The sequence below is a fragment of the Scophthalmus maximus genome, chromosome 5 (genome assembly GCF_022379125.1).
Source record: "Scophthalmus maximus strain ysfricsl-2021 chromosome 5, ASM2237912v1, whole genome shotgun sequence".
In the NCBI taxonomy this organism is placed as follows: domain Eukaryota; kingdom Metazoa; phylum Chordata; class Actinopteri; order Pleuronectiformes; family Scophthalmidae; genus Scophthalmus; species Scophthalmus maximus.
In genome coordinates, this window is record NC_061519.1 from 8,086,061 (window position 1) to 8,374,418 (window position 288,358).

At 41.3% G+C, this 288,358-nt stretch overlaps 13 protein-coding genes and 1 long non-coding RNA gene across 23 annotated transcripts in view; 8 read left to right on the forward strand and 6 right to left on the reverse strand.

Annotated features, from left to right (window-relative positions):
- Positions 1–5,714: 5,714 nt before the first annotated feature.
- On the reverse strand, positions 5,715–14,920 carry olfml2bb (olfactomedin-like 2Bb). The gene is made up of 9 exons (XM_035635042.2): positions 14,514–14,920; positions 13,013–13,285; positions 12,758–12,865; positions 11,380–11,544; positions 11,100–11,262; positions 10,442–10,909; positions 10,169–10,345; positions 9,386–9,582; positions 5,715–7,886 (listed from the first exon to the last, which is right to left on the reverse strand). The coding sequence occupies exons 1-9, from the start codon at positions 14,670–14,672 to the stop codon at positions 7,497–7,499; spliced, it is 2,100 nt and encodes a 699-aa protein (XP_035490935.2). The 5' UTR covers positions 14,673–14,920; the 3' UTR covers positions 5,715–7,496.
- Positions 14,921–16,847: 1,927 nt separating this feature from the next.
- Positions 16,848–31,434, forward strand: LOC118310577 (protein Niban 1). Its single transcript, XM_035633618.2, has 14 exons — positions 16,848–17,043; positions 19,733–19,863; positions 20,030–20,167; positions 21,034–21,151; positions 21,916–22,077; positions 25,099–25,214; positions 25,513–25,617; positions 26,765–26,927; positions 27,083–27,264; positions 27,396–27,542; positions 27,666–27,776; positions 28,443–28,550; positions 28,641–28,752; positions 29,180–31,434. Exons 1-14 carry the CDS (start codon positions 16,989–16,991, stop codon positions 30,304–30,306), a joined length of 2,775 nt encoding a protein of 924 aa, XP_035489511.2. The 5' UTR covers positions 16,848–16,988; the 3' UTR covers positions 30,307–31,434.
- A 532-nt stretch (positions 31,435–31,966) lies between these two features.
- Positions 31,967–48,093, reverse strand: LOC118310578 (kinesin-associated protein 3-like). 2 transcript variants are annotated; one of them, XM_047331814.1, is made up of 20 exons: positions 47,728–48,093; positions 45,791–45,922; positions 44,361–44,518; positions 43,952–44,013; positions 42,892–43,033; positions 42,224–42,323; positions 41,586–41,710; positions 41,363–41,461; positions 40,968–41,146; positions 40,050–40,212; positions 39,235–39,335; positions 39,016–39,124; positions 38,614–38,726; positions 38,289–38,454; positions 37,733–37,858; positions 37,110–37,208; positions 36,885–36,970; positions 36,578–36,734; positions 35,261–35,327; positions 31,967–34,538 (listed from the first exon to the last, which is right to left on the reverse strand). In XM_047331814.1, exons 1-20 carry the CDS (start codon positions 47,754–47,756, stop codon positions 34,436–34,438), a joined length of 2,316 nt encoding a protein of 771 aa, XP_047187770.1. In that variant the 5' UTR covers positions 47,757–48,093; the 3' UTR covers positions 31,967–34,435. The 2 variants fall into 2 exon arrangements, with proteins under 2 accessions (XP_047187770.1, XP_035489514.2); XM_035633621.2 differs by having other exon boundaries at positions 35,261–35,345; positions 47,728–48,075.
- Positions 48,094–49,177: 1,084 nt separating this feature from the next.
- pdca (phosducin a) lies at positions 49,178–53,847 on the reverse strand. Its single transcript, XM_035634657.2, has 6 exons — positions 53,718–53,847; positions 51,598–51,658; positions 51,191–51,327; positions 50,760–50,979; positions 50,492–50,604; positions 49,178–49,676 (listed from the first exon to the last, which is right to left on the reverse strand). Exons 2-6 carry the CDS (start codon positions 51,647–51,649, stop codon positions 49,488–49,490), a joined length of 711 nt encoding a protein of 236 aa, XP_035490550.1. The 5' UTR covers positions 51,650–51,658; positions 53,718–53,847; the 3' UTR covers positions 49,178–49,487.
- A 9,726-nt stretch (positions 53,848–63,573) lies between these two features.
- LOC118310617 (potassium voltage-gated channel subfamily H member 6-like) lies at positions 63,574–84,547 on the forward strand. The gene is made up of 20 exons (XM_047331889.1): positions 63,574–63,801; positions 69,145–69,309; positions 70,612–71,053; positions 72,099–72,259; positions 72,928–73,007; positions 73,496–73,594; positions 75,051–75,223; positions 75,813–75,951; positions 76,386–76,523; positions 76,614–76,768; positions 77,091–77,332; positions 77,623–77,822; positions 78,671–78,758; positions 79,654–79,818; positions 79,983–80,104; positions 80,984–81,055; positions 81,441–81,534; positions 82,478–82,586; positions 82,678–83,055; positions 83,990–84,547. Exons 1-20 carry the CDS (start codon positions 63,645–63,647, stop codon positions 84,342–84,344), a joined length of 3,534 nt encoding a protein of 1,177 aa, XP_047187845.1. The 5' UTR covers positions 63,574–63,644; the 3' UTR covers positions 84,345–84,547.
- Positions 84,548–87,519: 2,972 nt separating this feature from the next.
- fitm1l (fat storage inducing transmembrane protein 1, like) lies at positions 87,520–92,355 on the forward strand. Its single transcript, XM_035633707.2, has 2 exons — positions 87,520–88,871; positions 90,531–92,355. Exons 1-2 carry the CDS (start codon positions 88,693–88,695, stop codon positions 91,192–91,194), a joined length of 843 nt encoding a protein of 280 aa, XP_035489600.1. The 5' UTR covers positions 87,520–88,692; the 3' UTR covers positions 91,195–92,355.
- On the reverse strand, positions 92,351–101,931 carry trnau1apb (tRNA selenocysteine 1 associated protein 1b). Of its 2 annotated transcripts, none has more exons than XM_035633705.2 (9): positions 101,749–101,931; positions 101,030–101,127; positions 100,093–100,192; positions 99,214–99,266; positions 97,973–98,101; positions 97,379–97,495; positions 94,744–95,044; positions 93,815–93,860; positions 92,351–93,431 (listed from the first exon to the last, which is right to left on the reverse strand). In XM_035633705.2, the coding sequence occupies exons 1-9, from the start codon at positions 101,782–101,784 to the stop codon at positions 93,304–93,306; spliced, it is 1,008 nt and encodes a 335-aa protein (XP_035489598.1). In that variant the 5' UTR covers positions 101,785–101,931; the 3' UTR covers positions 92,351–93,303. The 2 variants fall into 2 exon arrangements, with proteins under 2 accessions (XP_035489598.1, XP_035489599.1); XM_035633706.2 differs by having other exon boundaries at positions 93,815–93,857; positions 101,749–101,930.
- An 8,162-nt stretch (positions 101,932–110,093) lies between these two features.
- On the forward strand, positions 110,094–124,007 carry LOC118311286 (myosin-7-like). Its single transcript, XM_035635016.2, has 39 exons — positions 110,094–110,219; positions 110,574–110,630; positions 111,152–111,359; positions 112,169–112,312; positions 112,643–112,799; positions 112,905–112,932; positions 113,020–113,125; positions 113,777–113,869; positions 113,996–114,059; positions 114,164–114,262; positions 114,388–114,491; positions 114,688–114,826; positions 114,901–115,019; positions 115,191–115,340; positions 115,436–115,606; positions 115,687–115,996; positions 116,078–116,154; positions 116,244–116,449; positions 116,539–116,662; positions 116,777–116,913; positions 117,015–117,270; positions 117,354–117,596; positions 117,681–117,857; positions 117,942–118,087; positions 118,166–118,256; positions 118,348–118,737; positions 119,080–119,206; positions 119,288–119,406; positions 120,065–120,261; positions 120,343–120,526; positions 120,814–120,979; positions 121,092–121,216; positions 121,979–122,287; positions 122,379–122,582; positions 122,667–122,963; positions 123,055–123,159; positions 123,297–123,392; positions 123,487–123,621; positions 123,877–124,007. Exons 3-39 carry the CDS (start codon positions 111,159–111,161, stop codon positions 123,895–123,897), a joined length of 5,817 nt encoding a protein of 1,938 aa, XP_035490909.1. The 5' UTR covers positions 110,094–110,219; positions 110,574–110,630; positions 111,152–111,158; the 3' UTR covers positions 123,898–124,007.
- A 3,631-nt stretch (positions 124,008–127,638) lies between these two features.
- Positions 127,639–141,639, forward strand: LOC118311288 (myosin-7). 2 transcript variants are annotated; one of them, XM_035635019.2, is made up of 39 exons: positions 127,639–127,878; positions 127,970–128,008; positions 128,185–128,397; positions 128,615–128,758; positions 128,905–129,061; positions 129,165–129,192; positions 129,368–129,473; positions 129,917–130,009; positions 130,089–130,152; positions 130,245–130,343; positions 130,455–130,558; positions 130,965–131,103; positions 131,225–131,343; positions 131,460–131,609; positions 131,737–131,907; positions 132,000–132,309; positions 132,459–132,529; positions 132,758–132,963; positions 133,039–133,162; positions 133,443–133,579; positions 133,670–133,925; positions 134,065–134,307; positions 134,419–134,595; positions 134,700–134,845; positions 134,965–135,055; positions 135,137–135,526; positions 135,612–135,738; positions 135,873–135,991; positions 136,088–136,284; positions 136,516–136,699; positions 137,440–137,605; positions 137,683–137,807; positions 137,899–138,207; positions 138,299–138,502; positions 138,645–138,941; positions 139,599–139,703; positions 139,912–140,007; positions 140,332–140,466; positions 141,523–141,639. In XM_035635019.2, the coding sequence occupies exons 3-39, from the start codon at positions 128,197–128,199 to the stop codon at positions 141,541–141,543; spliced, it is 5,811 nt and encodes a 1,936-aa protein (XP_035490912.2). In that variant the 5' UTR covers positions 127,639–127,878; positions 127,970–128,008; positions 128,185–128,196; the 3' UTR covers positions 141,544–141,639. The 2 variants fall into 2 exon arrangements, with proteins under 2 accessions (XP_035490912.2, XP_035490913.2); XM_035635020.2 differs by having other exon boundaries at positions 128,190–128,397.
- On the reverse strand, positions 140,624–179,093 carry LOC118311290. Of its 2 annotated transcripts, XR_004793952.2 has the most exons (9): positions 178,950–179,093; positions 170,006–170,148; positions 162,178–162,287; positions 160,192–160,320; positions 159,481–159,556; positions 159,164–159,296; positions 150,035–150,177; positions 144,193–144,301; positions 140,624–141,611 (listed from the first exon to the last, which is right to left on the reverse strand). It is a non-coding gene; the product is annotated as an uncharacterized LOC118311290 (long non-coding RNA). The 2 variants fall into 2 exon arrangements; XR_004793953.1 differs by lacking the exon at positions 144,193–144,301 and having other exon boundaries at positions 140,625–141,611.
- Positions 145,869–157,862, forward strand: LOC118311285 (myosin-7). Its single transcript, XM_035635015.2, has 39 exons — positions 145,869–145,961; positions 146,146–146,200; positions 146,492–146,703; positions 146,814–146,957; positions 147,068–147,224; positions 147,315–147,342; positions 147,428–147,536; positions 147,686–147,778; positions 147,862–147,925; positions 148,011–148,109; positions 148,204–148,307; positions 148,404–148,542; positions 148,663–148,781; positions 148,865–149,014; positions 149,112–149,282; positions 149,356–149,665; positions 149,835–149,914; positions 149,993–150,198; positions 150,749–150,872; positions 151,147–151,283; positions 151,826–152,081; positions 152,172–152,414; positions 152,499–152,675; positions 152,776–152,921; positions 152,998–153,088; positions 153,195–153,584; positions 153,714–153,840; positions 153,922–154,040; positions 154,124–154,320; positions 154,402–154,585; positions 154,669–154,834; positions 154,921–155,045; positions 155,145–155,453; positions 155,543–155,746; positions 155,833–156,129; positions 156,250–156,354; positions 156,452–156,547; positions 156,652–156,786; positions 157,650–157,862. The coding sequence occupies exons 3-39, from the start codon at positions 146,503–146,505 to the stop codon at positions 157,668–157,670; spliced, it is 5,823 nt and encodes a 1,940-aa protein (XP_035490908.2). The 5' UTR covers positions 145,869–145,961; positions 146,146–146,200; positions 146,492–146,502; the 3' UTR covers positions 157,671–157,862.
- On the forward strand, positions 164,483–177,095 carry LOC118311287 (myosin-7). The gene is made up of 39 exons (XM_035635017.2): positions 164,483–164,589; positions 164,872–164,909; positions 165,263–165,471; positions 165,552–165,695; positions 165,804–165,960; positions 166,048–166,075; positions 166,161–166,269; positions 166,393–166,485; positions 166,583–166,646; positions 167,085–167,183; positions 167,277–167,380; positions 167,482–167,620; positions 168,469–168,587; positions 168,679–168,828; positions 168,925–169,095; positions 169,245–169,554; positions 169,712–169,782; positions 169,964–170,169; positions 170,296–170,419; positions 170,760–170,896; positions 171,283–171,538; positions 171,628–171,870; positions 171,955–172,131; positions 172,217–172,362; positions 172,446–172,536; positions 172,620–173,009; positions 173,125–173,251; positions 173,333–173,451; positions 173,535–173,731; positions 173,813–173,996; positions 174,080–174,245; positions 174,332–174,456; positions 174,556–174,864; positions 174,961–175,164; positions 175,251–175,547; positions 175,708–175,812; positions 176,026–176,121; positions 176,480–176,614; positions 176,983–177,095. Exons 3-39 carry the CDS (start codon positions 165,271–165,273, stop codon positions 177,001–177,003), a joined length of 5,814 nt encoding a protein of 1,937 aa, XP_035490910.1. The 5' UTR covers positions 164,483–164,589; positions 164,872–164,909; positions 165,263–165,270; the 3' UTR covers positions 177,004–177,095.
- Positions 179,094–181,499: 2,406 nt separating the features above from the next.
- On the reverse strand, positions 181,500–265,242 carry map4l (microtubule associated protein 4 like). 6 transcript variants are annotated; one of them, XM_035635023.2, is made up of 16 exons: positions 265,101–265,241; positions 249,115–249,314; positions 237,297–237,383; positions 235,060–235,305; positions 228,461–229,645; positions 205,939–206,300; positions 204,335–204,523; positions 201,924–202,038; positions 200,381–200,440; positions 199,686–199,942; positions 194,773–194,832; positions 192,063–192,155; positions 190,766–190,847; positions 190,634–190,665; positions 190,148–190,340; positions 181,500–189,213 (listed from the first exon to the last, which is right to left on the reverse strand). In XM_035635023.2, the coding sequence occupies exons 2-16, from the start codon at positions 249,302–249,304 to the stop codon at positions 189,209–189,211; spliced, it is 3,156 nt and encodes a 1,051-aa protein (XP_035490916.1). In that variant the 5' UTR covers positions 249,305–249,314; positions 265,101–265,241; the 3' UTR covers positions 181,500–189,208. The 6 variants fall into 6 exon arrangements, with proteins under 6 accessions (XP_035490916.1, XP_035490914.1, XP_035490919.1 ...); XM_035635021.2 differs by having other exon boundaries at positions 190,556–190,665; XM_035635026.2 differs by lacking the exon at positions 204,335–204,523 and having other exon boundaries at positions 190,556–190,665; positions 265,101–265,242.
- A 22,937-nt stretch (positions 265,243–288,179) lies between these two features.
- Positions 288,180–288,358, forward strand: part of LOC118311646 (LIM/homeobox protein Lhx8-like) — a 6,300-nt gene continuing 6,121 nt past the window's right edge. The window contains exon 1 of the mRNA XM_035635661.2: positions 288,180–288,337. Within this exon, the coding sequence (XP_035491554.2) occupies positions 288,308–288,337 (30 nt within the window). The 5' untranslated portion in view covers positions 288,180–288,307. The remainder of the gene's footprint in view (positions 288,338–288,358) is intronic.

Genomic DNA, 288,358 nt, shown 5'->3' on the forward strand with positions numbered 1-288,358 from the left:
AAATACACAAAAGGCCAATCCAAGACAGAGAGAGACTTCTGGAGCATGAAGAAACCGGATTTAAAACATCTGGAACCGAGGCACCGACAGCCAGGTGAGAGAGAGAGAGAGAGAGAGAAGCATACCGCCTGGACACTCCTAATGAAACCAACAAGTGGTTTTCAAAAGGTTTACAGTGATCTCGTTTTAAAGACAACAGGAACTTGGTTTAATGGATTCGTTGAGGCTGATGTCCCAGCAGGACAGCGGTAACAGGTACCAGGCCCGACATGCTCAAAGAATTAGCCACTAACTGAAAGCTAAGGCATAAAGATGGGTTTTGAGCTTCAACAGAATCAAACAGTGTGGTGCCACCAGGGAGGTTGTTCCAGAGTTAGAGGGAAACATAGGGAAAGGCCCTGCAGCCTGCTGACTTCTTTTCAACTGACGCACAGGACACCTGTATCCCGGGGAAGCCAGTGAAGAGAAGCCGTCAGTTAAATGTCCCATATTGTCAGAATTGAGATTTCCTGGCTTTTTTCATAATAAAATGAGGTCTCGGGGCTTTGTAGGTACCATAAAAGTGTCAAAAGGGTCAATCCACTGACAAATGCACACAGCCTGCATTCAGCAGCTGCTTCTTTTACGAGGCGTCGGGACTTCCGAAGGAACGTGATGTCACAGCTACACAGTCACCGCCTTCAGCCGTTCCCCGCACCGCCCACCCGGTCATTCCGTTGCTGAGCTAAGAACAACATGAGAAGAAGGAAGGACAAGGACAAGAACAGAGCCCTGAGGTTCTCCATTTCACATACAGTATGGGAAACACTGTGTTCTTTTACAATCAGCTACATGAGGGTTTTCCAAGATTGGTTTTCCAATCAGTTCAGTTCATTGACCTGTGAAGTCAAAGGCTGCATTTACTTACTATAAATTCTGTTTATCCTGAGTTCATTGTATACAGGAGATCAGTTACCACTTCAGTAAGTGCAGTTTCAGTGGAAGTGACAGGCCCTGAAAGCAGTTAAACCACAGACGTTAGATATGTGGGCTGAAAGCTGCTGAGACGCAACTCTTTCTTGTACTTGGAATTGAAGGAAAGAAACTGGTCGTGAATTCAGAGACCTTGAATCAAGATGCTGTTTCTTAAGTAGGTGTAACCACAGCCGTTTTAAAGCTAGTGGGGATGATACCAGATGTTCATGCAAAATTAATAATATGTGGGGATGTAGGTCCCAAATTTGACCAAAGATCTTTTGAAAGTTTGGGTGGTAGAGGGTCAGTGAGTCTAAGAAATGACTGCTTTTTCAGTAAGTTTGGCTAAAGTGTCAAATGTAAATCTAGGATTGTGTGTATTGTTACCGGTTGAGTGAGAGAAGTATACTGTTTTAGAGATACAAGACTGATTCAAGATACAAGACTGTAAAATGAAGAGCAGCTTGCTTTGGCATCAGTTCTGTCTCCTCTGCCATAGAAACCCTACATAAACAGCCTAGTTGACACAACTGAACAGATATAAACCGGTCTGTGTACCTTGTTGATGAGAGAGGTGACAGGCTGGCAAGCTAAGGTAACTCGGATAACCACTGTCCAGTTGACCGTTGAGTCAAGTGGACAGTTGAAGCTACTGGGAAACGTAGCCTGGTCGGATGAATCTGGATTTCTGCTGAGGCTGCAGATGCTCGGCTCAGAATCTCAACAGCATGAATCTATGGACTCAGCCGGCCTTGTGTCAACAGCCCAGGCTGCTGGTAATTGTGTAATGTCATGGGGAATGTATTGAATTGTTGCTTAGCGTGTTTATCCCTTTATGGACACAGTTGACCGTGTTCTAATGGCTTCTTCCAGCATGAAAATGCGACAAATGTGACAAAGCGAAAGTCGGGTTTTCGGGGTTCAGTGAACTTTGCTGGCCACCCCGGTCATTACCCCTCTTTAATAAAAACACAGCTTTTATGCTGCATTTGAATCCTCTGAATCATTTTATTTGTCTGGTACTTGTAGCCCCTTAGAAGAACATTTATGTTACAAAGTCATTGTCCAGTAATAAACTTCTTCAGAATACAAGTTAGTATTCTCAATTTTTCGCAAGTTTTAGGGGATAATCTTTGGTGAGGATTTACTTGGAGTAAATGAGATCTGATTAATGTGGGCGTCTGGTTGTTGAAGCGTGTATCACATAACTACATCAACCATGATTCGATATCGGTCTGGGGATCCGTTTTGCATGTTGTAACCTTTTCTCTGCCCTTGTTTCCTGTCTTTGTCTAGACAGATCAGATTTATAGATGTGAATGTGTCCTGCTGCAGTCTGGACCAGTTAGTAGAGTCATAAATAAGCAAAGATTTCATGTGAACGTTTGAAACTGGAGATTTGCTCATTGTCAGCAACAGACCAGAAGAACACTTTCATTAACTTGCTTCCTGTATACTGATCTGGTGAAGAGTCACAGGAACAACTGCAGGAGCGCAAAGGAGTGACTTAATGGAGGATGTGAGTCACTTTCAAACCCTCTGCTCTGTGACCCTGCGGTTTCTCGTATCGGGGCTCATTGGACAACTAGAAGGGATTTCTACCCAAAAAGCACTCAGGAGATGTCTGCTGGTGTGATTGGCCTTACTGGAAAGGTGATTTTCACTAATTGTGGTTTCAGTAATTATTCCAAAGAGTTTTTTGGCGAGTCTGTCAAAGGACATATGTGCAGACTCATGCAAGAACTATTTTTCAGCTCTCCAGAATCAACTGATTATGTTTTTCTATTTCTTATAAACAGTCTCAGCGTCTTGCTGCAGATAGACTTGGCAAACTAAGTGATTTTCCATTGTGTGTGATTGCAGCATGATTTAACATCTTCAAACCTCAAACTATTTCATAGTCTTTGTCCAATTCTTCATTGTTAATATCCAATGAGCTAAACAAGCTGCTTGTCATTTTATGTTGTCTCAGTCATTAAGCACAGCAACAATTCTTTCCTGTCAATACTTGAGTGGTATTTCTCTCCGTCTGTCTGAGATGCACAGAGTAACAAACCAGATGTTCTCATGTCTGGAGGATACATTAGCTCCCTCTCCTGACTCCCTCTCCTCCTCCTCCTCCTCCTCCTCCTCCTCCTCCTCTCATCTCTACTTCTCCATTCCCTCTATTATTTTCCACGACTTTCCTCCTCGCTTCACCTCTGCTTGCTCTGTTCTCCCCATTTATGTCTCCCCTGCTTTGTAGTATTTCCTGTCTACTGTCGCTGATGGTTTTGCTGAAAACTAAAGCAAAGTCCATGCATTTTGTAAATGTAACCACAGTATTGAAACCACCATGACCTGTTGACCTTGCATTTTCATCTTTCAAGACCAACAAGAAAAAAATGTTAAATGCCTTTATTGTGGGGAGTTGGGGCACAGAAAACCTTGAAAGGCAAGCAGGTATTTCTTTTTTCTATGCCAAGGCCAGTGAGATCAGTTTGTTTCATGTGAGATAGACAACACTTTACACCAGTACTTGTGAATGGGCTGAAACACACAGGTTTCATTGACACGGGTAGCACGCAGACAAAAGGACCTTTCTTCTTCTACTTTTCCATGGACGCAACACAGCTAAGCAAAGGAATGTTTAACCGTGTAAGTGTACTGTATTGATTTGAGTCAGTGTGTTCACTTAGTGTAATTGTTGTATTTATTCATAGGTTAATGTGATGTAAGGACCCTGTGACTACCCCCCTTAGTTATTATTAAGTTATTATTAAATATTTGTAATATTCATATTTTATTATTTTTGATAATCATAACTGATCAACTATATTGCTAAGACAAATGGTACTATTACCAATGTCCATGCACAACACTTATAACAGCAATCAAGCCCCAAGTCTGTGTTTGGAAACATTTTACGCTTCTACTTCTTGAATATGAATGGAACCTTTGGTTTGTGAAACAAATGGTGATGATCATCATCATCTGTTGTAGAGTTTTAAATCATCTGTTCACCACTATGTCAATTTTTCATCTGTGTCTTATTATATTGATGAGAGCTGAAAATCATTTTGGAGCATTGGGCTGACACTGGTGTTGCCTTTCCTTTTTTTGGGTTCTCGCCCATGGTTTCAATTTTCAATTCAATTTTATTTGTATGGCGTCACATCACAACACTACATTATCTCAGGGCATTCAGGGCTCTCCCGTCCACACTAGCGTCTGCATCATCAAACCTGCCCCTGCAAAAGAAGAAAGAAAAAACACAGTAGGATGGTCAAAAGCTAAAACCTTTCCTAAAATGTTCCTATCAATGGTCTGCTCCCTAGTTTGACACATGACTGCTTCTCCACATGGTTCCAAGGAAAGTCAACATTGCACATGCTATTGAGAATGATATACTAAATCACTTGACCACAAAATAATTCACTTGAGGAAAATCCTCCATGCTTTTTATTCCGTCATACCACGACTATTATATCATCCTCGTCTGCCTCAGCCACCTGGTCCAACCCACTCCTCTGCCGTGAGGTTCAACATACATCTCACACCATATAGGTTCTAGTCTGTTTTCTTTTCTACCCCTCCACCTTTCCTGTGACCTCTGACATTCAACCTCCACATGCCTCCCTCTCGTTTTCTCTCCTTTCTCGTGTTCATCGCATCATATCACAACCCAACTTCGAGTGTTATTGTTAGGGGACCACTAGCGGCCATAGTAACTATTCTTGTTGTTTTTATTGTTGTTGGTTTGTTTTTTTAGGCCCGACTGTTCCACAACCATACAGCTGCATGTGTTTTTTTTGTGAGCCTGACAACGCAGGTCCATCAGACTGGCAGCCTGCTGTCACGGGGGCACAATATCAGGAGATGCTAAGGGGCTGTATCAGAAGGTATAAGGTCACGTAGGTTGGAGAACTTTTCTCAAATTCTCCTCACATTTATCTTCCCAACTCTTAATTTCACCCGGTTTCCATTTTCTTATTCTTTCCTCTCTCTCCCTCATTTCTTCCACTTCTTCAGCTACAGTCAAACAAAAATGAGTGGGAGTATTAATGGAGGTCATGATCCCCTTTTTTTGTTCTTTGCTTCTCTTTCTTTTTCTTTCTTTATTGTAGCTATCTTTAAACCAGGTACGATGCAGTGCGCCCATGTGTGTGTGTGGTCCTCATGCTTTCAGACATTTAGATGAAGTGGTTTAAAAACTAACACAGAACACACACATACATTCATAGCCCTCAGCGAGTCTCTTTTGAGTATGCAGACGATATGAATGGGCATCTTTCTGCTCTGCCTCCTGCTCGGTGGTCGACTAACCCACCACCACCCCCAACCAACCAGCAACCAGCAATGTGTGAGTAGCTGCGAGACTGGAGCAAAGGCTCATTGTTTAATCCATGAAGCAGAGATATATGAACTCCCTGTTTGCTCTCCTGCATTGAAAACGTGTTATTGTCACAAATCTGATGATTATTTCTGTTATTTGGAGTTTGCTAGGACTTCATCTGATCTAATGAGAACCAAGGCGAACCAGACTGGAATGGAATACAAATGCAAAGTCTCTCGAACATGCAGAAGGTCTGGTGTGTGTCCTGAGTATTCCCAGTCACAGCTGGGTTTTATTTTCCAGCCTGGGATCATTCCAGTGGCTCTTCTGCTTCCAGGAAAACTAAATCAACCCCAAAATAATGTCCGCAGCAGGCTGCACCAGACGAGCAGTGGAGGAGGACAGAAAGACAGAGAAAGTGATGGAAAAAGATTGTCCCCTCTCATCTTTTTGACATTTTATTATAAATTAACAAACCAAAAAGGCAAACTTGTATTACAGCAGTTGAGATCAACCTTGTCTTGAGATTTTTTTTTTAAACACTCAAAGCTGCATGTGGACTTGCAGTATGTGTTGGAGTGAAATTTGCTTGAAATAACTTAACTTCAACGGCAGATGAAGCACAAAGAATTCCAGGGTTTGTTCTTCCACTGCCAGCTGTACTAAAGCTTAGGATTAGAACATTACCTGACACGACTGACAGTAAACAGGCCACATGTTAAGCAGATGTACATTATAAAAACATACAGTACAGATTTCGATCATCAGCTTCATCAATATACTGAACTTGAGGAGATGGTGTCTCTATCTTCTGTCGTTAGCAGAATATACACATATATGTTGTGTATGGAAATGTGAGTGCTGCTCTGAGGGCCTTGAGGCCAATGATTGTAAAATCAAACTTACAAACCCCAAGGCATCATAACGGAAGATGCTCTTTGAGGTGATCATATATTAACAAGTACCTCCTACCCATATGTAAGAGGCTAAGAACATATTAAAATGCTCCAGAACCTGCAGGAGGAAACAAAACCTACATGACTTTTTTATGTTGTCGTCAGTTTTAAGACTCTATGTGAATGTTGTCTTTAGTGATGTTTAATGCAAAAGGAACATCAGTGGTTTGATTAGAAAAAACGACAAAAAATAACAAAAGCAAGACACAAGCACAGATTAACTGAACATTTCCCTTGCCTTATTGAGCTGATGTCCTCGCTAACAGGACTCACCGCATAGGCTCGAGCAGCGGCTTAATCAAACCAACAATTTGCTTTCTTAAACTTCCACATGGCGACATGAACTATTGGCGGCTGCGAGCTGTACTGCACCTTATGTTTTCGTTTTTGTACTGAACAATTTCAGGAATAAAACATTTCCTTGTGTTGTTTGCAACATTTACGCTTGGTGATGGATGCAAATTTCAGCGGGCAGCACGGCTCAGAGGCAGTTAAAGTGAAGCTTGAGTTTCAGACACATCGGCACCACTGACAGCTGACGTCAAGAAGCTCTTTAGTGCTGCTATGTGAAACACATGTAGAAAATTTAAGAGCGTTCATAGAAAAACGCTGTTAGCTTTGTGAAGCATCATGGTAAATGGGGCCCTGGCTGGTTCATACCTTAGACTGTCTATGAAGATGGACAAAACGTCTCCGCGTCAAATTAATTCAAAATATCTTGAACCCACCAATACACACATTCAACCTGTCAGTCTCAGCTGTCAATCATAACGTTTCAGCCTGTTTTTTTAGTGAATAACTAACTAAAACCAAACTTTGCAGAGACTTGAAGACTTGAAGATACATCCGTGTGATAAGAACTACCTAAAATGGCAGAGACCATGTTCGAGAAAAAATAATAATATATTTGACTTTTTGACAATTTTACTTTATTTTTGTCCATCCGCTAACATGGAGGGGGTGGGGTTTGTGACCAATACTGCAGCCAGCCACCAATCAAGATGATCTGACTTCTCTTTTGGAGCTTTCATGTTGTCCATCTTTATATACAGAGTAGACTTTGGTTACACCTTTATTGTGTGTGTGGTAGAGCAGCAGTTGAGTTGGATACATTCAGTTAAACTGAAACACAAAATACTGATCAAATATCTGTTCAGCTGATCTCTTATTTCTTCTGTCCTCAGCTTTGTTTTGACCTCTTGCTGGATTTGCTCAAATGTTGACCAATCCGTCGAACCATTCATTCTTCTACCTTGTGTCCATTCATTGTGCTAATATGCGAAGATGACATCGTACATCATCTGATGTCCATCGTCCCAGGCGTACAGTTTCTTGTCCAGCGGGGAGTAAGCCAGCTGGGAGGTGTGTGCATGCATGTTCGTGAACGCAAGGCTCGGCACGGTGTGCGTGAGTGTGTGCGTGTCAAAGGCGTATGTCACGTTGGCGTAGCGGCGCTCCATACTGTCCACGGCATAAAGCACGCCACAAACCAGGAAGCTGTTTCCGTAGCGGCCGCGCCGAAGACCTGTGCGAAAGCTCCGTATTGGCTGAAGGTCACGGGGATGGAGGTGGATGAGCATTGTTACTTCCTGGTGAAACCCCTCTGTGTCCAGAGCAGGGTAGAGTAACCACAGACCAGCCTCATCCACAGCAAACTCCACCTGGTGAGCACATATTCAAATACCAAGGTTTTACCACCTTCTGCTCCTTAAAACCATTACATGAAGTACAATGTGAGTACTGAGCTCTCATTCCAATGGTCCCATAGACTCATTGTGTCAAAGCAGCAAGAAACCAACAAGATGCAGCAAAACTCTCCGTCATTAAATGAAGTCCAGACAGAAATCGTTGGGTCACAGCTAAACGTGGCGAAGCTGCTTTTAGTTGCGATGCTGTTGGCAGTTGTAGTCCCAACATTAGCCACTTTCAAAACTACATTTTAAAACACAGTGGTAGAGCCCTTTGTAAACATCGTAACGCTTTAACACACGGTAGTCGGTCTAGTCTGTGGTGGTCTGTCTGGAAGGTTCTATAGAAATTACATTACCTTGCCAGTATCCACACCTGTAAAGCTCATTAACTGAAATGGTACTGTATGTATGAGTATATATATATATATATATATATATATATATATATATATATATACACACACAATTTATATAGTAAAAGAGTTTTAGTGGTGTTCAGTGTTGACTGAAAATAATAATCAAGCAGAAATAGCTTCATAATGCAGCAATAAGATGCTAGAAATCACACACACACACACACACACACACACACACACACACACACACACACACACACACACACACACAGCTTCACAGAGATGAACAGTCACAGTGAAGGTTTCTCAGCTTTAACACTGTCTGTAGGAAGACTGACATTGAAACCTGAGCTTCCTATGTTTACTGTCTGTAAACAGTTACAGTACGTCACCCCCCCAAAAACCACAAATAGTTGTTTTCATTTTGTCCATTTTGTTTTCATTTCATTTTCATTGGTGCGCCGATTAAACAAACAAGACATGTCTTCAGCGTCTTTATGCCTAGATAGCCTGACATAACCCTTCAGTGTGTGTGTTGCTAGCTGTATTAAGTCTGATATCCTGCCCCCCCATTGGACCCTCTACCCTCCCCTTGCAACTTTCGTCATTAACTCCCCTGTACTTAGGTTTGATAGTTTTGTCAGTTATTACCTTTTGCACATTTTGTAGTGAACACCTTTATTGTTGCATCTACTCTGTGTGTCCTGAAGTGTTCCTCCATACTGAGCCCAGCACCTCTAGGCGTTCCTGACAGACGTTGGTGTTGATCCCCCCATCTCACCCTTGGAAACGAGGCTAATAAAGGTATCTCCCAGAATATTTACTCATTCCTTTTGGGATCCTTTTTCACTTTCATCAGAGTAAGGTAACTTGCCAAATCTAGTAATGTGAATTGAATTTAAAATGGAAAAGATAACCTACAAACACATCTACTCCTCACTATCCACCCTTTGACCTCTACAGTGATTTGTAGAGCTTTTGTTCCCCTCACTGACCTTTTAATGGCCCTCGAAGGTCCCGAGTGTACGATCCCCTAGTAAATCATCATGCAGTGTTTCCTGTGGGGTAACATCACAATTACCACGCTCACACAACGCACACCAGGAGCCTTACGTCAGTTTGTGTCCTGTGAGCTTGCTCCTCCAGTATAGCATCATGCAGCGTGGTCCAGGCGGCGACATATCTGTGCCTCAGGTCGTATCTGATGACGTCCCTGCTGAACGCACGGTTGTAGTAGAAAGCCCCACTGAACACTACGTGGCCTGTTCCGGTGAAACTGTAGGGCAGCTTGTATGTATTACTTGCCTGACCTGAGCCGGAGGAACACACAGAAAACAGGCTCACAAACACACAGACAAGTGAAACCATGACTGTATATTGAGGTGTAATTAATCCATCCATTATCTGTAGAAAATCCTGTTTTTAGCAGCATTTTACTTGAACTTCCATGTCTCTGAAGGAGTTTAATAGGTGGTGAGTTTAAAGGGACCTATTCTAATATTATTCATGCAAAAAATCTAGAAATATTTATCTAGATATTACCGTAGGGCTATATTTTAATGATACCACTTTTAGGGCTCCCTTTCCCTAAAGCACCATATAACTAAGATTATTCAAAAATACTTACTACAAAATTCTTCCATAACAACAACAGAATGTGAATGGACCAAAAGGGCAACAATCGAAATGGAATAGCTTCGGCAGATGTTTCATGAGACGGGTTAGGGAGTCTGAAACATTGAATTGAGTCTCCTCTTTGGACCTTTCATGCTTTAAACTGTTTAAACTGTACATGACTTTTACTGGATTCATTTCATTTAAAGACAAAAAAAAAACACACACACACACACACACACACACACACACACACACACACACACACACACACACACATACCTGATTTGAAGGTGTCCATGTCTCTGAACTCTAGCAGGTTGTTGCCGTAGTGACCACTGGTAAGGTAGATGACGGTGCCGTGGCCGCGTGCGTCTCTCATCCAGGCTCCGTCACTCAGGCCGTATGAGTTGTGCTGGACTGGATCAGAGAGGCTGGCTACTGTGTCCTTACACATCCCTGTAAGAACACGTGTGGCAGGTGAGGGTGAGAATCAACAACCTAAAATATTGGCACCGACTAACTGATAAACTGCTGTACTGTTTGTGTCTTCACCAGGCTTTTTGGTGGTCTTTGGTCTGTCGGCGGGGCTCTCGGTCCAGCTGAGTCGACTTTTGGATCCCAGCTGAGACCCTGCCGTGGGAGATGCACCAACAGGCCGACCTATATTCGTGTCAGACGCTGAGGTGCTGAGCTGGGTGACAGGTGTGGTAGGCCGAGCAGTAGTTGTAGTTTGTGGGGAAGTAGTTATCAGTTTGGTTGTTGTGTGTTTTAGAGCTGTTGTGGCGGCTACTGCAGTCGTTGGTTCCATGGTGGTGGGCTCTGTTTTGGTTGCAGTTGTGGTTTGTTGGGTGGTACTGGGCGGATTGGTTGGTCGCTGGGTTGGTGCTCGACTGCTTGATTTCCATGAAAGGTCCTTGTGGTCTGGTTCTGTGCTAACAGTGGGTGCAGGTCCTGGATTCTGGATGGGCAAAGTCCTGGCAGGTGGCAGCTGGTCAGAGATCAGTACGTCCCATGAAGTATCTTCAGTATCAAAATGGGACAAGACAGTTTTTAAAATTTGTCATTACTTCAGCCATCAAGTCATTGTAATTATGTTATAATTACTATACATATCAGTCATGGGAGAGGCTCCAGACTTACTATTCTTCGCTCTCCCCCTCTCATTCAGTTTCAGCAAATATGACATAAAGATATTTTTTACAAATCCTACCTACTGAACCTTTAAAGCTCTCTTCTTCTGCTTTGTAAAAGGTCATGCCCTTGATGACCATGCTGTTCTTCTCTTTGACTGGCCTCTGACTTCCTGTCTTATTGCTGGTGGGCTGTTGTTGTTCCAGACCATCTTGCTTCTTCTTCTGATCTTCATAATTCTTCTGCAACAGAACAAGCAACATGCAGGCCTGTTTTTAAAGGATTTAGGCTTCTTTCCAGTTGATTTTGTCTGTCTTTGCTTCTGATCTGTTAGACACACATTTTCAAATAGCTAATACCTGTTTGTTGGCATAGGCGGGTGCTCGATTTTTCTGCCCAGCTTGCCCTAGATCATTCACTTTCTTTTTTTTCTGCTGGGTCTTCTTCTCTTTCTCCTTCTCCTTTGCTTTGTCCTTCGCACGTTCTTTCTCTCTTGCTCGCTCTGTGAAGTTGCGGGCGAAGGCCTAGGGAGCACAGACACAGGATGAATGTGAAGACTAAACATTAAACTTACGTTGATTGTCTGAAAGCAAAAAAACCCACTACATACCAGAAAACAAGTGAATGGGCATAGCCAGTGTTTCAAGAACTACTCTCTGAACACAATTCATGTGACATATCTTGCAATAAAAGGTACATGTAAAAAATCAACTCCTGTCATAGATGCATTGGAATACACAAAGATCATATAAGGCGGACAATAGCAGTGTCCTAGACTTAGAAAACAACCACTCACACCACCAGATAACTGTCTGATTACCTCAGTAGGGATGATTGAAAGCGACAGGAAGAGGCCAATGTTCTTCATGAACTAACTCAACAAGTACCAGTATCACTTAGACAGGGAGCATCAAGGTCAATGGAAAATATGGTCTTGATGGAACACGATCACTAACTACACAATCACCTTGAACTTCTGCTCATTCATACAATTATCCAATCAGCCAATCATGTGGCAGCAGGCCACAGGGTCGGGAGCTTCAGTTAATGTTCATTTCAAACATCAGACTGCGACATGACTGTTATCAGACAGGCTGGTTTTTACTCCAAACACAAAAAACATGAATGAAACACACATGAACACTTTTCCTAAACTACTAGAGGTATGACATGTAATGACCCTCTAGAAGTGTAGATCAATCCAAGCCACAGTTAAATGTTGAGCTACTTCTTTCTGTGCATGTGCACCTCAAAGCGTTCGTATTGTTCTCCATCTGCCAGTCTGTATTATATTATCTTCATTGTGGCGGGCAGACCCTTTACAGAGAATTTTTTTTTTGGGGGGGGGGGGGGGGTGGGATTCTACTGTATACCTTTATTAGAAGACCAACAGCTGAGAGTGGATAGAAAAGAAAAGGAGAAAGACAGAGGGGGATCTGACCGGTCTCCGGTCAGATACTGATTGAATGTCACATTTGATGGCCACAGCGTAATGTAATTTTTTACATACGTGCAGTTAAAATTGTTGCGAGTAAATAGAAATTTATTAACATTAAGGCAACCTGGATGAATCTATCCAATTTTTTAGACGGATTTTAGTGAGTAAATCAAACTGAATGTTTGCACAGTGAGGGGGACAAGTCACCCACACACCCAGTGGAAATTACAGCCTTGATAAAGCAGTATACTGTGCACATTTGTGTGTGTGTGTGTGTGTGTGTGTACAAACGTCCTCACTTTTTCCATGTTGTCCATCTTGGTCAGCAGTTTGGTGGTGACAGAGTGGAGCTTTAACAAGTCCATTCCATACAGAGAGCCCTCCAGCAAGTCCATAATGGTCGCCAGCTTAACAGACAAAAGATACACGACACAGAAAAAATGAAAGAGGAGAAAGAAAAAAAAATTGAGTCTCATCTTTACACTACTACATCAGAAGATTATTTGTCATCATCAGCGTATATAGATACAGTTTAAGTGACTTAGTGTTTCTACCTTGATGTCGTCCTTGCTGGCCTCCTGTAGTTTTTTAAACCTGTACTCTCCCTCGCAGGGGTTGACAGCTGAGGTCGGAGCCATGCACACGCACTTCTTGCAGTCTGTTCCCTTGGTAACCGTCTCCACGGTGTAAAAGTCCTGGGACGGTGATGGCGCACCGCTGTCAGGGATACGGCTGCAGTCGTGGCGCTTGATTGGCCGAACAATGCAGCGGCACACGCAGTCGGAGCCTGATGACACGGTCTTCACCTTGTCGTAATCACCCAGCAACTGAAAGAGGGACAACGTTTGTAAATCTGTCTCGGTGACAACATTTCACTTTATTCAGGCTACTCAGATGGAGGGAAACTTTGAAACCCTTTTGTTCTCAACACTGTGTTAACCAATACTGTATATCAGTTATAAACACATGAATGAAAGCTAGAAGAATAAGTGGCAGCAAGAGACAGGATTTTGATGATTTGCAGCTGCAGCAGTGGTGAGCTGCCTGGGAAGAAAAGAGATACAGGCTTTTACAAACAGGCACTTTCTGGTTTGGAGCGCTTACATTTGGAGGATATTACATAACCAACCGCCAGAGTGATGCAAACTGTTACCATGGTGTGCGCCCACACACACACACACACACACAGCGCTCTGGGCCTGTGATTTACCACACCATTTAAGCTGAACTGACAAACTGTGGAGTCTGGGTGGCGTTTAAAAGAAATAGAGAGTAACAAAGTGCTGTGTCTCCGTAATACAGCTTTCATACGGGAAATACGATTTTTGTTTGCGCCCCAGAAAAAGAACAAGTGCTTTGAATTTACAAGCGCTTTTCGTTTGAGGTGAATGAAATTTCATAAATGTTTTGCTCCAAGTACGCCAGCCACTGAAGAGGGACCTGACACACGACACCTGAGATCACACAGGGTTTCACAGAGAGAGGGGGAATCAAACTGAAGTTTTGGCAATATTGATATTTCCCATCATTCTCCGGGTTGCTCTTTCATTCCTGCATTCACCTCCCAAAGGTTAGACTACTGTAATACCATAAGGCCCATATGTGTGTGTGTGGATGAGTGGGCGGATGAACTATTCAAATTCATGTATTAATGATGCCTACATCATTTTTTGTTTGTTTTACTTAGGTCTACATGTGTTGTGTGTAAACCGCATTGCAAGTGCTCAATCATGGGCTATACACATACATTTTGAGTTGAATTCCTGAATTGTCTATTCATTTTCCAGCATGGTTAGTACAGATTAATTCCAATTCAATAAACTTTTACAAATGAACAGGATCATGCAAATACAAGAGGAGCCTCATTTTTGTATTCTATTTATGAATAGAACATGTTCATTTGCTCCACTGAGATGAGAGCCTCTTTTTAATCTGTGAAATGTCTTCATCCAGTTCATCGTGCGTTGGCGGAACACAGTTTGTCACCAAACCATGCCTCCCCCAAACGGAGCTGCGCGGCGGAGGACGCGTTTTGAGGAAGCACATGCCACCGACCTGACTGACGATGTTCTCCTGGTTGTCCAGCTCATCCTCCAGGGGCTCGGCGGGAGCGTCTCCCCCCGCGTGCGCGCGTCCGTCCGCCTCCGGAGGGTCCGGCGCGCTCACAGCGCAGCGCAGCAGCAGCAGCAGCAGCAGTGCCAGTCGGCGCCACATCTCTCCAGCCGCGCGGCGCCGCGCGAAGCAACTAGTCCCGGGGAACGACCGGGGGCAGAGTCTCGGCAGGTCCCGTCAGCGCCGGCTCTTTAAAGGGCGCGTTAACGTCTCCAACACGCGGACTGGATCCAGACACCGGACCGGACCGGACCGGAGCGGACCGGACCCGCCTCCGTCACTGGGACCTGCAGCCCGGGCTCCGTGCAGCATGTGGACTGAGGGGTGGGCGGTGTCCCAGGCGCCGCACGGGCCACTGGAGGCTGCCCACCACCCAGGCCCCTGGAGCTCCATCTGTCCGTCAAGGAGGGTTTACAGATGCAGTGCAGCCTGGGGGGAAAAAAGTACAATAAATGAATACTGAAGTGTGCAGAGACTATAGAGACAATAGCCTTTAGCCTACCTGTACTCTCAGCTCACATATTTGACATTGAGTCAGTCATAAAAAAAAAAGAATGAATGAGAACTCAAGGGATGATATAATGTATAATGTATAAAAACGGGGGGGGGGGGGGTGACGTCACAGTCCCTCACCTGGACTGATTGTGGGCTTTGGGAGGACATACACAATTTTGTTTTCAATAAATCTGCTCATTTTGTAACAAAAAATTTAAATTTTAAATTTAAATTTAAATGTGATAGCAAACCCTCTGACATACATGGTTAATCTCATTATTATAATCGCCAAATTCCACATTCATGAGGCCAGATTCTCTAAGTCATTGCCGCATTTGAACCATTTTATGATGGAACTGAATTTATAATATTAGCCCTTACTAAAAAACAAAAAACAAAGAGACAAACAAAGAATTACTTTCTATGACCCTGGGAGTATGACCTGTTTTTATTTATTATTATTTTTATTTGAAATGCCATTTATTTATTTGATTCAGCTGCGTCCTGTTTATCGCTGATTGTCTGTCCTGTTCTGGATTCTTGTATGCTGCACTTTGACAATAAAGTTAAAAGAATTGTGGGGGGAAAAAGTGTGCATGCGGGATAGAGAGATGCATGCAGCCAAATAGCCCATTGATAACATCTATTTAGTTCCATTATGGACACAGCATGAAATATGTTCAAGTCAGAGGTCTGAACTAATACCAGGTTCAAATTAATCATAGTCTACGGGGTTTTTTATTCAAAAAAGGACTAGTTATTTTCTACTGACAAGGAACAGAGTCAAGGCTGGAAGATACATGGAAATACTTGTCTTGTTTGCAGACAGGTCTGTTAATTCTTTAGTTGATGTGGTTGTAAATGTTAGCTCACACAGTCAGTCAGCGTTAGGACAAAAATTGAAGTTGAAGTGTGAGGAAAACAACGCCTGGAGCAGGCAAATCATATAATTTTGATTGGACAGCATTCAGTCGTTGTCTTCATTTTTCCACAGGTTAACAGTATTTGTGATGTTCCTGTACCATCGAGGAAACAGCTCAAGAGCTCAATTCTGTGAATACATTATACTTTAAAGAATACTTTATTCTTTGCAAAAAATGCATCAAAGTTAGAAAACTCGTCAACCCTTTATTTGAAGGTCCGTTAATTACCTGGTATGTACTAAGAAACTCGATGGTAACAAAATAAAGTTACTAGCAAAGTACCAAAATAACTAGTAATTACTAAGTTAGTACCTAGTAAGTACATGGAAACGTACTAGGAAACTAGATGGTAATACAATCTATATACTAAGAAAGTATTCATACGCAACGGACAGTAGGTACTAGGTTATTACTTAGTAAGTACATGGAAACGCACTAAGAAAATAGATGTTGATACAATCTATGTACTAAGAAAGTACCCATATGGAAAGGATAGTGAGTACTAAGTTATTACTTAGTAAGTACATGAAAACCTAAATGGAAAGTAAATGGTATTATAATATATGTAATAACAAAGTACCAGAAGGAAAGATGTAAGTACTAAGTTATTACCTAGTATGTACATGGAAACATACGAGGAAAATAGATGGTATTATAATATTTGTATCAACAAAATTATAAATAATAAAACTCTTATTTTGCCCTGTAATGGCCAAGAAGACTCGTCTCAGTGTCTACCAGCAGATGGCCCTACAAGTGAGGCTGTGTGTCTCGTGTGTCACGTTAGCAGTTGGAGAGATGACACTGACTGCTGTGGTAAACTTCACCTACATTTCAACTGGCCCGCCCCGGATCACCACTCACTGATGACAGAGGAAATGGGCTGACACATAAGGGTTACTCATCTGGCTGTCATGCATTGTATATAGGTTTCCTGTGTGCATTCAAATTCCAACAATTGAATTTATTTTTCAAGAAGAAGAAGGGGAACCGAGACAATATGGGAGCATCTTCTTCTGGCTTGTTGGATGAGGCCAAAATCAGCCACATTCAAGGTAAAACGACGAGACCACTATTTTTGTATTTTTTTCTCCACAGCATTCTTCAGTGTAATGTAGTTTGGCACATTTCATGTTTTGAACTAGAAATTATATCTCGGCTCTATTTGAATATGAGGTTTCCAAAGAGAGGAACGTGGATAAACAGAGAGGAAGAAGGAGTCACACGGAAAAATGTAAAGTAATAGAGAAATAACAGAAGATGAACAGGAGTGTGGGGATGCTACTGACACCTTACAGTCATGGTATGAGAATTAATAATAGCAGTAGTAGCCATAAATGTAGCCATTGCAGAAGAAGTTCCATCAGTAACAGGTAATAGTGTTGCAGCTATAGCGGTGGCAGTATTATTGTAGACATTAGCTGTGTAGTAGTAGATAAAATAGCTGTTTCGCTTTGAGTCTTGGTATCATACTTTCCCTCACTCACTAGTCTCGTTTACTTTTTTTAGTTGGTGGTATTTGGACTGTAATTTGCTGGGCCTGAAATGTTGACGACAGCTGTTTAAATTGGTTTACCCTCCACTGTGCGTCTGGTCTAGATATTAATCTCAATTTAAAGAATTACACACTTTCACAACTTAAAGGTGACCTCATTTCTAATAGTCCTAACCCGTCGTTTACATGTATATACTGCCCATAGATGAACTGTTTCCAATATTCCTGCTGAGTGTTAAGAAAAAACCCTGTGCGATCTATATGTCAATCCAATGCAAAAATGACAACACTGTCAGAGAGGAGTTTATTCAAATCTGTTATTTTGGACGCTGTGGTTACCAGTGGTGTTGTATTTGACTCGTATTTATTCAAAGAGGTAGACAGGAAACCGAGTGGGGGTGGGGTTTGGGGGGTTGCAACAAACTATCATGGGGACAATTCAGTTACAGTATATGGTGCTGCCCTTAAGCAGCAGGCCACCAGGAGCATGGAAAGGAAATTCTAGTTAAAATGTAATTAAATATCTGTTTGTTTTTTGTCAGGGATGATCATTTTAATCTAATATAAAATTAGACTTTTAAACACAAATGAAATGGAAGTATGGTATGCAATGTGAGGTGCTTTGCTCACTCCTATGTGTGCATTCCTATACATGTTATCAGCACAGACACATCCTGTCACTAATCTCCGCTGCAAACTAGAATGTAATTACTGCCATTTCCAACTATTACATTATTATGGGTTGTCTCATCTCTATCTTTGTGTTTGTTTGTCTGTGTGTGTGTGTGTGTGTGTGTGTGTGTGTGTGTGTGTGTGTGTGTGTGTGTGTGTGTGTGTGTCTGTAAAGATGAAAGTGAGGCGACAGGGTGATCCAAAGAATACATGATAAAGGCCATGCACTGTAAACAAATGATAAAGAAAAAACTGATCTACATCCAAACACATCAAGACAACTACATTGAGAATAGTACACTAATCCGTCTCTTTGTACCAACAAAGACAGAACTCATAAAGACCACTGTACACAGCTTAGTAAATATTAGCACTGTAAATAGGGATTTTGCATTCCAAACCATGACAAAATCATGATGTAGATTCTGTAACACATATTTAATAATATAATAAAAATCTACTTTATTTATATAGCCCCATGAAAACACAGTTACAGAGCAAAATGAAGAATTGGGAGCAAGCATTACAAAACAATTCAAAGCACTCACACAACATTGTATTCTTTTGAAACCTTATGTTGTTCAATTAAGTTTTGAATGCTTTTCAGTTGAAAGTTACTTCAGACCCCGTGTCCTGAGATAGCCTGCTTAAAAAAATGTGACTTAAAGAGTGATTTAAAAGATGCGGTTTGCCAGAGTGATCTCTTGAGGCAGGTTGTTCCAAAGACGTACAGTATGCATCGACACGTCACCATCCAGACAAGAAGATATAGAAACAAGCTAAAATTCAAATAAATTCAGATACATTAAATGACACCACACCCACATGAGGCCGTGTTTGTGGTTATGTATATGCTGTCCACATGATCACTACACGGAATCTTGTACATTTTCTTCTGTGATTGGAGAGTTAATTGTACAGTATGTGTGAGGTCATTGCTTTACTCCGCTCGGTGTGACACCACGTCTCTCTCCTCCCTGTGCACTTGTTACAGAACTCAGAGCGAGGCAGTAGCAGTGGGACTGCTGCCTGTTTCAATCTATTATAATAGATTATAATAATTGCATTCAAGTGAGTCTGTCACCACCCAAAAATATAAGTTCAACAGTCCCCCTTTGAGCTTTGTTTTTGGTCTCCAACCAAACCATGAGTAAAATATTTGCTTCTTTAGCTGCCAAAAGGATTTTAATAATTCAAATAGGACATGACACGACACACCAATGTGAAACGTAATTGCCAGCTGCTAACGTTGTCTGCTTATGTTGAACAGGTGGTGCAGTTGGTTGATGAGAGCGATGAACGTCAACCAAAACTGTAAAGTTATGCGCCATAAAATCAAAACAATGAGCTAAAACGGGCTTAAATGTTCCGAGGGTGAAAGTTTTACATTGACAGTTATTGTTGTGAATGTAGAAATATGGATTTGTGCAGTTGTAAAGTTCTGAACCCACCACTTAGAATTACACTTGCTATGAATTGATCAGTTTTGAGTGAGTAGGAATTACATTTTTTAAAGGGGCCAGGCAAATAGAGAAATGTGTATACTGAAATCATTTTTTTGTTGTTGTTGTATCCAGGACTTGTTGACAGTACGTTCCAGAGCTTCAGTGTGTTTTACCGTCAGCAGTACTCTTCAGCCTATGTCGGACACTTACACCAGGAGCTGGAGCCTAGGAAAGAGGGGAGGGGCCTGTTGCTCACACAGAGGGTAGGAACTGCACCTGCCAATCAGTCCACACTGGTTGACCACGTATTCCAGGTGGAAGCAGCTGGAAAATGTTTGCACATTTTTTTAATATGACAAAAGTTAAATCTGTGTGTGTGTGTGTGTGTGTGTGTGTGTGTGTGTGTGTGTGTGCATCCGCGCGCCTCAGCCTCAGTATGCTCCAGAAGAGGCGCTGTACCAAGGCAATGTTAAGTTCTCCTGCTGGGACGAGCAGGGAAAGAAATGCAGAGAGAGGTACGCTGTCCTGAGAAGAGACTACCAAGTGGAGATACATGAAAACAAAGAGGTAACACACTTTTACACACAAAACATACATGACATTCCTAATGTAAACCGTATGTTGGACATTGTTGAAGTTCATTGCATTAGAAGCAGTACAGTACAATGGTAACACATGATTACATATCATGCACCCCTTTGTGTGTATATGTATACACACACACACACACACACACACACACAAATACATATGTTGGATCTCTCTAAAGTTGTTAGGAGATTCATTGACATGATGCGTTCCCCGGCCCCTTGCCCTCATTCTTACCTCAACCTTAAAGCCCTGTATTATGAGGACCAGCCAAAAGGTCCTCACAACTAATGTTCAGAAAAAAAAGAGAGGGTTTCTCCCAACCTCTCTGTCTGGCAAGACAATTGTACACTCAAGCACAGATAGAAAGGACCAAGGCCCAGATCGCTGTGTTTAAAAATCGGTGCCGTTGGCACAGTAGTAACAAAGGCAGAGCTCTATTTGGTAACAAGCAGTCTGACAGATAGATGTGCCTCCCCTCAAGATGTTCAGGAGCAGTGGGCAGGACATGGGAGACTGCATCCTCAATTTATGTAAGTGGATATAAACAGATAAGCAAACTGCAATGGATCAGCCAGCAAGTTTGTTATCGCACATGTAATGTCTCAAAGCCTTCTATCATTACTGCTCTCAGTGTAATAATCCTTCAGAAATGTCACTGGTGTTTTCTTGGGTTAGGATACAGGTACAACTGTAGATCCTTTAACACATCGTGGAGCGGAGGCGACTTGGGTAGACTTTCAAGATTCAAGATGTAATTCCATCAGGGTCTTCAGCTTGACCTTTGACACGTCTAAATGCTCTGTCCGCCTCCCTCTCTGTCTCACTTGTGTTGCCACCTGTAGTCTTTCGATCGTGGATGTGCCGCTAAGTTGATCCTCAAGCCCGCGGGAGGCAGAGTGCTGACCACAGAGGAGGAGTCCAGAGCTCACCTGGAGCAAATTTGTACCGGAATACTCAATGGTAGGATTAACCTATTTCTTTGTACCTATGGTGTTGGACCGAATGAATCTGACTGGTACTTTCAAATTTGAAAACCAAACCTGACACAAGACCCCAATCTTTATTTTTGTCAATTTTTTTCCCATCCATCCCTGAGGCAGCTTCCTCAGGCTAATGCAACACGTTCGTCCAACGGTCTCTGCCACCTGGCTCCAAACTAACAGGGTCCTCTAGAGTGTCAATATCATTTTTCTTTTTGTTAAGCTTTGGGTCTCCTGACATGTTCCCTCGGGGTCAGGTGTTAAAGACATAGCTCTTTAGGGTTTCAGGCCTACGACAAAGCCCTCTCTGCAAATAAACTCTGCAACTAAGACTCTGTAAGTGTCTGACAAATGTGTTTTCTCAGATGTGTCACAAGTGTGTAATCTTTGCAGGCTTTTACCTATTTTGTGAACTCTTTTTATCTAAATACAAAAATAATTTAGTGATTTTGAGGAGCATTAGGGTGATGTCACAACCAGCTAAACTGATGCCAAGCTTGAAGGTGTAAGCCACAACATCTTTATCTTTAAACTACCCACAGTCTTGAGGGTTGGATGTGACTGTGATACCAGAGAAATTCTCTTTTAACCACAAGGGTTATCTTCCCCTTCCCTTAACCAAGTAGTTTTGAACTAAGACATAAATGTACTGTCCAACCATCGCAAACTGCTAATGAGTTGTTTTGGAAGACAAACCACCTAAGTCCACACCTGTAACACACCTGCCATCTCTTTATTGTTTAGGAGTGAAGGAGGATTCTTCTTCAGTGGTGTCATCTCCAGATGTGTTTGCTGTGTATCTGCACCTGCCCTACACAGGCCACACCTGCTTTCTCTTCCAACAGGAAGAGGAACGAGATCACTTCCTGTCTGCGCTCAAGACCTGCATTAGACACAGAAACCTTGGTAAAACACTCACACGCACATTTTCTCTGTGGCCTAGTTTTACACTCGGTGCCGTCTCTGAGTTCAGAGTATGCGGTCTGTTATGAATAGGGGACAAAAGACCAGATGAAGTGACTAGGTACTGTCCAACAATGCAAGACTTGGCCAAAAATCAGGGAATAAACTCAAACCTCATCAACAACAGCGGCTCCGCTGCAGTAAAGGAATAGTTCCAACATTTTCACAAACAAAAGGATATGCCTTCTTTCCTTGATTGAGAAGAGATGATTGATACAAATTTCATGTAACTTATTAAAGAAGGATTAACACAGCTTGTAGTTGAATGCCTTACCAATAATGTTTTGTTGCTTAATGCATCTTATGGTTTATGGTGAGTAAAACAAGAAGTAAAACACACTGTACCTCATAAGGAGACACGTTCATTTTGTGCTTGTGGTGTCTATAATTCTGAAGTCATTAAAGCAACTGACTCATAAGAATCTAGAAGTAAATAAAGGGAAATTCCTCGTGCCGTTAACTGTTACTGTTACAACAGCAACCAGAAGCAGAGAAAAAACAGCGAGCTCTGCCCCTTCCAAACAATCAACAGACAATCAAATCACCCGCCAGCACCTCTGAAGCTCAATGCTTAAGTTGGTAGTTTAATCTGTAGCCAAAGAGAAATGTAAAAAGAACAAATTTAGGTTTGTATTGAAGGTCAACTGCTGAAATTCCTTGGGGAAATAGACGATTTCACATCATTAAGGAAAAATACGATTATACATACATTTGTATGCAAAGCAAGTCGAAATACATTGTGGCTCTACTTTTGTACTGTACCAGAGATTCAATCTTCAGTCTCATCTCTGTCCTCTCATTAGCGATGCAATTGTACTTTGTTGTTAACTTACACTGAAATGCATTTAGCATCAGATGCTATAGACTAATAATAATTCAACTGGGGGGCCCGTCATACTCGTCTTATGTTAAATGGAGCTAGCACAGGACACGATATATGCATTTCAATAAAAAAAACATAATCATTTGTTAATTGAAACAATAAAAAACTAAAAAGTAACTCACTAATGAACAACATGACCTGCCTTGAATTATATCTAGTTAATAAATGGTCCCATGCAGTGTTTTAGGTGCCAAAAGGATTTTAATAATTCAAATAGGACATGACACGACACACCAATGTAAAGATGAGTGTGTAAAATATTTAATCCCACTGTTGCAGACTTCTTTTCATTTCAGTTTGTCACTTGATGTTGTGGTTGCCCTGGTGACAGATAAAAATATGAATGCTGTTGACTTCCTGTGTGGTTAGGATACAAACCAGAAATAACTACTTTACTTTAAGTCATGAGGTTGCTGCACAGCCACCACAGCAACAGGAAGCAACACACAGCTAGCCAGCAGTGTGAGGAATCACATTAATGCTAACATAATATATTAATCTTTTTCCATATAACATTCCCACTTTACTTTTAGTACCAAGCATCTTGAAATTCTTTGATTTAACTATTCCTTTTTGTCTTATTAACTGATGATTGCTCCATCTGGTGTCCACACAAAATAACTTTCTTTACGGGAGTAAGAAGGGAAACTTATTTTTGAGAATACTTCATTTCAAAGAAAGTTAGTGCTTCTGCAGTTTCTTAAAGGTCCAGCATGTAGGCTTTAGGGCCATATTTTGGCAGTAATGGGATGTGATATTCATAATTATGTTTCCATTAGTGTATTAACCGCTTGAAACTAAGCTTTTTGTATTTTCATTACCTAAGAATAAGCTCTTTATTGGGAGCAGGTCCTCTTCTGTTTCTACAGTAGCCCAGAATGGACAATCCAAACACTGACCCTAGAGAGGGCCTTTTGCACTTCCACATTACCTGAAGGCAGCCGTCCATTCTCCTACACATTTGGAAGAGGAGGGTGAAGTGAAGGGTATTCAGTTGTTTGCAATATGCAACTTCACCATTAGAAAAGGTTAGGTTTAGGGTACTGGTTCTGGTGTATGTAGTAACCCTCCTGTTTGGACTAATTCAGATGAAGGTGAGCATGTTATTTAAAAATTGGATTAGTTATTTTACAGATTACTGTTTCTGTATTCGGTATGAGACACTGGAGCATCACATCACATGTCAGTGACATTCGCAGGGGGAAAAAATCCATCCATCCATCCATCCATCTATTAAATATACCACTTGTCCTTTGTGGGTCTCGGGGAGGCTGGAGTCAATCCCATCTCACACTGGGTGAGGTTCAGCCTGGACTGGTCGCCAGCCAGTCCAGGCTGAATCTCATGTCTTAAGGCTGTGGGAGGAAGCTGGAGTTGCATCATTGTGATTAATACTAAAGGTGCTGATGATAAAGGGAAGTGTGCTGAGCTTTGCAGGAGCTTTCTGTTCCTCAAATTTGTTGTGTCAGTTTAATAGGAAAAAAAGCCCAGTGGCACTGTGGGCAACTGGTCCACAATAGTGGGACACAGCAAAGAAAAAAAGCAGAACATAACACCACAACATTAAACTGTAAAAAACGAAATACATCGTCACTCATTGCAACAGTGCGGCTAATCGATGTGTTCTAGTACAGTAATAGATCTCTGTGGAACAGAGGAATAAGGCGTATCAGGCTGTGGAGCCACACAAAGTACAAGTTAGTGTTGGTGTGAGTCTTTTAATGGGATTTGTTCACAATTTGAAATATACCAGCCTACATTTTACAAAACCTCCATAAATGCCGACAAAATGTAAAATGATCTCATTCAATAGCCTTACAATAGGACAACCTGTTTGCTGTTGGGTTACCCTTTATTTATTTATTTACAGTTTATCCACCCTTGTAAGTTGTAATTAATGAAGAATCTCCTCAACTCAACTAACGGCCAAATGGTTGAGGAGACACTCAACCTGATTCTGAGCCTTGTCAAATGTCTTCTGATGATGTATGGATCAGCACAAAGGTAGAAAGAAGGGCCGTGCGTGATTTCCACCAAACTCCTACAGAGTCATAACTACTGTACTACCTCACCTCCTGCAGATCCCTGGCGTGAGTCCTCCTATGAGAGTGAGGCGTTCATCCGAGCACTCAGAATCTACCGACAGGACAAAGGATGCTACGAATCCTGGGAAATGCTGCTGGGCACTGAGGAACAAGTCAGTGCGCACACACACACTCACACACACACACACACACTCACACACACACACACACACACACACACACACACACACACACACACACACACACACACACACACACACACACACACACACACACACACACACACACACACACACACACACACACACACACACACACACACACACACACACACACACACACACACACACACACACACACACACACACAAACACGCACGCACACACACACATACACACATGTCTGGTGCATTGTCTACTTGCTCAATCAACTGTGCTCTTGCGTGTGTAGGTTCTGGCCTCCCAGGTGATGGAGGAAGTGTTGCCATGGTTACAGAGTCAGCTTCAGTCCAGAGTGAAGGGCAAGAAGATTGAAAGGATACGACAGTGGTTGGCTGTGAGTTAAACAAATGCACCCAAACATTTTTGAGAGGGTTTTTGTGGTGTCCTCCAGCTCTGGTGCTCAACTGTTGATTATCTGACAGTCCTTGAATGCAGCATACAGTGAGTGGAGGTGTCGTTTGATGTGTTTATGCCGTTTAAAGAAACTTCCTTTAACATATATTCCTTCTGATGAAACAGCAACATTTTCTGGACTATTTTTGAACCATTGCAGTAGAAGGAATGAAGTGATGGAATTAAAATAGCTCCAGTCAACGCTCAAACAATTGAAAACATGATGGAAACAAGATAAGTTACAGTAGATATGATGTTTCTGTCTGCCGCAGGTTTTTGTCTCACCAGTGGAGCAAAAGTCTGTTTCCATGGTACTTCAGGATACTTTATTTGCATGGACACACTGACTTTTCCGCCACAGACAAGCATATACAACTTTTTTATATTTTAACTTTTTCCCCAAACAATTCTGGTGTTTCCATCCAGTTACTTCATAATGCAAACTGAAAATGAACATAAAAACAGGTGGATGGAGCCGGGTAACAAAAACACACTTAATCAGGTCTGTTGAAAAATCCAGAGTACAAGAGACACTCCGGAAAATCTGAAAATGAAAAGTAGGTCAAACTAAATTATGCATGTTATCGATGATCTACTGATTGAGAAGAAACACACCACCCCAGCAAATGTTATCCTAGAATATTTAGGATAAATAAGCAAATAATTCTATCTTCACTTGCCTGTTTAAATAATTCAGACTTTAATCTTAAAAAAAACATTGTAACTATGTCCTACGGTAAAAAATAAATAGTGAATATAAACTGAGCTGTGATTTCAGACACTTCTGAAAGTGTTTCATAGATCTAACGTCTGTGTGTGTTAAATATGAAGCATTGCATTTTGGGATGGTATTGCACATGACATGGTCACACTTTTTTCCCATTCCATTGGGCAATATATAGTTGTGCACTTGTTCTTGACTTTATAACCTCCTGGTTCTAATAACTTTTACAGAATGAATATAATTACATATTTTACATGCATTTAATTTGATTAACACAATTTAAAGTTTATTTAACACAGCTGTGACACATTGAGTGCATCATTTGTCACCCAGTGTTTTTATGTTTTGCTGTTTTTATGTTTAGACAGTGCATGCAACCTACACGTTGGTGCTGGAGATGCTAACAGCAAGTTTGGAGATTCTGAGGGACGAGTGTCGTCAGACAGCATTAGCCAATCAGGCGGTCATCAGATCCAACCTGGACCAGATCATGTCCTCTCTGTCCTACCTGGACCAGAAAGTCAGAGGTACAGCACACTGACCTTTAACCTTTAAGGAACTTTGAACATAAACACAGTACTTTTAAACCTGTAGCCGCATCTTCCTGATGAGAGTCCCACACTAACTTCCAATGAAAACCTCTCAAAGTGAATGTGTGTTTGTGTTTGTGTTTGTGTTCCAGTGTGTATATGTGAAGAAGCAGCGAAAGTCTACAGCGAGTTGGTTGCACCCTATATGTCGTCCATTCTTGAAGTGCTTACTGAGAACATAAGTGCAAGTATCCAGGGGATGCAACACACACTGCACACGCAGATGGACTCGGCCCTCACACACACAGGTGGAGGGACAGAAGAGACAAAGAAGGTGAGAGAGACCTTTGAGTTTTCTGAGTCAAAGTCCACGCTTAAATTTCTTAAAGTGCAAAGTCTTCAAGAGCGTAGTTGTTTGCTTTTAGCTCATTGTTATGGTTGCGTGTGTGTATGTGTGTGCTCCAGGCCTTGTTGCCCCTGCGCTTCATCAGTCTGGATCAGTGCTACAGGCAGGTGAAGAACCTGACAGAGATCCTCGCTGACTTAAAACAGCGGTTTGGATTGAGCAGCACTCAGAGGCTGGTTCACTCGGCACATCTGGAGATGGAGCGGGTGAGAACTGCAGCTGACCAAACTCGAGTGGCAAAAGGCTTGGTTCAGTACACCCACAACCTGGGCAAAACAGTAAGAGTTGAGAGCCTCGAGTTTGTATCACAGACTGTGTGTATCTTCCAGCTGCTGGACAGTGCTGTGTACACCTTGGAGCTGTTCCTCCAATCAGCAGCCAGACTGCAGCCTTCTCAAGTGCCTGTCAAGATGGATAGGGATAAAGAAAGAGTGCTGAAGGTAAAGAAATACATCACAGAATATTCAATGTTGTCCTGTGAATTTTGTTGCAGGACATCATTTTTTAGGCAGAAGAAAATTATGAAGAAATGTGATAGAAATACTTCTTTGAATCTAAATATTAATACAAATTTACTAAATCTGGATATTTTCACAGAATATGTAAGAGATTTAAATGAATAGAAGGTTTTCAAATAAAACAAGAAGAAATGCAACATTCTCTTCAGGAAACTGGCGTATGTAGATAGCAGCATCTAACCCAAACCTTACCCATCAGAAGTAAATACATAACCCCAACCTATTGTCTTAAAGCCAAGACTAGAGTTTAAACAGCTCTTTACAGTTGCGTTGCCGTTAACCAGCCAAAATGTGCTCACAAAATCTAAAACTGAAGCTGGTGTTCAGTTTAGCCCTCAAACACGAGCTGGAGCAAAGCTTGTCACAATATTCGTGAAGTTATGTTAAATAACTGCTCTGATGACAAACCTCTGCAGCCCAAAAACGAGTCTGTGCATGACACACTACCCTTTTGTACTATTGTGGTTGAAAATATTTTTTGGGTGAGTTAATACAAGATAATATACAATACAACAGTAACAATAAAACAGTGATCAAAAATAACCTCGATATTAGGACTCAGTATGTGAAAATTGTGTGTATGAGCAGCAGCTGGACTACGACAGCAGAGTCGTCCAGAGGAGGCTCTATCAGGAAGCCCTGCTGGAGATCACTCTGCCCGCTCTCGCCAGGAGGATGGACAGCAAGTGGAAAACTGTAGGTCCAAAATATCACTTCAGTCCGTCTAACCGTCTCATTTCAGCCATTTTGATCCACAGATATTTAAATTGTGTTTTCTGTTTGCAGGAGCTGCAGCAGTTTGAGCAGTACATCTTCTCTGACTACAGCAGTTTCATCCTGGTGCAGAACGTCTACGATGATGTACTGAGAACCATCCTGAGTACAGAGATAGAAACAGGTGAACTTGACTGGGCACGGTCAAAACAAAAAACTACCTGTGCAACTTCGACAGTTCAGTTCATGTTAAGACTGCAGCCAGAATCCCAGGCCCCCAGTTTGTCTGCATGTTTTATATTCACTTCATATAAATTAAATTTATTTAAATTAACTTTTAAAATGGCGTCTCTTTACATGCTGTTTCAAAACCCTGACAACTTTGTCACTCATATCATTATTTTTTAAACATATGTTTTTGGCCTCAAACACATTGTACATATTTTAATACAATCAGGTACCATTAAAATACTTGAAACATCAATGGGCCCATGACTTTGTTGTCCTAAACAGTAGATGTACATTTATTCTCATAATAAAGTCACTCTGCATTGGAATATGTTTGTTATAATCGTCAACTTTAACATACATTTTACCTTCCTTCTCCTCAGTGGTGCAGGATCCTGCCGGTACGAAGAGCGACAATCTCTTACTGGGCACTTCAGATCTGTCCGTCAGTGAGTACAGCCTCTTGGGACAGACGCCTCCTTGCTCTGCACCAGGCAGCCCAGCCAGTCGCGCTCAAGGTTCTTCCTCAGCTGGGCACAGTGCAGATAGAGAGTCTGCTCCTGAAGAAGAGGAGGGGGCTCAGATGGTCACAGCTCAGCCTCAGAGTGACCCAGAACCTAACGCTGCAGCTGGATTGGATCTCAGTAGCAGTCAAAGTTCAGACCACAGCAAAGTGCCTCTATCGCCTGTGATTGTCGTGACACGACAGTCCGATGTTCCTCCAACTGAGGAGGCTTCTCCCTCTGAGGAAATCCATGAAGACCTTCGACCTGGAACGGACACCCCATCGACGACAGACTCGGTCTCATCTGAGTCTGGAACACCTGACGCCTCTACAGTACCAGAATCCGCTAACCCCACCCCGGCCTCCCCTGAGCCTTCAACGTGCATTCTCTCCTCGCCGCAGTCCACAGATGTCGCGGCCAAATGTGCTCAAAGCGATCAATCCGCAACGCATGAGAATCCTGCTACTTCAGATCAAATATCAGAGGATGCTCTTACTGTTCAGCCCTCCTGCCCTTCACCACCACTCCAACCCTGCACAGAGAGTCCAACGAAAATCAGCCTCGAGTCCCTGAACCAGGCAATCGGTTGCGACGCCACAGCCCCCTATGTGATGCAGACGATGGCACAGGGGACAACTGACAGAGCTGTCTACCTGACTGGGGAAATTAAGGCCAGCTGGGAGGTGGAGAGGTCAAAAGAGGAGAAACAGAGAGAGGCAGAGGCAGGAGAGAAGGCGGAAGGGAGGGTGGATGATGAAGAGAAAGGCATTGAGCTCGAGGACAGAAAAGATGAGCAGCAGGAAGCAGAGGTGGATGGGGAAGGAAAAGAAGAAGAGGAAGTGGAAGAGGAGCTCCCCCAAAGCACTCAGCCAATGGAATCGCAGACAGAAGGTTCTGCAGGGCTGCATTTGGACAGTGTGGCTATCATCAGAGACCTCGTGACAGAGGTCATTGAAGTGGAGACGGTCGTGAGCCCCTGTCCCGACAGCAGCAGCACCCTCTGACAGTCACATGAAACAGGACGACTGCAGACCCTGACTGATGGGACAAAGAAGAGAGAGAGGTAAACAAGATGAAGTGAGAACAGCAAGGGGGAAATTTAAACCCATTCCATTATTTCCGCGTCACATTTTTATACTACTACTTGAAGAAGAAGCCTAGTAAATATGTTGTCGGCATTGTGTTCTTGAAGCTACTTTAATTGATTGTTTGACTACTTCATGAGGCTGTTATTGTAAAGTGAATGTGTCCATTTACATAGCCAAGGCCCACAGAGCAACATTAGCTCATATTTCTTGTCACCTGATGAATGCAAGTCAACATTCACTCTCTGTGATTTAGTTATCGGCACTGACTCCTGAGCAAAATATCTTGTTCTGTAGCTGCCAAATGCTCCACTGGGTTCACCAGCAAGTCGCTGACTTTGTCTGCGGCGTCATTAATACAAGCATACCCTGCATACTGTATATACCCCAATCAGGCTAACATGATAACTTTTTCATAATGCCGTAAGCATAACATCATTTATACCACATGATGATGAGTGATTGGTTCTTCTAAATAATCAAATCTTATTGGTTGCAAAAGTTAATGTATTACTTCACAATGAAAGCGGTGGGAGTAAGTCAATGCACAAGTTTCAAGAAAGTCACCTGGTCACTGTGGCAAGAATTGAGCGGGTGGGAGGTCACTGTTCAGGTCAAGCAAGTCACAAGTCAAGTCACATGAAATTCTGACGATCTCGCCCAGTTTCCACATTTATAAGTAAAAAGACAGTGGTCATGAAAAGGTGAATTTGAATGTCAAAATGAATAGAAACTGTTGCAGCGTATGCTTTTATAAATCTTGATGATATTGGACATGTTTGGCAAACAATAACAAGCCTCTAACACCAATGAAGAGTCCGTGTTAGCAGCGTCCTGTGTTGTGTCCTTGCAGGTTGACAGCTTTTTGTACAATGCAGCGCGACAGAAATCACTAAAGCATGTTTCAAAACAAAACACACCCTCTCTCAATATTCAGAAAAACACAAAAGTCTTTTCAAGTCATCCATCTCAAGTCATGAATAACAAGTCAGAGTCAAGTTGAGTCATTTGTCAGTGTCAGTACATAAAGCAAGTTCCTAAAATTTGTAACTTGTCATGTCATGTTTCTCAAGTCCCCCACCTTTTCTATCAGACATCATTTTCTGACTTTGTGATGTCATGACGACGTCATTCCTACCACCTAGTCATAGATCATTTTTGATCTATTATCGTTGGGCTATGTCTTTAGTCCTATAGGATACAGAGTTTTACAGATACAGATTTTATGAACTATGCATGACGTTATTTGATGGGGAATAATTTCCTGATCAATACAAGCTTTCGATTGTATCTGTGTGATTTGTGAAGATATCTAGCTCCAAAAGGGTATAAAAAACAATACCCCGCTTGCGTTGGCGATGCAGGGCCACGGGGTAATAAGTCCAGGACTATATCATTTTATCTGTAACAAAGTCTGACATGTATTTCATCGATAGATTAGAATTTTGTCAAAAAAACTAAAGCAAACTAAAATATTTGAAGAGACTCACATATGCATCTGGTATAAAACATTAACATAATACAAATACATTTGTGTACAAGTAAACTGCACAGGGTGCCCATGAAAAACAGTCAAAAGTCATATGACGTGTGTTTTTATTTAAGAACCTGAAGAAGAAAGACAGTGACAGATGGAGAGTATCTATGGTCCAGTATTTACTTCTTCTTTTACAGTGTCTTGTTAAGTAGCAATAAAATCAACTATTATAAAAACACAATAATATACTGTACATACAGCAGACTAACAATAATTTAGGATAAAAAAAAAAAACATGACCATGCATGAAAATGTAACTAAATGTGCAAATATGCTTAAGTAATAACAGTATGTAACTAAATGTCACTGTCCAGCACATAACAGAATGTGACTCTCCACTTCTCTAAGATTTGTGTTGTTTAGTCCATGGCACAAAATTGTTTTTGGTTTGAAAACTATATTTGTGCTGCACTGATTCACATAAGGTTCTTATGATACAAATAACACTGTCAACACAACAACAACAACATTCTTTCCCCATGGTCCGAATCTCCTGAAGTCACTGCTGTTAAAACAGGGATAAAAGAGGGAGCATTGTAAAACTTGCTCACTACTAGTGTTGGGTTATTGTTAAAAATTTAGATCAGACTCTTGTGCCTCATGAGAAAACTAGAGCTGGGCCAGCGATATGGAAGCAAATCCTTGCCATAAGAGTTATAATTATATTAGCGACTGACATTTGATATTTAGCGACTGATATTTTGGAAGGACAAAGACGCATTTGGTTTTGCTTTTGCTCAGCAGCGGCATATCATGTCAGTGTTCCCTGCACTCTTGTGGTCAGAAAGGTGAGCGACACCCAATACTCAGTATATTAAGAGGTAAATACCACCGTACAATAATAATCCTGGCACTACTGCATTTATCTTGATCATTTCCTCTGTCTATTATGAGTCTAACAATGTAACGCAAATGTGAACATTTTTTGAAAACTTAGGGAGATCATTTTACTTTATGTCTCAACCCACTACAATTATGTGAATATTAGATGTTGGTTCATTGAGATAAGCAGTAGGTGCTAATTCTTTAGCCAGGAGCCATTATACCACTGCAGTGGAAGAAACTGAAATAAGATGACTTAATTAAAGGGATGCATGAAGGCATTAATGTGATGGAAAGCTCAGTGACGGAGAGGAAGACTGCAGACTCCTCACTAGTCCACATAAGCCTGATTTTTTTCATCTGCTGCCATTTTGCATCTCTCCTGCAGAGTCATCATTTATTCGCTGAATCTGTTTCCATTGCACCCAGTCGCATTTAACTTCTATACTCTCTCTTTTAAATTTTTGCACCTCTCCCAAGAGTCAATTCTGCAATATTCCAAGAATTTTTCCAAATTTCCAATTTGCACTCAGGGGCCTGTACTACGAAGCGAGCTCAACATACCCTGGATGTTTCCGTTATCTTGACCATCCTGGAAAACCGGTGCTACGAAGCTGGATATCAACTGTCTCAGTCAACCCTGGGTTTTCCTATCGGATTACGAGCGTTTTCGTGTGAAAGAAGCGAAGTCGTTAATTACAAATATTGATCTAATAACAAATATAATTTATTTTTTGTTACTATTTATCATCAGTCTCCTGCAGTGATAGAATAAGGAAGTAAAACACTGTCAGAGATTCTGTCGGGAATCAAATAATCTTTATTGAATTCAAATGCAGCTCTAATCTTTATTTCCCTATGCATTTATTTAGCATGATAAACATGAAAAGTCTAGAACAGCAACATGATTCCACTCAACTATAAAAATCTGCTGTGCTTTATTATTTGTCATCATATTTGTCCCTGACAGGATCCTGTAGAACGGTGACTCTAGTTTTCCAGTGATCTGATTGGTCAGTAGTCAGGCCGGTGACAGGTTTTGATATCTAATCTCAAACTTAACCTGCTCCGGAGTCAAGAAACAGGTCAGAGAGAACCAGCTTCGCAGGATGGAAAAAAACCCAGAGTTAAACCTGAAGTTACCTGGATAACCGCAGATCCTGCTTCGAAGTACAGGCACCAGATGTGAGGATCACCAGCCACAATGTGCCCAGTTTACAGTGACATTTAAAAAATGAAAGTTATGTTCATTATAGTGCATGATAATAAAATGACTGTGTAACTAAAGGTTAGTGTGTTGACAGTGTTACGAGTCAGACTCCTGGATCTCAAATCCCTCGACATCGGAGTGTTAGAAAGTATCTGCCTGATTTTCCAGTGGATTTGACAAGGTAACAAAAATTCATTGTTACAAACATAATTCATGCCAAACTTACCAACATACATTACTGGAAATGTAAAGTCTGTTCACATTCTGTTATAATATTTGGTCACCCACAGGAAACTCAACATAAGCTGACATAACCAGCAGTTTTCGAGGGGGCTGCATTTCACCAATTATGACCATGTCTTCACATTCACTCATGATAATGTAATTCTAGTAGTGAAACGTGGATTGTGGATGGGGAACGGTTTTAAGTAGACAGGACGTCCCTATGTGTTCACCAGACCAGGCGTGTGTGTGTATGTCTATGAGTACTGGTAGAAGGGCTGCTCGTCAGGTCGAAAGCCGTAGGCAGTGGCTGGTCGTCCAGGTGACGAACTGGTCTGATCGAAGACACCTTTGTCGTCTCTGGAAAACAAGGGCAGTCAAATTAATTGTCACAGGATGTTACCATTAGGGGTCAACCAATCATCGGCCTGGCCCGATATTCACCACTTTTTGGGCTCTGGACTATAGCTATGTCCCATCTGTGCTTGTTTGTTCAACTTCATAATAATGCTGCTGATAGCTCCCTGCACTTTGTCCTGCTGAAAGTTTCTGTGAATTTAACATATGCTTTAAGGCATTGCAACAAAGTTTTGTGTTAAGAATTTTTATTATTCTAAATTTTGACGCCTTTTGACACTTTTTTTACTGCAGACAAGTATAGGTTTCAAAATTCGGTTATTGGCCTCTTAGATTAGAAATAATTGATATCGGTATCGGCCCTGAAAAAGCCATATTGGTTGACCCTTAGTTACCTTGAACCTGTGGGAACCTAAAGTGAGATAGTGAGTGGACACAGAGAATAGGCCTCAAGGTCCTGGTGAGTATCTTCTGATAAAAGAAAAGTGTCACCATCAGTTAGCTGAATTCAAGTGTGACCAACTTTGTTTAGTTAAATATGACGTCTTCCTCAGCAGTCGGTGTGTGTGTGTGTGTGTGTGTGTGTGTGAAATCCTAATATAACTAGATAATCAATGAGCTGCTAGATAATCGTCGCCAATTTCATTGTTGACCACATTCTCTGCTGATTGTTGGTATGTTAAAAGCACTTTCTACCGTTTCTGGGGAATGGAACGTTAACTCACTCTGTGTGGTACGAGTCTCCATTTTGAGCCTGAAGGTCACTGAAGAAATCTGGGCTTACGCTGCCATCTGCTGGGGTTATTCCATCTACAGACACAGGAGGATAAAAATCACACAAGATCTATGGTGTTACATATCAGGTCTTACACGTCATACTTGGCCAGAAAAATGGAAAATAATCAGCCTCTTCTGAATGTTGCTACAGCCAAAACTGTATGTAGTGTAGTCGTTTCCTTTATCACCCAGTGGGCCTCATGCAAGAATCATTCGTGCGAACAGATTTGTTCTTAAATGGTGTGTACGAGGGATTTAGGAGAACTTCCCGCATTCACCAATTTTCTCGGATTTTACATTTCTTTCAAGTACGAACAGAATTTACGACTGCTCCGGACCTGTCGTAGGATTCAAGTACGTCTGCTGTTAATCAAACCAAGTTTTTCCTACTTATGAGGCGTATTTCAACACTTTGAAGCAATTATACATATTTTAATTAAATATAATAATAAAAAACTTAAATATAAAAAATACATTTACACATATATATATATCACCTTGTTTTGTTAATATCAGCAACTCGAATTATAGTATAATACTTTATGTATTCATGTACCTGTTAACAGTGTTGCGCAATGGCCAGCGGACTGACATCTTTGGCAGTTGGCATGCATGTTGCGCATATGCATCGGAAAAAAACATACATCGCCAGTTATGGCACGTATTTTTTTCATCCATATCAGTGGACCTCACCTAAACCTCTTCATCGAACGCCTTGCTGTGGCGAGGGTTTTTTATCAAGCCATTTTCGTATAGAAAGCTGGTTCTGAGGGCTCAACATCTGTAACATCTGTCTCGGGTGATCTGATCACAAGCTCACACCTGGCAACACAATGTGTGTCCATTGGCCGAGTACATCAATTCTGTTCTGTTCACACTGATAAAAAGGATGCGGCCACATGCGTCACAGAACCTCCTCTGAATGTGTGATCGTATTAGAATCAGTCCTTAATTAGTCTTGGGTGTGTTCACACATGTACTCAGAGCTGTGATGTGATCAGATCACCTGAGACAGATGTTAACACCAGGTCTGAACGAGCCTTTGAGAACAGTGATGTAGTGATTATGGAGGAGATGGACACACTCTCCTGTGGACTGACAGGTAAGTAAAGCAGGACAATGATCTGCAGGTGCTGCAACTAAAATCTCTTCTACAAATTCTTGCGGTAAAATTTGCATTTCAGAAAATCTAATTCACAAACTAACATGACCCGCTGTGCTCGTCACCTTGTGCAGTGTAATGCAAAGTCCTGAGTTTTGTGTACCTGCAGTATAGAATAGATCGGTCCTGTCATTGTCATTATCGTAGAGATATGTTTCAGACTCATCGGCCTGACGACTCTCGACCATTTCCAACCACTGGTTGTTATGGAAACGGAACTTCTCGGACTGGATCTTCCTCCCCCACTCCTCGTCGTACTCCTACAAGATGAGGAAAAGACTAAATGAGAGAAACGCCTGTAGATACAGACATTAATGTGTGTTCCTATTTCTTATTTAAGGAAGTGACTCTTGTCCTGATGTGTAAAATCTGTTCCTTACAGCCGCGTCTACAACGTGCGTTTCACTTACAGCAATAATATCGAGGGTGTTGTCACACACTTTACGAATCTCAGCATTCTTGTCATGCATCAGGTCTATCAGGTAGGCTGGAGCCTCTAGAGAGAGACGGTTAAAGAAAAAACCACGGTACCCTTCTGAGGATTGGCGTGTGAAGAGTTTACAGTGTCGCCTGATCTAAAGAAACTGTGATCCCACTAATCTTTACATGTGGGTAGACCATTGTGGCAAGGATACGGGTGTCTTTGATGATGACGTCTCGTGTGGCTTGGTGAAAAACCATCTGATAGAAGACGTAGACAATCTGACACACGAACTCATCGTCCTCCTGTTGGGCTACATGTAACAAACAGGAGAGCACATGGAGAGCAGGTTATAAATAAATACTGGACATTTCACCAAGTATGATGTCTCTTGAAATGTTTTTTCACATTTAGTATTGCCCATGAATAAGACTGCAACTGTATGAGATTTTCATCAGACCATGGTATTTCACAATTATCATTATTATCTTTATATCTATTATTATTATCGGTTACAAATCAAGGTAGTATCAAAGTATTCACATCCTTTACTAATGTAAAAGTACTTAAAAGTACTCAGTGCCCATTTCTTTGAGCTTTACCTCATTGTGTCTGTCATAGGCATGTCACCTTGGGTTACACATTTCACAATAGAAACCAGTTTATTTGGACATTATGTTGAAAGCCGAAATTGGGGAGAAGCAGATGTTCAGATCAGTGGTGAAGATTAGATTAGGAAAGTAGTGGTTATGGTAAGTTTCCAGGGAATTAGTGTAAGTCTATTTTAAGTCCCCAAAGATGCCAACGTGTGTGTGTATGTTAGTGTGTGTCTTTTACCATTCAGTAGCTCGATAAGGGCAGGAATAATGCCAGATTTAGCCAGCATGGCAGCACAGGCATCATCCATGGAAACTGTTCCAATCATAATCACAACCTCTAGGATGAGGTCTTCCTCCGCTGAGCCTGAAACACAAACACGCACGCACGACAGAGGAGATGGATGTTAGAAAAAACCCTTACTGAATGTTTGTGATGTAGGCATTTACAGTAGAACAGAAGGTGCAGCAAAAACAGTAAAACAAAAAAAAGTATTGAGTGGAGGATTTTAAGCAACACACAAAAGACACTTATTCAGATGCGGCTTTGCTTACATCACCCTTGCACTACTGATCCCATGCCAACTCAACCTTACTGCCAGCACACATGCAGTTTTATCTGAAAGTTTTCTTTACGGTTCCCCTTCACTGCCATTTCTCATTTTGATTTGTTATTACATTTAATATACATTAATGTGTGTACACCCCCGTCTTCACTTCAAAAAATATGAAAAAATATGCTACTTCCCCAGGGAGTGACCGAACTTTTGGAACTATTAATTCGGTCAGGTTAGTACCTGGTTTGAGTCTGTCTTTGAGGTAAGGTACCAGGTTGTACTCCTTCAGCACCAGCTCCCAGTCCAGGTCAGGGATGGTGAGGTTGGCCAGTGTCCCCAGACACTCCAGAACCCACTCCTCCTCTTCTTCTGCACGGATCTCTGCTGCCAGGTCACCAACATAGTCCTGAGCGGGATAAAAACAGACAAAGGAGATAAAATCACATCAGGGCACATGAAAACCCTCCAGTGACACAAAGGCTATCTACTGATAACATTACAACAGTGTGACTAATACATTTTTGGAAATTAGGCTTGTTTTATTTTTTGTGGATTAGTAACTGACTATGAACAGTGGTTTGGTTGGTCCATCATGTTGTGAGATGTTTCTGATCATCTTCATCAGCAGACATTCTTTCATCTTCAGAGCTCTCTTCATGAGCATCTTCAGCCCATTGCCTACAGACAGACAGAGACACACAGAGACAATCTTAGAACCGAAACACATCAGGCAAATAGGATTGTATGTTTCCTCTCACTAATAAAGAATGGACTATCTGCTGGTGCAGTTTTTTTGAGTCAGTGGGCCTTTGTTCAGTTCAGGGGTTTTCAAAGTCTGAAACAGCATCCCCTCAGACAAAGCGTGGCCTCACCTCCCACTCTAAAAAGAACTCTGGTCTAGTTCATAATTCATACTATATTAAAATATTTTTAAAAAATCAATAAAATGCAGCTCATATTAACATACCTTCACATGTAAGTTGTGCATTCCTCTTGTTTGCAGCCAGGTTGATGCAGATGGAGATGAGTTCGGCCTCAATTTCCTCCTCACCACACTCAAACAGCATTTGCATGAGCTGGGCACATGTACACAAACATCTCTGACTTAAAAACTGTCCAAGGTCGGGTCAACAGTTCATTCACTTTTAGTTGGTTTTTAAAGGGTTCTCAGAGGCTGCTGTCATACCTGAGGTATACAGTCGGTGTAGACAAACATGCCCTTGAAGCGGTCGTCCATGCTGATGTGATACAGGATACGCAGGACGACCTGACGGTTGCTCTCATCGCCTGCAAAACAATGACAAAACAGACATAAGATGTTTTTATATTTATAAAGGATTGAGACACCTCGCTCATGGAGAAGGGAGAAAATATCACAACCAACACACTACATTATGTAACGTGGTTATTAATTATTAATTTGGAAGGCTACTATAGTGTGAATAATGCATAGCATAGCATACTTTACATAGAGGCAGCACATATCAGAGACCGACAGATATATCGGTTGGCCGATAATATCGGCCGATATGAGCCTTTCACAGCCTTTCTGTATCGCTGCTTATATTTACAGATATTATATCTTTTATTGTAACGAATAAACAATGCAGAAAACATGTGCATTTATGTTTACATTTTACGTCACATATTATGTATATCTTCGTAATTCAAATTCTATATATTTGGTTGTATTTGTGTTTTCTAAAGTTTATGGTTAAACTAAAATATCAAGCATCAATTACATTTCTCTGACATAAGGGTTTCATAAAGACAATCTTAGGAATCATTGACAGATAAAAATATTTATTACAAAAGTAAAAAAATGTGTATATGCGTGTATACACACACGCACGCACACACACACAAACACATGCACACACATATAAATGCCGATGTATTGTTTTGGAATTGTACTTACTAATATCGATATTGGCATCGATATTGGCATCGATATTGGCATTGCCCCCCAGCATATGCTGTTATATCAGTGAGTATATTTACCCAGCAAGCCAGTCAATTTCGGTAACAGTCCGACTTCCACCATCTTGGCTCGGAGCCCGGAGTCAAAGGAGAGGTTGAGCAGCAGACGCAGAGTCAGGTTCAGCAGATCTTCATGGTCGCAGGGCACCAGGTGAGCCAGTCGTTCTACAGTCTCCACCTCAGCCTGAAAGTCACATGGTAGCAGATCTAATTATAAACTAACAATAATCAGACTCAGTCATTAGAGCAGAGACTGAACAGAGTAGTTCAGGATCAGAACACATTCAGAGGGTAACTCAATAAATACTTTACAAGATTAAGATGAATGAGATGGATATTAGAGAACACTGGATTCCAGAGAAAACAATACAAGAGCAAATACATAAACGGGACTAAGAATAACTCAGTTTCGCTGGTTATGGTTTCAGTTTTAGTTGGTGGCATGAGAGGTCAAGACAAGGCAAATCATCAGATCAGGGGCTCCAGTTACCCCAAACATCAGGATGGAGAAAGAAATGTATCTCAGTGACTTTGACTGTGACATTACTATTTTTTTTTTTACTCAGAATGACAACAAAAACGGACAACACGCATTGAGCAGTGGTTCTGAGTTGATGAGAGAGGTCAGAGGAGAATCGTCCGACTGGTTAGAGCTGACAGAAAAGCTTTTGTGATGTGGTAAAACAAGGAGATTGGCGGCATGAATGTGCAGCTGACAAAAGTGCAGATATTATGTGATGCAGTCATGTCAACATGACCCTGGATTCTGGTTGTACGTGTTACTCACCACATTTAGAGACTCATTGTTTGCAGTGACATGTTGGGAATTACTCATTATCCCAAGGTATTGGTGAGAAAAAAAAGATAGTTCAGGTTTTTCCTTGGCCCCTCCTCGCACCATGAATCTAAACAATCAGGATGAACATGTCTCCCACTCACCATGTCATTCTTGTTCTCCAAGAAGATGGACAGTTTTTTCAGGAATGAAACCACCAGCACCAGTAACTCCTCATCATCCCGATCAAGAACTTTGACCAGCAGACCAACAATGTTCTTATTCCTCATCTTCAGCTCCGTCCTTGTGTCCTCGGCAAGGTTCAGTAAGAGGTAAAGGGACACTGATAGACCGTGGAAAGGAAGATGGAGAGAGGGGAGGAAATGAGGAACGGAAGGTGCAAGGGAAAGTTAGAGATAATATTTAATTTCTAGTAGCATCACTCAATGTATTCCTTGGTTGCAATCAAAGCAATACCAGCTCTTAGAAATACTGATTTATGCTTTTTATTAAATGCATGCGTTACGTTTCGTAAAACTAGCTTTTAATGTCAGCCTACCTCTGAGCAGTTGTTCCTGTTTCGCCCGAAGGCCTTGATATTTCCTCAGGGCTTTGTCTTGGTCTCTTCTCAGAGAGCCATTCTCTGGTGAGGACTCACGTATACAACATAGTGTTAAGGAATATTGTACATACAAAAGGTCACATTGAGGTCAGACATACACTATAATTGACAAAAGACAGGGAGGGGGGGGGGGGGCAAATGAGAGCAGATCAAAGGATATAAGCTTTATTTTTCTTGCGCAGCTCCTCACGCCACACGTCGTGTCTCTTCAGTTCATGTTCCACCACGCTCATACACAACGCACCTATTTTATATTGACTCACCACTGCATGAAACTGGGAGAAACTGGAGAACAGGAGAGGAGAGATGCACCTTGAAAGAGGCTGAAGCAGAAACGGCAATACATACTGGCACTATAGAGCACAAAACAGTGAGGTTCCGGAAGTAAAAATCCCACTTATTTTCTCCATTGACATTTTGATTATTAGCCATAATGTCGTAATTATCAAAGGTAGACTTACCACAAGCTACGAGGTTGTAAAACATTGGTATATGCACATGTAGAGGCCACAATTCTGTATGAAATCAACCTTGTTTTGATGTCATTGTCAATTATTTACACAGTCATTGTATCTTTGCCTTTTCTTCCATTTTCCAATACTTGTTTTCCTCCAAATAAAACGCTTTATGGGTACGATTCATGTCGTAGCTTATTGGTTTGGTTCCAGGCTTAAAACTCTTGTATAAGGATTTTATGAAATATCAATGGAGTAAATTAATGGAAATTCACTAGAACCAGAGCAGTTCTGGGCGGTCACTGTTGAGATCTATATAGATGTGTGTGTGTGTGTGTGTTACCTAGAGAAGCAGAAGAAGATGTAAATGATGATGGTGGCCAGCTCCACACTCTGTTTCCAGTCCTCCCTTAGTACTCTGGCCAGAGCACTGAGAGCTGCCTCTGCACACAAAGACAAGTGCAGTTTTTAAAAAATCAAGTCACATGACCTACAGGTAGAACTGTAGCAGGCTGCGAAACGAGCTACAGCATGTGCAAAATCAATTATACATGCTTGGTTTTTTTTTTATGTAGTCGATTTTATGCTGCTTTCACTTCAGATTGAGACTGTCGCTGTCACACCACTTGGTTGCCTTGGTTTGCATCACCAAAATGGTTTGCTTCAAGATACTTTTGTTGACATTTGTGCGCATATTTATGTGTGACAAAAAAATAACAGAAAAACATGTATTGCAACTATAGTGTGTGTTTCTCAATTTCCATTAGTGAAAATAGTGGCTTTCATTCCCTGAATGCTGCACTGTAATCTGTAATGATATTTGGATTATAATCCCCTTGACCAAATGACAGCACAAGTAGACACAATACAACTGAGCAAAAAAAGAGAGATGGGATCATAAACACACATTTGATTGTCCAAAAGTTAAGGTAAAGCGTCCCCATTGATAAGCTATGAACTAATAACTAATAACTAAAGTATGTTTCGGAAAAGTATGTACGATATATGTACCATTGTGCAGCAGCTCCTCTAGGTTATCAGGGTTGCGGGCAAGCTGCAGAATGAGGGCGGAGCCTCTGATCTTCTCTGGGACGCCTTCATAGAGCAGCTCCACATACTCTTCAACTCTGGTTATACTGGCTTCCTCATTCAACTGCACAGACAAACACAAACACAGACACTGAAGAACAAGGCATAGCAAACTATTCTACTAAAAAAACATGCTATCTGCAGTAACAGTACTGCAGATTAGGTTAAACTGAAAAAAGTGGAGAATCATAGCTTATTGCATGATATTTTGGTGCTGGTGCAAATCTAGTATGAGACCCATTCATAGACTGTATATAAAGATGGACGACATGGCCTCTCCAAAAAGTTAAGCCAAAATCATCTTGATTGCCCCCTGGTGGCTCAAGTACACGTCAAATAAATTTGTCTTTTTAGGTGTTAATGTTTCTGATAAGTTTGTTTTTTAATTCGTTATTTTATGCTATAAAACGGGGTGAAACGTCATGATCGACAGCTCAGACTTGCAATTCATCAGGCGGATTTTTTTGATGGGACCTTGATACCGCGGCTCCCCTCCACTATCACTACTGCACAGACTCTGACTCCAAATGACATCACCAGCACAAGATGGCAGCAGCCGTATCCAGGATTTTTTGGCTTAATTTTTTGACAACGGGGTGGAGATGAATCATCCCTCTTTATTTAAAGTCATCGGCCCCTACACAGTCACAACAATGCCATTGTGTCACTTGGAGTTGTGTTTATGAAGATCAGGCAGCGCATTGAGCAGCCAAGAAATACGGCAGGAAATCGGACCATGTCTTATCACAAATGTAAACATAAACAAAGAGTGTTCCTGGCTGTAGTCTACAGAGGTGCATTCAGAAATTGAAAGAAGAAAAAAAGGCTGGTCAAATCCATGTTCGCTTGTTTCCAGAGTTGGAAAGCTGCAGAGCATTCATGAAAAAAAGGCAATGAAAAGGCTGCGTTGGAACAAGACACACACACACACACACACAAACAAAGAAACAGAAAGAGTCAGTCAGTGCTTGTCATCTGTTACCTCCATTCCTTCAAACGGAGTCAACTCTCGAGGTTTCACACTTCTTTTCTCTTTCTTCTCCACTGGTGACACAAAAAAAAAACGAAACCCCACAGAAGGCTTTAATATATTAAATGGTTTGCTTTTCTATTCAATACTACACATCTACAAATAAAACTTCTCATTGTGTATTTAATAATGTGTAATAACAACAGATGTGTGGCTGAACAATGCTTTAAACACCTTTACATGTTCTATGTTTGCATACCTTGATGTTTTGTGTGGGTCATTATACAATGACACTTCAGATAACAGTCACCCCAGTGACAAAGAATTCAAAAACTGTTTGTTAAGCCTGTTGGTAAAGCTTCACATACACAAGGCTGACAACACTATATAGCACTGTTGTATCACTAGTGACATGACTGACCTTTGCCCTCCACTGGGGATGATTTCCTGTTCTGCAAGTAGTAAAGGAGCTGCTCCACATGGGGCAGACGGGAGGGAGGGATGAGCTTACACTCCTCCACCACTTTCTTGGCCAAAGCTCCCACATCTGTACTAGGGGACAGACTTTTCACACGGATACTGGAGGAAGGAAGAGCAGACAAAGAGACATGTGACAGGTGACGGGTGGCTGACGTCATACTCAAGAGCACAGGTTTGAGCGCTTGATATTTTACTTGAACAGAATTTTATGAGACCATTTCCAAACTTAAAAATAAGATGAAACTATCCAGTAGCTGATAAATATGACGGCAAAGTTACCAGAAAAAAGGCCGGAAAATGGTGCTTTAATCGGCTTAATTGTTTTTGTGCAACTAATCTGCAATCTATAATATGTATATCCTATTGTTTTGTGACCAAGAGTTGGTGGTGTGAGGGGCTCTTTTCACTGAATATGCATATTCCTGACATCAAAATACTGAGTGAAGTTTAGAAAGAACGAAGAACGCATCCAAGGTCCGATGACATCATTGCATAATAATTAGCCATGTGGATTTACCTTGGGTAGAGACAGGGGCTGTTTGCTTTCGCCAGCAGCTACATTTACCAGACTTGGCCAAACCCCAAGATTTGTTGCAAACTAAGAAAAACAGTACAGACTACATACATACAGCTTTCGTTTTAACTTGCTTGTAACAATTCGCAATTTGCAGAGTGGCACACTGTGTATGACAGCGGAGGTGAATGAGAGACTGCATGTAGACGGAGCAGGTTGAAATATCGCTTTTCTACAAAAAAAGCCACCCAATTTTCCCAATTCTTTTTCTCGAAGATTTGCGACTTTTTTCAAGTCAAGTTACCACTTTAATCTCAGAGAATATCTGAGTTTGTATTCTCGTAAATTTAAGACTTAAATGTCAGAAATTCAGTGTTTTTCTCTCTAAATATTACCCCCCCCCCCCTCCTTTTTCCCCCCAACAATGGCCCTAATACGATGTTGTAGATTAAAGTTTAGTATTATATAAAATGGGAAAAAATTGTTTACATTCATCTACGGACAGACGTGTTGTAAAGTCACATGTCATTACATCAAATGTATTTAAGACTTTGGCAGAGATTTCGAGGACCAGCTGGGAACGCGATGAGTCATTTGATGATAATGATCATATGTCTAACTATTCCTATCCAGTCTACATAACCAAGAGTAGCACAGTAAATCTAATCCAGTTCCAATTAGAATATACATAAATGAAAAAAGGCAAAGGACAAAAGAAACAATTGAGATGTGAGAAAATGAAATGTGACTATAAATAATAGTTCAGTAAAATCCTTACATTTCAGGCCAAGTGAGGAAAGAGATAGAACAATGGCCAGAGAAGACGTGTGAAAGAATGGGATCTAGAGTATACTCACATTTTTTGTCCCTCCTTGCGTTCGGCCAGCATATGACCTCCACTCTCTCCCAGGATGGACGCCTCCACCTCATAGTGGACCACAAGTGCCTTCTCCGTGGGATGAACATCCAAACTGCCCGCAGTCACTTTGCTTGGTGTGGAGAGGAAGATAGCTCAGTTGAGTAACGTGCTACTTTGTGAACTCATTCTTCAGACGCACATTAAACAATGCAAGTTCCTAACCAATGAATTCACAATTGCTGGGCCTCATGCAAGAACCGAGCGCTTCTAACTAGCGCGCGCAAGGGATTCAAGAGACTGTGGGACATTGAACGACTTCTCTGTGGTAGGATTGTCATCGATGAGTTGTCCACAGCAACTCCTACAGCTCATGTCCACGAACCCTGCCGTACGAGTCGTGGACAAACGAGGGGGAATCTGGAATTTAAATAGGATACCAAAATGCAATTCATTCAAATATATACGTGTCAAAAAAAACATGACGCAGGATTAATATTGTCCTCCCGTAATCCTCGCCATCGTGGTCGTGGCTTGACAAACTTCCAGAGATGTTTTGTTTCAGATTTCTGGGAATGTTTACATGTGTATTCGGTCACTGCCGCGTCTACATTTCAGCTGTCGTTGGGCCATGTTTGTGAACAAGGGAACGCGTTTTCTTCCATGAACAGTTGGGATCACTTAACTCACAGAAACACATGTAAGGGCAAAAATACCAGAGGCCCATTCTCTCTCTCTCTCTCTCATCTCCATCGTCACATTTCAAACACGAGGCGTCTCTAAATAAACTGAAATGAATTGAGAGAAATGGACGGGATGAGAGAATGTATGTGGGCGACAGAATAATGATGAAGTGATTCGATTCATTTTTTTTTTTTTTTTTTTTTACTGCGTCTTGACAACACGAAATCACATTCATCGTTTCAGGAGGGCGGAAGTGACCAGACAAAAAGTTGGACGTGACACAACAGCAAACTGCCAACTGATGGGATGAACTGCTGATGCGTTTTATTTGACAGATGTGGACATCGTCTGGTTCTCAGCTGCAGACAACAACAACACGCAGTGACGCGCCCAGGCAGCGACGCCGGCTGGCTCACATGCAGACATGTTTCCACTTCGTGTCGGACCACCGTAAAGCCGAATCGAGCCGAAGGCAAAGTGTAAACCAGCAGAGAGAGTAAGACGATTCAGCACCGAATGAAACCAACTGGCTGGGCGGTGACTCGGCCGCCGACGGCCAGTCGCCCGGTAGCTAGGTTAGCTAGGTTAGCCGTAGCCCGGATGTCCCAGCCAACGCCGAGCCCCCTTGGACAATCTGCGGGGTTTACACGTCGTCCTTGTTTGGCGGTGGAAAAACAGCCGGGTCGCAACAGTGACACGCGTGTTCCTCGATTGGTTTGGCCTTGCGGTGAACTCGGCGCGGTGTGGAGATGGGATACCCTGGCGCTTCATCCATTGAAGCACAGAGCTAAGCTAAGTTAGCTCCGACTCCCACGGAGGGCGGGTCTGAGGGACGTGACTGTGGAAGCGGGCGCACTGGTTGTGAAGTGTGATATTATTTTGCGAGTCCGTGTCGTATTTGGGGATGACACACACGCCGAATTGAGTGGCGAATCACAGTGGTTGGAAAAACGCATTTAAAGGTGTTTCCCCTCCGTGCTCTAGTTTCCTGGCGAGCATGAACACTTTGAAATCGCCAGATGTTTGACCAGTAATCGGTGAGCTTCTTCTTCCCCATGTAACAGAAGACAGAACCGCACACGCCGGGGAGAGAAACCCATGGAAGCATGGCATTTCAAAAGCAATCACTCGTTGTGCTCACCCAGGCGCTTCCTGTATTAACACATGCTAATGTGCAAGAGGCAAAAGGGAGGTTAACGTTAGCAGGCTAATGCCGCTTATCAAATTAGCCGAGGTAGCTCCGTGACGTCTCACCGTTTGAGGTAGCGCGCGTCATCCTGCATCTTCTCCAACGCCGACGTTTCGGATTTTAAAATTGACCCTGATACCTCGATCGCATTTAAAGAATCTCCCAAATCACGACCATACAAATCCGTGTGCGAGCAGTCGCGGCTCCTCGGGGGTGACAGGGCCGACAGCGCCTCCTCGGGAGTTTAAGGGAAATAAAAACGAGGGCGTTGAATCGGGAGGACGCCCCGCCCCCCCTGACATGTCAAATCCATCCATCCATCCATCGTCTACCGCTTTATCCATTTAAGGGTCGTGGGGGTGGGGGGCTGGAGCCAATCCCAGCTGACATTGGGCGGGGAACACCCTGGACATGTGGCCAGCCTATCACAGGGCCACATACAGAGACAAACAACCAATCACTCTCTCATTCACACCTACGGTCAATTTAGAGTCTTCGATTAACCTAACCCCATTCTGCATGTCTTTGGACTGTGGGAGGAAGCCGGAGAACCCAGAGAACCCACGCATACACGGGGAGAACATTCACTCCACACAGAAAGGCCCTGGTTGGTTTGAACCGGGATTCGAACCCAGGCGAAAGTGAGGCGAAAGTGCTAACCACTACACCACCGTGCAGCCCATGTCAAATTTATTTTAATAAAAATAAAGATGTTCTTTTTAGTATTTTACATATAATGTCAAGCAGAAGTAATTTCAGGTCACTTTCCTTGTACACCCTATTCCTCATTCCTGTATGACAGATTGTGGATGAAACTGAATCCTAACCCTTACAAGCCCTAACCCTAAACAAGGAATGTGGTCTGTATATTAGACAAACAATCACTAAACAAACTCATGGCTGGACACAGGAGAGGCAGCTCCTCAGGGCAGCATTCAGCTGTCCATCAACATTTAAAGGACAAGGGAAACTCATTTGTCAAGATGGACACATACATTGCGAGCTCGGCAGAATTTCCGTCTATCGTCCCCTGAGAAACTCTTAAGATGAGTCTTCTCAGGTACCAAGCAAGGTCATCTTATCTATGGCAAGCCAAAACAATCATTGAGCAGCGGAAGTCTCTCTCGAGGTGTCATAGTCGCGGGGCGATGACGACATTACTTAAAGCTAAATACACTACAGAGACCGGAGATAGGCAGACTATCTTGGGTGGCCAAACACTGTGAACCTGTTGATCTGTGTAGCGAACACAATCCTCAATATTGAGCTCTTATAATAAATACTTCTGCTCAAGACATTGACGGTTTCCATCTTCCTGAATCAGCATCCACTCCATCAATCATTCCATATCAGCTACAATATCCTGTCATTAGATGAGAAGTGAAAGTCCCAGTTGGCTGTTGATGCTAGACAGACAGACACAGTCAGAAAGAACTTTGGTTAAGTCATCTTTATTGAGGGAGCTGTGATATGACTGCCAAGCAGTAATTCAGCGTATCATTTCAAATCCCCATGCGATTTACACCTAACTGCTTCTAGATACAATCCATGTTCAGTGTGTGCCGCTAGATGATTATTAATGTGTGTGTTTGTCTGTACATACAATATATATATATATGCTTTTTCTCTAAGGTGTGTATCCTGATTGAAATAATGCCCTCCACTACTTCCCACAATTCCTTTCATCGGCTCTCCTTTCCTTTGTCCCCTTACTGTTATATCCCCTCTTCCTGTGTCATTTTCCTCTACTTCTATCCACCCCCCTCTAATACAATTCCTCCCCTCTCTCCTTTTTGTCTTTCCTCTCATCTGTTTCCTTCTCCTTCTACTCCACGTCCCCTCCGTCATCCTCTTCATCAGCACATGCTGTGAAGTCCTTTTCAGGTAATAGGCCATATTCATTGAGAAACGCCTCCACATCCGTTGCAAAGAACTCTTCGCTGAAGTGTTTGGTAACAGCCAGGAAGTTGCCCAGTAACTCACCCTCCTTGTACACCAGCAGGGCAGGGAGAACCTGCAAGGATATCAACAGGAATCCAGGTTTAGGCTGAGATTATGTAAATCGATCATTCAATAGTGACCCTGGTCACACCCTGGACAAGTCGCCAACGTATCGCAGGGCCGACATACAGAGACACAACCATTCACTCTCACATTCACACATATGGGCAATTTAAAGTCTCCCATTAACCTAATCCCAATCTGCATGTCTTTGTACTTTTGTACACAGGGAGAACATGCAAACTGCACACAGAAGGGATGTGTGGTTGGTCCGAACCGGGATGCAAACCTTTTTGCTGTGAGGCGACATTGCTAACCACTACACCACCATGAAGCCTCATCTTGAAACAATACTGTGATAATGTTTTTCAGTGAGTTCTGTGATATTCCAATTTCATACTATTATATGTGCTTTCCATACAATATAATATTTTTGCTATGGTGGGAAAAAAGTTTCAGCAATACGAATTTACTTAAATGGCCATTTAGTTCACTTTATTATTCTTTTGGACGTTTCTCATGTGTCTGAAAATTGTCAGACAAGTTCATTAGCAACTACATGTCGTGCTGTTCTGGTTTTGAAAAGTTGTGAATTTTTGCGTACCAAGCAACGCTCTCTGCACACAATCAGTTAAGTCGGTCAGTTAACCCTATCTTTACCTCACATACTTTCACTGTGACTGCAGCTCAATGTCCACCTGGGGATTACTTTGATCCAATGGATTGTTAGTCTATGATACTATTAATACTATTAACTTAATCAGGTTTGAGATAGATGCCTGATGGCAGGCTTATACCCCCCAGTCTACATTTGGTGAGTTTACTAACCTCAGAGGGAAAGCGCTCAGCAGCTCCTGTTGCCACAGCATCAATGCGACAAAATTTAACACTGGAGTACTCCATCGCAAGGCAGTCCAGACACGAGTTCATCTGTTCACAGCCTGACAATGGAGAACATTAGCAGACAGCTTTGTAAGGAACCATCCCATGGGAAGACATGGATATTTCTTTTGACTGTTAGTTGACCAATGAGACTACTTGCTGTAGCTGAAAGATAAGATTTAAACAAACGTGATTTTTAAAAAAACGAGCTAACCGTTGACATTGTGCTGGTAGACGTGGACTACCACAATGGTCTGCCGATGTTCCCTCTCTATGACTTCCAGGAAGGCTTCCCCACTCTCAAGCTCGTGGACTTCTTCAAACTTGGGGCCGAAGCTCAAGCGCTCATGCATTTCCTGCATACATTGCTTTCTGTAGCGTTTCAGGCAGTGCTCATCCTCCTCTTTTATCAGCTCGTACTCCTGAACGCTCATCTACAGGTGAGAAAATGTTTTACTGCTTCGCTCATCTCTCATTTTACTACGCATAAACAAGGTACCATGGAAGACACAGTGGACTGTTGCTGTGTGTACAGTGTGTCTTATTGTAAATGCCTGCTACTTTGGTTGTGTACCGAAGCCCCGTATCGTTTTGTTTCATGCTGGCACACATCAGAGGAATCACGATGGAGACTATTGCAATCACCTTTCTGAGGGGTCTTTCTTTGTCATCCTCTCGAGGACTGGACATTTGTCTTAGCAGCTCTCTCTTCTTTTGAGGCACAGTCTGATCCACACTGTCCAACTTAAACCTCCGCCAGTCATTGATTACACCTTTGGGACCTGTAAGCACACAGTGAAATGTCCACTAAAACCTCAATAGACATACTTAACTTACAATGCACATTTGCAACATCACTGAAGTAAGACCATTAAAAGTCCATTGGTCAATGCCTTAGTCAAAGCTTTCATTCATAAATAACATTCATCGATTTGAGTTGAAACGGTCATCTGTTGTACAGGATTTAGAACGTGTGCAAAACATTTTACGGCTAGACTTTCATTTTGGCTATTCAAGTCTACTTCATCTTTCTGCCTTAGTGTGTCTCTGACCTGTGTGATTGGCAGGCAAGTCCACCTCTTCCTGGGTAGAGCCAGACATCATAGTAGCAGCCTGCAACACACAGACCATATATATATATATATATATATAAGATAAGATAAGATAAGATATTATTCTATTCGTCCCACAAAAGGGATATGTGGGGATAACAGAAAATATTGATCTCTATCCATACAAAAATGCAATGAATAAGCAATAAGATATGTACAAAAGTATTACGGTATGTAACAAGATGTGAGAATTAGTTTTTATGTAAAAATAAAAAAAATAAAAAAATTAAGTACAACAAGCCTAAATATAAAGGTAAATACTATATAAAGAACAACAGTAACAATAATTTGACATGGAGTTTGAAATATTGCACGGTTGGAATTGCACTTAAATTGAAAGCAAATTAATATTGCACGTAAAGTGTTCCAGTGAATTATTACAGTCCTGGAGAGAGAGAGAGAGAGAGAGTGTGTGTGTGTGTGTGTGTGTGTGTTTGAGAGAGAGAGAGAGAGAGAGAGTGTATATTTTTGGCAACATTTGTATAGCTGTAGACTTTCGAACTGTAAGTCTGTGTCAGCTGTAAAACAAACAGATCCTAAAAGTATAAAACAACACATGATTGTGTTTAATCAACACAATGACATGTTCTTTTGGACACATGGTGCTGTTTGTACCGTAATAATAATCTTAATTTACTGAGGGTGTGGGAGTGTGTGTGTGTGTGTGTGTGTGTTCTACTGAGAGCAGTGCTGATTGGACAGTCTAGCAGCAGTAGAAAGGAAGGATGCCGCTCTTTCACACACTTGGTGAAGCAGCCGGTCGCTGAAGGAGCTTCTCAGTGCAGTGGCAGTGTCCTGCATAGGGTGGGACTGATGATAGTGTTGCTATCATCCTCCTCTCTCCCAGCACCTGCACTGGGTCCAGGGGGCGTCCCAGGACAGAGCTGGCCTTCCTGATCAACTCGTCCTCCAGTTGTGAAGTTGAATTGAATACAATCTTCCCTCTCAGTTACCTGATTCACTGTATGAATGGGTCCATGCAGTTTGGACAAACAGTTGTCACAGCCATTTACTGTGAGCCAGGCTGAAGTTTACTTATCAGATTATGCTGAGATTACCAGGAGTGGGACACGCACACACGCCTGGGACATCCTCGTATAGGTATATGTGCAGGTGTGCGATGTTACATAACTTGGTAGCTTTGTCTGTCAATTCTGTTGATCATTTTGCAGGCCAAACATGTTATATTTCAGTGTTGCAATTCTGAAATGTTAAGACCTCTGGAGACTGATTAAGTATTTAAAAGAGTAAGGGAAAGAATGTTAATAATTTCAGTTTTCTCTGATTAAATGGATCATTTTGTACTTGACTGTAGTGCTGTATTGTGAAATCATCATATTTGGGTTCCTTCTGACATGCCTTCGCTTTTTCTTTCATCAGAGTTGCCAAAATGTTGTTTTATGGCTACAGTTAAATTATAATTAAAAAATAAACTAACAGCAATTATGACATTGCAGTGCAGAATATCAAGGAACACACTCATGAGTAAACCATTAGTCCCCTGGATGCTATTATGCTGATACAGCTGAGCTGTACTAATCAACACTACGTCATCCACAGGCAGCTAATTCCTTCATGATATCAAAACCCTCCAGCGCAATTGTTGGAAACAAGTATAACATGACGTGAAAAGTAGAACATTATCAGTATGAAAAAAGTAATTGAGTGTTTACACTGCAAAACATTTGCATATTAACAAATTATTGGACTAAAACAACAATCATGTAAGCATACAGTATATGAACGTGTCCCAGCATGTATATCACCATTGGAAAAAAATTACTTTGGGAAAAACACAAAGTTCTGGAGAATCAAGTCAATAATGTACTACAACAATAACTACACAAGGAAAAATATTTTAACGTGAATTTGTTGCACAAAAGGGACCACGAATATTAGTCTTAAATATAAAATAAGCTCAGTCTCTCACAGAAGCCCTCGAGTCTGGAGAAGCCATATCTGTAAATTATTATGAAATGCAATGATGACACAGATGACAGAGTAGACGACGTACAGTACAGTCATCTGCATGGTACCTTAAACAGACAAGACGCTGTTACCTGTGTGTCTTGAGTGAGAGGTCGTGGCTTCAAGGTCGGTGGGTTTCTCACAGCTTTTTTCTTTCGTTCGAGCTTTCGTCTGTTGCGCTTAATTGTTTTCTTCCGTCAGTCTAGACATTCACTGGGTAGTAATGTCCACATATGAACACACGATTAGAAAAAGGTGGGGGAGAGAGAGGAGGGACTAAGCTTTATCTTCCCTGTCATCCTCATCGTCACTGTCTCTATAATATAATGATGTCTAATATGATTAGTTATAATACCGAGCTCAGTGCTATGGAGTGATGACAGCACGGTAGACACAAGTAAGAGAAGTCATTTCTAAAATGTACAATCATAAGTACTGGCAGCTAAAACAAAAACATAACCAAATATGAATATAATACATGAATATAAATGGTCTTATACATCCACAGTGTAATGTTTGAGGTGTAAGTGCTAATGAAAGGGTGACATAGGGGATTCCTGACATTTCTTTAATCACAGTGGCAGTCGGTGTCTGTTCCGTCCATCAGCTGTATGGTTCAAACTTTTGCCCATTCAACTTGTTGAGCAAAGTGACAATAAGTTTTTAGGTAAATGTGCTACGTAGCCATTAATTGTGGCGCATTGCTGAGAGATGACAACTTAGACTGTGCTACTTCTACACAATTCTGACGACGTTCAAAGGGAAGTTTACACTGCAGAGCAGCAGAAAAGAATGTCTGGAAACACTATACTGCAATTATTTGTTCTTCCCCACTGCCTTCCCGCTTCCGCCCCTGTCATCTCTTCATCCTGTTCTCCCCGTCCTGCACTTCTGTCTCTTCTGTTCCTCTTCCTTCTCCTCATACCCTTCTCCTCCCTCTGAACCTCCATCCTTCTTCTTCCTCTTACTTCTCATCCGTCTCCTAATCACCATTTCATCCTACTGCACTCAAATCCTTTCAGTCTTCCTTCGCTCTTCTTGCTCTTCATCGGGTGCTCCTCCCCCTGACGCCAGACATAGTAATGCCCTAAAAGAGACGGAATGTAACCCTGTTCTCCCACAACAGAACTCACTCCTTCCACAGCCACATCATATTCGGACAAGATCTGTTTCCAGCACCGGAAAGCGAGGCCATTGAAAATTCTGTGATAGATACGACAAAAATATTTTTCCAAAATGCAGTCTTGGACCAGAAATCCTATTAGATCATAAACCACTGAAATGAATTACTGAAGCTCTTTTTTTACTCACAAGAGGACTTTTATCTGATGTAATGGATAATTGTGGAACTTCATTTCATCTGTTTGGTGGTGAGACTATTTCACATGTCATTCTGTATTTTATTCAAGTACATCGCCTACTTTAAATCTGCAAGGGCCTAACACCATCATGTATTAGAGTCAGAAAAATCGAAAAATCAAAGACATACATAACTGAGGTAGTCGTCGGTCATCAAAGCTGATGATTGAAATTCATTGTTATAAAATCTATTGTTTCAAATCTTTGCTTAGTTGTTAAGGGAGACACATTTTTACCCATGGGCCTTCTGGCTGTAGTCACAAAATTCCTCCAGGAGGTGTCACTGTGAGACTGAAGTAAGGAGCTGTCCTACATCGCCTTTCTATAAGGAATACAGAAGCTTGTTGCAAGTTATTACAGAGGAGCCTGAATGTCACAATTTTATTAACACCCCCTACTATTAACAGTTGATATTAATTATAATTGCATCGTATACTCCTAATGTTAATGTGTTTACTGTGCCTGCTGAAATTACCTTTTTGTTTATCACTTTCATTCCCTCTTTTAGCTCGGCTACTTTTGTTGCAATCAAATATCAATGTTTCACATCAATGTCACACAGGTCTTGCATTAAAACCACGCCTGGACCCGTGCTGCATGTGTGGCTCGTGAAGATGTTTGTCCCACGTGAGAGTTGTGTGAAATGTGTTGTGCCATAAGTGTGTGTTGGATGGATTGCAGGTCACGCTGATTTGCAGAGATACAGTAGATTCTCTGTACATGTCAATGCTGCTTTGATGATGCAGCTAATCTGATAAAGAGTTTGTTATTGCTGCTGCTATTCTGACAACACAGGCGGTGAAAGAAATCTGTTGCAGTTTTCCATTTTTCCTCCAGTACCAAAATGGAAATGTCAGTGTTTTTCCACATTGCAATTTAACCTTTCTTGTGGCCTATTTAATTAAAAGTTGTTCAAAACATGTTTGTTTCTGATTTCATGCCTTATTTATGACACTATAGTCTTTACAGTATAGAAAGAAGTTTGCATGTTACAGACTACAGTGGGCGGGTCTGTGCTGGCAGGATGGAGAGAGCATGAGAGGAGAGGGGAGGAGAGGGAGACACAAAGGAGGAGAGGATGAGGACAAGCCATGGAAGCCAAACTCAACAAAAACATTTTACACTGCATTTTGCAATAAAGAGAGCAACATGTTTGACAAATTCGGGATAGCCCTGATGACAATCAGCCAACCAGAGCCGGAGTAAGCTGTAACCGGGTCCGAACCAAGCCATGCCGGTGAGACGAGGCCATGTGGCGCCGCAGAACACTTTCCTGGACACTATCATCCGCAAGTTCGAGGGACAGAGTGAGTAACCCGCAGGCCTGTTTGTCTGACTTCACCTTGAGAATTAAATACTATATGTTTTTTTTAATTTTGTTTTTAGTTTTACCAGCAGAAAATAGAAACCAGAACATAACTATGTATGAGTTTATATCTACAAGCCCCCCCCCAAAATATCTGGTAAACCTGAGTGATATTGTCAGAAGATTTAAAAAGAAAAAAACTGGTAAATAGGCAAGGCAACTTTATTTAGCACCTCTCAGACACAGGGCAATGTAATGCAGCTTACACAGAATTTGAAATTTTGAAAATATATGTTATTTAGTTGGAAAGCCATAGAGTACAATACTGATTTAGCAGATCTCAGGGTAAAGTTGTATCAGTTGGTTTGGTTTGGATTGTGGGAACATTGAAGCTCGTCACTGAGGGTGAGTGGTTAGGATTGCTTCATAATGTAAATCAAAAGGTAAATCAGAGATGTATTTAGGCCTGAGAGCATTTAGTGTTTTATTAACAGGTAATAGGAATTTAAAACCTATGCTATTTACATACATAGAGCCACTGCAGTGATTTAAGGACTGGTGTAATGTGATCCGATTTCTCGGTGTTCGTGAGGTGAGGTCTCTGGATGAGCTGCTGACGTCTGGTTTATTTTTCATCTAGACCTGTAAAGACAACGTTACAACAGTCAAGTCTTATGAACTTTCTTGTTTAAGCAATAATCCTCCATTAAATAGTCCACATAACTATACAGATTTTTGTTTATATTTGTAGCTTTTAGTTTCAGATTCATGGCGAGCACTGACTTTTAGTCTTCTTTGGGGTCCAAAACAATAATTTCAACTTTGTCTGTGTTCAGTTGAAGAAAAATATTGGCACATCCAGCCTGTAGACAATAAACATAAGAGACCCAAGAATTGACACTGTCACTCTACATTATTTTATTTGCTCAAATTCATAATAACTGATTGACACAAAGTAGTCCATATATATATATATATATATTTTCAGTCTGTCAGTCTTATTGTCAATGAGAACAAGTAATACCAACACCTAATTTTTTTTTTGACACATCACTGCACATATAAAACTTGTGCAGTCTCAGCTCTGTCGTGTTGTCAACATCCAGACTGAAAAGCATTCAAGAAATTGAAGGAAGCTTTAACTTGTTGAAGAACAAACTTTTCAACAATTTTCTAAAGTGGGTTAGATTTTTGATTTTTTTTAAGCTGACCGTCTTGGCTTTGCTCCATGGTGCTTTTTTTCTGAATAGAGTAAATTCTTATCTTCATGGGTACAATGGCATCAATATTATATATAACTTTATGACTGTGTATAAGATGGTTGGATGCTGTGATTGTAAAAGCCTTTGTGAATAATATATACAGAAAATTGTATATTACCGTTTGGTACGAAGCTTTGGGTTCGGCACACATTACAAACCAACCGATTCTTGTTATCCTATTGCATTTGGAAAATTTTAAATAAAGCTTCAATTTTGTGAAATATAATGTTCTCAGAGCCACTGCGCTCAACAAGGCATCTCACACTATGTAACAGGCAACATGCTGTCTGTTCCTCCCATCCCCAAAGAAAAACATTGTTCTCCAGCGAGGCACCACTGGCGAGGGAAGGTCACGGGGGAGAATTAGGACAGAAGAGTGCTTGATCAGTAGGATTAGACTGGGAGACACAACATTACATACATCTCTACACCTTATAGGGATACATCCAAGCAGGAAGTGTGATCTCTGCAATCAGAAACAGTGGAACGTGTCATCCTGCTCTGTCCAAAATATACAAATGAGAGACAGTTATTAAGGAGCAGAATGGAACTCGAAGAAATCAGGCACATGCACCTTAAAATGTTTTTGCAAATAACCCCGGGAAGTCTGTTTAAAAACCTGTATTAACTTGTCTACAAAATACAGGACTAATCTCAAGGATATAGGTAATACCTAATTAAGTCAGTTGGTGGCGATAATGCTCCACGTGGTTGCGACTCGCCAGTGAAAGAAGAAGAAGAAGAAGAAGAAGAAGAAGAAGAAGAAGAAGAAGAAGAAGAAGAAGAAGAAGAAGAAGAATAATAAGTGGAAACGGAAACGGAAGCAGTAGCGGAAGCAGAAGAACAGAAAAAAACAACAACAAGGACAAGAAGGAGAAGAAGGGGAAGAAGAACGAGAACAACAACAATAAGAACAATCAGAACAACAAGGAGAAGAAGGAGAAGAAGAAGAACAACAACAACAATAAGAACAAGAAGAACAAGAACAAGAAAAACAAGAAAAAGAACGCTACGCTACGTTAAACTAAGCTAGCTCGTTACAATATGGGTAGTAATGCCGTATCCACACCGGAAATGGAATATCCTCCATCAATCATCAGGTATGGCGTTGGGAAGTACTTCGTTTTCCCTGTCAATTACGGGAGCACTGGTGAGAGAGTGGTGGATAAAACATTAGCGATGTGTCGCACTTGCTACACGAAAGTGAGTCACATGAGTGGGATTTTTAGAAACTTGGAAACTCATTTTGAGCAGATGCTCAATCTAATCCAGCCCCATTACGTTGTCCTCCATCCTTCGCGAGCCCATTTCAGCGAGAACGTAATCCCTAATTTGTACAATAAAACAAAAGCCCAAGTAGAGAGAGCCCACTGTCCGCAGACGTCGAGGTCCACACAAAGTTACCTGACCGTAACGGCGCATCACCTCACAGCTGAATGGGAGAAGAGAAGCCACGTTCTTCAGACGTGATCCCTCCACAGTCACACCAGCGAGGATTTGGCCAAAGGGACGACGGAAGTGCGGAAGTCGGAGCCAGCTAATGTAACGATTCCTGTGACCGCTGACAGTGCCGTGGATGTAGTTGCTGCTGGACTAGGGCCACACATAGGATACTTTGCCCAATCTCGCATCCCGGAAAGCGATGGCTGTGCAGCAGATCTCTGGCCTCCTGGATTGTGACCTTCCACGGAAGCACAACCGCGGCCCACGTGTTGAGGACAAAACAGGAGTTGCTGCAGCCTCATGCTCGCAAACTCAGCCGAGATGTGGAAACTAGATGGAATTCAAGCCGTGGTATGATTGAAAGATATCTCGAGCAGCAGGTTGCAGTGACGTATGCGATGGCAGACGAAGCTCTGGAGAAAAATGTTAAAGACATTGTGAAGATGTCTTCATGTCTGAAGATGACGTGAGACTGGCTGAGGATCTGCACTGGGTCCACTCCATCCGCTTCCATGGTCCTGCCCATGAAAATGAAGATCCTGAAAACTATGGTACCATCTGACGATGACAGCCCAGCAGTGAGGGATGTCAAAACAGCCGTCAGGAATGACCTGGAGCAGAGATACACGGACCCTGCTCTTCGAGATTACCTACACACAAGCACCGCTTTGGATCCACGATTCAAGTCACTGCTGCACTTGGATGCTGCCACTCGCCTGAGAGTCTATGATGCCCTCACCACAGAGATTGTGAGCATTAAACATCAGGTATTATTTCTCATTTTGTTGTTTGCTATATTTTTGTTAGACTTTGTTGTTTATATTTCTTCAGTGCCAAACCAGAGGCACAACAGAGGCAGCCGCCTCCATGGAGACTCAGACAGCAGACTTGGAGCCCTCAACATCACAAGAAAAGAAGTCTGCCATGACTGAGGTGTTCGGAGAACTGTTCACGACCCAGAAGCCAGTCACCAAGCCTGTGGCCCTAACGGCAGAGGAGGGGAGATGAACTCGTTCAGGGCAGTGGACTGCATTCCCCTGGATGCTGATCCCCTGGAATGGTGGAAACCCCATGAGCCCTTATACCCTCATATTGCCATGTTGGCACAGCGTCACTTGGCTGTGCCTGGAACGTTGGTCCCTAGTGAGAGGGTATTTTCCTCTCCAGGTGACATTGTCACTTCAAGCAGATCTGTGCTGTCTACACAAAATGTGGACATTCACAACTTTCTGAAACATAACATAGAAATTGAATACAAACACGCATTGATTTCCAAGTAAAAACAGATGTCTTTTGTACTTTTGTTTTCATACCTACTACAATTCTACATTGCTACAAGCTGTTTTTGTTTCATATGCTAAAAGAAACCCCAGAAGATGGGTCAGGTATAGTTCCATCTTTGTTCAAAGTCAAAAAAACATCATACTTTATTATGTTAGTTTTAATAAAAGAATTTAAAATCAAGGAAATTTCTCTGGCATTTATTTTTTGCTGTATTGAAAACATACTGAACCGGGGCACCACTGTGTCATATCGAGCCGAACTGTGAATTTTTTGAACTGTTACAGCCCTAGTGAGTAATTTGCAGATAGCTTTTCTGCTGGTGTCAGCAGATATAGTAATTTTTAATAAAACATATTGATGAATAGAGCAGAGAGTGAGGCTGATGTTTTGATGAACCCAATCAGGTGTAAAGTGTTCCTTAAAGTTTCACAAGCTATTGAAATTATCAGTCAACTTTATCCCAGGGGTTAATTAGGCCTATTTCAGCCATGTATTCAGGCCAAGGAGTCTGCTAAGAGATTTGATTCCTTTCCCAAGGGTGGAATGGAGCCTGAGATGAATCCACTGACAGTCGCCTAGTTTCTCCAGCAGCAAGGAAAAGTCTTTTTTATAGGATATCTGAGGCAGGTTTCCTTCGTAGAATGTCAAAAGACCCCGCAGGATGGATTTAAAAGTAAAGTAAGAATTAAACTAACAGCTTCAAATGCAACAAACTAAATTTGTTAAGATAAGATAAGATGAGATTGGACTTTATCAGTCCCACGTCGGGGAAATTCACTTGTTTCAACAGCAGCAAGATTCAAAGGCATCAGGAATGAGGTAAAAATATCACAAAATGTACAAGAAAAAATACTGCAAACATTGCCTTGTGAAAGAAGGCTAAAATTTACAGTGGTCTGGATTCAAAGTTAAAAAAAAGTAAATATATATACATATATATATACTGCAGAGGGTGATAATTTACACAGTTGTGGTGATACAGATGGCTATAAAAAGTACAGAGGATGATAATGAAATGATGAAGTGGGCCTACTGATATTTTGGCAAAATCCAGATTGTAATATGAAAAGACATTTGGTGATAATTGCTAATCTAACCTATTGTTCAGATTCCACATTCATCACATTAAATGTACTTTTTTGGACGTGATTTGTCGACCTGTAAAAGCTGTTGAATTAAAGGAAGTGAAATAACACAGCAGTCAAATTTGTCTTTTGTCTCTGACCAACTGACTTTTGCACCTGTTATATTGTTACAGACAGATGAGAGCACCATGGGAAGTGTACACAGTGTAGCCTCAAAATGGTACGAAGACCGAAGTGACAAAGGTGTGCTAAAATAAAAATCTCTAACTAATCTGCACAAGACTTAAACTAAATCAAAATCTGCTGTTAAATACCCGCACCAGAATTAATAAGCTTTCACAAGGTGAACAATGTGTCTTGTAACTCACAAGGGCATGCAGTCCATCATCAGTGATTGTTATGGATTATTTGCATTTCACATGACAGGAAATAAGAATGTGCTGTTTTATTATATAAAGGAAAGAGTAAAGTGAAAAAACATTTTTAGTTAAATTGTGCATTTAAAAAAAAACATAGACACCAAATAATACATTGACTATAAGATATGAAGTCAGTGCATTACTGTCATTACAGCTCAACAACCACCACACAACAAGATAACAAGGAACTCCCTTTAAAGTGCGTCCCCCTGAGGTCCACTGGTGCTACCCACCTCTGAAGGTCAGCCCTGGTAGTTGGGCCCTCTGGCTCTACTACCCTGACTAAAACACATCTGTACAATCTCCTCGGTATTAAACTCCATCCATTCATCCATTTTCTCTACCAATATCCTTTGAGGGTGGTATCAAACTCCTCTGAGCGAAATTCCCTCAAGAATATTGCAGAAACCCTCTGAAAGCAGATTTAATCCCCCTTGAGAATCCCCTTTCACACACAGCAGAGGACACATGGAGGACAAGCATGTGTGTGCACAAGATGTAGGACGTTCACGAGGACCTGATTTGTACCTCGTAATCAGAGCAGTATGGTTCCTTGGTTAGCATCGAGTCCCAAAGGTATCGGTTTTGTAGGATTTGTCCACGTAGTCCCTGGAGATGAACATCTTCATTCACTGACCCTCCTCTCAATCTAGATTGATGTCCGCCATTGGGAGTGTGTGAATCATTTTTTCCTCTGAAAAATGGAATCAATATTTCTGTCATCATCATTAAAGGGTCAAGTAACAGCAGAGAACTTACTCTCACACATACACACACACACACACACACACACACATGAATGCGGATTCTCGCTGGTGTTTCATCAAACAAAATTATGGCTGTTGATGTCAGTATCACTTCCTAACTTTCACGTTAGGTCGTGAAAGTCTCATGTCCTAACGTGAAAACTATGATAACATGAGAGGTCATGTTCCAAACTGAGTGCAGACGGAGAACGGAGTCCCAAATTGAGGATATGGCTCATTTACACAATTTGATAAAGTTCTTCATGCTTGGGTTGAGGCATGGCGAGATTCTGCTGTTGTTGAGCACGGTGGATGATATTGTGATAAGCGTACATTAAGAGGGATTTTATTCAAGTGCATGGGGCTGCTGCAGTACTACTTTACTGCGGTGAAGTTGGAAAGATATTCACTGATTCAGACCTTCCGGATCAACAACTAACAAGGGAAACGTTAAAACAGAGCACATACTTTACAAACTACAATAGGTTCACTACTATGCATTGTAGTGTTACCAAAATCACCTCACATGTAAGTGGTCTTCTCTTGGTGAGGGGATTTTTGTAACACTTTATATAGTGACACTTTTCACGTTATAACGTGATACTAATCCTTTTTGAATGTTTCCGTCGTGGCAGCAATGCACCTCCATACATAAGTAAACAGTAGTCTTTCCTACATGACATACATGTTTACTCAGTACTCGTGTCGGACCACACCCACAATTGAACTACACACCTTTGACTAAAAGTTGCATGGTTACGCTTGAATGACAATAGTACTGGAAAGCTGCCTCGATGGTAATTCCCAGTACTGTTGTAGATCTTGAAGACCACAATTTGATGACGAAAAACCAACATGGATTCACAAATTGAAAACAATGCTAGTTTCTCCGAGTTTTCAACTCTGAACCCCAAATGTGTGTGAATTTCACGTGGAGTCCAGCAAAAATATTTTTCCACCTAAATCCCCATTTTATTTCAGGACTTTGTGAAGTGGTAACCTCCTTGGCCTGCCTTCCTTCCCTTTCCCTGTCCTCTACAGATCGAAAGTTTATCATCGCCAATGCACAGGTGGAGAACTGTGCCATTATCTTCTGCAACGATGCCTTCTGTGGGATGTGTGGTTACACCCGGGCTGAGGTGATGCAGAAGTCCTGCACCTGTAGCTTCCTGTATGGACCTCACACCAGGAGACCAGCGGTGGCACAGATGGCTAAAGCTCTGCTGGGAGCGGAGGAGAGAAAGGTGGCGATTTCCCTCTACACTAAAGAAGGTATTTTCACCAGATTTGTTGTGGTTGCACAAGTAGTATATTTTCAATAATTCACATCAGACATTTCCACTTAACTTTGTTTTCACCTGGATCTACTCCTGCTGCATGCTCACTCCTCAGTTTTTAAATGTATTAAAAATACAGAACTATCAACTATAGGCCAATGAGCTCACCTCCAGCTTTTTTTTCAGTAGCTCAACTTCACCCGGGACCCTTTCCCCTTGTATGCATAACCTCCAGTTCAAATATATGTGATTTTGTCTCGTATCTATTCCAAATTTGAGTTAAAACACTCTTCAGTATTTGTTGTTGGGTTAATTTAGATATGTGATACACAATATTTTGTTTTGTGTGGTTTGTCAGCAGCTACACATGTATATGGAGAATACAATCAGGATTAGAAAACACATTTAACACAGAGAATGAGAATGAGTAGAGGTAGAGATAATAGTCCCTAGGTACGGTAAATGGAGACAATGCCTGAAAACTGTATTTTTCTAAGTTTCAAGTTCATTTAGTAAATTGTGGTCTCATTTACGACGATAAAGCACCATATACATCGGAGCGGGGCTACAGCGTCATTTAAAGCTGGTGCCGTCCAATCGATGCATGGCTGCAGGTGTAGGGGGGCGAGCAGTGGACGAGCTCTCGGGCAGGCCCACCTTCAATTCTACGTCTGGTTGCAAAAAAACAAGATGGCACTGGTCAAAATGCGAAACACTCGAGGCTTCAAAATGGCAGTTCGCAAACCGACAGGTGACGTCGCGGTGGGTTGCCACTTGGTAGAGATGTCACTCTCCCCTGAAGATTAGCCATCAAGTTAGCTGTGAGTTAAGTGTGGTATAATAGATCTTTTCTCTTTGAGTGTGAGTCATGTTTTTATCTGGCTGTGTACAGATCAGTGTACTAAACTAAACAAAGTTGAACAGCACTACTGCTTTAAAACCACAGAAGTTACAGTGTAAACCAAAGCTCATTATATAGTAGTTGTGGTGATATTGTAGCAGTGGTGCATATTGAGTAACAGTGTTATTGAGGTGATTGACAGTACTTTAAGGAATAATGAATTGAGGAGAAAAACCCATTTTCAGACAGGTTCTCTGCAGCACTTAGTGTCACAGTCGCCTCAGTGTCTCTGCTGCAGTAGAATATGAAAGAGTCTCTATCAAAATTTAATCTTTCATTTTAGCAGCTCCCCTGCAACTTTATTGTTAGTTTTTCTCATTGTATTTCAACAATGCCCAGATTTATTGTTTTTGCCTGAAGACGAGGAGGCCGGAGGGTAACTCCCTTTTATAGACTGACACTAGGGCAGAGCAGAATGATTACTGGTTCAGGAGCAATGGAGGTAGCTGACAATATCCAGCAACAACTTTAGTACAGAGGAAACCCTTCTTCCTACTGTAGGACGTGACTATAACTGCTGTGTAATACATCATACTCTATGTATGCAATTTATATTTTCATCAATAAATAATAAGCAGTTTAAACATAATGATTTGAAAAATGTATGGTTCATTCAAGATCCATGCCAGGAAAATGTTTAAGTAATCCCGCATTACCAGTTATAAATAGCTTCATAAGCAACAATGGACATTTCAACATTATAGTGTGGACAGATCATAGTGCATTGTACAGTATTGTCTGCAGCAATTTTAAAAAGGGTATCACACGAATAAGATGAATCTTTGACAAACATTTTGGAGCATAAATGTGGCAATAACTGTGCCACAAGTAAAAAAGATCCAAGTGATCAAGTAAATGTGTAAAGACACTGACAGGCTTTAAATTGTAACAGGCCTCATTTCCATAAAAGCTGTGATAAACCACACACACACACACACACACACACACACACACACACACACACACACACACACACACACACACACACACACACACACACACACACACTATTTTACATACAGCACAGAGTGAATACATGGTGATTGTAGGGGGATTGACAGGGACCTTCACAGCTTCCTCCCCTGCATTAATCATACTGCAGAGGTCAGCGTGGACGACCGCAAGGCAAGAGATATTTTTCAAGGAATTGTAATGTGAATGTTTCACTATATAGATTTTTCTTCCCGTTATGTGTTTCTTCTATTTGTTTCTTCTTCTTCTGGCTACTGGATAGCCAGATTGTGTTTAATGACACAACATTAAATGTGTCATTTAATGATTGTTTTTTTTACATTTATTCATTCATAGATATTTTTTTTAAACTATTTTGAGTTTAAATGGGACTTTTAGTCTTGGTTAAAAAATACTTTAGCTGTTCTGTCAGTAAGAGCTACTTTTAATGTCTGAGATTTAATTGTAGGTCATATGGAAATATACTACCTGTGTTGCTTAATGCTATGTAGGTAGTTGATGCAATGCAATTAAGGTTCAGGTGAATTTGTAAAAAGGATCTAGTTTAAAGACAGATGCGGGACATCCTCCAGGAAGAATGTGGCGCACAAGACATGTTTGATTTTGCAATTTCATAAAAACAGGAAAAGCCACTCAGAAATACAAAAAGATTCTCACGACAGCAATCTGTAACTGAAGAGGATAACATTAACGGTAGACTAACATGTCCTCCAGGCTGGTCCCTTCTGGCTGTACGCCTTCCAGGTCACAGCCTCACAAACGGTCTTGGACCAAGACGAACTTGTGTATTTCTTAGAGAATCTATTATTTTTTGCTGTAGTTAAAGAGAGGACTGTGCGACTAGATTGTGGCAGATTCTGTCCGAAGAGCATGGACAACAGATAATCTCTCCCGAGGACTTCTGAAGCTCTATCAGAGCGTCTTGGTTGTTGGTCACCTCCTTAACCAAGACCCTTATTTCCCTGGTATTCTGTTTGGCCAGACTCTAGGAAGACCCCTGGTGGTCCCACACCTCTTCCATTTCACAATGATCGAGACCGTCGGGCCGAACAACGGCCCCTAAATGTGTCATGAGCTATTGCTTAATTATACACAGTTGGGCTTTTTTCTAAACAATGTCCAGTCAATTCAGTTTGTGAAGGGGTCTGAGTACGTCATGAAGCCACTTTATTTTCTGGTGTTTTCCAGAGTGCTATCCCCGAAAACTGTTATGTAATGCTACTCTCTTCCGTAGTGCATTGCAGATGTGACTGACTGAAACTTACAGAGGAGTTGTAACTTTGTAAATGGAGCTTTTGCTGTTAACATTTAACTGTTCACATAAATAAAGAAATATGAGAAATAGCGGATCCGATCCGTGACATATGATATATGAATATGCAGAGATACAGAGGCAACAAGAAAACAAAAGAGAGAGAAGTGAGAATGTCATGGAGGAAGGGCATGGTAGAGACTGAGTGAGAAACTGTGTGTGTGTGTGTGTGTGTGTGTGTGTGTGTGTGTGTGTGTGTGTGCGTGCGTGTGTGTGTGTGTGTGCGTGCTTGAGACAGAGGGCTGAATAATCTTTTGGCACTTTCCATTAATCTCTAATCCGCTAGTTTATCGTTTATTTTTTCGTTTATTCTAATGAAAATTATGATCCTATTTCTCTCATTGTCCCTAAAGACTGGCACTGACCTTTAATATGACACACACACACACACACACACACACACACACACACACACACACACATGCACTCTCACACACACACACACCAAAGTCAGTTTTGTTTAATAGTAGAGCTTTAAAATCTAGACATGTCAGACTAAAATAACTTTAGTATTCAATGAGCTCAGCAAAGCTTATGATTTAGTCTCAATATCAGTTCATAGTCTGAGGATTATCACATGGAAATATGCCTAGCTTTCGTGCGTGTGTGTGTGTGTGTGTTTCCTTCTTCTCTGCAGCAGATGGTCTTTAATTCTGATATCAAAATGATTTTGAAGTTAGAATGCAGCGACGTTAATCCACCGTGGCTGTCAATGTATCAATGCAACATTAACCCCCTCTCCTGTCTCTGCCCTTCAAACACAGATACTGCACACGCACACACACACACACACACAAGCAAACACACACACACGCACGCACGCAAACACACACACAAACACACACACACACACACACACACTGAACAGCCTGTGAGCAACTGAAAGATGTTATGTAAAAGAAATTATCATTTCAAGTCATTCAGCTATTATGAAGAAAATAGATTCTACAACTACATGAATAACATAGCGAATGAAATTAATTGTGCGATGCTTTGATACACATGTCACACCATGGATATACTGATAATGTGCAATATCAAGGTATAGCACAGGACTTAAAAAATGGGACACAGTGTATTTTATGTAATTCTTTTACACGGGGCATGAAAGCACCACTCCTATGTGCCAACTGAAGGACTCCGACTACTGGAGGTCAACAACAAAAACACGTTTCAACTGCAAATTTGTTCCAGTGGCAGGACAAAGATTGACGTGTCCTTAGGGACATACGTTGCACTCTTTAAATCGCAATAGTGTAGTGTGTGTTGCAATTCTCATATGCTACTGAGTTTATGTTTGTAACCTGGCTCTGGACGTCAGACTCTGCCATCTTGACACGTGCAGCAGCCACACGTAGAAAGTTGTACCAGCCATGGCAAAGGGATGAAAATGCTTTTTCCTGCTTTCTTTCTTTGACGGATCTGCAATCTGATCGAGTGAACCCAGTCACTTAAAACTGAACTACACGTTTTCCTAATAATAGTAATAATAATAAGTTCATTTGTAAGTGAGACATTTTAAGATATCTATCGCTGAGATTTAGACTCTACCCCTGGAAAAATGTGTGAAAAGCCCCAAAGGTCACACGTGACAGAATCTCCTGCGTCAGCCTGAGCGAATCTGTAAGGGAGGGTGAATATACTGCTCTCTATTGTTTACTGTACATATTTTATCTTAAACTTCATAGGAAACTGATGAGGTTGGCCACGCTCTCCCCCTCCTTCACTGTCATCTGTCCCTCGGGCAATACACCACTACAGTGGAACTACTGTGCTGCCGACAGAATGAAGCCTCTTCTGTAACATTATGGATATAATTGAATTTACAGAGCCTTGTGTTTGAAAAATGTGGAATTGGTTTAGTGAAAGAGACTCATTAGGTGAATTGGTTCACTGATTTGAACAAATAACTTTTAACAGTATGGACAAATGTAAATAATGTACAAAGGAGGTTGACGAAGAGTCTTCTCACTGAGATATAAATTGTTTTAAAATAGTGAAAAAGCTCAACGAATGTATAAACAGAGTTCTCTGAGTGGCACAGTAGTCATTTTCTGTCTGGTGTCACCATCTAGTGGCAATATTCGGAATTACCTGAAATGACAGAAGCTCTCCCCCGTTCTTCTGTTCCCTGTGTCACTCTGTCCCTGCAGGAGTGTGTTTCAACTGTGAGATCGATGTGGTTCCAGTGAAGAACGAAGATGGCCTGGTCATCATGATCATACTCAACTTTGAGCTTCCCACTGACCCCAGACCAGCCAGCAGCTCTCCAGCCAGAGAGCTCAACCGAGTGGTGCACATCCCCTGGCTGACTGTGGGTACGTTTCATCAACACTATCATCAGTGAATTCACAGTTACTGAGGTATTAATGATGGCATACACACACACACACACACACACACACACACAAATTCCTTAACACTAACACCGACGCATAGACCAAGAAAAAGCTCATCAAATTTGTGGGCAGATCTTGACAAAAGGAGGGGTCCAGGAAATTTGATTCACCTCCTGAAACACTGTGCGTTTAAAAAAAAATTAAAATGTATTGATATTTTCTAATAACTCGTGGAGCTTGAAGGAAAATTCTGGCATATTTAGGGGACTAATATCTATGAGTGTTTGCAATTTGGTGTGTATCCGAATAAAAATCTGGATCGAGCACATTTAAATTTGGTTTCATAAGGGAAGTGTTGGACCTTGGCGGAGGTACTATGTGTTATGAGACATTCAGGTTTTACATGAATTTCATCATCATTATATGTCATGTGAAGCCAGGAACTACATTATATGTTCAAATCCTGTGTTACAGATTTATGTCATGAGTTTGTTCTCCTCCAAATATTGACCATTATTATAAAACCGTGCTTTTGGTTAATTGATTAATCTTTTATTTCCTGAATATGAGTTATTTAACGATTACATTTACCTTAGTGCAAGGTGTTACTTGTTGTTTAGACTCATTTGGTTTTTTTAATCAGCATACTTCCTCTGATTTCCTTTGAAAATCACACACATCTCTAATATGAACGTTTAGCTTCTAAATAAGCTCCCTCCCAGAGTCATAACTCAGTCAAATGGAAGTTTATTATCAGATTTTCTAACATTCATCGATGATAAACATCCAGAAATCCACTTCAAATTGAACACACCTCAGTGGCCTGGCTGCTAAACTAATCTTGACTGAATGTATCAATAAAATGTTCACTGACAGTATGTTTGTTTAGTGCCAAAATATCTCGTGCATCTTGCAGTACAGCATCATTATTTCATATTTGATTTAGGCACTAAGCATGACAATAAATGTACTCTGTTAAGGATGTGGAAAGACATGGCCTGGTTTAAAAAGTCCACGATGACTTGAAGAACAACATGCGAACAATGAATTAAAGCCATGATCCGTCTTCAACTTTAACCACATTCTCTCATTGTCTAAACCTCAGGGGTCAGGATGTGAGCCCTGAGTCTAGTCTTACAGGCCTGTACGCCTGTCCTCCATCCTGACGGCCTGTTGAGGTTTTCCAGAGCACTTGCTACTTAGTTAAAGCAACAGAATATAGTAGAAATACAATCTAAGAAAAACAAAACCATCCCCGTCTTCCTCTTGTGCTCCACCCAGATTGGCGGCAGCGTCTGCGCCTTCTCCTCCGCTCCCTCGGCTCCAGTTCAGGTGTCCTGTCGCAGGACACAGAGCTGGGTTCTCCCCGTGCCGACCTCCTGCCCCTCGGACGTGAGTCTGTGGCCCTGGACAAACTGCTGCACTACCCTGAGAGACAGCAGCAGGAGGAGTCAGGAGCTGGACTACTGCTGTGGGACAAAGAAGACGAGGAGGAGGAGGAGGAGGAGGAACGGATAAGAGGAGCGGGACGAGGAGGACAGTGGGACGGCTTGGAGGCACCTGAGTCGAGGAGTGAGGGAGACAGACAGAGCAGAGATGGAGGTGATGTTGATGCATCTCTGGTGGATACAAGAACAGGAGGAGGGGGAGGACTTCACACAGCTCCCACCTCAGCTCCCCCAGGTCTGGCCCTGCCCCTTACCTCCTCTCAAACTGCACCGAGGTAATTCAATCTTTTCATTTTCTATTATTTAATAAGCATGTTATTGTGATTACTGCGATAAATTTGATTAAATATAGGACTGATAAGCTTTTACAGGCAGTGACATTAAACAATGCAACACACTATAACGTAGTGTATTTATAAATACAATTCTCAACATTTTAATTTTGGCCATGAAGACATATTTTATGTCATGTCAAATATTTTGTTCATTGCAGTGACTCCAGATATGGTTGTACACGATTACAGTTGTTGGAAAAAATGTGACTAAACACTTATATCTTTTTACAGCTACATGATAGTGTGTTATGAACCATTTAATATCTTATGTATAATAATATGTTCATATACTGTCTATGTAGAAGAAAAATATGAGACTACTCCATTTGGCTTTTGTCCAGAGGGTTTGCCTGCTGCTGCTGGAAATGAGGTTAAAATTATTTTAGGGTTCAAAGTTCAATTGTTTTAATTTCATGAATTCATTTAAATATGAAAAAAAATGGAGTAGTGGAACTCACCAAGGGGGGTTAACAACTAAAGATGAGATTACAATTCGCAATATATTAAGGGACTTAAAATTAAGGGAAGCATCCTGAAGTATGGAGGCAGAAGTGTGCCTCAGAATATTCAATTTTCATAGATTAGTCGCAGTCATTTAGTCAATACTTTTAGTGATAAAGTGGTAAACTGGTAATTATGGGGAGAGTTCTTGTTTTTTTTTTATCACTGTACAAGCAACATGTCACAGTTTTGGTGTGTGGTGGGACCATGATATGGATGTGCAACACTAATATGATAGGGGTGGTTTGCAACAATGAATAAACAAGATTTGTAACCTGATAAATTGTGTTTTAGTGATGCTTCAGCCCCATGACCTCTCCCTTATGGTGTATTGAATATTAGTTTTTCTCTGTTTTAGATATAGGAAGATGTGGTTGTGTAGGTATGGATACAACAGGTCACTAACAGACACTCCTCCTTCGTGGGCTAATGCGTCCCTTGATTTGACAGCCATTTTACAAGTGCACATGTCTGTCTGTAGGAGAGGCCAGAGAAGGAAAGGCCGAGGCGAAGACAGCGGCTACCCTCCATCCAGCAGCTTCGACGGCAGCTGCGGGAGTTTAAAACATTCCTCCTCGGTGGACGATATCAAGAGCAGGCAGAGTTACTGGGAAAAGAGGCTACAGTTGAGAAACAGCTGCACAGGTGAGCATTCAACCAAGTTCAGCCCCCTCCTGTCTGCAGCATATTGTGTTCACAATACAAGAGGCAAAAACAACAGACTGGGGAAGCCAAGCCTACCAACTAAAATAACCTCCTCTGAAGAAATACTGCTGAAATTGTTATTAAAAAGAAGAGAAATTTACAAAAGATCAACTTGTGAGTGAATTCATTTAAAATGTTGACCTATACAAGCAATTATATACAATAATATAGCACTGTGCTTTATAATTATTGACTATAAAGCATGTTATAAATTACATTTACCATTTTACCAGTTTAGCAATATTACATCCAAATGACCATCGGTCATTTCTGTTGTTATCTTTTTCTTCTGTTATACAAATCTCTAGCTGCAAATGTGCACAGTGATATTTTTAGGAGGAAAAAAAACTGTGGTTAGGCCACAGAGCTGAACATGAAACAAATTTACAGTTTGACATAATGTGCTCTTTCAAAATCTCGCAACAGTTCAAAACGGGTTTGTTGCCGTGCCGCTTGGCCAGCGTGCACCGTCAAACTGGGAGGCCGTGCTAACCTTACCCTACTGCGTTGTCTGCACGACTCCTGCTGCTGTCATGTTCAACAATCCTCTCGGAAAGATGCTTGCCAATATAAATGCGACAACAGTTCTCCCCTCTTCTCTCCGGCAGCTCGTATGGTAACCGTCAGAAAGACCAGCGGGCCTGTTGCGACATCAGACACTGATTTACGCTGCAGAACCAGCAGCCAGGTAACACACGCAGACACACACACGTAACCGCCAGTGTACGCACATGGAGAAAAAATAACCCACATCTTTCCCCGCTGCTTCGGAAGCTCTTACATTTAAGAGAACTTACGAGAGAAAAGAATCCTGTAAAAAAAGCAAATGTCACAAATTGATGAACAACTGATGCAGCAAACCATCAGCTGATGATGTGTAAATATCTGCATTATTGTCACTTAAGTCTCATTCAATGACCAGATTCTCCCGAAACGTAACACACTGTTGTGTAAAACTTGTGATTGTTTGACAGGTTCCGCTTTTTTTGGCTCAGAGTTCTTTGTATATGAGTTGCGATTTTGAATCATCCACTTTTCATCATCACCTTTTTCTCGTTGAATGGTAACTTTTTTTTTAACACTGCGTTTTTTACTTTCAATGTGTGTGTGTGTGTGTGTGTGTGTGTCTGTGTGTGTGTGTGTGTGTGTGTGTGTGCGTGCGCACATATGAAACAGATGACCCAGAGCCCAGTGGCCCACTTACCTCCTGGTGAAATCAGACCTCCTTGCAAACTGATCGACAGGACACATCATGTCACTGAGAAAGTCACTCAGGTTCGTAGAGACGACTCAGTTCCTCTCATGTCTCTTCTTCCAAACTAAGTGGACCAGCTTTGTTTCAGAAGCTTTGACTGCATCTGTTGAAGCTGTTACTGTTTCTTCCTATAAGTTACTTGTAGATCTATATGCGCGTGTTGCCATGTGCCTGTTCTTCATTGGTAAGTCCTGCTCCATCAGCACGTATTATAAAAAAGGTTTACTGTGATGTTAACGGTATTTATGTAAATAAATATAAAATTATTTTTAAATAATAAAATTAGACAGAAAAAGCAACAACAAGCAAATAAACCATTCAATTGTCACGATTCTGAACTCTTGAACGCTTCATCGATTTTTTTTTTTTGTTCCTTTGTGGACTCTGATCTATTTATTCTTTGATTACCATTCCTTGGGTATCTCTATCAAGTTACTTTGTTTATCCCTTGGGTTTCTTGTATATTTTCAGTTTGCTACTTCCTGTTTTACTTTGTAGTTACGTTCCTCGTGTGTCTCTTCACTTCCTTTTCCCCTGTGTCTTGTTTTTGTTCTCTTTACTTGTCCGTTGTCTCCCGCTCCCGTCATTGTCTGCACCTGTTCCCAATGTGTTTCACCTGTGTTCAATTAGCCCTGCCATTATTATTATGCTGCTATGGCAACCGTGGTTTTTCCTGCTTTTGGTTCCCTCGTGGATTTCTTTTGTTGTACTTCTTTCTTTTTTTTTTACATTACATTACATTCATTTAGCAGACGCTTTTGTCCAAAGCGGCTTACAATAAGTACATTTACTATTAGTCTCTTGTATTAAATCACTTATGTTCCTGCACTTTGAATTTGGGTCCTGCTTCATCGCCACACCCTCACGGGAATAGTTTATACACTAGTGAAATATCTGCATGTCTGATCGTGTTTTCCCAATTTAACAAACCACACCAATGCCTGATTCATATGGAGATTTTAAAAAAAGAATTCCATTCAGTGATCAAGCATTAGCACCGAATTAAAGTGTTCCCATGGTTTTGCTTCACCGTCGACACTTGATTCCCTTGTAAAACACTACACCAACAAAGTCTGAAGTTGATCGGATGAGGAGCTGCCAAGCAAAACAAGAGACAGACAGAAATTTCTCCTTTTATAGAATTTGACCTGATCACCGGGCGCTTTTGGGGTTAGTCCCCAACGATAAAGCACTGTCTTTAACATGATAAGGGCCCGAGCACCAAATGGTACAAGTTCTCACAAACATTAATACATCAAATATATATATATATATATTTTTGAAGAATGGTGTGTCACCCCTCCAGTAGTTCCGCACCCTTGGAGAATTTTTTACATGTAGCACTGACGCTCTTCCCTCTGAAAACTCTAGGTGGAACATCGCCTCACAGCCGCCACAGGCACACTGCATGTCAGCTTGTCTGCTCTTGGCTGTGAACAACGATCAGACGAGCAGACCTCTCCCTCCCTCCTTTAGGTTCTGTCTCTGGGGGCTGACGTGTTGCCGGAGTACAAGCTGCAGACTCCCAGGATCCACAAGTGGACCATCCTTCACTACAGTCCATTCAAGGCTGTGTGGGACTGGCTGATTCTGCTCTTGGTGATTTACACAGCCATCTTCACCCCGTATTCTGCTACATTTCTGCTGAGGTTGGTGGGAAATGAACAAAGCACTGATGCTCACCTGACACACATGGCTTTACTGTGGAGATGTAAAGCTTCCCCTGCTGTGAACTTTTGCCGACAAATTTCGTCCAATCTAATCTGCAGATTAACACTGAAATGACCCCCTGACCTTTATCTCTTTTCCCTCTGCAAATCCACAGGACAGACTTTTCTGGCCTCACAAGGCTCAAAGAAAAAACCTGAACTATTTGTGTCCACACATTAGACTTTTATATTGGCGTTTACTTGACTTTGACTTGATAGCATGTTCCTTTTTGAGCAGGTGTGAACCATCCGGTAGTTGTTTCATCACTATCTACCCAACAAGGGCTGGATTTCACAAATGAATGGTTTAGAAGTACAGTATATAATACAAACAGCACTATTAAATGTTAGAGAATCTGATCTTAGCAAAAGTGTTATAAACTTGAAGATGAACGTGACCGGGGGAAGTCTGTAAACGTGTCCTACGTCCCATGTGATCTGTCAGACACCATTACTCGTTTTTATTCTTGCAGTCTAAATAATTAGTTTCAGTTCCTTCTCATGACTCTATTGTCATCTTTTCCTCTAGTGACCAGGAGGAAGCAGCCATGCAGACCTGTGGTTACTCCTGTTCCCCCCTCAACGTGGTGGATCTCATCGTCGACATCATGTTCATCGTTGATATCGTCATCAACTTCAGGACCACATATGTCAACTCCAATGACGAGGTGAACTGGTCTGGTTGTCTGACTGGCTGAATAACTCACAGCTCCGCTAGCTGACAGGGTGACTAATAAACAAGACCAACTAACTCACTGCCTCATTCGTACAGAGAGGCCATCAGAGTGCCGTTATCTGTGGATGCCCTGAAATTTTTCAAGCCTTTATTTTTGGAAAGGTTAAGCTTGAAAGGGGGAGAGGGGGAAGACGTGCAGCACAGGGCCGGGGTCGGAGTCCAACCCACGGCCACTGCAGGGGGACTCAAGCCTCCGTGGGATGCCGGCGCTGCCGCTGAGCTAACCGACGCCCCGGTTCATTTGAAATATTAACCTAAGAATTTACATGTCACTAAATCCTTACTGCTAATGAAATACAACCGACATTGTAGAGTTATAAACCCTGATGACATACGTGGCTGAGATTTTGCGTTTTGTCTCCTCAGGTGGTGAGCCAGTCCTCTCGGATTGCTGTCCACTACTTCAAAGGCTGGTTCCTCATCGACATGGTGGCAGCCATTCCCTTCGACCTCCTCATTTACCGCTCAGGAGAGGAGGCGGTCCGGGGAGGTGCAGAAGGCGAGGTAGGGGGGAGGGAAGAAGAAGATGAGGCTTCATTTGATCCGGTCACATAAACATTTGAACCCTCACTTTCTTTTTCCTCCTCCCAACAGACCACCACTCTGATCGGTTTACTGAAGACGGCTCGGTTACTGCGATTGGTTCGCGTAGCCAGGAAGTTGGATCGATACTCCGAGTACGGTGCGGCTGTCCTCTTCCTCCTCATGTGCACCTTCGCCCTCATCGCCCACTGGCTGGCCTGCATCTGGTACATTACTCCACCTTATCCTGTTGAGTGTGTGACTGTCACACATACTTTATAAAGAACAGTCTGTACGTCACACAGAACATGGTTGAAATAACAACAACAATATTTAATCCCAGTTACTTCTTCAGCAGAACAGAAAATAGAGAGAAAAAAAAGAAAAAAACACAAAACAAGAAGCAAGTCATTCTTTTGCAAATGAGACGGTGGCAGATTTTACTGTACTCGATGGGGAAAATGATTGAAATCCTTTTCAAGCCTGTGAGCCAGTGCTTAAAAGGTTTATCCCACCGTGGAGAGATCCGTGTTTGTCTTCTTACCCCAGGTACGCCATAGGTAATGTGGAGCGGTCCACGTCAGTTGGGATCGGCTGGTTGGACAACCTGGGCGACCAGCTGGGGAAGCCGTACAATGACTCCATCATTGGGTCGGGTCCGTCCATTAGAGATAAATACGTCACGGCTCTGTACTTCACCTTCAGCAGTCTGACCAGCGTGGGCTTTGGGAACGTCTCCCCAAACACCAACTCTGAAAAGATCTTCTCCATCTGTGTCATGCTCATCGGCGGTAAGTTTTCTGAAGGTATTCTTCCTTCTTTAGTAGTTTTCCCATCATTTTAGGTCTTTAGGGCTCTACAGATAAAATATTATATCTTATATCTGTTGTAAAACTTGTGATAGCTTTTTACGTGTATTAATGGTGCTTTAATGCAAGTCAAAACCTTTGTATAGTACGATTCCTGAAATATTTGTAATGCTTATTTTTGTTTTGTTCTCAGGGCTCTAAATGAATATTTTTTAATTTATTTTTTAATAAAAGGTCAATTGTATAAAGTCTGTTTTCTGTCTCTTCTGCAGCTCTGATGTACGCCAGTATTTTTGGAAACGTGTCGGCCATTATCCAGCGGCTTTACTCAGGTACCGCGCGCTACCATGCCCAGATGATGAGGGTTCGCGAGTTCATCCGCTTCCACCAGATCCCCAACCCTCTGAGGCAGCGGCTGGAGGAGTACTTCCAACACGCGTGGTCATACACCAATGGGATAGATATGAATGCTGTAAGTTATGGGAGACTCTCAGGTGACCTATCTAACTCTGTCAGACTTATTACATGTTCATGCAACTGTTTTGTGGAACCTGGATGTTTTTTTGTTTAGAAATATACAATATTATAACACTCAACCCCTTTATCTACATAATAAATGTCCTAATGCAGGTTCTGCTTCACTACATTAGGTTTGTTATGTCTGTGTCTGCCTTGAAGTCCTTTGGTAAAGCTATCTTTATATAAAATAATAATTATTATGAATCATATTATTAATAATAAAAATAATAATAATACCAATAATAATATTAATAATAATATTGTTATTGCCAAATCTTGAGGTCCTGTCTTTAAAAAAATGCAATAACTTTAAGAAGTTAGGGTCCAACTTTAAAGTTACATAGGAATGAATTTAAGCAGCCAATAATATAGAAATTGGACAAAATGTCACGCCTCTGAATTTAATTCATTCATTGTTTTTGCTTGAATTCAAGACTTGAAAGTCCAACAAGTGAATAGCAATCTAGTAGTTACAGCCTAGAGCCATGCCTGCTCTAAAATGATATAGTCAATTATCCTGGTGAAATTCTGCCATCAGCTGAAGTATAATCAAATGTGGCCTGAAACAAGGCATAAGCAGGCTCACGTTTTAACAAATATGTGTTCAAAAAACTATCACTATGTTGTTTCAGCTGCAGACAGCAAAAAGTTGTGAACAAGTGACCAGTGCTGATGAAAACACACCTGTAAGATTATATAAATGAGGGACTTTATGTACTCAGGTCTGTGTGCTGCTCATAACTAAGGTATTAATCCAACCGTGTCCTCTTTGTGTCCTCCATCCACACAAACCTCCTGCAGGTATTAAAAGGTTTCCCAGAGTGTCTCCAGGCAGACATTTGTCTCCACCTCAACAGGTCACTGCTGCAGAACTGTAAGGCTTTCAAAGGTAACACTCTTATACTGTATATAACACATTAAAAGTCAACCGGCATAATTTGTATTGCTGACCGAGGTCCAATGATCCCCAGTCACAGCAACACATTCGGCTTTCTCCAATAAATCTGCCTTCGCTTGCTTTTCAGTGTCATAAAGCCGATGGATTTTGTTTGAAATTGTCTTTCTGCATGGCAGTTCATAAGTTGGGTCCGACGACACTATCTGTAGCACCGCTTCTAGCCCCTGATCTTCTACCACCGAGAGTGGCCGACAGTCTCCTGCAATCCCCTTTGCCAGCGGTGTTTGGAGTGCAAAAATAAATTGCACATAAATGCGTTTTTTTTTCTGTAATTAATTAATCCTAATTAATGCGATTATGTCCCAGCCCTAGTAATTAGTATTATATAAGATATATTGTCAAGTCTATAGCCCAATATCACAAATTGGAAATATTTCTCATGGGGCTCTACCATATTTACAACATTACAACCCCCTCTGTCCTCTGACCATTGAAGCAGACAAGAACAAATTTCCCTTTTACAGGGAAAAACTGAAGAAACCTCAGAAGCAATAGAGGAGAGATGCAATAGACGTCTTCTGATTATAAGAGAGAAATGTACATTTACAGATTGGACAATCAGGATGATTCACAAAGATTGTAAACATATATGAAGAACATGAGCAACGTCCAAGTGCTGCAAAGAAGATGACAAAATGTGTAAACATCACAATCTAATCAACTTATTAAGTTACAAGGAACTGGACACATAATATTCAGGTTGCAGTTCTGTCTTGGCCACACACTTAATATTGTGCATACAGTGTACGGTAGTAGAAACCTAGTTAAAGAAAAGTAGAGAATAAATGGCCCTTGTGGAATTTGACCAACCTTTTGTGGTGTCTAGGATCCACTAAGGGCTGTCTGAGGGCCCTCGCCATGAGGTTTAAGACCACCCACGCTCCTCCTGGTGACACCCTGGTCCATGCTGGGGACCTGATATCAGATCTGTACTTCATCTCCAGAGGCTCCATAGAGATCCTCAAAGGAGACGTGGTGGTTGCTATACTGGGTAGGTGCTAGTCTGAGCCTCATTAATGTGCAAGTAACTCTACCTAGTGGCCAAAGTACGATTCGAGTAGAGTCAGTTATGCCTGCTGTTTATAAATAATGAAAAAACAACAGCACATTGTGATTGCTGTGTTCATGTCATGACCACATGTTCCTCTCCTCCAGGTAAGAATGATATCTTTGGGGAGCCCATCGATCTGGATGCTCTGCCAGGAAAATCCAGCGCTGATGTCAGAGCTCTGACTTACTGTGATCTGCACAAGATAAACAGAGATGAGATTCTGGAGGTAAGACTTTGTTAGGAATACCATACGTATACTGGGTACTTCCTCCCTTTGCTGTCAAACAGCATCAGTTCTTCTTGACATTGATTCCACAAGATGTTGGAAGCTTTCCCCTGAGTTTCTGCTCCATGTTGATGGAGATGATGTTTTAAGCAGAAGTATATACTGTCAATACAGGATGCATCAAGGGGACTGGGAAGATGAGTCGTACAGATTAATTATCAGTTGTATTGCCATCACCAACATTAAGATATTTTGTAGCTTCCTCAAGTTGCTATCCATTTGGTTCCCAACCCAACCTTGGGTCCTACAGATATGCAAAAGAGAGAAGGTAACTGATGAATTTGGATAATATTCTTCTGACCTTACGTTATGTCATCCTGGGAAATAGAGGCCTAAAAATTAGACAATGCATACTAAGTGAAAGGGAATAATTCTAAATTAGCTAAATAAGTCTAAACCATGAAAATCTCCATAACAAATGCATCACTTCATTTCTGCAGAATTATAAGCAAGCACATACATGCTGCCAATCTCCTGATCACCAGCATCAGCATGGACTGTTGACACGAGGCAGGTTGGCTCTCCAGATTCATGCAGTTGACAATTAGCTGCATCCTCAGCAGGAATCCAGATTCATCAGCCAAGGCTACGTTTTTCAGTCTTCAACTGTACAGTGTTGGGGAATCTGTGTCACTGCAGCCTCATGTTTCTGTTCTCTTGCTGACAGCAGTGGAACCTGATGTGGTCTCTGCTGTTGTAGAACATCCACCAAAATACTCATACCGGCTTGTCTGGCACATATAGTCATGGTCAAAGTCACTGAAATCCCTTTTATTTAATCATTGACAACGCCAATTTCCTGTTTTTTTGTGTTTTCAGGTTCTGGACATGTATCCGGAATTTTGTGAATATTTCTGGTCCAATTTGGAGATCACCTTCAATCTCAGAGATGTATGTTACTCATTTTACATCTCTCTTTACTCAGACTAGGTGGAAACTACAATGTGTCAATAATTTAAATGGAGATGTCAAAAGAGAACTTTAAAGTAAATGAATCATTGCAGGCCTATGAATTTGTGTTTTCATAAATTGATTGTGGATGTCTGTAAAGTTTAACTTTGTGATGCAAATAACAAATACAACTGATCCCTCTCTAACTGTCTAACCTATTATACAAGATACATTTGGAATTTGGGCTTTATACATCTCAATGGAAATATCAAAATACTTTGTCACACAGTTTGTTTGTCATTTCACAAACAAAATGCTGAATCAAATGTTACTTTAGCAAAAGGAAATGATTCCTCTTTTCATCCCTCTCCCTCTCTGTCTGCAGGTGTTTAATGAAGCCAGTGGTCTTCTTAGTGGAGAAGACTCGGACTGTGAGGGATCCAGCAGACCACAGAGGAAACACACTTCCACTCACACAGGTAGCATTTCACAACACACTCGTCAGGGAGGAGAAATTGTCAACAGCTATATATTTCTGTCTGGGCCAAGTGGCCTGCAGTTTCCTTCCAAACTCTGTGGAGACACATTGGTGTGATTTGGGGGGATAAAGTAAGATAAAACCCTGGTGCCTAAAGAAGGAAGCAGAAATATTATTTACACAGGTTGGGGATCGGAAGTGAGGTCAGCTCTGGTTACTGGCCCACAAACCTAATGTTTCCTTTCAAAGCAGCATTCAGGAGCTTCAGGAGCAGTGCTTTCTGTCGGGGAGAGGAGCTCCTGGGCTTTTTAACTTTGCAGGTGTTTTACATGCACAAAAAATCTTATGACACACTATAGGAAAGGGAAAGACTGAAAAAGAATAGTATGTCTCCTTAAAGTGAAATACAGTACACATTATTACTTGCACTTGTTGATGTAATATTACATTTTCGTTGTCACACAAGGTAAAGATGGATATAATTGGTACTGTTATCATTTAAAATGTATATGCTAAACATTTTAGCTGATTTGTTGTCTTTTACATTTTGAGACAAATCTAAAAATTGTCCTATGGTGTTATTATTTAGACCCTGATATCTCACTGTATTGTAACAGTGGCTACTCTCCCTGGGGTCCCCTCAAGTTCTTAGATAACATTAGCAGAGCGTACATAAATACACATTAATATAATTACTATTAACAAGCGACTCAAGTACATATTACAACCACTGCAACACTCTAACACATGGGGGCTCAATATCAATCTAAAAAAGATGAATCTGTTCTTACCTTGGATTACAAATAAAAAGAATTGGTCACACAGATGCTGCCCTCAATCCCCCACCCAATGTCTGATTGAGGATTTTCCCTCTGTGAAATTAAGTTTCTCTAAATGTTATTGATCTTCAGGCTGCAAACTCACAGTGAGTATGTATCTGTCAGGTGACCCCATCTCAGCCAAGAGGCAGAACGCTGCCTCCAGGTGTACAAGTCGTCACAGTTACTGGGAGCACCGTGATGGACACAGCATAGACGATCACAAACATACACTGTAAGATAAATAAAACATGCATTCAATAGACAGTTCTTGCTCTGTACTACTTTCCTTTACAAAACAAAATCTGATCTGGCTGCTTCTGTAGATATGGCCCTGTGTTCTCCAGTGAGGATGGAGAGGAGGATTTGGAGGAGACCAGTCCTGCTCAGACTTCCATTATTCATGCTGCTGCCACAAACTCTACCAGATGCCCCAAGCCTGGCGTGTTCCCAGGAGTGTCCAGCATCTTTACATTATGGGGCTCAGAGAGTCGAGAGGAACACACCTATCAGGCGGTGCCCTGCTCCCGCAGCCTCCACTCGCCACCGTCTCAGCCTCCCTCTCACCAGCTCCATTACCTGCCCTCCTCCTCCTCACACTGTCCCTTCAGCCCTCCTCCTCCTCATCCTACCACTATCATCTCTGGGAGGCAGAGGGTTGAGCTAAAGAACAAGCTGGAGGCTTTGCAGCGGCAGATAGCCAGGTGGGTCATAGGGTTTTACCATGCTCTTCTTCAAAGATAGGAGCTGCAGTGAGCGCCAAAAGAGGCTCATCAGGAGGGGAGTCCTGCCTGCGGCTCTACTCATCAGCCCTCTATGGTTTTAGTTTGGAACGGAGTTAGTCCGCGGCAGTCACATTTAGAGTCACTGCAGAAATGGGCGACCAGCAGCAACGCAGCGTCTGCTGTGTCTATTAGGCTTACTGTAAAAATAGCATGAAAAAACATGCCACAGGACAGATTAAATGCATTAGCTGACGATTGAAAAGCGACCGACCAATGACATCCCCTCAATAAAGCTGTGATCAATAAATTTGCGTATCTGAAGGATCGGCGTGCAAATTTCGTATATAGGTGAGGTGACAGGATGGGACTGTGACATGACAGACACTAGTAGGCCTATTTTTATAAAATGGGTAGCTCAAATCAAACGATCTGATTGGTTTATAGTCGTGGTATATTGAGCGTATACCACGGCTATGACGTCGAATCAGTTTGCACAGGACCATATCACTCCGCGACTGCGGAAGTAACGATGTAAGTAGACGCGAGAAGCACTATGGTTTGTTACAGAGTGAAGTTGAGGAAACTTTGTGAGCTCAAAGCGCTACAGCAAAGCATCCGCCGTGCACTGTGCAGGCAGCCAGGAGAGACTATCTTTTTGTATTCGTTAAAATAAATCATATCACTTTTATGCACTCGACACCCCGTCCTTTGGCGGAGACAGAGTAACAAACCAACACTGAGTGTGACCTAATGAACCCCTCTTCACTGAAACCAATGTTCACACCATCACACTTACTGTAGGAGATAAGTAATGCAGCAACTTGACTGTAGAGCAGACTGTACTATTACCGTCTGATCTCAATACTGTATCTCTATAAACTCACATCTCTCTATGCATTTGTGTGTTTTCCAGGTTGGAGTCTTGTATGTCAGCAGACATCAAGACCATCATGGGGCTGCTGCAGAGGCAGATCGCAGTAATCCCACCTTCCTACAGCACCCTGATGTCAACAGCGAACGCACCGTCCTCCCCCATCCTGTCTCCAACTGTCGCCTGCCCATCTGGCACGCTAACCCCTGTCTTCCCCACAGACGAGTCCCCAGCCACCAACCCCCAGCGACGACAGTCAAATGAAGACAGTCAGGACCAAGATCAAGTCCTGCAGCAACTTCCAGAATCTAATTCCATCAATTGTGGTTCCCCTGTCCTCCATCTCACTGCCTCACCCCCTCTCATCCATGCCTCACCTCACACATCTTCATATTAGTCACTGTTTTTCTTACCCAAAACACCTCCACCCAATCCTCAAAAATTCATCCAGTCTTCCTTCTCTGTTCTCAACCAGACAGGTGTGTCTTTCTGTCTTACACATTCTGTAAACCTTTTAGCAGACTGTCAATGAAAGTCAGTCTGAACTTTCACATGAGAATTTTGTAGTTAAAAAAATATTCAGTAGTCTTAGAATTCCAAACTCTGTTAAATTCATGTAATAATATATTTAATTTTTAAAGCGCTTTTCATGAACCCAAAGCGCTTTAAAAATTAAATATATATATATTTGAGAGCAAAAAAAGAAAACACCAACAGTCAGTTACATCATGAGGTAAATGGTAAATGGACTATGTTTATATGGCGCTTTTCTAGTCTTATTGACCACTCAAAGCGCTTTACAGGACAAGTCACATTCACCCTTTCATACAGCGCTGCAATTTACCGCGCCATTTCCTGTCACATTCATACAATTTTTGAGACAATTTTAGGGTTAAGTGACTTGCCCAAGGACACAACGGCATGTGGACTAGGGGAAGGTAGGATGGAACCGCCAACATTTGTGTTTGCGGACGACCGATGCTATGTTTACAGTTCTGAGCCAAGCCGGTTGACATGAGGTGCCAGGACCGTTTTTTGGTCCTCCAATTCTAAATTCTGAACTTTCCTCAGAATCCAAATTTAGAACCAAATTTTAGTGGCATCACGACTGCTTATAAATTATCATTACTGGCACAATCACAATTCCTGTCACACCACTGTCTCCTGCCACTTTCCATCCACCCTCTCTATCTCTATCACTTGGATCCAACACCCTTATTTGTTTTCTATTATTATATATACCAGTTCCCTAGTTATTGACCATTTTCCTGGGTGGATTTTGGTGTTACCAAATGTAATAGGGTTGGCCTCAAACCCCCGACCTCCAGCATGGAGGCTGTGAGGTTTACTCACACTGCACAGTACTCCAATGACAATTCATTTGGTAAGAACCAGGCTTTGTAGAGATGCTAGCTACCCCACAGCCCTCCTGACACTTATTTGACTGGCTTCCTGCCTGTTTCTGCCATTGAATGTGATAGCCTCTTGCTGGATAATCCCCAATTACCTCTCCTAGGGACTCACACATTTTCAGAGGGGCTTCTAGTGTTTGAGTATTGGCCCTATCCACTCACCAAGCGATACAGCCAACCCGACGACACAGCTAAACTGATCCAGAGATGCCAACCAACGCCCCAACAGATCCTGAGTAGGCCTCCTTAGCCGATACGCCATCCGATCCTAAGTTAGCCAGTGCCACTGGGTGCAGCCCAGCAGCTGATGCCTGTGATTACCAGCAGCCTTCTGCTAGGGTTTGCATTACAGGGCCCCTGGAGTTTGTGTTGGCCTACATCAGCAAACTCTGCTCTGCTATCAAGTCTTATGTCTGTCCTGCATCCTGCCCCGATTCCCAGTGTCCTGCTTGCCATCCAGAGGGGTCCTGTCTTTGCTGCCATCCAGAGCATCCAAAGCAGTTCTGCCATCACCGCTGCCCTGCAGAACAGCTCTGCCTTCAACGTCCCTGCCACCCTCCAGAGCAGCTTTGCCCTGCTGCCCTGCCTTCTGAGCTGATCCTGCCTGCCTGGACTGTCTGCATTTGGGTCCTTGTCCGTGTACTCCACACACTAACTGTTAAAGACTGTTTGAACTTGACTGAAAATATGCACATATCCCAGGGCTTTATGAATATAGTTCATTACTTCAAAAAGACGAGAGGAAACAACCATGATCCAGCGATCAGTTAACGTAAATAAGATTGACATTTTCTTGGAATATCAGGGTTAATGAATTGAAACACAAACCCTTATCTTCCACTTTATTACTCAGGCGTAATAAATCTAGAGGCAGCTTGAATGCATGCAAAGTCAATGGAAGTAGTGGAATGGGTATGTGCTTATTGTTATACTGGTTATGGAATATCCTGAATATGTATTTGTCATACAATCTTGTTGTGGTTTTTAGATACCGAAATATACTAGCTTCAGTCCCCTGATATACAGCAGGATATTGAAGGATGTAAACACTGCATTTTGTTTTGTTTTTTATCACTGTCTATAAAATGTGCTGGTGAATTGTCAACTAAGGTTCCATGATAATCTTAGAATAAATTGTATTGTTGCTCTCATCTCCTAATACTGCATATCTCCTCTACTAGCAGAAGCCAAATCCTGCAGGTTGGTGAATGTAGCAGATCTGAAAGCAGGATAAAGATTTATGATCATGTTTACAGCGATATGTGTGACTCATGTTTGATGTGAATTTAATATCCCCAACATGAACAGGATATGGCTCAATTGGCTCATGGGGATTTAATCAATGTGGCTACCCATGATGAGGTTACCCACTGGTTTGTGAACTGCCATTTTGAAGCCTCAAGTTTAGCTATTAGGCCAGCACCATCTTGTTTTTAAAAAAAAAACAGAAGAAGGGTTAGGTTTAGATGAATGGTGGTAGCACATTCTAGGGTCAGATGAAGCCACTGACTTTTGTTGAATAAATATGGACAATTTCCTTGTGGTTGTATCTGTCAAACATTTTTGTATTTCAAATAAATTTGCTTCATTTTTCTTGGGGTTTGGCTAAAAACCAATACATTTGTTTTAAATGTCATTATTTACCTTTGTATGATTCTGCCCAAGGGTGCACTCAGTTTTGTGTGTATGCACACCTTAAGTTTTTCAAGTCCTGTTTGTAGTCCCATTCACAGCAGTGACTTTACTCATGTTCCTGTCTGCGTGGTGCACATCCTTCACTAAATCAATTTCAAATTGACATCATTGTGGCATTTCCCACTAACGCCAGCTCTCTGTGAACGCAGCAGCTCATACAGTGGTGGTTAGCAGCGGCAGATTTAGGCATAGGCGACATGTGCTGCAGCCCAGGGGCAGCATTTCGGCCGGGGGCAGCACAGAGAGCTCACCATTTTTCATACATTACATTTGTTGGCTGGTATCATTTAGATGTGTGTGTGTGTGTGTGTGTGTGTGCGTGCATTGTACACTGATTGACAGGGACAGACTGCAGTAACAGCCGCCTGTGGCAGCCCGGATACAGTACTAAGGTCACTGCTATTAATACACCTGAACATGGATACAAACACACGCTCTCTCTCTCACACACACACACACACACACACACACGCACACTGTGTGACACTACATTATACTATCAGCTAATTGTACATCTATGTGGACACTCTTAATGCATGACTTTTCTGTAACGTCAACACTGTTACCGCTGCTCAGCTCATTTTCTGCCTCTGTCTCTGCCGACCGTGAATTAACGTTGAATTAAACGGAAACCCCGTGAAACACTTATCCACGCCAAGGAGTCAGCGTCACTGGAGTAATGTGACAACCTGCAGGTCCAGGAGACGTATATGACAAGGCGAGAACAGAAATAGTATTTTCGTGTGTGTGTGTGTGTGTGTGTGTGCGTGAGAGAGAGAGGGTGTCAGTGATCGGGAGCAAAGGAGCTACAGTTACTTTGTTGAGCAGGCGACATTTTTCTGAAGCTACAACTCTTTTAAGGTTAATTCCACACAGCAGTGGCAATAACATTTCTGCAGAGGCGGCACAGCGGCAATCACTGCACGACAAGAGGAAGGAAAGAGAAACTTGGGAACCTGCTGTACAAGGTCAGACAAGGGTGATGAACTTGTGTCTCTGCAAGCGCATGGAAACCAGAGCCCGGTGACTGTAACGAGGTCTGGAGAGCAGCGGCGCCGTTGACGACTTCGGTCATGAGCGTGAAAGACTGGAAAACGCGGGGCTGCAAACAACTAGCAGGCTCAGTTTGGTGTATGAAATACTGAGTCCGCAGAAGTGCCCACTGGACTGAGTGATTTCACGGTCGGCGTCCGCGATGCGCATGTTCTCTTGTATTTCAGTCTGTGGAATGCTGGAGGCCACCTGCCATTCCAGTCACGCAGCTCGTGGCGGCTCACTGCATCACACCGGAGGATTTCAGAGGTTTTCCGACGACGTAGCCAGCAGCGTTGAAATGCTGCAGGATCTGGACTAACCCTCCAAATCTTAAACAAATATGCAATAGTTTGTGTAGCTCGATCAACTCCAACTCCAACTCAAGTGAAGTTATTTCAATCAGCAGCAACAATCCACAGCTACTAGTGCGTTGAGTGCATTCTAGTCCGGATTGCAGCTCTCTCACGTGAAACAGTGTATGGCATTGAGTCTGAGGTGGACTATCCACTCTGACACAGTGCTGCCTGCGTTCAGAGGCCGGCGGCAGGCGATTTTCAGATTTTGAGATCTCGCATCCGGTCAGCGTTTTGGTTCTGGGTCCAGATGTTCCTGAACACGGTGCTGGTGGTGCTGACGGACCTGGCGGCCCGGCTGCTGGGTAACACGGCGTTCCGGCAGCACTTCCACCTGCTGCTCTCTGCGGCGGTGATGTTCGGCCCTGCGCTGAGCCTCTGGGTCTCCCAGCACAGTGTCTTTGCCAAGAGAAGCCACTTCCTCTACAGGTGAGAAAACCGCTCCCTGTTCACTGTCCTGCCCACTTGTTCAATCTGTTGTGCGGTGGAGTTGCATTTTGCCGGTGTAGTGTCTTTTTGTCAATAGATGCACTGTGAGTAGCTCACATTATCTTACCCCGGAGGGCCAAATTAGGGGCTTCCTGTTGACCCCTCACCTCAACTTTTGACCCCTTTGAGTTCTGCATCTCTTCATAGCCTTTCTTAATTCAAACCAGATGTTCCTACTCAAGCCAGCGATGGGCCTATAAATATTACCCCCAAGAAGAGTCGGGAGGGTTGTCATTTTGGCCGGACACTCTCCAAGTTCTGCAGTGCTTGTAATCGATGCTGGTCTTTTTGTAATAAACCTTTATATACAATCAAGACGGTGTCGGCGGACTTCTCTTCAATACATCTTCACATCATCGCTACTTAGTATACAACACCGGCATTGTCACTGTTACTGCCCAAAGACCACCGACTCAAAGAAAACCTCTGGCCCTTTAGCAGGCATGGCAGCGTTTTTCATTGTGTGATTCACACCTGTTTACATCCAATGAAATGTTACATTTATTAAACAATTTGGGTTTTTTCACCTCATTGAGTTGATATGGTGAACTTCTTATTTACAAAAGGGGTGTTCATTTGGAGGATTGATGTGGTAGTGACCACCTCCTCCTGAGCGATAGATCTGACTCTTCAGCTGCAAAATGACTCTAGAAGATGCTGAACTGCTCTGTAGAGCTGAGGGAAACGATTGAGTGAGGTGAAAAACTATCTGTGGGTTGTCCACTACGAGTGACCCTGTTCATTTTAGAAATGTCGAATAGCACAGCTTTGACAAAGCGAAAGCATTGGTGCTGTCTCACCCTTGCCCCAAATTAATTTATCAGTACAGCCAAGAGAGTATAAAAATCTGTGTGTGCGCTGACATTTTACTGACTTTTACCTTTCCAGTATGAAAGAACAACGCAGTCGAAACTTTTTTTTGCATTTACATGTAATACAAATTAGTAAGCATCTTGACTTGACATCTTAACTTCTGCCTCAATTTTCCCCCCAAAAATGAATTCATGACGGGAAATTATTTGTGTCAATTTAGTATTAGGGCTGAATGATTATTATTTCATCCTGCCCATGACAAACTCCCTCATGATCTGCTTTTAATCTTTCTTTCTTTTTTTTCACTTTAATGTTCATTGCTTTTTGACTTGAGCAAACAACCAGACGTATTAGGCAAGTAGACTTTTGACCTTTTCAGTAAAAAAAAAAACAAAAACAGGAGGAAAAAAGACTCAACAAATGAGAAAAGGGTCCATTGTTGAAAAGGGGCGTATACAAGACGATTACCTTTGGATTTATTCATCGACAGGTTCGTGTGCATTTTCCACTGAATCATAGGCTTCCATTTACGATTAAAAAACATTTTCTCTCAATCTAAGGAGATACAAAAATGTTTCCATAGTGTAAACCTCTCCTAATAGTTTCTCCCTAGTGCTACATACCGGAGAGATCCCTCTTTTCTTGTTATTGCCTTCCTCCTTGTTAGCAGTAATATCTTGGTTAGAGATCTATGACATATAATCACTTATATTACTACTGTAAGGTACAATGTCTAATCTCCTCTAACCTTTACTTCTGAAACCCTATCTCCTCTCCGTCCCCCAGGGTGTTCCTGCGTTCTGGCTGGGGCTGGACCTGCGTCTTCGTCGGTTCCTTCGTCTTCCTCCTCTCCTTCTCCATCCGCCGTTCCCTCGCCCTCTCCGTCCGTCACCTCTCCAGGCTCGGGGTGGCCGGCGGACTGTGGCTCGGTTTCTGCAAACTCCTGGACCATCTGGAGAATGCCACAGGAAGCTGCTACGAGCCCCTACTCGACAGTGGCCAGCCTCTGTTGGTGCTCCGAGAAGGGGCGAGCAGGTCTGAGTGCCTCAGAGCTGGGATGCTGTGGAGAGGATATGAGGTTTCAGAGGATGTCTTCCTTCTCTGTCTGTGCTGCCTGCTGCTGGCTGAGGAGACCGCCGTGTTCGGCCCTTATCTAAGTTTGGGAGGGATCTCAGATGCTCCGCTGAGGATCCTCTTCCTCTTCTGTGTTCTCCTGCTCGGGCTCTGGATCTTTCTGCTGCTCTGTCTCCTTGCTTACTTCCCTCAGTTCCCCACCCAGCTGCTGGGGGGCGCTTTAGGCTGCCTGAGCTGGAGGGGACTGTACCAGGGCTGGTACCGCTTGGGACCCAACTGGTACTGTCCCGGGAGGCCTGGACTGGGACTGCTCAACACCAAGACCGGGAGTACTGAAGCTGAAGGCGCTCAACTGAGCCACGATCACTGCAATTAACTGAACAAAAGACCTTCAGAGATCTCCACATAGATAACTCTGATCATTAGGTCGAGGTGTTTGTCCGGTGGCTAATGAAGGCTCTGTTACCGACACAAAATCTGTGAGATTGTGTCTATTGTCCCCAGTGAGATAAGCATTCAGCAAATCGACTAAGGTGGTTTTTCAATTGGATGTGCATCAAACATGTTTTTCACTCAAATATTTGCCGATTCTGCGCATGCATTTTTTGTCATGAAGTGGCTTTTGACAGGAGTCTCCAACAATACAGGTCGGCCGTGTGAGAGAAACCCACAGCTTAGTTTGCACAGCAGGGGGGAAAAAAATCTGCATCTGAAGTAATCTGATGGATACTAGATTTTCTAGTGGACATCTAAATGTCTATAACAATTAAAAGATGAACTTAGAACTTGTCTAATGAAGGATTCAAATTCTGTAAAGTCCATCAAGAAGTTAGATAATGTGAAGCATTCATGTGTTTGTCTGTTAGTTTCTTACTTTGCACACAAACCAGCATCGGAAAGCATCATGTCAAGACACTGGCTGAGGTCCCTTAACTTAATAATGGATTCAGGTTTTCTTAGGGAAGAACCTGGGAATGAGGGGATGAAGAGTGCCCCCCTCCTCCGCAAGGCTGAGCCTAGAGGAGGGGAGCAGAGGACTATGGGGGTCCAATTATTACTCATTAGCAACGTGCAAGCATGTGGAGGCTTCATTGTGACGCCCCCCCCACCAGTACCTTAGCAGATGCCAACGTGGGCCAACAGTCCATATACAGAGGGTCTGTTGGGCAGTGGTTGGTGATCATCCGGCAGATGGCCGCCCACAACCGAGTCCGGTTCTGCTAGAGATTTCTTCCTGTTTCTCCTCCACAGACGCCAAGTGCATGCTCATTGTGGGAACTGTTTTTCCTTCTTCTTCTGTTTATTGTGGTCTCGACCTCACTATGTCAAGAGCCATGAGACAATGTCTAAATGTCTAAACTACATCCCGTTCAGCTCAGTTAGCCACAGGCGGACTGACCATACTTTGTTACAATTGTCTGGACACAATAGCAGGGGGTTTCCTCAATGTAAAAATCAGACAGACAAAATAATAAAATCGAAGGGGTCTGAACACTTTGAAGTCAATGTGATGAATAAATACAGTACAATACTTTAAGAGAAACACTTCAGTCTTTATTTCCCTACAAAAAAGTAGACGGAAGACCATTTTCCTCCAACATTTGTTTTTTCATAGAATGTCTTCAGAAAGAAAACATACAAAACCTCTGTGACAGCAAATCAGCCTTCTAGCTCACAAATCATTAGTTTCTGAGAGGTTGTACCATTCATCTGTTATCACAGAAAAAAGACAAGAAAACCTCTCGTCTTAGAAACAGTCTTACATTAAACTTCTGGTTGGTTATTGTTGAGTCAACTCAATAGCATCATCTGTCCTCATTTCTTCCACACTAGCAAGATAATGTTCATTTAATCTGAAAAATGGAGAAAACAAACAATTCCAAGTAAAATTCCTTCATTGAATATGAACAGGACACGACAGTGATATCTTGTATATATACACATTTAAAAAAAAATCTATTGTCTATAGTAAATGGCAATTGACAATAAAGGCAAGTTTTTCTTTAGTTTCCCTATGGGGACAAGCTAAGTATCTATAGTCTGTCTTCAGGTGACAACCTCTTCCTGAAGAGATAGGGTCATATTCAGATCCAAAAATCATTGAATGACAGGTTGTGTTTGTTCCTCAGTGACAATTAAATGGTGACATATTGACACAGCATCCAGTTTGCCATACTTCACCTAGTGTGGCAGTCGACAACAAAGGAGGCAACCTCCAGCACTTTCCTAAACTTAAGAGTTCATACTAAACAGTAAAGACAGCACAGTAACCTCCCTAAATATAGATCCACCTTCTGTATATTACCAACATGGTAAACATTAAAATCTAGCGAATTATTATGCACTTTGAATATTTGAAGTGGAACAGGAAGTAAATCTCTGTGTAGTCAGTCTTTAGTCAGGCTGAGGGGAAGTACAGAAAACTGAAGTGGCCTTTACAAGGCGTCCGTGTGGCTTTAGATCAGAGGAGAGACAGCAGAAGCTATCAAGGGAGGGAGGGGACGGGGGAGTCCAGAGTTTCCCACTGACAGGCCATCATGGCGTCGTAGAGCTCCTCGCTGCGCTGCATGAAGTCGTTGTTCCACTGGTCCACGTCACACTTGAGGACGGCCTCTGTAAAAACAATACAGGAAATTATTTGAACACATCAGCATATGGTTGTCACAATCAAAGCAATAACGAAGCAAACACTGTTCAACTGTGGCTATGTTAGCAGTTAGGTAGGAAGTAACGGGGAGAATCCCTTTGTGACACCAGACTAAACCAGGAGTTCTGGTTTAGTCTGTGATGTATTCATTACTACGTTTCACAGAAATGATATTCAATAAATGTTTATAAGTTATGCTCAATGTGCAAAGCATAACAAGTTCTTCCAGACTTATTACTTTGCTTAGTACAAAGGGAACCTGTGGTACTGCCTTTTTTTAACATTTTTTTTTATAGAAGCATAAGTTTGGGTCTCCTCTGTGGGAGGGGGAAAAAGTTATGTATTTTACCTTCTGCATTATCCTCATCTATGTCCTCGGTCTCCTCGTGGCTCTGCTGGGGACAGAGACACTGACGGTTACAATAAACACTGAGATGCTGAGAGAAAACAAGAAATCGGACACAATAATGCTACAAGGCCATGGAGATAGGATTTAAGATTGAAGATTAAAGCTGTGGGCAATAAAACATTTAAAATTTCATTACTACGGCCGCTTCAATAAAAGAATAAGAATGACTCTGCTGTGATCCGTTTTCTCTAACAAGAAACCCTTTTCATTCCAAAATAGGGTTGGGGTTTAGCACATGCCGGGTGACCTGATTTGCAAGTAAACATACACAATTGATCAATTTGTTAAAGTCAATTGGCACCAAGAGACTGACTGGATGCCAACATTAGTTCCGTTATTATCTTCATTTCAAAGCGCCCTTACTCTGTGTGTGTGTGTGTTTAACACGTAGAAACAGTGAAATGTGCATACAGGAAGTGCAGGACCTGGTGACTGCACACAGCACATCACCATCTACTCTGAAGCTGCTTTGTCAATCACAGTAAACTCCAACTGACTTTTAGATGTATTATTTGCTAATACACTAAATACATATGTAAATGAGAAGCTGTTGGAGGGTGTGTGTCTTCTAATAGCAGTGGATAGCAGTTCTCTAATAAACACACCATGGCCATTTCCCACTGTACATAAAGATGTGATTTGGCGCTATACAAATAAAAGTGAATTAATGAGAGGAAGGGTTAAAAAGCACGGAACAGACAGACGATGGGACTTTGGTTTGTAGGATTTAGAAGCATCCAGTGGTGAGTCTGAGGTGTGTGCGTGTCTAAACTACATCCCGTCAGCTCAGTTAGCTTTTTGGCTAATTCCAAAACCAAGACACAACATGTGTTTCCCTTTAAGTATGGTTGTGGACGTATTCCCCTCACCTCTGCAGCTCCTGACATGTCCGTGGACACGGGTGGCACCCCCACGGGCGGTGGTGGCACCATGTGTCCTGGTGGAGGATATCCATAGGGCCCATAGTTGTAGCCACTGTTGTATCCGCTGTTGTATCCACTGTTATAGCCACTGTTGTTATAGCCACTGTACTGGTCGTAGCCACCCCACTGAGAGTAGTAACCCCCCTGACCCCCGGCGCTCTGGCTGCCATAGTAGTTAGACTGAGACTGATTGTAGTTGCCGTGGTAATTTTGGCCCTGGTTGCCATGGTAGCTGCTCATCTTTTGGCTGTAAAAAAATAATACAAACATCTCACATATATTGGAATGGAATTCAGTATCTATTGTCATCAAAATCCTTTTTTTTTAAATCTTAGTATTCCTTCAACTTGAAGGAATCTAAATGGATGCAAATTTAGAAAAAACACGAGTCACAGAAAGACAATGAAATGATAGTGAATTAATTACAAATGGCTTCTGTGAGCAGGTCTTCAAGTTTCATGTTTACACGTTCACTTTCTGCTGTGCAGGTTCAGACACCAACTCGTAATGAAGTACTGTTCTCAATACAATTTTGAATATTTTAATTTTGTGTAACTTTACTTCTAGATTTCAGACGGAAATTTCGATGTTGATTCACTGTTTTTCACTTCCTCATCATCAAACTGCCAACACACCACTTGTTTCTGATCCAGTGCATTTTGTGCAGCTTTAAGGCTACAAGTAAAGGATTTACACTTCCACTATGTCTGAAGAAGAAGGTAGATGATGCACGAGTTAAAAAAATGTTTTTTTAGACCCTGTGCAAACACAGGAAGGAAATGACTCATGTTCCTCAGCAGGGAAAGTTCCTGTGCTATTAATGCACCTTCAACTCACAAGACTACAATAATGACAAAATGAAAACATGTCCTCAAGACTTGTTTTTATTCTAATTTTTACTTTGATTATGCTTGAAATGTCCAGAACATGATTGTAGTCCATCTGCATAATGGATTGACAGAAGTGATATCTTACTGTATTGTCACATGGGCTCACTCTGGCCTTTTTCCACATATTTGACTAGGGGAGCGGACATTTGAATTCTCTCATGCAGCCCCTCTGGTGAAGTTCAGGAAAATGTTTGGACTTCAGTGCATGTCTGACAACATTTTGAGAGAGCTTTAAAAGTCCTCTGTGGAGATCACCGTCATTACGTCTATGGTAGACGCCGCTTTTTTCTTAGCAAGTCTAAGAGACAAGTCTCTGACTGTCCTTGAGGGGGAAAGATCTGAAAATGGCACTGGACAGGATCTGCCAGGATGAATGAAATAAATGGCAGTGCGAAGCTTCAAAAGACTTTTTGACTTTGAATGTCATTGCTGCCAAATTGTAACTGCATGTTTACACTATCATGATGCATTACTGAGTGAAGATTGATATGATTTGCAGCTAAATCTACTAAACAGCAGTGTGTGAAGTGTGAAGGCAAATACTTTCTGGAGCCACTGTATGTCTGACACAAAGCTTTTTCCTTAAATAATCAGCAGCTGTGATGGTTTAAATGATCTGTCAAGGATAATGTTGCAGATCAGTGAACTCCGGCCTTTTCCTCCCTCTGTAGTTTGCTGAGCTGACACACTGAAAGTCTCTCTGTGCAGACTGTAACTACGAACTGTGACTTGTAGATGTGAAACAGAGTCAAAATAAATATTTGATCAAACCAGCTAGACTGAACCAATCTTGTTTGAAAGAGTAAGATACATGAGACGCGTTTTACTTGCATATGTGTAAAACAATCTCACCTTGGGGGAATAGCACAACTCTATCAGCCAACATGGACCAAAAGCTTTTGAAGCACTTTGCCCTTGAAAGAACACAGACTGTGCTTGAGTCACGTGAGTAATAAAATGACACTGTATGAAATGTTAAGCAAGTATATTAAACTCATAAATGTTATATATAAAGCTTTATAAAGGTTGTGTTTTTTTTCGATCAACGATCAAATCTTATTATTTTGCCAGTTTGCACTGAGAGCCTCTTACCTATGATAGTAAGTGGATGACAAACAACAATCACAGAATCAGTTACTATGATTAAAGGAGCCGTAAGCCGTTTTGGAGAAAGCTTGTCTCTCTCGTTGTTGTTGTTGTTGTGATTTTACTGCTCTGGGGTCTCATTTATAAACCTGTGCGTAGGATACTTACTAAAAGTGTATATGCGCCCAATAGCCCAAAATGGCATACTCCAAAAAATATTCAGACGTGGGTACGCACACCTGAGAGCAATTCTCCCTTTATAAATCACAGATCACCTAAAAGTTTCCGTACGTGAATCAGCCTCATATCCCGCCCTGTACATGCCCATTTTAACCATAAATAGTCAATGAATGCTGATCCGTCTGAGCCTGGCATGCAAATGTTCTTTCGTTACGGTGAATTGTGGCGACAGGTGAGAAAAGAACAAAAAAAACGTAATTTCTCAGACACTGAAACAGACACGCTTGTAGGGGAGGTGGATGCCCACAGCAACGGGATCCCTAATAAAAAGAAGTAGTGCGAGTGGCGACGTGTTGCGGCTGCTGTCAACTGTGTCAGTATGGAAGTCAGACGAGCTAACCACCTTGCCATCTTTAGCATCTTACCTCTTTGCTACAGCAATGCTGAGTCTGAGCGGCTTTCCGCCGAGCATTGTTCCCTGGCACTCCTCGATCGCCTTCTTCTGCTCGCTCTCATCCGCGAACTTGACGAAGCCGTAGCCTCTGCAAGTCAAACGACACTTAGACCTCCAGTCCACACCAACACGCACTTACATGCTTGGCATTAAAAAGCCACTTATAATGAGAAACAGGATATAATGGGTATTATTATGGTAGAACTGAAACTTGTTGTTTTACTTTTAACATGAGGTAGCATCACTTGAATTGTGAGTTGCTCTTGCTTAGCCTATATGGGGAAAACAATAGTTTTAGCATAAGACCGCAAGAAAACATATCGTCAGCCTTTTATTTTTTGGAAAGCAGATGATGAAGTACTGGTGGTCAACGTCCACAGCACTGCCATCCAAATCACGACACTACCAAAACCAGGAAACACTTCAAATTATTGTTCATTTCTGAAAAAATATTCAAAAAAATATTATCATGCGACACACAACAGACATAATACAAACAATGTCACCTAGTACTTTTAACATTTCTCAAGCCACATTGCTATTCTACCTCCGTGAGCTGACATACCTGGAGTATCCGTACTGGTCGGTGACGACTTTGGCTCCTTTGCAGGACGGGTACTTCTTAAAAACTTGGTGCAGCTGGAAGTCGTCAACCTCAGAGGCCAAGTCGCCTACAAACACTGAAAACTCCGGCCTAAGGAGGGAAAACTTTGATGAAGTATTCCTTTTCATACACTCGTCAAGAATCAGAAGGGACATTTGGATTTCAGGGAAAACCTTTTTTCTCGAAACGTACTGAACATCAACATGGTACTTTTAAGGGTACTGACCAAATAATGTCAGTACAACAGAGAAACATTTTCACGTTAAACCAAACTGTGATTAATATGGGTACCTGAGATTGCATCTGGGTGAGAGTAACAGAGTTCAAGAGAAAGGGGTGGTGAGATCAACGTGAGATCAGTGGTTGGCAGTGGAGGCCTTGAAAGTTGTTTATCAACCGCATATAAAACCAAACCAAAACGTTTCCAAAATTCCTTGGTTTTAAAATCTCAAAAAAATGTTGTTTTAGGCTTTAAATTCAGACTGTATATTAAAGCTGCAACAGTTAATCGATTAGTAATCGATTACTAAATTAATCGCCAACTATTTTGATAATAGTTTTTATGGGGCAAAAAGGAAAAATCCTATGATTTCAGCTTCTAAAACGTGATTATTTTCTGGTTTCTTTGTTCCTCTACGACAGTAAACTAAATATCTTTGGTGTGTGGACAAAACAAAACATCATGTTGGGGTTTGGGAAACACGATCAATATTTTTCACAATTTAATGACATTTTAGGGACCAAACAACTAATTGAGTAATCAAGAAAATAATTGACATAATAATTGATTATGGAAAATAATGGTTAGTTGCAGCCCTACTGTATATAAAAATGGATGACATGACAGCTCTCAAAAGTGAAGCCAAATCATGTTGATTGCCCCCTGGTGGTTGGCTGCACCATATGTCATAAACTCATAACTCATGTTAGCAGATGGGACATGGACTGAACGAAAAAGTCAATGTACGCACATTTTGTTTTTCCAAAGATGGTTTCTGTCTTTTAAGGTAGATGTTCAAGAGTTCATTTTTCTGATGAATTTGGTTTTTGATGGTATAAAAAAATCAAGATGAGACATTGCGACTGACCTGAGACTGATTTCAAATTTGTGAAGTTGGTCATTCTTCAACTTAAATTTAGATTCAAACAATAACATCTGTCAACAAAAGTGTGTTACGTAAAGAATGTGAATCGTTTCTTACCCTGCCTCTGGCCGTTTGCCGTAGGTGGCATAGTTTAGCTTAAACTTCCGGGGCTGCACATGGGGAGAGAGGACAAGCAAACTAAGCAAAGCTCAAACACCAAAGACGTGTACTAAGCACTGATATTGCTGGAAATAAAGAGTGGAGTTATTATAGTTGTTGTTATTTGGGTTTACATACCTCCACCACCCAGACCAGCCTTTAGCCCATTCCTCAGTTAGTTCCTACCAGAGACTCTATTCACCAGCTTCAAACAAAGTACATTCATGTACAAGCAGCCTTTTAGCCACCTTCAGCAGCAGGTACAGGCCGGTGGACAGGGGAGTCCAGTAGCTTGGCCCAACTCACAGGGCCAAACGCATTTCAAATTCAGCAGTAAGCAACTAAAGCTCACAACTTTACACCTCACTTGAGACTTTGAACATTTTTCTTTTTGCTTTAAATCACCAGACCCTTGAGTAGACTTTCGGTCACTGCGGCCAATCAAGAGAACGGATTCACTCTTAGTATCTTTTACTGTTATCTTTTACTGTGTCGTCTTTGAAAATGTGTCGTTTGAATTGTCTGGGAAAACACAGCAGATCTGGCTCACTTGTAATCTCATGGTCTTGCTTATTATTGACATATTAGCATTCACTCCTATTGAGTTTCTATCACAACAAAGGAGGACCAAGCCTAGTTGAGCTCCACTATCCACAGTCAGGTCAACAATTAAACACTGTTTATAACACAAGTGTAATACTGGGGAAAAAAGGAAGGCGGTATTAAATTCATCAATAATATTTATATATTTGTGTAGAAACAATATTCATGTAATGCAGTAAGGATTGCATCAAAGATGTATGAAAAAGTATTTTGCAATAACACGACAGAACTAACCGGATTTGATCCTGGAACCAGTTTTCCGTTGAGCCTTTGGACACAGCGGTCAACACTTGCCTCGTCTGCCAGCTCCACAAAGCAGTATCCTGCAGAACCACTGCACAGGAGGAAAGACAGGTCAGTGAGAGATACTGAGAAACAATCTGCTTCATAGGCAGCATAACAGGAACTGCATTAACAGTATAAAATCCCCAAATGGATCTAATGTCTAAGCTTCCAGTTATTGTGCTGTTCACAGTACGTGACTCATGGCGGCGGGGGGTCTGTCTCCAAAGTATGTTTTGTCACGAAAAACACGCAAGAAGTGACAGGAAAATATGCGATACACGCACGAAACAGGAATTGTTTGAAACTTTCACGGTGGACGTCAGAAAGAAACTGTTCAATCTATTGCAGAATACTCTTATGTCGAAAGGTCAGACACAGGAAGTAGGTTGAGGGGCCGCTCTGTGTATTGGGTGGAGGGAGAAATAACTTGACGTATTAAAATGTGGTTCTGCTACAAAGCAGCTCGAGGTTACGCTCAGAATCACAGAAAAGAGAGAGAATATGGCTGAAGAGTGTTGTCGTGTTGTGCTACAGTTCCTCCCCCAGGTTGGCACACTGCCTGTCACATCAGAGCTCACGCTACAGGAGATGGGTTCCCCGACTTGTCCAGATATTTTGCCTGCTAGATATCTGGCCCTCGGAGAGCCACTTTGACCGCGTCTTTGCTAGTTCACACACAGCGACCGTGTGCCGATTTGCGAGCCCCGATTTTCCTCCGATTTGCTGCAACCCAGGGACTTGTCGGCGAGCGAGAAATCCTGGTTCAAAATGGTGCAGTGTGAACTCGGCATAAGGGTCAGTGCTAAGTTGGTATTGACAACTCTTAGCTGATAATGTAGCAGTTAAGTGCTCAAAGTTTTCACATGAGGGGCTCTGTGTGACCTACCCCGTGATCCTGTGAGTGATGATCTTGACTCCAAACGGCGACTCTCCCATAGCACTAAAGGCCTGCTTGATGAAGTTCTCGTCCATGTATGGGTCCAACTAAACACACACGCAGAAGACATTGTCCATACGTCACATTGAATCTCATTAAATCTTGAACGCCATCCAATGTTAATAATAACACAAACTATGTACAATTTGTAATTTAAAAAAGAGTGTTACTTTAAAACTATGATGCAATCTGGAAAATGCTTGGGACATATTAGAGTTCATCATTTTGAGAGTGTAAGAAAACTCAGGGGTAAAAAAAAAAAAATCAAAACACATTGGGGCAAGGTTGCATATATACTGTACACGAATTGCTAGTGCGCCCTCTCGTTTCGTGTTACATTAGACATCATACATCCGGCCGCAGTTATTCACATTACATGTCAACTTTCACGATTAGCTCAAAACTAGCTAGCTAAAGCTCCCTCCAGGGAAGGTTTGCGAGCATCATTTGTCAACCAATGTTACTACTGTGTGTCCTGAGAGGTTTGAACGCCAGGCTCTGCGAGCAAAGCGCAGATGGACATAGTCGAGTCGGATCTCGTTCGGCTGGTGTCACGTATCCAGGCTAACTTTGTGTCACCTGGCTAGCATCCGGCAGGCGCAGCTAGGCTAAGCTAAGCTAAGCTAAGCTAACGTTCCCGCACCGACAGAAACCGACTTCGAACATACATCACCCATCCACAGGCTCGTCTGTCTGTTGAACATCTTGGAGTCGGGGCCCGAGGGGACACTGCAAACGGAGCTCGATGGAAGAATACAAAGCCGAGTCTTACAACAGTGAAAGTTATCCTCACGTTCACGCTAAACACATTGGTTGACGTTTCTTCTTCCGTCTCAGGCTAATGTATTACTTCCGGTTGAGGAGCCCGGCGAGTGCCCCCCCCCCCCCCCGCCCTTTTTTTCAAATTAAAAGTCGCCCTCAAAGAATCTGCAGCGTCATCATTTTTGATGTTAATTTGATGTTGTTTGAGTCGTTATTTGTCAGCTGTCAGATAACTATTCAGACTAGAAATTTTAACATGTGGCTATAAATACGTGACAGCACTGCTATTATATATACAGGATTTGACATTGCACATTAAATTTACTCAGCTTCAACTGTTTCCAGCCGTTACAATTAAACAATGTCACGGCCCATATGGGTAACAGATTTTATGCTGATATAGTCTGTCTTACTATTTGACTGACAACATTGTTAATTAATATATTGATAAGTCTCGGCCTAATGGATGTGTGTCCCAAATTGCATACATCAAGGGAAAAGGTAAAGCAAAGGCTTTGATTTTTAAAGCTGTTATGGGAAGCAAACAAGCCATTTCAATACACCCATGAATGAGACCCATTAAGATCAAATTTTTTGCCCGAGCTGATGTGGACAAGGTTTTGTGAGTTTTCAAGCATGTTTTAGCCTTTCAAAGTGTATTGAAAGTTGGAAAATTAAGGTAACAGTAGGGTCCTCTCACCATTTGGTGCTCTGGCCCTAATTCTCAATGTTAGATACAATGCAATACAGCTATTAACACTCTCGACGAAGGAGCTATAGGAAGTTTGTAAGATGGGTTTTTGGACAATGAATTAATTCAGTTTACAGAGGTTGTATTGCCCTTGGTCTGCTGCCTCATTATTATCAAAGATGGTACCAAGATGTTTATACTGGTCCACCCCTTACCACGTATGAACACTGAGACTGCAGAAAGAGGCTCCCTCCTGAAATCAATAACCATCCCCACCCTCCTGGCGATATTTAGCTTGAGCAGTGATTTGTCACACCTCTCTATGAAGTCATGGAGGGCAGGGCCATGTACCTGTTCAGACCCTTAGAGAGGAGTGACAGTCGGACCATGGCGTCAGCAAACTAAGTCCAGTGGTGGTTGGGATGGATGCACTAGTGTAGAGAATGAAGAAGGGATAGGCTGCGCCCTTGTGGTGAGCCAGTGCTAGTGTACAGTGTATCTGATAAAAATGTCATCAGTTAGATGCCATCCATAAAATTAGACCCTGATTTAAATCGAGTTAAGTTGTGTGTCCTGCTTTTTGTCAAGGATGGCAGGCTGCAAGGTGTCAAATGTTGAAGAAAAATCCACAAATAGGAGCCAGCCTGGCAAAGGCCCTGCTCTTCTCCAGATGACTGTGAATGGTGTCAAGCAGGAACAGTTTGTCATCATCCGCCCCCTTTCTAACAGAGAGTGAGTGTGGTGGGTGGATTGAGAATGTGTTTGTGCTCCATCGTGTCAGATAGCAGATAGGGCTTCTCAAAGCGGGTGTAAAATCAATATAGTTCATGAGGTAGAGACGAGTCCCTGACCCGCTGCCGTGTAGTTGCCATGCTCGATCTTCTGCTCAATCTGATTTTTTGTTCTGTCTTTTAGCCCGGCTACTGGCAAGTTTCCTCATTCTGTTCACAGAATGGAATATATTTTGATATTGTGACTGTTTTCTCCTCTAGACTGGTGCTTGAATCCACAGCTCCCGTCTGTTTTGACGGTCCTCACCTCTTAAATAACACCCAGTTTAAAATCAGTTCTAATGATGACATGGTGTTGACAAAGGGATACTGTGGCTAATCTCACGGAGCTGTGACTTAACGTCAGATAAAAATGGTAAGGTGTCGCTCATGAAGTCAAGTCAATTGTATTTATATAGTCAAATATCACAAATTTGTCTCAGGGCGGTACCAGTCACTGTGAGGATAATGATAACAGGAATGTGGCCTAAAGAAATCAAAAAACAAACAGTTATCTGATAGTGTCTGACTATCTAGTGTCAGCAGGGAGGTTCCTTAGAGGTAAAATGGCTACCATCTTGTTTCCAAAAAGTAGTTTTTTTAGTTACTTATTGAGTATTTTACTCAAAGCAGGTCAGCAAAAAGATGCAAAAATGTGAAATGTGTGTCACATGCCCCGGTCCAATTCAGTTACAGTTCAGTTCTTCTGCTGACATCTGCAGGCAGCTTAGAGAAGTTCCCTTATTATGGCCTGAACGCAGACTGCTGCTGCCGGGCGACTGTAAAATGTCATCAGGTTAGACACACAATGCAACCTTATGATAGGCAAACCAATTAAGAAAAGCGTCATTAAAACACCTAACCCCAGAGAACGCCAGTGAGTTCAAGTTGTTGCTTGGTGATATGATGTCAGAGAAGTCACTAATGTCTTCAGATCAGACAGTTGGTTGCTGCTTGTTTCCTGCTTCGTAGGGTTTTCTGTCAGTACGTAAACTTTAATCCAAACATTCAGAGGCTTTCTCTCACCTTAACAGAACGCTTAGCTAAACTTAACCTTAACCAAACCTCACCCTGACCTGAAAACCCTGAATATATCTGTCTCTTCAACTCAACATCTAATGATTTACCCCATGTATCCCTTCAACATGGGTAATATAAATTTTTAAAAAGCGAAGCTGCTTTTACAGTGCCTGTGTCCAGTTTATTGCTCACTATACTGTTCAGTTTATGGGTGTTTTGCCGATATTTTATTTCGTGCAACCAACAAGTTGTATAAGAAAGGTATGTCCAATGGTTAAATGAAAACAATTTCAGTTTGTGATATTATTAAATAGAGCTGGTTGTAATGCCACATACTCATGTCTCCATGTGCTGCTTTAGTTTAGATCCATTAAAGGGCCTGGTATCTGTGTGGCTTCCAGGCAGCCAGAGGAACCGTCAGCTGTAGGATCTCAACTCTAATCCGCCTTAAAACACTGACAGACAATACAAACAGCTGCCTGCCTAATCTCCTCTGCCCTCTCCTGCTGCTGAAAACGTTCCAAAGCAGAGATCCGAAAAGGAAGGACATGGACGCACATGTTTGGTTTTGTTCGGTGCATTGAATTCATTTTAGATGTCAAATCACTGATTTCAAATGGTATGTATTCATGTGAATTGCAACACATATTACAGATTTTCCAGGTAAAATGGCTGTTCATACTGTATATATCCAATGTAAGCTGTAACATTCTTACATTTGCATGTTGAACTTTCTGTCTGTCTTCCTGTTTTCCTTCCCCCTCGACAATGTGTGTGCATGGTTTCAGTTCAGTTGTTGCTCAAGTGAGCCCTTGTCTCCACGGCTGCTATCGGGCTTAAAGTGCCACTGATAGAGTGACCAGTAAACAGACTCAAACACGGTTTGTATGGTCTGACCATGCAGTAGAAGGCAGGGTGGTCAGGCAAGGTATTAAACAAAAGGTTTATTAATATCCATCATGCTCAGAGTATTAATAAACTGCATAAATGCTTCATACCAAAATGATGAGAGAACAATGGTGCGCGTAGCCTTCCATGAATAGAGCACTTATGCTTTTCCAGAGGACTGGAAATTACTTTTATAAAACTTTTAAGCCCCTTTCACACTAGATAAAACAACCACTAACACCCACTAATATGTGGCTTTTGCCTGCAGTGTGAAAATTAACTATTGGCCTTCATTCCCAGGTCAAATGACTGTGGTATAGTCACGGCTCTTCCATCTGCGATTGGCAGAGATGGAAATATGACATCCGGGGGGACACACTACATTTCTCCCCTTTTCCAGTGCAATGCTATAATTTGCAATGGTCCACCTGTAAAGGATACAGCTTAATGGCTGTATCCTTTACAGTTCACACAATTTGCAGGAAAGATTAAAAGCAAAATGCGAAAAGTTAACCCAGTATTCGAAAAAATTGCCCAGTATACAGATATACATTTTCACATACTACTTTCACGACCTGTAACCCGAAGGTTGGTGGTTCGATCCCAGCTTCCCCTAGTCCGCATGCCGATGTGTCCTCGGGCAAGACACTAAGTGTTTCTGTATTCTACTGTGGGAAATATGTAGCAACATGGCGGCAACACAAACTCACTATTGTGACACTATTCCACTTAACAGCAGACACTTACACTTGTCTCTGCCACCCTTATTCACAGAGTTTTTTCTGGCAGGCTGTACCAGAATGTAGAGAGGCTACCGCAGATTCACTTTATACGATCTGGCAGCTGCTGAGGAAAGGGGGCAAATGGAAGAGTGAGTGGCTGGAGAGGGTGAGAGTATGAGAGTGAAGGGAACACCGGGGTTACAACAGGGCAAGAGGAGGTGGCTGATCTGTAATGACAGTAGAGTGACTAAATGAGTACATTAGGACATTAGGATGAAGACAGCTGAAAATATCATAGTATGTTTTTATTCTAGATCCTTTCTCTAGAAAAAACTTATGTTATTAATGCAAATAGGTCACCCCAATGTAATATCTTAAGCAATTATGGCTACATATTCTGTGATTGGCCCCATACATCCACTATTGGCCAGAATCAATTTAAGATCAGGACCTCAATTTACATTTTGGTAAAATAATAAGAGCATGTGTTTTGGTTTTGGTTTAGAAGTTGAATTTGAATTGTCAGGTTAAATATAGTTCATTTTAAAGACATTTCAATGGGAAGGACTTCCTTGTTTGGTTGATGCTGTACTTTGACCTGTGGGGAATTTATTTTTCTGTCTGCTTCACAGCTTCGAAGACAAAACAAAAAAACACAGTGTGAAAGCAAATGTAAGGTTGAAAAATGGCACTATGCAAAACTAAAAAGAAACAAACTTTTGCTGCCGCTGTACTGTAGCGTCAGTGAGCTCACAACAACGGCTGATCTTCACACAAAATTATATAAAGGGCTATTCATTTAGTCATCAAAGCTTTATATTATATTTTACTTTATACAACAATTTTACACGTATACACTTTGTAGATGTTTAAATTGCTCTGGTCGAATGACCCGAAGGATAAAATACGTTAAGCGTTAAGTAAGTGCTTTGCTCGAAGAATATGAATAAAAACATGGATCATTCTTCAAGATCAAGTCACGACCACAAACATTACTTTTTTTATCACAATTTTATCACACAGACACACTCACACTCACACATACATACACACACACACACACACACACACAAAACGTCACAATGTCTGTGAGGTAATTTAACCCCTCAACTTGTGGTCACTTTCGTACTGTATCCAACAAGAATGTAGCTGTGTGAAGCCAGGCCTTGTCCTCTGTGTACTTGTTTGGAACAGCTGCTCTTGAACAGCTGATGTGTATGTGATAGAATTTGACTGGAGGCAAATCTAAATTTCCATCAGTCAGTATACATTTCTCTGGAGTCTGTCCACGCGTGTTCGCTGCTTTTCATCAGCCCATAGGGCTACATGCAGGAGGTCATGACAGAGCTATCACTAAAGTATCAGCAGTGCTTGCTGACAAGATGCCAAACACATGTAGCTTGACCAGTCTACAGTGTATACAACAGACCTAAAGCCTGGCGGACACAAGAGTTGATTCACAAGTTATCACCCAACCACTTAACACTGCAATCATTAAGGGAGGAGTGATGGGGAAGCCAATTAGCACCTACTGACAGTCTGCAAGATCTGCCAAGTTCAGAGTAGAGGTGGGACAGTCATTACTAATTGTTCTAAATATTAAAATGAACTTATGGTTCTGCTGCAAAAACTTTTCCATACTGCAACAATGCAGATTAATAGCATGGAATACAATTGTATAACTAGGGGACATTTCAAATACACCCCATGTGGGAATTAAGCGAGAAATAAAGACCCTTCCCGGTACCTACAAACATAGCACGACTAAAGCGGGTGAAGGCCTTTAAAAAGACCAAAAAATCGGTCCAATGACAGATGATAGAATGCAGCTGTTTGCCACAAGCATAGAAAGAGTGCCCTGCCTTTTTAATCAGGAATTACTTGTCATTATCATCATTTGACCATAACTTCAAATATAAATAGACACTATGTCATCTGACTTGACAGGATGGCTTGACTCTTGGGTATGGCCATGCACCTGCATGCACTCAGGAGATAGAAAGGATTGTACCCTAACCAGAAAGTCGATGGTTTGATCCCCAGGTCCTCCAGTCCGCATGCCAAAGTGTCGTTAGGCAAGACATTTAACCCTAAATTTCTGCTGATGGCTATATTTAATTGAAAGTGCTGTGTATAGAAGTGTGAATAGTTGAATGAAACTTGTTCTCTAAACCCCGTTGGATGGTCAATAAGTCTAGAAAAATATAAATACAGTAATTTTACAGTCCATTTAGACAGGCCCTTGTGATTTGTGGCAGTACGCTGATGGAGAGGCAAAGTTTTAAAGTGGCACAGATTGCAAAAGCAGCAGAATGAAAGACAGCAAATAAAAGTGGTTTAAATGTTCCTCAGCTCAGGTGATGATTGGATAAGAGGAAAGCCCGCACACAGAACCCAGTGATATCATTGGAGACTTGTTGAGCGGTGGAGCCTCACTGTGAAGACAAAATTGAGCTGGGTGTCTACGAGAAGTCTACGAGAAGTTGCATCAAATGGTTGTTTTCAGTCTCTAAAGACACAAATTAGAATGACAGCAGTCACTTTATTTAGTGAATACTTTGGCGCTGACCCAGTAGATTTGACGGACTTGTAGGGATAGAGCCCTATGGATAGCAGCTAATATCCCCCAAAATACATAACAAGATTTGACATACCATAATTAAAAGGCATTTTTCAGAGTATAACATCTTAAATGATCTATTTGTAAAAGATAAAAATACACAAGAGTTAGGTTCAACTTGAATCCACAATAACAACATTTGGGGGAATAAAACAACGATTGTTGCAGTGATGCAAGGAATTTTTTTTTTTGTGGAAATAATACAATAAGGGAACAACTACCAAGTGGTATAATGAAGGCCAGTAAACAGGGTGAGAAGATAGTAAAACAGTACAAGATGACAAAGGGCAGTGGATAACCTTTGGGAGCGAGACAAAGGATGATTGATCATGAATGACAATGAACATGAAGCACTTGTCACCAGTTAGTTCCATGATACATGGAACCATCAGAGTCATGGCTTCAGGATGTTTGGTCTTCTATGCACAGCTATGGAGGTGAATGGCTCCAGGCACAACTGGCGGATGTGGCTCAGGTCGTCCACCTACACAGATGGTAGGTGGTTCGATTCCCCAGCTCCTCCAGTCCGCATGCCAAAGTGTCCTTAGGCAACACACAGAACCCTAAATTGCCCCTGATGGCTGTTCCATGGATGGTGGGTGAATGTACCGTCGTGTGAATGATGTGTGATAGAAAAGCACTGAATCTAGATGTACTGTTTGAATGTGTGGGTGAATGGATAAATGTGTCTTGTAGTGTAAAAGTGCGTTGAGCACTGAATACTGTAAATGCACCCCCAACTGCCTATAAGGTGACTCAGGTTGATCTTGATCTCAAAGAAAATGAAAATATTAAAAATAGGGGTTCTGACTCAACACACTGAGTCACATTTTTATCAAGAAATCTTTTTTTTTGTCAACATTTTGTTAACACTTCTACTGTAATAGAAAATGACAGCAGTTTCTCCCAGCGTTTCCTTATTAACTAACCTGCTGTTTCAAGGCATTGCATGAGATTTTTTTCCCAGAACAAAAATACTTTCCTTACTGACAACAGTACAATTGCAAATACACCACATACTGTGGCTATTATTGGGCGGCCATCAGATAAAACCTTGAAAATGAATTTGAACTTTAAATTATACAAGCAGGGGATTTTTTCATTGTCCTTGGTACCAAATAAGATGTAAATACTTCTCTTGCTATGCCCTTTCCCTCTTTGTTTCCCCTCACTGGCAATACATAGAATCTGGTTTCTGTCCATGACCAGTCCTCTCATAGTAAAAGAATTTAGCACATGGGTTGACAGGAAGAAAAAAAACTTTGGTAGAATTAGAGATAGAGAGTTTATGCTTGGGTGAGTCATAGGAAAGACATGCTGGAGAAATTTCCTGGCGCTGCTCCCGAAAAGTCACATTATTTGGACGTGAGAGGTAGAGACAAACAAGCAGAGAGGGCAGCCAGACATCATGAGAGCCCTGTCATAACAGATGAAAGTGATGGCGATTACCACAGTGTGTGTATGTGTGTTTGTGTGTGTGTGTGTGTGTGTGTGTGGAAGTTGTGTACCTGTGGATGTGTGTGTGTGTGTGTGTGTGTGTGTGTGTGTATCAGGTCAGGGTGGTGCCCTTGGCCTTGTAGGGCAGGGTTATCTTTTATCTGGGGTTATATATTTGATCCCTGCCTACCCTGCAAGTGTAGTAGCTGCCTCTTCTTCACCTGAGCCCGTAAGTCTGCATACATATCTGCATGTTTTATACACAGATGCAATTCTTTTATACTTTATCTTTCTATCATCTGAACTAAACGTAAACTGTTTTCATAATGATAGAATTGAACGAAATGGAGGTGATGTGAAGGAAAACGTTTTTTTTAAATGTGTAACATAGCTAACATAGGCGTGACCTACAGGCTTAACAAGACCATTAAAGGGCCTCCATTTGATATAATTTGACATTTGTCTTAACAAAAAAAAACAAAGACCTGTTGTTGCCACTGATGTTGATGTGCATCACCTAATTTATATGTTTTACTTAAACCTCAGAATGTCTTAATTTTTTTTTCTCTGTGCCACTCTGCAGGTGGATCACTGACTCTCGGAAGCCTGAGCTCGCTTGTTGTCTGTGTTAAACCCACAGGTAAGCTCTCCTCTCCTTGAATCTTCTTAACATTCCATATTCTAGAGATGAGAAGACCCTTGATATATATATTCTTCTGTAGCATATTAGCCACATTTAAGATCTTTTGGATTCTTAGAGACTGTTTAAATAGTTGAAATTCAAATGCAGACGTAAGGGTGAAACCAATAGTTGGACAGTGTCATAATCATAATCGTGATTATTGCCAAGTGGGCTCTCACATACAAGAAATTTGCTTTGGTGATTGGTGCATAACAAAAAAAGTAAATAGAAAAATAAGGGGAGGATAAAGCAAATTGAATCAAAAAGCAAGCACTGTATGTACAAAGAGAAGAGCAAACTGCACAATAAAATATGAAATATATAAAAAAGTCTACAATCTAAGAATGTGCAATATGTCAATTGTGTATGTCAAATGATGATGTCAAATGTGTTGCTGAGACTTCCAGCTGTACAGGATGTTCAGGAGATGTGCATAATGCAGATGTACTAATCACCTCTGCTGACTGTACGTAATTTAGTGCTACCATGGGGGATGCAGAGATGGCTGTGTTTGGGCCAGCTGCCTCGTACCTGAGGAAGTCGGACAGGGAGCGTATGGAGGCCTCCACACGTACCTTCGACATAAAGAAGGAATGCTTTGTCCCAGATCAAGTGGAAGAGTTTGTGAAAGGTACCATCACCAGCCGAGATGGAATCAAGGCCATTGTAGAGACACAGAATGGAAAGGTCAGTGGTTACATCTTACCATTTAGACATTCAGGTTTTTTTTTTCACGACAACATGTAAGGTGTTGTCATTGTTGCAATGATTAAATTATCAGAAGTCTCAGCTTAACATGTCCACATGACAGTGCAAGCACAGTGCTGACATCAGGGGATATCCAGAGGTGCAAGGCAGGCTGTGGACAAAGTTTGTAAATTTAGTGAGATAAAGGTTATCCTAGCTTCCCGAATATATGTGTGAATGAATTACATTACAATGAAAAAGGTAATTATTTTAAGACAGAAAAAAGAAAATTCTGCCTTAACCCACCCAGCATATCAAAGGGTAAGCACAGTAAACTCCAGATACTGTGTTACATATTTCTTCATTGCATTTGAAACTGAATTGTGATAAATAATGGAATTAAGTTTGATTAACAGTGTAACTCCAGTCATGAGTGTCTGAGCAGCAACAAACAAATTAGATTTCAGTTGGAGCCTCTATGTGAGTCCTTGTCTGACAGCAAGTGTGAATCTTAGTGTAAATTTAAGTGTGATTTAATCTGTCTGTCATTGAGTGACTGGCGACACTAGTTAGGAACCTGAGCGCCGCTGCCATTAAAGTGTTTCCTGTTTATACACTGAGCAGCTGAGTGATGAAGTGAGGCATTGCTGCTATCTGGAAAAAACAATGTGTGGTATGATTTGTAATGCCACACTGGCAATGCCGACAATTATATGAACCTCTGCTTTGTCACTCATAAGAACAACATTTCAATGTGAGAATTTTGTGACGGTCAGATATTAATCAGAAATCTACATTCACTCTCTCAGACCGTGACTGTCAAAGAGTGCGATATTCTGCAACAGAATCCACCAAAGTTTGACAAGATCGAGGACATGGCCATGCTGACCTTTCTCCACGAACCAGCTGTACTGTTTAACCTCAAAGAGCGTTATGCAGCATGGATGATCTATGTGAGTAGGACAAGCCAATAAACAAACAACTCTGCTGTGTGCCACTCTAAGCATGGTTTATAAAATGTTGGTTTCACAAAACCAAACTGTGTTGAAATAAGCCTTGTGCGGACACATAACTATTTAAATAACTAAATTACGCTTAGTAATTTTACACCCACAGAGCTGTGTGCATGTTCAACATTGCACCTACCTTATTATACCTTATACTTATTATTACCTTATTCCTAAGGTATGAATAAAAACAAAATGATCGACTGTCAATGTGTCAAATGCACAGGAGCCTTTTTTGGGCTAGGGTTATGATATTGAAATGACTTTCTTTCTCAGACCTACTCCGGGCTGTTCTGTGTGACTGTCAACCCCTACAAGGCGCTGCCAGTCTACAACCAAGAAGTGGTTGTTGCCTACAGAGGAAAGAAGAGGACTGAAGCTCCTCCTCATATCTTCTCCATCTCTGACAATGCCTATCAGTACATGCTGTCAGGTACAAACAGATAAGAAATATCTTTTGGGTGACATTCATTACCTATAAATATGGTGAAACTTGATACTAACAAAATTGTACATTGCAATTTTGTTTATTTCGTAGACCGTGAAAACCAGTCAATTCTGATAACGTACGTAACATCTTAAAATTCTTTGATGCTATATGCTCTGAAATAAGATTTTAAATTATGTATTGATCATTCATGTTACAATTGCAGCGGAGAATCTGGTGCAGGAAAGACTGTCAACACAAAGCGAGTCATCCAGTATTTTGCTAGCATTGCAGCTGGAGGCATAAAAAAGGACCCCAATGCCAAAGACAAGGTGAATAAGCTTGGCTGAAAGTTTGATTTGTTGGAGGGGATCTGGGGAGCCTCAAACTGGCTAAAAGTAACAGCTCTTACCTCCTTTAACTAAAATGGAAAAGATTTGCTGTACTTCCCCTGTTGTATTCCTGTCGTTAAGTGTCAACTGCTCAGATTACTTCTGATTGTAGTGGCAACAAACTTCGTGATTTTTCACAACTTACAATGTTAACTGTGTTATGGTAAATGTACTGTATTTATATGGCGCTTTTCTAGTCATATAGACCACTCAAAGCGCTTTAGAGGAAAGTCACATTCACCCTTTCACACCCATTCATACAGCGCTGCTATTTACCGTGCATTTTTCTGTCACATTCATACAAATTCATACACTGTCGGAAGAGCCATCAGAGGCAATTCAGGGTTAAGTGTCTTGCCCAAGGACACAACGGAATGTGGACTGGTGGAAGCTGGGCTCGGACAAATTACTCTACCTCCTGAGCCACAGCCGCCCATTATATCATTTGTAGGTTAAAAGGTTCTTCAAACTTGACAAACTGTCACAAACTTGACAAATATTACTTGATGCCACCAGAGGTTGCTAAAGTCTTTTTTTGTAGCTTTGAACAGAAATTACAGATTGGGCATACACAATGTTCCTCTGTGACAGGGTACCCTGGAGGATCAAATCATCCAAGCTAACCCAGCTCTGGAGGCCTTTGGTAATGCCAAGACCATCAGGAATGACAACTCCTCTCGATTTGTGAGTGTCTAATCTTTGTGTGATTGTATAGATAGTAAAGTATGCATTCTGTTCCAATGAAAACAAAATCAGAATAATAAGTAGATATTTAGGGTATCTTTACAAATGCAAACTTTACCGTTTCAGGGTAAATTCATCCGAATTCATTTTGATACCAGGGGAAAGTTAGCCTCTGCTGATATCGAAACCTGTAAGAACAAAATAACTCCTTTTCTAACTATAAAAATATTATTGACGCTTTGCGATATAGTTGATTTAACTCTTGGCATCTTCTCTCTTCTATACAACTGTCAGACCTTCTGGAGAAGTCTCGTGTGACCTTCCAGCTCAAGGCTGAGAGAGATTACCACATTTTCTACCAGATTCTGTCCAACAAGAAGCCTGAACTCCTGGGTTAGTACAGGGCCATGTTAATAGCAAAGAAAAAGTAAAAATAACACACAAAGCTATCATTGGCTCTGTATTGTAGCAATGTGACCATCTGTCTGACGTTTGTTTTCCCTCTCTCTGTCAATCAGAGATGCTGTTGATCACAAATAATCCCTACGACTATGCCTTCATCTCTCAGGGGGAAACCCAAGTGGCCTCCATTGATGATGCAGAGGAGCTGATGGCAACAGATGTCAGGCTCTCACCCATTCCTCTTTTTAGAATTTTACTACGATTTAAATATATTAAGCAAGTAGATATTTGCTGATTTTACAAAAGGGGTATTGGATTAAAATTGCTTATGGCCCCTTTAAGGCAGTGAATGTATAATTTACTCACAATGACATTATCTGCATTGATTTAAAACATTATTGTGCCCTCCTCCGCAGAGTGCCTTCGATGTGTTGGGTTTTACTCAAGAGGAAAAGAACTCTGTTTACAAGCTGACTGGTGCCATCATGCATCATGGCAACATGAAGTTCAAGATGAGGCAGAGAGAGGAGCAGGCAGAGGCTGATGGCACCGAGGGTAAGAGAGGCTCGTTCTGTCAGGCTGGCTCAGAACCAAGGCACATTTTCATGGCGTTCCCTGTCCTTCTTCAGATGCTGACAAAGTTTCATATCTGATGGGCCTGAACTCCGCCGACCTCATCAAAGGTCTCTGTCACCCAAGGGTCAAAGTAGGAAATGAATGGGTCACCAAAGGACAAAATGTCGCCCAGGTTAGAAATAATGAAATTTATCTTAAAAATCATCGGGCAAATGATCAATGCTTAACAAACAATAAATCATGTTCTCTGCCTGGCTTTGCAGAGGCTGAACAGTTGCTAAAAAAAAACGGCACAAAAAAGTATTTTGTATGCATGGGGTTAAATATCTTGCCTGTTCAACAGGTGACCTATGCGGTTGGAGCTCTATCCAAGGCTGTTTATGAAAAGATGTTCATGTGGATGGTAATTAGAATCAACCAGTCACTGGAGACCAGGCAGCCTCGCCAGTACTTCATTGGTGTGCTGGATATTGCTGGATTTGAAATCTTTGATGTGAGAGATCTACAATTAACCCTGGCCTATTTCAACATAATATTAATGGAAAGATGAGAAATAAATTGATTTAGTAATTTTTTTCACCTTTCCAGTTCAACACCTTTGAGCAGATGTGCATCAACTTCACCAATGAGAAACTGCAACAGTTTTTCAACCACCACATGTTTGTGCTGGAGCAGGAAGAGTACAAGAAAGAGGGCATTGAATGGACTTTCATAGATTTTGGTATGGATCTGCAGGCCTGTATTGACCTCATTGAAAAGGTGAGATATCCAGGCAATATGAATAAATATAAACAGAAATATTCTCTGTTTTCTAAACCACTCATATTTTGTCTCCTCAGCCCATGGGTATCATGTCCATCCTTGAAGAGGAGTGCATGTTTCCTAAAGCCTCTGATGCCACCTTTAAAGCAAAGCTCTATGACAACCACCTGGGTAAATCTGCCAACTTCCAGAAGCCCAGAATTGTCAAAGGAAGACCAGAGGCCCATTTTGCCCTGATGCATTATGCTGGAACTGTTGATTATAATATCAACAACTGGCTGGTGAAGAACAAAGATCCTCTGAATGAGACTGTTGTAGGATTGTACCAGAAGTCTACTCTCAAGCTGCTTGGTACCATCTTTGCAAATTATGCTGCAGCTGATTCAGGTACCATTGTGTACATTTCTTCTTTGGAAACTACAATAGTTTACTATTACTCCAAAATTACAAATTTTCTCTTCCTAACAGTTATTGAAGGTACTGAAGGTAAAAAGGAGAAGAAAAAGAAGGGATCATCTTTTCAGACTGTGTCCGCTCTTCATAGGGTACTGTATATGTCATGGTGTAGATGGATATGGTATTTTGAATATTAAAAGTGAACCAGTATGTAAATGTATGCTTCAATATATTAAAGGAGAACCTGAACAAGCTGATGACCAACTTGAGGTCTACTCACCCTCACTTTGTACGCTGCATCATCCCCAACGAGTCAAAGACTCCCGGGGCCATGGAGAACCCCCTGGTGATGCACCAGCTGCGCTGTAACGGTGTGCTGGAAGGCATCAGGATCTGCCGAAAGGGTTTCCCCAACAGGATCCTCTACGGAGATTTCAAGCAGAGGTATTATCTCATACAAGTCACATGCTGCATGATTCCAAAAAAAATTCAAACATAATGCTCAAGATATTTTTTTCCTTTTGATTTTATAGATACCGCATCCTGAATCCTGCTGCCATCCCTGAGGGTCAGTTCATTGACAGCAGGAAGGGAGCTGAGAAACTCCTTGGGTCTCTGGATATAGATCATAATCAATACAAGTTTGGACACACCAAGGTATCATCTGAAGTTTTTCAGATATGGGGAAAAAATGACCAAAAGTCACACATGATTCCAGTAGATGTAGAAGAAGATGGCAAACAATCTTTTAACACCCATTGCTGTTTTTAGGTGTTCTTTAAGGCTGGATTGCTGGGTTTGCTTGAGGAAATGAGAGATGAGCGTCTCTCCAAAATCATCACTGCTATTCAAGCAAGATCACGTGGTCTTTTGTCTCGCATTGAGTTTCAGAAGATTGTGGAACGCAGGTAATGCGCTGATATTGCTCATTAAAATATTTAACAATTAGTGGTTTGTGATTGATATAGTCAACTAAAACCTTCTGTTTTATTGGAATTTTTTTTTCCAGAGATGCTCTATTAGTGATCCAGTGGAATGTTCGTTCCTTCATGGGGGTCAAGAATTGGCCCTGGATGAAGTTATTCTTTAAGATTAAACCTCTGTTGAGATCTGCCGAGACAGAAAAGGAGATGGCCAACATGAAGGAAGAATTCCTGAAGTTGAAAGAGGCTTATGCAAAGTCTGAAGCTCGTAGGAAGGAGCTAGAGGAGAAAATGGTTTCAATTCTCCAAGAGAAAAATGACCTTCAGCTCCAAGTTCAAGCGGTGAGAATGGCACTATCTTGACACCTAACTTCGAACTTGTCATTACAGTATGTGCTAATAAGACCAAAGTTAATGTTTGGCAGGAGCAAGATAATCTATGTGATGCAGAAGAAAGATGCGAGGGGCTGATCAAAAATAAAATCCAACTGGAGGCAAAGGGCAAAGAGCTGACAGAAAGACTGGAGGATGAAGAGGAGATGAATGCTGAACTGACTGCTAAGAAGAGGAAGCTGGAGGATGAGTGCTCCGAGTTAAAGAAGGACATTGATGACTTAGAGTTAACTCTGGCAAAAGTGGAAAAAGAGAAGCATGCCACCGAGAACAAGGTATAACAATTAACTATCTGTTACAACACAGATTAGCAAGTTAATGAGACCATGTCCAGTAATGCATCTGTTATTGGTTCACAGGTAAAGAACCTGGTCGAGGAGATGGCAGCACTGGATGAGATCATTGCCAAGTTGACCAAGGAAAAGAAAGCTTTACAGGAGGCTCATCAGCAAACACTGGACGACCTGCAGAGTGAAGAAGACAAAGTCAACGTGCTGACCAAGGCCAAGGCCAAGCTGGAGCAGCAAGTAGACGATGTAAGAATCATATAATTTACTAACTTAACAATATCGTATTCACAATTAAACAACTCACAAATGTTGTACTGATATCAAATTAAGCTTGAAGGGTCTCTTGAGCAAGAGAAGAAGATTCGAATGGACCTTGAGAGATGCAAGAGAAAGCTGGAGGGAGACTTGAAGCTGACCCAGGAGAATGTCATGGATCTAGAAAATGACAAGCAGCAGCTGGAGGAGCGACTGAAAAAGTACATTTTAATTTTTACTTTAGTTATATAGTATCATTTGATTCAATAAACTAACACTGACTGAACAAAATTCTGCAGGAAAGACTTTGAAATCAGTCAGCTGAATGGCAAAATTGAAGATGATCAATCCATAATCACTCAACTCCAGAAGAAGCTGAAAGAGCTGCAGGCAAGAAAGTGCAGTGATTTCAAGTGTAAACAATATGCTACAGTTCAGTGTAAACAATGTGCTTCACTTAAACATGTTGTTCTGAGAATAGGCTCGTGTTGAAGAGCTGGAGGAAGAGCTTGAGGCAGAGCGAGCTGCCCGAGCTAAGGTGGAGAAGCAGAGAGCAGACTTGGCCAGAGAGCTGGAGGAGATCAGCGAGAGGCTGGAGGAGGCCGGTGGAGCAACATCTGTCCAGATTGAAATGAACAAGAAGAGAGAGGCTGAGTTCCAGAAACTCCGCAGAGACCTTGAAGAGGCCACTCTGCAGCATGAATCCACCGCCGCCACACTCAGGAAGAAACAAGCTGACAGTGTTGCTGACCTGGGAGAGCAGATAGACAACCTGCAGAGAGTCAAGCAGAAGCTGGAGAAGGAGAAGAGTGAGCTCCGACTGGAACTGGATGATGTGGTCTCCAGTATGGAACATATTGTGAAGGCTAAGGTAGGTGTGCTTGAAGATTTCCACACTGGTAAAACCAACACGCAACCTGTGGTCATTGATTTTGTTTGAATGACAACTTAGTAACAACTTCATATCTTTATCAGTCTTCATGTCTGACATAAATTTGTTGCTCTTAGTAGGTAATGTAGGGATGACAGTGGTAAGGATGTTGCCTGTGTGCAGTTGCTGTCACACCTTGCAATTAACTGTTTTGGGTTAAAATATGCATAAATACCGGCATTTAAAAGCTGAATTAGGCTACTTCCCTGAAATTTTGTGTTGCCATAGCTGAAGAGTGGCAAAAGAAGTGCCTGTGAACTATGTTATATACTTATTTTGAAGACTATCTTGGAGAAGACCAGCAGAAGTCTGGAGGATCAAATGAATGAATACAGAAGCAAGTGTGATGAATATCAGAGATCAATTAATGACTTCACCACGAGCAGAGCCAAGCTTCAAGCTGAGAATGGTTAGTATTATGTTCTTTTCACTTGAAATAACAAACTGGTTAAAGGAAGAATAATGATACTCTGACACTTTGCCTTTCTAGATGAGCTATCAAGACAGATGGAGGAGAAGGAATCTCTTATTTCTCAGCTGACTCGAGGAAAGAATTCCTACAATCAACAACTTGAAGATCTGAAAAGACAACTGGAAGAGGAAATAAAGGTATTAATTAATCTCTAAAGGTCCCATATTGTACACCTTTCTGGTGTTTTATTTGAAGTTTTGATTTCCTGAAGAAGAGATATATGAAGTTTTTTTGTACTAAAAAACATCTCAATATGGTTTAATAGCTCTTTTCTCAGGAGCTCTGCAAAGAAACAGGTCTTTTTGGCATGTCTAATTAATATTACATGAGCCGCATGAGTGACGCACGGCCAGGCCAACCACAGGTTACATGTTACTGACGACAGGAGACAACCAACAACTACATGTATTGCATGAGTGCCGTAACTCCTGTCATGAATGGGGCAGTAAATGGAGTCTGTGCATAGTACAAGCAAGAGAGAGAGGATCTCTGGCGAGTGGGCCGTGCCGGCGGAACGGCTGAAGGCGGCGACTGTGTAGCTGCTGTCTAGCTATGACATCACATTTCTGCGGAAGGCCTGGGGCATCGTATAAAAAAGCAGCTGCTGAATGCAGGCTGTGTGTATTTGTATGTTTATTGCCCGTTTTAACACTTTTACGGTACTTACAGAGCCTCTAAACCTTATTTTTTGATGAAGAAAGCCAAGAAATCTCAATTTTGACAATATGGGCCCTTTTAATGCTCAAAATAGTTGGGCGTCCTGGAGAAATACTTATAGTATCTCTATTAATCCAGGGCAAGAATGCCTTAGCCCATGCAGTGCAATCGTCTCGTCACGACTGTGACCTGCTCAGGGAGCAATATGAGGAGGAGCAGGAGGCCAAGGCTGAACTGCAGCGCGGTATGTCCAAGGCCAACTCTGAGGTGGCTCAGTGGAGAGCTAAGTACGAAACTGATGCCATCCAGAGGACCGAGGAGCTGGAGGAGGCCAAGTGAGTAAAACATATTCTCACTTCAACAATTTGGTAAAGTTTTTAAGCAATTAAGCCTGAATGAATTATATTGTATCCCAGAAAAAAGCTGGCTCAGCGTCTGCAAGATGCTGAAGAGGCTGTTGAAGCAGTGAATGCTAAATGTTCCTCTCTGGAGAAGACCAAACACAGACTGCAGAACGAGATTGAAGATCTCATGGTGGATGTGGAGAGGTCTAATGCTGCTGCTGCTGCTCTGGACAAGAAGCAAAGAAACTTTGACAAGGTATGAGTATTTTATACCATCAAAAAACAAAAAACACATAAATGACTCAAATCCAGTCTTATAAATTGAGGTGTTTTGATCCTTAGGGAGATCAAATTGGTATGTCAAATACTGTACATTGTTACACAACCTCATATGGGTAATAAATATGGCTTTTTAATGTACAACCTGAGTAGTTTGGTTTCGGTGCGAATACAGTCTCCTCAAATGCACATTTGTTAAACCCGTAGAAAGCTCAGCGTGGGCATTTCAATTTGAAATCGAACAATTTGAATTCCAATGTCTAGGTCCTGTCTGAGTGGAAGCAGAAATATGAGGAGTGTCAGTGTGAGCTGGAGAGCTCCCAGAAGGAAGCCAGATCTCTGAGCACTGAGATCTTCAAACTGAAAAACTCATATGAAGAAACTCTTGAACATCTGGAGACCATGAAGCGAGAGAACAAGAATCTTCAAGGTAAAGTGTTAGTCAATGTGTCTTTGCAGGGAATCTATACAATTTGCTTGTGGGAAAAAAAAATGTAACAAAGAAAACAAAATAATGAAATACAACTTATTTTCATACACAGAGGAAATTTCTGACCTCACTGAGCAACTAGGTGAGGGAGGAAAGACTATTCATGAGTTGGAGAAGGTTCGTAAGCAGCTGGAGCAGGAAAAGAGTGAGATTCACTCTGCCCTTGAGGAAGCAGAGGTAAAACTTTCAAATCCACAGTCATTCTCTCGTATGTATGTATGTACACTCACTGAGCACTTTATCAGGGGTGAGGTGGTAATGGCATCAGTTTGCTCTCAAAACAACCTCAGTTCTTCAAGGCATGGATTTCACAAGGTATTGGGAATTTTCCTTTGAGATTCTGCTCCATGTTGACATGACCGAATCACATTCATGCTGCCAATCTCCTGATCTACCACATCCAGAAAGTTCTACTGGATTCAATCTGGAGACTGTGCAGTTCACTGAACTTACTGTCATGTTCATCCAACCAGTTTGAGACGGCTTATGATTTGTGACATGGAGCATTATCCTGCTGCAAGTAGCCATTACAAGATGGTACAGTAAACTGTGGCCATTGGACATTGTCTACAGCAGTTGTTGGACATCCACCTCAAGGTTGGAGCTGTTGTTCATTCTGAGAAGCTTTTCTGCTCAACACAGTCGTAAACAATGGTTATCTCAGTTACCATAAATTGCAGCAGATTAGCAGTTTCAGAAATACTCAAACCATACTCAACTGTCTAGCCCCTACATCATGCCACAGTCAAAGGCACTGAGATCACCTTTCCCCCCATTCTGATGTTAAATGTATCTAGATAAATTATGCTTCCACATGATTGGCTGATGTAATAATTGCGTGAATGCTCAGTTAGTGTACAGTACATGCATAGTTTCAAAATTAAATTTGGGCATCAGTTCAAATGATATGTTTTGTCAAACTCTTGGTGTCTATCTTAGTGTTCTCTTGAGCACGAGGAGGGCAAGATTCTGAGAGCCCAGCTTGAGTTCAACCAGATCAAGGCGGACATGGAGCGTAAAATAGCTGAGAAAGATGAGGAGATGGAGCAGAGCAAGAGGAACCTGCAGAGGACCATTGACACCCTGCAGAGCTCTCTTGAGGCCGAGAGTCGCAGCAGGAATGAGGCCCTGCGTCTGAAGAAGAAGATGGAGGGAGACCTCAATGAGATGGAGATCCAGCTCAGCCAGGCCAACAGGCAGGCAGCTGAGGCCCAGAAACAACTCAAATCTGTTCATGCACATTTGAAGGTAAAAAAGGGTAAACATAACCTTTCATTATTGCTGCCATGGAAGCTATGGTTGTGTGTTTTTTTAACTTGAAGCTTTGAAAACTTTCCAGGATGCTCAGCTCCAGCTTGATGACTCTCAACGAGTCAATGAAGATATGAAGGAAAACATTGCCATTGTTGAGAGACGCAACACCCTGCTTCAGGCTGAAGTGGAGGAGTTGAGAGCTGCTCTGGAGCAAACTGAGAGAGGTCGCAAACTTGCTGAGCAAGAGCTGATGGATGTTACTGAAAGGGTGCAGCTACTGCACTCACAGGTATAGTATACAGATACTAAACTTTTTCAAATGTTGCCCTATAGTGCCCTGTATAACATAATTTACTAATTATATATGAAAAAGAATATCAGCCTGATAAATCACAAGAAGAAGCTGGAGGCCGATATGTCCCAGCTTCAATCTGAAGTGGAGGAAGCAGTGCAGGAGTGCAGAAATGCAGAGGAGAAGGCCAAGAAGGCCATTACTGATGCTGCCATGATGGCAGAGGAGCTGAAGAAAGAGCAGGACACCAGCTCTCACCTGGAGCGTATGAAGAAGAACATGGAGCAAACCATCAAAGACCTGCAGCACCGTCTGGATGAGGCTGAGCAGATCGCCATGAAGGGAGGCAAGAAGCAGATACAGAAGCTCGAGGCCAGGGTGAGTATTAGTTACATTTGTTATTTTTGGCTAGCATTGGTGTTTATTAAGTTAATATGGAACTTACCTGACAATTCTCATCCATGACCAGGTGAGGGAGCTGGAAAATGAGATTGAAATGGAGCAGAAAAAAAGCAGTGAAGCTGTGAAGGGTGTCCGTAAATATGAGCGCCGCATCAAAGAACTTTCCTATCAGGTTTGTAGCATGTACACTGGGGTCCAAAGTTTCGAGACCTCTTTCTCAGACTTGTCAAACCTTCATGAATCATTAATATACTTGTGTGGTTAAAAAAATATTTTTAAGGAAATTAAGTTTTTAACCTGTTTTCTTAGACTGAGGAGGACCGCAAGAATATTGCCCGTCTCCAGGATCTGGTAGACAAGCTGCAGCTGAAAGTCAAAGCGTACAAGAGATCTGCTGAGGAGGCTGTGAGTGTGGAAAAGTGTGCTGTGTTGTCCTCATCCGCCTTCTTCCTCTGCAATTAGTATAAGGTATATGATTGGTTTAATTTAACTTGAACAGGAGGAACAGGCTAATGTTCACCTTGGCAAGTTCCGCAAGCTGCAGCATGAGCTGGATGAGGCCGACGAGCGAGCGGACATCGCTGAGTCTCAGGTCAACAAGCTCCGCGCTAAGAGCCGTGACGTGGGCTCAAAGGTTTGAAGCATGCTTTTTGGAGCAGGTGCACACCATCTGACCCTGACACATGCTGCCCTCTGTTGGCTACTTTTAACTTGTGTGCTACTCTGCTATTCAGTTATTAGCACAACTTGTGTTGGGCCAATTGCAGTGCTTCTGTCTATATTATTTTGTTAATGAAGATATTGCTTTGTGCTACTAAAGCAATACTAATCCGATGACCTAACAGCTGTTTCTCTTCTTCTCCCTTTCCAACTTTCATGGCTGCAACAGAAAGGCTTTGATGAGGAGTGAAGCTTTGGAGCCTTCAGAGACTTTGCCCTGCTGCTACTGTAGATCCCCTCAATTACCATTATTCACGACCTGTAGTGCTTAATAAAATCTCATCAAGCTGTTGCACATCATTCTATTCTTCATCTTTTTTTTCTTGAAAACGAGTGGGTTCATTGGATATTAATTCAGTGACAACTGTATGTAGTGTAACTCTAGTATATCATATTGACTGGTCAGCATTTTTATATTTTTTTCTTAATCATAAACTTAACTTCAATATGTAGTTAAATATACAAATTTATGTAGAACTTAGTTTTAAGTTAAAGCCACAGTGTGTAATTTTTGTAATTTCCTGGACGCATCTTGTGGTAAAGTTGCAAACCGCAACCAACTGCGAAACCGACAGGGGACACTTTATGGTGGCGCGATGATTCCTTTTCCGGTTTTGTGCAACCGTATTCAACACGACGTAGCAAACATGCCGACTTACACGGAGGACGCGTCACCTCATTTAACTATATTTAACTCATTCAAAGTTGACAAAAAACATTGGTTCTTTGTTGCAGGTGATTATACATATATGAACACATAGTTATGGACAATATTTTCAATTCTTGATTCTTTTCAAGTTCTTCTAAATATTACACACTGTCACTTTAAGAAACCAATGGCCACCATTGATTTATGTAAACTAATCAGTCAATTTCATATCTTCAATTAACATAAGGGTAAGTGGAGTGAGACGGATTGAAATTTTTGAATCAAATGTATGATGCAAGCCCCAGTGTCAGTCTAGGCATGAAAAAGCAGAGTTAGGCCTAGAAAGGAAAACCCATGAGGCATCAGAGGACCTGCAATCTAGAAAGTGGTGGTGAGGTGGTGGCTAAAACAGAGCGATAAAAACAAATCTCCTGTTCTTAAAATAGGGTCACAGACAGCCCATGAGCCTGGACCTCTAGGTCAACGACAAACCAGTGCTTATGCTCAGGCCAACCAAAGTACCACGCATAAACACTTTCAGCCAGTCAGTGAATCCCTTTTCAAGGCTATCTGCTCCTCCAAAGGACTCAGGGGGCTTTTAGAGAATCAGTAATATAATATACTGAAATGTATATGTATATACATGTACACATTGCCTTGCTGCTGGTGTGAGGTGTCAGTTGTTGCTGCTGCTACACAAGGTGACGAGGATAATGATTTAAGGCAGGCAGAGGGAGGAGAGGGAGGCCCTAGACTCCCTTTGTGTCAAATTCGGGGAGTCCTGTCTCTCCTATTATTACATTTCATGCCCTTAACTCCCCGAGGCGACAAGCAGGTATCTGTGAGCTAATGAAAGAACATTCACCCCTGGGCTTTCAGAGGTGGACCGAACACAGCACAGCATGTGCTAAGGATTATCAGCATGATTAACAGGATATCTGAGCCCATGCTTGAATTAATAAGATGACTGACCAAAGAGGCAGATCATTATCCTGGCTGATGGCACTGAAGTGAACTAACCCCTTTTACCATTTCTCTCAGAAATTATGATTACATTATTTATACAGCATATTTTCTGGGGAACAGAGTCCTTCTAAGCCTTCAGTTGTGCTACCGCAATAATAACGATGAACCTAACGTATGCTGTAAAAAGCAGATTCAAAAACAGAGACGCAATCACCCAACAAAATATTCATCAAGTTACAAGTTAAATCAAAATAAATTATTCTGGTGAGGTCAGAGTTACCTTGGGTACTAGTCACTCTACGATGTTGATATACTGAGTAACAGTAGGTGTGTATGTATTGAATTAAATATATGTGGTAACAATGTGCATTTGTTGTGACACAAACAAAGCATTTAAACCATGTTTCCTTTAATGAGTAGGCGTTTGACCCATAAGGTCAGCGTTATCTCCACTCTTTAATGGGGGCATGGAATCTCTCACTTCCATTTGGCGCCCTGACACCGGCTGTCAGTAACAGTTATCAGAATGGAAATAATCTCAGCACTTGTCGGCAGCCGTTGACCCTCCTTCTATCTCTTAACCTTTGAAAGAGCTATGTTCACTGAAGCTAGCAAATGGCTCTGCATTATTTGCTATACATTATTACAAAGTATTTTGCATAAGTTTAACATGTCATTAATGAGATGTTAGTGTAAAAGGAATATAACTAGGTGAGCTTGATCAACAGCACGTTGATAGGCTCATATTTACATTTGGAGCAAGAGATTTTTAACACGGCATCATCGATTGATGGAGTAGCCTCAGACATCACATACAGTAAGAGTGGAATTTCTAAATGGAACCTTGAAATGTGATGGACTGTGGATTAAACCTGTCACTCTGAGTAAGCTTTATATGAGACAGAACCCGGTGTGAGGCCGGCCATCATCTGCAACAGCTGACCCCGAATGCAGAAAAAAATGGCAGGCTCCTGAAAGCCCCCTGTGGCTGTTCTCCTCAATCAGCGCAGGGTTCTCAGCAGGAATTTCACACAGTTATCTTTGTCCTCAAAGACACAATGCCGTGTCAACAGGACTGTAACTGAGGGGCCAGCTTTTGCTAGCTGCTGCCTGATAATGAGAGAAGGCTTCTACTGTGACCTTGGCATGACATTGGAACATAACGTGGTCAGACAGCCCTCTATTGTGTGTCATCATTACCCCCTTTCAGTGAATCTCAAGCATGTCACCTGTGGCAGGCCTCTGTCTGTGTTGCCTCGCACTTGTCGCCTGGTTAATCTCACAGACTAATGTTCTTTATTTAGACCACCCCACTTTGTATCTGATGGCTGTTTATGTTACCCCCAAAGTCCAGTCTATGATAATCAAAATTTGTTACAATACCTCACTGCAACTCGACTTAAGCCCTCATGGGTAATTCTGACCTATGCGTGTCTTACATTCCTCTCTAAAATATCTCCCCAGACATTTTCTTGGCTTCCTTTGAGTGTGGATAACAATACTGGTCATTTACACGTGTGCAATGCTCTGTATTATTGTAAACCATGCTGAGAATGTCAGTTATCCTTCTGATTCTATTTTCTGCTGGTCCAAAATGCATTGATAATTCCAATTCTATTTTTCTCAGCATTATTTAACATCTTATCTTCTGTAAAAAAAAAATATATGTTGTACGAGAATGTAATGTGGTGATTAAAAACATATTTGGCTATTATGAAAAATTAATTCATAATAATTATGATTTTATGATACATTAGTTGAGCTAACTTAACTATGGATTTTAGCCATATCCACTCTGAATTTTCAATAATGAGTTTGTTGTTGTTCTCTGAAACACAGTGATGTGTATATAGTATCAATAAGTAAACATTATCAACATTATATATCATATTATATCAACATTGAAAATATTTCAATATTTTTTTTTAAATTTTTGTTCATATTAATAATATTGTTGTTTGCCCCCCGATAAATAACAACTGTTTTCCACATTTTGTATTTGCTATTACATCAATAATTGAAAATCTAATTTGACTGACCATAAGAAAAGAAAACTGCTGCTGAAGTTCAGCATATTATCACATTAAGAAGATATATTTAAGCCATATACCATTAAAATACATTTAGACATGTTTTAATCCATATCAGTCATGCCTGTCCTAAGTGAGGATGCTTCTGTTGAACATGTATTGTCCCTGTATCAGAAGCTCACTTAAGGGATGATGAGAAAGGAGTTACTCCCTTAGTCTATTTAAAGATTTAGTTGTGGTCCCCTGACTGCTTGAGAGGATACCTATGATTAATCACTGCACTGCATGGAACTCCTAATATGGCCTCGTCAGGAGACCCACCCCATCACTGATAAGACTCTAACCCCGCTGATTTCTATATTACTCTCCTCCACTCATTAACTCCCTCCCTTCTCGGACCCCTAACCCAACTCAGACACAATAACATTCCTGGACCCTGAAACGCCCCTCCATATTTGGCAGTAGGGCTTTGTTTATAAAGACAACTCATGGTGAAACCCCCAATAGGTCACCATTCTATCTTAAGGTAAGGTGCAAGAACAATGGCTCACGATTCAACCACTGTACTTTGATACTAAACCATTGGTCTCATCGGTTTGCGTTATTTCTTTCATCAGGACCAATAGCCATCAGTCCTCTCAGTTGGGATTTGTAAGGTAAGAGCATTTGGAAAATGAAAATGTGTTTGATTTATAGACAGCAAGTTGTATGAAGTAGGAAAATAAATTATATATGAATATTGTTTAATCATTTAAGGAATAGAAATGGCTTTATAGAGGGATATTTATTTTTTACGCTACAGCTGGGATTGTCATACTTTTCTTTGTCCTAGACTAGGTGAAAAATGGGGGACGCCGCCATGAGAGAGTTTGGGGCTGCAGCCCCATACCTAAGGAAGTCAGATAGGGAGCGTCTGGAGGCCCAGACTCGTCTCTTCGACATGAAGAAGGAATGCTTTGTTCCTGATGCTGACGAGGAGTATGTGAAGGCTTCCATCACCAGCCGCGAGGGTGACCAAGTCACTGCTCAGACTGCGAAAGGGAAGGTCAGTGAGCTAGTTGGCACAGCTGCCCTGGATGCAACTGGCTCCCTAATTAGAATGCAATGTAATGCAAGAAATGATTCAAGCCCAATTTTCCTTTAGTCATATAGTAGAGAAACAACAGAACATCAAAGACACTGATGCACATGAGCAAAATGAGAGGCCCTTTAAAGGAACTTCATTTCCTTTGTGTATAAATGCCATTTGTCTCTTTTTGCAGACGGTCACAGTGAAGGAGTGTGATGTGCACCCTCAGAATCCGCCAAAGTTTGATAAAATCGAAGACATGGCGATGTTCACCTTCCTCCATGAGCCAGCTGTGCTGTTCAACCTCAAAGAGCGATACGCAGCATGGATGATCTATGTGAGTTGAAAGTTTAAAAAAAGAACACGGAGCTTGGATTGTACCCTTTGCCTGCTGTATACTACGACTTTATTCACATTATATCAGTGAATAATATAATTTTTATCATGAATACTTCAAATTCTCTCCCTCTCTCATTCTATTAGACCTATTCTGGGCTGTTCTGTGTGACTGTCAACCCCTACAAGTGGCTACCAGTCTACAACCAAGAAGTGGTTGTTGCCTACAGAGGAAAGAAGAGGAGTGAAGCTCCTCCTCATATCTTCTCCATCTCTGACAATGCCTATCAGTACATGCTCACTGGTAATGAACCTTCAGCTATCATACATTCAAAAGAAAGGTGAAATGGAAAAAAAGTGCTAAGGAATCATGGAATCCTAAAATTATTCTGTCTTCTCTTTTTTAGACAGAGAAAATCAGTCAATTCTCATCACGTAAGTTATATTTTTATGACTGTTAAAGTTACATTAATTAATGAAAAATTAAGAAAATTCCATATATTTTGATGGAAAAGTGTATCAGTATTTAATTTAACTTTTCTGCGTTTTTCTTTTCATAATTAAAACTCAAACCTAATGATTTATGTAAAAATTTAATTTGTGTCTTCAGTGGAGAATCTGGTGCTGGAAAAACTGTCAACACCAAGAGAGTCATCCAGTACTTTGCAAGCATTGCAGCTGCGGGTGGGAAGAAAGACGTGGGCTCTGAGAAAAAGGTTATTATGCTGAATGTACAGAAAATAGAACATTTAAAGGTGCTTTATGTACAGTTTTGGTTACGTTACATAGCCAATTTTAACATTATGAGCTGTTTACTTGGCATTTCAGCCCCAAACTTAATTTCTTTGATGTCTCCAATGGTATAGCAACGCAAATGTTCACTCTTTTTTTTGATTCTATGTCTGTCACTTGTTTGCTTCTACTGTAGTTAGCATGCTAACCATCAACCAGAAGAAGCTGTGCAGCTAAAAAGGTGTATTTCTAACTCTTGTCTTGTAAATGCATGGATGTTGGAAGCTCTTAGCAAGTGACCGTCACCACCATCTGCTCCCAGCAAGAAACCATGTTTGACAGCAGAGAAAACTTACATAGTGCACTACATCATTTTCTTAAGGGTTTATGTATTTTGAACACATGTTCCTCTCCTGTACCCTATTAGGGAACTCTGGAAGATCAAATCATCCAGGCTAATCCCGCTTTAGAGGCCTTTGGTAATGCCAAGACCATCAGAAATGACAACTCTTCCAGATTTGTAAGTTTCTGTTTGTATTGTTATGAAATAGCCCTTTGTGCCTCTTCTATCTTAACGCATTTTTTGTCCTAAATTTTAGGGCAAATTTATCCGAATTCACTTTGCTGCCAGTGGAAAGCTGGCCTCAGCTGATATCGAAACATGTGAGTAGTCTCTTTTTTAAATTCTTTCCTCTGGTTTGCTTTTTTAATGATAGTGATCCCCTAGCCATACATGATGCAATTGTCTTTAACAGATCTGCTGGAGAAGTCCCGTGTCACCTTTCAGCTAAAGGCTGAGAGAGACTACCACATCTTCTACCAGATTCTGTCACAGAAGAAACCCGAGCTGCTCGGTAAATGAAAATAATCAATTTTTGTGCCTGTAATGGGCAGCAATTGAAATGTTGACGCAAAGTATCTTTAGCCTGCAATTGATGGACTTTGCTTTCTGTTTTGCCTTTCAGAGATGTTGCTCATCACCAACAACCCCTATGACTACGCCTTCATCTCCCAAGGAGAAACGACTGTAGCCTCCATAAATGATTCTGAAGAGCTGATGGCCACTGATGTGAGTAGGGATACAACATAAAGTCTTTGGACGGAACGTCCACTCCGAACTACCTTAAAGTGAATAGAAAGTGTTTACTTAAAAATAATGGTTTATGATTGACAATTGTTGAAAAAAAAATCTATTGATATATAGGATATAATATAACATTGTCCTACATATCGTCTATACTTACAAAGAAATTCCACTACCAACAGAGGCTTTAAAAGGCATTTTGAAACTTGATGTCCTTCATAACCCTACCTGAGAGTTAAAAATATTTTATTAGACTTAGGATTAGATGTCAGATGTAAATTATGGTTTGAATAATGTGTGTGGGATCCTGATGGCTCAGAGAGCATGTACTATCTTCTTCCCCACATCTCTGAGCGATATCAAATATAATACCCCTCTTCCTCTGATTCAGGAAGCATTTGATGTGCTGGGATTCACTCAAGAAGAGAAGAATGGCATTTACAAGCTGACTGGGGCTATAATGCACTATGGCAATATGAGGTTTAAGCAAAAGCAGCGAGAGGAGCAGGCAGAGGCTGATGGCACTGAGGGTAAGAGACAGATGTTAAAAAAACAAACTGTGCTCAATGAATCAGGGATAAAAGAATGAAAAGGGCTGACTGTGAGAGGCAGGGATGACTTTCAAGATTCAATACCACAATCTGTCTACAGATGCTGACAAAGTTTCATATCTGATGGGCCTGAACTCTGCCGACCTCATCAAAGGTCTCTGTCACCCGAGAGTCAAAGTAGGAAATGAGTGGGTCACCAAGGGACAAAGCGTCCAGCAGGTAAGAATGAAGATCTGAATATAGTGTAAGATATCCATTGATTTAGGTAAATGAAGCATCTTTCAGTGTACAACACTAGCTATTTACTGTAACTTTTTTTGTATTTCTTTTTGTAGGTGTACTATGCAATTGGTGCACTGTCTAAGTCAGTGTATGAGAAGATGTTTTTGTGGATGGTGGTGAGGATCAACCATTCCCTGGACACCAAGCAGCCTCGTCAGTACTTTATTGGTGTACTGGACATAGCTGGATTTGAGATATTTGATGTAAGCTTATTGTATAATGTGTATACATTTTATATTCCATAGGTAGATTCAATTATTTAACTACATGAATTAAATTAAAATGAGTAAGATTACCAGTATTAAAATCACTATGTTTTTGTCTCTACAGTTCAACACTTTTGAGCAGATGTGCATCAACTTCACCAATGAAAAACTGCAACAGTTTTTCAACCACCACATGTTTGTGCTGGAGCAGGAAGAGTACAAGAAAGAGGGCATTGAATGGACTTTCATAGATTTTGGTATGGATCTGCAGGCCTGTATTGACCTCATTGAAAAGGTGAGATACCAGGCTATTAGATGAACAGACATGAACCAAAATAAACCTAAATTCGGTCTGTTTTCTAAACCACTCATATTTTGTCTCCTCAGCCCATGGGTATCATGTCCATCCTTGAAGAGGAGTGCATGTTTCCTAAAGCTTCTGATGCCACCTTTAAAGCAAAGCTCTATGACAACCACTTGGGGAAATCTGCCAACTTCCAGAAGCCCAGAGTTATCAAAGGAAAACCAGAGGCCCATTTTGCCCTGATGCATTATGCTGGAACTGTGGATTATAATATCAACAACTGGCTGGTGAAGAACAAAGATCCTCTGAATGAGACAGTTGTGGGATTGTACCAGAAGTCTAATCTTAAACTGCTTTCTATGCTCTTTGCAAATTACGCTGGATCTGATTCAGGTAGGACCACACTTTTGTACTGTATTAACTTCCACAGGAAATGTTAGTATTTTATAATATTTTTCATTGTGACAACAGCACACTAGAATCATTTGTGCCTGTGTCTGTTAATGTAATTGTGATTGTTAATACTAATTGTTTATTCGCAGAAGGTGGAAAAGGCGGCAAAGGTAGCAAGAAGAAGGGTTCATCCTTCCAAACTGTCTCTGCCTTACACAGGGTTAGTAAAGACAGATAAATATAATAGATACTTGACATTGGAACATAACGTGGTCAGACAGCCCTCTATTGTGTGTCATCATTAACCCCTTTCAGTGAATCTCAAGCATGTCACCTGTGGCAGGCCTCATCTTCAAAACCAATCACAGTGGCTTTTTTATGTTTTATATTTATAAGTGAGAGAGATATACTGTACATCAAACCTTTGAATGTGTAATAACATCTATAGGAGAACCTGAACAAGCTGATGACCAACTTGAGGTCTACTCACCCTCACTTTGTACGCTGCATCATCCCCAACGAGACCAAGACTCCCGGGGCCATGGAGAACCCCCTGGTGATGCACCAGCTGCGCTGTAACGGTGTGCTGGAAGGCATCAGGATCTGCAGAAAGGGTTTCCCCAACAGGATCCTCTACGGAGATTTCAAACAAAGGTATTATCTGATTTGTCATTATTTTCACAGAGTGATTCCAAAAGATGATGTAAATTTAAGTTAAGGTATTTTCAGATACCGCATCCTGAATCCTGCTGCCATCCCTGATGGTCAGTTCATTGACAGCAGGAAGGGAGCTGAGAAACTTCTTGGGTCTCTGGATATAGATCACAATCAATACAAGTTTGGACACACCAAGGTAATAAATAAAAGGAAATACCAAAGCACATGCTGTATGTCACAATAAGCAGATGAAAAATGTTTTTGGCAAGAATATATAACTTATGTCAAGCTTGTGACAACTGCAGATACACAATAACAGAAGCATTATTAAGTCACTAAACCGGCATTTACACAGAAATATTCATCTCAGATTTGCTAACTAGTTAATATTGGCTACCATGAGTTACTTGTTGCGCAAGACAAAATAAGCATCTGGTCAACAAACAACAACTTGTTTTTTCATGCTTGTCCTGAAGGTGTTCTTCAAGGCTGGTCTTCTTGGGCAACTGGAGGAGATGAGGGATGACCGTTTGTCACTAATTATCACTGGAATCCAAGCAAGATCAAGAGGTCTGCTGGCAAGAGTTGAATTCCAGAAGATAGTTGAAAGGAGGTCAGAGGAAAACCGAGAAAATCATAGTGGTTATTCATCATGATTTTTTTTGTATTAATAGTAGTAATAACTTTTTTTGATCTTGGACAGAGATGCTTTGTTAGTGATCCAATGGAACATCCGTGCCTTCATGGGGGTCAAGAATTGGCCCTGGATGAAGTTATTCTTTAAGATCAAACCTCTGTTGAGATCTGCTGAGGCAGAAAAGGAGATGGCCAACATGAAAGAAGAATTCCTGAAGTTGAAAGAGGCTTATGCAAAGTCTGAAGCTCGTAGGAAGGAGCTAGAGGAGAAAATGGTTTCACTTCTCCAAGAGAAGAACGACCTGCAGCTCCAAGTCCAGGCTGTAAGTCTAATTACAGACCATCTAATACTTTTATGTCAAAAAAGTCATTCAAATGTACAATACAGTGCAGTCATTAATCATGTCTGTGCCAACTTATCATATGTTAACAAAGTTGTATTTGAAAAACAAATCAATTCAGGAGCAAGATAATCTTGCAGATGCTGAAGAAAGATGTGAGGGGCTGATCAAACACAAAATTCAGATGGAAGCAAAATCCAAAGAACTATCTGAGAGGCTTGAGGATGAGGAGGAGATGAATGCTGAACTAACAGCAAAGAAGCGGAAGTTAGAGGATGAGTGCTCTGAGTTAAAGAAGGACATCGATGACTTAGAGTTAACTTTGGCCAAAGTGGAGAAAGAGAAGCATGCTACCGAGAACAAGGTATGGCAATTACTGGGTTAATTCTATTTTCTATTCTATTTCTATAATAATAATTATATTAATATTATGCATGAATAAGTAGAATGTTTTATTTTTTTTCCCAATTTGCAGGTTAAGAACCTGGTCGAGGAGATGGCAGCTCTGGATGATATCATTGCCAAGTTGACCAAGGAAAAGAAAGCTTTACAGGAGGCTCATCAGCAAACACTGGATGACCTGCAGAGTGAAGAAGACAAAGTCAACACTCTGACCAAGGCCAAGTCCAAGCTTGAGCAGCAAGTAGACGATGTATGTATTTAAACATATGTTTCCTCCTTTATCATAATGTTTTAATCATTTTAATTTCACTGCATGTTGAGGAAAATGTGACCTTCTCTAATGATATAATGCAGCTTGAAGGTTCTCTGGAACAAGAGAAAAAGGTTCGGATGGATCTTGAGAGAGCAAAGAGGAAGCTGGAGGGAGACCTGAAATTGACCCAGGAGAGCCTAATGGACGTGGAAAATGACAAGCAACAACTGGAAGAGCACCTGAAAAAGTAATTATTCTATAAGATTACCAGTATTTCCTTCCATACAGATATACAATAAGGATACAATCATACTGATATTGACATACAATCTTTCTAACCTTTGCTATTTCACAATTTCCCCACAGGAAAGACTTTGAACTCAGTCAGCTGAATAATAAAATAGAGGACGAACAAGCCATTGCTATTCAGCTTCAGAAGAAACTGAAAGAGCTTCAGGTAATAGATTACTCATATTTAATGGTTAAAGATTGGTAAAAACTCAATAGTAAGAGTGACTCTATAATTCTGGCTCAACAGGCCCGCATCGAAGAGCTGGAGGAAGAGCTTGAGGCAGAGCGAGCTGCCCGAGCTCGGGTGGAGAAGCAGAGAGCAGACTTGGCCAGAGAGCTGGAGGAGATCAGCGAGAGGCTGGAGGAGGCCGGTGGAGCAACATCTGCCCAGATTGAAATGAACAAGAAACGAGAGGCTGAGTTCCAGAAACTCCGCAGAGACCTTGAAGAGGCCACTCTGCAGCATGAATCCACCGCCGCCACACTCAGGAAGAAACAGGCTGACAGTGTTGCTGACCTGGGAGAGCAGATAGACAACCTGCAGAGAGTCAAGCAGAAGCTTGAGAAGGAGAAGAGTGAGCTCCGACTGGAACTGGATGATGTGGTCTCCAATATGGAACATATTGTGAAGACAAAGGTTAGCTTTGTGCTTATGTTGACATAGCAGAGAAATACAGTGTACAGTGTGTGTATTTAAAATCCTTGTTTTTATTTCATTTAAGACAAATCTAGAGAAGACATGCAGGACCATGGAAGATCAGATGAATGAATACAAGATCAAGTTTGAAGAAGCTCAACGCTGCATGAATGACTTCAGTATGCAAAAAGCAAAGCTCCAAACAGAAAATGGTACTATTTATGATATTCAATTTATGTTTGAAGTGTGTATTTCAATAACCCAGACACAATCTCTTCAAAAATGTTGGTCATACAAGGTTTCCTAGGACACAGACAATAATAATGTGCGTTTTCGAAAATACTAGGTGAACTCTCACGGCAACTGGAGGATAAGGATTCCCTGGTGTCTCAACTGACGAGAGGAAAAATGTCCTACACTCAACAGGTTGAAGACTTAAAGAGACATCTGGAAGAAGAGACCAAGGTGAAAAACGATTTCATTGCACTCAAAGCACTGAACTGTAATTTCTATCTGATCCATATCACAGTGTTACTCACTCAGAAGATTTTGCTTCAACAGGCAAAGAGTGCCCTGGCCCATGCAGTGCAGTCTTCTCGTCATGACTGTGACCTGCTCAGGGAGCAGTATGAGGAGGAGCAGGAGGCCAAGGCTGAACTGCAGCGCTGCATGTCCAAAGCCAACTCTGAGGTGGCTCAGTGGAGAACTAAGTATGAAACTGATGCCATCCAGAGGACCGAGGAGCTGGAGGAGGCCAAGTAAGACAGTTTGCTATCCAAATTCCTGAGCTAATCTGTAATTCCTAAGAGACATTTTACATCATCTAGCAGGTCAGCTTTTTGTTTGTATTATGTTCCTACTAAAATATAAGACGAACAAAAGGTTTGTCTGTTAGGTGACTGAGCAGCCAGTGATAGTGGTTGAATTTATTACAATTTGCTTTCACAACAGCAGGAACATTTAATTATTTCAATGATGGATTTCTTCAGGAAGAAGCTGGCTCAGCGTCTGCAAGATGCTGAAGAGGCTGTTGAAGCAGTGAATGCTAAATGTTCCTCTCTGGAGAAGACCAAACACAGACTGCAGAACGAGATCGAAGATCTCATGGTGGATGTGGAGAGGTCTAATGCTGCTGCTGCTGCTCTGGACAAGAAACAAAGAAACTTTGACAAGGTAAAGTACTGGTGTAGCCTCCGAACCATTGGACTGGCAAATTCAATGATTTGAACTTTTAACCTGCCATTTTCATGTTTTCACACACATTTTGGAGTTTGACAGGGCAACATGTCTAAAGCAGTGAGGGGTTAAATGAATTGCTAGAAGAATTTGTTTAAGACAGTTTAGAATTTGAAAAGTCTACATTTTGTGCCCCCCAGTGGCAGTTGCAAAACAAATAAACTGTTGCATATGCTTAGACAAACTGACGGAAGGGCAGCAGATTACAATACGCTGCATCCATTTTCACTATGATTCAAAATTTTGCAAACATTTGCCAACTCTGCAAAGGAGTAACATAATGGTTTTAAGAATGGACAATGACTCTATGGAGAGCAATAGAATACTTTTGCTCTCCATTTTTATACATAGTATATATATTTTTCCCATATATGTTTATATCTGTACATATAGATACATGTTTGTTAATCTTGTTCAGCTCTGTCTTTCTTGTTCTTGTTTGTCTATCCTGTGTAAGTACACTGTGAGAAAACAGGAAACCGAGGGGAAAAAATCCTTGTTTGTTTACACATGCTTGGCCAGTAATGCTGATTCAGATATGTCACCTTTTATGCAAAGGATGTTTAGGATCAGTGTGGACTTCATATGTTCTCAGAAGGTGCATTAGCAAGCATGTAGGACTTTCTCTAGTCATCTGGCACATGTCCTCTTACTGATGATCTTTCTATCCACTGTAGGTCGTGTCTGAGTGGAAACAGAAGTATGACGAGTCTCAGTGTGAGCTTGAGAGCTCTCAGAAGGAAGCCAGGTCTCTGAGCACTGAGCTGTTCAAACTGAAGAACTCATATGAGGAGTCTTTGGATCATCTGGAGACCATGAAGAGAGAGAACAAAAACTTACAAGGTAACATCTACTTCCAGGGTTCTTGTTTGTGAGTTTATTGCAAAGGCACCTAAATCACACTGCCTGACATCCCACAGAGGAGATATCTGATCTCACTGAGCAACTTGGTGAGGGGGGTAAGAGCATCCACGAACTGGAGAAATTACGGAAACAACTGGAACAGGAGAAGAACGAGATCCAGTCTGCTCTTGAGGAAGCTGAGGTACAGGATGTCTTCAATGAGTAATACAGTACATTTTAGTGTAAACATGTTGGCTGTTGTGTAAAACTATTTATACCCTTTGGTCCACCAGGCCTCCCTGGAGCACGAAGAAGGTAAGATTCTGAGAGCCCAGTTAGAGTTCAATCAAATTAAAGCTGAAATTGAACGCAAACTAGCGGAGAAAGATGAGGAGATGGAGCAGACCAAGAGGAACCTGCAGAGGACCATTGACACCCTGCAGAGCTCTCTTGAGGCCGAGAGTCGCAGCAGGAATGAGGCCCTGCGTCTGAAGAAGAAGATGGAGGGAGACCTCAATGAGATGGAGATCCAGCTCAGCCAGGCCAACAGGCAGGCAGCTGAGGCCCAGAAACAACTCAAATCTGTTCATGCACATTTGAAGGTATATTAGAAGAGAAACGGTTCCCGTTCTTAAAATATTTCAAATTTAAACTGGACACAAACCTTAATGTGATTGATGTCCTCCCATTCAGGATTGTCAAATTCAGCTAAATGAGTCTGTTCGGGCCAATGACGATCTTAAAGAGAACATTGCCATTGTTGAAAGACGCAACAACCTGCTTCAGGCTGAACTGGAGGAGCTGAGGGCTGCTCTCGAGCAAACTGAAAGAAGTCGCAAACTTGCTGAGCAAGAGCTGCTGGATGTTAGTGAGAGGGTGCAGCTACTGCACTCACAGGTGAGATATAGTTATCTAATGCAACTACTTAAGACAATTCACTGATTTCTAGGATATTGCAGAAAACATATATATCAAAGTATTACGATTAAATTACTAAAGTGTCGTGATGCACCTTTTCTCATGTCTCAAAAATATCTAGAACACTGGACTGATAAACCAGAAGAAGAAACTTGAGATTGATGCCTCCCAGCTTCAAACTGAAGTGGAGGAAGCAGTGCAGGAGTGCAGAAATGCAGAGGAGAAGGCCAAGAAGGCCATTACGGATGCTGCCATGATGGCAGAGGAGCTGAAGAAAGAGCAGGACACCAGCTCTCACCTGGAGCGTATGAAGAAGAACATGGAGCAAACCATCAAAGACCTGCAGCACCGTCTGGATGAGGCTGAGCAGATCGCCATGAAGGGAGGCAAGAAGCAGATACAGAAGCTCGAGGCCAGGGTAAGAGAAATCCTCCACTATACAATTAGCAAACATTTGTGCAGATCAAAGCGAAACACTTTATTGGGAACGTGATAATACTGCATAGTTCCAGTATGGGAGGATTTTTGATATGTTTGTGAAATGGAGCAATATCATGCTAAAGGTAACTTTTGAAGACGGTTAACTGTGGCCATATAGGGATGGATGTCTTCTGCTGTTGTAGCCGATCCGCCTCAACCTCAAGGTTGGACACAAGATACTTTTTTTTCTCCCCACAGTTGTAACGAAGGGTTAACTGAGTTACCTTAGCAGTCTGCCCCTTCTGACCTCTCTCATCAACAGCATCATAATCATGTAACAGTCTTTAGGCCACAAACATATATTCATCAATGCCCGGCCTTTTAATTCTGTTCTAGTCTGGTTGACATCTTCACCAAGTAGTTGCTTATTGAGTGGTATTACCAGAGCTTTGAGATGAGACCATACCAAAAATAAAAACACTAAGCTAAAATTACCTGAAAAGCTTTGTAGCTTTGGCTAAAGTTGGCTCTTTGGATTCGTCACGTTTCAAAGTTATATCAACAGATGATAAAAAATATATTGATTAATGCAGCTTTGAGCTTAGCTACTTGTGGATCAATGACTCTCCAATAGCAAATGTTCTAATGTTTTCAGGTGAGGGAGCTGGAGAACGAGGTGGAGTCAGAGCAGAAGAAGAGCAGCGAAGCTGTGAAGGGAATCCGTAAATATGAAAGACGCATCAAGGAGCTCACATACCAGGTCAGTTTTTGTTTACCCATTATCACAACCTGTACAAACAACAAGTGTTGTATATATTCTTCCAAACTACATATACTGTCTAAAGATATATTCTTACCTGCTCAACAATGCATATCCATGCATCAAATATAGTGGTGTAAAATAAGGATGGTATTAATGCTCCTTATTGAACTTGTGAATTTCTCTCCTCTTCCCTTGATATATACAGACTGAGGAGGACCGCAAGAATGTTGTGCGTCTGCAGGATCTGGTTGACAAACTGCAGCTGAAAGTCAAAGCTTACAAGAGATCTGCTGAGGAGGCCGTAAGTGTGGGCTGGAAAAGTTGTATGTCATTTGTGCTGTATGCTCAGGGTCTAAAAGCGTAATAGTTACAGTTCATAGCATGCTTATATCAAACATTTAATTACATTCCGTAGATGCTGACATACAATGAACACACAATGATTTCAGCCACAAAACCTTTTTTGGCTTCCGCTGTGACTCGCTTAAGTCTAAATGGTAAAACTACAAACCAATGTTGTCGACGCAGTGGTTATTCATATATGTAGTTGTTTACCCTTTAAGCTGAGGACTTGTCTTTTGTAGTAATATAATGTTGTGCTGTGTGTTTTTCTTGAATCCCGTAGGAGGAGCAGGCCAATACTCATCTTACCAAGTTCCGTAAACTGCAGCATGAGCTGGATGAGGCAGAGGAGCGAGCTGACATCGCTGAGTCTCAGGTCAACAAGCTGCGCGCCAAGAGCCGTGACGTGGGCTCAAAGGTAAGATGCTCCTCTGCATCTAAGCACACTTCATATCAAGAACTGTCCTGTCACCTTCACAATATTAAACTCTATTGCATTTGTAATGTAATCCATTTCAAACTGTTTTATATGTGATGCATTAATGCAGAACCGTTCATCATATTTAATGGGAGTAAATAAATCAAACCAGTCTTTGTACAGATCAATTTTATTTTGGCTGTTTTTTCTGAATCTGGTGAATTGTATTAATGTATTAAAAGGTTAGTGGTAATGCGTTTGTTTTTTTCTCACAGGGAAGGGTCCATGACAATGTAACTGATTTGTTAGTGACATGACAGTAAAAATTAAAGAAGAGAGAATTAATGCCATGCCAAAGAGGTCCCTGTCCAGACTCAAACCAGGAACTGCTCATGGTTACTTCTGAACACAGGAGCCCTTAAATTAATTTCATCGTTCCATGAGATGGATTTTTTGATGAGGCTGCCATGACAGCAATGTCACCCAATCATATCAATGTTCCCCAAAAAATAAATAAAAATGTGAAACAATGCATTGATTGATAGATGATCTAGGTAGAGCAGATAGTTTTTGTTATTATATGTTCCCTCTTGTGAATTGTTAACAAAAGGCAATTATTATTAGCAATTATTATCTCTCATGCACACTTATCAGCACTTTTGTTTAATCTTCTACTAAAATCATTAAGAAAACAAACCTCTGGAGAATAGAATTAGAATCACAGCTTTCACAGTTACAAAAAACCCAAACCAAAAATAAATGTCTTGACATTTACTGAAGATTCCCTTGGCTCTTCAACTTAGATATTGCATATATTACATTAATACATGATATGATCTGTTCCTCGACATACATTTAGTGCTAGAGTTTTTTTCCAATCGTACAAATTCAATATGAGTTTTTGAAAGTTTTGGAACATTTGAAATGATTTGTGTCCGATACACTACAACAACTTGATGTTGAACAATTTCTAAAATGTAGTTTTGTATACTACCTTGTTGGTCTTCTGTCTCTGATCCATCTGTTTGTCTTCTCTTTTATCATTCTTCATCACAGAAAGGGCTAGATGAGGAGTGAGACTCTCAGATGGCCACCTAGGAGCTTTTGGATCTCCCGTGCTGTAGTCCCCTTTGTTTTCAACGTAACTGTAGAATAAAGTAAAATGCATATCAATTTGTACAGCGTCCTCATTTATTTCAACCAGGAAGAATGCTCCATATCAAATGTAGCATATGAGGAAGAAGGCAAACCTGTCGTATAATACAGTCAATTAGCTCGGATTTCCTGCAGACACAAAGCCAGTAACAACATGGTTTTTGTTTGTTTGTTTTTTTGAGCTATTTGGAAATTGCAACTGCTTATGCATTGAATAATTGTGTTGCTCATTTTGGCTCAAAATTGCATTTGATAAAACCAGGTCAGACCACCTCCAAATCTTATTTTTCAATTGTTTGTACTTTCATTTTTATTTTTTATTATTTCAATGTATAAATATGGACTGATATAACAAACACAAGTGTGTATTTATTGTACTTCAAATATATAAATGACTTTTTTATATATATATATATATATATATATAACGAGGACAAAACTAGTACAGTTAAATTAATTTCCCTATAAATCAATTGTAAGCACAACTACCACCAATATTCCAGCAGCCTCTCTTCCACATTGTATGCGTGTGCAGCTCCTGGCTTTTGCCCGGGAATATGCATTTTTGTTTGCATTATATTTAAGGAAAATAGAGCCCTGCATGTTAAATTCACCAGCTTTGCTTTTTTCCCCGACCAGTTGGTAAATGTATAATAACAAAAGAAAAATGAACACACGCACACACACACACACACACACACACACACACACACACACAGCTAAACAAGATTAAACACATAGCTTATAATAATGCACAGGGAGTCACAAATTGAAAAGGGTGGCTAATTAAAGTGAGACACTCCTGCCCCCTTGTGCTACCACTCTGAACTGTCTGACCTTCTATTGTTGCAGACATGTTTTAACACTGACATACCCATGAATAGCTTCTGTGTCTAGCTGTGGTATTTTCCAATGTTGTCAGCACAGGGTCAACACCGTAGAACAACAGAATCCCAATGAGCAATGGTGTCTCTTATGGTGTAATATGAGATATAAGCTATGAGGAGAACAGAGGTGCTATTAATGTGCTTTTGACAAATGTCCTGGGACGTCATGATAGTGTGTGAAATAATAACAGGCATGAAAGTGTAATAAAAATAATAATAATAAAAACACAGAGTGAGATATAAATATTTTACTTAAATTTCTAATACACATTAAGTGCACTTAAGGGTAACTGCAATTTCTTGATAAAAGTGCATCCACATTGTATCAAAATACTGAAACTCATTTTCAAAAACATTGCAACAATGGAAGTGGAGGAAGCAGTGCTGCTGCAAACATCATATCACCCAGTTATTTCTTGTCTTGATAGCCTTGAAAAAAAACCTGTCTCATTTAAAATATATTTATAGATATATATGTATGTTCTTCACTACAAGCAGTGACACTTTAAAATTGTTTAAAATTAATAATGCAGGAATAAAATAAAGAATAAAATGTCTACCTTGGGGTAAATTGGGCTCTTTTGCCTCTAAACCTCCACCCAGTATTTTACATGTTCACTGAGTACCTAACTACAGGTAACAGGGTATATCCCCCCTCTGGGTCAGTAATATTTTACATTTAACATGTGACTTAAAAAGTATAACTCATTCACATTGTTTTAGTTATTTCATATGGACAATAGTTGAATATTATTGTTTATCAATTTTTAAACATTTTTGTGATGAAATTATCTTTTCACGTTAGCGTTCTACAAATTCCTCTCGTCCAAATGAGTAATTCAGAGAAGGTGTCGACATCACTTACTGAAATTTAGTTTTTTACAAACTTTGAACATCAATCTGATTACTTGGTCATTTGCCTACATGTTACATATTGTGATATATATATAGATCAATATTGTAAAAATGACAATTTTAACTATGTAATAGTAATTTAAACAATATTGTCTATGTGTACTGTGCAACATACAGTAAAACTGTTTGCTCAGGTTAAAATGCATGTATTGTAAACTGTGTAATACAGTGAAACATAATCAATTAAATCAACATGAGACCAAATACAATATCAACAAACAGAAAGCTGAAACTGAAATCTATAGAATTGCCTTAAAATGAATTCAATCAGAATTGATTAATTTGTCTTGTACCAAAATCCACCTTACCTCATGCGTCTGCAGCAGCACAAGGAGGGACTGCTACACAAGTTCTTGCACCGTCAGAAGGAGCTAAGTGAAGGGTCGTTCTCAGCTTGACATTAGTCTAGCACACAAACACTGACCTTGATCTCACATGGCTGTGTACTTTAAAGGTTATAGGTATCTCTAGTGAGATTATGAAATGTTACATTAATGGTTTATTGCTTTTCTTCTTCTTCTTCTTCCACCTTCTAAAACTAACAAAACAACCAACCACAGCTTTGTTTATCTTCAGGCTGACACTTCAAGATCATCCCTTCCAAACTCTTACCTTTGCGCAAGGGTTTTTATTGTGTCAACAGCTTAACATCTAGGCCCCTGATGTTTAGAAATGCTTTAGGATTAATGTTCAGACACCACCACACCAGCAATAGCATATCACGGTGACACCCTTTGCCCTTTCCATTTAATGGAAAAATTGGCCTTACCTTAGAGGAGTCTCATACACTGAGTGGCTACGACTCAGTGTATGAAAAGGAGATGAAAGCCAGGAAGGGGACACAACACAGATGAAGATTTCCAAAGGGGTTTAGACAGCTGAGAATGAGAATGAGTCCAACAATGTCAACTCAAATTCTGATTAGCGCTGACAAGGTCCATTGGAACATTGTTCAGCACCATCGTTCATCCTCATTCAACAAATGGTAAATGGACTGAATCTATATATTGCTTTTCTAGTCATATAGACAACTCAAAGCGCCTTACAGGAAAGTCACATTCACCCATTCACACACATTCACACAGCGCTGGTATTCACCGACTTTTTTTAATCATTCATATACATTCATACACTGCCAGAAGAGCCGCCAGAGGCAATTTAGGGTTATGTGTCTTGCCCAAGGACACATCGGCGACGAACGACTCTACCTCCTAAGCCACAGCCGCTCATGCCACAACAGCCGCCAACAGAGGGAAACACAATCTGCAAATACTGTATGCCTAAAGGGCTGGGGTAAATGACTGAACAAAATCCATTTTCTTTATTTTTTCCCTTTCTCCAATTAAATGTGCTCTTTCTAGTAAAGGCTATGGTAGTGACTACCCCCCCCCCCCCCCCCCCCCCCGCCACACACACACACAACCACAAAAAATGCTGACATATAAAATGAAGGGATATATATTTCTACATATATTGTCAGTAGTATCCACCTGTTACCCTTCATCCATCATGACATCACATTGCTCAGCTATAACAGTGCCCTCAAAGGCTGCCCTTCTCAATCAGAGAGAAAAAAATTCCAGAGAAGAATTTCACAGGGTTATCTTTGTCCTCAAGGCTAAAGGAAAGGGAATAATGCCACGAGGACAGCATGAGACAAAGGGTGTAGACCTAGCTGTGCAGAACAGTGGTGAGTGATAACAGCTGCTTATTGTGCCGCCCACCCCTCACCCCTTGACATGACTAGCCCTTGCTGGCCTTTATCTGTTCTCCGAATCCTAACATGAAAGTAAAGTCTTCTTATTGACCCATTAAACTTGCTTGTCAGCCTCTTGTTTGGGATTTAACATTGAAACACTGAATGCACTGATGCTGTCACTGGGGAAGGAAGCATCATCACTTTTTGACAACACATTTAAATGGAATATCTTCACGCCCTGATTTCACATTCACATTTCACATACAAAAAATTTCATTTTATTTAAAACCATATGGCAGGGCTAACCCCTAATATAATTCCAGAAAGTGACTGAACCAAGACTTATAATTTAATTAAGGATTTAATAGCCCCTTAAAAGTAAAAGAAAATAGTCTCTAATGTGTGAAATACCAAATATAAGTTAATTTTAAAAGATAGAAACCAAACTATGAAATGTCAAATACTGATTCTATGACATTGTACTGAACATATCTAAATAAATGAATGGAGCAGCTTATACAAGTATACATACAATGACCTGTTATCATTTATATGAAATAAATAGAAGTCATTTGATATCAAGCCTGTCCCTCATCCCCACCTCGTGCCCTCCCCTTTCTTTGTAACATGTATTGTCCTCGCCTTGTTAGTCACAAGGTTAATGCAACAAATAGCAGCAGTGCATCCTGCCCATTTAGGAGAACACTTTTCAATGTGATACCTTTCTCCAAAAATTCATCCCATATTTGGCGGATAAACAACCCTTATTAATAGAGGGAGGGCTGCAGACAGGCGACAGGGCTGATCACTTCTCTTGATTTAAAGGTTGACAGTCAAAGGTAAGCAGACATTTATACAGATGGGATGAAATTGTGACATTTAACTTATTGATCTGATTTTAAAATAGTCTAAAAATGTCTTTTGTCAGTTGCTTTTGGTGTATGGTTTTTATTGATATCATGTGGTAACAGATGGTGTTGTTATGGAAGCAGTAATGAAATAATGTTTTGCTTTGTTGTCTAGTTTAAATCGTAAGACCCTGACTGACACTTGTCGTTTATAGTCCAACCCGACCAAGGTAAATGACACTTTTTATTCAATTTGAATTTTTTTTTATGTTCATATACAGCTGTATTTAATTGAGCATTTCGCTGTTTCTCAGTTATATCCACAACCTCAATAGATTAGATGAATAATGTAGTGCACATAATATTTTTAAGATTTAGGATATCTTTATGCAGATAACCCAATCTGACTAATAGCTAATGCAATGCTTGAATTTATGAAATGTCCTGTTGTTCACATTCTACAGTAATTCCAGAGTCCACGATTCTGATTTATGTTAGTAATTTATATGTTGTATTTTTAGACGGTTAAAACATGGGTGACGCTGTCATGAGGGAGTTTGGGGTTGCGGCTACTTTTCTGAGAAAGTCAGATAAGGAGCGTCTGGAGGCCCAGACTCGTCAATTCGACATGAAGAAGGAGTGCTTTGTTCCTGACGCTGAGGTCGAGTACGTCAAGGCTTCTATCACCAGTCGAGCTGGCGACAAAGTCACAGCTGAAACTGAATTTGGAAAGGTAGATGAAATAGAGGTTAAGAAAAGGGCTGATGAACACATTTTAAGAGATAGGCAATTGGTTAAAGGCTTTGATCACTGTGACTGTACATGTATTATTTTCTTTTGCAGACTGTCACAGTGAAGGAGTGTGATGTGCACCCTCAGAACCCACCAAAGTTTGATAAAATTGAAGACATGGCGATGTTCACCTTCCTCCATGAGCCAGCTGTGCTGTTCAACCTCAAAGAGCGTTACGCAGCATGGATGATTTACGTAAGACTGTGACTTAATCTGTTACTCTTTTTAATAAAAAACTTTCTTTCATTATAAGACATCTGAGATTTCACCACTACCCTCAATCCAACACTCTTTTAATATGATAGACCTACTCTGGGCTGTTCTGTGTGACTATCAACCCTTACAAAGCGCTGCCAGTCTACAACCAAGAAGTGGTTGTTGCCTACAGAGGAAAGAAGAGGACTGAAGCTCCTCCTCATATCTTCTCCATCTCTGACAATGCCTATCAGTACATGCTGTCAGGTACATAATCTGCCCTATCCTTGACCTGTAAATATTCAGCTCTGACATCATGCAGTTTTTATATATTTTGATCATTTCTCTTGCTGGCAGACAGAGAAAACCAGTCAATCCTTATCACGTAAGTTACACTTCCAACAAAAATCTCCTCTGTAGTTTAGCATAATTTGTCTTGGACTAAAACCTTCTGACTCTCGTCTACTCAGTGGGGAATCCGGTGCTGGAAAGACTGTCAACACCAAACGTGTCATTCAGTACTTTGCCAGCATCGCAGCTGCCCCAGGTGGGAAGAAAGATGCAGCCAGTGAAAAGAAGGTATATATATATATATATATGAGTATTTCAGTATGACTGGTATGGCAAAATCACATGTCAGTTAAAAATAGTTTATTAAACCTGAGATAGATTTTGTAATTTTACATACTTGGCAATGAACCTGAAGTTGCATCTTTTAAAAAAATCAGGGTACCCTGGAGGACCAGATCATCCAAGCTAACCCAGCTCTGGAGGCCTTTGGAAATGCCAAGACCATAAGGAATGATAACTCTTCTAGATTTGTGAGTGTCTATGCGATTGTAAATATAATTCTGGAAAGTGACTGAATCAACTTCATTAAAATGAGAGGCGCTCTGTCTGTTAGGGTAAATTCATCCGCATTCATTTTGACAATCGAGGAAAGCTGGCCTCAGCTGATATTGAAACTTGTGAGTAAAATCATTTTTTTACCAAAGGTAGACTCACCTATCAACTGTTCAGTGTACCACAGTAACAATTGTTTTCTCCAAACAGACCTTCTGGAAAAGTCTCGTGTGACGTACCAGCTCAAAGCTGAGAGGGACTACCACATTTTCTACCAGATCTTGTCTCAGGCAAAGCCTGAACTTCTGGGTAAGTGCACATTCGGGTGATACATGGCTGTACTGTAACTGCATCATGCATTGTAACTTAAACATTTTCTATTTTGTCAACTATCTTCTTTTAGACATGATGCTCATCACCAACAACCCCTATGACTATGCCTTCATCTCTCAAGGAGAGACAACAGTGACCTCTATCAATGATTCTGAAGAGCTGATGGCCACGGATGTGAGATGGGTCTTTGAATCCTAGTCAAATCCTAATTCATAAATCAACATTTACAATGCCAGAGATGCAGTTGTAATGATGTTTTATCTTATTCAGGATGCATTTGATGTGCTGGGCTTCACCCAAGAAGAGAAGAATGGCATTTACAAGCTGACTGGGGCTATCATGCACTATGGCAACATGAAGTTTAAGCAGAAGCAGCGAGAGGAGCAGGCAGAGGCTGATGGCACTGAGGGTAAGAGACAGATGTCAAAAAACAAACGGCGCTCAAAGAATCAGGGATAAAAGAAGGACGATGGCAGACTGTGAGAGGCAGCGATGACCTTGACGATTCAATACTACAATCTCTCAACAGTTGCAGACAAAGTTTCATATCTGATGGGCCTGAACTCTGCCGACCTCATCAAAGGTCTCTGTCACCCGAGAGTCAAAGTAGGAAATGAGTGGGTCACCAAGGGACAAAATGTCGCACAGGTGAGAGAATAAGATTTTGTTGGTTCAATTCCTAAAATAAGTCCAAAAAGGTTTAAAACAGTGTTTATGTATTTCCTTGTTAGGTGTCTTATGCAGTTAGTGCACTGTCTAAGTCAGTGTATGAGAAGATGTTTCTGTGGATGGTGGTGAGGATCAACCATTCCCTGGACACCAAGCAGCCTCGTCAGTACTTTATTGGTGTGCTGGACATAGCTGGATTTGAGATCTTTGATGTGAGCATGAAAATAAAATATAATCTATATGAAGTACTGTAGTCTCTGATTTAAGGAGAAATGATCAAGCCTTATTCTGAGGACCGTTTCATTACAGTTCAACACCTTTGAGCAGATGTGCATCAACTTCACCAATGAAAAACTGCAACAGTTTTTCAACCACCACATGTTTGTGCTGGAGCAGGAAGAGTACAAAAAAGAGGGCATTGAATGGACTTTCATAGACTTTGGTATGGATCTGCAGGCCTGTATTGACCTCATTGAAAAGGTGAGATTCCAGAAAATATGAATAAATATGAAAGAAAAATGTTTCCTAAACCATTCATATTTTGTCTCCTCAGCCCATGGGTATCATGTCCATCCTTGAAGAGGAGTGCATGTTTCCTAAAGCCTCTGATGCCACCTTTAAAGCAAAGCTCTATGACAACCACTTGGGGAAATCTGCCAACTTCCAGAAGCCCAGAGTTATCAAAGGAAAACCAGAGGCCCATTTTGCCCTGATGCATTATGCTGGAACTGTTGATTATAATATCAACAACTGGCTGGTGAAGAACAAAGATCCTCTGAATGAGACTGTTGTAGGATTGTACCAGAAATCTACTCTCAAGCTGCTGGCTACCCTCTTTGCGAATTATGCTGGGTCAGACGCAGGTTTGTATCAAAAATAAAAATTAATTTAGAAATGATGTATAATGTGCAGTAGAATAAAAAACCTTAACATAAAATACATTTATTCATGCACTACCTTATGTCACTTCAGCTTTAAAAAACAATCTAGAACGTTTCTTTAACATTGTCTACTTATAAATGTTTTATTTAGCTCAGGAATCTGGTGGGAAGGGAAAAGGTGGTACCAAGAAGAAAGGTTCATCCTTCCAGACTGTATCAGCCTTACATAGGGTAAAAATCAGCTTCTTATTTGTTCTTATTTTATATGTGTGATACATTAGTTAATTGAAAGTTCTCCTGCACTAATAGGAGAACCTAAACAAGCTGATGACCAACTTGAGGTCTACTCACCCTCACTTTGTACGCTGCATCATCCCCAACGAGACCAAGACTCCCGGGGCCATGGAGAACCCCCTGGTGATGCACCAGCTGCGCTGTAACGGTGTGCTGGAAGGCATCCGGATCTGCCGAAAGGGTTTCCCCAACAGGATCCTCTACGGAGATTTCAAACAGAGGTGCCTGTCAAGCTTTAATGAAATGCAGGCATTACCTGCATTTCTTTTTAGTTTTGGTAATCAAAGGCACAACATGAAAGAGGCTAGACACATTATTAGTGTGAGTAACAAACATTCAACAGCTGTAGGGTGCAAGTGGTTTGCGCTGTTGTAAGCATTTGACTAAAATTGAGACGATCATCTTAAATTTGAGCGAATATATGTTGTTCGACAGTTACTTGTGTGCGCAGGCATTCAACTCATTGAGGCAAAGGAGTCTACGTTTTGTGTGCTAGATGAGACATGCCACCAAACTGACTGATCAAATTTGTTGTGGTTTGCGATTTCTGGTTGGGCGCTGATCAACTGTCTGATACATTGCTGCAAAATCCCCCATAGGTGTTCAACTGGTTTGAAATCTGGAGACATGCTAAATAAATCATTCAGTAAGCATTCATGCCCTGTATGCATGCATGTGGTTATTTATTTAGTTATAGTTATAAGAGTTATAAATTGATATTTCACATAACATGAATTAATATTGAAATTATCTTTTATCTGTATTACGAAGATACCGTATTTTGAACCCAATCGCAATCCCCGAGGGACAATTCATTGATAACAAGAAAGCTTCAGAGAAGCTTTTGGGCTCCTTGGATATAGACCACAGCCAGTACAAACTGGGGCACACCAAGGTAAGTATTGGTCAAATTAATTTCAAGATACAGACTATGAAGCATATGTATTTTTATTATTGCCCTAATGTAGTAAAGGACTATGTTTATGATTTTCAGTTACAATTCTCTAATGCCAGGCACATTTAGGACATCACTCAGTTCAAACACTTCTGCTTCCATTCAAAAAACTACTGTGAATGTGATAACATACAGAAATTTGTAATCAGCCAAGCATTAGGCATTATGCTTATTGTGCATGTTGCTACTGAAGATGTCTGTTTGCAAAAATCAGGTGTTCTTCAAAGCTGGACTGCTTGGTCTGCTTGAGGAAATGCGTGATGATCGTTTAGCTCTAATCATCACCAGGATCCAGGCAAGATCCCGAGGTGTTCTGGCAAGAATTGAATTCCAGAAGATTGTAGAACGCAGGTACATGCACTCTTAAGTTAACTAAAGTATAGTGAATATACCAATAAAGCCATAGGCATAATCAAAACAAAGGTGAAATAGACAGTTAATTCAAAGTGAGATTGAGATAGTCTTTTTCATATATTTTACGTTTAAGTTATTTTATCTTACTTTGGATCACCTCAAAAAATCATAAACCAGGCACAAATTAAATCTAGTGAGTGATTCAAAGCCAATCATTCTGATTCACTTGCATTGAATAATAAGTAAAGTACATGCAAAAAATTGACTCATCAATACTGAATTTGTTTCTTGGAATTACTTGTATTAGTCTGCAACATATTCATGGCTGTGTATGAAATTACTCCCTAATTATCATTTTGTGCACTACATTTATGTTGCTATCAAGAGTTTCACAATTGAACACCACTTTGTGCCAACAGTCGAAAAATGCAATGTGTTGCATTTTAATGATGCAAAAATAATTGTGTTCTACAACTATAAGTGTTGCAGCAAAATACTGATGATTAGAAAGTGAATGCATTTTGGACCCATGTCCACAGGGATGCACTGCTTGTGATCCAGTGGAACATCCGTGCCTTCATGGGGGTCAAGAATTGGCCCTGGATGAGGATGTTCTTCAAAATCAAGCCTTTGTTGAAGTCGGCAGAGAATGAGAAGGAGATGGCCAACATGAAGGAAGAGTTTACCAAACTGAAAGAGGCTTATGCAAAATCAGAAGCCCGCAGGAAGGAACTTGAGGAAAAAATGGTCACTCTTCTCCAAGAGAAGAATGACCTGCAGCTCCAAGTTCAGGCTGTATGTTCAAAATCTATCGGCATTACAAATTTTAAAATCAGACCAAGTCTGCCAAGGTGTAAAGCTGAACTCTTTTTCTAACGATAACAGGAGCAAGATACTCTGTGTGATGCTGAAGAAAGATGTGAAGGGCTGATCAAAAGCAAGATTCAGCTGGAGGCAAAGGCCAAAGAGCTGACAGAAAGACTGGAGGATGAGGAGGAGATGAATGCTGAACTGACTGCTAAGAAGAGGAAGCTGGAGGATGAGTGCTCCGAGTTAAAGAAAGACATTGATGACTTAGAGTTAACTCTGGCAAAAGTGGAAAAAGAGAAGCATGCCACTGAGAACAAGGTACCACAAACACTAATTACAGTAGATTTACTCTGAGTATAAGGTGTGTTGAAGTCCTTGATAAAAAATATCTTCTGGTCTTAGGTAAAGAACCTGGTCGAGGAGATGGCAGCTCTGGAGGAGATCATTGCCAAGTTGACCAAGGAAAAGAAAGCTTTACAGGAGGCTCATCAGCAAACACTGGATGACCTGCAGAGTGAAGAAGACAAAGTTAACACTCTCACCAAGGCCAAGGCCAAGCTGGAGCAGCAAGTGGATGATGTAGGAACATAGGAGATGACAGTATTACTGTCGGTTTTAAAATCAATAAATAATATCAAAAGGAAATTTTAAAAGCGTTAACCTTTATCACCCTCCACAGCTTGAAGGATCCCTTGAGCAAGAGAAAAAAATACGTATGGATCTTGAGAGAGCAAAGCGGAAGCTTGAAGGAGACCTTAAGTTAGCTCAAGAGTGTGTCATGGACCTGGAAAATGACAAACAGCAACTCATAGAGAGGCTGAAAAAGTAATATGAGACAAGTACTAATATAATTTAGACTATAAGTCAGCTGCAATGTTCATTAACTTTTTTTCACTTACAGAAAAGATTTTGAAATCAGCCAACTCAATGGCAAAATAGAAGATGAACAAATAATGAGTGCACAGCTCCAGAAAAAATTGAAGGAGCTGCAGGTACGGTTAAATAAGAGGACGTGTGTTGCTAACACATGAATGTGACATTCTCTGATTCCACAATGAATAGCCATTCAATGAAAAAATAACACTGACTTTGGTCTAGGCCCGCATTGAAGAGCTGGAGGAAGAGCTTGAGGCAGAGCGAGCTGCCCGAGCTCGGGTGGAGAAGCAGAGAGCAGACTTGGCCAGAGAGCTGGAGGAGATCAGCGAGAGGCTGGAGGAGGCCGGTGGAGCAACATCTGCCCAGATTGAGATGAACAAGAAGAGAGACGCTGAGTTCCAGAAACTCCGCAGAGACCTTGAAGAGGCCACTCTGCAGCATGAATCCACCGCCGCCACACTCAGGAAGAAACAGGCTGACAGTGTTGCTGACCTGGGAGAGCAGTTAGACAACCTGCAGAGAGTCAAGCAGAAGCTGGAGAAGGAGAAGAGTGAGCTCCGACTGGAACTGGATGATGTGGTCTCCAATATGGAACATATTGTGAAGGCTAAGGTAAGGTACTACTTTTTATGTTGATTTACTCATTTTTGCTTAAAGGTTTCGACGAAAGAAAGAAGTTTAAAATGCCAACACTTCTCAAGTATTTCATGTGCAATTTGTAATGTTGTGGTATGTTTTCAGAATAATTTGGAGAAAATGTGCAGGTCTCTGGAAGACAACATGAATGAGTATAAAACAAAGGCAGAAGAAGGACAGCGAACCATTAATGACTTCACCATGCAGAAAGCAAAGCTTCAAACTGAGAATGGTATATGCATTTGATTTGATTTGATTTGTGTTTTTTGGAGATATGAAGTACTCATTTTAAATCATTTTGAATCGAAATTAGGTGAACTTTCAAGGATGCTTGAGGAAAAGGATTCTCTGGTGTCTCAGCTCACCAGAGGAAAACAGTCCTACACTCAGCAAGTTGAAGATCTTAAAAGACAACTAGAGGAAGAAATCAAGGTAGCAAAACATTTCAGTGAGACCTCATTTAGTGCAGACTGGATGTTGGTACACAGGCACATTAATTTATGCTTTCATTTCAGGCCAAGAATGCATTAGCCCATGCAGTGCAGTCTTCTCGTCACGACTGTGACCTGCTCAGGGAGCAGTATGAGGAGGAGCAGGAGGCCAAGGCTGAACTGCAGCGCAGCATGTCCAAGGCCAACTCTGAGGTGGCTCAGTGGAGAGCTAAGTACGAAACTGATGCCATCCAGAGGACCGAGGAGCTGGAGGAGGCCAAGTGAGTAAAAGATATTTTCACTTAAACAATTCTCTCAAGTTTTAAAGCAATTAACCCTGAATGAATTATATTGTACTCCAGAAAAAAGCTGGCTCAGCGTCTGCAAGATGCTGAAGAGGCTGTTGAAGCAGTGAATTCCAAATGTTCCTCTCTGGAGAAGACCAAACACAGACTGCAGAACGAGATTGAAGATCTCATGGTGGATGTGGAGAGGTCTAATGCTGCTGCTGCTGCTCTGGACAAGAAGCAAAGAAACTTTGACAAGGTAGAATTTAATGAACACATGGCCATTTTGCTCTTTTCAATGAGGAATTTGAAAATAATAACACATATGTACACATATTTCAGGTCTTGGCAGAATGGAAACAGAAGTATGAGGAGTCTCAAACAGAGCTGGACAGTTCTCAGAAGGAAGCCAGGTCTCTGAGCACTGAGCTCTTCAAACTGAAGAACTCCTATGAAGAATCTCTTGAACATCTGGAGACAATGAAGCGAGAGAATAAGAATCTACAGGGTAAGAGTTAACAGCAGCTTACACATCTGTTTGTAGGATTTGTTCTATTGACTTAACAATTGAAAATGTTACATTTTGTTTCTCAGAGGAAATATCTGACCTCACTGAACAAATTGCTGAGGGTGGAAAGAGTATTCATGAGCTTGAGAAGATTCGAAAACAGTTGGAACAAGAGAAGTCAGATATACAAACAGCTCTGGAGGAGGCAGAGGTATGTTGTGGCTTTATGTTAACACCCTTGGGGACATTAATGTGTCAGCAACAAGTGAAACCCCTGAAATTAAATACAACATCCTGTTTGTCTGTCTAGGCCTCACTGGAGCATGAGGAGGGGAAGATTCTCAGAGCCCAGCTCGAGTTCAATCAGGTGAAAGCTGATATTGAGCGCAAGCTGACCGAAAAAGATGAAGAGATGGAGCAAGCAAAAAGAAACCATCAGCGAATTGTGGACACTCTTCAGAGCTCTCTCGATGCTGAGACTCGCAGCAGGAATGAGGCCCTGCGTCTGAAGAAGAAGATGGAGGGAGACCTCAATGAGATGGAAATCCAGCTCAGCCAGGCCAACAGGCAGGCAGCTGAGGCCCAGAAACAACTCAAGGCTGTTCACGCTCATCTCAAGGTTGAATGAATGTGAATTACTAAAGCTATGGTACCATTACTTTTACAAACATAAGTCAAAATAAAGTCCCCTGGGTTTTCATCTTAAAGGATACTCTGCTCCAACTTGATGACTCTCTGCGAGTCAATGATGATATGAAGGAAAACATTGCCATTGTTGAGAGACGCAACACCCTGCTTCAGGCTGAAGTGGAGGAGTTGAGAGCTGCTCTGGAGCAAACTGAGAGAGGTCGCAAACTTGCTGAGCAAGAGCTGATGGATGTTAGTGAGAGGGTGCAGCTACTGCACTCACAGGTAAAATTCACTCATCTAACACAGTTCTTTTTAATTACTGTCAGTATACTGAGGAATTCTGATATTAATATTGTGTTCTCAACCAGAACATCAGCCTGATAAACCAGAAGAAGAAGCTGGAGGCAGATACGTCCCAGCTTCAGACAGAAGTAGAAGATGCTGTGCAGGAGTGCAGAAATGCAGAGGAGAAGGCCAAGAAGGCCATTACTGATGCTGCCATGATGGCAGAGGAGCTGAAGAAAGAGCAGGACACCAGCTCTCACCTGGAGCGTATGAAGAAGAACATGGAGCAAACCATCAAAGACCTGCAGCACCGTCTGGATGAGGCTGAGCAGATCGCCATGAAGGGAGGCAAGAAGCAGATACAGAAGCTCGAGGCCAGGGTGGGTGTCCATTAGTTCCTTGGCACCTGGCATGATCTAAATATCTAAATACATATCTGCTCTATGTAATATACTGGGGCATTGACTGACTTTTTTGTGATTACATCCTACATCCTGCAGGTCAGGGAACTTGAAAATGAGGTGGAAAGTGAACAGAAAAAGGCCAGTGATGCTGTTAAGGGATTAAGGAAATATGAAAGACGTATAAAGGAGCTTAGTTATCAGGTAACAGTCAACTTATACCAAAGTCTGTTTATGCAATGAAAAGTATATTCATAGCCAAAACATATACACTTCATAATTATTTCTTGTACATTTAAAGACTGAAGAGGACCGTAAAAATCTAGCACGTCTTCAGGATTTGGTGGACAAGCTGCAGCTTAAGGTCAAATCCTACAAAAAGGCTACGGAGGATGCTGTAAGTACTTTGAGTTTTAAATGCCAGCATTACAACTGAACTGACAGCTGAAAATAGGCACAATCTGTTCAGACTAAAACATATATGTCGTTTCTGTTGTGTAGGAGGAACAGGCCAACAGCAATCTCACCAAGTTCCGTAAGCTTCAACATGAGCTTGATGAAGCGGAGGAGAGAGCAGACATTGCTGAGTCTCAAGTCAACAAGCTACGTGCTAAGAGCCGCGATGTGGGGTCAAAGGTTGGTACACACAAATTGGACAAAGATTTCGTGCAAGTGTTATGGTGCGTTCACACTGGACGTGAGGCAATTTCTTTTATGCATTGCGTAAATTTGCGCGATACGCGCGAGTTTGGACGCAAGCAAACATTTGTGCTTATTTGTGTCTCAGTTTGACCGTTCAATCCCTTCCACTTTCTCCGACAAACCTCATCTGAACAAACACACACAGACAAAGACACACACACACATGCAGGTAAACATGAACTGCAGAAGGAAAAAAAGTGCTAACTGGGGCTAACTAGCTAGCTAGTGTCCAACTTCTTCGTTCACTTTCTGCCAACACCCGGTCCTGATGCGACTATCGACCTGGCCTGGCCGTCTGACGACAGGTGACGGAGGGAGGATCTCAACGCTCGTTGGCTATCGCGTCTCGAAAATATATCGCCTGAGTTCAAATATTTCAACTCGAGCGATGGACACCCCTGCGAATTTCGCCTGGTTTCGCATCGCGTATATCGTATCATTCGCGCCGCCCGAGTCAGTGCCGCGAAATTCAAGTCTAGTCGCATCTTTGTATTGACTTTGTATGTAATCTACCCTAGCGTCGCGTCCGATGTGAACACACCATTAGGCTTGCAATTTACAACCCTTCAAGCAGCCATGTTGGCCATTTTATTTTTGTTTAACACTAAACAAATCAGGAAAAATTACATGACAAAGATATCACTGTAGACCTCTCCAAAGAGGAAATCATGCTATTCTGTTACTTCCCCATACAGAAAGTAATGCTTCCTAGCTTTAAGAAATAATCCTTTAGTATAATGTAAAACAATGTCTTACTGTTACAGCTGATTGTTTGTGTTTTCTGTCTTTTGTTTCAGAAAGGGCTTGACGGAGAGTGAACTCCCTCTTCAAAAATGACCATTTCTGAGGCACCTGCTATTTGTGTGATGGTGTCTCCTTAAGCATGTTTTGTTGTTGTTGGTCAGTAGCAGAAATGGTTGCAGATTCCTATTTTAATTGAATTAAGAAATAAAATACATGATTACACAAGTGTATTAATAATAAATAAATAAATAAAATGCACAATGAAACCAGGAAAAGTGTTGTCTTTCCAAACGCATGTTATTATGCTATTGAAGAAACTTTTTTTAAAATGATCCTTTAGGAGAATTTTGTTGGAGTTTAAAATTGACTAATCATTGTCTCATCACCAAAGTGAAGTCAGACCCAATCAGTGTGTGTGTGTGTGTGTGAATGTGTAACAAATATATAAACATCAGCTAAAAACGTCAATTATAAAATGAATTAGGTTGAAAGAATAAGTTGGGAAGCTGTCACTGATCTGATTCTCGTCATTCATTCTTATTTCAAATTAAGGCCACAAATTAAAAGAATGCTATTTAATTTGTGAGTGCGTGCGTGCGTGCGTGTGTGTGTGTGTGATTGATTTTTTTTGTCACAACTACTATTACTTATGAAACAACGCTACCTGACAATGCCCTTTTTTAAATATATTTTTTAAGCTTTCTACATAGTGCTGCATTGTGGCTTTAAGCCATTTCCCTCTAAGGGAGAACATACATGATTAAATTTCCATCTGTTATCAATTAGTCAGGTTTATTCATTAAGCGTTGCAACCTCATGTTGCAAAATTCAACATGATCAGCAGGGGGCACTCACACACCCTAGTAGTTAGGAACAACTATCCTTATATACTGACACCTATCATGCTACTTTTATAGTTTAATCTTTCCTTTGGAATTAAAGTGTTGCAGCTTGTTTTCCTCGCAACATGATTAAAGATAAACAGAAATATACAATTTTGTGGTGGTTGTTAGAACAAAGACATTTACAGAGACTTAAAAAGCCTCACAACTGATAGTGTGATAAGGAGAACAGACTGTTGCAGAATGTTGCTGCCTCAATTACTTACTGTAAAAATAAATAACTCAAAGTTAAAATAAATCAGAATTGGCAGACAAGAAATGTTTGGGGTTATTAGAGGAAGATTAGGGTAGTCAGAATGGGCAATATGATTGCATGCAGTAAATATGTTAACATATTGTTTGACATACATTTGTACAGACACACACCCACTAAAATTAGCTAAATACCTATGATTACACCTATAACATCATAAAACAAGAACCTCACCAATTACCAATTGTATTGCCCTGTTGTATTATTGTTATTTACGTTAGCTGAAACTGAAAGATAGCCATCTACACATTTAGAATTTACTTTCTTTAGACAGAGAATTGGGCATCACCTAGTACTGATCCAACCTGCTTCCATTTTACATGAATGTAACTCATAAGATTTCCTTCAACTTTGATATGATTGCAAAGAAACAGTGTTTGAAGATCAAAGAGAGTAAGTTGAAACCACAAACCTTCATATCAGACGTGGAGGTAGTAACAATCATGCTCTTTTCAAAACCCGATGAGGGAAGGCCATTTGAATTATGTCTGACAACAGATATTCTGGACTTGGTGTATTAAGGGGTAGAGTCCTCCAAGACAGACCTGTGAATTCAAGCAACATCATTTCATCAATGAAAGCAGGACACTGATAATATGTAAGAGTATATAATGAAGGAAAAAAAATGTCTGCACTTTTTTGAAATTAATTGTTTCCCAAAAGAAAATAATGAATTTAGAAGTGTTACACCTAAAAAAGTTAATAATAGCTTAAAATAGTCAACTGTACCTTCCTAATATTTTGCCACGTCCTGATCATTGCCTCATCAGAAGACAAGCGAAGGGTCCACAAAGAAGTCCATAGTCTAAATGAGTGGAGAGAAGACGAGGCAAGAGACCAATGAACTCCTGCAAGCTTCTGACAAATCTCAACACCCACTTAGAAGTGACCTTTCACAAGAACAAAGACCAAAAACTAACAATAGCTTTGCTAGCTCCAGTGTCAAACTTAAGTGAGACAAGGTGCCTCACACCTTCCCTTGTGCATTCATGTGACTGTAAAAGTCAAAGACACAAGGACGGTAGACAGCTGGGAATGAGGCCTTTCATGGACGACCAAGTGCCCTGCTAGCGCCTGGAATAGACTTAGGGATATGTAAAGGAAAGGAGAATTCTACTATGGAGGCAAGCACATTTTATCCTGGTGGAATACAATGTGATAGAAAGTAGGCGAACTTGACTTGTAGGATTTAATTTGTACCATACTGTTTCCCTAAATTCTTTGTCAGGCCGAGAAAATCATTTCACGTTTCAGAAAGCTAATGGCTACCGTTTTGCCTTAGGAGCTAATTAAATGTCAAACATATTAAGACACTTGAGTTATGTGCAAACAATTTGTTTCTCAACAGACTCATTTGGTTTATTCTGGTATATAAATGATACAGTATCCAACATTACACCGTACATACAGTTCATCAGCAGTTTCTCATGGTCTTATCACCTGTTGCTGCTGGTCAATGAAGAACTTAAACCTGCCCTGACCATTCACGTCACAAGCTGTCCCCAGGCTCTTCTTTGAACCAGCAAGCCCCAAAGGCACCCAGCAGGAATTTCACAAGTTATCTTTGTCCTCAAGGATAAAGGGAAGAAAACAATGCAATGTCAACAGGAGAAGGCCAAGGGCACATGCAGCAGCCATGTTGTGGGTATAAGCCAAGAGTACAAGTCACAACAATATGAATTTGTTTTTGCGCACAAACATAATAAATGTTGTATACTTGGGTTTTTACATTTCTTAAAAAAAACCATAAAGAGTTCATCTGTATTTTTTGAGCACTCAAGAAAAGGTGATGATACAATTAGAAATAAATTTTGTATGATCTGATTTTAAGGGATTTGCTCCTCAAAAACAAGGAATTGTTTGGTTAAAACCAGTAAAAGACAACAACAACAACAACAACCCATACTCTTATAGTACTTCATGAGAATGATTATACAACTAAACTATTTTAATTCTTTGCAGGCACAGTCACCATTTTCACTTTTTATGATAACTGATCCTGCATATACTAAGAAAATAGAAGAAAGCATCATCTGCATAACGTGAACTAATGTCATCCTTGACTTGATCGTTGTTTAAAGGTGGTTTTAGAATTTGAAGTTCAGGACCCAGATTTCATAAAATTCCGCAGGTAGTACAGAAAAGAGTGATTAATCAAAATGCAAGCTGACAGTCTGTAAGTGGAAACAAACTCAGGAACATGGACAGAAAACACAAACAAATATATCCCGGATAAAAACAGGACAGGACTGAACGGAACTGAGTCAAACTGAATAGATAAACTGACAAGGAAGATTTGGAAGCGCAGAGACTAAATATATGGTACTGACAACTTGGCACAGGTAAACCACCTAAGGGTGTGGCAGACTATAGGTAAATGTGGGACTTGATCTGACTGCAGCTGAACTAATATGTCATTGTGAACTGTCGCAGTATGAAAAGACAGCTATTAAGTCTGCCTCTGCTTCCCGTTGCTCATCAGTGAGTTGACAAAGATTATTTTTGCCACTCTCAATTAAATCAAAGTACTTGGGATGGGCTATGGTATAGGGGGAAAAGTCATACATGCAATATGCCAGGTGAACAGGAATCAGATGGTAAAAATACAAACTCCTGAATTAAACTAATTTTAGAGCTTTCATGGTGAAAATAAAAAACTGCGGCAATCAAATACATCAAATAATCTACAGAGATGAATGAACAGAGCAGAGTCCCTCACCACCTTCCAGTCACGCCTTAAAACTCATCTCTTCTCCTCTGCCTATCCTTAGAACCCCCCCCCTATTTTTTGTGCTTGTTTTGTTTGTTTGTTCTGTAAAACGACTTTGAGTCCCTGAAAAGTGCTATATAAATATAAATTATTATTATTATTATAATAAAGGGTCTGAACTTCCTAGATTAACATAAAATAAATAAAAGTATCTGCACGTCACAGAGGTGGTTCCCAGTTGCTGCAACTTGAGGAGCAAAACTTCACTTTTTGAAAAAAATGTATAACCAACGTGCATTGTGTAAAGTCCGGCATGCATCACGTTAAGTCAGCACTCAGCAGAGCTACATGAAGCCAAACTCAGCGAATCACAAAAGCAGAAAACTGGAAAAAGACAGGAAGTAAAACAAGCAAAAGACAAACAAGTTAAGTAAGTCATCATCCTATAAAAAAGTGCTGTATAAGAGCAGATCTTAATTGGTGTAATTTCTAAATTTTCAGCAATAAAATATATTTTATACCCATTTAAGTTAGTTAATTTCTGACAAACAATTTTGGAGCCTGATTTCCTTGACTTCCCAGGCAAACCCTGATGATGAATCCACTCTTTTTACACATTTATTTAATTAGCAATAGACAACCCCCCCCCAGAGTTATTAGACACAGATGTATAGGGCATCCCAAACCTAACTATAATCCAACCTCCCATCACATACCTTTTATTTTTCTGGCAAGCAACAACAAGGGTGATCAAGATAAGGGAGCATCTCCTTTCAGGTGTGCTTCCATTAATGCAGGGCCCTGGATGGTGATAGGTCAGCTCAGTCTGGAGAGAAACCAAAGAGCAAGCATGACTGGAGTGTTCAGGTGGAAGCCAATCAGCCAGTTAACAGCTAGAGGAAAGACAGGAAGAGAGAAAGAAAAGCTGGAGGTAAATAAAATATAAGCACTGCCCCTGCCTGGTATGTAACATATTAATGAAGGTTCTGTTGAATTAAACTACAGAGACTCAATTATGTCATTTGAACACATGTTTACCTGTGCTTGCCTACTTTTTCATGTCAAAATGCCTGCTGTGGAAATGGCCAATTGCTCCACACAAACCAGTCACTACAGCTGTGTCATGAGAAACACAGAGTATAACACCTAGTTAATCTCTATCACTGTCTGTCTTGGTCTTCTTTGCTTACTTTGACAATGGTACTCTTGTTCTTTTGCCCGGTATCTGCCATTTCCATTACCAGGGGAAAGCTAATGATAGCTACCGGGGAAAACAAAAGTGCTATCCTTCACAAACGCAATGGCGTTTGTGAAGAACATCAAGCCTTCACTTTCCTAAAAGATTTAATGCCAGGGAGGCAGACAGAATTGAACACTGGGAGCGAGGCTTACAGGAAACCAATCTAAATGTAATTATTCTACAGCAGTTACATCCTGTGGCATCAGCATTTACTTGATAACGAGTTAAAGTAAAAAACATGTCTATTGCTACGGTAAAGAAGTTCTTATTCTGAACTGCTTTTTGTCTCATCACTGAGTTCAAAGGTGATAATACTTGACTACAAGACTATATTTACACATAATCCATCCACATATGTAGCTATTTCTTAACTTAAGGCCATGTAAACTTTTTCCAATACATGGCATATGGTGGAAGCCTGGGACCCAGACAAATTCTGGGAGCTCGTTACATTTGCTCTGCCAGAACTGGATCCCCTACATTGTGAAGTGTTTGCGTCCGGCAGAAAACTTGCCAGTCCAATCACAACCGATGATCTGATCAGGCTAATATGGTGGGGTATATATGGCACCTCAGTACAACGAAAACCAGCTCATCATAATTGAAGTCTTATTAGTTGCTGCCTAAACAAATATACAGATATACCACCACCACAAATATTGACCTCACTATGTAAAGTGCCTTGAGACAATGTATGTTGTGATTTGGCACTACACAAATAAAATTGAATTGAATTGAATTGAACCTGTGCAGTTATACTAACTTATATAGATCAAAGCTAATAAATGACCTCAGGGCTCTGTTATTACTAAACAGTGCTATGGCCAGTACTAACATCCACATTTGCATCCTAAGACATTTCAAGTCTTACTACAAATTGAACAAATTGACTTCTGACTAAAAATCAGAGATTATCTTTTAACCTTTTTATTATTCAGGTGGAGAAGGTTTTTGTTCAGTTCCATGTCATTGAATAGTGCCCACGTCTTCCTGTCAAGTGACTTTTTTTTTCATGTAATATGAACTTGAAGAGGATTGTATGGACTCTGAACATTGATATTTTTAATAAACAATAGACATGTGACTGGTGTTAGAGATCAGGGTATAGACCTTACTGTTACCAGTGGTGAGTGATAATAAACGAGATCTCACAGCTGTGACCTTGGTCCTGTCTTGCCTCACTGCAGACAACAGCTGCAGCTCTTTATTGTCCCCCTTGAAATGTATTTCACACCCTATCACTTGACATCACTTGATGATTGTTGAGGTTTAGAGCTTGGGATGTTTGATGTGCCATAAATCCTGCCTGTCTGCTAGCCTACTTTATTTAGAGTATAAAGGCACAGTCTATGATTAAAACACAGTGGATCTGATTAAGAATTGAAATATACATATAGATATGAATGTGTCCTCTCGAGATTTTCAGTGCCGAGAAAAAAAGAAAAAAAGAAAACGCACGTGTTGTGATTTTCTTCTCCCTTTATTATTTGCACTTAGAAGTTGTGTCCTTTGTTTATGTAATATAATCAAGAATCACAGAATCTTTACAGAATTAAGTTAATTAATAGAATTACTTAATATAACTTACAAGGGCGAAAGAGAATGACTTGACTGACAGTAGCCTGTCCCTGCTCCCTCATTTCCTGCCTCCCCCTTTTTTTTGTCAGTGTCCATGTCTGGCCTTGTTCACAAGGTGAGAGCAACAAATAGCCGCACTGGGCTTGCATCTCCCAATTTGGAGAATGCTTTTTGTGATAGGCAACCTGGATGCCATTTCTCTAAAATTCATCCCCATATTTGGTCCACTAACAACCTTTATTAATGGAGAGGCCACCCGGTGTCAGCCACTGGATCCATCATTTCTTTTGACTCGGGTTGACGGTTAAGGGTAAGAAAGAACCCACTCAATATTAGAACTGCTTTAGTATGTGAGTTACCATTTTGAATAGTGTTTGTGTAGGTTTAGGTTTAAGTTAAAATTACTCTCAACTATATTTAGACAGTTTGTGCTGCCAATCTTTTGAGGGGTTAGTGATACATTTGATGAAAAGATTCATTATTTTACCTGAAGTTTTTTTTCATTAGTCATATGTGATATGTGATCTTAATTAAATAATGACATAATAAGATTTTGATGTTTTGCTTTTTGCTGTCTATGTCATTTAAATAGCACAGATCCAAAAATCCCTGTGGAGTTAAACGCCTCAGGTAAAATTAACTGCGGTATTTTATGTGCATTTTGTCATAATAAATTGATCCAATTATTGACTTAAATCATCCTACTTTTCTGTTTATATATTTTACTGACTCTCCTATATTTGTACTAAATGAAAACAAATTGAAAAGTTGTGGTTTTAAATAATATGTTAACAAGAATGTGATTTTATTATTTTTGTAAGGGGATGTGGAATTTGTATTTGAAACCTTTCCATTATTTCAGTATGTTCATTATTTCTGTTTTTACTATATTGTTGCTTAAAATCGCATGTCTTTCGTGAATGACCATTGGGGCAGTAAGAAGAATGAGCCTTAAAGGATTTATTTTTCTTTATCTTTAAAAGGTTAAAAAATGGGGGACGCTGTCATGGCAGAATTTGGGGTTGCTGCTTCTTTTCTAAGGAAGTCAGATAAGGAGCGTCTGGAGGCCCAGACTCGAATATTCGACATGAAGAAGGAGTGCTTCGTTCCTGACCCTGAGGTTGAGTACGTAAAGGCTACAGTCACTAATCGTGATGGTGACAAAGTCACTGTTAACACTGAATTTGGAAAGGTATGTACAAAAAAAACATTCAAATGTATACTCATAAAAGTCTGAACCATTGTTTAAAAATGTGTAATCTCTTCCTGCAGACTGTCACAGTGAAGGATTGCGATGTGCACCCTCAGAACCCGCCAAAGTTTGATAAAATTGAAGACATGGCGATGTTCACCTTCCTCCATGAGCCAGCTGTGCTGTTCAACCTCAAAGAGCGTTACGCAGCATGGATGATTTACGTAAGACTGTGACTTAATCTGTTACTCTTTTTAAAAAAACTTTCTTTCATTATAAGACATCTGAGATTTCACCACTACCCTCAATCCAACACTCTTTTAATATGATAGACCTACTCTGGGCTGTTCTGTGTGACTATCAACCCTTACAAAGCGCTGCCAGTCTACAACAAAGAAGTGGTTTCTGCCTACAGAGGAAAGAAGAGGACTGAAGCTCCTCCTCATATCTTCTCCATCTCTGACAATGCCTATCAGTACATGCTGTCAGGTGCATAATCTGCTTCTCACCTTCTGTAAATATTCAGCTCTGACATCATGCAGTATTTATATATTTTAAAATTTCTCTTGCTGACAGACAGAGAAAACCAGTCAATCCTTATCACGTAAGTGACAATGCCAACAAAAACCTCCTCAGTAGTTAAGCATAATTGGTCTTGGCCTAAAACCTTCTGACTCTCGTCTACTCAGTGGAGAATCTGGTGCTGGAAAGACTGTCAACACCAAACGTGTCATTCAGTACTTTGCCAGCATTGCAGCTGCCCCAGGTGCGAGGAAAGATGCAGCCAGTGAGAAGAAGGTCGGTACTCCATATATTTATATTAATATTACACTACCAAAATGTTAATGGTTATTCACAGGGAAATCTTTCTAAACCTTTTCCAAAATTGGTACTAAAACCATAAGTCTTTAATAAATTCAGGGTACCCTGGAGGATCAAATCATTCAGGCTAACCCAGCTCTAGAGGCCTTTGGTAATGCCAAGACCATCAGGAATGACAACTCTTCTAGATTTGTGAGTATCTCTGTGACTGCTGTGAATTTAACGTATTATAAATTGAATATTCTTTTTTAATTTTATAAATATAAATGAGCGTTACTTTTCCTCTTAGGGTAAATTCATCAGAATTCATTTTGACAACCGAGGAAAGCTGGCGTCTGCTGACATTGAGACTTGTAAGTAAAACAAAATGTATCCTTCCATCCATTTTCTAAACCTCTTGTCCTTTGTAGGTTTGTGTAGTCCTGAAGCCAATCCCAGTATGTGAGGGACAGGACACACCATGGAAAATATTCCTGTCTATCACAGGGCTAACAGGAGGCTCACAGGAGCAAGCCACAGAGATACACGGAGAACATGCAGACTAACAGGACAAAATAAAGAATGACCTTATTACAGTAACCAAAGAGCCAATGTTCTGCTTTTGTTCAACGAAAGGATGATAAAATGTCATCTAAAATGTTATTAATTAATGGCCAATCAAATATATGGCATCTCTGAGCATTTTGTTTTAAAAATGTTTGTATAACCCTTTACATCTACATTACCCTTACAGCAGATAGTTTTATACTGGAAAACAATAACATTATATACATATATTATTCTTCCAACAGATCTTCTGGAAAAGTCTCGTGTGACCTTCCAGCTCAAAGCTGAGAGGGACTACCATATTTTCTACCAGATCTTGTCTCAGGCAAAGCCTGAACTTCTGGGTAAGTGCACATTCAGGTGATACATGGCTGTAACTGCATCATGCATTGTAATTTCAATAAATATTTTCTATTTTGTCAAATATCTTCTCTTAGATATGTTGCTCATCACCAACAACCCCTATGACTACGCCTTCATCTCTCAAGGAGAGACAACAGTGGCCTCCATCAATGATTCTGAAGAACTGATGGCCACTGATGTAAGTCTTTGATTCACAACAGCAGACAACGTTTAGTCAAACAGTATTTTTTAACACTAAGGAAATACCAGAACATTACATTTTATTTTAATTTAAATTAGGATGCCTTTGATGTGCTGGGCTTCAATCAAGAAGAGAAGAACAGTATTTACAAGCTGACCGGTGCCATTATGCATCATGGCAACATGAAGTTTAAGCAGAAGCAGCGAGAGGAGCAGGCAGAGGCTGATGGCACTGAGGGTAAGAGATGCTGTTATAGGGATATATGTAGGTGTGTATGACAATACCAACAACAACTGTTATTATTATTATTAGTGTTTTGTCATACATATACATTGCAGACAAGGAGCAAGCCTTTACTCCGCTCTTGATTTGTAGTGATGGTTTTGACATTGACAGTCACCTTGAGACAAAAAATGTGAACAAATACAAATGATATAAAATCAACTCGAGTGACATTGTGATGGCATCTGAAACTGTGCCAATCCTGATTCCCAATGCACAACATGACAAGTACAGCTGAGCCTCTACACAAATTGAATCTGAAGCTATTTTAAAGCCGCAGTAAGCAAGTTTCAAATGTAAGACTAATAATAACCTCTGCTAGCCATTGTTAGCCATAAATTGGGCTGTATCAAACAAAAGTGCTTGCCAACAGCAAGAAAAACCTGCATTATTTTAATTTGTTTTACCCTAAATAAGATTGATTGTCAGGGGATACAGCAAATTCCGAATGAATTCAAGAACAAATTAGAAAAAAAAAGTTGCTGAACTAACCAGCGGTGTTTGTCTCTGCTGCATGAAAGCTTTTTATTTCATGTGTCTGAAGTTGCAGTGAGGGTCTGAATATTACTATAAAATGTTTAAAATTCTGTGGTCAATAGAAGCTCATATTAAAGAACAATGTTTGCCAAATACAGAACTTAACAACATATCCTCCTTATTTTTAATAAGCCCTGTGTCAGTTGCAATTACATTTCCTAAAAGGTGTCTTTTCTGTTGCTTGTAAAATTGATTTCTTGGAAACAGGATATCCCATGTCAGGTTAAAGATGCAGAGCTGTATGACATGATTAATTATTTTCTCAGATGCTGACAAAATTGCATATCTGATGGGCCTGAACTCCGCTGACCTCATCAAAGGTCTCTGTCACCCACGAGTCAAAGTAGGAAATGAGTGGGTCACCAAGGGACAAAATGTCGCCCAGGTAAAGAGTAGAAGGGGGCCTTTTGAGGATAGTTTGGTTGAAAAATTTAATTAAATTTTTTTAATATATCACTCATCATTTTCCCCCCAAGGTGAGCTATTCTATCGGTGCACTGGCAAAGTCAGTGTATGAGAAGATGTTTCTGTGGATGGTTGTGAGAATCAACCAATCCCTGGACACCAAACAGCCTCGCCAATACTTCATTGGTGTGCTGGATATTGCTGGATTTGAAATCTTTGATGTGAGTTGAAATGGAAACCAAAGCTCATGAAGATTACAAATTCAAATTTACTGTTCTTCACCTGATTTAATGCTTACTATTAATGTCCCTATACAGTTCAACACTTTTGAGCAGATGTGCATCAACTTCACCAATGAAAAACTGCAACAGTTTTTCAACCACCACATGTTTGTGCTGGAGCAGGAAGAGTACAAAAAAGAGGGCATTGAATGGACTTTCATAGACTTTGGTATGGATCTGCAGGCCTGTATTGACCTCATTGAGAAGGTGAGTTTATTTAGTATTTTAGGAATGAAAATATGATTAGTTGAGTAAGTTACAAAAGTTCTGATGTGTTTTTCTGAAACTAAACATCATCTATTTTGCTTGTCAATAATTTGAAAATATCTTTACCTCCTTCATTATATTCTCCTCAGCCCATGGGTATCATGTCCATCCTTGAAGAGGAGTGCATGTTTCCTAAAGCCTCTGATACCACCTTTAAAGCTAAGCTCTATGACAACCACCTGGGGAAATCTGGCAACTTCCAGAAGCCAAGAGTTATCAAAGGAAGACCAGAGGCCCATTTCTCACTTGTTCACTATGCTGGTACTGTTGATTATAATATCAACAACTGGCTGGTGAAGAACAAGGATCCCCTGAATGAGACTGTGGTGACTCTTTTCCAGAAGTCTAACCTTAAACTTTTATCCTTGCTTTTTGCTGGGTATGCAGGAGCTGACGCAGGTATGTTGACACACACACAAACACACACACACACACACACACACACACACACACACACACACACACACACACACAAACACTCACACATACATACACAAACACACACATGCACACACGGTTTTCTGATGACTAAATTTGACAAAGTGGTTTTATTTAGTTCAGGAAAAGGGCAAAGGTGGTAGCAAGAAGAAAGGTTCATCCTTCCAGACTGTGTCAGCTTTGCACAGGGTAAATGCTTTTTCTGTCATTCACAATTTCAAATAATTGTTACTGTGATGATCTAGACAGAGCATGTGCACTCATTATATGAAATAGTATATGCAGTAAGTGTACAACATAGCATGCATGGCTATGACACAATTATTTCAGAAAACCTATTTAACTGAATAGTTTTGTCAAAAACTTGCAGGAGAACCTGAGCAAGCTGATGACCAACTTGAGGTCTACTCACCCTCACTTTGTACGCTGCATCATCCCTAACGAGACCAAGACTCCCGGGGCCATGGAGAACCCCCTGGTGATGCACCAGCTGCGCTGTAACGGTGTGCTGGAAGGCATCCGGATCTGCAGAAAGGGTTTCCCCAACAGGATCCTCTACGGAGATTTCAAGCAGAGGTTTGCATGCGATATACAAACACACATAACAACTAACAATGAAAACAGATGGAATTATTGTGGCATCTTCAAAGATATTTTGTTCCTGACAAGAAAAACATTGTATTGATTTTACTTGTGTCAAAGATACCGCATTTTGAACCCGAATGCCATTCCTGAGGGACAGTTCATCGACAACAAGAAGGCTGCAGAAAAACTGTTGGGTTCTCTGGATATTGACCACACCCAGTACAGACTGGGTCACACCAAGGTCAGTAAGTTCAATGCTGATTAAGTGAAACACATTTTGCATAACAGGTATGTTATTACTGACAATATAGATAGATGGATATACAGAACTGAATTTTCAAAGCCTATATAAATTACACCTACTCTCCCTGTTACTGAATTAACAGGGAGAACAGAATATATTGAATATATACATTTGTATGGTAACAACAGCAGGCAAAAGGCAACAGAAAATGTCAACATGATGAAAAGTCTCTGCAGGGATTGTTTCTGGATATCTCTGATATGTTGACCAATGCTGACTTTATTTTTTCGATAATGACTTCAAAATATCCTTAATTGAATCTGCCACTATTAAACAGGTGTTCTTCAAAGCTGGACTGTTGGGTCAGCTGGAGGAGATGCGAGATGACCGACTAGCTCTTATCATCACTGGTATTCAAGCCCGGTCACGAGGCCTTCTGGCAAGAATTGAATTCCAGAAGATTGTAGAACGCAGGTAACTGCTAAAAGCTTAGCAAAAGTCAAATCAATTGCATTCCAAAGGCCAATACCACCAATATTGCCCCATGTGCTTTTACAATCTCTACAACATACCACACTCTTTATCCTTAGACCCATAATTCAGATATGGAAAAAGCTCCACCAAAAAATACCTAGTAATCTGTTAAAATGGACAACAAATCCCTTCACAAAACACATTAAATGTGTCCGGGGCCTTACAAACACAACCCAGAATGCCATTGCAATAGAAATCAAATTAAGCAGATCACGATGAAAGGTGGAAATTAATTTATGTGAAAGGGCATTTTATGCAATCTTGTTAAAACTGGAATCTCCCCGCTACAGAGGGCTTTAAGGACAATGAAAATCTGTTATCCACAGGGATGCACTGCTTGTAATCCAGTGGAACATCCGTGCCTTCATGGGGGTCAAGAATTGGCCCTGGATGAAGATGTTCTTCAAAATCAAGCCTCTGTTGAAGTCGGCAGAGAATGAGAAGGAGATGGCCAACATGAAGGAAGAGTTTACCAAACTGAAAGAGGCTTATGCAAAATCAGAAGCCCGCAGAAAAGAACTTGAGGAAAAAATGGTCACTCTTCTCCAAGAGAAGAATGACCTGCAGCTCCAAGTTCAGGCTGTATGTTCAAAATCTATCAGCATTACAAATTTTAAAATCATACCGAGTCTGCCAAGGTGTAAAGCTGAGCTCTTTTTTAACGATAACAGGAGCAAGATACTCTGGGTGATGCCGAAGAAAGATGCGAAGGGCTGATCAAAAGCAAGATTCAGCTGGAGGCAAAGGCCAAAGAGCTGACGGAAAGACTGGAGGATGAGGAGGAGATGAATGCTGAACTGACTGCTAAGAAGAGGAAGCTGGAGGATGAGTGCTCCGAGTTAAAGAAAGACATTGATGACTTAGAGTTAACTCTGGCAAAAGTGGAAAAAGAGAAGCATGCCACTGAGAACAAGGTACCACAAACACTAATTACAGTAGATTTACTCTGAGTATAACGTGTGTTGAAGTCCTTGATAAAAAATATCTTCTGGTCTTAGGTAAAGAACCTGGTCGAGGAGATGGCAGCTCTGGAGGAGATCATTGCCAAGTTGACCAAGGAAAAGAAAGCTTTACAGGAGGCTCATCAGCAAACACTGGACGACCTGCAGAGTGAAGAAGACAAAGTCAACATTCTAACGAAGGCCAAGTCCAAGCTGGAGCAGCAAGTGGACGATGTAAGAATTAACATAGTCATGTGGATCTTGTATATTAAAAATGGTAAATTCCAAATTTTAAGAAGTTATTTATTACTACCCACAGCTTGAAGGATCACTTGAGCAAGAGAAGAAAATACGCATGGATCTTGAGAGAGCAAAGCGGAAGCTTGAAGGAGACCTAAAGTTAGCTCAAGAGAGTGTCATGGACCTGGAAAATGACAAACAGCAACTCGAAGAGAGGCTGAAAAAGTAATATGAGACATATACTTTTCAAAACAAAAAGATTTCTAACGATTTGTCAGTTGTAACATTTTACATTCTTTCATTTACAGAAAAGATTTTGAAATCAGCCAACTCAATGGCAAAGTAGAGGATGAACAGGCAATGAGTGCCCAGCTCCAGAAAAAACTGAAGGAGTTTCAGGTAATGTTTTAAACAGGGTGAAGTAAGCTATTGCATAAATGTAAGTATTTGAGACCATAGCGTGTTTCCTTACTTTGGTCTAGGCCCGCATTGAAGAGCTGGAGGAAGAGCTTGAGGCAGAGCGAGCTGCCCGAGCTCGGGTGGAGAAGCAGAGAGCAGACTTGGCCAGAGAGCTGGAGGAGATCAGCGAGAGGCTGGAGGAGGCCGGTGGAGCAACATCTGTCCAGATTGAGATGAACAAGAAGAGAGAGGCTGAGTTCCAGAAACTCCGCAGAGACCTTGAAGAGGCCACTCTGCAGCATGAATCCACCGCCGCCACACTCAGGAAGAAACAGGCTGACAGTGTTGCTGACCTTGGAGAGCAGTTAGACAACCTGCAGAGAGTCAAGCAGAAGCTTGAGAAGGAGAAGAGTGAGCTCCGACTGGAACTGGATGATGTGGTCTCCAGTATGGAACATATTGTGAAGGCTAAGGTAAGGTACTTTGATGCATTCTTTGTTGTTTTACCCATTTTTTTTTAAATGTTTCGATGAAATAAAGTTCTCAAGTATTTTATGTGCCATTCATCAAGTTGTCTTTTGTTTTCAGAATAATTTGGAGAAAATGTGCAGGTCTCTGGAAGACAACATGAATGAGTATAAAACAAAGGCAGAAGAAGGACAGCGAACCATTAATGACTTCACCATGCAGAAGGCAAAGCTTCAAACAGAGAATGGTATATGCATTTGATTTGAAATGTGTTCTTTTTGGAAATATTATGAAGTATGGACTAATTTTAACCTTGAATCAAAATTAGGTGAACTTTCAAGGATGCTTGAGGAAAAAGATTCTCTGGTGTCTCAGCTCACCAGAGGAAAACAGTCCTACACTCAGCAAGTTGAAGATCTTAAAAGACAACTAGAGGAAGAAATCAAGGTAGCAAAACATTTCAGTGAGACCTCATTTAGTGCAGACTGGATGTTGGTACACAGGCACATTAATTTATGCTTTCATTTCAGGCCAAGAATGCATTAGCCCATGCAGTGCAGTCTTCTCGTCACGACTGTGATCTGCTCAGGGAGCAATATGAGGAGGAGCAGGAGGCCAAGGCTGAACTGCAGCGCAGCATGTCCAAGGCCAACTCTGAGGTGGCTCAGTGGAGAGCTAAGTACGAAACTGATGCCATCCAGAGGACCGAGGAGCTGGAGGAGGCCAAGTGAGTGAAAGATATTTTCACTTAAACAATTCTCTCAAGTTTTAAAGCAATTAACCCTAAATGAATTATATTGTACTCCAGAAAAAAGCTGGCTCAGCGTCTGCAAGATGCTGAAGAGGCTGTTGAAGCAGTGAATTCCAAATGTTCCTCTCTGGAGAAGACCAAACACAGACTGCAGAACGAGATTGAAGATCTCATGGTGGATGTAGAGAGGTCTAATGCTGCTGCTGCTGCTCTGGACAAGAAGCAAAGAAACTTTGACAAGGTAGAATTTAATGAACACATGGCCATTTTGCTCTTTTCAATGAGGAATTTCTAAAAAATAACACATATGTACACATATTTCAGGTCTTGGCAGAATGGAAACAGAAGTATGAGGAGTCTCAAACAGAGCTGGACAGTTCTCAGAAGGAAGCCAGGTCTCTGAGCACTGAGCTCTTCAAACTGAAGAACTCCTATGAAGAATCTATTGAACATCTGGAGACCATGAAGCGAGAGAATAAGAATCTACAGGGTAAGAGTTAACAGCAGCTTACACATCTGTTTGTAGGATTTGCTGTATTGACTTAACAATTGATAAACTTATATTTTGTTTCTCAGAGGAAATATCTGACCTCACTGAACAAATTGCTGAGGGTGGAAAGAGTATTCATGAGCTTGAGAAGATTCGAAAACAGTTGGAACAAGAGAAGTCAGATATACAAACAGCTCTGGAGGAGGCAGAGGTATGTTGTGGCTTTATGTTAACACCCTTGGGGACATTAATGTGTCAGCAACAAGTGAAACCCCTGAAATTAAATGCAACATCCTGTTTGTCTGTCTAGGCCTCACTGGAGCATGAGGAGGGGAAGATTCTCAGAGCCCAGCTCGAGTTCAATCAGGTGAAAGCTGATATTGAGCGCAAGCTGACCGAAAAAGATGAAGAGATGGAGCAAGCAAAAAGAAACCATCAGCGAATTGTGGACACTCTTCAGAGCTCTCTCGATGCTGAGACTCGCAGCAGGAATGAGGCCCTGCGTCTGAAGAAGAAGATGGAGGGAGACCTCAATGAGATGGAAATCCAGCTCAGCCAGGCCAACAGGCAGGCAGCTGAGGCCCAGAAACAACTCAAGGCTGTTCATGCACATTTTAAGGTACAACATTATATTTAGGGAAAAAAAGAACCCCTTTGATGCCATGGATTATATTTTCATTTGATTTATCTTCACATTAAATGTCATGCTTTCCAGGATACTCAGCTCCAGCTTGATGACTCTCTGCGAGCCAATGATGATATGAAGGAGAACATTGCCATTCTTGACAGACGCAACAACCTGCTTCAGGCTGAAGTGGAGGAGTTGAGAGCTGCTCTGGAGCAAACTGAGAGAGGTCGCAAACTTGCTGAGCAAGAGCTGATGGATGTTAGTGAGAGGGTGCAGCTACTGCACTCACAGGTAAAATTCACTCATCTAACACAGTTCTTTTTAATTACTGTCAGTATACTGAGGAATTCTGATATTAATATTGTGTTGTCAACCAGAACACCAGCCTGATAAACCAGAAGAAGAAGCTGGAGGCCGATACGTCCCAGCTTCAGACAGAAGTAGAAGATGCTGTGCAGGAGTGCAGAAATGCAGAGGAGAAGGCCAAGAAGGCCATTACTGATGCTGCCATGATGGCAGAGGAGCTGAAGAAAGAGCAGGACACCAGCTCTCACCTGGAGCGTATGAAGAAGAACATGGAACAAACCATCAAAGACCTGCAGCACCGTCTGGATGAGGCTGAGCAGATCGCCATGAAGGGAGGCAAGAAGCAGATACAGAAGCTCGAGGCCAGGGTGGGTGTCAATCAATTTCTAGGCAATCAAATTTCATTTTCAGATGAAAAACCGAACGAGATGTGCTCACTTGATTACCTGATCAAAACCAATATTGTATATCTTAGAAGTTTTAACATCTCCTGGAAAAAATTCAATCTTCATGTCTTCTCTTTATCAGATCAGAGAACTAGAGAATGAACTAGAGATTGAACAAAGAAAGTCCAGCGATTCTATCAAGGGAATACGGAAATATGAGAGAAGAATCAAAGAGTTGACCTATCAGGTAAGTTTCAGTACAGTAACGATACTGTGGAACACTGAGTGCATATCTCATGTGCACAGTTCCTTTGAACTGTCTTTTTAACTTTTATAACTATTCTATTTACTTCTGGTGATTTCATGCCAAGTGAAGCACTTTGTAATCTGTACAAATTCTCTACAAATAAAGGTCGTTTTTATTGTTATGAGAAATAATTTTTTTCATTTTTATTTTCAGACAGAGGAGGATCGTAAGAATCTTGCCCGTCTGCAAGATCTTGTAGACAAACTGCAGCTAAAGGTGAAAGCCTACAAGAGAGCTGCCGAGGAGGCTGTAAGTACTTTTTTAGACCAACTCATACAGACATAGGTAAAAATCCTCAAAAAATCAATACGTGCATAATCAATACCATGGCTCATTTCCTCTCCAATAGAGTAAAAGCTATTTAGTAGAGCTTGGATTAATGGCAAGAATGACACCAAGTCTCAATGGAATGACTTTATAAAATGATTGAAAAACAATTTAGAATGAAATTGTGACTTTAAATTTGCACAGATGAGTAAAAACATTCTCTTGACAATCTAGTTATTATTTCATATGTAATGTAATTCCGAATGGTGTCAGCTGGTTTCATTCCATAACCTACCTTATTATTACAAGGCAGTGATGACCATGTTTGTAATTTCTATAGGAGGAACAGTCCAACAGTAACCTTACCAAGTACCGCAAGATTACACATGAGCTTGATGAAGCCGAAGAGAGAGCTGACATCGCCGAGTCTCAGGTCAACAAGCTACGTGCTAAGAGCCGGGATGTGGGGTCTAAGGTCAGTTTTTTAAAAACTTTTTTTCAGTATGAAACATTATTTTGGGATGTTTAATGGAGCTACAATACAACAGTACCATCTGGAGGATGTATTATGACAAATATACATGAAATTAGAAGTTATTCTTTGTCTTATAAATTACAATATATTATGTTAATACCAGCAGAAGAATGGAATTATAAAAAAAATACCAGTTTCATTGTTTGAGCCAGTCAACTAATGTCACCAGTAAAATAGAACAGCACCTTCAAATGTAGAATCAATTACACATTTTGATTGCTATAAAAATTCGTATACATTTTCTAATAAAACAAATATTTAATATAACAAAGATTTGTTTAATCGTCTCTTTGTCTCTCCTAATCCAGAAAGGACAAGACGGGGAGTAAAGCTCATGGAATGGATTCTTGTTTTTGAGGCATCTGTTGTCTCCCTAAGCATGTTGATTGTTCAGTAGAATAAAATGAATCTGCACCTCCAACTGTGTCTTGTGTGTTTTCTTAGCTTTACCATAAATCTATACAGTTGAACAAAATATTAGGATAGTGGTGACATTTACATTAATTGGTGTCTCTAACAAGTTATGTTAACAAGTTAAGTAAAATTGATTTAATTTGAATTTCAGGATCTAAATCACAGTTATGGTAAAATGGACTGAATTTATAAAGCTCTATTCTAGTCTGACCACTTAAGTCGGTTTACAGCACAAGTCACATTCACACACATGTACAGAATATATACCATACAAGGGGTAAGTGTCTTGCCCAAGGACACATAGGCATGCAGACTGGGGGAAGCGGGGATCAAGCCGCCGAACTTCGGGTTAGTGGACGACGGCCTCTACCTCCTCAGCTACTGCAGCCCACTTGAGGATGTAGCTTTGACAATACAGCATGTTTGTCTGTGCAAATGGTTAATAAAAATGTGGATTAGATTTGATATACATATAATCCATACATCCATTTGCTATTGCGATTATCCTTTAACAGTCGCAGGGGCTGGACTGATCCGAGCTGACATTGGCTGAGAGGCTCTATCCAGAGAGTACACTACAGTCTATCACAGGGCTGACATATAGAGACCAACAACCATTCATAAATATCATATCATAAATCATAAATATATGACATCTTGAACAGCTTGGAATATAGTTATTGCTGGATATTAAGGACAGTAATTAGTTATGGCGATATTATGTATCACCAATGGAAATTATTTTGGGTCATTTGGGTGTGTTGAGTAGTGTGCTCTATCGACTTTCAACATTGATGTCACAGTGTATGGGCATATACTAGAGCTCACTTCTACATCACTGCGGGGGGGAAAGAAACATAAAACAGTAGAGGTCAGCAAAGTGTTAAGTTGCTCTCATAAGGTACAGGGCTAACAGTATACTTTGGCCACAGTAGTGTGCTGCCTTTGAGTGTCACCTTGCAGATGGTGCTGTTGGAACTGGACGACCAACCAAAACCTTTGGCTACATTACTGAATGCAGTGAACTGCATTTTCAAAACATGATTTCTCTGGACAGTGTGCAGCAAGTGGTTTTTTTTACAATATGTTTTAAAGTATGCTGCTGGCTGTTTTGTGTCAATAAAATACCTGTCCATGAACATAGAGTAATTATGGAATGCATCCACAGCATAGACATCTCTATAATTACATCTATCACAGATAATTGTGTGATCATGGACCTATTATGAACATGCTACAGTGTCATTAACATATTACATAGAATTTGCGATTTGAGGCGTCAATTCTCTAAGGCTCACGTGTTGTATCAAAGCGCTTTTGTGGAAGGTGTCTCATTCCAAAGGTTTGGGTCGTTTCGCAATAAAAGCCTTTGATTTTTTTTACCAAAAAAAGAAAAACATGAAGTGTTAAGGGAGCTGCAACCAAAGGCATTCTGTGCTGTTTCATGTAGTAGTAAGTTTATCATTCGTATTAAACTGTATAACATTTTGACATGAATTACAATAAACTTATACTACTACAAACTTTTAGAGTAATTAATCAGTACATTTTCACCACTTTGAACCAGCTTCATAAAGAAGGAACGAAAAGCTTTTGTCTAAATTTTTGTCTAGAAAATAGAACATTGCACGGTTGAAGGCCTCACTCATTTTCCCCCTGTATATCTCTCTATTATCTCTAAATTTTAAAAACCTAGCCTACAGTAGCTCAAGTAACAACACTCAAGTTGCATAGTGCAACAACATGTCATACATTTTTGTACATATTTAATGTGCATAGTCATAAGGTGTAGATTGTGCATATGTTATAAACCTTTTCACATTGAAAAATCCATTAAAACATGATATAATTCAAACCCTACCTCTGCCCTGTTGTGAAAAATGTTGAGTCTTCATCAGCAGAGAGTTTCAACGTTTCAATCTATAGCAGTCTGCTGGATCGGAGAGCAAAGGCACCAACCGTGAACTACTTCATCGTCTGAATGCAGGCCAGGAAAAATAGCAAGACAAGAGAAGGACATATGGAGGCAGGGTCCAACACTCAGCACCTCCTCAAGTGACCATCAGTAAATAACAAGTATTCTAACAATAGCAACCTCATCTGAAACCGAAGTTTCAGGTTTCATACTTAAGAGGGGACAAGGTGTCTCCGCGTTCCCTTGTGTGTACATGTGGTTGCAGAAGTCAGAGGTACAAGGACGGTGGACAGCTGGGAATGGGATCTCTGACGACGGGAATAGATAATAGAAAAGAAAAGGAGTTCAGTGTCTTGGTATGAAGGCAATCACATAATACAGGAGTACAATTAAAAGAACTTCTCGTTGTTACCCCGGCTAAGCAAGGTTTGTCGATAAGCTACTGTGGAGGCCATCATGTAACAAACAATAGCCAAGTTTCAGTTTTACGAATGAAGTACTCCATTTGTTTTGGTGAAATGACCCTCCTATCCGTATCACAAAGTACAACTTTGTATTTGAAATATCTCTTTAAAGTGAATAGAATAACCAATTTCTTATGTATTTGAGAGCAGCTCAACATAATCTGTCCATTGCCAATAAGTGTGTGGTGTCATGGTGACCATTATACACATGCTGTTAGTGTGTGGAAGGGTCACAGCACAAAACAGCTTGATTAGGGAAGAGGTCTTGGTTTGGGTAAAAACGTAGTGTCGTATTTAAAGTTAGTAATGCAAAGTTTCATGCATTATTTTCCTGCACTTGTTCTTTCACAGTTTCTGATGGTTGTACGGTAAATAAGTGGCCCACTGCTATTTTCTATTGATCACCTGCTGCTGCCTCTCTCTCAAATTTGTTCCACTGTAGTGCGTCATAAGCTGCTCCCAAGCTGTCCACTAAATCATCAGTGCTGCGAAGGCAGCCAGCAGGAATTTCACGGGTTATCTTTGTGCTCAAGGATACAAAGGGGCTTACTCCTGCCTCCTTACAGGGGCAGGAGTAAGAATACAACATACAGTATAACCCTGAAGTACTAACCTGACAATTAACAGAATAAATTATGTAATAATAGGATTCAAAGTCTTGAAATAAATTCCAGAGAAAGACTAGTTAATTAAAGATATTTCAATCAGGAGAGATAAGTGAATGAAGAAATCATATTCATTACAGATGGAACAGAATGATATATGATGACAAAGTATTGATAGAGTGTTTGGTGCTTAGACTCCATGGGTTGATATAGTCGTAGAGGGGATCGGTCCTGAGCAGCAGCAAAGTCCCTGGTCCCTGGTCACAAGTACTGTATTTCAATGTCAAAGAAAACTTATCGTCTTTGTCCCACTATTAGTAATTCAGTCCTAACTCTGTTCAAGTAAGTGTTTTGAAAAATATGGCTTTGTGTTATTGCATGGAGCTGGTATAGCTCAGGGGGTTACACAGCTGACTTTGGTACAGAAAGTCAGATTTAGATTCCTGGTCAGGGCAAGGCTAATATTTAGTGTGGGCCCTGAGGCAGCCAGCCAGATGATGAGGATAAAGCTAGGATTCTAAAACTACCATTCAAAATGCAAACATAAGTCTGGGTTGCGCTAAATGTCTAATGGCCTGTAGGACTTTGTCTTACGGTACCACACTGCCAGAATATTGAGTTCCTCAATTCATTAGCCTACTCTAGGCTATAACATTATACCAGTAAGTTTTGAAATTCTTAGTGCAAATCATAAACGAAAAATATCTTTCATGTCACTATCAGTTAATAAGGTAACACACTGGTGATGGTTCCTTACTGAACTATTTATATATTTGCAGTAATAAGAACTGGATATCTGTGTCGAAATTCTTGGAAAAAAATTATTAGGTTGCAGCTTTTATCCAAGACAAAACATTTCGGACAGCTGCAGCTTCCTGCATTAGCCGGTGAATCACAGTGGATAACATGTTTTATTGTGAAGCACTCTTAGGAAATAAAGTGAGCGTTTGTCAGTGAGCTTAGTTCTTACCAAACTCTGTCATCTAAGATGAGTAGCAATAGTCATTTTGGGCATCTCTTCACAGCGGAACAGTTTGAGACAGTGCAGGAAGTAATGGAGCAGACACAAGGACGTGTTAGATAAAGAACTGTCCACCTCCGACTTCTAGGCCAACTTTAAAAAAAAGCAGGACAGATATGTGACCACGGTCAGTCACGGAATGATGGCAAATGGCCTATTATTTACCGATGTCTTTATTAAAATGGCAAGTAGTTCATTTTGCTGTCCCCTCAATTCTTCAACCTGTGGTGTTAAACCCCATTTGATTTTTGCCAAACAGTAACAACAGGTGTCGTTCAATCGACCAGGACTGATATCTTCAAGGTTGCCACTTTTGCACCAAAATGTAGTGAAGAGTGTATTCAAATAGATAATACGTGTATAATTAAGAGTAATGTAGAAGAAATGACACAACAGGGACACTAACTGATCTTTTGCTCATCTTTTTATTTCATGATTAATATACACATCACGGGTTAACAATTCATCACAAGGAACATATCTTTCATACCAAATATTGAGAATTGCAGGGGGAGATGAGCTCTATCTAATAAGACAAATGCCTCTAACAACCAGCAGTTTGTTTGTTGTTGTCTGCATGCTCTGGCTATGGTGTTGTGCCCTACAGTATAATACAGCACACTACAGCAGATCCTCTCCACAGGACTGAAAAGTAGATTTTTCAACAAAAAAAAGTTTTCTCTCAGGTCGTTATGACAGATTTGCACATGTCGCTGAAATAAGTACAGAAAAAGAAAAATAACCAAAAACAATACTTAGACAATACAATACACTTCAACACAGAAGTCTTTTTTTTTCTGCGCTTCACTTGGAATGTTGGTTTTACTGGTCTATTTTAGAAGTTGTAAAAAGAGAAAACTACTTTTCAGTGCTGTGATGCTGACAAGCCTCTGTAGGTGGGAGACACAGTTATGGGCTCCAGGTCCATATCTACCAACACCGCCTTTAAATAACCCGTTCCCAGTTACACTTCGGGCATATAGCTGTATCTTTTAAAAAGACTGGTCAAGTTAAACGTATGTTCGCTCAGCATCAATTGATAAGCTTTTTAGAGAGATACGTCCTAAATTCTCAATTGATTTTACTGACACTGAGAAGATGGGTTAGGGTTAGGTTAAACTTCCCTTCATTCAGTCCTGTGTTGGTAGGTATGTCAAGGCGTCTATATAGGAGCTGACTAATACAGAACATTACTTTCTACCACATGCCAAAAGGACTAAGTCTTGTTACCCTTTGTCTAACTGGGGGTGGTGGTGGGCAGAAGAAAGGGCTGACCAGTGTGTGTCAGGTGTCATATGCAGTACATTGCAAACTAAAGTGGAAACCAACTTCATTGTTTATTTCTGTTTTGGTGAAGTTCACCGACCAATTCTGAAAAAGCTGTGATTCCAGGTTTTCTTTCTGTGATGCCTCTGTCTTGTGCAGTGTATGTGACCATACCAAACATGACACACGTTGGCTCCCTTCCTACCCATGAATTTGAATCTGGTAAATAGTGTATCCATTTGTGATCTACAGTATCTTCTAAAACAGAACAGAGACAAACTTCATACATGAATTCAAATATCTTGCATCTTTAATACATTTTGAAAACATTCTTGAAACTTCAGCAGCCCTTTCTTGGCGGAAAAAAGGCAGACTGAAAAAGGAAAGGAACACTTTTCCTTAACTATGCTTTCAATCTTATAATAATACCATTATTAACCTTAACTGTAACAGGTTTATGAACATTAAAGCTCATCTGTCAACATCCACCCTGTTGAGATACGTTTCTTTTTCCTTTTTTGTTTGATTTTAAATTACTTCTGGAATAATACAAAAACAGGGTTGTAACTACAATGCATTCAGAATGTATTCAGTCCCATTCAATTCATTTTTTTCACACTTGGGTGCCTTGCACATTACGCTAAACTTACTTAACTTTTTTTTCCCCCTTATCGATCTACACTCAATACCCCCTAATGACTTATATTAGTAGGTATCAGGCAAATTGCCAAGCCCCCCATTCTCTTCATCATCTTGGAGATGTTTCTATACCTTGATTAGAGCCACTTATGGAAAATGGATTGGAATGGCATATCCCAATATTAGGTGTCTATATAAAGTGCCACAATGCATATCAGTAAAACCCCATCCATGGCCTCCACAGCAGCTTGGACATTGCTCAGAACAACCAAGACTCTTCCAAGAGCCTGCCACATGGTCAAACTGTTGGAGAAGGGTCTTAGTAAGAGAGGTGACCAAGAACCAGATGCCCACTCTGGCTGGGGGACAGAGATCGTGTGTGGTGATGGGTTTAACTTCTCGAAAGAAAACTGCAACACCAGCAGTCAAGAAGCCTCTCCTCAGAGAAAGACACAAGAAAACCTGCTTGCAGAAAGCACCTTAAGGACTCTGGGAAACTAGATTATCTGGTCCGATGAAACAAAGGTTGAAGTGTTGGGCCTCAATTCTGCCCGTCATGTCTGGAGGAAACCAGGCACTGCTCATCGCCGACCTAATATCTGCTCAACACTGACGCATGGTGGAGCCAGCATCATGCTGTGGGGTTGTTTTTCTAGTAGCAGTGACAGACTGGGTTGAAGGTTCATCTTTCAAACGGGACAATGGCCCTAAGCACACAGCCAAGAAAAGCTTAGGGTCACCTCTGGGAATGTCATTGAGTGGCCAAGCCAGAGACATGAAAAGGAGGGAATTTTAACCAACGGTCCCCATCCAAACTGAAAGAGATTCAGAGAATCTGCAGAGAGGAATGGCAGAAATGCCCGGAGTCCAGGTGTGCAAAGCTTGTCACGTCATACCCAAGAAGACTTGAGGCTGTAACCACTGCCAAGGCGCTTCAACTAAGTACTGACTAAGGGATCTGAATACTTACGTCAATGTGATATTTTCAATCTCCCCTAGTAGTTGCTCGGTCATTATGGGGTATTGAGTGTAGACCGAAGAGGGAAAAAATACATTTAAAGCGATTTTAGCTTAATGACACAAAACAACAAAATGTGAAAAAAGTGAGGGGTCTGAATCTGAATGTACTGTATACACAAGGGACAGTGTGACATACTAGAGGACAGGTGGTATTTGAGTGTGACAACAGTTGTTAACGGATATCTGAGTGAATCTGGTTATTTTCAATTTGTATCAAGTTGCAAAGTTGCAACAATATGCTTCACCTAATTAGTGCATACCGGTTACTACTGTAGCCAAAAGCATAAATCTAGTCTTAAACCTAGTCCTATCCTCTGAGATTATGTTTAACCTTGACTTTAAGGGATAATGTGGCCCTTCTTTAGAATTAGGACCATTATTACTTTCATTGGATAGCTCCATATGCTACTACTTTAGCAAACAGTATGTAAAGTAAAGCCCAACCGATATACCCTTTTTTGAGTTGCTACCAAAATATATATATTTCTAAATTTGATTATTTGTAGATTACTAAATTGTAAAACAGATTCACAATCTTTATCATCAGCTACACCCAGTTATTATTTTCACCTCATTAGTATTACTTAACATACCATATGCCAGAGGACTGAAATCAGTTTACAATGTTTATGACATTGTTCTGGAGGCAGCCTTGATGCCAGTCCTCTCATGCCAAGCTCTGCAAACTTCATGGAGACGGGCTCATATGGGAAATGCGACTTTGAAGCTTGGTCAGAAAGTAAGAACTAGTCAGAGTTAACAGAAACAACATGAGGGCAGATGACAGATTTCAGTGTTGACCCATCAATACCAACAGCACAACACAGATAACCAAAGTGCCACTAAAACCCAGGAACCTGACCAAGATACAGTGAAGGTTTACCAGAGTGTCACCCAGAATATACAACTTCAACTTTATCCCGTCATATGATACTTTTCACTGCCCTTCCAACAGACACTAAAGCTATAACTTGTTCCTACTTCTACACACACAAACCACTGCCTATCTCTTATCAAAGAGCGTTCATCCCTTTGTTCTTCTTTTCCTGATGACAGATCCACATATGATCCACACATCATGCGACAGTCTTTTAGGCAACTAATGAAAATGATTTGGAGGAACAACACATCACGAAATATAAGCAACGTTTATATCACGTCAGTGTTTCAAGAGTGTGTTCAAAGTGCACAGGACTTTTGAGTTTTGAGGGGAAACTTTACACATTTCATATGGTTTTGACAGCTGTAGGGTTCCAGAGACAATAATACAGTGCGGCCATCAAAGCTCGTTTGAATGGGAACAGCATGTAACTCGGCAATAGCTCCTCTAATGGTAATGTTAAGTTTCTCAGCCAGCCTTTGTTAGGTCTCAGAGCCAGACACTCAGTGTTCCAGAGGCTAAGCAACACTTTCTGCAAGATGGATGCAGTAGCAACACTTCAAACATCTGACAGGTTTGGCAACACACCGCAAACATATCACCAATCCTTCATAGTTTCAGCGGAGTTTTAGTGCATAATGCATAGAATTACAGTGAAAAGACAGTGCCGTCTCCGTGAAGACAGCGGCTTAGACTCATTTTACCGGTGTGACACATCACAACGCTTGTATTCTGTAAATCAAAATCACATCACAGTGTTGATTTAATATAATCTAAAATGCCAAAACTAACTTATTCCTTAAAATAGTGAGAACAGTGGATCGTTCTCCACATTAGATCATTTAAGACATTTAACAATTGTGGAAATTGAGCACAAATAAGATTCTCTACAACTTGAAGCTTATTTCTCATTAACCCCTTATTTTTTTGACCTATGACCATTTTAATTTGTCCTATAACTTTAAACGAGGATGAGTATATTTGCCGAAGACAGACAACTTGAAAAACCTCTGGATGGCCCCAACTGCAGTACTGTATTTACAGGCCTTTCTTGGTTCTGCCTTGCTGAGATACTGCTGCATTCATGGCATTTTCGAGCTGCAGTGCATTGAAGTTGAATGATTCTTATTCTTATTTTTTATAAATTTTTGTATCTTTCAGAATTTTAGATAGCTTATCTTCTAAAAATGTTTTTGTATATCCAGTGATATCATATACAACACAATGATAAACTAATGTGTAAAAAAAACAAAACAACAACAACCAGCATTTAAAAAAGCAATTTGCGTCCATCTATTTACACTACAGAAGTCAAGTAAGATACATGCCAGAGAAACAGATAACCAGAAATTGCTGTGCAGTAGTCACCTCAAGAGGCTTGGTAGTGGCTTTAAGCAAGTTCTACTAGTCTTATAAATAAATTAGTAAATAAATTAAAAGGTGCAAAGAACTTTCCAACTTCCGACATGCCATGAATGTAACAATATTATTCCCTTGAATTGACATCTCTTCCTGCATGTGAACCCGCTGCTCTCCTAACCTGTTAACCTCTGTGGTCCTTCTCTGTCTGTCTGTCCCTTCAAGTGTATGATGCACGGGCAACAGGGGGCATGCCCAACTAAGATCACTGTACCGCTGTCAACAATGTCAGAGTGAAACACTGGAGGAGGAAACAGACAAGAGAGCACAAGGTGAGCCTATGATGCAAATGGCAGACAATGACTACGGCAGAAACAAGACACCGACACAGCTCATCATTGTTTTAACATTATCAGCATAGACCACCAAAACAAAATTAAGAGTTGGTTTCATTCTACAACAGAGAGATTCCTGTATGCGCAGCATGCCCTTTTTATTTTAGGGTGCTGCTTTGTGTTTGTGTATCATACTGTACTTGTGTTTATGTGCTGATTTCTGTGTGTGTGTGTGTGTGTGTGTGTGTGTGCGTGTGTGAGAGTGCATGCACACCAACAAGCATGTGTGTGCTTTCATGTATAGATCTGTGCTTATTTGTATGTGTGTTTGTGTGTAGAAAGGGAGCAGGTATCACAGAGCGGGTTCTTAGACGCACCGGCTAGTGGGAGGACTCAATCCCACTTGGATGACCTGAATGACCAGGAAGTGCCACGTGCGCGAGAGGAGGACGGTGCGGTCTGTCTGTCTGCCTGTAATAGCCGCATGCGGACTAAACTAGACAAAGCTCAGGGTGACTGCTGGGGTCCCTCCCCTCCCAGGGGAGGTCATGGGCATGAGTGGGACTGGAGGATACATGGAAGGTTTGGTATCACTGTAGCTGCGGCAGAAATAGATATACTGAAACAACTTTTTAGTTTTAATGCCCATAAACTTTACGGCATGAGCTTATTCAGAGAAAAAAGGGGGTCAGGGGTTTGAAAGTGTTACACTAAGATACGTTTGTTTTTTTCAACATAAGGTGCTCATTTGTGACTTTTTCTATTACTTTCATCAACGCAATCTGAATGCGTCTGCAGTGCTTAAATATCCACAGTGTGTGGATGTGTGCAAAGACCGTGTGACCAGTTATACCCTGACGTATGAACAAATTTCAAGATGTTGTATTGTTGTGAATTAAAGCCCTGTCACACCAGAGAGTGGAACCGCAAAACTCATCGGCGTGTCCCTTCAGAAATACTTGGTTCTAGAGGCTCGGAGCTGAAGGGACTACGAGCTAATAGCCACTTAGACCGTGGCAAGCAGAGAACATGCAAATGCTAATGCTCTTCTTAAATATAAAAAAAAATAATGAAAGCTTCCATCATTTTGGACTCTTCAGGCTTGCTGCCAGTCAATGGAGCACATTCAAGGGTCCAGGTTCACCCAAGTAAAACTAAATGTTAGACATTGGCATGGTTTTACTGACAAACCACTGATTCAAGTTAAGGGATTTTGCCGAAACATTTCTCCATTTTAAGTGGTGGTGTGCCCTGATCTTATCACAGCAGCTTATGAAATGGTAGTTCACACTGTCTGCAACAAAAAAGGTGCTACATGCAATATACTGTGCATCGTTGCTTTCACATTACTTGACTAAAAGGTGCAGCTGCTCACAGTTTAACTCCAACATTAAACACTGATCATTAACTGTTATGAGAACCTGTTCAGAATCAGTCCCTCAGCTTGAATCTCTGGTCCCTCCTTCAAGGTCAAACACCGTTATCTTAACTTGGAAAAATATTTGGCTGAAGTATCGAATAACTGCGTTCAGTGCCAAATCCTTTTTGAACCAAGGCTACTCAGAGAAGCAAAGAAGATATCACCAATTACTTTACGCATACCTTTCTTGATGACTGTCATGCACAAAAAAACAAGCTCATCTGCTTTATTGTAGCTTTTAAAGTTCCTCGTGCATAACGCCACTTAATGCTTCTTTACACCATCACTATCATTTTATATCGAAATCTCTCCAACCGTATCTACTCTGCTCTGCATGAGCATTATTGTAATACATCTGGAGGAGACAACCCTGTGCAATGACACCAAGAGTAGTAATGGGAGATTAAATCTGAAAGATCTATAATCAGATATTGTGCGGTGCTGTAGATACTGTAGATTTGGAGATAATTGCTGGCTGCCTGGGAGGCTGGAATGTGTTGATTTTAAGCATACCTGACAGTCTTTGCCCTGCTGCTGGCTGGTAGCAAGCCCTCAGCTGGTTATTGTGGTCTAGGGCTAAATGGGTAAGGACTTGGATGGGAGGGGGGCAAAAGTTTGCATTACCGTTTAAAGATCAAAGCGGTTTTCAAATTGGGTAAAACCAGGGTTAAACCTCAAAACTCCTCTGGGATTTGTAAGGGTGTGTGGAACACAAGTACAAGTGTTTAAACAAGAGTAAGACTCTTAGATGGAAATATTCTATGAAAAACCTTGCTATGCTCAATATAGTTAATACACCGTTGACTATGATAGTGGGTTTATTGCGTTGGGGTAGTTAGATTTGGAGTTGAGGTCCTCTAAATCAGTGATCACAAAGGAATTTTAGCAATCTAGAAGCTGGTGGAACCCCACACAGAGAAACACAGACAAACAGCAAGTGCTCTTCTCTGTTATAGGCAAGGCCAAAGGTCAACCCAAGGATGTCGAGAGGTCAGAGGACAGGGTTGGTAGCGGGAGGCTGGCAAGCAGACCCCAGAGAAACACTAAGAGGCGGTCGTTCAGTTTGGTGCTGCGGTGGGCGAGATGAAGGGCGGGGCAGGAGTTAAGTGACTGCGCTGTGGTAGGTTGGTTGGTCTGTTGATTGGCAGGTCGGCGACTGCATGCGAGTCCCACCAAAATCTACAGGTCACTGGGATTCAATCTGTGGAGGGGAACAAACTGGATTTTAAAAAAGGAAGACAGAAGAAGATGGAAAAAGGTGAAAGTGATAAAGAGAGAGGTGGTAATTTCCAGACTTTAAATCTTAGCAGCCAGATAGTCTCTAATAGGCTGTTGCTGTCTGGGACAGGTTTGTATTGACTGAGCCAAATTATGAAATATTCCTGTCATTGATTGTATTAGCGCTACAGCACATCCATCAATTAGGCTGAGTTTGGCAACAGCATCAGGTGGCAGAAGTCTGGTGTCTCTGAACTCAGAGGGTGTGGAGGCCAGCTGCAGTGCCAGGGATAAATTATCCCATAAGACCCACTGATCGTAAGACTGGAGGTCTCTTCATAACTTAATTTAGTGGCAAAGCATCTGCTATTTTTACCACCTCACTCCCTCCGACATGTAGCAGATATCAGGCATACACAATCATGCATACATGCACAAAAAATACAGTTAATACTTGTTTGGTGTCAGTTATCTCTCTCTGTAATCTAAACCCCTGGGGCCGGTTGCACCAACTGGTCTCTACTAAGACTGGTCTTAACTGCTAAAACCATTTTTCAGAATGGAATTAACCTTGGTTGCAACAACCAAACTCATGACCCGTCTTAACTAGGGATGTTCCGATCCGATATTCCATATTGGTATCGGGGCAATGTTGGCCAAAATGACTGGATGACATCGCCAGGAGAATTCTTAAGACTAGTTGGTGCAACAGGCCCCTGCACTGCCATGGACAAGTCACAGCTTAGTTACCGTAACTGCACCAGTGTTGCCAACTTGGCAATTTTCTCACTACATTTGGAGACTTTTATCAGTTTTTAGCAACCTTTATCGGTCAGGCTTTAACTCCTCTCTTGACTGATTTCATGTGTGTGTGTGTGTGTGTGTGTGTGTGTGTGTGCACATGTGTTTCCACCCACTTTTCTCAGTGATGCGCTTGTCTATGCTAAGGGGCTCCCTCAGTCCGTCACCCCCAAAAGGAGTAGGTGTGGGCTCCTTCGCCCCGTTCTCCTTAGCAACACCTCCTGGTCCTGTTGCCTTAGCAACGCCTACTGGTCCTGTTGCTGGAGCACTACTTGGGGGTGACGAAGTCTTCTCCTCTGCTTTCTCCTCCTGTAGCCAAATATAGACACACAAACCGCAAAGGGTCACACAAACACAGCCTCATACACACACAAAGAACACTATGATTTTTTTTTATAGCATACTGCTCTCATGCTAGCACACCACCTAGTGGTGTTGTTCAGTAAAAGCACAATGATTCTGCAGAACCATAGGCGTGAACTGACTTTTAGCTGATAATATTAGTGACTATGTTTAAGTTTGACCTTGTGTCCATTGGTCTGTGCATTGCCTGGCCCCACGTTGTCCATAGATCCAATCTTAGACCTAGCCTTATTGTTTACCTTAAGGGACTCAATCTTCACATCACCACCACCTGGGGTAAAAAAAAGAAGAAAATGAAAAAAAAAAATAGAATAGAATAGAGTTTGAAGGCAGGAAAGCAGTGGCGAACAGAGGAGATTATCAAGTCGAACCTGGCTTGTATTTGATGTTGTCCTTAGAGCCGCATTTGGAGGTCACCTTGCTCACATCAACCTTCTTACTCAGGATCTGCACCTGGAGAGAGATAATGAGGTAGCCTCTTTATAAAGACGCCTCATTCAACATAGTAGTACTTCTACTTCTAATGTATAAATGTATATATTTCAATATATACTGTATATACCTTAATGTCCACTCAGTCCACTTTAGAAAATCACTGTCGTCCATTATCATGCAACTGATGCATTTAAAGAGAGGATGGCATTCTGTACAATACACTGGAATATGAGGGAGAATGGCAACAAACAAAACTACCATGCTTGATTGCCCTACTCTGAGCTGTTCTATTCTCAGTGAAGGCGCCCCTTTGTTTAGTTCAGCTGTTTAATGATGCACCATGTATGCTGAGAAATCAGGATAGGTTATAATTGGAGGACAGGAGCAGGCAGTTGTGAGGCCGTCGTCACATCATGAGTGTTTGTTCGAGGATCACAGGGAGAACTCCCGAGTGGTCTGACAGCTGCTGGCACTAATGGAATTTGAGAAAGCGTCCTGCCCGAGCTTCCTGACAGTGTGTGGTGAGGTCAGTCCGATTTACAGTGTATTTGATGACACACAGAAGGACTTAAAGCCAATCACGACGCTCAGAGCTGTTAAACCTTTATTAGCAAACAAAACATCAGTAATTCTGATTGATAGTAGCTACATTAGGAGAGTGATTGACAGGTCAAATCACTGAAGACCTGAGTTTATAGTATAAACACAAATTATTGAACAGCAATTTGAATATGAAAGTAAATAATGTTTTAATCTATGTTGTATCCCATTAATCTACTATAGTATTAATACCTTGGCATTGTGTTGCCTAACAAAGATTTGTTGCTCTACATACAGTATTAAGCACATAAATAAGTAATTTATTAACAGTAGACAGGACATTTATAGAGTGAGGATTAACAAACTTTTTAGTGCGAAGTGGTGATTGTGAGCAGCCCAGAGACAGAACAGGACAGTGCAGCAGGTGTTTAGATCACAAAGAAAAAAAACATCTGGAAGGGCAAGCTGAAGCATTTGTGGTCAGTTCTCTTTAAGTCAAATTGAAATTTCTATATTTCTATTTTAACCTATTGTTACCAGTCTGGTGTTTTGTAGCTGCTCAATGGGATAAGAGAAGAGAGACTCCCATTTGATCCCAATTTTGGGCAATGGACAAAATGATGGTTAAATTTGCAAAAAAATAATAAAGGTCAATCCTAACCAGAGTCCGTCTCCAGCTCAAGCAGTACTTACATTGCCACCTCCAGGGACATGTTTGATATTGTCCTTGGAGCCACAGCGAGACGTGATATGGCTGAAGTCCAACTTTTTGTGCACTATCTGAACCTAAAGACAGGCAGGCGGACACATAGACGAGAAAGAAAGTAAGAAAGAAAGGAAAACAGACGTGAGCAGCGGGAAGGTGCATCAGCTGGCAGCTAAAGTTGACAGAAAAACCGAGCAGCCGTGTACTGTAAGTATGGAAGAAATTCTGTATTCAATCAAATCATTATCCCTACACATGTATTATGTCATATCAGTTCATGAATAATACAAGGGAAATTATGATTCCAAACGAATGCACAACTGATGGGACATTATCATATAAAGGAAAGTTTGTGAATTTTTAACACAACTCAATGTTGATTTACAAAAAGAGGAACGATAATGACTGAGGACTGAATAACAACAGAGTGCTTCCATTTACAGGATTAATAAAACTGGGCAAGCACTGGACAACACTGAAAGACAAGACATAGCACATGCAACAGAATTCAACACTTGTGAGACAGTGATTTTGCATTAGTGCATGCAGTTGTTAGCAAAGAAGCTTCTGCAAGTGACTAATACAGCAGAATAGAACAGAGGTGTTATTTTAAGATAGTTCAGGCGGACCACTGCCATCTATCCCACCACTCAAATAATAATGACTAAAGCACAAAATCTGAGTGTATGTTGGTTACGTTTTGGAGAGATATAGTTTAAAACTGTTTTTTGTTGTACGCAATCTATTTAGTGGCGTAACTAAGGTAGGAAACAATGTGACCTGGGAAAATCAAGATCTTCAAGCGGCCCTGAGTTTGATATATCTTATATTTAGCTAGTGAAGTAGATTGGATTCAAATTTGACAAGTGTAGCTTCGCCATGTGCAGAACATTTGGAACAACTCTACCACAAATCTATGTCCCTTCCCCACCCCTGCCCAGTCCCTTCACTTAAAACCCCTGCAGCAGACCTGAGACACCTTCCTCCATCCTCTCTGACGCAGGTAGCACCAGCAAAGGATGACTCACTAAGCAGTTAGCACTAATGTGTGTGATGTGTGAGCGCGCATGCACGCACACGCACACACACACACACACACACTCAAACACACACACACACACACACACTCACACTCACACTCACACACACACACACACACACACACACACTCAAACTCAAACACACACACACACACACACACACACACACACACAGAAAGACAGGCACACACACACACACACACACACCAGTAAATAGGGACCTTTTCTCCCTTTTCCTTTTCTAATGGCAACCACATTATAAACCGTGTTTCCCATAAGGACTACTGTAGTTCTAATGCTAGCTCGGGAAAATGTTTCCCCATAATAACAGTAGTAATAGTGACAGGATTCTCCATATTACGACAAGAAAAGTGGAGCCTGGGTGAAACTATAGGACAGGGGCGTGTGACTATATTTCATGTCGTGCCACAAAAAACGGAAAGTTTTTTGACCAAAGATGACAGAGACACAGTTTCTCTAGTTAGTTTGTTCCCAGGGTGCTTCCTGTGTCTGTCCATGCGCCGTCCCTTCTGCAGCTGTGTGCCCACTGGTCACAACCGTGGCTGTGCACATTCTGCAGTAATGTCATCGTGGCGGTGCCGCCGTTTTGGGCTGCAGTGGACAAATCTACAACTGGCACACAGGAAGTAAACAAAAGCTCTGGTTGTCTTTAGCAACACTTTCATCAAGGGTATTCACATGTGTATATTTTTCCTTTCTTGTACTTGCTTGTTACGTCTTCTTGTCTTCGAAAGATGGCAGCTTCTTTTGCTATTGGTGCACTTTGGAAGCAGTCATTAGGTCAGTGATGTGTGTGCAAGAGCACTGGTGCAGAAGGCAGGCATGGTCAATTGGGCTGTTATACAGTGACGTCAATGGCCGCCACTTGAGTCAATTCCATTTTGTAAAAGGAGGAATGTGTAACGAAATGGTTCATCAGAGCCCACTGGGGCGTCCTTTGAAGAGTTGGACGGATACAGAAGCGTAATTGATGATAATGAGGAAATTAGAAAAAAAGATGCAGTTCGGTTGAATGTGTCGAACAGCATGAAGCTCAGTGCATGTGAACGTGAAGGTGTTATGGAAATGAGATTGACCACTGTTTGCTACACAACATATGGTACTGATAATATGAAAACATGATTGTTTTAAAACTCATAATATTTCTGTATGTATCTATATAGTGTTTCTGCTGGCTCGTTTTTAACATTGTTAAACATCGTTACCTTATAATAATTCATTAAAGCGCCAGTATATTATAATCACAGGTTGAATCAGATTATATTAACATATATTGGACATGATTCAGCTTCACTGTAATTGTGCCACTGTTGGTCAAATGGCTTTTCTACTCTTGAAAAGCTCAATTCTCAACTTGTTTAGAGAAAAACCTTTCTTGCATTATTTTCAATTATTTACTAGAACATTTTGACAGTGGAAATGTTCATTTCAGTATGCTTTCAATAAAATGGTTGTTCAGTAATAATATTAAGAATTTAAAGAATATAAACTGAAATGTGTACAAACGATCACATATGTTCTAATATATTGTTAATAGGCAACATGGTGTGGATATAGAATGGGCTGTGCAGGTGGTGAATGCAGAGAGTAGGTTGGAGGCTAAGCGTGAGGTGTGAGGGTGTAAGTGGGGACTCACTCTGGCCTTGGCGGCTGGGGTGCAGGGGTCTGATGTCTTGTTGTTCGGGGTGGAGGAGACCTGGAGAGACAACCGCCACCTGGTCAATACAACCTCCAGCAAAACCACATTCCACTACACAGCAGATTACAACTCATCAAAAGGGAGGAATACTGTATGGCTGCATGGAATATAGCTGCATGTATCAAAAATCTGAAAACCAAACCAAACTTTATAATCAAGCCCATTCGCAAAATGTGTGGGGGTGTGAATAATTTAAATAATGGAATACATAATTAGTCTTACATGTAAGATTTATTATGGGGCAATCAAATGGGAGGATAAACAGATATTTACACATGTCTGATATACTATATGAGATTGATAAATGAGTGAGCACAGTTGCACAACCAGGAAACAACAGATCAAATGTCACACTATTTTTCAGACAAACAACACCAGTCCTAAATGCTGAGGATGGAAAAGATGTTAAATATACAAGCTGCTGTATAAATGTAAAATATGAAAATGGTTAATAGACAAGTCCCTATTAGTATCACAGGGGACTGAAAAAGTCATTGCCACTTATTTTATTGCAGGGTGGTGATGTGTCTGTGTGTTAAGTGGCTTCACTATGACACACTGACAAAGAGAGCACAAGCATGTCTTTGAAAGCGGACGAGAGATGCCACAGCAGGAACAGACCTGCCACTGTGAAACATAGCACATGTACCTGATAGACTGAACAGTGCCAAAACATCACAGTTTGATTCTGACAACCAGAGAGACTGTAACATTTTCCCCATTCAACTGAACCACTTGGAGACACAGCCGCAGCTCCCTCTTCAACACTAATCTAACTTTAATTGGCCCTGTGATCATATCTGAATGATGAGCAAGGAGTCACAGTAAATATGAAACAGGAGCAGAGAAGGTGTCTGTGCTTCACCTTAACCTTAAATGATTTGTGCACCCTGCCTATCCAGTCAGTGACAGCTACAGTATATCATTCGTGTTCTACCAGTGTGACCAGGCAGAATAAAGTTAAGGGAATATGGAGGGATGTAACAGAAAGACGTTAAAGAAAAGGACACAAGGATAAAAATCATATTAAAAAAATCAAAATAATCTGCACCTGTAATTAACCTTTAAATCAACATATTAGAGGCATGATAGCCTGACATAAAGCACTTCCATACTGTACCAGACTGACCAGGGAGTAACGACTAAACACAAGTTATTAATATCTTTACAGGCAGCCATGAAAACATGCAAACACAAAGTACTCAAGAGAAAAAAGATGAAATAGTGGCTGAAAGATGTTGAGCATGTTTTTCCATAATAATTTAATGCTTAGCTGCATTAAATTATTTAATAATAATTCAACATTTTGGACAATACACATACAATTTGTATGATGGAATGCTACATATGAAGCCAGAGATCAAACTAATTCTTCAAATTACCACCACCTCGACCGACCACAATAGTATATATGCAGTAGTTATAATATTGCAGTAATGTGATATTCAACACCACAACACCCACAGGGGGTGGCAGACAGGATGAAATGGACTGTGGAATGTTATTTCAAATGGCAGGTCTCAAGGAGAACAGGTGATGTTCGGGAAGTGACAGCACAAATCCTTCCCCAAGAAGCTGTCACAAACACTGAGGGGACACAGACAGCTTGCAGATTCTGACATAATGGTTGTACATCCAATCATGCATCCATTGGCGACGCCGCTCGTCCTTTGAGGGTCACTGGGGAGGCTGGGGGCAATCACAGCTGTCCGTTGGGCAAGAGACACACATTCACAACTGCGCGTCTCTGGACTGTGGTAGAAAAACCAGAATACCTGGAGGAAAGCCACACAGGCAGGGGGGAGCACGCAAACAGCAGGTTTGAACCCAGAACCTTCTAGCTGTGCACATACGAAAATAAACTTGTGAGCCCAGTACGATTGTCTGGTGGGAGATAAGGACTGCATTCACAATTAGCTGGGTAAATTTGAAAATGCTTCTTTTCCTCCCCATTTTGGCTTTATGTCCACTATGCTGGCATTTTCACACCCAAATATTCTCCTGAGTCGATGAATGTGAAACAAAGAACATTTTAGTTTTAACAGGCTTAATTACAAAAAATATAAAAATGAAATTAGGTGGAATACAACACATATTTTCTTTAAATACATAGGTTTACTATAAATCAGGTGGAAAACTTGTATTAAATGACACCTTTTTAGCTCTCTGCCCTTAATAACTAAGTTAGTTTTTATTTGTGGCATGAATTTGGAAGCAACCACACAGACACCAAGGTAAAGTTGTGTGTAGCTTTCAGTGTTGTATACAGCACAGATATGTCCTGCTAGAATTCCTGAAAGTATTGACAACTGAGCTAATTTGTTGCTAATAGACGTCCACATGACTTTTATTGCCCAAAGGGATGAATGTGCAACTCCATTCTCAAGTGAATATGTTTTGCAAGAAACATGCACCAATCTCATTTTCTGTCACTTGTCTGAAGTTGGGTCACTATTTTCCAGCTCCAGCCAGACACATAAATATCTTGTAGATATAAGGCCCGAACCTATTTCACTAATAAGCCACCTGACCCCTAAGTCACATGCAAAAACGGGGTCTTATCTTCTCTTAGCTCTGTCTTGACAAACAGATCAGTTCTGTTGTAAAAAAAACAAACCAAAAAAAACTGTCACTATCAGTTAAGAACCAATTCCTAACTCAAGCCAATTCTGTTTTTCCATGATACTGAAAAAGCTATTCAAGTCTCTATTACATCACGGCGGTACTGTTGCAAATCCTTTTATATTAAGGAATTGCAACAGTTCCTTCTATATTTAGGCCTTCCCTATTAACTTGCTTGCAGATGGTCCAAAGAGCAGCTGCAAAGATGTGCAACCACATCACCCCAGCCCATTCCTCTCTTCATTGGCTCCGTCAGGGAGTCAGAATTCAATTTAAGACTTTGCTGATTGCTTTCAAGGTTCTCAATGGTCAGGCCCAATCTTATATCACAGACCTTATTCACTGGCACTCAGCTCCTAGGTCTCTTAGATCTGACAACAAATCTCTTGTGTGTCCCATGGTCACGACGGAATTGCAAAGGTGACAGGGCTGTTGCAGCTGCTGCTCCATGACTGTGCAACCAGTTGCCGTTAGAAATTAGATGTGCCTCCTCTATCTCTGTTTTCAAATCTAGGCCATAGGATATATGTTTTTATCCGGTAGCCTTTTTGGCCCACTAAAGTATAGTCTTTGTTTCTCGTAATGATTTCTTTTCACTTTGGTCAGATTAAAATGTCTTTAAATGTGCTATTGAAATAAACTACCCACTAAAAATTGATTGTAACTGCAATTTCTATTTTGCAATAATTTTCTGAAATTCTTAATCTTGCCATTATGATTCTGACAGTTGCTGTTTTTCATTTTGAAAGACAAAAAATGAGTTTTTCCATTATATGTAAACTGGTGACAGTGCTTTGCATTTAGTATGGGTAGGTCTATGCTGCTCTCTGCTGGAAAACACTGAAATGCAATACACTTTTTCAATTCTTCTCAAAGTTGAGATTTGATTTGAACATGAAAATGTTATGGCATGAAAGAAAAACTTGGATAATTGTCTATCCTAATTGATGGATGGATGAAGCTATCCCGATGGTCACTCCCATCAGGATAGCTTCATTCATCCATCTATCCGTCCATTATCTGCAGATTTTTTGGGATTGGGTAGCGGTGGCAGCAACATTTTTCAGATCCTCCTGAGGGATCCTGAGGCATTCCCAGGCCAGATGAAATATAACATCTGTTGAGATTTTCTGTGTCTACCTCGGGGTCTCCCGACAGCTGGACGTGCCTGTAAAAGTCAAGTGGAAGGTGCCCAAGAGGCACCCTGATTATACCCCTGAACCACCAAAAAGTTAGTATAATAGTATAATAGGACGACAGTGATCACTTGGAACAATTCTGTATTGATTTGCAGTGACCCATAACAGAGCCCCTCATTGTGGGGGCCAAGCTTTGAGGCCTGTCCCAATCTCTCAACGGCACACATGAACCCGCCCGCTTGTATAGAATATATTGAAGGATGACTCATTTCCACAACTCTGTAACAGAGCCCCAGTGGATTTTGCACCACTGACCTCTCAAATGTGTATTTATCTTTGTAATGAAGAGTTTATGCACTGCATCCCTACAATAATATATTGGTGACAAAGTCAGATTATGTCCGGCATTGATATTCTCAGTCGGAGGAAGAGTTGCTCTTGAGTTTTTCCTTCATCATGGTCATCAAATGTGAGCTGTCGACCTCAGTGTCCGACATTGTTTTCTGATGTCTTTCTTATAGATCTAAATGCAGATGACACTTTAGTGCCTAACAACAGCCAGATGAGCAGTCTGTGACTGAAGCTCCTGCCATCTGTGCCCCAACGGTAACCCTCTTTCATTGTCAATTAGTTCTTCTCCTCTTACTGCCTTGATACAAAATCTGAATCAACAGGAGCTACTCAGCATTGCATACACACCACAGAGCATGAATGGATGTTAATTGCTTAATGGTACCATGTAGTGCACCTCCTGTGGAAGCATCTGAATAGACCCATCTGTATGTGATTATAGTGTATAGCAAGGCAGCTACTTTTGTCATTAAGATGACGTTTTTAGGGAAATAGCAAGCTCGTATTCCTTAAGGAAGTTCTTAACTCTTTGTTCACAAACAAATTGATTAGTATTTATTTTGATATTCTACACAGTGTGGAGAAAGTGTTCAGAGTAAAACATGTAATGGTCATGTACAATACAACTGCAGGTTTAACATCATTCTGCAGCATTTCATGGATCTTGTCAGGTACATCACTATGCTGAATTATTCATAATTATAAATTTATCATAATTAATTGTCTGGTTTGTCCTACCTTTCCTCCACCGGGCTGGTACTTGATGTTGTCAATGGATCCGATCTTGGAGCGGACGTTCTTCAGGTCTGGCGTTGGGGCGTTGATAGGCCGGGGGGTTCGATGAGCGCGAGGCACTGCAGGCTTCTTCTCTAGCGGGACCTGCTTGGGCACAGGGGGTTTGGTGATGACCCGGCGGCGATGAGCGCCGTTGGCGTCGCCATTAGTGGAGGCAGCCGGAGTAGCAGGAGTGGTGGTGGAGGCTGGGCGAGGACGGGCTACAGAGTAATGACAACAAAAAAAAACTGAATTAGGCTTAGACCATTTGTTTTGTAAATTCTCAAAGCTGTACTGTAAATGTCAGTCACAATAACGTATTTTTCTCTTGTAAAGTGAGTAATAGCAACAATGAGATGTAGAGTTCAAAGGGGGTTATAAGAGTAACCATGCAACTGTATCATATACAGTTCAAGTAAACTATGGTTGGTAAAGAGGAAGGAAGGGGAAATGGTGGCCTTAGTTACTCATCTATACTTTGTTATGGGGAAGTGGAAATAACATTATATTCATTGTTCACTTAAACACCTTTAATATTCATGAATAGATTATGTCCAAAACTTTTATTTAATTTTAGTGACAATCCTCAAACAATGATAGTACTGTGATAGAACTTTATTTTCCCTTAGGCATCTGTGTCTGTTCTCTTTGTTTGTTACCTGTGGTCTTGGGTTTCTTGGCCTCCCCCGTCTTGTTCTCAGTCTTGTCATTCTTGTTAACTGTGTAGGAAAGACAACACAGAAACTAAACAACACTGGTAGCCTTTACCAAATGCTTCATCACTGCTGGCACATTGCCCCTGTTTAACTATGAGGATGCAGGTAGTTTTAACAAAGCGATTTTGCTGCTGTGAGAACAAGCACCAGGGTTGCACTGAAGTGAAGTTTGTTTTGTAGACTGAGGTACAGTGCCAGTCCACCTTGCTGCCACATGTACACAGACCAATGTGTGACATCACGGTGGTCTGCCACTTGACTGTACTGTGCATTTTTGGGAGTAAAAGCAAATCTAGGGGACGAATACCTCCCTTTTAGTTTTGGATGATAAAACAGGAAAATAATGTACAGAGCAGATATACACAGTATGTATGATGTAGCAAACTATATTATTTAAATCATTTAATTAAAGTTAGACAAAAGTTTCACTGATCAATATTTATTATTATTATTATTATATTATTATTATATTAACTGGATTAACAGCACATAATCTGTTCATTCTCACTGCTTTCATCAAACCTAGTCCCAAAAGCAGCAGCAGCTGTTTTTGGTGAAAAAGAAAGCTCAAAATGAATGCTATTATCTATTATAACAATGCTTTTATTATATTATCTGTGTGTGTTACATGTGATAGAAGGCTGTTTGCTATGGCATCTTTCCAAGAGTTCTTGATCCCCCAGTGGCTCGACAATGAATGGATGTTTTATTAAATATTTATTTATAAATATAATTTATATATATCATTTAAAAAAAATTAAGTTGTAAAAACGTGGCTGCGTGGCTGTCAATCCAAAGTCTTGCCATAGTCACGATTTCTTGTCTGAAAGAATACTGTGGTTCACATACTGTAGTAGCTATGTTTTTTACTGCTCAACTGTTCAGGAGATTAAATGGCCTTCGGCGAGAATGTGTTACTTGCTGTCAGATCAACAGTGAGAAATTTCACTGTTTATAGAGATGTGACAGTATGTCCAAACAGCTGCTGGGGCAACAGTCGCAAAAATAATGGGGTTCACTCATGCAACTTTAAGGAAATATGCACCTTGCAGTACGAAACATGCACCATGATAAATTAATCATATTCTCCGAGGATGCTGAGCTGAAGTGCACAGAAAGTAAAATTCATGTTTGACTAACAGCTCAGATTGAGCTCCCTCACATTATAGAGGTGAGATACTGTTTGTGATGTGATAAAAATATCAGTCTGGTGACTTTAAAAGCCAGCTCTTGAATCTGATGAACAGCAACATATGGTAGCAATTCAGTTAGTTTGTTGCCTTGAGTGGTAGCACTCTACAATGTGGGTCATTTCTCCAGCTACACTAGAGAGGTCACATTGCAATCATCCAGCCAAAGCAGAGTGGAGATACTGTCTGTGACAACAGTGTTCCTGTCAATACAGTCAGGTGAAGAGGCTGGGCAGACACTGATGCAATAGATGAGATGTGACAAGCTGTGTCAGTGTGTGTGAGTGAGCACATACCAGTAGCTTTGCTTGCAGCGGTCGGGGAGGACCCGTTCTTATTGGCAGCTGCACGTGGTGTGGGTGTGGCCCTTGGAGCAGGTGGGCGTTTCTCAGACAAACTATTTTCTGGAGTCTGTGAATAAGAAAAGAGATAGCAGATAAGCTGTTGGTATGCATTTTTGACAGTCTATGGGCATGGCTTTTTATGTTTAAGTCTGTTTGTACAGCAGGCTTGTGTGCACTGTTACTGCTGTATCAAGACTATAATATAAAAAGTCAATCGTGTAACCATGACATGAAAAAAATGAAAAACAAAGGGAGGCAAGATGGTGAAGACAGAGGTATGAAAAAACAGGAGGGGAGGAAGGAATGACTAAAGCAATGTCAGATTGATAACAATATTGGACTCTAGGTAGAAGAAAAGCAAATAGTATAGAGATTTAATGTGAAAACATGTTCATCTAATGAATCAAACATCTAAATCAGTAGTAACAAAAGGCCTTCTTCTATACAAAATACACCAGGTTCCAACTCACATCCTTGGGAGTTTAAAATTGTTGAGTTCAATGGGGGTTTACAATATGATCAATTTGCAATTATCACCACATAATTTTCACTGACATCCCTAATGAAGCTAATTTCTGGTGGGTAACCTTTCAACATTATTGAAATAATCTAAACTCAATGGTCTTCTAACAATAAGAATCTGTAAACGATGATGATTGCGAGATGTGGTCAACAGATACCAGTTAGGTTTCATTTGTCATTTGGACTGGATAAGAAAGGCCACGTGGTATAGGGAAGATGGTCAGCACTGAAGGTGTGGAGCTACCAGAAGGCAGGATGGCAGATATTAAGGATAGCTTTAGGTACCTAGTGTATCCCAAAGGCCAATGGGACCCATGATGCAGATGCAAGGAGGTCAGTCACATCCAAATACCTCAAGTGGATAAAACAGGTGCTGAGAAGCCAGATAAATGATAGGAAGAAGATCAACTCTAGGGCTGAACGATGTGCGCACGCAGAAGGGGAGAGAGCAGTGAATGAACACACGGTGACGGAGTAGAGACCTAAGCTCTCCTTCTGTTAGCAGTCTGTCTCTATAATGAGGATATAGGGTTGGTGGTGTTGCCTCGGGATGAAGCGACTGAAAGCTTTGCACAATACCTTCTTTTGTTGCACATCTCCCGGCTCAAACCCGAAATACTCCTGTATCATCGAATTGCGGCTTTTCTTCGGGACTAAATTGTCAAACGTTTTCTTCGGGCTCCGCGGAGGCCGCTTCGCTATTGCAATGTTATGCTTTGGTTTCACCCTTGTGTTGTTGGTGGGCATATACGCAGTCGCCCTGGGCAACTTCTGATTGGTGAGAATGACTAGTACATGCGCAGCACGGCATTTCTGATTGATGGTCATGACCCTGGGTCAGATGCACTGCATTATAACGTATTCTAAATTGCAGCCTTTTGTGTATGACTCTTGGAATCGCGGGATTGAAAATGATTAATCGTTCAGCCCTAATCCACGCTACACTCTACGAGTACCCAGCTGGAACAGTAAGCACAAGAAAAAACTCCTCATAATGCATGGATGGTTGGTTTCACCCAAGTCCAACACGCTGAGACCCTGAGAGAGGATTAGTGAGTGTCAGATTCAGGATAAAACAAGCAGCATCCATGAATACATCAGGAAGATGCCCCCCCCCCGGGATGAACTGCTAAGAGCACAGACAGTGTTAAGGAGGAGAAGAAAATATCCGGGAAAACGAAGTCACTCCAAGGGATGTATCATTTGCAGATAGAGTGGCTGACATTAAGAAAGAAAAGGCTCGAAGCAGAAGATCCATGGAGGCAGTGGTCTAGCACAGCAGACAGGACCCAAGGTGCAGGGTATTCAAAGATGCCCCTGAGACAATCCAGGACACAGTGACAGGGTGTAGGATGCAAGCTGGGACAGAGTACATTGAGGGAGATAACTCTTTGACTGGGATAGAGTAAAGAACATCTTTGCCAAGTTTAACTTCCCAAAGTCCCAACGGGACACACAAATTGAAGTGGTTTAGAAAAACAGGGCTAAGATACTGATCGACTTCAATTTCCAAACTAAAAAACAGCTGCCTGCTAACCGGCCAGTCATAATGGTAGTTGATAAGGAGCCGAACCAGGCAGTAGTGATAGAAGTTGCAATCCCAGCTGACAGCAATGTCAGAAAGAAAGAGCAAGAGAAGAAGGGCTGGAAGAACAATTAAAAAAGATGTGGACGCCCAACATGATCCCAGTGGTTGTAGAAGCATTGGGGTCTCTTAGCCGCCAACAGGGAGATGGGCTCCAGCAGATTCCAAGTGTACCACCTGATGACTCTGTCCAGAGGAGTGCAGTGATTTAAAAAAAAATACAATCGGTACATTATACTATGTGGAGCAAACTCACCTTGGCGGAAGCAGTTGCCATTGGCAGGCGTTTGGCAGCATTGGGTGTGGTCGCCTTGGTAACAGGACTTTTTTTATTAGCTGAGGCTGGGGTGGGGGAGGAGTGTTTGGTCGAGGTGGCCTCACCATTGGTAGAGAGGGTGGATGGACGGGGTTTGGTGGAGTTTGGTTTGGTTGCACCCATGTCAGGCTGGTGATTATGGATATAAAAGGAAGCCACAATAATATTTTTTTTAAAAAGAGAGAGGAGGGATGGTATGAAAGAAAATGTTGGAAAGATAGAGGAGAGATACAGGTACAGACAGAATAAGCAGAGGTAAAATAATTGATTGCAATGACAGCATGACATGGCAGCTCGAAAAGCAACCATAACAGGCAACACACAACAGGCCATAAATTATAATATAATATAGATGTATATTTAATATTGGATCAGCAATTTATAAAGAATTTAAAAAGCTAATAAGCAGTACATTACAGCATAGCAGGCCTCAAATATGATAAAATGTGATATGGAAATCTGGTCTCAGATATTGGACACATTTTTACACAAAAACTGCAAATCAGCACAAACACAAAACAAAAATGAAAAGAGATTAATTTGTGAACTTGAATGACCGGAGATGCTAAAAGTTTGGTGACATAATTAATACTGAACTGGACTTTACTGAATTGTACTGCAGCGTTTACTCCTCATGTCATCGTTTCACTAAAGCAGGGCAATATGGCCCCGTTTATTCAAAATCCAACAATACTATAAATTATGGAACAATTTCAAAGGATTTTGCTTTGTAGCGAGCCTGTCATTTTTGCGTGCATTTTAAAAATACAGGTTTTCTCTTACACAGCAATGGACTGTCAGCACCAGATGCTTCAGCTAAATAGAGAGCAGAAATCTACTTTGATATTTGGTTTCAGCATGAAGAACTGAAGAAAGAAGAATCTGTACACTGAGTGAACTATCACGGCTTCACCACCTTTAACCAGAGTCTTTCTTCAGACTGTAAATCTTGTAGGTGATTCAATTCACTCTGACACAAACCAGAGCCAGCTGGAGTCGAGCAGAGTCCTCTGCAGTCACAAGGTGTCCTCATAGTGTAAATTGTCATGCCAGGGTTTACTTTACTACTGTAACTTACTGCACTGCAACTAACTTACAATCCTTCTACATTACTTTTAGACTGAAAATACATGTGTAAGTGCATGTGTAGTAAAAGCCTGACTTTGCCCAGCCCTAACGTTAAGGGTTAGAGCAGAGAAGGGGGAAGAAGCTCTCTAAGCTGGTTAGCTTGAGAATTAAATGGAGCGATACACCATTGACCTCTGCCGCATGATCTCTGAATGTCATGCCTCTCTTGTGAAACACTGATACTCCGACAGAGCAGTATTAACGTTTCACAAGGAGGAATACATTGGATGGTGCAGCAGTTTATGCATTACACCCCGGATGTGCCAGAGTTCGCCACTTCAACCGTTGGTGGACGGGACTGTTTCTGTAACCACCAGACGCCCCGCCACCACCACAGTTTGTTGATCTGTATGCAGCAAATATCAATGGCAGCAGTGTGTTTGAGTATTCTGTGAGGGTGTGTGTGTGTGACCCACCTTGCTCTTGCTATCAGGGCTTGGCAAGGTCTTGCTGCCAATGCCTGTTGAGGACTTGGCTGTGCCTTTCCCTCCCTTCTCGTCCTTCTTCTCAGCCAGCTTCTTCTCCTCCTCCTTCCTCTCGTCTTTGTTGGTCTTCTCCGGCTTGTCCACCTTTTCGGCCTTTTCGTTGGCTTTGTTCTTCTCCGCATTTAACTTCTCCATCTTTTCCTCGTCTTTGAGAATCTTCTCAGACTTCTGGTTCTTGTCTGTTCCATTGTCTTTCTTCTGCTGCTCCTCTTTCTTGTCAAAAGCGTCAATCTTCTCTGGCTTACCGGACATGATGTCCATCTTCTCCTGCTTGTCCTTGTTGTCAGATTTCACTGTGAGAGAAAAGACATTGTCAATGTTAGCATATTTGATCAAAACCATGATAAGTAAATGTGAATTCAGACAAAATAGTGGAAGAAAAAAATGTGACTTGATTCTAATAACTGACTTTGTAAAGTGACTTTAATAACTATAACAAACCAGCTGGGTCGATTTAATTGTCTCCAAAGTGAGATAGTTGCAATGCGCATTTACACACGTCATCTCTCACACTGAGAGATGATAGGAAAATTACATTCTGTACTTTAAATTTGTTTTTTTAATAATCAGATCAGTATCTACTGCAGTCTTAGTGTTAAATCATTAGATTCTTCAGTGTAATATGGATGTGATTAGTTTACGTGAAACGTCTTAAAATGATGATAAGGTACTGTCAACTCAGTACCTTATCAAATTTAAAATTATTCTGCAGTCGCATGTCCTCGTAAAAATGCTGCTGATGTATTCGCCACTTGAGACATTTGTCCATCAACTTTATAGACTCTTGGTGAAAGTCCTTTAACTGCAGCAACAGGCGCAGCTGATAATCGTACTAGTCGTATATAACAGCTCTGTCTAGTCACCTGGATTCAGTTGCATCTAATACATCAAAAACTAGATGGTCAAACAGGTTGACACCTTGGTTTACAGAAAAAAACGTTCTCTTAAGCACACCTGCTGGAGAGTGGAACCCAAATTGAATCTTCACAACTGGACGTATAGATACTCTGTTCCACTGCTGAAAGGTCCTATATCTCTTGTTTAATAAGTTACAATAGTTTTGAGGAGGGATCCATTCTGTGTTGCTCTTTATTTTCGTTACTTTTGAAGGGTTGTTTTGGGAGTCCCTCCTTACCGGATCCAAGGGGTCTAAGGTCAGAGGGAGTTTTAGATTGTAAAGGCACACATATATATATATATATATATACAAAACATCTGATCAAGCTGATGCTAATACAGACTTATTATTTGCTGTTTTTCCTTCACAAAGCTTCACAGTGGCACCGACTTGTTTGATGAATGTTAATGTCCATGATTCCGAGATTCCTTGCAGTGTTTTGGTCCTGTCTTATTTTGATGTCTGACAGATTAAATTTGCATCAGTATCATCTATTTAATCCTCACAGCAGGGAAGGAACTGCAAATAAGTTATTAGTTAAGAAACTAGAGTAATTCCGTCCTCTAGATAGAAAAAAATCAATGATCTAGCCAAATAATCCAATACCCTTTCAGTACAAAGCAAGAACACATCATGTTCATTCAGATAAAAGCATGTAAAAACTGAAATCCACCCTGGGAGTTGTGGTTCTTACCACCAGAGACAAAGAAAACCCAGGTATTAAAAAGATACTCCACTAATTCTGGATTGGACTTCTATTATAGGATGTCTATCCTCAGTCCCTGTTTTCATTTCCTTGTTTTCCCGCTTTGTTCCTGGACTTGTTTGGACGTGAATTGTGTATAACTGGGCATGTCAATCAATCAACCGACTTCCTGTTAGCTCACCTACATACCTGAGAATCATCCAATCATCCACCTCCACCACACTCCTGCTCTACTTATACCCAAATTATTCAACCATGTTTTTACCAGATCATTCATCTTCATCATTCACAGTCACCTGCAGTGGATGATACACCTTTAATAATACCTGTCTGCAGTCCCTCAAGTCCACCACCTCCTGCCTGCCTGCTTTACCACATCCAGCTCTCCTCTCAGTACCCTGGATCTGGATCAGTTAACAACAACAACCTGCTCTGGAACTGGTAACCTGTAACTGCATGCCTGCCTGCCCTTTCACTGGAAACCACACTAAAGCACATCAGTCAACCTACATGCAAGTTGTACACAAGTTGCCACTGTGACATACATTTGAGGAAACTTAAGGAAAATGGATAAAGATTGAAGCAAAATAATCAATTCTTCCCTGTCAAAACGCAATGCAACTGGACGGTCGATGGTTTGGTGGGAGCACAAAAGGCTTTATACAGCCTTTTTTATGCAGTAGTATTCCCCAAGACATCTAAACGGACTACCACGTGTCAAAATGGTGAAGCTCCTCTTTTATGGTTGTAATCAGATTCATAGAATTTTAATACAAACCCCAAACCCTGTGCTCTGGATAATGTGAAGGGAGCATGTTTCAGCCGAAATGGATTGAGCTGAAAGTAACACATAGACTGCACTTATTTTCACAAGGCTGTTTAGTCTTATTTTCCTGTAAGCTTCAGAACTTATTCCATCAGATTTATTTGATAGATGCTGTAATCACAAAACAGACTGGACCTCGACAACTGTGTCATTATAACCCTATATTCAATGGGTATATTTTTACATGCTAGTTTGCATCATTGTTTCACTCCACCCTGCCAGAACACCGCCATGACTCATCCAACTAAAAGTGCTGGCTGAGAAAACACAGATGATCCATCTATTACCACGCTACATGACCACCAGCTGTGTGTGTGTTTGTGACAGAGAGAAACAGAGAGAAAGAGTTGACTGCCACGTAAATCAGAGCATGACTAATACAGACATGGAGCTGGTGCAAGGATATTTTGCTGCAGGCTGCCTTGTCCACACGCACACGCACACACGCACACACACACACACACACACACACACACACACACACACACACACACACACACACACACACACACACACACGACCAGTCTTGTTTCCTGGCTTACCCTTACCACTACTCATTTAACCCAAACCCAAGCGTGGACCTAAACATAACCTCCCCCCAGAATTGAATGATTTGCCTTATGGGGACGTACTTTCTGTTCCCATAAGGTAAATGACTCTGTGTAAACGGATTCATGTTCCCACAACATGGGGTAATATAAGTACACACACACACACACACACACACACACACACACACACACACACACACACACACACACACACACACACACACACACCATCTCCTTTTCTGTTTCACTGAACACTTGCTCTCCACTGGAGTACGCAGTAAAAAACGAGTGTTGCACAAGCTGTGTCCGGCCAACAGCCACATTTGATTATCTAAGCCAGGCTAATGTGGCCTCGGAAGTTTGGAACCACCAGGACACTTCCTAGCGTTGGCCACCCAGCCCAACTGAGCACACCAGGTAATGAGGTCCTTGCACTCCATCAACCCGGCCTTAATGGCACAGGGGCTAGATAGAAGCTCTGAATTGTTTGGGCAGGGCTCCAATGTCTGGCGAACACACAGGCACTGCTCAACACCTGGCTAAAACCATCACTATGGTGGAGCATGGTGGTGGCAGCATCATGTTGTGGGGGTAGCTCTCAGCAGCAGGGCCAGGGAGACTGGTCAGAATTGAGGAAAGGATGAATGCAGCCAAATTAAAAGAGGCCCTTGAAGAAAACCTGCTCTAGAGTGAACACAAGACGTGGGCACATTTCATCTGATTGAGCACAACCCATATCATGCAGCCAAGAAAACACCTCTGCCTGTCATCCATTGGCTCAGCCAAAGTTTGGGAGGAACTAACCAAATCCAGGTGTGCAAGAGGACTTGAAGCTGCACTTGCTGCTAAATGGTCATCTACAAAGTACTGAGTTAAGAGTCTTGCTTAGGAAAGAGTGTTGTAATATTGTATATTTAATACTATTGTTTTAAACTAAAGAGCTGGTGAGACAAACTAGTTTTGTTTATTGGTCATAGAGATTTGATAAGAAGTGTTGCAAAAGTGCATTTATGACTTTGAACACGTTTTCCACTGACCTCACTAACACAAATCTGAAACGTGTCTGGAGCATTCAGTCTTTGTTAAAAGTTGTTGTTTGTTTTGGTACTTTTCCAGGTGATAGCCTGCACGCTTCCAACTCCTCACCAAAGTCAACTTGATTATGCCCTGCTGTTGTAAATTACTAATTAATGCAATGTGCAGCATTAAATCACACTGTGGTTGCATTTATTATTGACTCAAAATTTTATCAAACCACACTCTGCTCTTATTTCCAGTAACCAAGAGTGTCGCCAAATTTAGCAAGGATGGAATCTTAAGGATTTCAACTTACAACCTGTGTTATTCTACTTTAGCATGTTTTATTTTCTCTTTTTAATGGTTGTATTATAATGTCATTTTATGTGTTTCTTCCCAAAAATTTGAATGTGTTATGTAGAGCACTTTGAATTGCCTTGTTGTTGGAATATACTTATTGCCTTGCCTTGCCTTAAGAAGTCATCTCTACTGAATGAAACCTTTGAAGAGTTTCCTCAAAGGTTCAGTATGAAGAATTTCATGGCATCTTGTGGTGACATAAAATGTAAAAGGTCCTCTCTAAAGCCAGTGTGTTGTTTCTCTGATCTGAGCTACTGCAGAAACAAGGCGGTGCATCATGGCAGACTCCGAGGAAGTCCGCCCTCCCAATGCAGATATAAAAACACAATTCTTTCTTTCAGTTGATTACACACTTATGAAACAATTATGAACATTACAGTAGATTCTTCAGATAAATCCCCTTGAGTCCTATTCATTTAATGGAGACATTTTTCCTTGAAATGTCTGTTCTAGAAAAAAAAATCCATACAAAGATGTGGCTTTGGTTTAAAACAGTGGCACTGCTGCCCCCTCCTACAGCTGTGTGGACCTCCTGCCTGTCCACATGCCCCTGGTGCAGCTGTTCACCTTCACTCTTCTGCAACCACACATTTACAAGATGCCAACATGCTACAAGCTAAAAGTTAATGTAATCAGTCAAGCGTTTGTCTGTATTTTGTAATTTGTCTCAACTGTTGGCACTGTTTGTGTCGTTGTGCAGCTGTGATCTATTTGTGGGATAGTTGAAAAAAACAACAACAATATCATAAGTTGCAGTCTGCTGTCAGTGTGTCTGTGGGGGCGTGTGCCTTTCAAATCTGTAAAATTCTCAATCGTCACTTGAAGCTCTTCACCTACACACACACATATCCGCGTGCGCTCACACATGCGATGCTAGAAATAGCTGCTCTATATTTGAATGAGTACAGCCAGAGTCAATGTCTAATCAATGCCCCATTCTGTCTCTGTCGACTGCAGTCTGAAAAACAGACCAGACATTTCTAGATGGTTGGATAGACCTCTACATAGAGAGATAAACATAGAGTATATACTGAACAAAAATGAATAGAATACGTTACAATCAGGGAGATATTAAATGAATACATTCATGGACGAGTCCTTATTCATTAACATTGTTATAGGGAGCTATGTAATCAGTCTATCATGCGAATCAGCATTCATTCAATCAAGCTCTAAACCCTAGACTGGTCCTCCCATAATCCTCTGCCATCTCGCTAAACACACCTTACCCTCTTTCTTTTGCTGTAACACCACTCTTAGCTTCAGTTTGTGTAAATCAAGCTGTCATTTCAAAGAATGCAATAAAATACAAAGATGTGATAATATCTGTATGACATTTATGAAATTAAATGAAATATAGTGATGATGTGAGCCCTGGAAAAAAACCTATTTCCTCCATATCGATTTGCCTTACTGAACCTCCTGGAGGAGGAGGAGAGGACGATGAAAAGGGCTTTAACCTTTGAGGTAATTGACGTGAAGACTTTTTCTTTCCCTCAACCCATTCGGAACACTTCTCAGAATCAACCAGTCAAACAATACTGGAACACTGGTGACCTTAGTTTCTTCAAACTAAAGTCAGTGTGATAGTTACCATCTGAACTTTTCCGAAACTCCCCTAACTCACTACAAACTCACTGAAAAGCGGACTGTGAGGAAAAATTCGCTCAATTTTACAAAATGTATTGGATTATAATTGCTGACTGTCACTTTAAGTGTTAATACTGATAATTGGTTAGATTTTTGGGGTTTCAATTTGTTCTAAGTGATTTCATTATTAATACAAACAAACTTGGGCATTCTAAACATTTTGAACATTCAGTGAGTACTGTATACTTCCTGTGCAAAGAAACCTGAATATTCCAGATAATATTCAAACCAACTACGACTGCGTCAACACTTGTTTTCTGCTGTTAAGTGTCAGCCAGTCATGCAAATGCTCTCAATGCTGTAAAACAGCTGAGACAATCACAGTGAGTTTTTGTATGGATGGCACAGAGCTGCACGATCCAAACACACATCACCACAGTATGTTGCTGTTTTTAAAAAACAACAGCTAATTAAGGAGATAAACGATAAAAAAAGACCATTTGTGGTTTACATGATTGAATCAATCCAAAACTCTTTTAGTATAAATGTGATGTAACAATGTACAACACATCAAGAATAAAAAAAAACATGACACACTGAAAACCACTGTTGTGTGACGCCGCTTCAGAAACTGACGTGGTTCTCAGACGGCGCGGCAACACCAACAACCTGGCTTTGCTGTGCTTCATCGGAATAAACCTGACACTTGTTTCTTTGCTCCTCTCCTCCCACCTGTGCACAATGCACATCAGGCTTGGCACCAAAATACAGGCACAGAAAAATTTCAAGGTCAAGAAAGGGACGGTCATTATTATCAGTAACAAGAGGTAACAACGCTTGCTCACACTCCCTCATCAAAAGAACCTGTCCTTAATTCTCTAGAATCCACTTCTTTTCAGACACAGCTAATATTGCAAAAGAAGGCACAGCCAGCAACCTCTATTTGACCAAATGATATTGAGCTGTAACAACAGCTGCTGTATGTGACACATGCTCAGGTGAGCTGTAGTGGCAAGAAGGACATAAAGTGCTAGAGGCCCACGTGAGCTTAACTGTATAATGATATTCACATGTTCCTCAACCCACAGTCCTCATGATCCATTCTGTCGTAGCCATGATATCAATAGGCAAAAAAACAAATAACAGCAGGTACTTCTGCAGGTCAATCAGGTTAACTCTTGAATTTAAAGCTTGATTCACAGCTACACATTAAGGGATTATGGTGAAGCAACAACACAGAGCCTGATGCACACCTCCTGAAAATACACGTAGGGGCTACAGACATAGCACTTAAGGACCAGAAGAATTTGGATTGGTTAGCTTTCGTTGCTCCTACAAGTTTCCAGTGTTGGATCGAAGACAAATGTCAATTTAAGTGACTATGTCCGTCAGTCAACTTAAAACTATTTGTACATCTGCATGGCTCTTATAGGTTTGTTGCAGATTTTCTTGAATGTCTCATAGTAGCTAAAACGCCTTAGTATTAAGACAACACAAGCATTTTTGCCAACTAAGCTCTAGTCAACTGTTTTCCAGGGCTGGAAAAGACCATCAATAGGCAAAGCACCAGACCTATAAGAATCGCTGAACAAGTCAAAGATCAGGTTGGAAGTTTCGAGGCCAAGGCTGAGAGAATTCTTTATCATGTAATATGACATGACTCAACCCAAAGACACACAAGCACAGAAGATGGAACTCTTACCCTGTGTGTTCAGTGTATTATCTTGGTTGCTGTTAATAGACATTCCTGCAGGGGGCGGAACAGGAAGTAAAAAGTTGGTCTCGCAGCTCCCATGGTACCTCCTAGGAGGTGGGGATGACGGCAATATAGGCGATGTCATTAACTGGGATGACATCATGGTCGCCATTGCAGCAGCAGCTTCTGCACCATCCATGACCGTGAATGAGCGTCGGACAGCGACGTGTGGGTAAGGCACCCTCGGCGGGCAAGCTGATCCCATCATGGCAAAATTCGACACGTTGGGCGTCATCACTGGTGAGCCTCCAATACTGATGGGGTACGTTCCAGCCATTACCATGGGAACAGACAGGTGTGAGCAGTCAGACATTGCGCGTCTCACTGTAGTCCGCTGTGGGAATTCTCTGCCCTGGCTAGTTTTTTTTTCTCTATTTAATGTCGCAGATGAACCCACTCTCCCATCATCAACACGATTTAAATCCTTTGAGAGGTCATGGATTGCAATCTCACTCTCTATTTTGCCTATACTAGGTGAAATACCCGCCCCTACCCCTCTATTTTCAGCATGGCTTGTGTTGTCTCTCTCCATACCACTCTCCCCTAAACCTACCCCAAAACCAACTTTAGCTTTGTTAGCTGAGGCTGGTGGTAAGCCTGCTGTGGCCCCTGCAGTGGCACCAGCTTTACCCCCCGTTGGATCAGCAGCAGGAGCAGTACCAACAGGCTGTGTATCAACACTTTGCTTTCCTGAGGTTGCCTTCAGGGTTTGATTTCCACTCAGACCTGCTACTAAATTTTCTTTTAGACTTCCGTGAAGGCCTCGACATTTAGGGGAACTGACAGATTTCTTCTCATCCTCTTTATTTCCTACACTTGAAATGGTACCAGCCGCGAAGGAAGGGCTAGATGAGTTTCTCTCCTCAAGCCCTGGGGCGTGTTTTAGAGGAGGAAGCAAGCACTGGTCTTGTGAAGTCATTTGATGTCCTTGGATGTAAAATCCATCTTTGCTGCCTGTATAATTTTGTTGCAGATCACCTGGTCCACAGTTTGGTTTTGTTGTAGGTTTAGGGTATAGTGTAGAATCTGGAAGTGATTTCCCAGGTGAGATAGAAGGAGAGGGTAATGCAGATGATGGGGAGGAGTAGGAAGACAAGTGGCTGCTGGGGCTTTGTCCTGCACTACCTAATGACTCCACTGCCCCTTCCAACACGTTTCCTTCCACCTTCAGCCTCCCCCTTCTGGAACCCTCGTCCTCTATCTTCAGTGCTGGCATGCTTGCAGATGTCGGTGCCTCTGCCACTGCCCCAGACCACACACCCCCAGTCCTGCTTCTCCCTAATTTAACCTCATCTTCTGTTGTTCTAAGTCCCCCCTGGGCGGTGGCGGCGGCCGCAACCTGCCCCCCAGGTGCCATCTGGCCTTGGCTGTGCCACTCACTGTGCTGGGCAGGGGCCGGGCTGGAAGGTGACAGCAGAGAGGAGGCCACGACTGTGGGGGTGTTGGCACCAGAGATGGCACTGAGAGGTTTGTGTTGCTGTTGTTCATGCTGCTGCTGCCGCTGCTGCCCACTGGAAGACTGTCCATACCCGCTGCTACTAATAACACCAGGCTGCTTCCACGGCGAGCCAGACAGGAAGGACATTCTCCTGCAATGTTGTCTGGTCCTCTTGTATTGCTCTTTTTCTGGCTTTCTCTCTTGTCCTTTTCTCTCGTTAACTTCTTTTTCTTTATCTTTCTTTGTAGTTTTAGTTCTTCCTTGCCCCTGTCTTCAGTTTTTCCTCATGTCTCCTTCTCTTTTCTTTCTCCAGAAAGTGTCGCTTTATTCTTGTCCAGGAGGCAAAAACGTCCTCAGTGTCCAAAGTGTTATGAGCTTGGAAAGTAGAGGAAGCAATGTATCCTTTCTTTACGTAATGGATCAGAGTTGAGTGTGTGTGTGTGTGTGTAACTGTGCAGATTTGTATAAAATCTATGTGTGTTTACAGGCGAAGCAAAAGGAGTGCGTGTGAGAATGAGCGTGTGTGTCTGTTCGTCTCGGCTTCTCTCTGAGCACTGCATGGATCAGCTGTGGGGCTAAATTGCACCTTGCTCTCCCTCCCTCCCTCCCTCTCTCTTCCTCTCTCTCTCTCTCTCTCTGACATCACACAGTCACATGACAGCCCTGAATATTCCCTCATTCGCAGGACCAAAATTTCAGCATCTAGCCCTTGGCGACAAACATGCACAAGCATACACACATAATGACACAAGAAAACACACGCGCGCACGCACACGCGCACGCACACAGACAAACCGTGGCATACGTACATGCTCACACAGACAGATCAATGGCTGTCACAGTTGCTCAGCTGCCATATGACAGCAACTGCTCACTGGTTGATACACAGTGAGAGACACATAAAGAGATTAGTGAGACATCACTGCAGACTGTAATCGTCTGGACTTATTCTCTTTCTTATATCAACCAGCCACAGAAAAATAACTTCAAATACATTTTTAGGCCATAATTTACCACACTGCCGTCATGAGAGGACACTGTACACGCGAAGCGACTCTGGGCCACGAATGCGCCCTTGTTTTATTAATTTCTACCTTTATTTTTCCGCATGTCACATTTTCACTTTACCCTCTTACCATAATTAGTGTGACTGATTTCCCTGATTGGATTAATTCATTTGAGTGAATAAAGGTGCAATTCATTGCACGCAAAAGGGAAGACAGAGCGGCTCAGCTAACAGGTGAAACATTTTCACTATTCTAAGAATGAAGGCGCCTCAGACATATCGACTGCACATATTGTGTAAGATAAGGCATCGAGTGCGTGATGATTTACGAAGTACAGATTGGAAACCAGCTGCTGATTGCAATTGCAAAATCTTTTGGTGATAAATTTGGGCCGGGCTGACGTTCGGGCTGCTGAAAGGCATGGTATTAATCATTGGAGAAAAGAAAAAAAAACAACAATGAGAAATAACAACTTCAGTGCTCTCAAATTCAAATTCTAGAGATACCATGGGGCTATAATTTCCCCGATGTGATATACCACATGGAAAAGGGTAAAGTACTGGCTCTATGAAACGGTTGCGGCTCACAAAGGTGAATCACGTTGCCTGATTGCCAAGCAGCTGCAGCTGTGGGAGAAGTCTTGTGATTAGCAGTTTGATATGTGGGTTTTCGGAATCAACACGAGGCAGCTAACAGAGGGTCAAAGAGGCTACACGCTGCAGCTGTTAGCTCGTTGCGAGCACACGGGTCCAAAACACGACCAGATTAGAAGAAGACTCGTTGGGCAAACTCTTTCATATTAACTTCCAGACTGGTACACCAATAGTCTTTGTGCGTCTTGCGTCGAAAAGGCCACGTAGCCTGAACCCAGGGTGTACTTGCTACATTCGGCTCACTTGTTTTGTCTTCCCTTGTAAAACCGTTTAAGTAACTGCAGACTGTGAGTATATTGGCCCCCTGCGCGTGTACAGGCAACACACTTTGCAAGCCACTCCGCCTTCTTAGAGCAAGATGGCAGAGAGCCAAAGTAAAGATGTGACAGGGGAATGAAGTCACATCTCGTCGAGGTGTTTTTCTCACGAGTTATGGATCCAGCCAGGATCCCAGTGAATATATATCTGCGGTACATTCTTTGGGAGGCCAAAGAAAAAGAGGACGGCAAGGAGCAGTCTACGTTTCTGTTACAAGTTAGCCATAAAAACTTGACCGAGCTACCCACTGACAGCTTTAATGTTTCAATGGAACAGTCAAATACCAAACACGAAAACTGCGAAAAAGCACCTCGGACACATGATCAGAATTTGGCCTTTTAGAGACACAAGCAGGCACAAGAGCACAAATGTAGCCATTAAAACACAAAGTGCGGCCGCATTCCAACAATATTAGCTAGTTAAAGGGGCAGTGAGCGAATCTAAAGTAATACACTGCAAATATTTCCTCACCGTCCGTCGGCTGTTGCTTTTGTGTGTGCGCCGAAAACCCAGATTATTTTTTGCGCACACACAAAGCCAGGCTCTGTCAATCGAAAACAGACGAAAAAGTGCGCACCGCACCACACCACACAGAAATGCGAGTGCAAAATCGAGTGTAAAAATCGTTTTACAAAGGTTAAGAGACGTGCAAGCGGGTGGGCGCTGCAACTCTAGTGGTTAGTGCGTCGGACTCCCATACCACAGAATCGCTTACTGCCCCTTTAACGGGTCCTGGTAGGTAATGCTGGCATGGTTACTAAGACATCTAAATGGAACTGGGTTATCATTCATGTTATCAATTATTCACCTGTCCTTTGACTGCTGTGGCAGATCAAAAATGTCTGCTGTGCTGAAGGTCTGTCATTTTTTTCTACGGCGCAGAACTGGAAACGCTCCGCCTTTGCTCAGTCTTACTGTGTGTAAAACTGGTAAACCATTTTTTAAAAAAAAACAAAAACTGGGGCAGAGGAACACTGCTGGACACTTCAGCTGGGATTCAAGCCTACATTGGTCCTCTTTCCTACACTTAGTGCCTTCATCTTACTTTGTGCTTTACCAACTGTTCCACATGGTCTGTGATTGTTTTCAAGGAATAAGACCATTTCAATGATATTAATTCCCCTAAAATTGATACATGATTAATACAGGGTGAAGTTCAAACAGACAATATCACTATTGGAAACTATACAGTTAGGTAAGTTGACATAGGTTTCTACGTCCTCCATCCTAAGAAGAACTGTAGAGTTTTCTACTTCAACAATGTCACAGTACCCCAAAACCCTCTGCTTAGGATTTGTACAACAGATTTGGAAGGATTCAAATTGTGCTGGCTGAGGGTCTCATCCCCCCACACTGCCTCTCCATCTGCATGTTCTCTTTCCTCAGACTTTTTGGACTTCACTGAGAAACTGCGTAGGCTACAATACTTTTGACTATCAGTACATTACACTTACATAAAACTGCAGGCTTAAATGACACATGATGAAATCTACAGCTACATTCTCAGCACGTTGACTGATGATGTTTTTTTCAGAGTGACCTAATGATATTCTGTGCGTCATGTTCTGAACACCACGCACGCTGCAGAGAGCATGAATTGACTTGAAGGAGTGCAACCATCTGGAAATCACTGCTCTCCCTTGACAGCGTCTCTACTGGAAATTCTTCTGGTTGCTTGAAGCATGGAACAGTATTTCCAATGGACGAAGATCATGTTCAGGCATCACGTTACTCGTCTTAGGATGGCAGTATTCGTCTCTTTTATGTCGGTGCCACCAAAAGGTTTGCCAGCTATAGATTGCTAATCTTGAGGGGCAGAAAGCACTGACAGTAACTTTGTTGACGGTGGTTAATGTTAAGATTTAGGTCATGCACCTGCTTTGAGACTCTACTTGAAACAAATGCTCGATGAAAAATATTGGCAAACGGCTGCACTGCACATGACAGCGGACTGTCTTCCACCAACCCCTCTGTAACCCCAAAGCCTCCATGGTCTGTGCCAAGATGCCAGGCACATCCTGTCAAGCATGACTGGAAATGAATGAGAATTATTGCATAATCCTCCATAAACAACTTGTCTACTGTAACCACAGAGGGAGAGGGAGCCAGGCAGAAGACATCAGGCAGTTGTTTGGGAACAAATAGGCTGGGAAAGGACGGGCGTTATGCAAGAAATCTACGGGATGCCTCTGTTGAAGTTTGGGTCAGGCTCCGAGCTTGTGCTAACATTCAAAGGTGCAGAGACATTTGCACGTACGACAGCCAAGGTTCTACCAGTTCAGAAGAAGCTCAAGATAAGAGCCTGGAAATTAAATTTTACATTTATCTGCAAACTTCTATCTTTAATTCTTTCCTTCTCAAATCCATATCACTGTGGCGAGGTTATGGATCAACTCAGATTTCTTTTTTTTAATCCATATGCTGGGGAAGAAAGTACTTTAGAGTATGTCCATTCATTTTCAAGTTGCCATCTCTGAAAGCCTCTGGAAGTGACCTTTTATCTGATTATCCTGCTGATTTCAGTTTCACTGCGGCTGCATGGAGAGAGGTCAATTTTATGTCCGATTGACACTTCTATGGAAATGTTTGCTCTGCTGCCACACGTTCCACTTCATTTTCCTCCTGATATCCAAGAATAGCTAAATTTCCTGTTAATCCGACCCCATGAAATGAAAAATACATATTTCGAGAGTTAATTGTTTATTAATCTCCTGATTTACTAAACATATGTCAAGAAAATCAACATCATAGCATTTTTACATCAATATCCCCATTTTTTTCCTCTTCCTGAAATAAAGGTTGATGACTCATCCTTCACTCAGGAGTGTTTACGCATTGTTCAATGATGATGCTGTCTCCAATTTTTAACTCCCTCACATGACTACATATTCTGCCTGTTACCGAACCAGGGCCCATGGACCTGCACTGGCCTATTCATTGCTTAAATCTGCAGGCGAACTGTAAATGCTAATCAATATCCCGATAAGTTTTTACCAGACACAAATATATGATATTCACTTTGACGTGAATGTAGTGTTTGACAAGATTAAGCCTAAAGACTAAGGGGACAAAAGTCTGAGGGCCAGATCGGAATAAACTGTAATTTTGTTTTTTATTTCATCACCAATTTACAATGACTGATCTGTCATGACTGATATATTGTTTTTGTCAACATTGATGCAGCACTGAAAACCTACGTGCAGGACCCGTAACTGCTAACTCTAAAGCCAATACGTTTTGCATTTTGGTCTGAGATATCAAAAATTTAGGAGCTGTTATTTCTATAACCTGAGAGCTTATGCAACAGGGTTTTACAAAGTCTAATACAGCCGTTCAGGTAAAATCGAAACGGTGGCATGCCCACCCCCTCTGTACCGCTACAATGAGATTGACCTTTAAGGCCTTTATTGAAATACTGAGTCTCAACAACTAGCCCATCAGATGGATTGCAGTTCAATTTGATACAGATAGCCATGGTGCTCGGGGGATCAATCCTAATATATTAAGCAATCCTCTATGTTTCTACCTAATGCTGCCAGCAGGTCAAACTCTCAACAGCCTACTTTAGGCCCATCTCATTAAATACCTCAACATCTACAGGATCAATCGGAACAAAATTGTGTGTACGTATCAATTATGCACGGATGATGCACGTTGCCCTTTCATCTAGCCTCTGGTCAGACTTATAGTCTGTCCAGTGCTTAGGCTTATGATCAAACATCTGCAAAACTGATAACCTTCAATCAACCGCAGCTTTACTTTATCTTTACCGCTAATTAGCAAATGTTAGCACGCTACAATGCTAGATGGTCAACAAAAACATTGTATCTGCTTAGCATCCGGTGCAAATGTTAAGCAGGTGGGACAGAGTCACGGAGGCAGCGTGTTAGCATTGTCCCCGTCAGCATATTAGCATGCTGATGTTAGCATTTGTCTCACAGCACCACTGTGTCTACAGAAAAGGACATTCTGATGGAGCTGCGAACACGAATGTTAAAGATTTACTTCAGTAGTGCAGAGTGGGCTTGTGGATGAGCGTCAGTGACGGAGCAGGGAATTCTAGGGGAGATTTAAGACAGTGGATTTTTGATGCTGAGAAAAACAAGGATCATCCCCAACCTGACTGAAGATGTATTAGATAATGCACACTCAGTTGGCCGTTTATCAGGTACACATAGCTAAAACTAATGCAGTCGAATACAGCAGTCCTGGGATAAATCCTCCCTTCCTGAAGGATATAATCACTGAAACGGTCTTAAGAGAGGTGTTGATTCAACTGTATGGTCCTTTTGGAGGCTGTCCTGCAGGTGGGCTGTATTGCCTTATACAGTGTGTCTGGTGCTATAGCCTAGCCTCAATGATATAAATGGGGTGGTCAAAATAATAGAAACCCTTGACCCCCTAATTGTTTATTCATTGTTGGCTCTGTCTATTGACTTTTTTTTTACAGTAGTGGCAGACAATTTTGCTCTGATATGAGTTCTTTAGCTGGCTTTTATTGTTACGATCTTGATGTCTTTGTATGTTTTATTTTAATTATTTGTATTTGAGCAATTTTGTTTTGTGATTCACAGTATTTCCGTTGTAACTTTAAAAAAGTATGGTGCAAATCTGGTCTGAAAAGTTGAATCATTATAAATGTTAGGTTATTAAACTGAAACTACAAAATAACAAAACTTAGCAATTCAGCAGTTTACAAGCTAGAGCACAAAGACTATGTGGGATTCAAAGAAAGGCAGGTTACATTCAAAAGCAGGAGAACATTATCAACTGTTTATAGGAAAGGCCTAAATGAAATTTGATGCTCTGGTGTCTTTCTACAGAGGTAAACATCATTGTAAGTCACTGTACGTCCTTTTGAAGGTCACAGATTGTTGATCATCAGCTTGAGATGGAGGAAACAGAGAGAGGACTCCTACAGCTGATAGCCCATGCTGCTGGGCAGACAGAGAGAGAGAGAGAGAGAGAGAGAGAGAGAAGGAGAGAGAGAGAAAGGGGTTGGGTGGTGGGGGGATTGGAGGTGTGGGGAAGGGAGGAAGAGAAGGAGGGAGGGGGATCTTGTCAGAGCGTTTCTATTTTTACTCCTCAACCTCACTGACTGTCACACCCAGTCCACCTCTCCTCCATCCCTCACTTGCAGAGTCTCTTTGTTTCCACGGCAACCGCCTCCCATGTCTCCCTGACAACGCCTCCCCCACTCCCCCACCAACATCCCCGTAACCTCCAATGCTCCCCTCCGCCCCTTGCAGTGATAATTATGATGCCAGTGACACAGAGAGTCTGGGCACGAGGAGGAAGACGTGACATGGACGGTGGCAACAGAACGGGTTGAGATGGAGGAGCAAGAGAGACGAGAAGAGAAAGGGCAAGGAGAGAGGGGAGAAGAAAGAGGGAGTTCAGGGAGTGAGGAAGACACAGAGAGGGAGGGAGACAGAAAAATCCCGGAATAGACAAAGATGACAAATGATGAAGGGCAATAGATGAAGAGAAGATTGATTGAGGAAGGGAGGAGAGAGGAGCAGAGTGGGAAAAAAGTCAAGGCAGAAGTAAGAGAGGGAAAAAGAAAATTAACTGAAATAATTAGAAAGAGAACCAGGCAGAATTGGCAGCAGAGATTTGAAAAAGAGGAAAAATAAATAGGGGTGAAAGGAAGGAGAAAAGGAGGACAATTGGAAATTCCTTTTCCAAAAACTCTGCTTTAGCCCACTTCTTGCTCAAGTGGCTTTAATCTCGTCCGCCTCTCCCTCTGCGAGCTAAAACTGGTTTGAAAGACAGAATACAGTGTTTAATTACAGGAACCTAAAATCAAGAACAATGTGACTTCAAACAAAGAGAGAAGAGCGCTGGCCTCTATACACTGCAGATGATGTTATGTGTCAGCGACAAAAGGCCAAAATCCAGCATAAATATACGGACGACAGAAAGTACCGGCAGGAATGGGGCAAAAGGTCGCAGTTACAGATGTCAACCTTCGACCCGGTCACCAAGGTGTCTCAAATGTGCTCCTGCCGGTTGCAGTGCTCGTGTCGGGCTCAGTCGCGAGGAAAATGCAGCTATAGCAGAGGCTGCAAAGTAGGATTTTCATTAGCCCCCCACGAGTGGCATCAAGCAGGGGGAAGCCACCTCATAGATCAATCACATGCAGGGAAACTATATGAGCCCTCATGATGATTGAGCAGTCTAATGTGTGAAGAGAGAACAGTGTGGTGAGTGGCTGAGGAGAACCACACATGGGATTTTCCATGAAGGCTTTGGTCATACACAAAATGTTACAGACCTAGGAGAAATAACAGTATCAGAAGTACCAGATGTCATGAAGCTTAAACCAACAGATAGCCCCAAAATGAACATAATTGTCGTTTCATTACATGACCACATCAGGGGTTCAGCTCCTCTCAGCCAAGAGCAGAGACCTGAGGGTTGCAGCGACACATACTCGCCAACCCCTGGACAGATGAAGACTGAGAAACCGTAGTCTGGTCTGATGAATCTGGAGACGACAGTATTAATCTATGAGCCAACGGGCCTTGTGTCAACAGTCCAGGCTGTTGCTGCTGCTGGTGCAGTGACGAGGGGAAACCTCTTGCTATGTAGTTTTGCTTTGAATGACCTAATCATATACGCTGACAAATCATTTCAGCCTCATTCAACAGTAACACGTTGCAGGGAAGAAAAAAAAGTTTCTAGGCACATTTTCTCCAGGGGCATCAAACTTGAAAAAAACTCCAAATATACATATCAAAATGTTTTACATATGATTTGCTAATCTTTCAATTCAGACTCATCCAGAAGCTGCTCAGTTATTGCTCCTCACAATCTGCAGCCATTTGTCTCTCGCTGCAGGTCTTTATGGTCAGAGCTGCAATCCTCCCAACAGACACCTGGTGGAGCCAGCGAGCAACGCTGAGGCTCTACAACCCTCTCAGAGCTTCACAACTAACACACGCACACACACACACACACACACACACACACACACACACACACACTGCAACATGATTATCTATCTGCAATGTTGGGCAGCCAATCACAACACATGTTGGTCCCTAGTGAAGATCTCAATTTATAGGATTCACTTTGATTCAATCTCAGTGGCTCACTGTCAAGGACAAAACCAGGTCAGTGTGTGTGTGTGTGTGTGTGTGTGTGTGCGTGCTGACTACACATGAACAAAATAGACTGAAACGGCATCATTTTTTTGTCTTCCTGAAGACTTACTTGCATTATGTAAGGGTAACATAAAGTAGCTGCAGTCATCAATATTATATCTGAGAGAAGAGATGTACAGGTTGACAGACAAGTCAAAGATGGAACTTACATAAATAAAAACTAAAGGGAGTCAGTCGGGTGCATACATCTGCCAAAGCCAAACAGTCCGACACATCTGTCTGTCTCGCTCTTCACGTAGAAAAATAGAAGGAAAAGGAAGACATATGCTCTAAATATTACCACCTCATGAGTCTCAACACCATGTCATCTATGTCTGATATTTTATATCAAACAACGTATTAGGGCTAAAAAATCGTAAATTCATGAGAATGAAGTCACAATATTACAAGAATAAAGTTGTATTATAACAAGAAAAAAAGTCATGATATTGCAAGTAAAAAGTCAAAATATTATGAGAATAGAGTCTTAATTTTCCGAGGCGGTGCCACGCCTCTGCTACAGATTTACACAAATGGGAATATGTTTGTGGTAAATTTGGAATGAACTAAAGCACAGGATAGCAGCCATTTATAAAGCTCATATAGCAGGGAGCATCTGCATATGATAAAAAACATTAGTATTCAAAAAAAAACAACTTATTGACGAAAACTTTTATTTTATTATGGTCAGTTAAAACTAAATGTCTGCCAGACTCTAGTGCTTCTGTTTGAAAATAGCACAGTGTTCTGTTTACACTAACACCTTGTTAACCTCCTTTTTTTCAAATCCCATGATATAAGCATGATTATGTCATGGCAGCACCAGATCTCCGTCTAGTCCAGCACTGAGAGAGGACCAGCTGTAGAGCGGCACACTCACTCTGGGACACATGATCGCTGAGTGACCAAGCAGAGGGGCCGGGCAGGATGGTGCTGTCCTCCGCCACAGACACGGCCTTTCAACAAACAGACTCAGAGCAAAGGGATGAACCCAGGACCACGGAGTTCCTGCTCGGTGAGATAGGTGAGAGACAATCCTGTTAAAAACCTAATTTTCGGAATATTCAAGTTTCAATTCACTTCAGTTGTATTTGTGTAGCGCCAAATCCCAACATACCTTGTCGAGACCTCACAATATTGCAGAGAAACCTAACAGTTCCCACAACGAGCAAAGCAAGAGAAAAAAGCCCTCCCTTTTAACAGGAAGAAACCTGTAGCACAACTGGACTCAGTTGTGGGCAGAACATCTGCGGCGACCGGTTGGGAAATATACATTGCCTCACATACGGTATCTGCACTGACGACTGTGTAACACCCGTGTTAGACCCCGGAGATCTGCCATGTTAAACACGCTAAAAACTGCTAAATGCAATAATGGCAAAGATACAGTTCCTAATTCATAACTCCAATCATTTGCAGCCTTCATTGAATGGAAGGTGACACAATGCTCCAACTGTCACTGACCGAAACTATTAAAACATAGTGTTTTGATTCAGGCAAATTACCAAGCACATGTTCAAATGTCTTATATACACGTGTGTCTAAAATAGAGAGGTATCTAGTTGTGTAGCCCATGCCCATTAATGTTTGGAAAACATGAAAACCCCACTTAGGCAAACTGGTATCTAGTTTTCAACCTTGAAAAAAAAACAAAAAACGACAGATACAATTGGACCAGCTGAGAAATACATATCTCTGGATAAGCTCCATGTTGCCAGATTTGGTGCAAATCCAAAAGTAGATGGAACTGTAGCATGTTTTTCTTCAGATAATTAGGACAGTTGAGATCATCTATATGTTCATTTGTTCCATAAGAATTATAATAACAGCAAAAGGTGAGACATCTGAAAACCCTTATTTAAATTTAAATTGTTTTGTTTGGTGAGAAAGACCAAAGACATTCAGATTGGGCTCTGAGAATGCTTCCATTTTTTGGGATTATCTTTCCACAGTCACATACTGCCACCCGGTGCCCTGTCAGAGTACAATTCGATAGTCTCAAGCAGTAAAGGACAACATGAGGGAATGGAATTGTTCCAAAACAACAAATTCTCCTGCTCTCCTGATCCTCTCAGATAGATGCTTAAATCCGTGTCGACTAGCTTGCAAGTCTGTTCTTTTTTCTTCCTTTTTCATGTAAACAGATGTCACCTGGGACATCTTAGATATTGAGATTCCGTTTGTGCCTTATGACGGTGATTTGATCAAAGTTATTCTATGCCGACGCAACTTAAACAGGAGCACTCGGAGAGCGCAGTCCATAGCTTTTCTGAGTAATCCTGTTATCAGAAAAATATCAAACAAACCAAATCAATCACTATTACCTCCTTTGTGGAGGTAATTAAGAAACACCATAAATTCCAGCAATATTAGACAGTGACAAAATTCTTTCTTCATTTCTTCTTTAAAAAAGCAAAAGACTGGTTCCCGCCTGTAGTTGGTCCTGTGAACTCTACGCTGTATATTCAAATTCTCCACTGCCCTCTGGTAAACAACACAATCACAGTGGCGCAGCTGTGGCGTCAGCGCATCCGCAGCGTCCAACATCCACTGCAAAGTCCCGCATGAGAACAAAATCTACAAAGTGCTGAAAGAGAAACGTGTCTTACCTGTTGTTCCGGTTCCCATCGGCGATGGCAGAAGACAGAAGCAGAAGAGGGCGGGAGAGAAGAGAGGAGAGTGATCAGTCACTTCAGAATCAGAGATCGTTGCGTTCAAAAACACAGTTCTCAACAGAAAACCCCAACATCTCCTCGGGGCTGGAACTTGCCACGGATATGCTTCAAAGCTCCATGAAGAATTTCTGGTTACAGTGCAGGACATTTCAGACACCTGCCGTCTTTGCAGTTAAAGGGCCAGCGCAAGAGACAGCACTGTGTTAGTGAGCGCTGCTGTGTCAGCCTGCAGGCCTAGTGTCACACTGTGAGAGCTACAGGGTTAGATTCGATTACGTGATCAATGCAGTTTAGTACAAAAGAACAATTGCCACACATTTTACGGAGAAAATTTTGTATCGGTCAGGTTTCAGGAGTGAGTAAGGGCTGAGGACAGGGCACGACGCGAATCACAGGAAAAAATAACACATCTTTCAGTGGACGGTGGGATGTGGACGTAGTGCTCGGGCCTGAAACTCAGCATTGCCAGTGAACGAGAGGTCAGGCAGACCAAAGAAGCCGCCGGCTGAGCACTAGACATTGGACTGTTGACTTCTACATGGTTGTTGTAATAAAAACCAAAAGAGCTGGTAGCTTTAGCTGTCAAAATTGGGCCATTTTGTACGGCGAGTACCGCAAGAGGCACCAAGACTAAAACTAGATAATGGCAAGTTGTGCCTACCATCCAAAACAACATGTTTTACATTTTTAATGAATTCGTTCTCATCATATTTTCAAAATTTTTCTAAATGTCACAGCCCGGTTTACTCATCTGCAGCTTGGTAAAGGCTCTGTGCAGTTCCTAAACTATAGCAGCTGCTGTTGGACATAACTATGATTGAGTTTATTGAGTTAACAAGCAAGCTGGCGTTGCCATGGAAGGACCCAGGTTATGTTTGTGTTTCTATGGACGGAGAAAAGGAAGACATGGAGCTGACGGTCACACGAAACAGAGGGCAGCACAGCAAGCACAGGCAGTAGAGCTACCAGAAGCGGCAGGTGAGGTACTAACATTGCTATGATCATGGGCACAGATACACAGAGGCAGGCAGAGGGAAATCAAATCGGGCAACTTCACAGTTTACCCTTGCAGTTTTATTAATACAGGGCCCGATCAGCACAGCACATATGTATCCCGTACTCATGCCAGTAGCTGAGGTGAGAGATATACCTGGACACAAATGTCCTTAACGTCTGGTGGATGTTTGAGATGACTCAAATGTTCTCCATTAAATATTTTAAGAGATCCCATGTTTTGTGAATGGTAACAGAGACTAGACCCATTTCTAGATGTGTTTTAAATACAAAATATCTAAAGGAGTGATTAAAACAGAAGCGGTTCAGCATTTAACTCTCGGGCCTTGGTTATTACAGATATATAGAGGAATAGATCAAGCACCAAGCAGGCCTGATGCTCAATCCAACAGACAAGCCATGCATACAGGTAGAAAATCCTGCTATCCCAGCCCACAATCCCTCACGTTCAAATTAGCCCCGCCGTTATTTATAATCTTCCCTGTAGTTCACCAACCTTCCAGTGGGGGGAGCTGTGGCGATGAGGACTCCTGGTGCTCTGAGTGTGCAGGAAGAGTGGGAGGGGCTGCGGGGGTGATGGAGGGAGGCTGTGCGGCTGAGCTAGGGCGCGTGGCTACACTTGTGGGGGGGGTGGCAGATGACAAAGTGGGAGGGGCTTCATTCCTACTCGGAGAAGCTGAACTGAGGGCCGCGGCTGGGGTGGCTGCAGGCACAAAAGGCTGAGCGTCGACACTGAGGGCTGATCCCACTGCAGTTGGGATGGTGGACAAAGCGGGAGCAGGAGTAAGGACTGGGGAGCTCTTGGAAACAGAAAAGGCGGGAGCGGTGGTTGTCTGGGGGGCAGTAGCAAGGGAGGGGGTGTTGGTCTGTGAGTCGGGGGCGGTGCCCTGAGGGGTCTGGAGGACCGAATCAAGGAAGGAGAAGGTCTGGGAAACTGGGCACAGGCTGTCCCCTGTCATTATCGCCAGACTACCACTCACATCACCAGTTAAACTACTCATCGTGGCCGTCGCACTAGCCGCTTTGCCAACATTATCGTCCGGTTTGCTGTTTGACACCTTCTCTTCGTTTGCCTGTCGCGTGTCTGTCGCCGACATGGGGAAATCGTCTACACACATAGGCTCGTATGAGCGTGGAGACAAATCTGTGACCAGGCAAGCATGGGAATGGTTTGTGAAACTCGTGGGTATTTGTGCACAGGCGGGGGGCAAAACAGGGACGGGGTCGGTGTGTGGAGCTTTGAGGTCAGATGCATCAGAGTGAGCAGGTGTAGCCCAGGTAGGAGCGATTGTCGCCAGTGTGGGGGAGACAGGCTGCTGGGGTGCTCCCCATTCCTGTGGAAGTCTTGCCCGACTCTTAGTCTTCCTGCCTTTTACTCGACCCCCTCCACCACTCTCTCTGATCTCCCACTCCCAGTTCTCCTCCTCATCTTCATTATCGTCTGCCTCCTGTACGCCCCTATCGTCAATCCCAGGCTTGTCTGACGGGCTGGCGTTCTTCTCCTGGCTATCCAAGAAGTCGTAAACCTCGTCACGGCCCTTCCTCCTCTTCTTACGCCGTCTCTGCTGCTGCTGCTGCTTGCCAGCCTCGCCCCCTGGCCCATCTCTCTCGGGGCTCTCTCCGGAGGTGGAGGATGTGGGACTGACGTCGTCATTTGAGCCGCCGGGAGAGAGGACAGGAGCTGCCGAGGGGGGGGAGGGTTTTATAAGAGGAGGAACCGATCACATACTGTGTCAAGAGAATCACCTACCAGAAAGCCACCAGACTGTGGTTACTATAGGTGGTGTTGTTACGTCAAGTTTATCTCTGGTCTAAATTGTTGGCTAAATAAATGCTACGACTTGTCTAATTAAAACTGCTATACTCAAACAAGCTGAGGGGATATTGGAAGGAAGGGAATTTGTAGAAGGACCAATAGCAGAAGTTTGATTATTGGTATGCAATACAGTTATGTATGTACAGTGTTATGCCTTTTGGATGTCAAATGTGAATGTTGAATAAAATACAGTAGGGGTAGTACAATGGTTGGGATTAGGGTTGCTTGGGTTAGGGCCAATTTCAGGGAATGTGTCAGGATCAAGTGGCAATCCGTGATGTTGCTTTGTGAACTTCCCTTTCAAAGCCTCAAATTGAGCATTTTGGCCAGTGCAATCATGTTTTTTTTTTTAAACCATAAGTAACCACATTTGGAGGAGTGGGGGTGGGTCTGCCTGGTAATTGGTCCACTGCACGTCCACCCACACCTGCAACCTGCACCTAATGGACAGTACCAGCTGTCAATCAGGCTGTATCCACACCCCAATGCATATCGTGCTTTACCGTCTATTTTATTTTAAATGGGACCATAATTTACAAAATGAACATCATGCTGTATTGAAAAAGACTTGAAACTAGTGATTGAGACCATAAACTCCTCAGGGAAATCTGTACTGACATTATATCACTTGAGAAGTAGAGTCATTTTCTCAAAGACTTCTATAGAAACAGACTCCTTTTTGCAACCAGTGGAGTCGCCCTCTGTTGATCATTCCAGAGAATACAGGCTTCAGGCCCTTCTCCCCTGGCTTCATTTTCCGGACCCGCTGACTACGTCCATTTTTATAAACAGTCAATGGTCAGGATTTGTAAAGAGCATGTGCTTACTGATCATCTTCTAATGTATCGTACACGAGTTAGCGCTGCTCGTAGATGACACATTTGACCGTGGCCCTTATCCTACTTACACTGCTTATGTCATCAGTATAAAAGGTATAGTTAATTTAATGTGTGCTTCCATGAGTGTTTCCAGCCGTAGTAACCACAGTCTGTTTGCTTTTAGGTTCCTCTTGGCACAACCATTCGAACATTCCCATAAAATGTGATGTATGTGATGGTGCCTGCTTTTATAAATACTGTGCATTTAACCAGTTCTTGTTTTACTCACCTGTTATAGACTGTCAAGGATTATGTTTCAGTAAAAACTACATGTGCATCATCAGTTTACATGAAGTGACATACTTGGAGGGCCTGCTCACAACAGCCGAGTGGCTCAGCACTCGGCATCAGGTGCTTTATGATTATCTTTATTGCTATATCTGCTTGTGCTGTGGCCATGTGTGCCATGGTTTGAATCAACTGTTAATTTAGATTTACAATAAATGTGACTTGGTAAATGGCCATATTAACTTTGTAGAACCAAAACTGTCTGTGACTGGAGGTCTACCATATATCTACTTTTTAAAGAGGCCTAACAGTATTTTAACATCATTTACTTTTGTTCATTGAGAGTGTATTTTACATAAATCCCAATAATATAAGTACAATGGATGAAGTAAATGTTAAAAGATCATTTGTTTGGTCACAAAATATTGTGTGAAAATAAAAAGTTTCAGAAAATTCTGATTGGAGTCTGAAATTGAATGTGATTTAAGCCAATCAAACAACAAATATTTGCCGTAATCATCATCATCATCATCATCATCATCATCATTCAGGGTGCAGAGCTGGCACACAACAGAGCGAAACAAACAGCAAAAGAGCTTTCAAGCACATCAACAATGTAAATGAATCAAGTGTATTTCAAATGATGTCTGGCATGCATGATTAAATAAAAATGCATGCAGGTCTGAAACATCATTGCAATAACATGGGTCATTTAGTTACATGCAGAAACACTAAAATGACCCAAAATGCCACACTGATCACACAGAATCACATAACAATGGCGAACTGTGCACATGCCAGTTGTAATACACAAACACAAATGTTCAGCTTGCACTGATATGATCCCTTCATTCGTCTGTTCCAGCGGTCTCCTTGTGTTGCTTTCTCCTCTGAAGCCACATTCATTTTCATCATTACTGACGAGCATTTCATCAGCTCGAGGAGAACGAGAGACAGAAAGGATGGACAGATGGATAGATGGATAGAAAGAGACAGGGAAAGGGATATAGACTGCAAAATGATGTTATCTGACCTAACACACCCATATCAGTCTGCTCATCATGTCCTCTTCCTGCCAAACTTATTTTTTCCTGTATCTCAGTTTTCATCATCCCATCTGCAGCCTGCCTTTCAGTCCGTCAAACATCACTGCATATGAATGGGGATCTAGGAAAAGGTGCATTCCCCTCCAAATCTGGCACATTTCCCAGCGTTCCTAAATGAGTTTTATATTTTCTCCCCACAGACGACGCTTCCCCAGCTACATACAGCTCAAAGTAGGGACAAGGCCAGGGCATTATCATCTATATTTAATGTGATAAGGTGTTTGATGGGAGCACTTCTTAATCTGGAGTCTGGGAAACTGCCCAGAGAAACATTAATGTTGGAGCGCTGGCTGCTTCGAACGCATCACGTAGGGAAAAAGAGCAGCGTGTGAGAGGCAAGCTGACATTTTGCAAGGGGATTTTAATTTCACTGAATCTCACTGGCACCTGCACGAGCAGAAGAAAAAGGTGTGTAGAGGGATTTAAGTCTCAAACACAGAAACACGGCAGGAGAGGAGGCAGCACAGGCAGAGCAGAGGGCTGGCTGGGAAAAGTATCGTCAGTGTCCTTCTGGAGTATTGTAGCTGAATGGGAAATAAGGAAAAAGCTTTCCCCCATGTTGTATGTCTTACACATCATTTTAAATACACCAGGGCCACAAAACTGGTGAATTAGAGGGGTGGTGATGAGTTTTAAATGGCAGGACATGATGGTGTTTATGTTTTTATATAGTCGCTTTCAAATGAAAACCCCTGAATTGATCTTATAACTGATACAGGGTTCCCATCTAACAGATGAAATCACAGATCCAAATGGGTTAGACACACTACCCCGGTGGAAAATGTAACTTTTTAATAGCAGGTAGGTTTTCATAACGTTGTTTTTCCCCCTTCATCTCACATTCGACGATGTGAGACAGGACGCTGCGCCGTGACAAATGTGACCCTTTTTTTTTTTCCTTGCCTGCCAACAGAGGCAAACCCCTCGTGCTCAGACTACCCAAACAAAAAGGATAAATAAATTGAGATGAAAATAAATCATGCAGCTATCAAATAAGCTAAGGTTTGCCCGAGAACAACATTTTAAACGTCTTTTTCTCAACATCCCTTTAGATGGTTTGATGCTAAATACAGCCACCATAGTGCTGATGTCAGGAGACACATCAAGTGATATTACCCATATGACATGTACTTCATAATCAGTGGCTTTGTCTTATTGTGTTATTCATGCTGGCTCAATGTCCCTCTGGTGTGTCCTATGCTGGGACTCTTGAATAGAACAAAGGCAGCATCGATGTTGTAAGTATTAGTACCTGTCTCTTTCCTCGCTATGACAAAAAAATGTCTGATGTGAAAAGGGCCTTGGAAAATGTAAATATAAATATAAGGGCTCATTTATATGTATATAAAATTTCAGTGTGTTTCCATTATTCATGTCTAATTTTATAAAGTATATGGACGGATCGGTTTCCCTACTTATAAATTCAGGATGCTCCTGCTGCAGGAAGTAGAACCCACGTTGCCACTCTTTACTGATAGCCTGCATAATCTCAAAATACTATTTAAAGGTACATTTGAGTGCTGAACTTTATTTTTATTTGTTTATACTTGTCTTAGCCCGTCAGCTCCGACTGACTAACAAGCCATGCAATTCCTGTGAGAAAATTCAGCTTGCAGGGGTAAAACGCTACAGGTTGCACATTTCCCAGATTCTTTCTGTAATAAAAACGAAAAGATTTAAACAGTGAGATCAATGATTCCTAAGATTGTGTTTTACTCTTTGTTTTTGTCATCCAGCTTACATTACAGGATTGGCACATTTTCAAAATGTCTGCACCTACTTGGTGTGAAACGTAAAGTAGCAGCATGTGGTTTCATCACCATTGTCTTCCCTGAAAATTGAACAGGTCGTGGGAAGTTATCTTTCACTTTACATGTCTCTTTCTAACGGGACTGTGTGGCGGCCAGTAAAGCAGCCGCCACTGTTGAGTTACAGTACAAATCATTTGGGCCAACAGGCCTACGGTGCTCTGCAGTGTATTATCATCTTTGTCACCGACGTATCATCTATCTGCTCCAACAGCGACTGAAGTTAAATTGTAACTGCGCCATAACAACCAGCCTTTCAGCCAGCAGAGCTAGAATCTGGAAGGGAGGGGAGCTAAAAATAAAGTCCTGGCTAAATGTTTTATAAGTCCTTCCTGCAGTGGAAACGTAGACGCTAAAAGTCTTCTTTTTTTTTAAAGTTCAGCGGATGATTCTGGTGTCCTGCTGCTAAAATTACTATGCATTGTCCTTTTTTCATGTTTTATTTGCTTTAACACAAGGAGTCGAATTCTGATTATAATTAGATTGAAATAAGTATTTACGCCTGTATTAAAGAAGCTTAAATGTAGTTTACAGCTAGACAGGAGGACTGAATAAGACATGGTGCGCTTCTTTCTTTGTGAGTTTGGGTTTTTGCTGCAGCAAACTCAGCCAATGCTCAGCTATTACTTACCCAAGAAGCTGATGGTATTATAAACATTAATAATTCATGATAAAAGCTGTTTTCTCTTCACACTGCAGTAACTACTGAATGCATACAAACTGTGGGCTCTCCTCCATGTTATTTCCAAGATCCACCTAAAGTGGAAAGAGCTAGAAAAGGCTGCCCCCTGCTGGTGAAAGCTGGTCCTGTGTGATTCATCTGCTGCCCTGCCACCAACACACAGGCCAAGATTCTACAGTATGTTTAAAAACTGGCGTCAGTTGAACTATTACTACTATTGAACTATTGAGCTGAGATTTTTTTTTTAAATCTAGAAATGTTCATGAATTTCAAAAGCGGTCCTTGATCTGCCGACTCACCGCTTCCCAGCTGCTCAGCACAGTTCACAGCTGCATTCAGACAGACATTTGGTTTTAGCCTGCAATAAAACAGCGCAAGGGGCTGGAGGAACACGTATGTGACCGGCTAATACCAGGTTGTGTAGTTAAAAGAACCCCTTTTCCCGAACATTGCCTCCCGGCCTCCAACAGCCCACGTCGCCCTTTCAAATAAGTGAGAAAGGGCTGCATTTTTACGCGCAGCGCAAATGTCTGTGTGAACGCAGACAGACGCACGCAACCAACCCTCTTTTTGATACCTGCAGAAAAATCCATAGTGTGGACTCCTGGGCCGCCAGAAGAAAATGGATCACTGGTCTTAAACGAACTGCTTCCACTGGTGTTACTGGGGGTTTTATTTTCCACTCCGAGTCCGAACAGGCCTGGACTCTTCTGGGTGTCCGTGGCTGAACCAATCCCAGACTGGCCGAAAGGGGAGCTCATGCTGGTCTGGAACGGTGGCAGGCTGGACCCCTTGATCCCTCCCATCCCAGACTGAGAGAAGCCTAACAGATGGAGACAAAACACAGTTAGCGTTACATCATCATTAAACAATTGCATCTATGGGAATGGTACACACCATTAATGTATACACTAAATACTGTACATACGCTAGCTCTGTTTTATTTACACAAAGATGGACCAGGCATGATTTTGTAGCAAACCATGACCAGACTGCTCATGTTTAAGTTTAGAGTTAAGTTGTTTTGTGATTTGTTGTTGTGATGTAGTTCTGAAAATCATAATAATTGTTACTGATAAATGAAAGGATTAGATAGCAGTATTAAAGCCACTACATATCTAATTTCCAATTACACCCCTCAGTGATATTATTGATTATTTTCTAACAAATTGAGCATAGCTTTAGTTCAGGCAGGCCATGAGGTCAAGCGCCGACCACTATGCAGCGCATCAGCTGACAGTAGAGATCTCTACGCCAGCCCACATCCGCTGACTGCTCAGCTGATCCTCTTCTACGCGTTCAATTGGCAAAGCTGATATTGTGCGCTCAATTTAAGCTGCTTTAACCTGCCCACTCTTCTTGCTCTGCTGCAGGCCACATTGCAACCCGCCTCCACCCCAGCACCTCCTTTTCAAACGTATCTGACTGAATCAATGTCACGGAATGGTAGGGAGACGTGCTCTCCCCATCTCAGGCTTTCCAACTATTTGCTATTATTGAAATGACTTTACTTTTACTATAGTGGTCCTGACTGAACTTTAATAAATCATGTAAGAATGATTTGACATTTTCTACAATCATGTTGCTCAGAAACCCTACAGAAACCGGAATGGTCGATGAAAATTAAATGTGGTTTATCTGAAAAAAAATAATGTATGTGGAATAATAAATAAAACAAGGTATGTGTGAAAACGTAACAGAGCAGTTGTGGAAAGGCATGCGGATAACACACAGACAGATGGCCCTAGTTTTAAACTATCACATATAATTTTGTGTTATTGTTTGATCAAGTCTTGACTAGAGACTCAACTTGACACAAGTTGTGTTTCAAAGCAAAATTACATTTACATGTGCACAACGTTTTGTCTGGTTTACCAAATAAGAGTTTCAACAGTTTCTTGCACTGAACATGACCTTCATTGGTTTTGTTTTTGCACACATATATCTTCATATATAGACTCTGGAAAAACTAAAACTAAGAGCAAAAATAAAACTTTAAAAAACTAACTGAGGGATTAACGAAGAAGTTCTTGCAGAACATTACGCTGTCATGGTTAAGTTGACCTTTTAATCTCTGACAAAATGTAATTTCATCATGCTATTTTTTGAACTCCAAGTTCTGAAGTAGTAGAGTTCAGATGAACATTTGTGCCACATTTGAAGAAATGAGGGTAGCGAGAGCAGACAGTCAGAGAGAGAGAGAGGGAGAGAGAGAGTCAAAATGAGAGGGAGGAATGAAAAAAGTTACAGTATGAATATTCAGAATGCAATGACCTGATTTGATAGGACATAAAATCCAATGGGCAACACTATTGCCAGACCTTGGACCATCTAATAGTATTTTAATGGACTGGCCACCTGTTTGTTGTTGTGTAAAGTGAATGGAAACATGCATGAATATGACACATTTTTGACATTATGATATGCCACATAATTTTACAATGATAAAATGAAGGTTGGCAGAATTCCATTTAGTTGCTTATGTTTATGTTGTGTTTTTTGACCATGTAAAGTATATATGTAGATTTTCTGTTAGCGTTGTCAGCTCTAGATTTAAACGATCCCAGAGTTCAAAGAGGAGACCTCTTGCTCGGTGTCACAAGAGTGTGATTTGTCGGGTCCTTGTGAACATTTGAAGCTTTTACCTGTGAGCGTACCTGGACACATTGAAAGCTGCGCCCAAGGGTGGGAACTGGAAAGTGTTATTTTGAGGGTTGACCAACAGGGGGCACTTTAATTATCATTTTCATTTTTGTTATGTGTGGCAAGTGGGGAAAATGTGTGATGAATATCTAACACCACCCCCACCCTTACCAGACAGGCTGTCAGAGCTGAAGGTGGGCTGTCCAAGTGGTTCTTGGTATCCGCCTGATGACATCATTGATGACATCATCCCCGGACCTGAAGGAGATGCACAGCATTAACATCACTCACGAGACTCTGCCACAACTGTTTCACATTACCAAACAAGCATTAAAGGTTCCCGCATGGAACATACACAGATTTAGTAATATATATACATTTTAAAAAAATGAACTTCAGATAAAATTGTTTGTTTTGATGACGTACATTTCAAGGTATAACATATGTGGGGGATATAAGATTTAAAACCACGATGTAGGATACAAGACCTACAAGTTCCCTTTCAGACACAGACTGAAACTCTCCTCAAACTGAGGCAGACAGAACACCGCACCTGAATCTGTCTGTCTGCCACTCGGCTCTGACAACTGCTTATTCATCAAACAGCTCCTGCTTCTCAAACTCAGCCTCTCCAGCCTGCGTACGTCTGTGTTTGTGTGTGTGTGTGTGTGTGTGTATTTGTGTGTGTGTGTGTGTCTGTGTGTATTTGTGTGTGTGTGTGTGTGTGTGTGTGTGTACAGGTCTTTTGACAGTGACGCAGCCAGACACAGTACGCCGCTGCAGCGACTATCACCATGGTTACACAGAAGGAGGGTGACAGCATCTGCAGTTCCCCAGACGCCGCCTGCTGAGGGTGGACAATCAATGTGTGAGAGTGGGTATCCCACACGTTCGAATACTCACAGACTTGCATAAATATAATGAATGAAACATACATGTTTATTTTTACTGTTAGTACCATAACTCTATTGTCGAAGGTGCACAAATGAGCAGCATCAGCAGCAGAGAGCTGCTCTGAGACTCAGTATGTATACAGTACGTACATGTGGTGTCATGGCTCAGACGCAAATAGACAATTTAATTTGGTGATAAACAAACTGACGTTGGGGGTGAATGACAACAGCTGTAAATATAGAAACAGGTTATCAAATAGTTTCACGTCTTCTTAAGACACTGGTGTTATTAATCACAATGACTGTGTGACTGTATCAGACCAAAGTTGTTCATTTCATATTGGAATAGAAAAGAAGAAAGAAGCCCCTTTTACTTATGAATGAAAAAATTCAAAACAGCAGCAAGGAAAGTTTTCATGATTCAGATTCTACAGCTGCAATTAGGTGTACTTGTATGGTAAAAATTGCTTCTTGATTGTGTTTTTACCGTGGTGCAGTATGGCTGAGGTCTGTTGTCTTGCTGTTTCATCGGTTTAGTTTCTGCGTTCAACTCCTCCTTATATCCCTACAGTGGTTTCCTTTTTCCATGTTTGTGTCTAGATTTTAACATTTAGTCTTTTAATGTAAAGCACATGGAGTTTAGGGGAAATTTAATGTGCTATATAAGTAAAGCAGCCATTGCTGTTTCCACCACAGTTTGGCCACATTCCTGTACTGCCCCTCAGAACCGTGTTTTTGGTGTTCGGTACAAGAAATCTTGATGATGGCGGAGGGAAATTGGTTTTCTGGGACATGGAAGACGGAAAGGTTGGGAGGAGGCATAAATTAGCAGAATGGAAAGCACCCACAGACACATCTCTCCCTCATCAATTTCGGTTTCAATCCCTTTATGTCCTCTCCCCTGCAGGAGCCCCTCAGACTTACCCCTAAACATATTCAGGTCTTCTACAGTATTAGTGATATTTTTCTAGAGGTGTGATATTTCCATGGTTCTTACTGAGAAGCTTTTTTTTTTTCTTCTTCTTCTTTTCTTTGTTGTTGGTGGTTACATAAATAACCCTAGCTCCAAGCTCTGCCGCTAAGGCTCAGCTGTTGCTTTCTTTATCTACAGTTTAACATTGATAATATAGGAAGGCAAACAAACACATATGTTACTGGTTTTCAGTTCAGTACTCAAAAATGAATCCACATTTTCCGATTAAACACAAAACACGTTTTCAGAGGCCATGGTATAAATTATTACATTATTTTGTCATATATACTACAATGTAGTTCATAACAGTTAGATAATATAGCATTATTACAGCAACATATCAATGGCGGCAAAGTAAAATGGCCAGCCACCTCCCACGGGTCTGGTGGTAGCTTGCAGGCGAGGGCATGGAAAGCAAGGAAGAGGAGAGGGGGAAAAGAGCTTGGAGAAAAAGAAGAATAAAACGTGCCAAAAAAAAAAGGAATCAATAATTGTGCCCTGACTCAGCCCATCACCACCACCCCCCACCCCCGTCTTTAAAGCCCAACCAGTGAAGCTCCATAAAAGCACTCTAGATGTTTTTATAAGCTTATTTGTTTTTCCTTCTCTCCTTTATTTCTCCATTTGGATAATGTCATCATACGTCTTTTGAACTTCCTATATTTTTTACATCTTCTACAAAGGAACCCCTTAATTTTCTCTTTTCGTTTTGCTGTTGTTGTCGTCGTCGTCAAGTACCCTCTCCTGTTGTGCTGTGTCTTCATCGTCACTAAATTGTATTACACTATTTAAAATTTAAATTTTTTTTAATAATAATTATAAAAATTTGGTAGCATACAAAATAAATTGACAGCAAGTACCTCAAGTTGTAGTTAAATTCAATACTAAGAGTAAACAGACCTAGTTACAGGAGTCATACCACACATAGAACCAGAAAATATTATCTAGATCTACTGTATATAATACACTATGATAAAGTGCAACGAGATCATTTCTTACTTTCCCAGTATGGATCTGTCCATGGTCCTGAAATACCAGGGGAAGTTAGACAGCGTAGTCTACAAAAAACCTCAAAAACATGATTGTACAGCATCATATCATGAACAACTATATTGAGTAGTTGTACATTCATACACTCATATTGAGTCGCATGCAACATACAGTAATTATTCCATATAAATCAAAAAGAGACGCAGTGGTCTATACTCAAGCTGAAATATATCCAGGGGAAATACAAACATAGCTTATTTTTGGCACAAGGACAATATCAGTGTACTGGTAGACATGTCATGAAATATTAACAAGTGTGCATTAACTGTTAGTTCATGGTGCACTGAATTTAGCGTGTGTTTTCCTTGACAGCAAGTGTTTCTTCATTGGCTACCTCCATTTTGGGGTCTACGACGGTTCAACTGAAACCACACATGCAAACACACACGTACACTAACAAAGAGCAGATGCATTAACTGAAGAGTCATTCGAAGCTGAACGCCAAGGGGGTTCCTTTCTCTCTGTGTCTACTCTTCACCCCCTTTGTCGATCACGCTTCAGCTGCCAGTTCACTTTGCATTCCTTTTGCATTCTTTCTTTTGTAGCTTTCTCTATTTTCGCACGAGGCATGTTTCAGTATCTGAAAAGCAGTCAGTTGGGCCATATTTCTGTCAAGGTGCCACAGTCAGTTTTTGCATAACTGTAATGCATTTCTACCACATTACGTTTGACTGGCAAGCATTACGATGAATCAATACTGGAAGCCTCCACCGCTCTCTACATGTTATCTAACTTGAATCCTGACTGAAAATCAAATGGAAAATCATGTTGAAATCCCATCTTTACCCATCATACTCTACAAGCTCTGTGCCCCTATCCATGCAGCCAATATTGGCGTGCATACTGTATGTTGTCAACAACGCTCAAGTCTTTCTCTCGCAAGGACATGGGAGGTTAGTGTCAAACAGCAGCATCCCATCCTCAGTCATAGCTGTCACCATCTCTGCAAAACGACAGGCACAAAGGGCTGCAAAGGCTAGGGGGCGAGGAGAGAAAAGTAAGAGAGGGGTGAGGGTGGCAGGGGATTCAGCAGCCAAGGGACGGAAATGAAAGAGAAGAGGAACAGACGGAGCAGCCAGGGACAGGTAATGAAAGCCCCCGAGTCATAAAGAACAGAGCAATTAATTGTATTTCTGTATATATATATATATATATATATATATATATATGTATATATGTATATACACACATACCTCAGATATACCTCAGATGAGGTGTTGCTGGAACTAAAAAAAACGAATCAATTACGTACTCAGTGTTTCCTGCTGCAAAGACAACGCTCTCGTTTGTTTTTAAAAAATTCACATTTGAGCTCTTCTTTTGACATCTTACATACTTTCTGATTTTGCTATCCTGTGTTTTAGCACTCAGCCTCACGCCCAAAGACTGGTTCCTTCTGTGAGGCAAATATTTAAAAGAGGGGCCACAAATACAGTATATTAGGGTTTTTTTTAAACAGCAAATGACTGTAGTTCATAGAAAATAACACTCAAACAGGAAGCAGAATACGTTGAAATGTAACACCTCTGCTACTGATATCTATGAGTGTGTGCAATCTTGATGCCACTTGATTGAAGTTAAGAAGACTGTTTGGCTTTGGCAGAGGTATGAGCTCTCCTGAGTACATTTATAGTTATTGTTAGGGTGATGTATAGTGGGAAACATGGGAAGTGAACACCCTTTGCCAGAGATAAAACAAATGAAACATACCAAATGAATGATCTGAGAGAGCAAGAGAAAGTGAGACAGAGATATGCGACAACACATGGTGAGGAATTGGAGGCCGGAGGAACAAAACGGATGTTAAGGAAAACTGTTATTTCCTCAGCTCTGGCCCCGACAGCCATCAACAGCACAAGGAGCTGCAGATGCTCCGCGACAGTGCCGCAGTCCCATGACCACTGAGGACATGATGCAAATCCACTTACTGTGACTGGCAGACGGAAAAAAGTGCAGCCACCTCTGGAAGTACAGCTTTTCTACAAGCTATCAAACACAGGCCCTTCTCGTGATTATACTTTGAGCTCGAGTGCATGGTATTATACTGAACTTCAACAAAGTGGTTTCATGTAAGAGGACTGACGGGTGAATTGGCAACAAAAACACCACAAGGGGCTTTTCATACAAGTGATTGCATTGTCTCATTTTAGTCTGACTCCTGGCCAGCTGGCTGGAAATCTCCTATTACTGTCACTCAATGAGCAATGAGTTATCAAAATGAGTAAAATAGCAGATTCGTTAAGCTCTGCCGCCAACGGCTACTCTATAGTTGTCTCTTTGGCCCTTTGCTGACTCGACAGGCAGCAGCACATGAAAAAGAAAAGAACTGGCGACGTACGACAACGTGTGCCAGCTCAGCAACACAGTTGCGAACAGGACTGACTGACTCACCGTTCCAAAGACGGTGACAACGACGTTTCACTACCGTGAAACGTTGGCAGGCATTCACTACACTGTTCCTCTACCATCCATCATGTTCAAGTAAGAACCACTGGAGAAAAGGACGAGCGTGCAGCCTCAGCATGTGTTACACCATGTCACCCAACCAGATTTTGTGACATGTAGCAGGGAAAATGGCCATTTCACCTTCAGGTAACTTTTTAGTGCATGAAAGTCTGTATCTTCTTTGGTCCATATCTGCTGAATAATAAAGAATTGTCATTAGTTTTACCATGCGTGGGGGTTTTTTTCTGTCTCCATCTATTATTATTATTATTACAAAAGCCAAATAATAGTTGTGTTAACCGAGTTGTCCTTTAACTTCTTAAACTACAGGAGTCACATTGTAACTGATGCCACAAGTCAAACATTTGAAGCTCAAACCATGAAAGCTTTTAACTCTACACACTAGTAGTCGACTACTAAATCAATCAATCGAGTAGTTTTTACGGGGGAAAAAGGCAAAATTCTCTGATTTCAGCTTCTTAAATGTGAAACTGTTCTGGTTTCTTTGCTCCTCTATGACAGTAAACTATATATGTATTTTGCTAGTGGACAAAAACAGAACATCATCTTGGGGTTTGGGAAACACAATCAACATTTGCCACCATTTTATGACATTGTATGAACCAGACGACTGATCAATGAATCAAGAAAATAATCGACAGGTTAATCGATGATGAAAATAGGCGTTAGCCGCAGCCCTACTGCACACCTCTGTTTGTGTGTTGCAGTCTTCCGGCATGTCAAATGGGCCCAAGCAGGGCAAAATCAATGCTGATGTGTGCAACTATTTATTGTTTGCTAAGGCAGAAGCACTCCTGATCCGAATAACCATTCTGAGCTTGTGTTACTTAATTATTCCTAGGAATGTATATCAGTCTAATGCATTCTATTTACAGTTTGTGTGTGTGTGGGATGCAGTGGTGGTGGATTTACGTAAAATGTATTATTCAATTCAATAATATTTGTATAGCGCCAAATCACAACATACATTGTCACAAGGCACTTTACATAGTTAGGGTCAGGGTTTCATTTCACTATCTGCTTTTAGTCCAACCTCTTTCAGCTAACTGCCTGTAGGGAAACTAGTTGCCTCCAGTTTGTTGGTGTGTGTCTCCAGGTGAACATTTGGAAGTCAAATAATGCCACCAGTGGTGGTTCGCATTGCTCTGCCATAACCTCATAGCCACTGCATGACAAACTGAGCCTCAGAAAGTTACTGTGTAGAGTTACTGTGTGTGGGTCACCTGGATACATGTACGCACACCACACGTGTCCCCCGTCACTTGAGCACACACACTGTACGCACACACACACCGCGGGGGATGTGTTTTTCACGCCTCAGCAAACACAGCAGCAGGCTGCAGAGTGCTATGTCTTGTACTGCTACAGGACTAGATTTCCACCTGGCTCCATCTGCACCTGAACAATGGAAGTTAAATTTTTTTTTTTACTTTACATGAATTACAATATAAGACAAGTATAAACACAACCGTGGTGTGCACACAATGTGTGTATGCAGTAAAACATTTGGGCTTTTGAACAAGAAATGTGGCTCTTTTTTTTCAAGAGATTCAGAAACTGCTGCAAAAGAACAAAATATTTACATTGATGCACAATCAACTGTACTGACTGTATTTGTCCTGAGTGGAGTCTGCAGGAGTTTTCTTCCTCTTCAACATGGCAGTCCTCTTGTCGCAAAAAATTAGTATTTTGAAAAGGCCCCTTCTGGAAATGATGCCCATGCTCACTGTTATTGAGGGGAGATGATATACACAGCACAGCAATGGCAGAGCTTGATTTTTGGTTTCCCATGTCCTGATGGAGATTATGTTATTTAGGACATGTTCATTTACACGCACGTCTCTGTTGGCCAGACGACAAATCTGATTCTCCACCCCAGTCCACATGAGGGCGGTAATGTACCTGCAGCTATTTGGGTAAATGCCAAAGAGAACAGAAGAAGAATCTTTGTCTCTTACTGACCCAGAGGAAATATTATTATTTTTTTATTTCAGCCAGGTTTATTACAACTCTTCATCACTGCTGCGCGCCTCAAATTACTACACAGCTTCAACAGAAATTAAAACAGAAATGAAAGGAAAAGCGCAAGACTTCCCACTACGCACGGGAGCAAGTGAGAACATAAAAACATGAAAACAAAAGAGCGGAGAGAGCGTTACTAAAAGGAAAGACAAAGAAAGAGATGGGGAGACACTCGTCTCAGTCTATAGATCTCACCGACTGGCAGTCATGCTGACATGTACCCTCACCATCAATCCATAAGTCAATGCTTCGGATGCGTCCAATTTCTATAGAATACTGTATGCCTCACGAGCAAAGGAGGAAGTCGAGTGACTAATATAGAGCGACAACAGCCGCGTTAGGAAGAAGAGGAGGAGGAGGGTTGAGGTCGTCAAAACACAGGACTTTCCCACAGGAGACCACTCGCATGTGAAACCGTCTGTGAGTCAGCGTTGTTTCTTTTTTCCTTCATGGGAATACTTATTCTAACCCAAACCACCATCTTTCCATAAACCAAGCAGTGTTTGTGCCGAAACCTAAAAAACCATTACCATTTATCAACCCTAACTATTGTTTCCATGACAGCAGAGGTCCAGCACATCTGCCGCTGGTAATGCTCCTATAGCTCACACCTGAGGGTACGGACAAGCCACCCACAGTATATAGTTGTTGAAGTTGCAGGACACATTTAACGTTTGACAAAGGGTTTTCAAATTTCCATCTTCTTGCGGGAGGCCTTGGTGCTGATAGATGATAGAGATGACACGTTGCAACACCGAGCAGCCTTCACTCAGTGTCCAACAGTTGTTTTCACAACCTAAGAATCAAACGACCTCCAAACCCTGTTCTGTTGAAGAAGGAAAGTGGGCTCGGAATGGATCCTTCAGGGGCCCGACCTTTGACCCCGCGATTAAAATCTCATCACATGTGAGTCAGTGGTGTAATGTGTGTCTGAGGAGTAGTGATATGAAAACATCTGAGAAGCCCCTGTGGTAAAACATCTGCTGTCGGCTCCACAGTATCAACAGGAGCGCAGCCTACAGGCCTATATAGTCACCAGGGTTTTAAATAGTCGCGCTGTGGCATCTGACACACACACACTCACACACACACACACACACACACACGGCCAGAGTACGTGTGCCTGCTATTGGTGATCATCATCATACCAGCTGTGCATTGGCATGTCAACAAATATGTGAGAGAGGATATGACAGGCTGGTGGTTTGCATGCAACCGAGTCCGATGTGCCACATTTGTTTAGTGTCATATACATCAAACCAACGAACAACATGTCACCCATCTCTGGATCTAAATGCCGCTATGTGTTCTCCATCCATAACATTAATACCATGTGATTGTCATGACAAATCTGGAATAAGTCATTTTTTTGACAGATCGCGTGAGATGATATCAATAACTGATGTTTAAATGTCAAATTGGCACAAATTCAGCCGACGTCAGGAATGCCACACTCACAGATTTGTTTTTAATGTGCTACATCACTTCCCTGAATCATGAAAGCATGGTTGGAGGGAAGGCCTAAATAAACTAGATTTACAAATTTAAAGTTGGACCTGCATCCACACCATGCACATCTCTTATTTACATTACTCTTTAAAAAAATGAACAAATGAATTTATGGGTTATTAAACGTACCATTGCTCAGTATAATACTATTAAGGGGTTTTAGTGTTACAACCTCACTTGGTCTGGTATGACTTATAATGTAGTAGCTTATAATGGCTGATAATGTTAGCTAACGATGGCAAGTTTTTGTAAATATGGCTTAAATTTGTTTCAAAAGCTTCACCAGCTACTATACAAATCAGACAGTCCCTGTAACACAAAACCCAGTTTAATCAGGTGTAATGAAAGAAAATGGCACTACAGTATATTTTCAAATCACTCAGACAGTAAGTCACAAGAGAAATGTTTGTAATATTGAAAATATAATACCTATAACGTAATATGTACTGTTTGTCATAATGCATTTTTCTCTGCGTGACTACTGAGACAAAAATCCACTGATGAAGCTCATGAGATTCAGTTACAATCTCTGGAGAACATGCCTGTGAGTGACCCTTGATAGAGATGGTTGCCACCAGTCTGAAGTTCAGTTCACTGAACATAAGACTACTAGGCCTGTGGAAAAAGTTGTAACATATCATAATCAACTGAGTCTGGTTCTTCAGGAGGTTTCTTTCTGTCAAAAGGCAGTTTTGGGAACAGTTTTTACTGTTTTTCTCTCTATATCACTGATCATGATTTGGCGATGTGCACTGTAAATGAAATAAAATGACATTGCGCAGCTTTGCGAGGAGCTTTTGTAGAGTCTGAAAAAATAACCCAAATGGTGTCATGATGTTGAAATAAAAAATACAATTCGAGGTGCATTGTGGGAAATGTGCCAGCATGCTTGGAGCTCAACCCATTTGACCGGTCTTTTATTAATCTGTCACTTGTGAATCACTGACAGCAAGACAAGTTAACATTTAGCCCATTGGACCAGACTGGGCCACTGGCCTGGTGCCAATGGTATGTGTGTGATGGTACGGATGCTAATACAGCACTCCAGGCTCCACTCCACTCCACTCCAGGCTGACACAGCATAGGAAGCAGTGGCACAGACACTGATAGAAAGAGAAAGCAAAAATAAAAAAAGGGACTTGGGGAAAAAGAAATAGAGATGGAGCGGATGAATGTGAGGCCTAAATGCGTCACGTCCAGGGATGGCGCAGGCAGGCTTTTATTGAACAGGGTGTTTTAGCCCCAGCTTTGGGCCCTTTACTCTACAAGTGGGTTGATTTCTTTTAACAACAATTCAAATCGCTTTACAGTACATAAGACACAAAACGTATCAAGAAAATAAACACAACACAATATAAAAGACACGTTTAGATACGATTTTAAAGGGTATACTATGATACAATAAAACAGTGCAGGAACAAGATATGACTAGACAGTTCCAATTTTAACTGCAGTGGCAAACAGGTCATATGACACCCATGATGCACACAAATGCACCTATGCTTTTCCCTTGAGCCAAGCCAATTATTGCTATCAACCATTGTGCCTGATGTTAATTAAATTCTGACCTCTTTACCACCCATTTCTAAATATGATACAGTGGTAGATTTGTGTTTAGCCTTCTATTATATCCCATTGCAAACTGATAATTTTCCTTTCACCTTTGAGGGTCAAACATCTATGTGGCAGAGATCCGTCCTCTGTTTCTGCAAAGTGACTGTGATATATGCTTTCGGTGGTGAGGAGAGACCTTAATGACCTTGTGCTCCCCGGTGGAAGTGCATTGCTTCATTATGCCGATGATCTCCTCAGGGCCAGACTCCCTTCTGCTTAAATGTTTAGGACACACTTCTGAAGTTCACAACAATAACCACTGTACCGGCGGTGGTCATGCTCACCAAACTTCCCTTTTGCCCTCTAGTACAAGGTGACGTGCGATTATATACAGATAACCTCTGTCCAACTGACCATAATGCAACCATCACAGAGGTATGCAAGAAAGCATTATTGATATCTGAAACTTAACCATGCCAGGCCATGCAAGGTCATACAGTAGTACCAGTATCAGCCTAATGTTGCCTTCGTATGGTACAGTACATTTTGGAAAATCTCCAAAAGCAGAGAATAAAACCCCTGTTGGCAGCGCCACCTCCTCGCACAAACCCAGGAATGCAGTCTTCCCTGGTCATGGCTTATTATTGCCATTCAAAACTAAACTCTGGTGGACTTTGTCCTTCATGCTGACACACTGAATTCTGCACCTGACCCTGTTCGGTGGACTGAAAATGTGGCAGCTGCACTCAGAAGCTGCTCTAACATCTGCAGCAGCCTGGGGTTTGCAAGCTGCCTTTTCACCTGTATGCGCACGAGAAGGATGGCTTCAACTTGGGTTTGCCATTTTGGATTAGAAACATGGCTCTCATTGCCTTATTAAGTTGAACCCTGTAGTGCACAGGATGCCAGCTGTTGCTGCACCAGCCATCTTAATTCAAAAGTCGGCCTCCATTGTGATGGGCTTGGTTCCTTGTGCTGTTTCGATATTTTGAACATGATCATGTCACAGCTGTTGATGAGGCAACAGAGTTACAGTTCTGTCTCTTCTAATATTTCTGTACAAAGGGCTCCGGTTTATATCCATCAACGTTAGCAACTTTTATCGAGGAACTAAAAGGTTCCTGCAGATCGTTTTTCGCCTGTATTTCCACCACGGTAGACACTTGTCCATGCGGTGGAAATGCAAAAAGTTCCCTCAAACGTTCCTAGTTCCTATGGAAAGTTCCTGCGGTGGGAACGCAGCTAGTTCCCAATTAATTCGATGAGGAGCTTGTTACACAAAATCGAAACACTGGTTGATACAGTTACAGTTACAGATACAGTTAGGTTGATACAGTTACATCACCTAAAGGTCGGATTCAAAATCAAGATCTGACTCTCTTTTTTTTCCCTGGGGTGGTTCAGCAAAGACGCGTTTTTTCTAAATGCCTGCAAGCCGACTCAAGCCTGACCGCCCCCACAGAAGAGAAAGAAAGCATCACTCCCTGTTCACATCTTTGCATAGACGCTCGTGGGGACATACCGCTCTTGGTGTCCTTTCCATCCAATAAGGGTCGGTAGTCACTCTTAGAAACTGTCTCTCCCACTTTGTCATCATAGCTCTCTTTTTCCAGCGAGGCCATGAAGTCTCTCTTCAGCAGGGACTCGGCAGGGGCCCCACCTGGGACCCCACCTCCACCCCCACCCAGAGCATCTCGCAAGGTCAGGTCCATAGTCCTGTTGCTGCAGAGAAAACAGAGAGACAGGTGTGATTACTTATGGCTATTTTCCCGCTGCACTTCACAGGTTCACAGGATGTGTCATTTGTGTGCGACTGACCACTTCACAACTTTTACGAGCCTGTCAATTCAGGTGACACGAGTTCACACAATTTGCAGAAGTCTTGCGGACGCTGCCTAATAATGGCAATGGCCCAAGGGCTACATCCATAATAACACATTTTGTATTGTCCAGTCATGCGCTTTAGCTCTGTATGAGAAATATCGCCGTCGATACTAACACACCTTATAAAACATTTCACACAACCATTCACACACACACACACACAATAGGCAACCAGAAGCAATTTATTTGCAATTGGTTGCTTAGATGCAGCAAATACCATGAACGATGAACAGCAATTGTGAAAATAGGCACGGATTTCTTTTTTCCGGGATCGGTGACAAGGCGGAACTGTTACAGAAAAGCACTTTGCATTCACCACTGGTTGTCGAGTTTTAACTGACAAGACCCGATCAGGAAGCAAATCTGGGTGTGAGTCACGACAATTTCAATGTCGAGTTATCGTACGATACATGAAAATGACCTTGATCATTTCTATTGACATCGATAATCGCCATTGTGTTTGTTGACAGGTAGGCACGCTGCTTCAATCCTCTCCTCTGCTCGGTGTCGCAGTTCACAAACTGTGTCAACACTCAGCAGCTTTGCTTTCCCGAAAGTTCATTTTGCAAAAATATTGCCGCCGCTGCTTCAGAATTGTATTAAATGTCGCAATTACACGACTCTGCCAGGGCTTTTATTTTGACGCGACAAGACACAACGACGGAGCGCTGTAGAATCTCTGGGCGACGCGCCCCCGACGAGAGGCAGGGAGGGAGACAGGGAGGACGGAGTACAGTCAAAAGTCTGACTGTACTTTAACAGAGAAAGCGACGACAAGGCAAAGTGCAGTAAATGTGGGTCGTTTATTAGCTGCAAGAATCTGGACAAACAGCACGACAGTGATTTCAAGCAAGGCACAGTGTTGGATGTCCTGCGGGAGTGCGACTGTGTCACTCTGCTCATCAGCAAAAGCAGCTCACAAGCACCTCAATAAAAGACCATGCGGTACTTTAGTTCCCATTTTGCCCCTGTTGCTGCTTTGATGAACTGCCCCAACTGCTGAAAAAAACTGGCAGCGACACAAATCGCGTAGAGGAGTGCAGTGATTCACACACGCAACGACCAATAGGCCTTTAATAAAAGCTCACACGATTCAGTTGCAAAAAATGACAATAATATTGTTTATCTCAATAATTCTGTCCTAATATAGTGTCTGACAAAAAGTAATTATTGTGACAGGCCTAGGTGTGTGCATAATCTTTTCTTATCATCTCCGTTTCCACTTGTCCAGAATAAAACGCAGGCCCCGGATTATCAAACTAAAATGGGAAACTTTGGAAAATTTAGGTATCATAAAAATCTGGACACGAGGCGTAAATTTGGATACAGGGCTGCCTTTTAAATTAAAACGTATTTGAGTGGAATTATTCATATAACATGTTTCCTTCTCTTTATCTCTGTTTTTAATGCTTAAGTTCTCTCTCCTCTCTCCCAATTCAGTTCAGTCAGACAATGCTTGCTTTTGGAATTCATTTCTTTTTGTCAAGTGAGATTCAGCCATATTCCCAATTTCAAAGCAACCAAGAGCCCTTGTGAATGTAGGCAAAACCATTTACAGTCGGTCATGTTCTACATTGGGCAAAGTTTGCTTTCAGGCAGGAGAGGTCAGAGGTCAGAAGGGAAAGGTAAGGTTCAAATAAACATTACAATGAGATGAGAAGTGAGCAAATAGAAGTTCCCCTATATAGCAGGGGAATGTGAAAATTGTGTCAAACGCTTCACATACATCATTCTGCACAGTGATCGTCCAACATTCAAGTAAAGTAACAAAGAGCACAACATATGTTTGAGTGGAGGGAGACTTTAAAACTGTTACAGCCTGTGCACAAAGCTCACCATGTTCTTGATTTTTGTTATGTTTGTTATGTTGTTATAAAATCCACCCGTACAGATTGAAACTTTAGTCAGAACCCACCAGAATAATCAGGCTGCTGGATCCAGACCCCCGACTCCCAATCCCCAGCAAGCAAGGGTTAGAGAGAGCTGCTGAAACGAGAGAAACTGTTCCCACACGCCTCGCCCTGACTTTTTTAATGATACATTTAGATATTAATGCTTTGTTTAACGTAGCACCGCACTGCAAGTGCGTAATGCAGCTCCTGTCTGATAGGACGGGGAAGGGGTCAGAGGTTTTTCTGCACCGTATAGTCAGCAAGGCCACAGTTCTTAACCCTTCGATTAAAAGTGTGTAGAGTGTTTTGTCACTTTAAGAGCAAATGAGTGGAACATGATGCATCCTGTGATTTTCTTTTCTCTTTCCCTGAGCCGCCAGGCAACTGTTGCGCAGCCAGAACACCCCCAACTCATTTGCACACAGACTTTGACTCTAACAAACACGCACAATAACGTCCATTCTTCTGCGTATCTTATAACTGGTACAGGCGATTTAATGTAAAAACAGTTCCCAGTCTTAAGTATGTCATTTTATTTTGAATATTTCTTTCTCTCCACAACCATCTTGCGAGCCCCAGAAATGATCTTGCAAAGAGTAGGAGAGGAGCGGTCAGGACCGGGAGTTTGAGAATCATTGGTTTAGATAACATTTCTCTTGGCGACAACACAGCAGCAGTGACTCGCACACACAAAGACCAACAGGCCTATACTGCAAACTCACATGATTCAGTTGCAAAAAACTTGTCTTACAACGATAATCGCAATAATTTCTGGGACAATATATGGTCCAGGAAAAAGATTTATCATGACAGGCCTACTGGCTGAACAGGTGTTTGGATTATTCCTTTGAACCAAAAGTAGAGTAGAGGAAAAATTAAAAATTAAAAGCCAAAATGTGACGATTAATTGACAATGACACATTCCAATAACAACTCAGGACCCTGTGCTGCCTCAATATTCTCGCTCAAACTTCTCAAACTTACGGCAGACATTGCACAGAGGACGCAACACCTCGATTAACAGAGAGCAAAGGATGTCAAACTTGTTGACCAAGGTGATCAGTAAGACAACTTGATCCATCCATCCATCATCTCTACCACTTCATCCTTTATGCTGCCTGGAGGAAGCAGGAGTACCTGGGGGACAACATGCAAAACTCCACACAGAAAGGCCCCCGGATGTTCTTTGTCCGAACCTGGATTCAAACCAGAAACCTTCCTGCTGTCAGGCGACAGTGCTAGCCACCGCACCACCGTGCAGCTGCAACAAGAAACCAATTTCAGATAATAAATCTTTCTACCTGCTACTGCTAGTTCCCAATGCTTAAGAAGAAAAAACCGTTGAAGCAAATTTGAAATGCTCAAAACAGTTTCAACATGCAACTGACAACCGCACTCGTCTGTAGCCAGCTATAGCCAGACACCTGTCAGAGATCCCAGGTTTGATCCATACTGCACATGTGCAAACATCCAAAATCTGCTGCTCCCCCCATTTGCTTGACAAGCCCCGACTTTCCACATCCATGAAAATGACAGCTGATAAAGGCTGTACGCAACAGGACAGAATGCTGTCCTGCGATCGGATATGAGAGGAGAGATCGCTTCCACTCAGGTATTGTTCTAATTTATGTCTATTTTTAGCTTTAAAAGGGTAAGTGCATCTCGTCTAGCCTGTCCTGACAACACGCTACTAATGCACATGACTCAAGCTCCATCACAGAAATCAGATGCAAAGACACCAAACAACGGTGAGTTGTGCAAAAAAAACACTAAATCTTTTTCATCTTGACAGAATTCTTATCATTTGTGCCCAACTTGCAAACTTTGTTTTGGTTGGAGGTACACTTCATTACTTCTTGTAAATGCCATAAAAACATAAACTGGAGTCCCAACCGTTAGACAGCATGACCCCACCTTCCTGTCTCACTGTCTGCGGTTTGGGTTTATCCCTCCATCCACCCTCCAAGCAAACAAGCTGTCATTGTTTTGTAACCAAACACACGCACACACATACACACACACACACACACACACACACACACACACACACACACACAAATGCAGTCAATAATTATTTTTTTTTAATAAGAAAATTAACCAATCCTAAATAGGAGCTTTCTCATTTCCCTCTTCGCCTATTATTCTGTAATATTTATCGCTCCACTGGAGAGGTTTCATTAGCTACAATATTCAGAAGGCTGGACCTTGTCTTCTCTTACCCAATTTCTCACAATAATTTTTTGTTTGTGTTTATTTCTAAATATACTTGGCAAGTTGTGTATGAAATGAAAAGGGAAACGGATGAGCATGTTTTTGTTTATTCTTCCAGTTCTTCTGAATAGCAACCATAAGTAGAATGGACCCTAAGTAGAGCCCTGACTACATTGGATCACCTCACAATTACAACCAACCAACATTTATTCATATAGCGCTTTACAGCAACCACCAGGTATCCAAAGTGCTTTACATCAAGAGATAACATAAAATAGAATAAAACAAACAACAAAATCAGACAAAGGTACACAAAAGGCAGAGGGAAAGTGTCTAAATAAAAACGTTTTAAGGACGGATTTAAAAAAGTGCCAAGTCAGAGATAGAGCGTAAGTCAGGAGGTAATTCGTTCCAGAGTTTTGGAGCAGCAGCACCGAAGGCACGATCACCCCACTTTTTATACCTCGACCTTGGGACTTCTACAACAAGCTGACCGGAAGACCACAAATACAAGACTAGGAAAGCTTTGTGTAGCATAAAACACTTCAGACTGGGCTGTCCATTACTGACGATCATCAGTCTCCTTTAGGAAACTGGAATTGTACCCTAACCATCAAACATGTCTTCACCTTAAAGAAAATATTTTGATTATCAAAATATCAAATCCTTTGAGTAACGTTTTAGGCTAAAATGGCCACAGTATCATTCTCAAGTTACTGCTTCCCAGGTGTGACAAGTTTTTTTTGTCTTTTTGCAGTAATAAACTCAACATCTTTAAGTTTGGGCTAAATTAAAATGAATTATTTAAAGATGTCCTCCTGGGCTTTAGTAAACTGTGAGGGAACTGTGATTTTGTGACCTTTCTGTTTACCAGCCGAGCGCTCTGGTATAGTATGAATTGTACACACAAACATTAAATTGTAAGTGTCGGTAAGTAAAATGCTCTGTGTGTGTGTGTGTGTGTGTGTGTGTGTGTGTGTGTTTGACAGAGAGAGAGATGATGAGTTGTTGGACAGCTGTTGCACTCTGAAGGATTAAAGACTATCTCTGTACCCACAATCCCCTGCTCCAACATCCACCACCCCTCCCTCTCTGAGTAATCATCTCATCCTCCAAAACACAGACAGTTCTCACGCAGGCACACACACAAACACACACACACTGGTACTTCACTCTTTGTGAGGACAGACATTTACCTAATGCGTAAGGGTTTTTCCGCCAACGAAACAGACTTTGAAGCCAAAATCAACATTGTTTCTTTTTCCCATGACTGTTCAACACCCTTAACTGCAGGTTCATTATTCTAACCATGACAACAAAACTCCTCTAAACTTGAGCAAGTACTTATTTTTACTCAAACCATGACCTGACCATGATGAAGGTCTAGTATGCCTGCCTCCATAGGGGCCCTATTGCAGGAGATGTGGCGAGGGGTCTCATTAGGGACAAACAGCCAACAGTAAAAGCACCATCGTTTAGGTTGGAAGACCAATTGGCAATTCACTGAGCATGGTCGCATTAACCATGATTTCCTTGGCATAACAGTGGATGCTACGCAATACATCGCAAGAAACAGCTGAATTGAATTCTAAAGGAAGAATGGTCCAAACGTTCCCCCTGAACGTTGAGCGTCTGATCTGCAGCTGAAGAAAGTGACTGTTTAAGGCACTGCTGTGTCAGGAGGTTTGTCTAGTTTCTAAAGCGAAGGGATCATCAAAAAATCCTGCTGCCATGAATCAGCAAGCAATGATACACAATGATGTCACTAGTCGAATTAGAGGACCTGAACCAATTTTCAAGAAGTTGAAAATAGTAATGGCGCTGTCAATGACTGTTATCAGAAGGTTTTTTACCACAACGTGAAATGGTAAAGAAATTTTGTGATAAAGCTAACTGTTCTATGACTGATATGAGAGGCAAGAGACTAGAGGGCTGTAGTCTCCCGTTCAACTGGTCGATGTTGGTCGATATGCCCTCGTCCGACCAAATTCCCATTGGTCCAATTATCGCCGGTGTTACAATTATAAGGCGAACAGCGCTACATCAGCAGCCTGTTTCCAACGGCAGTGAATACTTGAGCTTGTGAATAAACGCTTACCATACAGTAGACTGATACCTCTGAAACAAGTCATGACTAAATTACTAAAAAACAGTATGCAAAAGAATTAACAAATAAAAGTTTCGAAAAATCTGTCCTAATAAACTGTACCCTACAACTACACAACCGAGGACAGCTGTTTTTGCTCCACAGTGGGATACACTTTAGCTTCACAGCCGTAGGTCAGTTCAGTTCAACAATGAGTCACAGTACTGTATGTCTGTGCTAATGATGCTGCAGCAGTGAATGGAGAGGTTAGTGACCTGCTCCCTCCTGCATCCAATAAAGAATCTTCCCTCTTCAACACCATGAATCTCTGGTTGGTTGCCACAACTTGTAATAGGTTACTAGCTCAACTTATTATTCACAATATATCATGCTTCATGACACTTTGTACGTCAGTTTCAGACGAAGAAATTGCATCTTTATTTATTGCCAGACTTTATGAGGGTTGTAAAGTGGCCGCGATTCTTTCTTTTTTTTTTTTCAGCTCAGTATAATCATAATGTATTCATGTTCAACCACCAGCCTTGTGGCCTGACAAACAGAGAAGCACATCACAGTCCTGACCTGACCTGACTGAAGGACACTGCAGCTTTTAGCCCGCTGAAGGGTTCACACACAGTGCAAGAAATCGAGGGAGGCCGGGACATGCTGCAAAAATAACATGTCAAGAGGAGTAGCAAAGATAAGACAGAGGATCACTGTGAATTAGATTTGGTAGTACATTGGACTTGACTCACCGGTCCTTCTAAATAAAAGGTGAGCAACATGGAGCCAGTGACGATAACATGGCACTAAATCCACAAAAGTTCACAAGCAATCATAAGCGTGGATTTTTGCTATGTCGTCACACAACTTACTGGACATTAGATTAATATCTGAGCAGCATACAAACTGACAGCCTAAAACTGAAGCTCTATTATGCCAATGAAAACTCACTTTAAACTGAAATACAATTCACAAAAAAGCTGAATAAATCCAATCTTTATGTTATGAAATCAAAAGTTTCAATGGCAAACAGTAAACAGTTCATCCATATCAAACCTAACCTAACCTAAACTTCATCATCTAAACTTTCTTTAGAAGCAAAATTAAAAAATTTAGTGCAACTGAAATTTCACAAATAATCCCTCATCATCACAGAAAAGGTACAGTGAGTCAAATTTGAACGATGAAACTTGGTCTGTAAACCATGATGTTCTTCTTGATCAATTCACATGCCACATGTCATCACTTTTGTGATGTCATCGTGTTTAGTCATCAGCTTGCCAAAAAAAGGAACAACGCTTACTCCAGCTCGAAAGGATCACTACAGTACGCCATTTTAGGAAGATCGAATATCAAAGTCATCTGTATGTTAGATAGAAAACTCCGACTGAGTACTTCCCAAAATGACAGACTGCGTTATTCGACATCCTTGACAAAGCCAGCAGACGCAGAGGATAAATGTGTTACTTAATTTAGTCAGGAGCAAACAATCTGAACACCTGAAATGTGTCTGGGATTCCGTTAGCGAGGTCAGACATGTCGACTATAAGTCGATTGACGCTCAAATCTGTTTAAATCATGTTTACTGGAATGTTGGGAGTAAGTTCCCTCCCACTTTCCGCCTTTTCTGGTCTACTTTCATGTTGTTAATGAAAACCTGCTACAACAACGATTGGATTCTGACAGAAGGGATGATGAGAGGATGGGAATAGATTATAAAATGGTGGAGACATTGAGTAGACAATCCCTTGCACTGGTTACACACTGATGACAAAAGATGAATGAACAGGAAACGCAGCAGAGGCTGTAACTATGTTTTTACATCCATCCAGATTTACTGCATCTAACGTGGTAACAAAATCCTGTCATGGCTGCCCAGCCAGTTGTCATGGTGACTCAGCAGTTCCTCCCTCCCACACACACACACACACACACACACACATATGTACAGTATTTCTGATGAGCAGCGGGTTAGATTACTGCTGACACTGCACACAACACACACATACTGTACGTGAACACACACACACAGCATCAAACTAGTGATTCTCCACTCTGATTTTTTACTCTCCAGATCCAAACAGCAATACTTAAAGCCGAGCAGACACTGTACGGATTAAACCCTAGTTCAGCCCCACATTGTTTGTGCCGACTAATTTTAGAATTGGGGCTGCACTCCTGCCAGATTAATTGTGATTTGACTTGCTGTTTAGGTGGGAGGGGGGTCATGCCGCCACATTAATTGTCACACTGATTGATTGCAACTGATTGATGGCCTGAAAGATCAACAATGTGGCTGTGGGTTTTTCTGGTGGCATGTCAGAAATGTTATGCTCTGCTGTGTGCAACATGATTTCTCTCATGGCTGCTGTCAGAAGATCCGCTCTGAACTGCACAGAGCTCGTGTCAGTATTACGGGAGTAGAATTGCACTGGACCACAGACGAGGTATTTTCAGCATTTGTGGATCCATATTTTTGGGGGGGTGTAAAGATTCACCAATACAAATCAGTATCCGGTTGTTTTATCACAGATATGACTACACCTACACACGGACCACTCTCTACAATTTTAAATGGACCACGATTCGGCCGATGACCCGGTTCTAACGTTACGAATCGGTTAAAGCTTTGCTGTCAATTCAATGAAGCTGTGTGGTGCGTTGAGCTTTTTCTTCATGGAAAGAGACGTGTGTGTGTGTGTGTGTGTGTAGGCGCGCATCTTTACGGCGTCTCGCAATGATGTTACTAATGGCCCTTTTCCACGGGCACTTCTGGCCGCGCCGAGCCAAACTGTGTCGCGCGCTGATTTGCTTTTCCATGACCACTTTTACTGCCGAGCTGCGCCGAGTCAGGCCCAGGATGGACCTTCTCTGGAGTGGGGCCACTTATATAGGTGAGTTCCAGAAGTTCTTTCACCGACAAAATGCACTAAGTCGCCAAACTCACGAGAAAGACTTTGTTTCCTCATGTAAATATACCAACTAGGGATGGGCACGAGTAGTTAATTCCAAGATCGAGGGATCCGACAATTCCTCGAGGGCCAATCAAGTACTCGTTGATAGCAACGCATCTTTCTGCAGGAATAACGATGCACAGCAATACATTATACCCAACATGTAATGCTTATTCTCAATCAAAACAGTCACAGTTACCCTTTAAGGATATATTTTTCACAACCACAACTTCACATCATTTTTTTTCTTACAAAAACTTAATTAAATTTGCGTTTGCGGCCTCCATCAACTGAAGGAATTTGTGCTATAAATGTCAAATAAAATGCTGTTGCGAACATGCTCCAGCAGCTGAGGTATGATCTTTGCTGTTTAAATCCAAATCTCATTTCCCCCTACATGTCTGTGTTGCTCCTTGCAAATCCATATGTTTAGGTCATCCAGCTCCCTGGCTTTGCAACTGCCCCCTGCAGATCCTCTTATCTGAACACAGGACACCCTCTCAGCTCTCTACTGCAACAAGCACTCAGCATTACAACTGTCTTTGTGAACATTAGCTTTCCATCATAGATGCTATAGTACTTACTAGCTGCCCATTACAGATATTTATAGTAGCGGTATATGCAGCTAATGGTGATACGTAATTTGTGGGCACATATCTGATAATGGAATGTAGTATCTTTCAATTGTTTAATGGAGGCAGGCTTCTAATGCTAACACATTTGATACATAAAAATAATTAATATTAATGATAAAGTTTATTTACAGCTTACACTATAGCCTTTCATCAAGGCCATTTATCTGCAATACCTTCCACACTGCATACATCATATTTATACTGATTCAGAAATATCTGTTCCACCCAATGCAATTGTTTTGCAAAAGAGAGTTTTTAAATCAGCACATGGCAAACACGGACACTGATACTATGTGTGTGAAAGGCTCATATAGGCTGATTTCTGTCAGTCAACTGATAAATCAGTCAGGCTTTCTTTTAGCAATAATTGCTTGATCATAATTTGGTATTTATATCAAATTATATCAGTCTAGATGATGATATTATATAATTCAAATGTTAGATATCAGAAATGTACAAATAATCTAATAATCATGCAGTTTTAATAATCAGCCTTAAATGTTACATCTTAAATCACTTCCTTTGTCCAGTCTGTGCAAATCACACGACTAGCACATTCAGACTTTACTACTTTCTGCAGAAAAAGATAATTATCACAGAAAATGTTCTGATGTGAAAAATTACTTATACAGTGAATGCTTGGGCAGTTGGGTGACTAGCTGGTTGGTTGACTGGGTACATAACTGCCTCTGGATGGCTCACTGCCCGGATAATGGACCAAAAATGTTAACCATATCTGGTTGGATGACCGCTAGCCTGACTTGCTGCCTGCAGTGCTTGGCTGGTAATCTGGGAGGAATTGCATGTAATCCCACCAATCCCTGAATCAGAAATCATGGCATCATCATCATCACAACAATCATGCATTAGAACATCGCTGATAATCCATGGAGCTCCCTGCTTGTAGTCTTTGCCATCACCAGGCTGTCGTTTTTCTATTTTATCTTGCCAACTTTGGCTCCTCATGCCCTGGGATTGGGGTATTCCAGTGTAGCTGCTCCAACCTTCCAGTTCATGGGCCATTCAGGCAGCTACATTACGAGTGTAAGGCCAACAAGTCAGTGAAAGTAGTGACACCCCGTCTGGCAAACACAGCACCACATCAGAGTCGCTTGCGACTGTCACTGCGTATGAAAATGTCTCACATAGCCACCGTGAGGTAACGAACACCGCGACCATTCCCTCGTTTAGGAGACAGACTGTTAACAGAGAGAGAGAGAGCTGAAGTCTCTACACATTCACGGTCACCGTGTGTTCATTCACTGCTCTCTCCCCTTCTTCTCCTCAACACAGCTCGCTCTCTTTCAGTGTGTGCGCATGCGCCCTCATACCGGCAGTTAGTTAGTTCAACAGAGAAATATTTGACATTAGACCCAGGAGTGGTGTTAGGATGGGTTTATTAGTTTTTGCCCATGTGAGATTCTTTTGTCTTTTGAATACGATGCTTGTCACAACATGATTTTACTTAATTCAGGGCCAGTGAATAAGACTTTGCAGCAACTTACAGAAAGCTTCCTAAAGTTTGGGGCTGAGGCTTGTGCTGCCTTCAGACTGGTCCTTTCCTACACAGACTCATCTGATGATGTAAGGTACATGGCCACCTTCAGCGACGACCATTAATACAGATGGATATGTTTAATTACAACATGTCCAGGAAGTGAAGGACACACACGGGCTATCTCAGCACAAGATCATCAAGACCCTGAGGATACAACTGAGCAAAGTTCTTGGTGCCTTGACAGAGGAGACAGAGGTGAGAAGATGTTCACAAAGGAGCTCTACACATTCTGTGCAATGTACAGATTTTGTGGCAGGGGTTTGTCTCCAGATGGATGTTTGGCCCCATCTTGCATGCCTGTACAAATTCTTTGTCCATGTCAACTTTCAACATCTCAAGGAGGAGGTATGCCATATGTCCACATCTATTTATTAAAATGTGTTTTATTCAATACATTGAACTGAGGGGGATTTGCATCTCTGACTAAACAGCAGCTATTCTTTTTTTAAATATAGGTCCCTGGCACAAATCAGACACTGAGGAGCATCTAAGAAGCAGGACAGACTCAACTCTTTACTGGGGCATTGAAGGAGGATGAACTCACTACAAACACTAATGCCATGATAAACCAAATGTTGTTTCAGGAAACTAGAACCAGGAGGAGGTCATGAGTCGGCTGGCAAGGGAGTTTGATGAGTGGGCCAACCTAAACCCCTGCCTGACCAGGGGGGGAATTGCACACGTTATCCCTGTTTCAAAACAAATAATCCTACATTTTTGACTTTCAATGAAGTTTGCTGGGTTTTTTTTGCTGTATCTTCAAGTGAAAACTGACTTTGAAAGCAGCTTCAAAGAGAGCACCTGGCTGCCTGCTGGAGCATCTCCATAAATTGTCCCAAATGATGGGGAAAGGAATAAAATGTTTGAGCAAAGGGTGTGGAGCACCCACTATATATAGTTCTTCAGTTATTTGACACTACAGTACGTGAAACAAAGGATCTGTATATACACATTGTTCGGTGTTGAGCTGTTGGTTGGACACAATGAGTAACTTGAAGATTAAACAGATATAAAGATAGCAGTGAGTTGCAGGCTTTCTTATTTTTCTCTTTTTCCTATATACAAGTGATGATATATGTGAGGCTAATTCCCCTGTTTTTGTTGGTCACTGATAAATACATTGGGGGTTTAACATTAAAATGAGACAGAATTTCAGCTTTTGTTTCCTGGCATTTTCGTACAAACACCATTTTGTATGAGACTGCCCCATTTTTTGATTTGCAAAATTAAAAGAACAAATAGTCTTCAAGTATATAACATTGGATACTTGGCTGAATAATCCTCACTTTGAATAACTGCTGAGTTTGTGATGCTTTTCCAGCCTTTTGCCGCAGCCTCTTTCAGCTCTTTCCACTTTTCCCCCTGATGAAGCCCTTTGTTGTGTTGTCAGAGTGTTTTGGGTCATTGTCTTGCTGCATGATGAAGTTTGGATGCATTTCTCTGTAAATTGGCAGAGAAAATGTTTCTGCAGACTTGGGAATTCATTCTGCTGCTGCCGCCATGAGTTACATCATCCATACAGACTAGTGAGCCCCTTCCAGAGGTAGCCATGACACCACCTCCACCGAGCTTCACAGATGAGCTTGTTTGCTCTGTATCGTGAGCAGATCCTCTTTTTCTCCACACGTTGGCAATTCCATCTCCTTGGTAGTACATTCTTTGGTAGAACAAAAAAATGTTCCAGATCTTTTGCTGCTCATTTATTTGGCTTCTTTGCAAATTCCAATCCAGTCTTCTAACTTACTGCTGCTGAGTGGTTTGCATCTTGGGGTCTTACCTCTATAGTTCTGCTCTAGGAGTCTTCTTCGAATGTCGGATTTGGATATCTTGACCTCTGCTGTGTGGAGGTTGGGGCTGATGTCACAGAATGTAAGTTTTTAACACATTTAGAATAAAAGCTGAAATTCTGACATCTTGTCTCTAATTCATCTTTTGATCAATGTACAAAAAAAACAACAACAAAGGAATTGGCCTTGCTGTTTTTAAAAGGTTTTGAGGGGGCTGTACGTACTGTACATCAGGACCTATTGTAGTCTCGCGATTTATATCAATAACTGTTAAACATTAAAAGACAACAAAAATGTTGGACGGTTAATACCATCAGTTAAACTTAACAGGTTGTCACCAGACTAACCACCCAGCATGTGGATAATGTTTCTCAATCAAAAAAAAATAGTAGACCCGCTGTCCACTTTGCTGAGGAAGGAGGTTAACTGGCCTGTTTATGAACATACACAGTTCACTCTCATGAGCACCTGAGTGGCTGCATGCCCGTCGTGGGAATGCACACAGCTAAAGTGGAGTGATATGCCAAAGTTGCCTACTTGTCGAGGATGGTAAAAACTGTATGGATGTTTTGACAGTCAACTGGGCCACCGATTCAGCGGGATTTCTCCCGGTGCAGCCGATGGCTGCTAAAACTGTGAGAGTGAGAGAGGAGGGGGGACACAGGGGGGGGCGAAGAGTTCTGCACACAGTTCTGCAATGAAGCAACAGCACAAAACACTAAGTTAGAGATCTTTTATGTTATGATGAAATTTAAAATTTTTTAAAAATGGATCATTATAAAACTAAGGCAAGACAAATTGGATTTTGGTGGCCCGTCACAGTTTGGGAAAACGGTGGTTGATACTGTTTCTGCCTTAGGGTCTGTTGTATTCTGTTTTACTATGTTCACAACAGCTGCAGGTGTATGATGATGCTTGAAACCCAGGTCTATTGTTTATCCTTCTACTTCCGAAAGTAAAAATTAACCCTTTTAACATTTAAACCTTGTCATTTAACAGTTTATGGTCTGTTAATGAATTAATTTCAGACCATTTGATACAGATTAAAACTCAAGAGGATCTCTTGATCAAATACAATGTGACATATGACTGACAGCAAAGGGGCAACAGGTATAGGCAGAGATGAAAAAGCAGAAGATATCCAACCGCCACGAAAAGACACACAAACAAGGGGTGTCAGAAAGGATGACTGTGACCTCTTCAACTCTGCAGGATGCAACTGTGCCCACCGACACAAAACATCACAACATTACTCGCAAGTTCCTCTCATGCACCCACGAACTTTCCCGAGATGTGGAACGTGTCGGGTTGAATTTGAAAGAAATACCTATTTGCTGGGGCAGAGACCTCCCGAATGTGTCCGATTTATGTAACCGAGCAGCCATGTGTCTTGGCCCAAAATATCCCAGGGTTGCATCATCGGTGAAGCGCAGGGACAAGCGGATATAGGACACATACTACAGTGTTTACTCAAACTTTAGCGCCAGCCCTACTTCAATGGAAATTTAAAAAACAGGAGAAGTAAAGATCTTCATACACCGACAGCATGCCTGTGCTGGTCTATATTATTAATCAAAGGAGCATTTATCATCCTCCATCACAGCGAAATGCAATGTCACGCGTGAAACCGACTGCCGACTGAAACATTTTGAGACAGACACTGCCACAGCCAGGGAAAGACATGAGCACTGGGAGAACAATGCGTACTAATCCACACATGGACAGAGGATGCACTGTGCGCGTCTGTGGTTGTGTGAACGTGTGTGTACAGTGGGCTGCCGGGGGGTGGGGTTATTCTTGTATAATGGCAGACTTAGTCCCTATAGAACGTAACGCACTCTTAATAAATCTGGCAAAGGCTATAGGCTGTATTAAATCACCTTCAAGGCCTATGCAACTGCACCCGTCTGAAAAATGTACCCCTGCAGTTAATACAACAGAAACAAGTGCAGCATTCGAAATCAAATGTCAGACGCCACCGCAGGTCCCTGACATTGGAATATTAGTAATAGGTTTAAAGCGCTCAACCTTACAATGCCATTAGGGGAAATGAGGAGGCCACTACACAGTGATCAGTGATCACAGAGGAGCACCGAGGAGCACATGGGGCCCGTCGAGGACCCTCACGGGGAGGTTGTGTGTCCCAGTGAGTGTGTTCAGCAGGAGAGGCGTACCATCCCGACTGCGGCACCCCCTTAACAAAGAGACACGAATCCGCGGACCTCTGCATGAGACACAGACCCCCCCCCCCCCCTCACACGCCCACTATCCTCTATCCTTGTGATGGGCAACACCGTGCACAACGATGCGCCATGTAAGAGGCTAAATGCAGAGGGCCCACGTCCGTGCAGCACGGGGCCTAGACAACACAATAAATATCACATGAATTCCATCATTCATTCATAATCGCAGGAGATGATGGCGCAGCGCGAGGATACCGCTAGGAAAGCGATAATCGCGCGATGACAGCCGAAAGATCGGAAAGAAAGTCTACTGACCGTTAGTCTGCGTCCCGTTCCTCTCGCTGGGAGATGATATAGAACTGTGTGTGTGTGTGTGTGTGTGTGACAGTCAGAGTGTGTGATGGTGAAAAAAATGCCTCCACCTTTCGCTCCTCACCAAGCAGACTGGTGCCAGCGCTCAGAATCAGGTTCCGCCCCCTGAGCAACCGGCTCAGCCAATCAGAGGCGGGGAGCGACCCAAAAAAAAAAAAGGGGCATTTTCCGTCTGAATCCCTGAATCTGCAGCAGACAGCTGGATGATGCCTTCACGTGCTGCCGTAAAAAATAAAAAAAAAGGAAAAAAATGAAAACCAGATACAAAATGAGAGCTTTGAATTGATTTGTTTTTGGGATTTGAAAAATCATGGCATTCCTCAGATGAGGAAATGTATTTCCAACATGGAACCCAAGACTTTACAAGAACAAATCACTTCAACACAAGTTAGCACAGTAACAGAAACATATACAAATTATAAAATAGCAAACAATAGTAAATTGTAATTGAAAACATAACTCTCTCATGACTCCACCAAGTCACGCAAAACTACACACACACAGATATCAGTACTCGAAATATCAGGGGGTGGGTGTACATCACACTTTACATGTATGTGTTCATACATGTAAAATATACCAATTTTTTTTGCATTATTCTCTGTGAAATTGGTGAAAATGTAAAAAAAAGACATGTTAAAGAAAGTAATTTCAAAAAATTGCTGGATCTTGGTCCATATGTCCCATCCTTCCCAAGTTTCTTGGAAATCCATTAAGTAGTTTTTGTTTAATTCTGCTGACAATCAAATAAACCAACTAACCAACAAACAAACGAATGGACAGGGGCAAAAACACCCACCCTGGCAAAGGTACTTCAACATTCATCAATAACCTGCCATCCCTCATCATAAGAGCAACTTGGTATTTATTACCTCTGCCGACAAGATTATGTTTTCACCTGTCTGTTTATTGGTCAACAGGATTATGCAAATCTGATGAACCAATTTGCATCCAGATGGGGTAAGAGCCAGGGAAGAATCCATTACATTTAGGTGTGGATCCAATTAGGATCACCTTTTTTGACATATTAATTAATTTCTTAGGAAATAAAGGTTGGACTTGGTATAAAAAAATCGGACATATTTTTTCGGACATAATTTGGGGATGGAGACGAGTCTGAACAGTTTGGTGCAGATAAACATAATAATCTAGAAAGCATTGTTTGGCCTTGGAGGAGGTATGCACTCCACTGAGTGCCAATTTCAACATCATATACTAAAACTAAATCAGAAGACTTAGATTCAAGATTCAACACTAAGATTCAAGAAAGATTGATGATATAGAAGAGCCAGTGCACACAAGGGATGTCTTCATTTGTTAATAGTCGTACCTAATTACAAACAGTTTTGTGTTCTTTTAAATGCCCTTTAAATAAACTTTTTTCTAGAAAATTTGCAATACTGGAAATTGTGTGAATGCATTTTCTCGTCTATTGAATTTATGGTTGTACATTGTTGACCTTCTTCTAGTAGTTTCATTTTGCGTCCGAGGGAATAAAAACATTAAAATGAATGACAGACGCGCTGGTTACCTGACTGACTGGATGACTGTCAAAGACGCTGTCTGATAAAGCTAGCTAGATGACTGACTGGCTGTTGGAGAGGCAGAGGTTTCTCTAGGATTATCGGGGATTATGGCTCCCATTTGATTTGGTGGGGGTTTTTGTAATCTCTCAAATATCACAAACTGTGTACACACAAGCACAAAAACACAGCAAACAAAGGCACACACCAAAATGGCAGATGTCCTTTTTTTGATATAATTAAAACATTCATCTTTTCCAGCTCAAAGATGGAAGAAGTATCGCCGACACTGCAAAAAACTGTTCCATCGATTCCACTCACGAATTTTACCGAATAAAACTTCCTTCAGATTGCAACAGTATAATATCATTATGATCAGGTTGTAACATACAGTAGCATGTGGATAATCCATCCACCCATTAGCTATACCACTTGTCCTTTTAAGGCTTTCTCTGGCCAGCTACCATTTTCATCATATCCTTTCGCTATGGGAAACAAGAGCAACCTCCAGGCTCCAATCTACATGCTGAACCTACATGGCAATGAAACATCCTGTTAAGATGTGCACATTTTTCCAGCTCCTGTTTTATTTTGTAAATACCAACATTTCCTGTCTTTTCAGTTCCCCCGTTCCCGATAGATTTACTTCCTGTACCTGCATGTACCGCCTTTCTGTAGTCTGCTCATTCCATTGTTCTATGCCAGATTGTCTTGTTTCCCTCACACATCCATTCCAGCTTCTGTCTGCCTCTTGCCTGTTTCTGGTTGCCTGTCTTCGACTGACTTCTCTCGTATGATTGATTGGACTGGGAGGAAAGTGTAAGCCTTTGTCTCTTTATCTCCAACCTTGGTCTCCTGTTTGTTTTCTGCATAAGAGTCTATATTCTCCACCAGTGTCACAGGCGAGTTGTGATGGAGATTTGGATGGTGCCCCAATGTCATCACACATAGTCAGCATCCAGCTTCTACTGTTTTGTTTTTTTGGTGGTGGTGTTTTTCTTTGCAGGTTGTCATCCGTTATAATGACATTGTTTGCCTCTCCCACGTCTAAATGTTTCACCGACAGATTGCTGACACTATTTTGCATGGGCATCGTCGCTGCAGCGTTGCTTAAGTTCTGGCTTTAATTAGCTATTTGATGCCATAAAAAACTGGATGAAATCAAGTGGCAAACCACCGCAACTTCACCTAGTTGTCTGTGAACCACCGTTTGCAGCTTGGCATTTTCAGAAAGTTTGTCTTTTCTTTGCTCTGAGGAAACATAGACATATTCCCAAGGCAGCGCTCCCGGCTCCAAATGGAAAAGATGGCGTCAAGCCAACTCTGAAACCTGAAAAACAGGGTTGTCTCACCAGAGGAGAGAGTGACACTAAACTATATATGATGAAATGCTCCCTAGAGCCGATGGGAGCTGCAGAGTTGGTGATAATTATCTGTGGGTCCATCACTCAGAGCAACGCCTTTTGCACTGTCTACTGTTAATATAAAAGTATGGGTTCGTGCTGTGTTAATATTGTAATGCGCTTGTGTTTAGAAAGATAGGTTTAATGCTTAGTAAAGAATCAGGTATACATGTACATGTGCACAGGTGTACATACACGTCTGTGCATACATATATGTATGTATGTACGTATTGGCTTTGTATGCATTTTGTATTTGCTATATGACATACTGTATTATCATATTGATATCAGTCAAAGCTTTTTTTATATAGTCAATCGTCTGTGATGTTTTTCCCATCTTTGAACCAAAGTAATGCTGGAAAAAAGGGGAAACATTATTTTTTGTTTGAATGGAGGCGTGGTCAGCTCATTTTCTGTTGTCGTCATCAACACAATTTCATCTTCAGCGTTGATTGTCATTTCATTTTTAGTTAAGATCTCGATCTCTTCTTCACCTGGGCGCCACAGCAGGTCCGCCTTGAGGGGAGTCTAATGTGAGTTTCAGGTAAAATAAAGTTTAAAAAACTATTCAAATCAGCCCTTTGAGCTGATGAGATGAAAGTAAGTATAAGTCAGGACATTTTCATTCATTTGTAAGCTGCGTCCCTGCAGCAGCAGCAGCAGCGCTCGATGACTCAGAGGGCGTGGCTGCGATGCCATTATCATCAGCAGGTTCATGCAGAGGAGGAGTCCGGGCTGGTTTCTAGGCTGTCCTCTCCTCCATTTATCCTCCCATCGCCCTCCTGTTCTCTCCTCCGCCCCCTCCTTCTTCTTCTTTGCACAGTGTTACATAACCTTGTGCCACCATCATCTCTCCCCGTCTTTCTCTCTCCCTGTCATCAGCATCTCTGTTCCTGTCTAACTCAAACTCAGTCTGTCACACCGTCTACCCTCGCTCCTTTTTCGTCGTATCATTCCTCCCAATCATTTCTTAACCATCCTTGTAATCAATGTGACCTCTACAGATATCCCTCCTCTGCCGACTCGTTAAAAATGTAAGAAAAAAATGTTTCCCCCTTTTTCCAGCATTACTTTGGTTCAAAGATGGGAAAAACATCACAGACGGATGACCATATAAAAAAAGCTTTGACTGATATCAATATGATAGTACAGTATGTCATATAGCAAATACAAAATGCATACAAAGCCTATACATACATACATACATATATGTATGTATGCACAGACGTGTATGTACACCTGTGCACATGTACATGTATACCTGATTCTTTACTCAGCATTAAACCTATCTTTCTAAACACAAACGACTGGCACAACACAACTCAATGTGATGTCGCATCGATTTGAGAACAGCTATTTTCACCACTTCAACTAACAATATCATCAAATACAGTATGCATTGAATCCAATATTCTCTCATTTCTGCTCTGTTTTTAGAAATATGTGGCTCTGTAGCTACAAACTGCTACATCATGTTCAGGAGCTCATCTCATATTTGTATCTGTCTGCTGTTTGGTGTTGTACTTGATTTTAGCTGAAAGCTGCTGCCGGCCATAGACGGAAATGAGGATATGAGAGCTGTAAAACAAATCAACTGGTAAACTGGATCACCAAACAGTGGATAAACCTGTATCATCGTATTATGTTACGTGACTTCTCAATATAATAGTATCTCACCCCTCCATTTTGAATAAATGTGCTTTTGAATATGGCGACAATCCGGAGGAGTTTAATTATACTCTAAACTTTAAGTGGCATAGGTTTGGTTGGCTGGCATATGAGGTTGATATTGCCAATTTACCAACAAAATGATATACATTGTCCTTTGATTCTCCACGTCACAGGGTAGCCACACCCCCTAAAGTCATTGCTCCCTCACTCCTCTGTTTGATTTTTTTAAACTGGTGGGTGAGGGCTGATGACCTAAATAAGAAGTGAACCCCTGCAGAGCTGAGGCTTAGCCTAGGGACTGACACACTAATACTCTGGATATGCCATGCCACACCACTGGTTCAAAACTCAAACATCAACACTTTCACTCCATGTCAGGCAGGCGGCGGCAAAAACGGACATGGCGCCACATCCCTGCCCTTTTCAATCACTGCTTGCGATCATGACAGAAAGTCATTTGTGTTGTTTTTTTCTGAGCTGGTGCCAAATGCTATCATGAAATTTGAACATGTAAAAGTCAGCGGTGGATGACTGGCAGAATTGAAGGGGTTGTGGGTGGAGGGGGGCGGGGGGCGCAGAGGGCTGGGAGATTTGGAAGAGTTTTCTGCTTCCAAGGGGGATTTGGGGCAAAGCCGCACAGGGGGTGTCTGGGTTAGAGGGATGTAAAGATTGGGGGTGTGGGGAAGTGAGGATGGCAGGGCACGGACGAGGAAGGGTGAGGCAGGTAATACTGCACCTGACCCTTGCAATTTATCCTCTGGGGTCTGACACTTCTGCCTTCACTGACATACAATAAATGTATGAAACAAAAGCACAACACAACCCCCTGTGATGCTCACGTCTTTGTCTATCTTGTAAAAATCCAAAGGGTCATATCTGTTTTTGATGCACTGGAGGCTGCTTGACTGTTTACGAGTACTCCATAGTATAAAGACGTGGGAAAATATTTTATATACAGCTAATACACGTGATTCACACTCCCTGTACCCCTCAGTGGTTTTACAACACTGTCACCGTTCTGTGGTGCTCATATTTTTCACACTGCTTCATGTGACATGATACTGAGAGAATTTTTAATCCAACTTTTTTTCTAGGATTTGTTGAAAATCTCAGTTAGATTAACAGATTATTCAAATAACATGGGGAAAAAAAGAGATGGAGAAAGAGGGTGAATATTCTGATGGGAGGAAATGCAATGCTATCCTGTGGACCAATCACAGTGGCTGCAGTTTTCATCACCACAGTGTTTAGTTAGGTCCACAGGGAGGTCCACAATCGGGCGATGCCTTTGTCTACAGCGTAGGGTTCTCTCATACTGGGTACCACACAGTGGGTTCGCAAAATTTATCCTCACGTTGTGTGCCTGATGACTCAATGTGTTCTGCATGCCACTGCGCTGACTTTAGGAACAAAGTGCTTTTCAAGTGCAGCCAATGACCTTCACAAATGTCATGCCTTGTTCTGGTTAAGTGTAGAGCAGCCGTTGTCCCTGCAGGCCCAGGCAATGTAGTAAAAGATTCATGTTGCCTTGCATCCGACCATATGTCTCCTCTGGTGCATATCAATTGCATTTAGCTGTCAAAAATATTCCACAATGCTTCAAACTGACTAACATGAGGGGGGAAGGGAAGTTGCTCATCTTCGTCATCGGCTTGTTGCGTTGGAGAGTAAGGCACGGGAGAGGAGCAAACTGTTCAGCAACAGCTCATAGTAAAGTATATGCATAATTTTGCTTATATTGTGCCTAATAGTTATGGCAGACATGGCTTAGCTTAGTAAGCCACTTTACTGGTTTAACCATGAGTGTATTATAAGAATTGGATACCGAACTCAACGATGGCACCCCCTCACCTGAAAGAAAAGGGCTTGCATGGCACATGAGTTTGAAAAAAGAGCTTAGTTTAATTTACAATATATTTTCATATATACAGCCTCCATGATTTCCAAATTCCTAACAGAAATACCAATAAACCATCAGGATTTAAGGTGGAGCAGTCCTGTCATCAAGTTTTCATAGGTGTCTTTTATAATATTTTGTTATTATAATGATTTTTCTTCGTAATATTAGATGCCACTATAGGGTAAATGGCATCAAAGCAGAGTGGCAACGCCTGATCCATTTATCTTACTACATCTGTGGGATGCACTCAACCACACTACCTGTTACACACTTCGTACTTCATCACTCCCGTCCATGGTTTACAGTCTTACAGAGACCTCTACTGGCGACGGAGCGTAGCATCAGTCCATTCCACCAAAGGTCAAACACAACACATTTACAGATATATTGTTTATTTGTATTTTACCAACAGCAGTGCTTTTAGGTCATAACATGAGTCTATTTATTTGATATTTTCCTGTGCATTTTTCTGTCATGAAACAGTTATTTAATAATTGATTAAGCTGTGATGCAATTGCTAAAGTTTAACTACTGAAGTGTAACATCCACTTCTTTTTCACCATACATATCACAACATAGGGTGACAGTGATTTGCAGATGATCTAAATTACTTGATTTAGATTTTATGCTTCACTTTGTCAAGTGATAAATATTGTTTTTAGGAAGAAAACTCTTTAGGGAACCAAGGCAGACATACTGTAGCACAGACATACACCACTATCTAGTGGACAAATTTTTTTTTGTCATCAACATAGTTTTGATCTTTCAATCTCCACATATTTAAATGACCTGGTAACTTTATAAGCACTATACACACTACATAGCACATTTAATAGATGCTTCATAATTCACTGTAATGTAGTTGTACACAAATATAACCATTATTATTATTGCCAAATATATATCTGCTTACCATTAAATTATTGTGTCATGAATAAAATATTTATGTACAGCTTATATGTTAGATAAAATGGGATGAAAGCTTTAACAATTGTTTGTATATCATGCTGTAATTGTGATTAGATTAATGTTGCATTTAGCACTGCGAAAATTAAAAGCATATTACTGGTACCAAGGTGAAATAGAAAACATATCAACACGATCCTCATTACTTTTACAAATTAATTTACAAACCTGACTTTTATGTGTGCCACTGCAATTACATGGTAAGCACAAAAACAGATGCACTCCCATAAAAAACATTTAGACAGGCATTTCTTAAAGTACCCAATAAATCATCAGTGTAGATACTTGGAATTTTCCATTTATGAGAATGGGAAATTCTTCATACTTGGTATATATATATATATATATATATATATATATATATATATAATTAAACTAACATTTTGGTAAAATAACATGAGACAATATTGTTTCTGCATAAATTGTATGTTAAGTGCTTGACCTCTGCAGGGGAACAACATGCTATAGCACAGATTCAATATTCATAAACTGAAGCTACAGAGGAAAAGGAGACTGGCTTAGCATTATTTACTTCAGTCACACATTCTGACTCACATTCATACAAATGCATTCACCTGTTATTTATATGTCAACAGTGTAATTAAAAAAAAAATCCTTTTTGACATGATTCATACAGTGACTTACTCTCTTTTTCGCTTAGTGGTGGGATGAAATACTCAGACCTTTGATTTATATGCATGAGGTTCATTGGTTCCCAACTTAGAGGTGGAGCCCCTGAAGAGTAACAGGATAAATATAAGGGTTGTGAGATGATTAATGGGATTGAAATGAAGAAAAAATAATGACTCCTTTATTATTCATATTTTGCTATTGTTATTTATTTTCAAGTACAATACTACTGTACTTAAATAGGTGTATTTGGTTATTCAATCACTTTTCAGGGACAAAAACCTCAGTCGGGCTCTGGAGTGAGTATTCATTTTGAAAGAAAAATCATTTCTCAGAGAATAGGTTTCTTTCAAAAACACAGGACTCACTAACTCACACGTTCCTTCCGTCACAGCATCTTAGTCTCGTTTTCTTTCATCATTCCATTCATTCTGGTTTCCTCTTTCACTCCGTGTTTGTATGAGTAAGCCTCTGGGTGATGCATGGGTCATTGTTGGGCATGTTGAAGCTCTCTGCTTTTCAGCATCTCTCCACTCTTTGCATTGGGGTTATGCAACGGGGGGGCAAATGGAGACCTACCCAGACACACGTAGACGGACAGGAGGGTGACAAATGTAATATTTCCTCCTAGGCTAGACAGGGAAATGTATGAATGTGCTTGCCATTGTCTGACCGACAGCACTTTACACCCACACACACTTTAGAGACAGAAAGACAGAGCATTATACCACTGACTTCAAAGCATCTCAGCGATTCAATGCAAGAAAACACAGACACAGGAAATAATTTTCTTAGCTCTTTTGTGTGTGTGTGTGTGTGTCTGACGGTTGAAAAAGAACACATTCAGCCTATTACACAAAGTAGTTCTGTGTGTGCGTAAAGCAAATACTTTATTGATGAAACATAACACTTCGGTGATCAAGAGAACCACTTGACAAACATCTTAAAACACAACATATGTACAAAATACATCCTGATTCTTGTATCTTTGCAAACCAGTTGATTGATGCTAACATAGTACACATTATTATGTAAATCCATCTAATGTACAATAAAACATGTAAAAATGAAATGCAGTTTTTACCTTCATTGCAATATTTTTTTTTATGTGTCAATATATAGCCATACATGTTCCGAACATATATTGCAGTATATTGAAAAATATAAGTACTAGTTTGCCATATATGGAAATGTATTATTTATTATATTACATTATATTTTCAAATACTGTATATTGCCATATATTTTTGTTTCATAAGTGTTAGCTTATTGATTACAGATTAAAAAAAAGGAAGCAGTGTGTGTGTGTGTGTGTGTGTGTGTGTGTGTGTGTGTGTGTGTGCGCACAAAACGACTTCACTCATTAATTTTAACCCAACTTGGTGAGTATCTTAATTGTGAAGGTATCTCCAGAAAATTCACTTTTGGAGCTGAACAATAATTATGAAAGACACATTTTTCAACACATCTTCACAAAATGTTTGGGCCAGAGAAAATAAATATTCCGCATCCTATATGATGTCACAAAGAAGTCAGAAAATGATGTCAAGCATGATTCAAAAAAAGATTTTTCTTTCACCTGCAGGACTATAGACGCACCCTTAACCCTTTAAGGCCCACGGTTGTAATTTTGCAACATCACTTTTAGCTGTGATAAAAATATATCTGTAAATGTTTTGTTTCCAGATATATAGACCAGAATTTAATACAGAAATACATTATTTCTGGTTGAAACTCAGTAGCAGAATTTGAAGTTGCATCTGTTAAATAATGTAATTCACTGATCCTGGGCTTTTTTTCTGGTCTGCCCAAATAGTTGTTTGTTGCATTAGGGAGAAACAGGTTTTTAAATGTTCTGGAGGGGATGGTTGCTGCTTTGTTCAGGGACAGGTGCAAATGGGCTGCAAGTGGTACCCGACGAGCACAACTCTGTGATTCCTTTCAGGGGAAAATTTATCTAAACTAAACAATACATGTAAGGCCAGACACACCTATGGGGGTTCTAATTGTGGTAAAAACTTAAATCTCTGACATGATCTGTCACTTTGAAGTGTCAGCGGAGTACGAGCCAAATCTGAACTTGGATTGTCAGGTGATGTTGATTCAGCGATGGGACAAAGCCACAAAAAAACTACATTAATGTTGAGAGGCCGTACATTGTGGGTGCCTACAATAAATACAAGGGAGATGTTGATTTTTTGCGACTAATTTGCAGTCAAATATAATTTCCCCATGACATTGCGGCGCTTGTACATTTTCATCTTCTGGCGCACTATCCTCCCCATCGTGGTTTACATCTGGCTCCTCTACAAGTAGGACTGCAAAGCTCTCAACATTCCTAGGAAAGAGATACTGAACAGGAGACTGTTCCAGGCACAACTAACATCCTCTCTCATCCTGGTGAACACAACTGTCAACACACCAAAGAGGACGACCTTCTTCAGGCAATGGGAGCCCAGTACCACAGAGAGTGCCATCAAGGAGCCCTTTGACTGCTCAGACGAGACCTTGCTCGGGTGATCAGAGTCCACCATATGTAGGGTCGCAGCCAAGAGGACTTCTGTGCACCACCTTTGTGGATACACGCAAGGACGTGATCGCACATTTCCCTGTGAAGATGAAGAGAGGACGCTGCAGACACTGGGATGAAGGATTCACCAACACTGCAGCAAGTGCAATGTCCGTGAATAAAGGAGAAGAACTGTCTTTGGGACTGTCACTGCAAATGAACATGGTGGAACACTTGGTCTATGTCAAGGCTTTCATTCAGTTCATTAAGTTTTGTAAATATTTTTAGAAAATTCTGTAATTTCCCCCCCCCCCCCCCCACAATTTTTTATGAAAAAATTATGATTCATAAAAAATATGACTGTTGTGCAATGTTTATTCATGATATATGTTGTTATGGGGCTACATGATCAAACAAGCCTGTGAATAATCCCCTAGTAGTTCTGTGAATTCATTCAGACTGTGAGTGCAAAAACAGAACTCCTGCTACCACTGAGACCCAGCGTTGCAAAATTACAACGTTACCCTAAAAACTTACTTGAATGTAGAAAATTCAAAAACCCTTTAATTTCTGCACCAGAGGTGAAAGGTGAATTTTTTTTTTTTGCTCATTTTCTTCTATATTTGGGCTTTACAGGGTTAAGCGTATATAGATCAAAATAATCAATGATCATATGGTAGGAATGTCATCATCATGTTCATAATGAAGTCAGAAAATGTTTTTTCGTCATCATATGTTTATATGAACTCTCACATCATCATATCAACTCTATGTCATTCTGATCTGGCATTATTACAATATAAAAAGTGAGGGTATATACAGCATGTGTACAGGGTATACATCGTCCATCTGATGCTTTCCATTCCTTTTAGTTTCATTTTTGTCAAAATCTGCACAGTACAGCTCAGCTCACTTTAGTTCGTTTCAACAAAGGGCTCTGACCCTCTGACCCTTGGCGCAAGCACGCGCGCACACACACACACACACACACACACACACACAAAGAAAGAGAGAGAGAGTCTGTAATGATTTCATCATGTAGCAGGATATCCTACCACCACTATATAAACACTCAAAGAGGGTCCAGAGGTCTCTCCTTACTTCCCCTAAGTAACCACCATTCAACCTCATATCCTTTAACCTATAAACCAAGGGCTTGTCGGGTTGTTTAAATTTAAGATGTGACAGCAGCATAATTTCTGTCTGGCACCTTTGTTCCTTTACCTAAAAAAAATCGAATGTTCACAAGATCAACTTAAGTGATATTTTACTTCAGTGAGTGAAATTAAACAATTAAACTGGTGTTACACGGTCAGCTCAGAATGTAAACAGCATGGATGCAACCTGCTTTGTGTCAGTAGTCCAGGCTGCTGCTGGTGATGTTGTGGGAAGAAATTTCATGACAAACCTTGGGCCTTTTATACCAATCTGTCATGGTGCGAATGTCAAAGTGTCTCTTAGTATTGTTGATGACCCTCTTCGTCCCTCTACGGCCACAGTTTATCATTTTCTAATGGCTACTTCCAGCAGCATAATGCTCCATTTCACAAAGTTAAAGGCTCACACTGGTTTCATAAACATGACGGTGACCTCCCCAGTCTCCAGATGTGAATCCAGTAGAACCTTTGCGATTGTGTTAGATCAGGGTATTGGCAGCGTGAATGTGCAGCTGACAAATCTGCAGAAATTATGTGATGCAGTCATGTCAACGTGGAGCAAAAGCTCAAGAGACAGTTTCCAACATTTTGTGGAATCAATGACACGGAGGCTGTTTGAAAGCAAAGGGAGGAAATACCCAGTGTCAGTATGGTGGTCAGTGAGTCCTCTGTAGCCGGTCTATGTGTGACATTAACGTGTTGTAATGTGAATTCTACCTCTCTTTATCTCAGAGAAACTGTTATTATGATTCACAACATCAGGATCACTCTATAATCATTGACAACAGTGAGAGCAGATGTGTGTGTCAAAACTTCTTTGTGAGTGAGTACCATTTTGCCAAGTGAGGACATTTAGGCCATGCTCCTGGTGTTTGTCGTATATGTAGTTTCTGGCAAAGGAGCTGGGGAGTTTTTTTCGATACATGAATTAATCTGGACCTCACCTTAGCGCATATACAGAAATGCGTGTATGTGTGTGTTCGTGTGTAGGAATGAAGACTTGTTGCATGTTTGGATCAGATAGAACTACTTTCAGTATTTAATTTTTATTGGCCAACAGTGTGAATAAATTAACAAGAGGTCTCTTTCCCTCATCAGAGTTGTCCTCCACTCTGCCAGACTGACAGGGCCTCACACACTTCTGAGTGTGTGTGTGTGTGTGTGTGTGTGTGTCCCAATTGGCCCGACACCTTCAGACCGAGACAGGATATTGGTGTCAGTTTCATTTTCAAGGAAATAAATTGACATCATTTACATTTTTGTTTCTTACTTTGTTGTGTATAGTGAGGTTTGAGTGAATAATCTCTGTTTTTTCAATGAAACAAATGTTAACGATGCTAGCATTCCTTCTGGGATTATGAATAGGATGAAGACTGGAATGCAAAATTACATTACCACACGTTTGGGTCTCCATCAAACAGCTTTCACATTGTGACAAGGAGCTAATAGCAAAGAAGCTGAATCCTAATACTCTATCTAGTGAACAGACACACTTGCAAGATATGCAATTCTCAACATTTTTCGAATATGTTACTAGAATTTTCTTTTCCAGTCTTTTACATTTGCCTCAAAGCATATTTGTGGTTCAAAATGAGTTGCACATAAACATATTTTCAAGTAGATAGATATGGGTGAAAAACAAGACAGGGCTTTGTGCACCCTCCCATGCACTAGGTTCAAAATACTGTAGTGGGCAAACTTTCAGTACCATATTTCATCATGGCAATAAGAAGGTGGCAAGTCTATGTGGAATGTGGAATATGTAGTTGCAGATGACTCATGCAAATCCCACAGTCAGGTTGGAGTATGAACAAAGTGATTGTTGACATTGGTGATATCTGATCAGTATGTGAGATACAAGCTTCATATAACTTGTGTGGTTTTCTGACACACAGAAAGACTCCAGACTCTACTGCTGCACAGCCAAAAGCCTACTGGTCCATTGTTTGTCTACCACCCAATCAAACGACCAGACGTTTACCTCCATTACCTCGGTGTGTTTACCTCCACTATCGGCCCAGAATAACCTGTCACTCAGCAGCCACTATTCATCCGTTTCCTCCAATAGCGTGACTCTGCTGTACAAGGGGGTGGGGGCGGGAGCTGGATTAAAACAGGATAGGATGAGGAAAACAAGATGTGACAGAGAGGAGGGTTTCACAAAAGACAGGAAACACAGAGACATGTCAGCGAGAGCAGGAGACTGAGATGGAGGTAGAGATAGAATGAAAAATGAGTAAAGTGAAGTGGTAAGTCAGGGGGGAGAAGTGAATGAGGGAGGAGGAAGGAAACTGCAAAAAGGAATAAAGTACAGATGGTGGGTTTAAGAGAGAAATAAAGAAACAGAAAAAGAAAGAAGGAAGACATGGCCAAAAGTATCCCCCCTTTTAGCTTTGAAGTCCACTTTTAGACACTAAGTGGTTTGTTGTGATTATGATATAACTTGATAAAACAGTGGCTGGTTGCTGTGCGTGCTGCGGCAGCTGAAGTGAGGAAAGTTCTCTAATAACACAAGTGATTCAAAGTACTTGGTTTTTAACAGTCAGTCAGCAGACTGACAGACAGCTTTGATCTCCATCTTTGATCTCCATCTTTGATTCTTGGCATCCACAGCTGAAGACAAACAGAAGAATTTCACATTCATCTCATTATTCAAAAAAATATTGCAAGCAAAAAAACATACAATTCGCATAATTATAGTTTTAAGGTGTGGAGACTTCGAGAAGACCAAATGAAGAGCACTTGGATTTTTTAAATTCTAAATTATACCTGGGTTCATGAAAACACTTGTGGAGTATTTGCACACATGATTTGCTATCCAGAGCCCTGTAAAGAATAAATGTGCTCATTCAGATAAGTTGAAAAATCCGAAGTCATGTTTCTACAAGTATCCATCAGTAGCCATCAAGTATAATCTGATTTAGTGTATGGAAGAAGAAAAAAACTGTGGCTTCTAACCAAGGGGTCAGGTCATCCCAGAGGGTCGCAGGATACTGTTGGGAGATCAAGAGATGATTCAAGTTACAGTATTCAAATGTTTTTATATTAACAATTGGGGGAAATTGCCCTGTGGAATGTATAGTGACACTTGTAGAGATTATGGTTGTTTTGTTTTAAGGGTTGTCAGCCTCACTGGTTGGTTCAGTCTCCCCAATCTCATCAATCTTTTCTGCAGCTCCAGCAGTCAATTACAAAAGAAAAATGACAAAGGAATGAAATGCTCTTACAAACTCCCTATACCCCCTCTGCTTCACACGAAACGGCAGACAAAGGTGGAGACTAGCTAGTGGAGCGTTTAGCAGCTATGGATTCAGATGTGTTTCGTAATAGTTGGACACTCGAGAACCAGAGGTAAAATGAAGGTACCACCCATAGACTGTATGTGTGTACCTTCACCCATACAGTCTATGGGTGCTTCAAAACGGTAGGACACAAACGTCACAGTAGGTTGCCACTTTGGACACCCTGGACAGGTGGCCTGTTTTTTTTTTCAGGTGTTTTGAATATGCTTTGTTTCTATTGCTCGTGTATTTTCCGATCAACAACAGAACAATTTTAATCTCCTCCATGTTTAGTGTTTTTATAATGTTGCTTAATTTACATAGCTTCATCTGAACTGGAGTGGAACAAGTTGTTGTAGCATGTCACTATGATCATTTGGCTTATCTCCCATGGTCTTTAGACCGCATTGGAAACGCAGGCAAACAATGGTCCTTTAGAAAACTTTGAGTTGCTGGAAAAACGTTCCTGTAACCCCAAAATTTTATTTGGGGTATGTTTTTCAAGGCTAAGAGAGCAAACCTTTTGTTTTGCTTAGAAAAAACATAGGTAAAACAAAAAAACATAAATGAAGCACCACAAAGACTTAGTGAGTGGACCTTGAATTTAATCATTACTATCACTGTTATAATAGTTGAATTTAGGACACAAACACAGACCAGGAGTCAGTGAACAATAGAGACTTTCTTGCAACTTGACTTTGGTTGATTGTAGCTTGATGGGAGAGGGTTGGGGTTTGGCTTCGGGAGCTGGGAATGATGGATTAAGTGTAAGAAACGCACCCATAGAATCAGTAACACTTACAATTACACTCAAAATTATGTTCACATTTTTCACACCGTTGTTTCTTTCAGATCTTTAATGTGTTTGTATTTTATTGAATACTTGATAGTTTTAAACTCCTAAAAATATACTATGCAACCTGTGACAAGTTGATACAAGTGATTCCCAACCAAAAAGGTTGGAAAATCACGAATCTAGATGACCACATTTAAAGCGTAAAGACCAAGTACATTGCTATACCTCAGATTGTTACATTTTCTCACTTTTAAAACAGTTACCTGGTACAGAAAAGTGATGTTTATAGGCTGTGTAAATGACAAGCTATTATACACCCTACATATGTGTAAGACACTTGACGGAGAATAAATTGTAGCCTATAAGATACAAAGAGATAATTTCCATTATGATAGGGGCCTCAAGGATTACCTGGCTGGATACTGTTCTGTATGTTTCCTTGAAATTATGTCTATACAAAAAATATGTTATATTATATCTTATAATTATATTTACACAGAGACATTTAATAAACAAAGCATTATATAGATTAACAGTCACCAAGAGGTGGTCGGGGGTTCTGGTGTTCACACTGTTGTCATTACAAGCTGATATTGTTCTGCAACATATTAACATCACATCCTCATGACATCAGTCTACAAATGCAGTTTAGTTGTATATAACCGTAATTTCTAGCTAACAGAGTAGCTCCACATTCTTATAAAGGGTCAGTATCACATGGTAACATGCAGAAGATCAATCCCTGCCTGTGTCTTGTTTGAAGTACACTGTGATTCATAACAGTAACACAGAAATGGAATGAAAGTCTGTCTGTCAGCACCAACAACCGGCTTTCAGTGAGTTTGGACATTGCTTTTAGCTGCGTTAGTCAAGTGACTGACAGACAGAACTTTGAAGCTGTGGCCACAAGACGAGTTGACAAAAACTCTATGGCGTTGAGTTTTACTTGAAATTTGTTGTAACAAAGTGTTGTTATATTTTGCCTAATAATGTCTGCATAATATCAATGCACAATATATCCTCACATGCTAACCTTATTTTGCTGCCATGCACTATTTGCATCTGCACTGACATGTGAGTGAATAAGTACAAAAGAATAATGTATCAAATTATTTTTATTTATCACCAAAATAACGTAGAACTCATTGTCTGAACTCAGGAAGTGATATATGACCAAGGTAGTGATGTGTTAAATCAGACTGACGCTACAGCTGCTAAGTGTTTCTTCTCTAGAGAACTGATTGGGATGGAGAGTGATGTTTGAGAAAGACAGAAGTAGGTTCATGACGATTGTTGTGATATCATTTTTTAAGAGCTGAGGGGAGAGAAATCCTATTTAAGAAAAAGTAAACAAGCTTGATTGGCAAGATTTACTGCATCAATAGTAATACTCTTCAATATATATATATATATTAGGGGTGTAACATACACGTATTTGTATTGAACCGTTCACTACGGAGCTTTCGGTTCAACACAAGATACAAATTCTCACCTTAATTCTGAAAAAAATTGAAACCTGAGTAGAAATACAGTGAAAAAGATGTTTCTTTTGTACTTTTCTTTTGTTTGTATTTGTTCATAACTACTACAATACTACACATTATTTATATATATATTATTTTACAAGGAGATGCTCACCACGCCCACGCCAATGCACAAACACACATGTATGGTGAGTGACACATACCATGACACTGTCAAGCAGTGAGATAAGCCTCCTGTAAATATTGTGGTCAAACCCAAGGCAACTCCTGCGGCTTTACACCACAAACAACTGTGTGTTTGTAGGATGCTGAGATTGTTTTTGGCTAAGGGGGGAAACCAAGCCCACGGACAAACACTGCCACTGCTCACGAACCCTGACGTCATGACGAATAAACTTTGCCACACTGTGCAGTTCAAAAGGTAGGAAGAAGAAGCCACTGAACTTTTGTTATTAGATATTGTTTGGACAGATGTTCCCACCAACAGTCATACAAATGTTTGTTTTGTTCTACAATATTAGATGTTACAGGCTATAAGTATTTTTGCTCCATCTGATCAGTGCCAACCTTATCTAATCCTGTAATATGTCTTGTGACTGATTGTTTGACCAGTGCTCTCACTAACAGGTTGACAGCTAAATTACTCGACCATTCTCATAAAGGAGCAGGTGTGTGCCGTGTGTCAATGTTATCCTGAGCCCTCAGACCATCTTAACTCATGGGCTTTATTTTTAATCTAATGGGTATTAAGGCAGCCACACCATTTCTCCAATCTCCTGCAATTGTGCCCGTCAAAAATGTAATAATAACTTTTTGAACATAACACAAGGTATATTGATAATTTCAGCAGACAAATGTATTTCTCAGCTGTTGATCAACCATCGTTCATCAGTAACACACGCAGCAAAAACAGGAGTGTAATGCATTAAACTGCGCTGTGAACACTGTGGTCACACATGATCTCAACAAAAGACAAAGTGCACATTTAGGTTCAGTTCTTGCTGCATGGATGTTAAATAGCCAGCAAGCTGATTTGGCAGCTGTCTCTGTGCATTTGAATGGATCAGCAGATGCCGTCTGTAACATGTATTTGTCCTGAACCCTCAAACACTGTGAAGGGCCTGGATTAGGGCAAAGTGGACTGGAGATGTCTGCATGGCTTGATTAACCTGCTGTGGGGTCCATGGGCAAAAACTATTGGGCCCCCATTTGCACCGATTACACACAGCAGCATGTAGTCCGATTCAATAAGTCGCCAGTTATTTCATTAGCTGATTATCAGAAAAATTCAATATTTTTGTTGATCACTTACTGTAAGTAATGTTAAAAGTTGTTGGTTTTTGTGTTGTAAACTTTTTGGGTTTTGAGCTAATGGTCACCCAATAAGTAATTACATTATTTATTTTTATTTGCACATTTTTAACACATGTAAGAATAGTAGTTTAGTAGTAATAGTAGTAATTGATTAGTAGTGTGGATAATTGGTTGAGTAACTAGATGTCACTAGTCTGCACTTCCGAAGAAACAAAACTTAGTTTTTTTTAAATAGGAAACTGATGTTTGTTTACTGTGCCAACATTATATATTTTATCCATCACCATTCCACAGCCTTAACTCTGTGTTTATAATTGTAACTCTGAAACAATGGTCATCTACCCTTAAGAAAATCAAACATAACCAAGTAGTAGTTGTTCCTAAACCGAACCAAAACTCTGACTATTCCACAAGCTTAACTGCATGTTTGTTTTTGTTACCAAGACAACAAAATTGGTACACTCCTGCGGGTTGAAAGCAAGGACTAGTGACCTAAAGTATATGGTCGTTCAGAACCGGGAGCAGTTTCCTGCTTTGATCAGCTTCTAATCCAGTCCCACGCAAAGGTGAGAAACAATGGGAAATGATTTATTTCCGATCTGAATTAAAGATGACTCTCCTTTCAACTTTTGGTTTAATTATGAGAAAATTTTAATATTAAATGTTTAGCCCCTTTCACACTGGCCAAAGAACCCGTTTAAACCCACTAACACCCAGCGTTTTCTGCAGTGTGAAAACGTTTAATCGGCATTCCGCCCCGGGTCAAATGACCCTGCAATAGACCCGGGTAATAATCGGCTTCACCTCCGATCAGCATTGATGTGAACGTCACACCCGGATGAACCCGCCCATTTTGCGCTATGCATATGGTCAACTGCTTAAAGGGCCAGGCTCGCGCTGAGTTTGTAAACTTTGAAATAATGACAAGTACAAGATATAAGGTAGCGTTGACCACCGGTTCACTGGCTACCTTGCTTTCTGTTGTTTACAACACTGTTCTTCTTCTTTGTTTTAAGGCGTGCGCCGCTCTCTGCCGCCATCTATGGCCGCCAACTGTCCTAACACGATCATCAGACCCTGGTCTGCTCGCAGTGTGAAAGGGGCCAAATGGCGATTAAACGCGGGTCGACCCTCGTTTAAAAAACCCAGGTGTACATGGTAATTTTGGTGTGAAAGAGGTTATTATTAGAGTTAAACTACCATTTACAATTCACTGATTAGATTCATAAAACCTCTCACACTTGCTGTTCTAAATACTCAGGGTCAGGCAGGTCTGTGAAAAAAAGTTTTTAAAAAAATTGTAGCGTTAATAAAAAATTATGGGCAGTTTGCGCTGAAAAATAAACCCCACAAAATTTAACAGACTCAGAGTTGATTTGAAGCCAGGACCTTGCGCTAGCTGAGTGACATCGATAGCTGCTGTGCCAGCCTCAGCACAATATGTCTGCCAGTTGGAGTCAAGCTCATCACCATTACCCATCATCCTCTTTTTCTTTTTTCAGTACAATTTCTTTTCCCTTAGGCCACACAACTTGATCTGAGACATTTTTGTCACGATTTGGAGAAAGCAAAGTATTTATGTCATCCTTAAAGATACAGAATAGCTTCATGTTTTATCACATTTTGTTACAGCCTTATTCCAAAATGGATTAAATACATTTTTTTCCTCAAAATTCTACACACAATACCCCATTATCCATCCATCCATTTAAGGGTCACGGGGGGGCTGGAGCCAATCCCAGCAAACATTGGGCGAGAGGCGGGGTACACCCTGGACAGGTCGCCAGCCTATCGCAGGGCCACATACAGAGACATACAACCATTCACTCTCACATTCACACCTACGGTCAATTAAGTCTCCAATTAACCCAACCCCATTCTGCATGTCTTTGGACTGTGGGAGGAAGCCGGAGAACCCGGAGAGAACCCACGCATACACGGTGAGAACAGGAAAACTCCACACAGAAAGGCCCTGGTTGGTTTGAACCGGAATTCGAACCCAGAACCTTCTTGCTGTGAGGCGAAAGTGCTAACCACTACACCACCGTGCAGCCCTATACCCACATACCCAACCTACATAATGACAAAGTGAAAAACGTTTGTTTGAAATTTTTGCAAATTTATTCAAAAATAAAGAACGAAAATATAACATGTACATAAGTATTCACAGCCTTAGCCAATTTCTGCAGCATTGAAGGTCCCAATGAGCACAGTGGCCTCCATCATCTGTAAATGGAAGAAGTTTGTAAGCACCAGGACCCTTCCTAGAGCTGGCCGCCCCGACAAACTGAGCGATCGGGGGAGAAGGGCCTTAGTCAGGGAGATGACCAAGAACCCGATGGTGACTCTGACAGAGCTCCAGCGTTCCTCTGTAGAGAGAGAAGAACATTCCAGAAGGACAACCATCTCTAAAGCACTCCACCAATCAGGCCTGTATGGTAGAGTGGCCAGACGGAAGCCACTCCTCAGTAAAAGGCACATGACAGCCCGTCTGGAGTTTGCCAAAAGGCACATGAAGGACTCTCAGACCATGAGAAACAAAATTTTCTGGTGTGATGAACCAAAGATTCAACTCCTTGGCCTGAATGCCAAGCGTCATGTCTGGAGGAAACCGGGCACCGTTCATCACCTGGCCAATACCATTCCTACAGGGAACCATGGTGGTGGCAGCATCATGCTATGGGGATGGTTTTCAGCGGCAGGAACTGGGAGACTAGTCAGAATCGAGGGAAAGATGAATGCAGCAATGTACAGAGACATCCTTGATGAAAACCTACTCCAGAGCGCTCTGGACCTCAGACTGGGGAGAAAGTTCACCTTCCAACAGGACAACGAGCCTAAGCACACAGCCAAGATAACAAAGGAGTGGCTACGGGACAACTCTGTGAATGTCCTTGAGTGGCCCAGCCAGAGCCCAGACTTGAACCCGATTGAACATCTCTGGAGAGATCTGAAAATTCCTGTGCACCGACACCTCCCACCCAACCTGACGGAGGTTAAGAGGTCTTGCAAAGAAGAATGGGAAAACTGCCCAAAAATAGGTGTGCCAAGCTTGTACCATCATACTCAAAAAGACATGAGGCTGTAATTGGTGCCAAAGGTGCTTCAACAAAGCATTGAGCAAAGACTGCGAATACTTATGCACGTTATATTTTCGTTCTTTATTTTTAATAAATTTGCAAAAATTTCAAACTAACTTTTTACATTTTGTCATTATGGGGGGGCTTGAGTGTAGAATTTTGAGGAAAAAATTTATTTCATCCATTATGGGATAAGGCTGTAACATAACTAAATGTGGAAAAGAGCAGCGCTGTGAATACTTTCCTGATGCATATAGCCCGGGGGGCTGAGGTATATTGGATTGCAGACGTATAAGACCCATGTGGTTTCCTGACCCCGGCTCTTGCCTTGCCATTCACTAAATGCCTTCTGAGAATGTTTTCATTCATCCCTTTTTGACCCCTGGTCATTGGCTTGCCATCATCATCACTTAACAGTTTGACACATGAGGGGAGATCACAAGGCGCTGCCAGGCCCCCTCTGCATCCCGATGCTGCGTTATGAAACAAGTCCTTAGAGAAGAAAGTCTTCAATCAAAATTCAAGATGTACAGAAATGTAATGCAGATTAATTTAATGTTGCATATCAAAAGCAGAGGCATTTGCACATTTGGAGAAGTAACGATGCAAAACAAAAATCAAATCCCACACACTGTCAACATGTATTGAACCTAAATATTGAGTGTTGAAATATTATTTTATTTTTGCATGTCCATTGGATTATGTATAATTTTCTAATTTTCCCAAAGTACACTGAGGGATGAAATCAACAGGTTTTGCTGTGCTGGTAAGTAGCCCTGGAAGCGCTGTGCTGGTCAGACCAGACGGTGTGGATGTCTAAACAAATACTTCATCCCCCAAAACACGACTGGTGCTGAGTTCATAATGTCCCTGATGGCAAGAAAGGAAAATAATATCAGAAACACTGATAGGGTGAGAGGCAGAGGTGAATGTAAGTGCCTCTCACAGGGAAAAAAAGGTTTTTTCTTAGTGTGCTGCAGTCATTGTAGGCTGAAGAATATAATTATATCATGTAAAGTAGTCTATTAAATAGCCAGTGGTATTAATCTATTTTGTGAGCCTGATATAAAAAAAATAGAAATTATAACAATGTAAAGATTTTTTTTTCAAATACAGTCAGCCATTAGTGCTTCTTAAATGTAGCTCTGGTCATTGTTATGAACAGCATTACCCCCATCCACAAAAGACAGACGGCTAGAAAAGCTGAAGCTCATCTGATCCTCACTATTGCTCAACAATTACTGTTGCTGAGGCGGGCGGGTCCAGGCCAGCGGGGGGGCTGCTTAAAGTGGACCGATCGCACCCCCTCGAAACGACTTCAGAGGGAGGGCAACGACGCGAACAGGACCCCAGTGGACAAATAACGGGACGTCCCGCTGCTGTGCGCCACCCACATCTGGCTGGACAGGGATGCGCAGCAGCAGCCAGCGGAGGAAATGTTTCACCCCGGCGTCTCCAACAGCGTGGTGAGTAGTATGTCGTAGACG

Excerpts from the sequence above, each read along its gene's own strand:
- olfml2bb (XM_035635042.2), bottom strand. The coding sequence starts at position 14,672 with ATGTGGCGCCGACTGGCACTGCTGCTGCTGCTGCTGCTGCGCTGCGCT. Across the intron at positions 11,263-11,379 it reads CCGCCTATGCCAACAAACAG|AAGAATTATGAAGATCAGAA; the intron begins GTATTAGCTATT and ends GTTCTGTTGCAG. Across the intron at positions 10,910-11,099 it reads GAGCTTTAAAGGTTCAGTAG|ATACTTCATGGGACGTACTG; the intron begins GTAGGATTTGTA and ends TTGATACTGAAG.
- LOC118310577 (XM_035633618.2), top strand. The coding sequence starts at position 16,989 with ATGGGAGCATCTTCTTCTGGCTTGTTGGATGAGGCCAAAATCAGCCAC. Across the intron at positions 17,044-19,732 it reads CAAAATCAGCCACATTCAAG|GACTTGTTGACAGTACGTTC; the intron begins GTAAAACGACGA and ends TGTTGTATCCAG. Across the intron at positions 25,618-26,764 it reads GGATACGACAGTGGTTGGCT|ACAGTGCATGCAACCTACAC; the intron begins GTGAGTTAAACA and ends TTTTATGTTTAG.
- LOC118310578 (XM_035633621.2), bottom strand. The coding sequence starts at position 47,756 with ATGCAGGATGACGCGCGCTACCTCAAACG. Across the intron at positions 44,014-44,360 it reads ATCCCCAGTGGAGGGCAAAG|TGGAGAAGAAAGAGAAAAGA; the intron begins GTCAGTCATGTC and ends TTGTGTCACCAG. Across the intron at positions 37,209-37,732 it reads CCTTATCGAGCTACTGAATG|CCCAACAGGAGGACGATGAG; the intron begins GTAAAAGACACA and ends TGTTACATGTAG.
- pdca (XM_035634657.2), bottom strand. The coding sequence starts at position 51,649 with ATGATGTCTGGCTCTACCCAGGAAGAGGTGGACTTGCCTGCCAATCAC. Across the intron at positions 51,328-51,597 it reads CTTGCCTGCCAATCACACAG|GTCCCAAAGGTGTAATCAAT; the intron begins GTCAGAGACACA and ends GTGTGCTTACAG. Across the intron at positions 50,980-51,190 it reads AAGAAAGACCCCTCAGAAAG|ATGAGCGTTCAGGAGTACGA; the intron begins GTGATTGCAATA and ends TCTCACCTGTAG.
- LOC118310617 (XM_047331889.1), top strand. The coding sequence starts at position 63,645 with ATGTGTGGTTACACCCGGGCTGAGGTGATGCAGAAGTCCTGCACCTGT. Across the intron at positions 75,952-76,385 it reads ATGTCAACTCCAATGACGAG|GTGGTGAGCCAGTCCTCTCG; the intron begins GTGAACTGGTCT and ends TTGTCTCCTCAG. Across the intron at positions 78,759-79,653 it reads GAACTGTAAGGCTTTCAAAG|GATCCACTAAGGGCTGTCTG; the intron begins GTAACACTCTTA and ends TGTGGTGTCTAG.
- fitm1l (XM_035633707.2), top strand. The coding sequence starts at position 88,693 with ATGTTCCTGAACACGGTGCTGGTGGTGCTGACGGACCTGGCGGCCCGG. Across the intron at positions 88,872-90,530 it reads AGAAGCCACTTCCTCTACAG|GGTGTTCCTGCGTTCTGGCT; the intron begins GTGAGAAAACCG and ends TCCGTCCCCCAG.
- trnau1apb (XM_035633705.2), bottom strand. The coding sequence starts at position 101,784 with ATGTTCAACAGACAGACGAGCCTGTGGATGGGTGAT. Across the intron at positions 98,102-99,213 it reads GGCAAACGGCCAGAGGCAGG|GCCGGAGTTTTCAGTGTTTG; the intron begins GTAAGAAACGAT and ends TTCCCTCCTTAG. Across the intron at positions 97,496-97,972 it reads GACCAGTACGGATACTCCAG|AGGCTACGGCTTCGTCAAGT; the intron begins GTATGTCAGCTC and ends TTTGACTTGCAG.
- LOC118311286 (XM_035635016.2), top strand. The coding sequence starts at position 111,159 with ATGGGGGATGCAGAGATGGCTGTGTTTGGGCCAGCTGCCTCGTACCTG. Across the intron at positions 119,407-120,064 it reads AACTGGAAGAGGAAATAAAG|GGCAAGAATGCCTTAGCCCA; the intron begins GTATTAATTAAT and ends CTATTAATCCAG. Across the intron at positions 121,217-121,978 it reads CTGCCCTTGAGGAAGCAGAG|TGTTCTCTTGAGCACGAGGA; the intron begins GTAAAACTTTCA and ends TGTCTATCTTAG.
- LOC118311288 (XM_035635019.2), top strand. The coding sequence starts at position 128,197 with ATGGGGGACGCCGCCATGAGAGAGTTTGGGGCTGCAGCCCCATACCTA. Across the intron at positions 134,846-134,964 it reads CTGGAAGAGCACCTGAAAAA|GAAAGACTTTGAACTCAGTC; the intron begins GTAATTATTCTA and ends ATTTCCCCACAG. Across the intron at positions 140,008-140,331 it reads AGAGATCTGCTGAGGAGGCC|GAGGAGCAGGCCAATACTCA; the intron begins GTAAGTGTGGGC and ends TGAATCCCGTAG.
- LOC118311285 (XM_035635015.2), top strand. The coding sequence starts at position 146,503 with ATGGGTGACGCTGTCATGAGGGAGTTTGGGGTTGCGGCTACTTTTCTG. Across the intron at positions 151,284-151,825 it reads CAGAAGATTGTAGAACGCAG|GGATGCACTGCTTGTGATCC; the intron begins GTACATGCACTC and ends CCATGTCCACAG. Across the intron at positions 152,676-152,775 it reads TGGAGCAGCAAGTGGATGAT|CTTGAAGGATCCCTTGAGCA; the intron begins GTAGGAACATAG and ends CACCCTCCACAG.
- LOC118311287 (XM_035635017.2), top strand. The coding sequence starts at position 165,271 with ATGGGGGACGCTGTCATGGCAGAATTTGGGGTTGCTGCTTCTTTTCTA. Across the intron at positions 166,647-167,084 it reads GTCTGCTGACATTGAGACTT|ATCTTCTGGAAAAGTCTCGT; the intron begins GTAAGTAAAACA and ends TTCTTCCAACAG. Across the intron at positions 173,997-174,079 it reads AGCAAAGAAACTTTGACAAG|GTCTTGGCAGAATGGAAACA; the intron begins GTAGAATTTAAT and ends CACATATTTCAG.
- map4l (XM_035635021.2), bottom strand. The coding sequence starts at position 249,304 with ATGGACCTGACCTTGCGAGATGCTCTGGGTGGGGGTGGAGGTGGGGTC. Across the intron at positions 202,039-204,334 it reads TGGCAACTGCTTCCGCCAAG|ACTCCAGAAAATAGTTTGTC; the intron begins GTGAGTTTGCTC and ends TCTTATTCACAG. Across the intron at positions 192,156-194,772 it reads CCCCAGCCGCCAAGGCCAGA|GTTCAGATAGTGCACAAAAA; the intron begins GTGAGTCCCCAC and ends GCCTGTCTTTAG.